The sequence below is a fragment of the Pogona vitticeps genome, chromosome 2 (genome assembly GCF_051106095.1).
Source record: "Pogona vitticeps strain Pit_001003342236 chromosome 2, PviZW2.1, whole genome shotgun sequence".
Classification (NCBI taxonomy): Eukaryota; Metazoa; Chordata; class Lepidosauria; order Squamata; family Agamidae; genus Pogona; species Pogona vitticeps.
In genome coordinates this window covers 57256690-57545047 of record NC_135784.1, presented here as the reverse complement: position 1 = coordinate 57545047, position 288358 = coordinate 57256690, and the positions used below count along the sequence as shown (strand labels likewise).

Below are 288358 nucleotides of genomic sequence, written 5' to 3'. Positions count from 1 at the left end.
TTTGTCTTATTATCTCTGTTAATTAGCTTATCCATCTAGGTTTGTCCCTATCATCATCAAACTGTTGTTTTGTATTTGGACAGTTTTCCCTAGAAATTTTTGCAATTCTGTTCTCATAAAAATTCTGCACTAAGTGGATATATCTGTGAGCTCTTCTATTTACTTGGCAGAGACAAAGACCTCTTGACCACACCTGACTTAATCTGCTTATATCTGCTTGGCTGTACTTGCCACTGGTCAGTGACCCAGTCACCCCCATTACCGTCCAACCTTGTCATCTTCCAAGTACTCTTAAGCAGGACTTAACAACCACATTTAGGACCATCAATATACTGGCACTTTTGTAATTTTTATAGATTTAATATTTCCTCTTCCCCATGTGCATATAAAGATGTCTCTGCTGAAGGTACACTTCGCACATCTGAAGAAGTGACCTACATTCCACAAAAACTCATGCCAAATCAAGTGTTTCCATCTTTAAAGTGCAACAAGACACTTAGTTTTATGGTGCCACTGGACTCATCACGGTACACAAACATGGATTAATTTAAAGTCATTACCACAACGAAGGCTGCTGTTGGAAGCATCAGAAAAGGGATTTTTCCCCTCTCTTATGTGTGCTTGCACACCTGTAGAAACATATGCGCTAATTTTTCTTCCTCTGCTTCTGATCCTCCTTCATTATACTCTGTGCTTCAGCTCTGCAGGAAGAAGAGCCTACAACCTATTTAAGCTCCCACATTCTTTACTTTAAATGTGCCTTTAGTGACAATAATAACATGAGACGGTCAGGGAGGTTGGTTTCTAGCTTTTAAAGAAACATCACTGTGCTGCTTTAAAACAGTAGATGGCTTTGCAAAATGAGGAACATCAGAACTGACATAGAAATTGGATCTTTGAAGGCACAATACAGCACCTACTGTAGGAATCCATCATATTTACGTAAATGTCAGTCATATTTTGTTCCACTGAATTAATGACTGAGCTGAAGAACGCATTATAGCATAGAAACTCTGGATTTACCAAGAATGCATATCATAAAACAAATAAAAATTCTGATGGCATATCACCCCTCTCAACATAGAAAAATAATCCCTTAGCATGGTCTATTCGCTTTGTCCAAAAACAGACTGTCTAAAGATCCCTGACAGGAAAATAAACCCTGCCAAGTTTCTGTGTGAGCTGAATCTATTTCAGGTACAGGATTCTGCTAAGAAACAAGAAGGGACCAGTTGAGAATATTGTAATAAAATGTTTTTATTTATGTAGAGGTCAGGGGTTGTGTTGTTTTGTATTTCTGTTTCAGGATTGTGTCCTGTGTGGATGTAGGTTATTGCTCATTGCTTCAACCAGGGTAATTCTTAAAATTTGGATCTTTTCTTCTTCCCCATCTACTCGCAAATTTATAGCATATATCTAAGCAATTTATAAAACAGCCAGGTTAAATTTAATTTCCACAGATTAACATCTGTGCCCCCCAAACAACCACATGGCTACTAGAAAGCTTATACTCTCCCATTGTAATGTGCCTTCAAGTTGCTTCCAACTTATAGTGACCCTGTGAAGTAATTACCTCCATTAGTAAAGGCCTTACTCACTAGCAGCCCTACTCAGCTCATGTAAACTCAAGGCTGTTGCTTTATTGAGTCAATTTCTTTCTTATTTGCTCTTACTCTTTTCCTGCTGCCTTTAGCTTTTCCCAGGATTACTGTCTTTTGCATTGAGTTGTGTCTTCTCATTATTATCCTTTTTACCAGTCCCAGATCAGAAATAGATATTGTTAAGGGAGTGTGCGTCTGTGACTTATCTTGTCTCTCGCAGAGTAAAGAGCAGATAAACGCACACAACAGCTTCTTCTTTTCAGCAGTGTATTTACAAAATATATACAGGATATACATACATACAGCACTTCAGTATTCAGTATTCAAACCAGCAGCATGACATGCAGACATCAGTACACAGGAGAAGAGAATGACTGTACAGAGTTCATTTCTTAAATACAATTCTGGCATCAGTCTGGTCCAATCCCGTCCAAGGTGACCTCACGCACACAGGTGTGGCAATCCTCACATTGCAGAGAAATTGCATCAGCCAGGGATGAAGGAAAGACGTCATCTCAATCTTGTTCTGCACACACACATATTATGTTCAGGCTATATAAAAATTATATACCTTAACACTCCTCCTAATTTTTAAATTGCCTGAACCCATTACACATTCCCAATGCATCTATACACTTTTCATGCTTTTGAGCACACAACGGTTTAGTCAATATGTCTGCAATATTTTCTTCAGTCTTACAATATTCTAATTCAATTAGTTTTCCTTTTACAGCTTCCCTTACGTTATGATATTTTATATCAACATGTTTGCTCCTGTTTTTTACTCTATCTGTTTTGGCCATTTGTATACAGGTGGTATTATCTTCCATTACTTTTATTGCATTATCTGTTTTACACTTTAAGTCTTTTGTTAATTGTTTATACCAAATTAATTCAGAGCATAAATCTGACAAGGCAGCAAACTCTGCTTCAGAAGTTGAGATTGCTACAGAATTTTGCTTTCGTGATTTCCAACCAACTATATTACTTCCAAATTTTATGACAAATCTAGTCATAGATTTTCTGTCTTTTTCATCGTTGGCCCAGTCACTATCTACATAAGCTGACAGTTTTAAATTTTTTGATGGTTGCAAAGTTAGATGATAATTATATGTTCCCTTTAGGTATCTAAAAATCCTTTTTAATCCTTGCCAGTGTTTTTCACTAGGTTTTTCTATATATCTACTGAGTATGTTTACTGACGCCGCTATGTCCGGGTGCGTCCAGTTAGCTAGATACATTAGGCTCCCTATTGCTGAGTGATATAAATCTTTATTTTCAAAATCTTTACTTATTTCATCTTCCTTTTGAAAATCCACTGTCATGGGAGTACTCACATTCTTGCACTCTCCCATACAATATTTTTCTAACATTTGTTTTATTTTGTGTTCTTGACTTAATTCAAGTCCATGTTCTGTTTTCTTTATTTGTACACCCAGATAATTTTGTATTGGCCCTAGATTTTTAAATTTGAATTCCTTTTTTAATTGTTTTTCAAACAACTCTACTTGGCTCTGATCTTTTGCTACAAAACATAGGTCATCAACATACGCCAGAAGAATATTTAAATCATTCCCAACTTTCTTGGTATATAAACAAGGGTCTGCTAGACCGTTCTTGTATCCTAGTTTCATCAAAACTTGGTGTAAACAATCATTCCAATTTTTAGCAGATTGTTTCAAACCATAAATTGCCTTGTTTAGCCTGTACACTAGTTCTGGTTTAGTACCCTCAAAACCTGGTGCTTTTGCCATATATAACTCTTCCTTTAAGTCTGCGTTTAATTATGCAGTTGTTATATCGTAGTGGTAAATTACATAATTTTTACTGACTGCAAAGGCAAGCGTTGTTCTCAATGTTTCAGACCTAACTGTCGGGGAAAATATCTCATCATAATGTATAAACCTTTTCTGTGTAAAACCTTGTGCAACCAACCTTGCTTTATATCTGTAGTTTCCGTCATTTTGCAATTTTCTTTTGAACACCCACTTACTACCTATTACCTTATGCTCTGCTGGTAGTTTGGTTTCAGTGAACACGTGATGTTCCTTCATGGAATTCATCTCCTCCTCCATGGCCTCTAACCACTTATTCTTCTCATAATCAGGAAGCTTCAAAACATCTTTATAATTTCTGGGCTCAATATAAACATTACACACTGTAATACCATTCACTCCAAATCTATTGGGTGGCACACCCTTATTTGCCCTCTGGGACCTCCTGGGACCATGTGAATTTGTGTGTGTTTCTATCTGACTACTAGTATGTGCTTCCTCCTCTTCGTGTCCTTCCTCATCACTACCTTCTTTTTCTTCTTCTTCTTCTTCATCTGTAGTAGCTCCTCCTTCTTCATCATCAGCACAGGACTCCATGCCTTGCTTAAGTGTTCCTGTCTGTCTTAATTGACTTTTTCTTTCGTGTAGAGGGATGTATAACTGTGAGTTTGCATGTACTTGGTCCCAGTTTTCCCCTTCATTAAAACTGGCTGACCTAGAGATTATCACACTTCTATCCCCATCAAAAAACCGGTATGCCTTTGAATTGGGTTCATACCCTACAAATGTCATTTTTCTTGTTTTATTTTTACCTTTTCTTCTGAGTTGTTTCGGGATATGCACCCAAGCCGTGCATCCAAACACCCTCAAATATTTTAAACATGGTTTCTTACCGTATAACAAGAAATATGGTGTGTCATCTATCGAGGAAGAATAAATTCTGTTAACCAAAAAATTAGAGGTTAGTATCGCTTCACTCCACAGACCATGACGCAACCCAGAGTCTGCCAACAATGCATTTTTCATCTCTTGTAACACTCTGTTGCGTCTCTCAGCAACACCATTCTGAAATGGGCTATATGGGCTCGTTTTTCTATGTCTAATTCCCAGACTTTCTAACCATCTTTGAAACCTAGTGTTTGTAAACTCCGTACCTCGATCCGTTTGCAACTGCGCCACCTTGTGGTCAAATTTCCTCTCTACTGAAAATAACCATTTTCTAAATGTATCAAATACTTCTGTTTTAGATCTTAGTGTATAACAATAAGAAAACCTTGTAAAATCATCCACTAGAACCATTGCATATTTCGCTCCTCCTAATGATGGAGGAAATGGTCCCATTAAATCTGCATGAACTAATTCAAATGGCCTGGTTGTGACTCTGTCACTTTTCCTCCCTTTTGGGGCCACATTTGTCTTGCTACTTTTACAGACATTACAGTCCAAGTAATTTTTGCATTCCTTTATGTTTACATCCCTGGCAAAATGTTCCATTTTCTGTAATGATCTAAAATTTACATGACCCAGCCTCCTATGCAGTAAATGTATACAGTTATCATGTTGTGGTTTGTTTGTATGTATCACATGTGCACTTTCATGTGTCTGGCTCTTTAACATGTACAGATTATTTTCTTGCTTCACTTTTGCAACTATTTTACCATTTTTCTTAATTATACACTCCTGTTTCTCAAAAGTGACAGTGAACCCTTGCTCAGCCAACGCTGATACACTTATTATATTAAACGACAATTCAGGAGCGTAAAATACCCCACTTATCTCAGTATTCAACGAAGGAATGTAAACAGTTCCTTGTCCTTCGACGGCCGTCTCTTGTGAATTTGCCATCATCACACTTCTGAGGCTGGTTTCATCTAAAAGACAAAAGAGATCCCTATTATTAGTCAAATGCACAACTGCCCCCGAGTCAATGAGCCACGCCTCTGTGTGGCTGCCGGGAACCTTGTCCCTCGTTCCTCTGGTAACCAAGGAGACCGTCCTCATGTTGTTTCTTTGTTGAAACCATTTGGAGACCTTCTTCCTGCCTTCTCTGTTGCTTGGAGGACTTCCGCTTTTGTCACAGTTCCGTTGCAGGTGATTGGTGGATCCGCAGAGGAAACAGGCTTTCGTCATCATCACCCTTCCTCTTTGTTCTCCGTCCGCCCGCCTCCTGGGCACGCTGCCATCAGCGTATCTCTGTCTCTCGTGGTCAGCGCGCACGTGGCTTGACTTTTTGTTCAGCATTCTCTGTTTTAAATGCTGTTCCTCCTGGAGAATTCTGTTTGTCACATATTCTTCTGAAAGCTCTGTTTCTGGCATGCTTTCCAAACTTGTTACTAGCATGGAGTAATCGTCATTCAGAGAACTTAGCAAAATATAAACGCGCTGTTCCTGAGGGAAGACAACATTCATTAATTGCAGTTGATTAAACATGTCCTTCATATTTTTTAAGTGTTCCGAAGCGCATTCATCCTGTTTCATCCTGCATTGGAACAACCTCCTGGTAAGAGAAATCTTTGTGCCTGTCGTCTCCCTCTGATAAATGCCTTTTAGTTTATCCCAGACTGCTTTTGCTGTTGTCAGTCCTTGAATGTGGGTCAGAAGGGAATCTTCAATGGCCAAAATGATCGTGGCTAGAGCTCTCTCATGCTCTGCCTCTTCCTCCTCACTGGGCTGCACTGGGGGGGCTGTAACATAGCGAAACAGACCCTCCTTTCTCAACAACATCTCCGCTTTAATTGCCCACGTTCTATAATTATTTTCATTCAGTCTATTTATGGCCAGGCCACCTATATTTCCTCCCGTGCTGTATGCCATCCTTGCAGCTCTCTGTATCCTTCCCTTCCCCGGGTTTACAGACGAACTGGTTTCACTATCACTGCTGCTTAGGCTCTCCTCCTCTTTCATTTACTCATTTACTCACGTTTGCAGCGCAGCGGAACGTTGCTGGGCCCATAACCTCTGTTAAGGGAGTGTGCGTCTGTGACTTATCTTGTCTCTCGCAGAGTAAAGAGCAGATAAACGCACACAACAGCTTCTTCTTTTCAGCAGTGTATTTACAAAATATATACAGGATATACATACATACAGCACTTCAGTATTCAGTATTCAAACCAGCAGCATGACATGCAGACATCAGTACACAGGAGAAGAGAATGACTGTACAGAGTTCATTTCTTAAATACAATTCTGGCATCAGTCTGGTCCAATCCCGTCCAAGGTGACCTCACGCACACAGGTGTGGCAATCCTCACATTGCAGAGAAATTGCATCAGCCAGGGATGAAGGAAAGACGTCATCTCAATCTTGTTCTGCACACACACATATTATGTTCAGGCTATATAAAAATTATATACCTTAACAGATATGTTCCTTATATTTATATATTCTTTACATTTTGACTATCCTTTGGGATGCTTCATTACATATGTATAACCCAAAACCAGCAACAGTCCACCAGGTACCTTAACAAGGATGATTCACATCAAATAGGTCGGAAATATAGCAATCTTGCATGCCCTAACACTGGGTATCAGTGTATGGGAGTGGGTGGGCTGATTTGTTACAGTCTAACATAGTCATTCTTTGTTCCTAACTTTATTGGTAAAGCTCTTCCCACCATTGGCATTTGGTGTTTACCTGGAATGCCATTATTTTGTTAATACATCTCCTTTTCAGTTCTCTCCTCTTCCTCTGACCATTCCCTAAGAAGCAAACATGGAGGCTCTCTCCAGACCTGGAGGTTCCATTTTAACTTCTGATTGTAACTACAGATGATAACTGTGAGTAAAGATACATTTTCTACCCAAAGATGCCTCTAGAGAGGCTTTTGCTATGGAAAGAGCCAGATTTTGTGTCCCATCTGGAAAGAGGTGGTGAGAGTGGGCTGAAACTCTCCGTGTTTCTTTGTTTTTCTGGATTGTGCACCATTAACAAAAGGAATAACCAAATTCCTAGAAACCTTTTATCAAAATTACCCCCAAAATATACTATGACATTTTCCTTTGAACAAGCCCAATCTAATCTCAGAAAGGCTATGCATGAACAACAATAGCAAGAGTCTGTGAAACTACCTTAATGGAGACTAAACACAATAAGTATTTGAAATGTATTTTAAAAGAAAGGAATGGCACACACATTTTGAATGTCTCAGACTGTGTTTTTTTCTCTCTGAACGGGGAGAGGAGGGTCTTTTGTCTCCTTAATTGTCCCTCCTCCCTCCACCCAGCAGTTTTCCAAATGCAAAGCAGTGCAGTGATACAACTGTGAACAAAATACTCAGTTTTCTTGAGTTCTTTTTTTGTTTTCTTCTCATGTAATAAAGGTCTTGCTTTGAGTAACCCAGATAAATAAAATTAAATTTTGGATTAAGGTTGTAAAATAATAGACTTTGCAAGGAAATGTGTTCAGTGCAGATGAAGAAACAATTTCTGAAAATCTCAGGAGTCCATGAAGCATTGCTTGAGTAACTCTTGGTGTGCATCTTAATGGTATCTTTTTTTTCTAGAGTACTTACACCACATAGCAAAATCTGATTAGTTACACATTACAGATTGTCTATATAGTGCTGTAGGAGCATCTTGTTCATTATATAATCCTTGACTGGTTGGGATTCTTAGGAAGGAATTTTACAAATGTTGTGGTTGAAGAAAAACAATGATTTTTACACTTTGCAAACCTACCCATTTTTGTTGACTTCTCATATATAATGTATAAACTTAACAGAACTCATTATCATTATTAACTCATTATAATTATTAACTCATTGTGTGAGAGAGGAGGGTAAAATTTGGTACTGGTGGCAGCAGCCAAGAAGAGAAACAACTTCAGCAAACTGCTTCAAAAAATGGTAAATATGAAGGAGTGTTTGTGGGGAAAAAATAATCTTGCATTTGCTGAAAAAATCTATCATGTTTCAAAACAAGATGGGCAAAACTCACTACATACCACTTTAACAAAGTCAAAACTGCATCTTCCATGTCTGCTGTCCAAGGCTGGGGTGGAGAACATGTGACCCTCTAGATTTAGATGAACAATCATTATTAGCATTCCTATCAGCTATGCTATCTGGGGCCAATGGGGGTGGAAGGCTAACAATATATGGAGGCTACATCTCCTACCCTGAAATTAAGGGCTGCTTCTGGTGTGGATAAGATGATGCTCAGTTTATTTATTTATTTATTTATTTCATTTATACCCCGCCTATCTAGTCAATTGTGACCACTCTAGGCGGCTTACAACATGCAGTTAAAAAATAAACAAATAACAAACCACATCACAAATAATAATTTACATAAATTAAAAGATAGAATAAAAGTTTCCCTACCTAGATACTATGTATAGGATGAGAAGGATTCATATGGCTCTGGGAACTCCCATTTTTTGTGAGGAGGCACACAGTAGTGATATGGAGATTCCCGATGTATTTAATTCCTCCATTTTGTTGGTGATTCTCACCATTAAAACATTCAGTTGATTGTGATCTACATATCATACCAATGTATGTTTTGCCATTTATAACTGAAATGCTGGAATTTACATACATAGATTGTATAGATCTAGGAGTCATTTATTAAGAAATTGCTCTGATTTTCCTAGTTAAGACTATATCTCATAAGAAGAAAATGTATTAATCTCTTCTCCTCTTTCTAATTCATCAGCAGTTTTTAATTAGCCTCATGAGTTTTATTTTTCTTCCATTCACAATCTGTTGGATAGTTTAGATTTGTCTGTATTCCAGTCGCAGGGAAACAAACTGTCAGAAGAATCACTAGAAAACATGAAAGGGTAGAATAGCATTTGACAATGCGGCTTCTTACGTCTGACAACTTAACTTCCTGTTCTTTAGCACAGCAAATTAATTAGTGAGTCAGAAGAACATGGAAACACATTGCTGTCAACATTCATACCACAAATTATATGGGAAGTGGCCAAGACATTAAATCCACAAATAAAATGTTGATATTACTTTCTTGCCTTTTTTCACATGTTGTAGTTGTTTAGTTGTTAAGTCATGTCCGATTCTTCGTGACCCCATGGACCAGAGCACCCCAGTCCCTCCTGTCTTCCACTGCCTCCCGGAGTTGGGTCAAATTCATGTTGGTTGTTTCTATGACACCGTCCAACCATCTCGTCATCTGTCGTCCCCTTCTCCTCTTGCCCTCACATTTTCCCAACATCAGGGTCTTTTCCAGGGAGTCTTCTTTTCTCATTAGATGGCCAAAGTATTGGAGCCTCAGCTTCAGGATCTGTTCTTCCAGTGAGCACTCAGGGTTGATTTCCTTCAAATTGGATAGGTTTGTTCTCTTTGCAGTCCAGAGGACTCTCGAGTCACCTTCAGCACCACAATTCAAATGCATCAATTCTTCAGCAGTCAGCCTTCTTTATGGTCCAGCTTTCACTTCTGTACATCGCTACTGGAAAAACCATAGCTTTGACTATTCGGACCTTTGTCGTGAAGGTGATGTCTCTGCTTTTTAAGATGCTGCCTAGGTTTGTCATTGCTTTCCTCCCAAGAAGCAGACGTCTTTTAATTTCGGGGCTGCTGTCAACATCTGCAGTGATCATGGAGCCCAAAAAAGTAAAATCTGTCACTGCCTCCATATCTTCCCCTTCTATTTGCCAGGAGGTGATGGGACCAGTGGCCATGAACTTAGGGTGTGTTTTTTTAATGTTGAGCTTCAGACCGTTTTTTGCACTCTCCTCTTTCACCGTCATTAAGAGGTTCTTTAATTCCTCCTCACTTTCTGCCATCAGAGTGGTATCATCTGCATATTGGAGGTTGTTGATATTTCTTCCAGCAACCTTAATTTTGGCTGGACAGTGTCATCGAAGCTACCAACATGAATTTGACCAAACTCCGGAAGGCAGTGGAAGGCAGGAGGGCCTGGCATGCTCTGGTCCATGGGATCATGAAAAGTCGGACACGACTTAACAACTAAACAACAACAAATGACAAGAACTCCATGAACCAGCAAGTGAAAGAAAAGCCATTTTCATATATGAAATTTTGGCCACATGGCACAGCAATAGTATACAATGGGAGGAAAATCTGGGTAGAAATGATAATGTGTTTGGAGGATAGCTGACAAATCATGACAGAGGAGCTTGGAATAGATTACTTGTTGCTTCTTCCATATTTCATAACAGATTTATTTTCTGTGCCTTCTCAACCAACTATGGCTATTATTTTTCTTTTTTCTTAAGAAGGTAGAGAACATAAAAAAACTGGGGAAAATGAAGCTTCTCTGCTAAGCTAGCAGATGAGGAACCTCCTCATACTTAATGTAATGTTCAACGTTAGATTTACAGGAGTTCCGCTCCAAAAATCATTCATCTGCTAGAGTAGCATTTTACCTTTCCTTCCTCTCAATTTCAGCCTCTTTGTGAGGATCTGGGTGGTGGCAGGGCTTCCCCTGCACCACCACCCTGGCAACTGCAGGGTTTGGGGCCAACTTCGTCCTAGGAAGAGCTCAGCATTTGCAGGATCAAGCCTTGCCGGGGCTCTCATGAGGCCCACCTGGGAGTCCTGGGAGTCCTGGGAGGCCTACTTAAGGAAGGACTCCTCCTCCCAGAAGCTGCCTCAGCAACATAGGTCTTTGGCTGTACTCTTGACAGCTCTGGTTTTAGCATTCCTGCTCTAGCTCAGTGCTCCCACTCCTGCAACCTGGTTCCAGTCCTGTGCACCTATCCTGGCTAGTTGGTCCATGTGTGAGTTTGGGCTTAGCCCTCTGTGCTGTTGGCTGGGTCCTGGTGCCCTTGCCCCCACCCCCCGGCTGTTGAAGGCAACCATGCACAACCTGGACCCTGACACTCTTTCAACAATAGGAATTGGAGCACAAATTCCAGAACATTCCAGTCAACATGGGTGTCCATGCTGACGAAAATAATCTGGGATTTGTACTCCAAAAAAGTAACTTTCCTAGTCTCTGTGCTCAGGATTTGTAGAAATGAGTGTCTATGTCCCCCTCTCCAAAAGTACTTCCATGTTCATAGTGTGGCATAAAGATGGTCTGAGATTGCAGCGTGCCTCAAACACTGTGTTTTGGGTTGGCTAAACTACCTTCCATGTCAGCTAATGGGCTCCAGATATCTGTTGGCTCCTTGCCAGGAATGATTTTCTTTCCTCTCCCTATTATAATCCATCCTCACTCACTCTCCCATGTTTGGTTCCTAAACCTCCACAAAATTATCCAAGAAGACAGTATAGTTCCATTTGCGATTCATGTTGTATAAAAGACCTGAATAATTGGTTCTTAGCTCAGTGGTTTAGATATCTGGTTCCAGGGCCAGAGGTCGGTGTGATGAGATGGGTTTTTAAGTTAAAATCTTTTAAAGGCATATGGGTTTTGTAATTATGAAGTGAGCCAGAGAGGTTCCATTTTGTTTCTTTGTATATAATATCTGTGCTGTGCTGACAAGTTGTTTTCTAGGCGAGCTGAGAGCATGTTATTCTGAAGGCCTGAGAAGGACTCTGTGTGATAAGATAGATGGAATTTGTTGTGACTCTTTGAGACACCACCGTAACCCAAATAACATCTGGTGTGTATGAGAAAGAATTCATGTGATGTAACAGGACTGTTTGCCTAGTAACGAACTCTGATTGGATGACATCGTGGGAAGGTGCATTAGGCCCTTGCCAGTTACTCTTGAAAAAGGAACTTTTTACCTATGGACTTTGTCTTTCCAAGACCGACCTTTCAGTGATTCGTGACCTACATTTCAGCCATATGGGACTTACCCTGATGTCTTGAGAGAGAGTTTGGTGGCCTACCTACATGGACTGGTTTCTATGCTTTGCTGGATTACTTTTGGACTTATGGGATTTTCCTAAGGACTGTACATGAACTATTTCCTATGGACTGTTACCTATGGAATATTCTTTATGGACTTCTTTTCTTGGAATACTCCATATGGACTATGCTCTTGTAATTTTGTAAGGACTATGGTATATTCACTGGATTTTTCTTTTCTAAGGACTATGGGACAATTAATGGATTTTTACTTTTGTTTAGGGATTTTTATTCTATAGGATCACTGAGGACTATAGCCTTGTTTTAACCAACTTGGATTATTTTGTTTACTAATGATTTCCTGGACTGGAACTGTTTGTATTCTTTTTAATGGCTTTTTGGGTTTTTGAATACTTTTATATTTTTCATGTTTTCTTTGCCTCACTACATCTGTGTAACTAAACAGCACAATGCTAGTTTATTTGTTTTGGTTTAATTTGGCTTTGAATATCTAGTAACATGCTTTTTCTTTAATAAAATAAAGTTTATAAAACTCATTTGGTTTCCTGAACAGTAAACTTGCCATAGGGTCATCTGAGAGTGCTACCTCGGCCTAGCTTACTTAGAGTCCTGTCAGTGGTGCAAGTTAAGTCTAAGGACTACAAAGCCCACTTGACCTTTTCACAATAATATCTGAGAGTACCAGGGTGTTCTTATGTGGGCAGACTTGCGAGAAGGAGTGTTGTAGCATGGCTGGCTGAATTTGGACTCTTCAGCTCATTTTAGCATGTGCAAACTCCTGATTGCTCTCTGTCCAAGCGTACACGTGTGTTTTCGAACCCGTGTTCGTCACATGGTGGCAGCTGCGCGATGGACCACGTGCTGGGTTTTGTAGTACCTCAGGATGACCAATTTTTGTTCTATCTAACAGCTTGAGTGACTCTGATCCACAAGCTAAGTTTTGATTGCAGTGGGACACTGAGGCTTCAAGGAGCTAGGTGCTTCCCTGGGTGTAAACAGTAATTTCCTAGGAAACGCTGTTTGCCAGCAGTTAGATCTAAAGGCTGTGGTGAGAGGTGTTAAATCTTCAGGCTGTAGTAATGTGTGTTAGAATCTGGGGTGCTCTTTTAAGAAAGAGATTCCCAGTGGGACAAGCAAACTGTTAGGAAGCAATTGAATTTAATCAGTAGGCATGTGCAGGTTGTTACAACGTTGTAGTGAAGAAATTCCAAGATGCATGTCCTTTATTTTTGGAGTGCTTGCACCCTAGTTGAGCAGGTCATTTCACAATCTTAGGATTGCATAAATGACTCTGGCCACTTTATTCTGACTACATTGCTTTGGAATTTGCATCCAGGTTTTTTCCTTTTTGTTTTGGCCTAAGCGTACTCCTATAATCTTAGGATTTGCCGGAGCACCTGGCCGTGTTCCAGACTAGCTCTGGGTCTCCCCACTACGATCTTAGGATCTGGCAGGAGTACCTAGTTGCATCTGGCTTGGCCTAGAGTCATGCCCTATGATCTTGGAGGTATCTATCTGCACCCAGTTCAGTCAAGGATCATCTCTGTAACTCTAGGGTTCACAGAGTGATCACAGTTTTTCTTTTCTCTTCCTTTTGGATTTTTCAGTATTTTGGTTTTGGCAGCTGTCTGGCCTCTCACAGACCTTAGGGTCACCGAAGGGACAGCAGTTGGTCAGAAGTGCAGAAGAGATTTTTAATTTTATTTTGGTTTGGCAGCTGTTTGTTCTCTCGCCTATCTTAGGATAGCAGAAGGTACAGCAGTTGGTCAGAAGTGCAGAGGAGATTTTTGAATTTTCCTTTCTATTATTAGAGTTTTGTTATCGCTGACCTAGCCAAGGCTAGTTTGCCAGCAGAGATGGAGGAGAAAAAACAGTCCGTGGATATACTCTTAGAAGTGGCTTCGGGATTTTTCGAGCAAGCCAAGCAGAAAATTAGGGAAAGAGATTTCCTGATACGTGAGCTTTATCAGGAGAACATCCTTTTAAAACGTTTTCTTAGCACAGAACCTGGCTTGATGCAAAGGTTTTTCCAAGTTCAACAGGGTTCCTGTGTGGAAAGAGTTAACGAGGCCCAGTGGAATGCTAAGGAGCATTCCAGAGAAGACAGCGATTCATCGTCCGTCCAAACAGAGGATTTACAGGCCCTGGAGCCGCGCGCAGAGAGAGGAATGCAGGAGAAAGTTTGCCGGGGAATAACATCGGCCGACCCAAGGGAAAACTGCAGTGCTCCAGAGAATGGCAGTGCATTGGAATTCAGCTCAGAACCATCTTCAGCTCCTTTTCAGAGCACAGGACAGGTGAGAAGTTCTGAAATAATTCGGGAGGAGACTATGAGTTTGCTAGAAGAAGGAGAGCAAGGGATTTTCCAAAGTAATAAAGCAATTGCTGGGACTGAGAGCTTAGAAGCAACAGGACTTGTGTCAGCAGATCTTGATGCATGTCAGATCTCAAACAACCCCCCTTCTCTTAGCCCAGAGGGAACAGCGAAAGCAGACCCTGTTAGGTTGGTAGAGACCCCATGTAATTCATGGCAGTTCGGAAGTAAAGAAAAAGACCAAGGGGGTGGCCTACTCAAGGTACCGGAAAAGTCAGCTGAGGAAGCTGGAGGAGTGAAGGTTTTCTCAGAGTCTTTGCCCAGTGCCATAGGAGGAGTTATTTGTACAGAGACCTTGCAGCATGAACTTTCACATTGTTTCAATAGTACAAGTGACTGTGTAAACTTGCCAGATTGTGAGACTGTTCCTAACACAACCAACGATGGGGGAAGCGCTAACTTTTTGGGATTACAAAGTATTGATGTTTCTCCAGAGACTGAAATCTTCTCAGAAAGATCTTTAGAAAGAAAAGCAGAGGTTTGGGGCAATACTTATTTTCAACAGCCTATTTTCCAAGGAAGTGGTGAGAATACTGATACTGTTTCTGAGGCTATGCAGAGTACTCCCGAGGGAACTTTGTTGCAACAGCGGCCTCTTGTGACCAAACCTGATAGCACAGCTAATTCAGTGATACATGTGTCCAGGGGTGTGGCATTTCTGGACCAAGGCGTGGAAGGCATTGATCAATTCAACCCAGGACAGATATTGGAGCCTGTGTTAGCTAAACCCCAAAACGTCTTCTCGAATTCACCGGGAGAAACTGATGTGGTGAAACTTTTTATTACAGTCAATGGAGGATTTACTGCTGTTTCTGTTTCTATAGATCTAGAAGGGTCTAAGGGCAATTTAGTGTCTGGAACTGTTGAAAGGCTTTATCAGATTTTAATTAAAGAGGAACATCGCCCTTATACATCATTTACTTGCCCTCAGGGAATTTACCAACTCAGAAAACTAGCACCTGGAATGGAAACTACCTATGTTACTTTTCAGAAATTGGTTGATGAATTCTTTGGTGATTTATATTATGTGATTGGCTATGTAGACAACCTTGTAATTTACAGCCCTGATCCAATTCAAGCAGACCAAAATGCTTTGTCATTCTTAGAGAAGCAGAGACATCGAAGCCCAAGATTAATGCAGTGGTATTTCAGATTGCAAAAATATAATTTTGATGTTGAACATCTACTGTTAATTCCCCACTGTTTATCTCGAATGTTTAGTGCAGATGCAAGGGGAGAAAATGGCTAGAATTGATAAAGCTCTGATGTTTAATTTTCTTGGTATTCTGTATGACAATGTTCCTGAGCATACATAGAGTGTTTTCACTATTATTACTTCATATCAGTATATTGGTTTAACAAGCTATTATGATGTTAACCCTGGTTTCACTATTTTACTATTTGAGGACTAGAGTATTATCTGAGCATATGCAGAGTGTATAAGTATTTGATTAAGTATACTAACATGTTTATTCTTCTGTTTTTCAGACTAGTAGAAGTGTCTAACGCAAATTTTCTCTCATGTATGGTAAATACTGTAATTATGATAGTTCTCATGTATCAATTGTTTTGCTATTTTAGGAATCATATTTGAAATGTATAACTTTATGCTCATGTTAATATCTTTCTCTATTTTGTTAATGCTTCATTATGACATCTCATCTTATTCAGTTATCAAAATTAAAACTTAAATTGTTTAGGAATTTTGTTAATCTTCAGGGGGCTTGTGATGAGATGGGTTTTTAAGTTAAAATCTTTTAAAGGCATATGGGTTTTGTAATTATGAAGTGAGCCAGAGAGGTTCCATTTTGTTTCTTTGTATATAATATCTGTGCTGTGCTGACAAGTTGTTTTCTAGGCGAGCTGAGAGCATGTTATTCTGAAGGCCTGAGAAGGACTCTGTGTGATAAGATAGATGGAATTTGTTGTGACTCTTTGAGACACCACCGTAACCCAAATAACATCTGGTGTGTATGAGAAAGAATTCATGTGATGTAACAGGACTGTTTGCCTAGTAACGAACTCTGATTGGATGACATCGTGGGAAGGTGCATTAGGCCCTTGCCAGTTACTCTTGAAAAAGGAACTTTTTACCTATGGACTTTGTCTTTCCAAGACCGACCTTTCAGTGATTCGTGACCTACATTTCAGCCATATGGGACTTACCCTGATGTCTTGAGAGAGAGTTTGGTGGCCTACCTACATGGACTGATTTCTATGCTTTGCTGGATTACTTTTGGACTTATGGGATTTTCCTAAGGACTGTACATGAACTATTTCCTATGGACTGTTACCTATGGAATATTCTTTATGGACTTCTTTTCTTGGAATACTCCATATGGACTATGCTCTTGTAATTTTGTAAGGACTATGGTATATTCACTGGATTTTTCTTTTCTAAGGACTATGGGACAATTAATGGATTTTTACTTTTGTTTAGGGATTTTTATTCTATAGGATCACTGAGGACTATAGCCTTGTTTTAACCAACTTGGATTATTTTGTTTACTAATGATTTCCTGGACTGGAACTGTTTGTATTCTTTTTAATGGCTTTTTGGGTTTTTGAATACTTTTATATTTTTCATGTTTTCTTTGCCTCACTACATCTGTGTAACTAAACAGCACAATGCTAGTTTATTTGTTTTGGTTTAATTTGGCTTTGAATATCTAGTAACATGCTTTTTCTTTAATAAAATAAAGTTTATAAAACTCATTTGGTTTCCTGAACAGTACACTTGCCATAGGGTCATCTGAGAGTGCTACCTCGGCCTAGCTTACTTAGAGTCCTGTCAGTGGTGCAAGTTAAGTCTAAGGACTACAAAGCCCACTTGACCTTTTCACAATAATATCTGAGAGTACCAGGGTGTTCTTATGTGGGCAGACTTGCGAGAAGGAGTGTTGTAGCATGGCTGGCTGAATTTGGACTCTTCAGCTCATTTTAGCATGTGCAAACTCCTGATTGCTCTCTGTCCAAGCGTACACGTGTGTTTTCGAACCCGTGTTCGTCACAGTCGGGGGGTTTGATTCCCCACTGCACCTCCTTCACTGGGTAAGGGCTGGACTTGATGATCCACAGTTAGAGCTTGGAAACACAACATGTTGCAGAGAGGTGATTCCGACAGTCTTAACCTGTTTATAAAATTAGATTTCAAAAGTGCTTAAGTCCTAAAGACAAATCACCAAACAAAGCAAGCTGATTTGCAAAACCCCAGAGGCGAGGGAAGCTTCTCATATTAATTAAGAATTACCCTCTTCTGTCTATGATATCCATTTCAGGCCATAGATGCCTTCAGAGAAACAGGATGGTGAATGTTAAGTTTTCTTTTTGTCTCCCAGCCCTTACAAAGCACAGTACAGGCATGTTAAATCACACACGAATTTCATAATAAGCTTCTCTTTAAAAAAAAAAAAAAAAATTCACCCAAGGGTAACTAGGATTTCATCAAACGGACATCAGAATTAATCTGTTGCTTATTTCACATGGCTAGCATAATTGGCTACGGAGGCAACCATGCCTTCCCAAAGAAAAGTCCTCTGATTCACTTGCAGAGACCACTGCTTGTTCAGACTGAGCCACAGGGAGCTGGTTTAAGAGCTGAGCTGGGGCATCACGTGCACAGTTTTTGAATTTCAGTAATATTAAAACATGGCACAAACAACATTACAAAAGAAGGAAGAAAATCAACTGAACATTCATATCAGAACCCAGTGGAAAATAAGCTTGTATTGAAGAGGAGGAGGAGGAACAGGCCCTATCTTTGCTGTTCTTCCACCAGCAGACAAAGACCTTTCTGTTCAAGCAGACCTTCCCCTCATGATGGGCTGAGAGAAGTTTTTTTAAAATGCACTTCCGTGTCTTGTTCTTCTCAAGTGTGATTTTAATCTTAATTTTCATAGAATCACAGAAAAGTGAAGTTGGAAGGGGCCTACAAGGCCATCAAGCCCAAACCCCTGCTCAATGTAGGAATACCATTATAATATAATATTTGTTTAATTCAGTTTAAATATTTCTGTACACAAAATGTTTAGCTTTTAAATATTGTCTTTTAATGATGTAAGCCACCTTGGGTCCTGATGGTACCTGTCTGTCATGGGTTTGGAGGGAAAGTTCCATCCTATGGGGAGTGGAAGGCGGGACATCAGGGGGGAGGAGCGGTACTGTATATATATTTGGAGCTTGTGTGGAGAGTTAGGAGTTGGAGTCTGTGTGTCAGACTGGGTACAACTGTGTGTCAGTTAGTACATACCTGATAGGTTCAGGTTTCTATTTAGGTAGCCAGAACTGATAGGTTCAGGGTCTGTGCGTTACCTTAAAGGGTTCTGTGGGAACCAAGCTGTTGTATGTGTGTGATTGGGGTTATGCGACGTTACATTATCCTATTTACCTGATTCTTTTATTTACCCTGTTTGTTATTTCAATAAACCTTGTTCTTTTATTTATTAAAATCCATTCCTGGTCTGTGTGACTCCTTACAGGGAATGGTTGGTGGCAGCATAACTATATGGTGGTATACTCCAGTAGGTCTGGGGTTGTCACATTGATTGGTGTCCAGCGTGTGGGATACGACTAGTCCAGTTGTCCAGTGGTCCAGCAAAGCCTTGGCAAGTGTGCCCAGAGCAAGGGGGGTCTAGTCAGGGACAATCTGAGGGCGCGTAGGTAATCTTCTAGGCTTACCTCACGGGGAGGTAGGCTAGTGGAAGAACGTGCACACTCAGATTGGGGGGACTAGATTAGGGAGCTCTGAGGCAACCTGTTTTGGCGGGAAAGGGCTGAGGCAAAGCTGTGTGAAGTAACAGTGATCTAGCCTGTCTGCTGAGAGGCCTAGCAGAGGGGGTGGATTCTGCCTGGCAACAGTTGCAAGTTGGTGCTGAAGGAACAGCAGCAGTCTATAGAAGGCTGTTTCTGAGGCAAAAGGGAAAAAGTCGTCGTTTTATTTTGAGGCTTGACTTTTGAACGCAGCCTGTTCTGGGGGGGGATTATGCCCTTGACTCGAAGCCAGATGGCAGAAATGGGGGAAGTGAGAGAACCACAGGGAGACCAAGGTTCTGAGGAGGAATTTGGCTCAGTGCAGGATGAGAGCACGGGAGAACTGACCTCAGAACTCAGAAGAATGCTCCTAGCCCAACAGCATGAACTGAGGGTGAGGGAGATGGAGGAAAAGGAAAGGAAGAAACAGAGAAAATTTGAGATGGAAAGGGAAGAGAAACAGGAAAGGGAAAGGGAGAAACAAAGACAATTTGAAATGGAATTGGAGAGAGAGAAAATGGCGTTTGAGTTAAGAAAATTGGAAATGATGAATCAGAACAATAATAACAATAGAGATTCTGAGGTGGGCCAATTGTCTAAAACTGACTTGAAGCAATTCCCTGTGTACCACAAGGGAGATTGCCCTGAGGTGTTCTTTTCCCTCGTGGAAAGAGCGTTTGTGGACTTCTCAGTAAGGGAAACTGAGAAGATGACCATTATGCGATCTTTAATCAGTGGCAGCCTGGCAGAAGTCTATGCAGAGATGCCAGTGGAACTGCTGAAGGACTTCGCTGAGTTTAAAAAACTGGTGTTTGCCCGACATGGGATAAATGCGGAACAGCTGAGGCAAAGATTCAGGTCACTCACAAAAAAAACCAGAGCAGACTTTTACCCAAGTGGGGGCCCAACTGGTGAGGTTGCTAGAGAAATGGCTGTCTCAGGAGGGGACAGAGACCTTCCAGCAGCTCAAAGACCTGATAGCGCTGGAACAATTTTATTCAGTCCTGCATGGGGAACTAAAGTTCCATGTGAGGGAGAGGAAACCTAAATCGGTGGCAGAAGCGGCAGAGATCGCAGATTTTATTTACCAAATAAGGAAGCCCTTAGGTGCTGAGGGGAAAACTGTGGGTAAGCCCAAAGAAACCTACAGCAGGTACTCTCAGGGACCAGGGAAAAACCAGCAAGGGGGAGGGGCCCAGGTTGAAGGGAAGCCCTCAGACATGAAACCACCAAGACCTCAGGTTTTGGAGGGAAAACCAAAACCAGAGGAGAAAGACTCCAAGTACAGCAGAAAATGTTATTTCTGCCAAGGAAAGGGCCATCTAATCTCAGAGTGTGAGAAATTAAAGCAGCTAAAGGGAAATTTGCCTCATGATTTGAGTGGAACCAAGCCAAAAGCTGTGTTCTGTGTCCAGACAGAGCAAAGCTCCTTGCCACTGAGGGAGCCTGTTGCCATGGCTACTCAATCTGGACCAGTTACATCTGCTGATCAGGCTGGGGAAAATGGTCCTCTTGTGGAGGTCAAGCGCTGCTTACTAGTGAGGACAGATTCGCAATTGTTTGAGACCGCAGGGGTGGACGTAGGAATACTTGACTATCAGTATAGGGGGCTAAGGGATACTTGTTCCCAGGTGACCCTGTGCCATCCAGACATTATTCCTAGGAAGTATATAATCCCAAATGAGAGCCTGAAGGTGGCAGGGATTGAGGGGCAGGTGATCTCACTGCCAGTAGCTGAGGTACCTGTGAGCTTTCAAGGCTGGAGGGGAGTTTGGCGGCTAGCGATTTCATCGACTCTGCCAGCAGCCGTGCTCGTGGGAAATGACCTGGCTGAACATGTGAAATGGGTGCTAGTGATTACACGCTCACAAGCTACCACGGGGACAGTTCAAGGGGGTACTGAAGAGCCCGAGGTTGAAGCAGATGAGGGTAGTCCCGAAGCCGTGGCAGAAACCTTAGCCACGGACAGCAAATTTGGCCAAGAGCAAAAGGCAGACGCCACTCTCCGAAAGTGTTTTGAAAAGGTGACAGACACCCAGCTAACACCTGAAACCCCAGCGAGATTTCGCGAGAAAAAGGGAATTTTATATAGAGAGACCCTGGTGAATATCTCAAAAGGGGGAGATGGGATCAGAAGTCAGCTAGTGGTACCTGAAAAGTATCGTCCCATGATCTTACAAAGGGGGCACTCTGACATGTTTGCTGCGCACTTAGGGGTGAACAAAACACAGCAGAGAATCACACAAAATTTTTACTGGCCTGAAATAGGGAAGCAGATCAAGGAGTTCTGTAAACAATGTGATGTGTGTCAGAGGCAGGGGAATAACCGTGACAGGACCAAAGCGAAGTTGTGCCCTTTGCCTGTGATTGACACCCCATTCAAATGTATAGGAGTGGATATTGTGGGACCTTTGCCCAAGGCCACAAAGAGGGGGAACCGGTTCATTCTCACCATTGTGGACCATGCCACGAGGTACCCCGAAGCCATACCCTTGACTAATATCGAAACTAACACAGTGGCAGATGCCTTGGTGGGGTATATGTCCAGGATGGGATTTGCCTCAGAAATAATCACAGATTTGGGTACATCGTTTACATCAAAGCTCATGAAACGGCTATGGCAAATCTGTGGAATTAAACACAAGGAAACCACTGCCTATCACCCCGAAAGTAATGGGTTAACGGAGAAGTTCAATGGGACTCTGATGCGCATGATTAGGGCTTACTTGGCAGAGAATCCAAACAATTGGGACCAGAAGCTGCAATCCCTTTTGTTTGCTTATCGATCAGTGCCACAAGCCAGTACCGGGTTCAGTCCGTTTGAACTTTTGTTTGGGAGAAAAGTAAGAGGTCCACTTGATTTAATCAAACAAAATTGGGAGCAGATCACCCAGGATGACCCACAAGATGTTGTGACGTACATAGACACTTTAATGAATGACCTGAAGAGAAACCTAGAGCTAGCAGCAGAAAACCTGCAAGCTCAGAAGGTCAGACAGAAAACCTGGTATGACCAGAAAGCCAGGGAGAGGCGCTTTAACCCAGGGGAGGAAGTGCTTTGGCTTAGGCCCTGCAAAGAGAACAAACTGCAGCTCAAATGGGCAGGACCATACAGGGTCATTTCCAAGATGTCAGATCTGAACTACCTTATAGAGCAGGAGGAACACCAAACACGAAGGGTGGTACATGTGAATGCCCTGAAACCCTACTACAGAGGGGAACAGAGGGTTTTATTTGCCATAAAAGCAGCTGAGAGTGAGGAAGCTGAATTGCCCTTCTGGGAGGGTAGAGGGGAAGTGAAATACAACCCAGATGAGGTGAAGATCAGTCCTGCACTCACCCAAGACCAGCAGCAAGAACTAAAAGTGCTGCTCACTAAATATCATAAGGTTTTTTCGAATAAGCCGGGGATAGTGAAGGGAGTGATGCATCGGATCCACACAGGGGATGCAACCCCGCAAGCAGTATCCCCATACCGAGTGACGGGACCCTATAGGGACAAGGTGCGGAAGGAGCTGGACGAGATGCTTAGGGAGAACATAATCGTCCCCTCTTCTAGTCCTTGGTCCTCTCCGATAGTCCTGGTGGACAAGCCTGATGGGAGCATTAGATTTTGTGTAGATTACCGGAAATTAAACCGCGTAACCACTCCTGATGCCTACCCAATGCCCAGGCTAGACAACCTGATTGAAACCATAGGGGGTTGTCGGTTCATTTCATCGATGGACCTAGTAAAGGGTTACTGGCAATTAAGGATTGATCCCAGGGATCAGGAAAAGACCGCATTTTGCAGCCCTTTCGGTCTATATGAGTTTAGAGTCCTTAGTTTTGGTCTCAGAAATGCACCAGCCACGTTCCAAAGGCTGATGGACCAGACCTTAGCAGGGCTCAGTGACTTTACTGTGGCCTACATTGACGATATAGGGATCTTCAGCAATACCTGGGAAGATCACCTGAAACACCTGGAGATAGTGCTGCAGAGGTTAAGTGCAGCAGGGCTAACAGTAAAGGCAAGCAAGTGTCAGCTGGGTAGCCCAGAAATAAAATACTTGGGTCACATAGTAGGGGGAGGAGTGATCAAACCCCTAGAGGCCAAGATAGAAGCCGTTCGTGATTGGCCCAGACCCAACACCAAGAAAAAAGTCAAATCATTTCTTGGGTTGGTGGGCTACTACAGAAAGTTCATCCCGAGGTTTAGCGAGATGGCGACTCCGCTGACCGATCTGACGCGGAAGAAGACTGATGACCGCATCCCGTGGACCAGCGACTGTGAGGAGGCGTTCCAGAGGTTGAAGGAGGCGCTCGTCCATTATCCAGTGCTGCGTGCTCCAGACTTTGACCGGGAGTTCATCATCTACACCGATGCGTCTAACAGCGGGGTAGGAGCAGTTCTTTGCCAGGAGGATGAAAATGGTGACCAGCATCCAGTGTCCTACCTGAGTAGGAAACTCCAGAAAGGTGAGAGACATTTGGCAACCGTGGAAAAGGAGTGCCTGGCCATAGTATACGCGATTCAGAAGGCCAAACCTTACATCTGGGGAAGACATTTTGTTCTGTGCACTGACCACTCACCACTGCAGTGGTTAAAGACAATGAAAACCCATAATAGTAAACTTATGAGGTGGGCTTTAAACCTGCAAGATTTTGACTTTGAAGTGAAGGTGGTCAGAGGGTCAATGAACTGCGTTGCTGACGCCTTGTCAAGAAGACCCGACGAGTGAAGACGGCGAAGAAACCATGGACTATGTATATTTTGGTGACCAAAAGTTAAATGTACCTGTTTATTGAACAGGCTTGGTTTGTATTAATAAAGGTAATTTAATGTATTGCAAATATTAATGTTTAAATGCATAATTGAGATGTTTGACCTAGAGTGAGTAAGTATGGTATTGTATTATAATGTATAACTGTTTTGTGTTGTGATCCTGGTTGTTTTTTTGGAGAAAAGCACTTTAGCTTTTCCCCTGCAAAACAACTTATAAAGAGGGGAGGTGTCACATACAGCACTGATGGTACCTGTCTGTCATGGGTTTGGAGGGAAAGTTCCATCCTATGGGGAGTGGAAGGCGGGACATCAGGGGGGAGGAGCGGTACTGTATATATATTTGGAGCTTGTGTGGAGAGTTAGGAGTTGGAGTCTGTGTGTCAGACTGGGTACAACTGTGTGTCAGTTAGTACATACCTGATAGGTTCAGGTTTCTATTTAGGTAGCCAGAACTGATAGGTTCAGGGTCTGTGCGTTACCTTAAAGGGTTCTGTGGGAACCAAGCTGTTGTATGTGTGTGATTGGGGTTATGCCACGTTACATTATCCTATTTACCTGATTCTTTTATTTACCCTGTTTGTTATTTCAATAAACCTTGTTCTTTTATTTATTAAAATCCATTCCTGGTCTGTGTGACTCCTTACAGGGAATGGTTGGTGGCAGCATAACTATATGGTGGTATACTCCAGTAGGTCTGGGGTTGTCACACAAAGCACAGTACAGGCATGTTAAATCACACACGAATTTCATAATAAGCTTCTCTTTTTTTAAAAAAAAAATTCACCCAAGGGTAACTAGGATTTCATCAAACGGACATCAGAATTAATCTGTTGCTTATTTCACATGGCTAGCATAATTGGCTACGGAGGCAACCATGCCTTCCCAAAGAAAAGTCCTCTGATTCACTTGCAGAGACCACTGCTTGTTCAGACTGAGCCACAGGGAGCTGGTTTAAGAGCTGAGCTGGGGCATCACGTGCACAGTTTTTGAATTTCAGTAATATTAAAACATGGCACAAACAACATTACAAAAGAAGGAAGAAAATCAACTGAACATTCATATCAGAACCCAGTGGAAAATAAGCTTGTATTGAAGAGGAGGAGGAGGAACAGGCCCTATCTTTGCTGTTCTTCCACCAGCAGACAAAGACCTTTCTGTTCAAGCAGACCTTCCCCTCATGATGGGCTGAGAGAAGTTTTTTTAAAATGCACTTCCGTGTCTTGTTCTTCTCAAGTGTGTTTTTAATCTTAATTTTCATAGAATCACAGAAAAGTGAAGTTGGAAGGGGCCTACAAGGCCATCAAGCCCAAACCCCTGCTCAATGTAGGAATACCATTATAATATAATATTTGTTTAATTCAGTTTAAATATTTCTGTACACAAAATGTTTAGCTTTTAAATATTGTCTTTTAATGATGTAAGCCACCTTGGGTCCTTTTTAAAAAGAAAGTGTGTGGGGGGGAATATTTTTTTTAAAAAAATAAAATAAAATGATTACCACACCAGCATGGAAACAGAGCCAGGGGTTACAGCCAATTTCCTGTTTGAAATTGAAATATATACTCCCCAAACACCATTCTTCATTGTAGTAATACTACACCCATGGCTAAGAGTGCACACCAGTATCCTGTGGTGTGTTATTCCACCACAGAATATTGGTGTGGTGGTTGAACGAAACAGAAGCAGAAAGTTGCCTTTCCATTGCTCTACTGCTTGTTGTGTTATCTTACCTTATTGCAAAGAACTGTGTTGTTATACAGTAATTGAAAAAGGGCAAAATCTAACAGCTACCTATCTCTACAGTTGTACATTAGCCTGGGATGCAGCTGAGGTAAGTTCTTACTGGAATCACTGAGAATGAATTGCACATCTGCAGTATTCCAAGGGCCTCCAGGAACAGCCAGCAAACACTTTGCAACCTCCATGGGGATCGCGACCCCCAGGTTGGGAAAGGCTGCTGTAGATGATGGTTTTGCTGAGAGGGCAGAAAAACGAGCAGGTTTGGGACAGAGCAGATTCAGGAGCACCGTGACCGTTTCTGGAGTCTGCAGGGTTATATTTCAGGACCATGGAGAGCAATGCAAAAGCTAAGTGAACTCCACAGGGACCTGGAGCAATTGACAAGATTGTGTAGGAAAACTAGACAAGTCCTTTTGCTTCATTCTCTCAGGTGTGATATTTGGATGTTGAAAAGGCGAGAGCCCCTTTCTGCAGTCACTAGTGCTTTCCTGGCAGATAAAGCGAGGAGGAGTGAAGAGTAGTTTTGCTGATGCTCCTCAGGCGGTCTCTGCTCGCTGGGAGAGTCTGAGTGGAACAATATCACCAGGGGTCATGTGAACATGAGTAGGTGCCAAGGCAGACAGCTCAGTTCAGCAGGACCAGAGATAAAGCTGATGATTCCTTGAGGCTGCTGTCATAGACATTTCAGTCCTCAACCATGACACCTAATGATATATTCCTTTATGATCTTTGTCATAGATAAAGAAGGAAAGGGAACGGTGTCCCACCAGTGTGAGAGATACTGTATGTTATATAGAGATCCGGGAGGCTCATCTTGGGGATGCCATGACCACAGAATGCTTTCCTCCTGGAGGCCCACTTGGCAGTAGTGTTGGTCTCATCTTGTTTTGGAGCCTAGATATTATGACCTGACTACAGAATTCTGATACAGTGTGCGCAGTTTGAAATTATTTCGTTCTCCATACTCTACTCTGAAATCCTTTGCTCTAACTATTTTAATGGATCACTGACTAAAAGAAGAGCCATTACTGACAGAGCTCCCCGCTTTCCAGATCTAATGTGCAAGGCAGACAAATTGCCATTCTGTGCTGTAGACTTTTCCCACCCCTTACCATCAGCCTCCATGCAGACAAGAACATGAAGTATGCTGCTTGGATCTGAGATGCTGTACAGTCCACAGACTGTATACCCGGACTAGGTAAAGTTGTTTTTTACTGCAACTTGGGAGTGATAGTCCAAGGACATCTACAGTGTGAAATGATGCTTATCTGTGGTATGGAACAACTGGCACTACATGTGATTAGTTGAAACCATGACACTAGTTTGGCGCATGAGTTGGTGGGGCTTGTTTGTAACCTATGAATCCATCTGTGAGCTGCCCCCACTGCCCCGTCCATGATTCATGTGTGACCCTTTGCAGAATAAGGAGCTTTAACAACACAGGGAAAGGGAGAAAACAACTTGCACCAAAAGTCCTTTACAGAATCAGGTCTGGCTTGATCGTGAACAGAAATAGGCTTTGGCAGTCCCAGACCCTGGCAATGGGTTGTAGCCCTTTCCAGACCCAGGACCTCCTGGACTTCTAACTGAAAAGTTATTAGCAGGACTGGGCCCCTCTGGGCTGAGCAAAGCACAGTTCTTGTCAGACCCCGCCTCTGCCGAGCTGAAGATGGAAGAAGTCCTTGTGGACTTGGGGCCCTCTGGGCAGGGAGCAGACCAGTCCACCTCCTGCAGTGAGCCACAGACCCTAGTCCAACAGGTCAACACAATATTATGGGTGCCGGGGGGGGGGGTTACTTCACTTCCAAAGTGAATAAGTCCAGCTTGTTCAGAATGTTTCTTAAAGCAAATTGCCAGGGGCTTTGCAGGCAGGAAGCACACCCCCTCGTCCTTGGTCCCTGACAGGAGGAACTCTTGTACACGCTCTCTCCAGCTTGGCAGAAACTGCTTCATGAAATGGCTGGGCACCAGGCATGGGAGACTCAGGGCTAAAGGTGGGAGGACAGGGGACCGGCTGCTCACCTGTTTTACCCTCAGTAGTGCCTGGCATCTCTCTAGTTTTTCAGGTGCCTTGGCTCTTGGAGCCTCACCCCCTCTCGTCTTACCCTGGCAGTTTCTTCAGGCATTGCAGCCAGCCCTCTTCACAGCTGTGGCTCAGCACAAACTTCCTTCTTGAGTGGAGCCCAGTCCTCATTGTCTCGCCAGTGTTCCTCCCCTTCTGAGTCTTCCAGTTCACCTTCTATCGCTAGCTCAGCCATCCCCACAACCATACCGGGGGGGGGGGGGGGAGGCAGTGGCATTCTCCTAGCCTCAGCCCAGGATCCAGGTATAGCACATGGGGAAAGTGCATCCGCAATGCCTGACAACAGTGGTCTGCCCACTACACCGGCAGCCTGGCTGAGGCAGGCTCACACTATCTCACCTGGCAAAAAAAAGATTCAAGAAGTGTCATGTAGCCAAGCAATAGACTACAGGTCCAGTCAGGGACTACCAGGACTGAAGGGGTTTTGTGGGGAGCACAGGTCACCACACTATGTTGCCCAAGTGGATTGTGAAGCGTGTGGAAAGCACACTTTAGGAGATCTCATCTTATGTGTCTGAGACATCTTCTAGCATGGCACCATCACTCCATTCAGCAGCACATACGTCCCTCTCTAATACAACTAATTATGAGTGAAATTTATCCTGGGATCAGCATCACACAAACCCAAAGAGGATTTTGTTTAGTACTGATTGAAACCACTCAATTATCAAACCATCTCTGGTCCATGTGGCAAGAATCCTGAGGTATCTCCACAGCCAATTTAGTGTCTGCATCTGAAAATCCTTTACCAGTCAGAGTGAAAAAGAGATTGATATACTTGTCCACTTGCATAGTAAATTTCATTAAGTGCAAAGGGAATCTGAATCAGGCACTTGACATCAGTCATCATTAGTCATTAACCTGGATGGTCTTTTCACCTCCTTATATTGATGTTCAGGTCATTCCCTAATTACGTTTTATTTGTTTGCAGTTTTTCTCTGTGCTTTTCCACAAAGGAGCCATAATTTATTTGATGAACTCCAACCCAAACAGCAGGAAAATGCCTTTACAGTATTTTATTTCAGATCATCATCAGTGTTCAGAGCATTTACCATTTAAAATATTAAAGAGAAGCCTGAAATGAAGGTGCCAAGATAGAAGGCTTATATAGCCAATAAAACAATGCCATACTAATACAAGAGAACTTGAAACAGCACAAAAGCAGTTTAAATATTTAGAAATAGTAAGCAAGACTACCTGCCAACCTAGCAGCTTGAAAGCATGTAAAAATGCGAGTAGATAAACAGGTACCACCTCAGTGGGAAGGTAACGGTGTTCCGTGTCTAGTCGCGCTGGCCACGTGACCACGGAAACTGTCTATGGACAAACGCTGGCTCTATGGCTTGGAAACGGGGATGAGCACCGCCCCCTAGAGTTGGACACAACTGGATTAAATGTTAAGGGGAACCTTTACTTTTACCTTACTGCAAGTCTGATTTTAAAAAAATTCGCAGACTGTTTCAAAATGAGAAATGTGCCACTTCTCCTCAGGTATGGTATACTGAAGTGGTTATGCTGGCACTCAAAAGCCCAGTCCCTTGGCCTTTTAGTAGAAATTGCAAAGAATTTTGTTTGTTCCTGTTTTTAGGTAAAAGCTTTCCAACATTCACGGATCTTTTCACAAATATGGTGGCAAGAACTTGAGCTTTTGAACGTGGGAGAAAAAGAACCTTGACAGATTTACCCAAGTGGATAGTACTGAGTTTTTCCTCATAACAGTCTGGGTTTCTATCCTTGTACAGCCAACCATGAGTTCCCATTTCCATTTTTCCCCCAGTGAGCTTCTTCATATTTAACACTATGTACTCCATTCCAAACAATTGAATACCCAACTGAAGATGTACTCACACCATACTCACAGAAATCATGTATGCACTTGAAAGCCTATTAGATATATACATATGAGAGGCAAGTAAGTCCAGATCATGCCCCAGCAGGCTTCAAGGGGGTTAGAGAAGCATTCTGCACGTGGATCAGACACGAGCTTGTGGCAAACTACCTAGGCAAGGTAGAGAATGTTCATCCATCTGACCCAGATTGCTTGCTTGATTTGATTGATTGATTTGATCTGATCTATATACCATCCCATTAGTGAACACACATTACTCGGGGGGGGGGGGTGTTACAGAATGAGACATGAAAACACCCCAGCTCCAGTCCCAGAGGTCTAAGGCCTCATGTTATCCACCTATGCACACTGGAGGGTCATGTCCATCCTCAAAATAATTTTCTTTCAAACAGACTTTAAAAAAAAAAATCAAGGAAGTCTCCAAATGCCCTACAGTGGACCATTTTAAAAATCCACACATTAAGCCCCTGGGAAAGAAACATTCTCCCTGCTCCCTCCTCAGAGGATACAAAGATACACTCTATGCAATGTTAAAAATAACATTTGAAAAACTGAGGGCGCAGGAGTGCTGGGAGGCTGCCTTTGGGCTGCTCTGGGCCCTGCGTGGCCCACCCTTGGGCACAGTTGTGATGGGGAACAAGATACTCTCCATGCCCCTACGCCTGTTCTGAATTTGAAAAAGAAACGGGCCTTGTCTCCTCTTTACTACCTATCTACCTCGTTCTATTACGGCTGAGGCACCTTCAGGTCGCCCCGCTTACTTCAAGGGCAACTGAAAGAGACAGCAGGGGAAACAAAGTGATGCACCAAAGGACTGGCATGGCCAAATCTCTCTCTCTCTCTCTGACAGCAGCCACACGGAGAGCTACTTGGAGATAGTGAGGGAATGAAAGATTAGTGGCTGGAAGAACTGGATGATTATTAAATTATGTTCATTTATCTAGCAAAAATGTACAATGAATTTCAGTTAGATATCCACAGGAAACAAAATGGCATGAATCAAAAGCATCCATATTTAGCTGTTCTTTTTTTATACTCCTAGAGTAGTGCATGTTCACTAAGGGAGTTAGAATTCTGCCTGAGGAATTCCTAGTGAATGCAGTCCAAAGAGAGCACCCCTAGTGTCTTCCCCCCCCCCGGTGGTTCATGATCCGGGGGGAGGAGAGAGAGATTGAGAGAGGGGGGGGGACTCTCATAGCACACATTTGTGGTGACATTCCCTCCCCCCATCAAGCATTCAACAACGTCTGTAATTTCTCTGGCAAATCAGGATGAGACATTGGTGATCTGTCATCAGATGCCCCACCCCTCTTGTTATGGGCATTCAAGTTACTTTGACTTAATATCAGTCTCATGAATTTGTGACCCTCAAAAGGTCCTGTTGTTACCGATCCTGCTCAGCTGTTGCAGACTCAAGGTTGTGGATACCTATATTGGTCAATCCATCTCACATTAGGTCTTCCTCTTTTCCTACTGCTCCTCCCTTTTTCCTAGCAATATTGCCTTTTCCAGCAAGTCTTGTCTTTTCCTGATTCTGTCCAAAATATGACAGGCCTCTTAAGTTTTTTTAAAAAAAGAAAAGGCAAGTAGCAGTAAGCTGGATCATGATTATAATGCTCTACTAAATGTGGCTTAACTTTATTCCTGTAAAAATTTACTGATTTTTGAAATATTTTCCTGCCCCCAGGCAAAAAGTAAGTACCCACCTCATAATCTGCATAATTACCAGTGGTGCCTCGCATAACGAGCGCACCGTATAACGACGAATCCGCATAGCAATCCCTTCTCCGGGATCGCTAATGCGGAGGCATAGCGTCGGTCCCTATGGAAAAAACTCGCTTACCAAAGACGGGCCGACGGGTGCCAGGAAGGACCCACCGCTGCCGCCAGAGTGATGCGGGGCCGCGCTGGCCGGGGAGGAAGGCAGGCGGCGAGGCAGGCAGGCGAAGGCAGGGAAGCCGCGCGCTCGCGTGTCCTCCCCCCTACTTTCCCTCTTCTCCTCTTGCCGCCACCCCCCCAAGCCTCCCACAGAGTCGGGCGATCAGCTGTTCGGCGGTTCTAAAATGGCACGCGAAATGGCCGCGTGCAGCGTTTTCACGCCCTCCCCTTGCTTACCGAGGGTGTGAAAATGGCTGCCACTATGGAGGAAACTTCACTGAACGGTAAGTTTAGGGCCCATTGGGCTTTTATGTTCCGTTTAGCGACGATTTCACATAGTGAGGGTTAATCCAGAACAGATTAACCTCGCTATGCGGGGCACCACTTGTATATCGTAAACAGTCCAGATAATGCTCTGGCACTATGGGGTGGTATATAAGTCAAAACAGCAACAACAATTGCAAGAAACTGGTTCTTCATATCAAGGAAATTAACTGAGTGAAGAGCTGGAGTGCTGGTAATGGAGGCGGCTATTTATAGTATACTTTGACTTGAAGGGATAGGGGGTGGCTTTTACAGCTTCATTTCAGGCAGTAAAATGCCTCGGAGCATGGACAATGTTTGGAGTCCATCTCCAGTATAAATCTCAAGACCATCGGGCTATGCAGCAAGAGGAGGCTTCCTTAGCACCAGCACAACCCTGTTTCAAAGACCAAGCACTCTGCTTCTCCCCAGTTCTTTCAGTCTGCATTTCTCAGCTACACCTCTTTTGGGTGCAATTTGTTTTTCCCGTAATGAGCATGAGTTTAAGTCAATAAACAAGTTGTTGTTACTTAAAACTACTGATGATGTAAGCTGTTGCCTCTCTGTTTTTAGTGCAGTGTCTTACTAGATCCTCCGCCCTGATCTTTCTATTTTCAACTTTCATTATTAAATGTTCACTCTGGTGGAACATTTCATCTCTAAAGCCAACCGGAACTCATTCCATGCTTGCTTAATCAGGGCTGCAGGAGGGAAACCGCAGCAGTTCTTCTGTCAGCATGAATTATATTGCCTGAGAGTAATAGCTGTAAACGCAGCTCCTTCTCCACTGAAAGAGTATGCTTAGCTACTCTCTCTGTGTTTGTGTGTGTGTGGGGGGGGTGGGTGCGCATGCACATCGACATGTGTGCTTTCCCTCAGTCTGTCATCTGTCATATGTCTTAGACTGCAACTCCCATCATGCCCAGCCAGCACAGAGATAAATAATTAGCTTTAAGTAGCAGCATGTCTTTCTCTCCCTCCTTCCTTCTCTTTCTATCACCTCTCCACCAGAAAAATAAAAGTGCAGACAGCTTTTAATAGACTCATTTGACTTGCTTAGGTACGACCAACAGAACCTGAACGTCTTTCTGTGATTCATCTTGTTACATGGTGTTTTGCTCCAAGAGTTTTGAAAGACGTGTGCATGACAAACTCATTAGCCTTGGAAGGCCGCCCCATCAAGGAGAAGAAAAACTCTGATTTCAAACCTCTACTGCCTTGTGGCTATGTCCACTGATGGAAAAGGCTTCAGGAGTCAACCTAGAGGCAAAATCCGGAGCCGGAGTCCCAGAGGCAGTTCGTGTCGTTCTGGCAACTCCTGCGACGTCGCTGGAACCAGTTGTATTGGCTCTTGCCTTTCCACTGGACTATTTCAGCAACATGGAGAGGGGGGATTTGCTGCTTGGGTAACAGCCTATCCTCCATATTATTTTACCCAGGCTTCGTGCCCTGGAGAGGACACTCCAGCTTCGCATAAATACAGCATTGAAACAACACGGGAAGTAGAGCATGACGTCAGGGGCTACTTCTGATGGTGGGAGAGGTCATTGCACCTCACTAGGTAGATACAGCCTGCCTTAATCTGGGCAGGCCCCAGCCAGTAAGGTGCTACCTCGCCACGGTCTGTTAACCTCATGGGGTGTGTAGGGTTTAGGGTGAAACCCAACAGCAGATTGATAACCGTGCACCATGCAACAATCGTAAGAAAACTTCTGCCCTAAAGCTGGGCACCTGGAATGTACAGACAATGACCCTTGGCTTTTCTGACTACGGCTTTCCTGAAGGAAGTAGACGATGTGCACAAGACAGCTGTCATTGACATGGAACTGAGTAGACTGCAGATGGACATTGTTGCCCTGCAAGAGACGAGACTGCCAGACTCGGGATCTGTCAAAGAAAAAAACTTCTCATTCTTCTGGCAGGGAAAACCATCGAATGAGACCAGGAAATATGGTGTTTGCAGTCAGAAATACTCTTCCGAGATCCATTGTTCCACCTACTGTGGGGAGTGAAAGAATCCTGTCTCTGCACCTCCACTCATTAGCAGGACCAGTCACCCTTATTAGTGCATATGCACCAACACTGTCAGCTACAACAGAAGTCAAAGACAAATTCTATGATGATCTGGCAGCTATTATCAAAAAAGTCCCTGAAAGGGAGCCGCTGTTCATTCTCGGAGACTTTGACGCTAGAGTTGGTGCTGATCACAATTCTTGGCCCACTTGTCTAGGCCGTTTTGGCATTGGAAAGATGAACGAAAATGGCCAACACTTGCTGTAGTTTTGTTGTTATTATGGTCTTTGTGTTAACAACACATTCTTTAATACGAAGCCTCAACACAGAGTTTTCTGGAGACATCCAAGATCCAAGCATTGGCATCACCTCGATTTGATCCTCACTAGACGTTCTAGCCTTCCTAGTATTATGATCACACACAGCTACCAGAGTGCTGATTGTAATACTGATCACTCACTGGTGTGTAGTAGAGTAAAACTGCGAACAAAGAGATTGTATCTCACAAAAATGAAGGAAGACCATGTATTGACATCAGCAAGACTCGTGATCAAAGAAAAGTGGAGGAATTTGCCCAAGCGCTTGAGGAAACCCTTCCAGGTCCAGCTGATGCAAATGCACCTGAACGATGGGAACATTTCAAGAACGCTGTGTATAACACCGCCTTGTCCACCTTTGGCAAGAAGACCAAAAAGATGGCCAACTGGTTCGAAGCCCATTTGGAGGAGTTGATGCCAGCCTCGAGGATAAGAGGAAAGTTCTTGCAGCATACAAAGCCTGTCCTAGCAAGTACAACTTGCAAGCTCTTCGAGCTGCTCATAGTCAAGTTCAACAGGCTGCCAGGAGATGTTCCAACGATTATTAGCTTCAGCTCTGCTCTCAGATACAGATGGCAGCAGACACAGGTAACATCAAAGGAATGTATGACGGCATCAAGCAGGCTTTAGGTCCAATACAGAAGAAATCTGCTCCCTTGAAGTCTGCTACAGGTGTGATCATCCAGGACTGAGCGCAGCAGATGGAACACTGGGTGCAGCACTACTCTGAGCTATACTCCAGAGAGAATGTAGTAACCAAAGAAGCATTAAATAACATTGAGTGCCTGCCTGTATTGGAAGAGTTGGACAGCGAACCAACCTTAGCAGAAATAAAAGCGGCCTTGGATTCCCTCACCTCTGGCAAGGCACCTGGAAAGGATAACATCCCTGTTGAAGTGCTGAAGAGCTGTAAAGAGATCATCACCACCGAACTGTATGAAATCTTTCGTCATTGCTGGAGGGAAGTTGGAGTACCACAGGACATGAAGTATGCAAACATCGTCACATTGTACAAGAACAAATGAGACATGGGTGACTGCAATAACTACCGTGGCATCTCTCTTAGCTTTGTAGGGAAGCTGCTTGCCCGTGTTGTGCTGAAGAGGCTCCAGGTGCTTGCAGACAGAGTCTATCCAGGATCACAGTGTGGATTTTGAGCTAATAGATCCACCACTGACATGGTATTCTCCCTCTGACAGTTGCAGGAGAAATGCAGGGAACAACAACAGCCACTCTTTGTGGCCTTCATAGATCTCACAAAGGCCTTTGATTTGGTTAGCAGGGATGGCCTTTTTAAAATACTTCCCAAGATTGGATGTCCACCTCGACTCCTTAACATCATCAGGTCCTTCCATGAGGGAATGAAGGGCACTGTAGTTTTTGATGGCTCAACATCAGATCCCTTTGACATCTGAAGTGGAGTGAAACAGGGCTGTGTCCTCGCACCAACCTTTTTTGGGATCGTTTTTGCTGTCATGCTGAAGCATGCTTTTGGATCTGCAACAGAAGGTGTCTATCTCCAGATTAGATCAGATGGAAAGCTCTTTAATCTCTCTAGACTGAGAGTGAGGACCAAAGTCCAACTGAAATGCATATGGGACTTCCTCTTTGCAGATGATGCAGCCATTGTTGCAAATTCTGCTGATGATTTACAACAACTCATGAATCATTTTAGCAAGGCCTGCCAAGACTTTGGACTAAGAATCAGCCTGAAGAAAACACAAGTCATGGGCCAGGGCGTGGACTCACCTCCCTCTATTACCATCTCTACACAAGAATTGGAGGTTGTTCATGACTTTGTGTACCTTGGCTCAACCATCTCTGACACACTCTCTCTAGATATCGAGCTGGATAAACACATTGGGAAAGCAGCTACCATGTTCTCTAGACTCACAAAAAGAGTGTGGCTCAATAAGAAGCTGACGACATATACCAAGATCCAGGTCTATAGAGCCTGTGCCCTGAGCACACTCCTGTACTGCAGTGAGTCCTGGACCCTTTGTGCACAGAGGAGAGGAAGCTGAACACGTTCCATATGCACTGCCTGCAATGCATTTTTGGTATCACCTGGCAAGGCAAAGTTCCAAATAGAGTAGTCCTAGAACAAGCTGGAATTGTTAGCATATATACATTACTGAAACAGTGATGTTTACATTGGCTTGAGCATGTCGTGAGAATGGCTGATGGTTGGGTTCCAAAGGATCTCCTGCAATGGAGAATTAGTGCAGGGAAATTGCCCCAGAGGGAGACCACAACTGCGAAACAAGGATACATCTGCAAGCAGGATCTGAAGGCCTTAGGAATGGACCTCAACAGATGGGAAACCCTGACATCTGAGCGTTCAGCCTGGAGGCAGGCATTGCATCACAGCCTCTCCCAATTTGAAGAGATCCTTGTCCAGCAGGCAGAGGCAAAGAGGAAGTCACAAAAGCAGCAAAATCAGGGAGCTGGACAGGGGACAGATTGGATTTGTCTTCAGTGTGGAAGAGATTGTCACTCTCGAATTGGCCTCCTCAGCCACACTAGACGCTGTTCCAAGTCCTCCATACAGAGCACGTTACCATAGTCTTTCGAGACTGAACGATGCCTAATGATGCATGACAAAATTGGTCACAAAATAAGTTCCCCTCCTTTTTCACATTAATCGATTAATTATGTGCTGTCAAGTCAACCCCTAGTTGTGGTGCTGCTGGTTTTCCATTCCCTTCTTCTGAGGGCATCCTGGGGCTGTGCTGCTTGCCCAAGACTGCACAGGCTGTCTGTTCTCCTAGGAGACACAGCAGGGTATCAGACTCACAACGTCTACACCAAGTAGAGGTTGTGGTAGTTGGAGTCTACTACCAACCGCCCAATCAAAGAGGGGAAGCAGATGAAACTTTTGAAAAACAAATCACAGGGGTTTCAAAGAGATACGGCGTAGTAGTGATGGGACATTTCAATTATCCAGATATATGTTGGGAGGCAAATTCTGCCAAGTATGTCCCTTCCAAGAAATCCCTGGCCTGTGTGTGATAATTTTCTCCTACAAAAAGTGGAAAAAGAAACTACTGTAGAGGATTTGCTCTCCTTGACTTGATTCTGACCAACAGAGATAATTTGGTGGGGGAAGTGGCTGCGAGAGTGACCATGCCCTTCTAGAATTCTTGATTTCAAAGGAAACGAAAGCAGAGTGTAGCCACACACGTCTGCTGGATTTTTTAAAAGCCAGTTTTAATAATCTCAGAACAAGGATAAGTAAGGTCCCATGGCAGGAGATCCTAACAAGAAAAGGAGTCCAAGAAGGGTGGGAGCTTCTAAAAAATAATTCTAAAGACACAACTACAGACAATTCCAACAAGAAAAATAAGATGGGAGGCGGCAAAAAAAGGCCAGTGTGGCTTCACAAAAAGCTCAGGGATGACCTAAAAACCAAAAAAGACATGTACAGGAAGTGGAAAGAAGGAAATGCCACCAAGGATGAATACAGACAAGTAGCAAGGAAATGCAGGGATGGTATTAGGAGGGCAAAAGCTGACAATGAGCTGAGGTTAGCTAGAGACACTAAAAACAATAAAAAAGCATTCTTCAGGTATGTAAGTATCAAAAGACATAGTGGCACAGCTTCGCAATGGAGATGGAAAAATGATAACAGAGGACAAAGAAAAGGCAGAGATGCTCAATTCCTATTTTAGTTCTGTCTTTTCCCATAAGACACACTATGAACTTCCAAGCAAACTGGAAATGCAAGTGTGGGGGCAGGATTGCAGCTGGAAACTGATAAACAAATAGTCAAGGAAAACCTTACCACCAAATCTCCAGGGCTGGATGAACTGCATTCGAGAGTACTGAAGGAACCGGCTGAAGAACTTTCAGAACCGCTATCCATTATTTTCTTGAAATCATGGGAAACAGATGATGTGCCAGAGTATTGGAGGACGGCTAATGTTGTTCCTATTTTCAAAAAAGGCAAAAACGAGGAACCTGGGAACCTGTCAACTTGACATCAATTCCAGGCAAAATTCTGAAACAGATTGTAAAGCAGTCATTGTGCAAGCACCTAGAAAACAAGGCAGTAATAATTAGAAGGCAACATGGATTTGTCAAGAACAAAGCCTGCCAAACTAATTTGATTTCATTTTTTGATCAGGTCACCTCCCTGACAGACAGAGGGAATGCTCTAGACATAGTATATCTTGACTTCAGCAAAGCTTTGAACAAAATGCCCCATGATAATCTTGATTAGGTGTGGTCTGGATAGATCAAGTGTCAGGTGGATACACCCTTGGCTACAGAATTGTACTCAGAGGGTGATGATTAATGGGTCCTTCTCTAATTGGGAGGAGGTAACAAGTGGGGTACCCCACAGCTGGGCCCAATGCTCTTCAATATTTTTATTAATGATTTGGATGAGGGAGTGCAGGAAATACTCTGTATCATCTGCAAATCAAATTTGCAGATGATACAAAATTGGGTGGAATAGCTAATATCCTGGAAGACAGAAACAAAATTCAAAAGGACCTTGATAGGATGGAACAAAAGCAACAGAATGAAATTCAACAGGGATAAGTGCAAAGTCCTGCACCTCAGAAAAAGAAACCAATTGCATAATTACAAGATGGGGGATACCTGACTCAGCAAAACTATGAGCAAGAGAATGGTCATAGATCACAATCTACATATGAGCCACCAGTGTGATATGGCTACAAAAAAGGCAAATGCTAATTTAGGCTGCATTAATAGAAGTATAGTTTCCAAATCCTGTGAGGTGCTAGTCCCCTCTATTCAGCACGGGTTAGGCCTCAGCTTGAGTATTTTGTCCAGTTCTGGACACCACACTTCAAGAAGGATGCGAACAAATTGGAACACGTTCAGAAGAGGGCGACAAAGATGATCAGGGGACTGGAAACCAAACCTTATGAGGAAAGGCTGAAAGAATTAGGCATGTTTAGCCTTGAGAAAAGAAGGCTGAGGGGTGATATGATAGCACTTTTCAAATATTTGAAAGACTGTCATACAGAGGAGGGGCAAGATCTGTTCTCAATCATCCCAGAGTGCAGGACATGGAACAATGGGCTCAAGTTAAAGGAAGCCAGATTTTGGTTGAATATCAGGAAAAACTTCCTAACTGTTAGAGCAGTACGACAATGGACTCAGTTACCTTGGGAGTTGGTGAGCGCTCCAACACTGGAGGCATCCAAGAAAAACCTGGATAATCACCTGGCAGATATGCTTTGATTGTATTCCTGCCTTGAGCAGGGGGTTGGACTGGATGGTCTTGTAGGCCCCTTCCAACTTCACTTTTCTATGATTCTGTGATTCTAAGCCATTAAACTGTCTAGCCAGCATCAATGACCACTACCTAGAATACAAACTATGCCTAAAATTCAAAATGAACTCTAAAATGTCTCCCAGAAGAAAGATATCCTTCTCATACAGCAACACTTGTTCACAGAGAGGTTATTCATATGCTGCTGCCCTGATATGGAAACTATCTGTAATTCTTGAAGTTCATCTGTCAAACTTTCTAGCTTTCTTAGCCACAGCTAAGTGCTTGATATACCCACATCTGACTCACACAACATGCCAGTTTCACACATTAGACACTTAGGGTACAACTACACTGGACAGCCAAATCAGATTTATTTGACTTTGCTGCGATTTGATTTGCAGCCTTACTATGTTTGAAATTACAATTAGTGCTCACACAGGGGCTGCAGACTGATTACTTTAATCACCCTTGTCATGAAGAACAGGGCTGGGTCTCCTAGGCTCCCTGCCCTGCATTCCATATGCTACCTGGTGCCCCCAAGTATGGTGGAAGATACAGTCCCATCACAAGATGTAGCTGCCAGTCCCCATGGCTTCTTGCAGAAGGAACAGAGAGGATGCTATCTTGATCTTCAATTCAGGCAGAAAACTGCCTTGCCCTCTCTCCTCGTAATGATGTTTTAATTTTTCCCCCCTGAAAGGCAGGCTACCCCTCAGTAAAGAGAGAGAGAGAGGAGTTTCTAGGAGGTCCTTTTACCTGAGCAGCACTCAATAAACAGAACAAGATGATAAAGGAGTAGATGGACCCCAAGCCATTTCACTAGGGAAGGTGCTAGAATCCAGCCCTCCATGCTGGAGGTGTTGGTGTAATTCCTTGATGTAACTGAAGACAATTCTAAACATGTCTTTAGCAAAGGAGATCAGTGTAATAATTCATGTGCTATGATTCAGTCCCATTCCCTTGGTTATGTAGCTTTGGACTGACGGTCAACTCAGTCACCCTGGGGAGTGGTCACTGATTAACAGGAAGAACAACCAATAGATAGGATGAGTCATGGGCGGTTGTTGCTCCAGACACAATGTACTGTTGTTCAAATCAAAGCTTGGAAAAGTTCCTTTTGGGGGCTGAAGTTTGTAGAATACCACAGAAAGCATGGCCATTTCACCAAGCTTCTGGCTCAAACAAAGAGATGTCCAACTTTTTACTCACTCGCATAATTCCTCAGCAGAAAAATTGGGACTGGTTTGATACAGTGGCATAATTTTAATCCTTGGGCACCATTAAAAAACAAAAGTTACAGTGAGTGAGTTATATGGTATTTTTTTGACCTCATGAGGACTCCCAATTTTATATTCAAGATACGCAGCAGAGTTAGCAATAGGATTAGGGCCTAATGTGCACTTTCTATATTACTAAATCCTACACAGAATTTTGGTGTTCCTGTGAATGTGGCTAATCCATTGCAAACTGGAGCATCATTGCCACTTCTTCGTCATAATTCACCCCAAAGAAAATCATGATGTGGGATAAGTGATGTAGGTCATTTTTGTCCCAATATATTTCATCACATTACAGTGGTGCCTCGCAAGACAAGCGCTTCGTTTTACGACAAAAGCGCATAATGACGAAGTTTTTGTGATCGCAAAAGCGATCACAAAACGATGTTTCCTATGGGATTTTTTCGCTTTGCGATGATCGGTTCCCTGCTTCGCTAACCGATTATCGCAAAATGACGATTTTCGCACAGCTGATTGGTGGTTTCAAAATGGCTGCCAGGTTAAAAAAATGGGCCCCCGCTGTTTTCTGGGATGGATTCCTCGCTACACGGGCAGCGAAAATGGCCACGCTATGGAGGATCTTCGCTGGATGGTGAGTTTCAATCCCATAGGAATGCATTAATCGGGTTTTAATGCCTTTCTATGGGCTTTTTATTTATTTATTTATTTATTTATTTATTTATTTATTTATTTATTTATTTTTACCCCCCCCCCCAGACCATGTCTACTCGGGGCGGCTTACAAAATAAAACAGAACAGTATAAAAATATATAAAATCATAAAATTACAATTACAATTTCAATTTAAAACAATTAATTTAAAGAGAGGATTACCAAGATGGAATAGCAAAGAAAAGAAAAAAGGAGAAAGACTTAATTGACTGGAGGGAAGGCCTGCTTGAATAACCAAGTTTTTAACTGGCTTTTAAAAAAACCCAGCGAGGGTGCCAGCCGAATTTCTGTTGGAAGGGCATTCCACAGCTGAGGAGCCACCGCCGAGAAGGCCCGGTTTCTTGTTTTTTCCTTCCGGGCCTCTCTCGGCGTCCGACCCCTCAGCTGCCCCTGCTGGCTATGTCGGGTGATTCGGGTAGATCTGGGTGGGAGAAGACGGTCTGCCAAATATTGAGGTCCCAAATCGTTTAGGGCTTTATAAGTGATCATTAGCACTTTGAAGTCGACGCGGAAACGGATGGGCAACCAGTGCAAAGCAGCCAGAGTGGGGGAGATATGCTGGTGTTTTCTCACCCCACTAAGGAGCCTGGCTGCTGCATTCTGGACCATCTGAAGTTTCCGCGTCAGCCTCAAAGGCAGCCCCACGTAGAGTGTGTTACAATGGTCTAATCTCAAGATTACGAGCGCATGGACTAGAGCAGTTAGGGCCCCCCAATCAAGATATGGTCGCAGCTGGGCAATCCGCCATAGATGAAAATAGGCGGAGCGGACCACGTACGCCACCTGGGTTTCCATGGAAAAAGTCGCTTTACGATGTTTTCGTTCTACAGCGATTTCGCTGGAACGAATTAACATCGTAATGCAAGGCACCACTGTATCTGGGACAAAAAAGGGGTACAGTACAAGCAATTTTTGTTCTGGCTGTGTTTGCCTGTTAAAAAAGTTTCTGAAACTTGGGATCATTATTCACATCTTTTCAGCTGGCCTTGTTTTGTATAGATTTTGCTATTAAATGTGAATCTAGGGGTCCCATCTTCATGCATACAGCATTCCCTGGTACATGATTTAAAAAACAACAACAACGCTATCCTTTGGCATGGTGGTAAAGATAACCAAGCAACGCAAGACCCCTTCTCTGAGGCAAGATGGCCCTGAAAGCCACATCTGGGCAGGTTGGGTCTGCTTGCAGCAATAGACAAAGATTCAATTGGCAAATCAGGTTAACTATGTGGGGAGGAAAGGATCTGAAGTCAAAGTCCATCAACAGTCCAAGTCAGACCAAGCTAGGCCAAGAGGGTCAGAAAACAAACAAGGCAATGCCAAGCAGCATAGTAAAATAGTACAATAGTCAAGCACAACACGGAGTCCACCCAGAGCTATCTATCTATCTATCTATCTATCTATCTATCTATCTATCTATCTATCTATCTATCTATCTATCTATCTATCTATCTATCTATCTATCTACCTACCTACCTACCTACCTACCTACCTACCTACCTACCTACCTACCTACCTACCTACCTAAATATTTATATGCCATTTCCCATTTTTTAAATAAAAAAAGTCATGTTTAAATCTGTGGGTCACAGCCCATGACTGAAAAATATTTTATTTGCTTTCAAATACACATCTCTTATTATTGATCTGCTTGTAACCTTCAGCCACATGTAACTTAAGTTTAGCAGGATTTTACCCAGAAGAAAGCAGGAAGGGAGAGATGGGAGGAAAAACTTTCACCAAGCTTCCAACAAACCAACCTGCTAACTTTTCCACTCAATTCCGGTTCCAATTGTTCGGGAGAAGCAGAGTGAGAATTTCAGACCTCAAACAGCATACGTTACTGTACTGTCTTCAAGAACCTATAGACAGGGTCAGGATGTTTATGGAGGACCAACTCCTAGACCCCTCTTGGAGGACTCTCTGGAGCATTTTCAAGGTGCCAGAGCAGTGGTTCTCAGCACAGCTAGTGGTGAAAGCTTCCGGGAATTGCAGTCCGAGAACACTTGAGTTATCCAAGGTTGGGAAGTACTGTGCTAGAGGAACATTGCGCGCCGGCGCGTGCGTGCGCGCACGCGCACGCACGCACGCACACACACACACACACAGTCCCTGGTTACAGCTGCTGTACCTCCATGAAGCCGCTGCTGACCAGCAGAAGACCATTAAACATGGCTTCATATTCAAATCCCAGCTATATTCTGAAGTCATGTAGTTTTTATAGCCCCAGTTCTCCATCTGCACAGCAGGTGCAAGAATGGTGTTATTATATGGTATTCCACATGCCTTTAAAAAAAATATTTTTTTCTGAATGTTCTCTGGTTAAATTCTGAGACCACACTCATGTTTTACAGCTGTACAAGGGCATCGTGCAGTGCCCCCCCCGCCCCTGTGCACTAACTTTAACACAATCAGTGCTTGCCTATTTGCATGAAGGCAAGGAGACAAACCCTTAAACAACTTCCCTGTTACAATTGTGAAGGAGAAGAGGATTCTAATTTAAGTTTATACTGTATCTTATTTTTCCTTTACACAGAAAGCAATTCAGGGAGAGGCTGGAACAATCTCATCCTTTTGCCAAATAGATAAATCGAGAAGAGTGTTACTCACTCTTTCAGAGCAAGTATCATTTTTTGAAAAAAAAAAAAAAAGATAAACAATTTGCTCCATGTTGTGACCTTGCAAAGGAGGGAATGATTTGGGAAGTAGGAAACTACATGGGGTTTGGTATTAGAAATCTTGAGCTGTGTATGTCAAATGTTCCAGAGAGCTTATTATCTCTCAGATACCAGTGAGAAGAGGCAACATCTTTTATTTGTGTTGCTCAGAAAAGCCATCCAGCTGTTCACTCTTTCAGAGGGAGGGCATCGTTTGACAAAATCCAAACCTTTCCTTTTGTGGTAGCAGCTTTCCTTCCTTTCAGAGCAATTCCAAGAGGATCTGTGAAAGCCCTCTGCTGCCAGTCAGTATCGACAATACTGCTGAAAACTGTTATTCTTAGCCCAGAAATATGACTTTCCATGGGTTCATCATACAAGTGGGGTGAGCAAACCCAGCTTAAAAATTCATCAGTATGGAACCAAGGTGTTCCTTTTCAGATAGTGACAGTGGAACAGGGGCAGAAGAGAAAAAGCAGTTTTCCCCTCTAGCCTTACTCTCTCCTCTAGGTAACCTCTTATATCACTATGGCTATGACTTCTGGGCTCCATGATCACTGCAGATGGTGACAGCAGCCACAAAATTAAAATACGTCTGCTTCTTGGGAGGAAAGCAATGGCAAACCTAGGCAGCATCTTAAAAAGCAGAGACATCACCTTTGGCCATCTCATGAGAAGAGAAGGCTCCCTGGAAAAGACCCTAATGTTGGGAAAGTGCAAGAGGAGAAGGGGACAACAGAGGACGAGATGGTTGGACAGTGTCATCGAAGCTACCAACATGAGTTTGACCAAACTCCAGGAGGCAGTGGAAGACAGAAAGGCCTGGTGTGCTCTGGTCCATGGGGTCAGAAGAGTAAGTCACGACTTGCCTTCACACTTTCCCAACTTCAGGGTCTTTTCCAGGGAGTCTTCTCTTTTCATGAGATGGCCAAAGTACTGGAGCCTCAGCTTCAGGATCTGTCCTTCCAGTGAGAACATACAGACATCCACATAAATGGTAATGTCAGACAAATCCCTGGGGTCTTTGCTATGAATGCCCACTACTTCAGAAATTTATTGAAAAGTCAATTCAACGATAATCGGATTGTCACAACATGTTCGGCCAGTCTCCTCCCCCTACTTTCCTTGGGCTGCGGCTTCCCATTTTTATTTTTAACAGAAGTTGTCAGAGCTTTGACAATAGAGCTGTTGCTGTTTGTGCACAACAGGCATGTTCTGCCCTTCTTGACACAGGAGCCCAGCTCCTCTGGGATATAACTGGCTTTGGCAATGAATCCTCAAGCACGCAAGCAAGCAAACTAGTGATTATATGAGAACCAATGAGGCTGTGCCTGATGGGAAGAAATAACTGGGATAGAACCAGCAGGCAACTGAAGGACACAAAAAGGCAAGGACAAGAGGCATTCAAATACAAAGATTTTTGGACAGTATAGCTTTAGGAGGAATAAAATGTCTTTTCTTTTGGAACAATGATTTACTTCATATGACAGAGGAGTTTAAACTTACCAGACATCGAATTCACTTTTAACAATTTCAGAATCCTCTCTTTTCTCAGAACAGGGTCCCAGATACTAATTCAACAAATGGGAGTTGACCCTCTAGAGCAGTGGTGTCGAACTGTGGCTCTCCAGATGTTCTTGGACTTCAACTCCCAGAAGCCTTCACCACCACCTCTGCTGGCCAGGATTTCTGGGAGTTGAAGGCCAAGAACATCTGGAGGGCCACAGTTCGACACCACTGCTCTAGAGGTTTTTTTCCCCCTTAGGCTTTGAACTTGTTTCGGAGAAGAAAAAGGCCTCGCCCCCAACCTAACCAACAATTTATTTTGATCTGTAAATATTTTCAACACCATGGGTTGAAAGCTGGATTATGTGTTTTCAATGCAGGGTTAATTTTTCTGCCATTCTTGCTCCCAGTTAATGAATTGATTAATTTAATATGCCTCCTTCTACCCACACGGGACCCGAAGTGGCTCACAACAGTAAAAACTATGTACTGTGGTAATCACATATTTTAATGCCATTAAAATTACACTAAAAATAATTCAATATGTATCAATATCAAAGCCATAGAAACATAAACAATTATTATAAATGCAAAATAAAACTGAAGAAAATGTATAAACACTTCATGTGCTTCCTCCCGACTGGGACCAATGGAAATGCTCAATTTTTCTTCTTTTTATGAGGCCCCCATTTCCCTGAGAAGACTCCCTGGAAAAGACCCTGATGTTGGGGAAATGTGAAGGCAAGAGGAGAAGGGGACGTCAGAGGACGAAATGGCTGGATAGTGTCATTGAAGCTACCAACATGAATTTGAACCAACTCCGGGAAGCAGTGGAAAACAGGAGAGCCTGGCGTGCTCTGGTTCATGGGGGTCACGAAGAGTCGGACATGACTAAATGACTAAACAACAACACTAGATTGGTGATCAGTTATTTCATTATCACTCTCAAACATTGATAAAAGTGCTTCACCAACCCACCCTTAGAGCCTTCTTTGAATGTCTGCAGAACCCCCCTGCACCCATTTTGAGCCTTCAATCCTGCAGAAATTTTACTTTCAACATCAACTCACTCTCTGCCCCTCCACCCCCAGCCCCTAATTTTTGTGACATTTTGCCTGGAGAACCGGGAGATGTTGACAACTCACACATCTTTTTCTGCCAGTCTGGATTATGAGCAGTGCGCTGATGTGGATTTTTGAATAACTGAATACGAATACCAAATATTTTATCTGTGGGATGAAATATCACATAGCCCAGGGCCTGTAAAATAAAGTGGGGAGTGGGCAAAATGAAGAACCCCTGATGACAAGAGCTTCCATGAGTGGAAATTTCCCCCCTAAAGCAAGGGGAAGAGGAGATCTACTAATCTTTGGAATCAGAAATGAACTTTTCTGTCAAAGCCTAGAAGAACCAAATACAGCTCCCAATGCAAATTCCAGTCCAGATGGTAACTATAAGTGTAGTTACATTAGTTGTGGGTTTTTTTTAAGTATTTAAAATGGGTTTAGGGTGTTTAAAATGATTTTTTAAAAGGTGACTACACAATGCATGTGGAAGCATGGATTATTTGGACAGGGTTTTTTGTTTGTTTTTTTGAGTGGCAGCAAAAATTTTTACTCATCCACCAGAGGGTGGTTTATTTGAACTCAGATGTCGACTTGATTTAATTTCTAGTGATTCGCCATATCTGAATGCCTCTGTCAGCATAAATTTTACCAAATTGGTTTCATCTTTTTGAATGCCAGTTACCGTTGTATCATATCAGATTGTTGTGTCCTGAATATTAAACATTTTCCCCCCTGGTTTAGTCTACGACCATTTCACTTGGTTAATGAATCACAGGCAGTCTTAAAGCATTGCACTGAGAAAATAAACAAGAGTTTAAGTTTCAAAAATTAGAATGCTTTCAAGATGTGAGCCAACCTAGCCACTCAATCTGCTTTTAAAGGGAGAAACTGATTATTTCTCCAGCTCGGCAAGAGAGAGTCATTTATTTGGTGTTGTGGTAGGGAAAGAAGGAAGGAGAAGAGAAAAGGAGGAGGAGGGGGAAGGTCAAAAAAGGAAGAGAGGAAGCTTCACCTGGTGTGTTGTTTTGAATCTTCCTTTCCCTGACTCTATTCTCTCCTCCCTCTGTTCCCTGCTTCCTCTGATCAGCAAGGTTACAAAGCCAGTGAGCTGTTATTTTCAAACTAAAAACCAACATCATTCTAGCTCTATGGCACTTAGAAATATTAAACAAACAAACAAAAAAATTACCACACAGGTTGTTAGTAGCTCAAATATCAGTTCCTTTGGCATGACACAGAGCTCCAAGATCATCATGTAAGTATCACAGTCCACCAGTGTCTTAGGAATGTAACAATTTAAATAAACTCCGACATTGATTCAGCACTTATAAAAAACATGGGATTAAAAGATGCTCCAAGGGAAGTGATTCAAATACCACATGATTTTAAAGTAATTTCAATAACACTACCACATATTCTGAGGTAGTTCAGTAATGTAACCATGACAGATGTGATTCAGGTTATTCATTCTTATCCTGGATGAGGCTGTATTTCTCCAGAAGATCCAAGTGAGCTGCTTCTGGCTCTAGCATTCCTCCTGGCATCCTAGGTGGGAGTGCTGTGCTCAGTTAGGAAAGACTTCGACCAGATTAGCTTAGGATGCCAATTGTTTCATCTCGTTTAAATGAAGAAAACCCAAAGTATGAGCGCATCTTCCTTCAGCCCTGAAAAATGTGGAGCATATATGATGTGGTCCTCCCACTAAAAAGTTTGGAGACCCCCTGTTTTAGATGAATCAGCAACCAACCACAGTCAATTAAGGCAGCTCTTATGCCCCGTCTAGGTCTGGGCCACTGTACTCTAGGAAGTGAAGTCTTCCATGTGGTGCCCAAGCCTCCCTAAGGAGGGCTTAGCACTCAGAGAGTTTGACAGGCCACTTACCTACCACCTTTGCACTGAGGTGAGTCCTAAGACCTCAGCAGTGTGTAGCATGAGCCCCTTGAACAAGTCTGACCTTAAAAGAACACTTTACTTTTACCCAGTACTTTGCAAGTACAGACACATGGGCTCTGTGATTCCTTAGAACTCACAACAGCTCAGTTAAGTAGGACTCTTAAAGATAGCTAGTTTGTGGCCCTCTCCATTCCCTGGATTTAGCCAGACCCTGCTGTTCAAGAGACCAGTACTTTTGTAAGAATTTTTATTATATTTTATTAGAAAAATAGAGTTTCATAGAATCAGTTTATATTGCTCAAGCTTTAGCATAAAGAACATATTCAAAGATTATTACAGTTAAACAAAATAACTAATCCCCATTAAAATAATAAACACTACTAAGCTGGGCTAATATGGGTTAGCCCCACCTCCTCCTTTCTCTTTACTTACATTCTTTCTCCTTCAAGCCACATGTTCAAACCATCCTTTTTTCTCTCCCATCATCATGGAATCAAAATTTTCGCATATAATCCATCATCCATTTTCTACATTCACTAACTCCTCCTTTCTTCTTGACACTTCATGTCTGTTAACCAATTGGCTGTAATACCTTCAGGTGTTTTATCTCTTCTTCAATTAGCTCAAAATGTTGAGTCTTTCATGGGCCTCTTTGTCCGATCTTCAGCTTTATCTTGAACCACGCTTCAGAAAAACACTCTCATAGCACTTAGAAAAACACATTCCAATGTCTCTCAGATCTTCTCCACACAGAACCTGTCAGACTCCATCTTACATTTCTCTGACTACATATTTATTTATTTATTTATTTATTTGTTTGTTTGTTTGTTTGTTTGTTTGTTTGTTTGTTTGTTTATACCCAACCCATTTAGACCCAAGTCTACTCTGGGCAGCTATCCCGCACTGCTTCAACTCCATCACATTCCATAACAAAATATCTCCTTGAACACTGAAAATGTCACCAAGGACCTGCTCTGTGCTCTATTTTTTATTGAAATAAGTTGAGTGGGAGTGAGAAAGACAGCCTACTTGACAGTGGCATCTTGCTTATGGAATTCCCTTCAAAGGGATGCCCAACAAGCTGGTTTTCCCTCTATTTTTTTTAAATAGTAAGCATAAACAAGATGGCAAAGCCATTTTAATTACTATTAACTGCTGCTGCTGCATTGTACTCTATTTCCCTGAATCTGTTTTTAAGGTTTTAAGAGTTGTCATTTTGATATATCTATGGTTTATCATGGTGTTGATGCATAATTGTTTTAATACTGTGGTCCTTAAACCATCCTTGCAGGGCACAAATTTCAGAATTAGTTCAGTAATAGAGATGGGGGTATTCATATTCATATACAAATATCCCTGCACAGGTGGAAATAACGGGGCTGGACTGTCCACTCACAATTTCACCGCTGCCACCAGCTCTGCAGTGCCTTCCTATCACGCTGTTGTCCACAATAGATTGCCCAGTCCTGGCAGGAGGCAGGATGACAAGCCTCTCTGCTAGGTTGGAGAGTGGCTAATCCATTGCATAGAACAGTGTGATAGGAAGCTGCTGCTGAGCTGGTGACAGTGGTGAAATCATGAGTGGATCGTCTGGCTCCATTGGGCCGGATCCTCGTTATTTCCACCTGTGCAGGGATATTTGTATACGAATACCTGCATCTCTATTCAGTAATCAATGGATCATTGATTGCATTTTCCACAGTAGAAAAACAAGGATGCTTCTGGCATTCAGAACAGGTCTGCTGACAGGAAGAAGACATCTTTCCTACCTCTGCTGAAAGCAGTCTGTGGCATCCTTTCCCAGTCTATACGTGGGAGAGACATAGATACAGCTTTGAATAGGCAGTCATTAATCCTCCCTGCCAAATGAGAAAAAGCAATGACATGATGTTGCAAACAAGTCAGTAAAAGCAAAAGAGGCAATTCAAACACACCCACAACACACGCACACACCAATACTGAAATGCTGGTGTGCCTATGCGTATTCAAAGAAAGCTATGGGAACAAAACACACTTTTAAAAATGCTTAAAAATGAAAAATGTGTTTGTCAAAAGTATGGCTGGGTTATAAAATAAGATTATCCAAAATATATTTCAGGGGCTAAGCTCATTATTGTTAAAGAACTAGGGTTAACTAGCACTAAATTATGACAGAGTCTTGGCTATAAGCATTCTTTTTCATTAATATTCTTTTTAAATTGATCTTTGGGGCTTTTAATACAGAATATAGAAATCTATAGACAAGGCCTATAAAACAACACAGCACCTGTTATACATGCTGAAGGGATTTTTCTTGTACTTTGTTTTTATTTTATCGTTTGCTTTTAGTTTAACTTCTACTTTAAGAGTTACATTTTATTGTTGGCTCCCAACATCTGGATATTTTAATAGTTTAATATTAAATTGGCTAAGTTGCCTTGGCTGTGATTTTATCGTGTTTTACACTGGTGACTCATGGCGATACCATTTACCATTGGGTGGTGTATACATTAAACCAAATACATGACTGAATGACTGTAGTAGCCATCATGTGGAAGCCAGGAGCCCTGAGACAATTAAAACCAGAAATAGCTGGTATTCCACTGGCAAAGAGGGAGGATAAAACAAAGGGAACAAAACATCCACTTTCCTCTTCCTTGCTCTGAAAGAGAAAAGAAGTCACAACACCTAAACACAATTACAACAAAAGCTAAGATCACTAAGCACAAATCAAGTGTTAATGGACCTATACTTCTTTAAAGATAACAATAATAGTTGAGGACAGGTGTATGACCTGGTTATTTCACAACCCCAATCATATTTATAACTTGAACACCAATGTTTCAAAATGCAAAATATGAACCTTCTCATTGCTAGATTGATTAGTTGATCATAATTCAATCAAATCTGTCTTGCTAAAAAAATTAGCTGAGCTCAATTTAACGTTACGCAAGAATGGAAACCTAGATAGAGAAACAAGCAAAATCCATTTTACAACTTTTTTTCTCTGATGCTTCCTCATAAAGAGAAAGTTCCTAGAGCTTGAAAGTTTTCAAATTTAAATAATGGGGAGTTAGATAATCGAAAGAAATCATTATAGCTATCTTACATTTTCGATTTGAGCAAACCACTCTGTAACAGGAATGTTAAAGTTAATATTGGCAGTGAATGGGAAAGGACATGATATTTACATGAATAGCATTTCTTGGGTATTCTGATCAGTATTCAGGTTGTTTCATCTGTACTTCTTTGAGTATAAATGAGTAAATCAAACAAAGAAAAGAACCAAGATAACAAGACATGAAAGGGGTGGAAAATCTATTACTGCCTGCCACCTTTTAACAACTCTGTTATTTCCCCAAAATGAACAGGAGTAGCTTATTGTTCCGAGAACTACGATGCACATTGGTGACTAATATGAATTTATTATTACACCATCAGAGCCTAAGCATGTTAAATGGTGTGATCATCTATCATCGCCCTGTCTAATAGCTAACTTAGGTTGGCGAGCGCTGACAAGACAGCAACCCAGACAAGGCCTCTGAGAAACAGTATATCCAGAACCCCAGTATTTGCAGAAGCACAGAAATACCAGGGATGTTGGCAGGTCTTTGGGTATGAGCCCCATGTCTTTGGTATCAAGTCCTGAGTCCCAAGCCTGAGGGCCAATTAAAAATGAACTATTTTCCCCAGAGAAAAGGGGTGGTGGCGGCGGCTGTGTTCTGAGTCAAGAGTCCAGTCCAAGTCATTGGGGGAAAAAAGAGTCACGTTTGAGTCAAGACTTATGTTCGACTTGACAGCAAATCCCACTTGAGTTCCCATCCCTGAGAAACACTGAAACAAAACACTGCCCCTGCCACCAAAAATTCCAGTAAGGACTGAGCATGCTTGGTAATTATGGAATACTGATAGCCAGAAAGGGAAATCGGAAAACGGACTATCCTAGCTTCTTTATTTAGGGTAGGAAGGAAAGAAGCAAAGGGCACTTGCTGGGTTGCCAGTTCCCCTCAACCGAGCATCCCTTGTCCCCAAGCCATTTAGTTATTTATTTTTTAAAGGCTTTATGCTAGTGCTGATGCATGTGGACTTTCCCCACTGTGTAGTCCCACCTTTTGTTTGTTTGTGTTTTTTGTTTGTTTGTTTGTTTAAAGGGTATCATTCTTAGCCTGTTGTACCAAAACCCACAAAAAGTCTTGTGACATTTACAAAGACTAACAAACAAGTGATTCCCACCCAGCCAGGAAGGCTGGTTTCTGGCACCTGAAATACAAAAAGGTAGCTTTTTAGTTCCATCACGTTTTTCCAACCACATTTAAGACAGTAAATAGCACATATACATTGTCATATGTCCTCGTCAAATCCTAGAGCACAAAGGAGTCCCCTTCCCCTCAGTTTCATGACCTCTGTAATAAGGCTGATTATGTAATGGTATAAAAGGATTTTAAAAAGAGCGGCAGAAACAAATTTAAAAAAGAGAGAAATAAGTAGAAGCCTCTTCACATCCTTTTAAGAGAGTCAAAACTGACCTTTTGATTCTGCATCCTCTCATCTTGTAAATGAACATGCATAATGAGCATTTTCTTCTGGCTAAAGAAAGGAAGACACACAAAGATGCACACATACCCATAATCTGGCAAAGGGGAAAAAATCAATGACTATTTAAAAGATCCTGAGTGGATCAGACATCTTTAAACTAAACATTACTGTGTTTTTTCTCTTGCACAATTTGAACAGAAAAGCTGCCTGGTTTCCTAATATTTAATAATGTGTAGTGGAGTATAGTTCAGATCATTTATTTGAACATAATGTGCACTTTGATGCATCTGAAAAATGGAAATGTGAGGAGACCAGAATGCTTTTCACTTCTGTTGTAGTGACGGGGCAACAAAACATATCTTGCACTGTTTTATAGGGAGTGGAGTCGCTTATAACTGGTTGCTTCCAAGTTTAGATAAAGTTAATTTAAGAGTGTTTCACAAATACATTAATTTAAGAGCATTTGCAGAACAAAAGTTTCTTATTCTGCCCTCAGCAGTTTCCCAAGACTCTCAAAGAGCTGCAAAAATCAAGAGGATCCAAGGCATTACTGAACAAAACAATAAAGTGAAAAGTAACCTCAGGATAGGACAAGAGGAGGACTTTGTAGTAGCTTGGGTGAGAAGTGCACCATTTTGGGAATATATCCTACCATTAAAGCACCGTGAACTGTCAATAACACTGTTTATTTTTCTATTATCAGGGTCAACCATTGGCAATTCTTCTCTTTATATAAATTTCTGGGCCAGTGTTCTTCCTATCTCTGGTTTCAAGGTTCCTCCGGTTCACAGTCAATTAAATTTAGTAATCGTGAACCGGTTCCTGTCTGTTTGCTCTCTCACTGCAGCCCTGGGAGAGCCTGGGAAAGACCTTGGCTCCCCAGCCCCAGCAGGCAAGGAGGAAAGATGATAGTCATCCACAAAGGAACCAACTGATGAGGGGTGACTGCAGAGGAAGAGGGAGCTGGAATACAGTAAGAGGAGTGGGGGGGCCTCAGAAGCTTCCTGAAGAGAAACAGAGGGAGGCATTGAGACTTTGTGAGAAGAGGAGAGGAGACATGGCAGAAGATTGTTGAGGTTGGAACCCTCAGTTTTACATCTCAGGAGAGGAGCAAAGTTGATGGGAGAAGGAATCCTGAGCCAAAGTCCCCAAATTCTGCTAATTACGCAGAGGAATGGGACACAGACAAGGGCCCCCTGTGTCAGGACTATCAAGAGTCCCCAGCATTCAGAATGATTTACAGACAGGCATCCTACTGACATGAAGATGCCAGACAATGAACCGGGAAGCCTCTGCCTGCCAAAGATGTGCCTCATCCCTCTCTCTATAACAGCGAACACATATCCATCTTGACTGTTGTAAGCTATTGCTCAAATTGCAAGCCATTTAAGACACACAGGCGGTCAAGGTTGTCATCTGTTCGGTTGTTATAAATGGGTAATATGTATGATCAGTGGTAACTGGCACAAATGTGTTGGGACTATGGATGAGTTTCCTTCTACAGACCTCAGCAACGCCTCTCTCCTAGCACTCCAATGGAGGCACTGAATCCATTATTTCAATTAATCATGTTGTGGGAGCATGTCTTGATTAAGGCAGAAATTAATATTGGTTTAACAAACAAATACGTCCCTTGCTTCCAACTGTTTATTTAATTAACTATTGCTGGCGCATTTTGTGTACTGGATGTGACTGGTAAAATTGGTCTAATTCTCTGACATTCTGTACCAGACTTCTCGAGTGACAATCTGAGGACGTAATTCAATTATATATAGCCAGAGGGGGTAATGAAGTGTGTACTAAATATTATTACGTCTTTAATAACCCTGCATTTAATTTAGATAAGGGACATTCTTTGCAAATAGGAAAATATACGCTGACTGTTTTCCATTCTGCTCTTTTGTATAATATCTTATTATCTTTGGGATCCCTAGAAGTAAACATTACTCCAAGTCTTCATACTAGTGTTCTACTGGATGAAAAATAATTTATTTGATATGTGGATGACTTTAACATGTGATGATTCAATTGTTTCTTCCTCTTTGGTATTAGTTAATATGAACATCATGCTATATTTTTCTAACTGGATACATTCATAGCTCAACAGATTTGCTGTTGTTTTAGTTTTGTCCCATGCTTAGTATATTGAGAGGACCAGTTTGTACCCATATGGACTTGAAGGGGCTGGACCTATGTTAATCACACTTAGAGCAGATGCATTGAAATTAATCGCCAGAATCTTATTGCACTGTATTGTGTGCTCAGTGCTCTGTTGCATGCACAGGTAGCCCCTGTTTAACCATTAAGCAAAATAAGCATGTGCTTAGATCATCTACAAGGGAAGAGGGCACCACAGAGTTGTTTTTTTCAGTGCCGGATTTACCATAGACCATGGTGAAAATGGTGCACCCTCCTTAACAAACCACATCGATCCATCTCTCACCCTTATCTCCTGCCCTCCCTCCCTTAACAGTCCCCAAAAAACCACCTCCCTACCTAAAGTAACTGAGTATGAATCATTAAAAACTAAAAAGTATAAAGACTCACATCGTGTTTTAAGTAAAATGATCAATCATCACTTTCTTAACTTCTGTATTTTGAGAGTTTGTGTGGGGATAAGGATAAAAAGAGCTGCTGGTCTTTTAGGCCCATGGTCTCTGCACTGTATGTGCAAGCCAGATAAATAACAGCCACTGATAAAGCACCCTAAAAGGGGTTTTAAGCTCTTGTTTCAGCTTTTCAGTTTACAGATTCTGACAAAATCTGTCTACATTAATTAAAGTATACAAGCACAAGAGTTGCCTGGAAGCCAGTGATTGTATTGTACATATGGTTTTGTATATGATACATGGGTTTTTTTTGCCACATGCTATTCAATTAAATTGCCATATTTTCATTCATACAATATCCATATTATATGGTTTTTTTTCCCCAAGACGTGGGGCCTTTAAAGGTCTTAATCCGGCCCTGTGCACAGGAAGCTTTTTTGACACTTGCCCAGGGAAATATCTGCTCCCATTGAAAACAATGGGAAGTGTTTGCCAGCTTTTTCAATACCACGTCGGAGATTGCAAGAGCTTTGCTGGATATTAGTTAACTGGATACCGGCCAGAGGGGCTTAAAGGATTTCAATCAATCTGCTCCAAATACAACCAAATCCCAGGTTGTCTGTGTCGGTCTCCATGACCTTATGACCTCAAACGGAGACCAAGGAGCAGAGAGCTTGTGTTCTAAAGTGTGCTTGGTCTCCTCCGAGCCCTTTCCTATTTCACAGGCTAAACTTCCTGTCCGCACAGCCCCACAGCGCAGCCCTGGGACCCTAATAGTCTGTAGCCTCGCCAGCAATGCACGCGAGGCATGCTACCTGAGTTAACAAGAAGGCTCTGAGTAAAGAAAAGCTCTTACCGCATCAGGCTGCAGTCCAAAGCCCTCAGCATTAACCTTCTGGGGATTTGAGATCAGCCACAAAGGCTGTACTTTTGCTGTCCCAAAGTAGCATGGAAGACGTTATGTGTTTTTTACCCCTGTTCTACAAAAGGAGCATTACAATGGGGAAGCAACTCTCTTGCCTGCATTCCCACCAACTACCTGTCCAGTGGTGGTGAAAGACAAAGTGGAACCTCTTCAGATGATTTGTCCATTCATGATGGAAGAAAGATGTTGGCCTTTATGTATCTTGTCATTTAAGGCTTTTAAATGTAACAACCACAACAAAATAACTCAGTCATTACTTTGCTAGAGCTGTCTCAATGAATTATGGATCACTGTGAACTGGTTCTATACAAAGGCAACAATACTTACCTGTAATATATGCATTCCATTATCATTAAGTACATCCTTTCAGTTGGATTAACATTTCATGTTGCTTTGTATCTTTAGATAATTTCAGGGGGGAGGAAATCCTGACACCTTCTGTGCAATCAATAAGTAGTGTTGATGCATTAGTGGCTAGTGACTAGAAGCTTGATAATCATCAGCACACATAAGAAGTAAAGAGGCTATCCAGCAAACAAGACATGAGAGAACCTCTAAATGTCTCCTCCTCATTCTCTGTGTGCTTTTTTCTATCTGTTATCTATCCTTTCATGTGACAAGAGCCTGCATTACTTCCTTTGATTTCCCTGTTTTAGTTTTGATAATTATTTTAAATTTGCAATGGAAATATAATGCTAGTCAAAGAGAAAGAGAGAGAGACAGAGAGATTATTGAGAAGCAGGTGGAAAATGACAATTGCATCTAATATGGCTCATGCAGATGCAACACACAAGGGGAAGTCATCCCCTTGGAACAAAAAGTGTGAGGGAGGGACAGCTATTTTTCAATGACAAGATGTTTAAAAGATCACTACTGGTTCATCTTGAAATGTTAGCCCATATAATCTAACAGTTAGCCTTTTTGTACCAACTTGCCTGAAAGCAAGAGTTATTGAAGTCTGTGGGACTTTCTTCTGAACAGGGTTGCAATACCATATTACCCCTAAGGTTCTAGTATTTATTCACCATACAGTAATTATAAAACCAATCTGCTGTTTCTTGGTTTTCTTTAGAAAATTCTGAATCATCATCCAGACTTTGTAACTCCTATCAGAATATTTTCTCAAATACCTAGGCCAGTATCATATCACCTAACATGAAGCAGAAGGACAACTGTATAAGCTCCCTCCCCAACTCCAGTAGGTTTCCTGCTACATGCATGTTCTCACACTGGTTGCACGATCTATCATGCTGGTCATGCAACAGGAGGCCTGCCAGAGATGGAAGGACACTTGGATGTTTCCCTTCTGTTCTACACTTGGGCTACCTATACTGGCCCTCATGAACTATATTCACTTCAGTTTTCTAAATGAGTTGCCTAAATGTATAATCTCTCCTCCCAAATAGTCTAAATATGATAAGCAATATATTTAAGTTTGCCATTCGTTTATCAATCTTTCTCATATGTATAACTATAATATTTTTATATTCTTAATGCTTATTCTCTGATTTTTCTTGTTCTCTCCGATATATATTACAAATGGCTGCACAGAAACAATAAACAGTGCTGATAGCCCATCTCACATTATATATGAAATGAATCACAAATGCATATATTAATCAACAATAATCCTTCAAAAGACCTATCTCCAACATGTTTTACTTCAGATGAGCTGGATTATAGCTCCCATCATCCTACAAACATACAGGCTGGAGACGTTGGTAGCGGTAGACAAACACATCTGGACAGCATCAAGGTGGGGGAAGTCTTCTATAATATTTAGATGTAAACATATTGGTGCAAACCCTTTCTAAAAATATTCCACAAAATTAAAATTCTCAACTTGGAAAGTATTCTATTCAAGCCTATCAAAAGCTTTTTTTCTTATTCAGAAAGAAGAAGTCCCTTCATATAATCTGTGGTATTGTGTTGTGAATACTATACAGAACATTTTGTTTCAATGTCAAGCTTGTTATTGAGACTCAATGTATTTTCCACCTGTTCTATTAAGTTTAGATGCTAAAACAACAACAAAAATCATGATTGTAAGTTAATAAAGACATTGTTCTGTAAAATTATACATTGGCTTTAACTTCGAATTTTCTTATGCCTGTTTGAATGGAAAACCTCTGCAGGTCTCTCTGTTGCTATCAAGTAGATATCAGCCATTAATCTGTTTCATACCTGCACATCAGCTGTACAAGGTGAGGACTGCATCAAGAAAAGGAGAGTGGGCAATTTTAAAAGTCAGAATGCCATGTCAAAAAACCCCAAAATATAGGAAGTTCTCCCCTTGCCTATGGCTTTTCCTTTTATAGCTCTACTTCCCTTCAGCCAATTTTATCTCAGCTATATTTTTCTTCTCCACAAGAAAACAGCTGAGGAAAAAGGGCCTGCAAGAACAATCTCCATGGCAGATGAATAAGAAGATTCTACTATATTTCCTATTTGACCTTGGCAACACCCCCCCTCTCTCACACACACACACACACACACTGCACAGAAGAAAGAAAGAAAGAAAGAAAGAAAGAAAGAAAGAAAGAAAGAAAGAAAGAAAATGAATGAATGAATACTTTTCTAAGTTTGCCACAATTACTTTCCTTTCAGTTTTAGCTTAAGTCTCAGCATTTTAGACTGGACACAAATAATAGGTGCTTGATGAGCCAGTTTAAAAGATTTGGGCCATAGAAGTGGATTCTGTCACCTGTCAGTAACTATAGTAGCTATATAAGGCAGATCAGAGTAAACGTGAGTGCAATACATGTCTGTGCAAAGCTTTTTTGAGTTACAGAAAGGAAGACAGTCTTCGAAATTCTTTTAAATGTTGCAGATATCTAGGTCGCATTGTTTACAACAATTGTTACTTGCATGAGCATGTTAATTTTCTTCTGTAATACATCAAATTCTGTCTAGGAACAAAAGCTTGCAGCCTGACAGTGAGATTACTAAGTGTAACGGGTAGCCATGACCTCACCTGTCCGTCACAGCTGGGCAGTGAATCATCTACCAATAGTGTGATGGAGGGGGGAACTGAAGGGGTGAAGCTGGTATAAAAAGGGGGGTGGAAGAGTGTGTGAGGGAGATTGATAGAGTGAGAGAATGAGATCTAGAGAGATCTGCTGTGGGAGAGAAAGAGGCCTGCGTGCCTGAGAGTCAGTGAGGGAAAGTCTATGTGTTTAATTAAATAAGAAAGTAATTTCCATCTTGATTATCTTCCTGTGATTTTGTGAACCAATAAACCAGTTTTTGTTTTTAAAAGAAACCCTTATCCTTTTCATTTGAAGGAAAGGTTGGTGGCAACAAGAGTGTGTAGTGGCGTGGTGAACATCCTGAGAGGCCTGGAGTAGGCAGTGACCTCAGAGTGGCTCAGCCACGTTACATTAAGTATGTGTGTGAGTTACATAATGGTAGCAGTGGAAGAACATGATCATAGCTGGAACATGAGCCTGGAGAACAGCACAGAAACTAGAGAGGCAATTATCATCAGGTTCTATACAAATCTACAAGGCCTTGGATGCCCTAGGTGCCCTAATCAATGGCACTGCCTTTCATGTATTTAGTAGCCAGTATATTCCCTATACAATGGAGGAACAGAGTAGATCTTCTGCACTCTACTATGCATCTGAAAGCAAAAGTGGGGAGCCTTGGCCCCCTGGATCTACTCTGACCCTCTAAGGTCTCCCCAGATGGTCATGCCATATTCTTCATGACAAAATCATAAGAACATAAGAAGAGCCCTGCTGGATCAGGCCAAGGGCCTATTTAGTCCAGCATCCTGCATCTCACAGTGGTCCCACCAGATGCCTCTGGAAGCCCACAAGGCAACTAGATACCTGTCTCCTGAGACCCCTCCTCTGCACCGGGCATTTGGAGGTACCTTCCTTTTAAGCCTGGAGATTATACATCCCCATCATGGCTTGTAACCTGCGATGGACGTTTCCTCGAGGAATCTGTCAATCCCCTTTTAAAGGCATCTAGGCCAGATGCCATCACCACAGCCTGTGGCAAGGATGTGGTGATGGCATCTGGCCTAGATGTCTTTAACCTTTTCCCATGTTTTATGATGAGTTTTTAAGGAAAAAGGTGGGATAGGAATATTTTAAATAAATGAATTCTATAAGCCTGAAATGCTTTTCCTGAGGTTGAGTTACTGGCACTAAGACCTTTAATCCAGAATATACAGGCAGTTTGGTCCAACCTTTTTGGGGAACCACCACTGCAACGTAGCCCCGGAAAATTCTTTGCAACTTTAATTTGCTTCTTGGGTTGGAAGAGCTTCCTTGCCCTTGGTCAAAAAACAATAAAAGGGTTAAGAGGCTACATGGAAAAGACCGTAAGTACTGTCTCCCCATTTGTGAAATCCTCCCACTTAAACACAAAACAACAAAACAAAACACCTTCCAATAGAGCCATTTCAATCCCCACCTGTTTATTATTACATATTTTTGGATGATATGTTCACAATTATGTTGGTTGTTAAGCGTGATGGAATGCATGGGTTGAGTGACATATGAGTGCTGGATAAAGAGCACAGAAGTCCATTATGGCAGGGCAGGAGCTCATAGTAAACGCCTCTAGAAAACCCTCCTTTCCTCAGCCCAACAGAGAGCAGAGTGTATATAAGAGTGTGCAAGTACTTGGAGAGTAAAATAGGATACTTGATGAGTGTTGAGACAGGAAGTCAGAGAAAGTGTGATGAATAGTAGGAGAGTGTAATATGAATTATGTGAAGATGAGAAGATGATAGTCATGAATAACTCTGCCTAAAAATCTAAATATTAACTATACCGTAATTGTCTACTACCTAAAAAGACAAATACCTCATCATTCATGGGAGATAAACTATTTCCACCTGCCTAGGAACCAGACTACCACAGCAATATGAAATAAACAATGCAACTCAGTTCTGCCTCATTTGTTGAGCAGCAAAACAAACTTGTTTAATGGATACATCTTTTCAACAAATGAATAATAGACTTGTGCTCAGCAGAAGGAACTTTAATGTTATAGCATTATGAGTCCAATTAAAGCACCCATTTCTGGTCCATTATGCCTAGAAGCTGTGACCCAACCCAGCCTAGAAAAGAACAGATCAATGTGTCTTTCTGCCTTAATAGCCAGCTCAGATGTGAGCAATCTTCAAATGCTACAAAAACAGTCCTCATCAAACTCTAACAGTAATGCCAAGGAAGACTCCTGATATTGCTTTCATTAAACATTGCAAAGAGAGATAAAGTGAAGACCTTTAAACAAAATACTGAGGCACAGTTCTAGTTGTTATTTACAGAAGAACTCATTTGTCTGGCAGTCTGTGATATCCTCAAAAATCGCCTCCAGCATCAAGTTTTGAATGAATCAAATATTTTCCTGTTAGCTTTATTCACTGTCCTGCTTTCACATTCCTGAATTGTAATTGGGAATAAAATAGTATGTGTGATCTTGGCCTTCACCTCCAGCAACCCATCCCTGCTCTTGAGGATCTTTTCTAGCTCCTTCATAGCTGCCCTTCCGAGTCTCCATTTTCTTTTGATTTCTTGGCTCTAGTCACCATTTGGACTGATGATCAAACCAAGGTTTTGAAAATCTTTAACATTTCTGATTCCTTCCTTGTCAACATTAAAGTTATATAACTGTTTTGTAGCCTTTATTTTGTCTTCTTTTCAACTGTAATCCTGCTTTTATACTTTTTACCAGAACCATCGTAATCATGTAAGTGATACCTTCTGCCAGTAATATGGTGTGGACTGCATATCTTATTGATGTTTCTTCTCCAAATTCCACTTCTCCTCCCTCTGAATCTAATCCAGCTTTCCATATGACATGTTCTGCATATAGACACAGGGAGATAAACGACACTCTAATCTGAAACTTCTGTCTCTCCTATTTCTGTTCTAGCAGTAGCTTCTTGTCCACAAAATACAGGTTATCTATAAGGATAATCATGTGCTGAGGCATACTTGTTCCTTTCTTTCAGAACAACCCATTGTTTATCATGATCCACAGTCACAGGCTTTGCAGTAGCCTATTAAAGCATAGAAGTGAAAGGAAAATCCGATGCTACACAAATCTTAAAACACATAGAAGAACAAGCTTTGCTGAGGGAAAATCAACATGGGTTCTATAAAGGTAAGTCTTGCCTCACAAACCTTTTAGAATTCTTTAAAAAAGTCACCAGACATGTGGATGTGAGCCGCCCAGAGTGGTAAAATATACCAGATGGGTGGGATATAAATAAATAAATAAGTAAACAAACAAACAAACAAACAAACAAAACAAACAAACCAGTGGATATTGTCTATCTGGATTTTCAGAAGGTGAATGACACAGTCCCTTACCAAAGGCTGCTGAGAAAATTCCCCAGTCAGGATAAGACAGCAGGTCCTCTTATGGATTGAGAATTGGTTGAGAACCAGGAAACAGAGAGTAGGTGTCAATGGGAAATTTTCACAATGGAGAGAGGTGAAGAGCGGTGTGCCCCAGGGATCTGTCCTGGGACCGGTGTTTTTCAACCTGTTCAGCAATGACCTGGAGATGGGGATAAGCAGTGATGTGACCAAGTTTGCAGATGACACGAAACCTTTCCCGCTTATGTAGACTAGGAGGGATTGTGAAGAGCTCCAGAAGGATCTCTCCAAACTGGGAGAATGGGTGGCAAAATGGCAAATGCGTTTCAGTATAAGAAAATATAAAGTGATGCACATTGGGGCAAAAAATCAAAACTTTATTTATTGGCTAATGGGTTCTGAGCTGTCTGTGATGGATCAGGAGAGAGATCTTGGTGTGCTGGTGAACAGGTCGATGAAAGTGTCAACCCAGTGTGCGGCAACAGGGAAAAGGGCCAAGTCCATGCTAGCGATCATTAAAAAGGAGATTGAAAATAAAACAGCCAACATTATAATGCCATCCTACAAAACTCTGGTCAGGCCACACCTGGAGTATTGCATTCAGTTCAGGTCACCACACCTCAAAATGACATAGTGGAACAGGAAAAGGTGCAGAAGAGTGACTAAAATGATGACTGGGCTCGGGCACCTCCCTTATGGGGAAAGGCTACAGCATTTGGGGCTCTTTAGTCTAGAGAAAAGGCACCTGAGGGGGGCACATGATTGAGATGTATAAAATGATGCAGGGGATGAATAAAGTGGATAGAGGGAATCTCTTTTCCCTCTCACGCAATACCAGAACCAGGAGACATCCATACAAATAGAGTGTTGGGAGAGTGAGAACAGACTAAAGAAAATATATCTTTACCCAACGTGTTGTTAGTCTGTGGAACTCCTTGCCACAGGATGTGGTGATGGCATCTTTCCTAGATGTCTTTAAAAGGGGAAATACTTGGCCTGATCCAGCACGGCTCTTCTTATGTTCTTATGTACTCTGCTTGCAAAAACTGTTTAAGTCCATTCCAGTTGTTATCAAAGCTGCACCAGTCTATTACACATTGACTCAACAAATGGAAGGCTTAGTTCTTTTAAGTCATTTAAATGGAGAGAAAACAAAAAAATAAAAGTAAAAGTAAAAACCAGGCTATTTTCCTATGGTTTATATGGGAGTAACTTCTGAATAAAAATGCTTAGTGTCCCTCACAAGGGAACACCTTCCTACCATTCTTTTTTCCCCAGAGTAAAGCAAAGGAAGGAGTATAGTACACACTATCACATTTGGCACTGCTGTACGGTTACACGGATCCCTCAACAACATAATTTTAAGAAATATTGGCCACCAGCCTGTTGGGTATTTACACTAGCATTAAGTGTAATTGCATAAATCATGATAACGAGTTGCTACTAATTTCCAGGTTGCTGCTTGCATTCCTGGTTGCACGCTGGTGAAGCAACTTGGCATGCAACTAAGGAATCTGGTGGCAAATAGCTAATAGCAAACAGCAATTTTGCCACCATGATTTGCACAGTGACACTGACCCTGGAGCAAATTCCCAACAGGATTCAGTCCAGTAAATAAATAATTGGAGCCTACACCTGTCTTGGGCAGTCAGCTGTGTGTGTGTTTCCATACCTGTAACTAACCTGCATGTCTAGCAGTGCCTCAGCATCTCTTTGTGAAGGGCTGTTTGCCAAGAACTTTGGGGGAGAAGCAGAAAAGAGATGGATGATATACAACCGTGATGAGTATGCTGCCAACAGCCTCCTTTTCATTTGAGCCTCAGCTGGGACTCAGCATGATCTGGACCCAATCTTAGTCCATAATGAAAGTCATTATCCACTTCTCATGGTCCTTCATGTTCCGATGGCAGGTTTTGCTCTCCATGTCATCCTGAAAGACATGCAAAATCGAGAAGATGTTTACTGAGCAAGGAAGCTGATTTTGTATGAGAAAACTTGAAAATGCTCTTCGATTGTAGCAGGTTGCTATAATTAAAGGTGCAATTTCAAAGATAGAGCCAGACCACCCCCACCACCCCCTCTCTCCATTTAAACGACTTAAAAGAACCACGATTTCCGTTTGTTGAGTGAATGCGAAATTAGGATGGTAAGAGCGCTGATACGACTGGAATTGACTTAAACAGCTTTTGCAAACAGAAAGACAAGTTTAACCTCTGATTCCCTGGGCATTTTAAACTAACTGTATGGGTTTAGTTCCTTTTCTTTCCTTCTTCCCTCAAGTTGATCACTGATGAAGTGTAACTTAACATTTTAATTTTAGAACTGAAAGTTGACATTTTAATGTACACCACTCAGAAATGAAAGTTTCTCTTAACCCAAACAAATCTTAAGTAACATTCTTTCTCTATCTGCCAAAAGAAAAGAAAAAAAGAAAACCTCTACAAGCAAAACTACATTCTGTGAGTAGAAACTCACAGATTTTGCAACTAAATGTTTAAAACATGTATATCCTGCTTTCTCTTCAGCTAAGGAGAATGTTATTTAAAATGTGCCCCCGGAAGCAGAATTGAATGAGAAGAGTAAAATTACTGTTAAAAACAATTTCATTGAAACGGCATGTAGCAAGCTCAAAATAATTCCCCAAAACTTAAAATAAGAAATGGATTTGTCTTACAGGAGAAGAAGTAGTCACCTAGAGTGGTTGTTTGACAAGATAGGCCGGATATAAATAAATAAATAAATAAATAAATAAATAAATAAATAAATAAATAAATAAATAAATAAATAAATGGAGGGAGGGAGGGAGGGAGGGAGGGAGGGAGGGAGGGGATGGTTCTTGAGGCTGCGTTGTCTAGTCCCGCTTGTAGTCAGAAGCATGCACTGTTTCCTTCCTCCCTTGCTGAATGTTCACTGGACATTTCTGCAAAAAAGTACACTGAGCTCCTACACCTGAATACAAATGCTGTCCAATCGTAGCCCCTTCTCAAGTGCTCTCTGTTTTATATTTGTGTTCACTGAGAACCACAGCTTGAAACATTGCTATTTTCGATTACAACTCCCAGAATCCACAGCCATCTGGGGAATCCTGGGAGTTGTGCAACTTTTCTAAGCTAAGCTGAAAACATTTTCTCCTCATAGGAGCTGTGGACATTTCTGATGGAGGGATGATTTTGGATGCATAGCCATATGATAGGTCCAGTGTTTTCCCACATACTTTTCAGAAAACCTCTTAGCTACACATCTTTTTCTAGCTAAGACAATTCTTCATTTAAAGGACTGAGAGAAAGAGAGGGCAACCCTCCTTTGTTGGATGTTTTCCATTTGAGAGGCTATCCAGTCCAAGTCTAATTTAAAGACAAAGTAGCACCTGGACAGAAGATGGCAGATGAGTCACATGGTCATAATCACCCAGGCGAGAGGTCTTGTAATTCCATTTAAATTGCAAAAGTCCTTTATAATTTTGCATTTGTGCATATGGTATATATTAACATATGCAAGTTTATGCAAAACAATATGCTCTTTTGTATTGTTGTTGTTTTGGGGTGATGTGGCCATCCTATTATGTGTCACGGGCAAGCTAATCTTAAATTTATACCTGTGAGGGCACTGGGTGACTCATCTCTAAGCCCTCCAAGGCTATTGATTGCTTTGACTTTCTCTCCATGGACACATGGAACAGCATGACAAACAGATTTCTTCACTATCTTGTATAAAATATCATTTATCCAAAATCTCCCAGAAATACAGAGAGCAACATCTAACTTCAAAAAAATCACCAAATATAAGTAAAGCAAGACCAGCATTGCCCTGGTCTCTGAGGAGGTGAGGTAGGTCTCAGTTGCTCCTAACTGGCCTTGTAGTCCTAAAACGATTCAGGCAGATTCTCACTCCATGTGTCTCCATCTTGGGTCTGTCAATTCCTATAATCTATTCAGTTGTTCCTCTGAATGCACTTTCCCTGTGGAAGGGGTGTGTGTTTCAAAACCCACCCTTTCTGTTTCCAGTTCTTCACTCTCCTACATACAGTATACTGTAGAGAGCTTCCACTATCTGAGTGAGCTTTCCACATGAACTGGGATCCTGCACAATCCGAGTATCAAATTCTGCAGAGAACCCTCATGAGTAGCAATTGCCTCTGTTCTTCAGACTCGTTTTTACTTAAAAAACACCTTCCACCAAATTCAACCAATTTTTGGTAGAAATTGGAGGGGGGAACAGGTGGAGCCCTCCACAGTCCACGGAGAGGAGCCTGCAGTCCCCAGACATGTGGTGTCTTCCCACCCTGTTCTAGATAATCATGAATCCTGGATATGAAAAAGAAAAACAATTATCTCTTGGGTGTATATATATATACATATATAAATGAAGACCCACTGTTCTTTGCTTCTAGAATCTCAAGGACGGTTAGTGTCACTCCATTCTTCATTTGTTCTCTGACATTTCATCCACCAAATGAGTCATTTATGCCTGCTCCATTTAATATTGACACATCAACTGTCATCCACATATCTTGGTGTGATGATTCTGAAACTGGAAATTAAACATCGGTCCAAATCTTTGTCATGACCCACCCTGGCTGAAATTTGCCATGCCTATTTACTTCTAAACTATTTAATTTCTCTGCCACCTTGCTCAAGCAATTGTTTCTGTTGGAGGGTTTTTTGTTTTTTGGTTTTTTTGGTCTAGCTATTGATTATCACTATCCTTGTAAATAACTTCTTCTCTTAATTATGTTCACCTCCTAATTATTTTCTGCTGAAGTTTCTCCCTTTGAGCTTTAGAAAGTAAACTGGGCTAGAACACTCCTGAGGTACTTTTCAAAGGCGTCCATGCCCTTTTATTGAGTTTTTTAAGAGCAAAACAAAACAAAAGAATATGAGGAGCTATATAAATATGGAATTCCTCTCAAGAAAGCATGAGAGGAATTCCACTCTTGTAAGAGGTTTCTAGTTTTTCTTCCTTACTGTGGTCCCCTTTGTGCCTCCCCCCACCACCATCACCAGGAGTCATGGCAGGTGGTCGAGAGGCTCTCTGAAAAGTCTAAGGTGGGCACAAGAAAAATGAGGTAATTCCAAGAAGTGAGAACTACTTTGCATAAACAGACGTTCCCACAGTTCTCCTCCCTGACAAACCTCACTTTGTTTTGTCACTTGATTACTGAAGTAATGATCTATTTAAACCAGCACAGGAATAAACACAAATTATTAATCTTCACTTTTTTCCTCTCTTCCTCTTTGACTGCCACCAACTTCTTTCACTCTTTTTTAATTCTATGGTTTTATATATCAAGACATAATAACAATTATCGGGGTTTGAGAAGTTCTCCCTCAGGCATTGAGAGGCACCAAAGTCACAGAGGAGCTTCCCAAGACTCTCCTCTACAATATCTCCCAGTTTGGTAAAGAGTGAGTTTCCCCAAGCCAGCTGCTCAAGGGGTCTTTCCTAGGCAGGGGGAGGGCACTGTGTGGGTGTATAACTTGGATATTTGAAACCCCATGTTTACCAAATCCATGGCAGGTTTGAGGAATGGGGGCCCTGGTCCTGTGGAAGTTGCCCACCCTTGCTTTAAACAAGGATTTTTTGAGTAGTGTAGTACAGAGACAACAAGTAATCCCAGCTTGAAAAGTTTGAGGTTTCTTAGGAAAGGAAAGGAAGAGTCACATGAAGCTGCTTAGAAAGGAACTGGAGAATGAAAATCCCAGGCCCGACTAACATTTCTCTCAAAGTGTCTAGATTTCATGGTCCTGGAGCTATGGTGGAGACAGGCAGATGGACTGCCATCCTTCCAAATTGTATATCAAAGGGTATGACTGCAAACTGAGGGAAATCTGAATTCACTCACATTAACTCACTGTGAAGTCACATCAGGGAATCACAGTTTCCCTGGGTCTCTTTGCATTGACCAGTCACACAGGCAGAGAAGAGGAAAATACTTGTTCAGAGCTTGTTCGTTACAGCCGACCACTCCAGCGAGGAGGCAGATGATGAGTCTCCCCGCTCATCTGTTGAGCGGTCTGTTGAGGCTGTGCAGGTGGGGAAGCACCCACTAGGCTGCTTCCTGGATTGGTGCAACGAGAATTACACCAGCTGTGTACGCCATGTGGAAAGCAGTAAGTGTACCTGCCAGTTTGGGGGGGGGAGGTCCAGTTTCTCCAGGCATTTGTGGTGCCGATATTCATATTCATAGGAATACAAATATCGCATGTCTCCTCATCATGTCCTGCTCACATGCAGGGAGGCTTCTGAAAGCACAGAACGGCTCTTGGATAAGGTTAGCAGAGAGATCAGAACTTGTTGAGAAGCAAATGGCACTTTGGGAAAAATATATTTTGTTTTCACTGTGAGATTTTAAAGGCAAAACTGGCATCACCAGGAGAGGCCCAGAGCCCTACTTGAGCAACAAAAAAGGCAGGCGAATGCGTACAGCCAAATGACTGGGTGTGTCTCATTCCTGATTTAAAACAGTTAGAATAGTATTTCAAGTCTAATAACACTGTTCTAATACCTCTCATCAGCTCCTTAAACTTTTCTCCACATAACTCAAGTTTTCCTGTCTCCTTTTCTTATCAGCTCTCCTACTACTAGCATTTAGGATAGCCCAGCCAGTGCTCAGGCATAAATTCCATTTGCTGGTCTTAGTTAGAAAAGACCAGTTGAATTAACCATTAAATGGCGGATCAACACTTACATAAATTCCACTGAATTAATAACTTTGCTTTAGCTGGGGCCACAGACCAGACTGGGGCCGGCCTTCCAAGGGAAGCTGTACAGGGGCCACAAGTGTCCCATCTCCGGACTTCTCTGAAGAAGAGGAATAGAGCATATTTTCCTAATAATTGGATTCTAATAATTAGAGGTGAATACAACATGTGGACAACTCAGTTCAGCAAGAACACCAAAGGAGTTAAATATATATAGTAAATATAGTAGAATGTGTTAGGTCTCCTCCCCTGCACTCTATGCTATCACCCTGGTAACAACCCACAATTATTCCTGTTCTGCCCCCCTCCCCCTGGTCTCTCCCACACGAAGTTTATCAGAAAACTAACAAATACTTAGCACATGTGGAACAGACATTATGAAGCACATAGGAGAAAACTGGCAAAACCCACATTTGGATAAAAACTATAAACACTTCATAGCTATATGGGTGTAAGACACCCAATATATCTTTCCTGTGATTTCACAGAACTAACAACAAGATGCTATACAAATGGAGAAATCAACCAGCAAATATAATCCCAGCAAAAGTTTGAGTTGCTGGGGTGGGCAAGAGTCGAACTGTTGGAAGCTATTCAACAAATTGTAACTGCCTACAAATAAGCCTATTTGTATATATATTTTTACCTCAAGATTGGCAAGGATCATTCACAAAGAGGTCTTTCTAATCCTGACATTTTGGATCAATCTGTTAAACCACATAACCTACCCCAAGGCCCTGATTTTTAATTACAATATTGAAATTCCTCAAGGATTTTGGTAAATGTCTTAGGCCCAGTGTTCTTCAACATTTTTATTAACAATCTGGATCAGGGGATTCAGGGAATGCTAATCACATTTGCAGATGACACAAAATTGGGTGGAATAAGTAACACCTTGGAAGACAGAAACAAAACTCAAAATGATCTAGATAGGCTTGAACACTGGACTGAAAACAACAGAATGAAATTTAACTGGGATAAGTGCAAAGTACTGTGGTGGAGTCTCCTTCTTTGGAGGTTTTTAAGCAGAGGCTGGATGACCATCTGTTGGGATTGCTTTCATGGAGTTCCTGCATGGCAGGGGGTTGGACTCAGTGGCCCCTGTGGTCTCTTCCAACTCTGTAATTCTATGATTCTACTTCACCTAGAAAAAAGAAACTGAACACACGGGATGTAACTGACTCAGCTATACTACAAGTGAGAAGGACCTTGGAATCATTGTAGATCACAAGCTGAACATGAGCCAGCAGTGTGATGTGGCTGCAAAAAAGGCAAATGCTATTTTAGGGTCCATTACAGAAGTATAGTCTCAAAATCCCACAAGGTACTAGTTCCCCTCTATGTGGCACTGGTTAGGCCTCATCTTGAGTACTATGTCCAGTTCTGGACACTGCGCTTCAAGAAAGATGCTGACAAATTGGAACAAGTCCAGAGGAGGGCAAGAACAATAATCAGCCCTATAAGGAAAGAGTGAGGGGAGATATGATAACACTTTTCAAATACTTGAAAGGCTGTCATACAGAGGAGAGGCAAGATCTGTTTTTGCTCAACCCAGAATGCAAGAAACACAACAAAGGGATCAAACTACTGGAAACCAGATTTCAGCTGATATCAGCAAAAACTTCCTAACTGTTAGAGTAGTACAGCAATGGAACCAATCACCTTGAGAAGTGGTGGCTGCTCCAGTGCTGGAGCCATTCAAGAGACATTTGGACAACCACCTGGCAATTTTCCTTTGATTTGTATTCCTCCATTGAGCAGGGGGTTGGCCTTGATGGCCTTGTAGGCCCCTTCCAACTTCACTATTCTATGAGTCTATGAAATGAAAGAATGTTTTTTGTAAGCATTACTACTGCTTTCCACATAATGTATTTTTTAAAAGACAAGTTGTTACAGTTTTAAAGGCACGTTGCTCCAGTCACTCCAGGAAGTGTGAGCAACAGCTGGACACATTCCGGGCTGTGTCAAGTCAGCCTGCCTTTGTATTACGATTGCTGGAAATAAACAACAGGTTCCTTCACTGCTCTGATCAAATAGGTCCCCTTATGTAAATTTGAAAAATGGGCAGTAACGTCCCTACCTACTAGAGATGGTCACAAACTACCGGTTTGGCAGTTGGTGCTGGTTCATTTAGTGGCTGAACAGGTATCTGGTGCTTCCCAGCCGTGCTTCCACCAGCAGGTGCCCACTTAGAGGCAATGCCCAGAGAAAGTGGGGCAAGGAAGCCGGGGCTCTGACTCTGAGTGGGTGCCCACCCGTGGAGGCAAGGCTGGGAAGTGCCAAACACCTCTTCGGTTGCTAAATGAGCCCATCTCTATGGCCTACTTCGTTTAAGTATGATAAGTGGTAGCACTCCGTCCAGCACCCCGAATGATGAAAATAAATCCTTGTTTCATCAAAATGACTTGTAGTAGTCTTTGGCAAAGGAACATTGCCACAGCTATGATGGCACCCAACTCCCCCAAACTCGTAGATTGTAGTGAATTCCTTCTAAGTGCTGCACAGAATTTCAGACAGCTCTACCTACCACTGGCTCTGGAAACAGCATGACCGTACCGCCCCTCGCTAGAGATTATTGGAGTGCTTGGTTAGAAGAGAGTTTTCTTTTGAAGAAAAACACTGAAAACCAACTGAAATGACTTCTTTCTTCTTTCTCTCTCTCTTTTTCACCCCTTGATTGGGAAGGTATTTGGCTTTCTTCTTGGAAGACAAGGTATCGGCCCATAATAGCTGGAAAATAAGGGATATCTTGAAGACAACACCGTATAGCATTGGTGGGAGTCTACTGCATTAGAACGAGATGTGAGCTGTGAACCATATGACATTAAGAAGGATTAATTACAGATCCCAATTACATTGATTAGGAAAAGTAACTAGTATAATTAAAGACAGTCTAATAATAGAGACTATACTGTGTAATGCAACTCTTCTTACAGCTGAGTTTTTAGCTTTTTTGATTGCAGAGAGGCATCTGCAGGTACACTGGAAGAGGAACTGTCCACTGGAGATAAGAGCCAGGAGACAACAGCTGACTCCAGAGATAAGGACCATCCGTGTCACTTACCTGGACCTTGCTTGCACCTATTTTTTTGAAATTGGGCAATTCATAGCACATGGCTACAGTCAATGAAAGGTGCAAAGCTTCCACATGGCTGAATGTTGAGTCCATTTCAGGACTTAAGCTAAATTAGGTGGTCTCCAAATTGGTCAGAATAGAGTAAGCCATTTTGTGAAGCAGGTGGGGGGGCCATCAAGGTCAGAAGCAGTTGGACAGAAATCAGGTGTGGCTTTGCTGTTGGCCACACGAATGCAAAAGGTCTCCCTTCCTTTGCCTCAGTACACTGTGGACTCAGATACTTCCCCCACCATCCCATTTCCCAGAGATATCCAATCAAATCCATGGCAATGTATTCGCGAAGGCTTTCATGGCCGGGATCTAATGGTTGTTGTGGGGTTTTCGGGCTTCTTGGCCGTGTTCTGAAAGTGGTTCTTCCTAACGTTTCGCCAGTCTCTGTGGCCGGCATCTTCAGAGGAGAGCAAGTCTCTGAAGAGGCCGGCCACAGAGACTGGTGAAACGTTAGGAAGAACCACTTTCAGAACACGGCCAAGAAGCCCGAAAAACCCACAACAAGCATTAAATCCATGGCAACTTCTGTCATAGGCACATGACTCTACATGGCAATTCAAAACGGTGTCCATTCAAATTAATTTCTGCTCCTGTTTATTTCTTTATTTAACACCTCAATTTTGGGTGTTACAGGACTGCCCCCTTTTCCCACCAGTTGTCTGCCTGACCCACTCCCCCTTCCTCTTCTCCACTCACTTGCTCCTGCCTCAACTTTGTTTCTCTGATATTTTTTCTACTTTGTGCTTCTGTTTGCAGATATGTAATATCAATTCCTTTTTAAAACCTCTACTTAAAATTGCACAGGAAAAGGTTACACCTTTCCCATCACACAGCATCACACCCAGCCCTCAACATGCCCACAGTGACAGTGTGCTCACACACAGAGAGTACACCCCCCAGCTGTGTGCATCAATTAGCCAGATTAAAACAGATAAGAGCATGACAACTTGGTGTTAGTTCCAAGTAGGGTTATGACTTATTTTCAGCAAACCCCCAGAAGCTACATTTCTCCTGTTTTTATTACAATGGTGTAGTAATGATATTTAAATAGTTGGTTATTTCTTGTTCTGTTCTTTAGGGAAATCTGGCCAAATTCCAGCGTTACTTAATGCATTATTTAGGGATCCATTCAAATCAAAGTACTGTACTGTATTTTCTCTACAACTGACATCCAAAGTTTCAATCACAGGCATATACATACACTAGATAAAATATGCAACTGTAATTTTTCAGTATTAATTTCTTCCATTTATGATCCACCCTTCTTCCAATGAGCTCTGATTGGCATACAAAATTTTTCCTCTTCCCTGTCACAACTCAACCTCACGACAACCCTGTAGGATATGTTAAGCTGAGATACAGCAACTGAGAGAAAGTTACATAGGCCAGAAGAACCCCATATTCATGTATAAGGGAGTAAGTGTCATTCGCCCACTCACCAGTCAGTAATATTGTATACTGGTGAGACTTGACTCTAAGGATACATGACTAATGTTTCATTATTTAATACACACATCCCAACCCAGCCATACACAAGTTGGTGCCCTTGGAATATGTTGGACTATAATTCCCAACATCCCCAGCTATTGTGGGGGTAACAGGAACTGTAGTCCAGCACACCCTAAGGGCACCAAATTAGGGAATGCTATTCTAACAGTTTAGTGGGGAACATGCATTTTAAGTTGTATTTTATTCCTTTACGCTGTACAAGTAGCTCTGGCCTAAATTAATATTGTGATTTAAGATAAAAAGTGATATACTCCGGAGAACAGAACAAGGGGATTTAAGGACAGCTATATAACAGGACTCTTGAGTTGAATTAGAATATTTTGATAAATGGAAATAAAGAAAACTGAACTCTCTTATTGATATACTTCTTTGTCTCTGTAGAACCTTATGCTGTTTTCATTGGTTTAATGTTGTACAGGTATACAGGTCGACTTCTATGATGTGATATATCCAAGACAAGCTGCTAAGAAGTCAAATCCTGCACAATGCTGCCTCCTAGTGGCTTTAAACAATGATTTTTTTTTAACCTGAAGGCTGGACAGGGAATCAAAAGCCAATAATGCCTTACTGAACTATTAACCCTGCCTTCATACATTGATTATGGACTACCCTAAGTTTCTGTGAAGGATGGTGTGTGGACAGAGCGGAGGAGTGCTCTTGGCTGCTTCTCAGTTTAACAAGTGGAAACTGTTATAGCAGCTCTTCCCAACCCGATGTCCTCCAAATATGATGAAATACAATTCCGAGGATCTCCTGCCACCATGGCTTTTGACCAAGAAGTTTAGATGACCCCCAAGCTGAAGCAAGTTGAACAGGAAAAGCAATTGCTCCTAATGTCTTAAGACAGAGATGAAAAGGGGAAGAGATTTTTTTCCACGGGACACTGATTAGGGGGCATATGAAGAAGGCTAGAGTCAAGAAAAACGTATGGCATATAAAACTTGTTGGCCTTTAAAGAGCCACAAGACTCTTTGTTGTTTCTGCTGCAGCACAAAAACTTATTTCCTTTCTTAGGCACTGGATTTCATTTGGGAAAGTGAGAGGGTTACACTGGTCATGGGTGGCCCAGCCTTGCAAGAAAACAAAACAAAGCGTGGAACACTTACTTTTCAAGGATCCCATCTTCCAGAATCCTCTCTTTGGCCATGTTGGCTGGCTGGGGTGATTCTAGTCGCTGAAGTGCAAAACAGTAACTATTCCAAGCTCAGGTGAAGCTGGGGTGGAGAGAGAGAGAGAGTGAGAGATAAAAGCAGGACTTGGTGTCTAAAACATATGGCAAGTCTTTTACAAAACATTGGCCCTGGCTAGTGAATGCCACTTGGGCTACCTGTGAGGTGGCAGCATATATTAAGACAGGATTCTAAAGCGGAACACAGTGCCACATCTGGTCACATTGTGCAGTAAGTTTAGTCCTATGTATTCTCAAAGACTTTCACGGCCAGGATCCGATGGTTGTTGTAGGTTTTTCGGGCTGTTTGGCCGTGTTCTGGAAGTTTTTCTTCCTAATGTTTCACCAGAGATGCCGGCCACAGAGACTGGCGAAACATTAGGAAAAAAAACCTCTAGAACACAGCCAAACAGCTTGAAAAACCTACAACCATTTAGTCCTATGCATTATTCCCATCTCATTTATTTATTTATTTTAGATATTTTTAATCTACTAGCTCATTAGGTGAGTGGAGTACAATTCCCCACTGTGCCTCCCCGACACACCTGCCTCCCTGATGATTCATAGAGTCCCTTCCAGCTCTGCAGTTCTAAGATGATGATGTTATAATGCAGCTTATGAAACAGGCAAGATGATTTCACCAGGTGGCACTCTAATGTAAGTAATAGCCTGAACTTTCTGCTTTTCATTTTTTTTTCTCCCCAGATATAAGATACTGTATACTTCCATTATGCGTTTCACACATCAATTAATCCCCATTTGCTTTTGAAGAAACTATGAAATTCTTACCTGATTGCATTTTCCAAGTGCATGGCCAGAGGGGCACATAGCAGGCATCTCAGCAAAATCCATTACTTGCTGTGCCTTAATAGTGATAACTGGATGTAGTACTGATACATATGATTATGCATTAAAATGTAAATATGGTTAAATCATTTTACTGTGATGAACAAGCAGTGGCATCCACTGTTTCATCATCCGCACTTACTCTCTAGTTGCTAAAGTTTACTTGTACTTCTCTTAATCCTGGTGTTTTTGCAGCTCAACAGACCTGGGATAATCCAACAATATTCGTCGTCTAGTCGTTTAGTCGTGTCCGACTCTTCATGACCCCATGGAGCAGAGCACGCCAGGCCCTCCTATCTTCCACTGCCTTCCGGAGTTGGGTCAGATTCATCTTGGTTGCTTCGATGAGACTGTCCAACCATCTCATCCTCTGTCAACCCCTTCTCCTCTTGCCTTCACACTTTCCCAACATCAGGGTCTTTTCCAGGGAGTCTTCTCTTCTCATGAGATGGCCAAAGTACTGGAGCCTCAGCTTCAGGATCTGTCCTTCCAGTGAGCACTCAGGGTTGATTTCCTTCAGAATGGATAGGTTTGTTCTCCTTGCAGTCCAGGGGACTCTCAAGATCCTCCTCCAACACCACAATTCAACAGCATCAATTCTTCGGCGGTCAGCTTCCTTGATGGTCCAGCTCTCACTTCCGTACATCACTACAGGAAAAACCATAGCTCTGACTATGTGTACATTTATCGGCAAGGTGATGTCTCTGCTTTTTAATATTACTTACATTCTATTCATTTCTAAATTGTTATGCCCCAATTTCAGATAATCCTCTTTGAAAGCCAAAACTGAAAAGTCATTTTAAAAATGACTAAACTATTTCTTATCAGAAATGTACCCCTCTCTCCTTTTGGCAATCACTGGGCACCTAGGTTTCTGTTTGCAACACCTTCCAACTCTTGGCTAAAGCTGCCAAGTATGAACTTGTTCTAACTGTTCACTGGGGCCAAAACTAAACACTCAGGGGAAAGAAATGGGTGAATTAACAACAGATCCTACCATTGCACACAATGCAAGCCCTACTGCAGTTTTAAAATGGAGCTCAGTCTGCACTGTTAAAAATTGCAGTGGGGCCTGTGTCCACCCCATGAAAGATTCTGGGAATCCGCAAGATATTCAGGCTGTTGAGTCTGGTTTCTGTTGAAATTACTGAGAGTTTATAAACACAGTGGGTCAAGCATGAGTATATAAAAACACAGAGATCATAAATAGATTCTCCCTTGGTGTACATATATGAACTTGCAGAATAAGCTTCATCCCCACTGTTGCTTCCTCTTTTGTCTGGCATTTAATCCCTTTCAATACCCATTGACTAGCACTAGATAGAATCTGATTGGTCATGTTCTATTATGTAAAAAAATAAGTCTGAATCATTCTTACACACACACACACACATGCTGGGTTGCAGCTATATAGTCTAACAGATTCAGCCCTGGTTGCGATCTTCTGCCATCCCTTTGGCAGATATGCAATGGGTCACTTTCACCTTTGCTGGATGGCTGGATGGCTGGATGGCTCCTTCCATGGTGCCAGGAAAAGAAGTCAGGCTGATTAGCCTTCTGCCTCACATCCTGCTGTGAGCTCAGCCCATGAAGGAGACCCAGGCAAGTAGGTCAGCCCATTGTCCCACCATGAGTTAGGTGATCCAGTTGCATGCAGGAAAACACAGGCAAGCGTTGGGACTCCCTGTTCTCTGTGACTGGCACTTTCCCCCTGTTCTCACATAGGCAGGAGGGTGAGTCTGCAGTATTCTCTCTCTCTGACTTAATTAAAATAATAGAAAGATCCAGGCCGGGGGGCGGGGAGCAAGGGACTTCCTTTCCCCCCTCCAGAGGCACCCACATTTAATCTAGTTGGTTGCTTTAATATGAACCTGTTCAGTTGCTTTAAAGAGGAATCCCTTTAAAACAAGATACGTGTTTTGTGCCTCTTTGCAGCTGACCCTCGGTAAATATCTTTGCCTTGGATTGTTGCTAACATGTCATTCCAACCTTGATTCCTATAGCACTTATTGTTATACATAATCAGCCGTGCCCGTTTCCTGCACCAAAAGCAGTGCATACATCTGTCATACTTCAAGGTCTAATAATTCTTATTGGCATAAGCTTTTGTGAATTGCAGTCTCCTTCACCATGAAGCCATATAGCTGTTCAATTTGAAGAAACCCCAAGAACCACCGGGTCCAATCTCCTGCCTGTGCAGGAATCAACGGCCTTTCATGCATCATCAGATGCATGTAAACGAGGAGAACTTTGGTTTTCCTTCAGTTTCCTCCATCTTTTAGTTAAGTAGATTGCCAGTTTCTCTCACTGCCTCTCTTGCTTTACCTGCCCCTCCCCGTCATTTCCATCTATTTCCGAGGCTGGCTTCAGGTGTTTAAAGAAATGCTGCTATAAAGAAATTATTATTGACCTGTGCTTCTGTTCTTAACTTCTGACAAACTGTTTAAATGAGTGGTTTTAAATTCATCAACTCCATACAGGACAGGACAGATCAGATTAAATACATTGTGTTCATCACAGACATCTTAAACTAAATACGACACAAATGTATACGTTTGAGAGTTGGCCATCTAGTTGGCCAACATTTTATGATTTATGAAGGACCACTGCATGAGCAGCTCCCTCTTGCCATGACCTAGTTAGCAGCAGATGTCTCACAGGCAAAGTTCCTTTGAAGCAATGAGCATGCTAAAAATCCAGGCTATACTAAACAGAGTTTGCTTCCACCATAACTCTACAAAAGTCAGCAGTATCACAATGGTAAATTGAACATATAAGAACTGAGTCTGTAACCTATTTAAAATTCCAGGTGGATGAGGGGGAAGGTATTTGATGAATGTGTTCCTTACCTGAAGACTCCACACAAGAAAGACCATAATCCTTCACTATGACAGCTGACCTGTTTCTTTCCCATAATGGTTTAACTTAGCAGAGAGGAGATACTCCTGATACCCTTTGAGTTAACAATGTCCTTCTTATGTGTGTGCACAATATCTAATGTAATGAGTGCCCTCAAATAGAGAACTTCGCAGAACTGTGCAAAAATGATGGCCTGCATATTTATGTGGCTGCTAATCTTCCTGCACTCAGTAAGACTTCTTGCTGTTAGGTGTGTGTGCACAGGTTTTCAGCAAATCTGAATAAAAGCAGCAAACTAGCAAAAAATGCTGGTTGTATTTTTTTTATACTGTTTCACCGAAGGGTAAGGAAATATCTTTGTGGTAAGGAACAGGCAAGGCCAATTCTTGTGGAAACATTATTTATTTCAATTAAATAAAAGGCTACATGTTCCATTTATGTTTTTCAGTGTTCGGAACATTCAATTTTTAAAGGAATTTATTCACTATCAGTTGCCATCGTTATCATGGATCCAATCTTTCAAATATCTGTTTTTCATTATTAATACATCCAACAAAAGGTTCAATAACCCACTGTGATAAATTTGTAGGAGAAAGAATTTAAAAAGCAATTTCTTTACTTTCAGCTGCTTGAAATTATAGACTTGTGTATACTGTTTTCTTTCTGCACACATATTTAGCAACCAACTGAACATATCAACAGCAACAAATAACACTGACTAAAGAGAGGGGACAAGAAACGCTCAGCAGAGAGGCAGGGCTCTGTTTGAATCCAAAGTTTGGAAGCAACAATTGATTAGTGCTAGAAAAACAATCGCCCCAGCCCATAAAAGTCCCTGCCAGACACTCAAACTACAGACAGCATGGAAGTTGCAAATAACTTCAGCAGTATATTGCAACTGGAGTAGACCCACTGAATCAGTAGAATGTATGGAGAAATTCCACACATTCGAATCAGTAGAATATATGGAGAATGTATGGCTCATCATATTCCCACTGATTCCCCAAAGTCCCTGAGTTTCGTTCCCAGAGCTTCAAAGTCAGGCATGATTTCTCAGTAGCTCCTCTTGGTTGTGTTGTTTGTTCCCATGGGGACAAGAATAAAGGAATATGTATCTGTAGATTTCATGAGTGATGCCAATCCTTCCATCACATCCCTTATCCGTCCTCCAGGAAGACAGCATACCTAGCGAGTTCATGGATCCTCCCGGCATATTTCGGTCTTAATTCCACATAGTAGGGAGTCCCCTTCTACAAATAATACTCTCCTTCTTTTTGTAGGGTGTGGGTTCAGCGTCTGTATTCTGCTACACTTCAGCCCTACCCATGTTCTCCTATGGGGTCTCCTCTGCGTCCTGTCTGACACACTCTTCTTCAAGCGACTGAAAGTGATGGTGTAGTTCCACCGGGAAAGAGTGTCCTCTCCTTCTTTTGCTCCCAACTGTGATTCTTTTCCATGGTGGTTCCTCCACTATGTTTGTAGCCTCTACAGCAGAGGTTCCCAACCTTCGGTCCGCGGCCCCGTGCTAGCTTTTGTTTGGGCTCCACCTTCTTTTGATGTTGCTTGTAGAATTCTGTTTACTGTGCTTATACAAAATCTATGGCACTACTTCTGTTGTGCTGTAATAAAAAGTAGTTTTTTTTAAAAAACAAACAAGCCATGGAACAAATGCCCTCTCAGCCCAGCCCACACAAGCCAAACACAAAGTGCAGTTTGGTTGATGCTTATACCTCACATCAGTGGTGTTCCTTTCACAGGAGTGAGAAATTCCTATCTACTAGTGACAGGCTTTTTAAACTGTTAATCAGGCCAGTAACATAATACTCAATTTGTTCCTGCTATACTTATGCTGCCAGAATCAGTACCTCTCAAACTCATGATTAAGCTTGAATAATTTTAAAGGTGCTCCAAGAGGATATATGCATAATCAAATACCTATTTCATAATATCTATATTCCACCCCCCTTCCTCTTTTAATGACTGAACTTTTGCATGTTTTTATGGTATGTAAACTGGAGTAAATACTGCAACATTTACTGTTTTGATTATGATTTTCAAAACTGAGCTTATACATCATGTCTGGAAGTTCCGAGATGCTGCCTGTGTACATATATGATGAGATAGTCTGCATACTATTTGCATTCTTTTTGATTACAATTCTTTTGGAGTCTGATATTATTTATAGAGCAAATATGGCTTTAAGATGATTTCATACATTATATATATGAATCGCTGGATAGTTCAGGGGCTTAGGTCTTTGGCTGCAGAGTCAAAGGTTGGGAGCTCAGTTTCCCACTGTGCTTCCTTAACAGGGGCTAGACTTTACGGTCCACAGCTCTGCAGTTCTAAGGTGGTGGTGGTGGTGCTGATGACGATGATAACTTTTCCTAAATTCTATTTCTGAAGAAGACAACCCCCCCCCCTTGAACTATGGAGGGCAAACTAATTCCTCAATAAATGGCTGAGGGAGCTTTTTTTAAGTGTTTGGAAGAGACAGGCTTATTTCAGAACTGTGGTGGGCAGACTTCAGACTTATGGGATCAGCTTTTTTCTTCTTAGATTTCAAACTCCCTTGTGGTAGGCATAAGAAATGCACTGACAATAAGAGAATTTATTCTGACTGTCTGTTATGGACCATTGAGTCAGAACTGACTTATAGTGACCCTTAAAGGAAAGTAAAACATTTAAGAAGTAGTTTTAGCAATCCCATCTCCACTGATGAGTTTCCATGCCTCAGAAGGGGTTTCAGCCCAGGTCCCCCAAGTGCTAGTCTATCGTTCTATCTACTACACCACATTGGGTGCCGAACTACCAGATTTTTCCACTGAAAAGTCCACATTTAGGATACAGTACCGAAGTTTTCGTCATTTCTGCAATATTGTTTGGAGGCTCTGGGGTTGAGGAAACATCATTTTGTCACTTCCTTTTTTTAAAAAAGCAGGAGTTAGAAATCTTTGCCAATTTAACATGTCATGTAAAATTCTAGCAGTATATCCTACATGATCTTCTGCTCAGCTGTTACTTTGGGAACATAATGAGAAGCCAAGAGTAAATGCAAAAGACAATAATGATCAGAAAATCTGAAGGCAGTAGGAAATATGAAATTGATTGACTCAATAAAGAACCCATGGCCTTAGGTTTGCAAAACCTGAGTAGAGTTGTTAATTATAGTTTTTGGAAATCACTTATTCATATGGTCACCTGAAGTTGGAAGCAACTTAAAGGCACATAATAATAATAACAAAGCCTATGTAGATCTTCAGATTTATAACACAACCCTAGGCATTTTGTGTCAGAAATAAGACTCACAGTTTATCACTGTCATTACCTCCAGGTAAATGTGTAAAACTGGGGCCTTGAACACCTGTTAAATTGGTGTTACTTTGGTGATGAAATTAATGGGAGGAAGCTAGTACACAATGACTTGGTAAATACATGGTAATAGGGGACTCTCCATGCCTTCTAGCTTTCTCTGCGTGCTAGACCTAAATTCTAGTATCCAGCTGTCTAAAATCTTTCATTTTATATTTCCATTTACAACCATCAGTTTAAAAAGACCTCAAAAATGTGTATATAAAAAGACAAAATAGGATCTCTCGCTGTCTTTACTGGATTGACTGCTAGAATGATAAAGATGTCTCTCCCAAACACATGGATTCCTCAACTGACTGAAATTATACAAAACAAAATATCTTTACTGTTGGAACAGTTTATGCTTCAAATGTGACTCTCAGAAGTGACAACTGCAGTATAATGAGGAACTCCTAAATTTTCCTACCGTCAGATCTGCTCAAATACCTTTGGAAACAAGCTGTATCTGAGTCACCACCAGCACAGAGGATGCTGGTTGGAGGCTCTGAATCTATATTCCATCGGTTACCCAGTGATGGTTTCTATAGTGATTAGTGACTAGAGAAGCAAGCTTTGGTTTATTTAAACATACTTTCCCAGTGTGATGCACTGAGAGGGGCAATAGCTCATCTATTTTAGATGTTTGGCAGTTCTCACCATAAACAGGAATACAGAGCTGTGCTCATGTGCACATTTCAAGACTTCGTTGTTATTATATATGCAGCCGTACCAGTTTTTTTGTGAAGATGGCCATTACTTTTATCCCACCAATACCCCCATCAACAGAATTCTAATGATTTCTTCCTGCCTCTGTAGCCTCCCCTTTCCTTTCTATTTTAGACGGTCCCTTCAATTTTCTGAAGCAGAATGGTGGATGCAGTAAACAGCAGTGGGAAGTTGCTAGGAATCAGTAAAGGTTGTCCACCCCCATGTCTGTTAGTGAGATTTTGCCACTACAGTGGACCCTTGACTTACAGACGGCTTGACTTACAGACTTTTTGAGTTACAGACTTCTCTGGCCGCAAAATTTAGGTTTGACTTGCAGCCTGAGAATTGACTTACAGACCAGAAAAAAACCAAAATGGAACAAAAACGGCCTGTTACGGGATTAATCGGTTTTCAATGCACTGTAGGTCAATGGAGACTTGACCTACAGACTTTTTGACTTGAGAACCGCCTTCCAATACGGATTAAGTTCTCAAGTCAAGACCCCACTGTAGATCTGATTCAGAAACCTTCCGTGTTTAGAGGTCTGTAGAAAGCTTACGCTGGGTCTGACCCATGGTACCTGAGACTTTTAAAAAGCAAGCGAGTCAGAGGTTCCCTGGCCAAAGAAGTGGGGCTTCTGCACCTGTAACAATTGGGTCTTCTAATTATATACTAACTGCTAGTATCCTACCCCCCATGTATCTCAATAAGTGGTCTGCAGTCCATACATGCTTATGCATGATAAAACCTACAAGTCATAAAGTAGTATTCTAATAACTGCTATAGAATGAATTGTAACTAAATGGTAAAGATCCCTTCTACGTAGAAGATTACAGATAAAGGGATTAACATGCTGGTAATGGGAAAGACTTTTCCCAGAAATCCCAGCGAGAATAAATATATATGATATATGGGGCCTATGCTGCAGTGGTTAAACTGTAGTATTGCAGTCAAGCCTCTGCTCACAACCTGAGTTCGATTCTGACAGGTTCAAGTACTTGGCTCAAACTTGACTCAGCCTTCCAACCTTCCTAGGTTGGTAAACTGAGTACTGTATCCAGTTTTGATGAGGGGCAAAGTTTAATTATATTGTAAACCACCCAGAGTGCTCTAAGCACTATGCGGCAGTATATAAGTCGAAGCAATAAATAAATATATAGTGATTAGCTAGACAGATAAATGATTGGATCTCATGGAAGGTATTTTCCTGCCCTCTCTGTGCAGAACTGGGAAGAATTATCTTGTTAGACTACAGTCTAAAAATGCTCTGCCATCATTCTGGGGACTTTAGTACAAAAGGAACTGTTTAAAGTTCTGTTGCTCTGTCGTAACAGAGCAACCTGTTGCCTTTACATCAGGGAGGTTGCCTTTACATCAGGATGTTATTGAAACTTAACTTTAATCTGTGGAGGAGAAATATAGCTTTGATTATTAACATGTAAATTGGCACTTTAATACAACCACGTAACTTTGACTGTTATCCTTGTTTGGAAAAAGTTCAGGTATCTGAACGAACCATCACAGGAAGTTCCCACCTCACAAGGAGCTTCGCCACTTGTGAGGCAAAGTCTGGAAAACTATCCTTCTCTGAGGTAGCACGTTTGTGTGTGATGGTGCTGTTTCACCTCAATGAACATTTGCTGTGGTACTTGAGTTAAGGGAGAGACACAGCTTTTCTTAATCTGAAACTTGTCTAATACAGGCAGGTCATCAATCTATGCAGAGAGGAAGTATGGAAGAAAGCCAGTGAGATCCATCAAGAAGAGACATTGGCAGTCTCTCTCTTTTTAATCTGGGCAGGTTAGGTATTTGGCAACCTAAGAACAATGTATTCGCGAAGGCTTTCACGGCCGGGATCTAATGGTTGTTGTGGGTTTTTCGGGCTTCTTGGCCGTGTTCTGAAAGTGGTTCTTCCTAACATTTCGCCAGTCTCTGTGGCCGGCATCTTCAGAAGACAGCAAACTGTCCTCTGAAGATGCCGGCCACAGAGACTGGCGAAACGTTAGGAAGAACCACTTTCAGAACACGGCCAAGAAGCCCGAAAAACCCACAACAACCAACCTAAGAACATTTTCTTTTTGGAAGCAACTCTGCTTATTCAGGCCTGCTCTTGCCAAAAAGGATTGCTATTACAGGCTGTCTCTAGGCAGAACCTATAAAAAGCAAACTTTTTTTGTAGAGATCCTATTTTCAGGTGATCGGCACTAAGAAGAGTGGAGGCAGTTAACAGATGCCATGGAAAATGGACAAACCCAATTATGGACATAGAGAAAAGAAAGTGCCGACAGAGGAACATAAAACAGGATTCCTGTAAATTCTTTCCTATCAATATCTTTTAAAAAGCGTGTTTCTCCAGCATTTTCAAGGTAGCTAGAATGAACTAGCTGGCATTAAATTCCTAGCTATATAATGACGTTGCAGCTTTCCTAAAGCTACCATGCTTTGGGTGTTTTTGTCATCCTCAATTGAGCAGGGCCTTAACATGTTTGGATGGTGCCAAGTTAAGGAAGATATTGGAGTGTATTTATTCATTCACAGCACTTACATCCAACCCTTTAAAAAAATCAGAATTGTTTAATAAAATGAATGCCTCTAATAAATATGCCTATAATAAAACAAATATTATAATCTAATATAGGAAAACAGTGCAAAATTATTTGGTGGAGGCAAAAAAATCAGGATTGATGCTAAAACCAGCTATATGTTCTAGGAACAGAAAATGCTATTTCCACTGCAGGAAAGTGGCAGCAAACGTAACCCTCTTTGGGGAGAGCGTTACAGAAACAGAAGTGACCAGAATAAATCCTTCTTTTGAGCAACTGCTCACAGCATCTCGCAGACCAGGATTCCCTCAGAGGATTTCCAAATTCCAGCAGGCCTTGTATACTATTCTGACTGGAAGCCTTGTATACTATTCTGACTTTTTTATTTTGTTGGTTCTAGCATACTGCATGTATCCCAAACATATATGTTTATTCAGAGCTGGGTGTCAACAGCATATTAGTGGAGGGGACATTAAACAGCAATGAGGATATGACTGACCCCTGTGGGACTCCACAAGTAAGAGTTCAAGGGATGGACATCATCTTCCCGAGCTGCGTTCTCTGAAGACAATCCTCTAGGACAGTGGTCGGGAAAAAGGGGTTATTTACCCCAAATAGGATAAAAATGAAAATCCTGGGGGTGATGAGCAGAGCGCTACCCCCATCCCACCCCCGCAGCTGAACCTCAAACTGTAAGCCACCTCTGTCCGCTACCTTCCTTGGTTCCCACAGTTGTAGATCAGTTCTTTTAGAGATCGGAGATAAGCCGGCTTTATTGTTCAGGGCTGTAGAACAGCCCGGGGCACTCAAGCAGTTGTGAATGACTACTTCCGCTGGAGCTGAATAAGGCGGGAAGGAAGGTGTGAGAGAAGGAAAGGTGGATTCATCAAGCTTATTTAAAGGTAAAATTGTAGAAAATTTAGGGAGGGAGGGTGGATGTGAGAGAGAGCCTGACTTCCGGGACTAGATGTCTGAAGTGTGTAGCAACTGCGTTTCTCTATTTCTCATCCCCAAAACAGGCAAGAGTACCACAGTTTATTCACCAAATCAGAATCTCTGTCTCTCTGCTCCTGGTCCTGCTTTGACTGCAACACCAAACAAAAGGTCTTACAAGCAAAGACTGTGGCTTTCTTTCTTGAGACAATTCATCTCATGTGCATTATTCCTATTTTCCTACTGTATTGCACTTTTAACTGCATTGCTGCCTTTTCCAGTGAACTTGTCTTCTCATGATGCCACTGTAGTACAATATGCTTTGTTTGGTTATTTTAGCTTCTAGTGAGAGTCCACACTTAATTTGCTTTCCTTATCTCTCTGACAAGTCATGCTATCTGCAAAACTCTTTTCCAACACTACATTTCAAATAAGTGAAATGTGTGTATACACTTTATGTAGCGTATAAAATGTGTATAAAATGTGTATTAAATGCCTGCACCCCTATATATAGCTGCTTTTCTGAGGGTGGTTTACTTTGGAGGAAACAAGTCCAGGATTTCAATGTACTTAATAAGCTTTAAAAATGTTGTTGTTGTTTAGTTGTTAAGTCATGTCCTACTCTTTGTGACCCCATGGACCAGAGCATGCCAGGCCCTCCTATCTTACACTGCCTCCCTGAGTTTGGTCAAAAATCTTGGTAGCTTCGATGACACTGTCCAACCATCTCATCCTCTGTCGTCCCCTTCTCCTCTTGCCTTTACACTTTACTAACATCAGCGTCTTTTCCAGGGAGTCTTCTCTTCTCATGAGATGGCCAAAGTATTGGAGCCTCAGCTTCAGGATCTGTCCTTCCAGTGAGCATTCTGGTTTGATTTCCTTTAGAATTGATACGTTTGTTCTCCTTGCAGTCCAGGGGACTCTCAAGAGCCTCCTCCAGCACCAAAATTCAAAAGCATCAATTCTTCGGCGGTCAGCTTCCTTTATGGTCCAGCTCTCACTTCCGTACATCACTACAGGAAAAACCATAGCTCTGACTATGCGTACTTTTATCGGCAAGGTGATGTCTCTGCTTCTTAAGATGCTGTTGAGGTTTATCATCGCTTTCCTCCCAAGAAGCAGGCTGCTGTCACCATCTGCAGTGATCATGGAGCCCAAGAAGGTAAAATCTGTTACTGCCTCCATATCTTCCCCTTCTATTTCCCAGGAGGTGATGGGACCAGTGGCCATTATCTTAGTTTTTTTTTTATGTTGCGCTTCAGACCATTTTTGGTGCTCTCCTCTTTCACCCTCATTAAGAGGTTCTTTAATTCCTCCTCACTTTCTGCCATCAGAGTGGTATCATCTGCATATCTGAGGTGGTTGATATTTCGTCCGGCAATCTTAAATTCCGGTTTGGGATTCATCCAGTCCAGCCTTTCTCAGGATGTATTCTGCATATAAGTTAAATAAGCTTGGGCACAATATACAGCCTTGTCGTACTCCTTTCCCAATTTTGAATCAATCAGTTGTTCCATATACAGTTCTAACTGTTGCTTCCTGTCCTACATATAGATTTCTAAGGAGATAGATAAGGTGGTTGGGCACTCCCATTTTTTTTAAGAACTTGGTTTTTTTGTGGTCCACACAGTCAAAGGCTTTTGCGCAGTCAATGAAGCAGAAGTAGATGCTTTTCTGGAACTCTCTGGCTTTCTCCATAATCCAGTGCATGTTAGCAATGTGGTCTCTAGTTCCTCTGCCCCTTCGAAATCCAGCTTGTACTTCTGGGAGTTCTCGGTCCACATATTGCTGAAGCCTGCCTTGGAGGATTTTGAGCATAACATTGCTAGCGTGGAAAATGAGTGCAATTGTACGGTAGTCGGAGGATTCTTTGTCACTGCCCTTCTTTGGGACTGGGATGTAGACTAATCTTTTTCAGTCATCTGGCAACTGCTGAGTTTTCCATTGAGGATGATAAAAATAAAAATAGTGCACTGGTCCTTTGATGTTGGGCTGTGGCACTAGGGTGGGTGACATGACCTTTAGCCTGATTTGTTTCTTTTTGCACACCACACACAGAATGATGAAAGTGGTAGGAAACACCACCCCCAACTCAAAATCTCTAGCAAACACCTCATTGCTAGCACTACTCTGGCAGCCACTGATGATGATTAAATCCTCTGCGAGCTAGCAAAAAATTTAATGCAACTTGCTAGGCATGTTGGGCACCTTACTACTACGTATATCACCCCATGGCTGGTTTACAATGTGTTCCAGGAAAAATAGTGCACATTTTTATTAAATTTGGTGCATCCCACTAGTTTGGTACACAGCCTGTGTAGATTAAATAAGATTTTGAATTCAAATAAAGTATCATTTCCTTCATTTCAAATCAAGGGGGTAATGTCGGAGTATATAAACTTTTTTGGGGGGGGGTTAAAGGTAAAAAAAGTTCTCTGACCCCTGCTCTAGGAAGAACTGGAGTCAGAACAAAGCCAGGCCATCAATCCTCAACCCAGAGAGACTTTGCAATTCTACAAGGATTGAGAGCGAAGTCCTCGCACCAACAATTTTTGGGATCTTTTTTGCTGTCATGCTGAAGCATGCCTTTGGAGCTGCAACCGAGGGCATCTATCTCCGGACTAGATCAGACGGAAAGCTCTTTAATCTCTCTAGATTGAGAGCGAATACCAAAGTCCAACTGAAATGCATGCGGGACTTCCTCTTCGCAGATGATGCAGCCATTGTTGCCCACTCTGCTGAAGACCTCCAACAACTCATGAATCATTTCAGCAAGGCCTGCCAAGACTTTGGACTAACAATCAGCCTGAAGAAAACACAAGTCATGGGCCAGGGCGTGGACTCACCTCCCTCTATTACCATCTCCACACAAGAACTGGAGGTTGTTCATGACTTTGTGTACCTCGGCTCAACCATCTCTGACACCCTCTCCCTAGATGTCGAGCTGGATAAACGCATTGGCAAAGCAGCCACCATGTTCTCTAGACTCACAAAGAGAGTATGGCTCAATAAGAAGCTGACAACACATACGAAGATCCAGGTTTATAGAGCCTGTGCTCTAAGCACACTCCTGTACTGCAGTGAGTCATGGACCCTTTGTGCACGGCAGGAGAGGAAGCTGAACACCTTCCATATGTGTTGCCTCCGTTGGATTTTTGGCATCACCTGGCAGGACAAAGTTCCAAACAGAGCAGTCCTAGAACGAGCTGGAATTTTCAGCATGAACACAATACTGAAACAGCGACGTCTACGTTGGCTCGGGCACGTCGTGAGAATGTCTGATGGTCGGATTCCAAAGGATCTCCTCTATGGAGAATTAGTGCAGGGAAAGCGCCCCAGAGGGAGACCACAACTGCGATACAAGGACATCTGCAAGCGAGATCTGAAGGCCTTAGGAATAGACCTCAACAGATGGGAAAACCTGACATCTGAGCGTTCAGCCTGGAGGCAGGCGGTGCATCACGGCCTCTCCCAATTTGAAGAGACCCTTGCCCAGCAGGCCAAGGCAAAGAGGAAGTCACAAAAGCAGCAAAACCAGGGAGCCGGACAGGGGACAGACTGGATTTGTCTTCAGTGTGGAAGCGATTGTCACTCTCGAATTGGCCTTCTCAGCCACACTAGGCGCTCTTCCAAGCCCTCCATACAGAGCACGCTACCATAGTCTTTCGAGACTGAAGGATGCCTAACTAAAATTGTTGCCTAAAATTGTGGCATTTTGTTGTTATAATTGCTCATGTTGTCTGTTATATAACTTAGGGTTAGAATAAGGAAAGATTAATTGTGTCTGCAAGGATCATCAATATATACTGTACCTAAGTAAGCAAGTACTTAATGTTACAAGTGTTACACTGAGTAAAGCTATTCAGAGTTAGATGTGTGAAGGTGTGAGTACACTGATTTGCAGCCTGTATTACATTTAAAATTGCAGTCAGTGTTCAGACAGGGGCTGCAGATTAATTTGGGGGTTCACTGTTTGCACTGAATGTAATGAGATACACATTCCATCCCACAGCCCTTTCTTTCCTCTGGTCTGCCCTCTGCCAATCCTTCCTTCTTTCTATGGTTACATTTCCTGATCCTTTAATAGGGCATAAATGGGGGAAATAATAGTAACGAGGACCTAGCAATAAGGTGATAGGGCAATCTAGCTCTAATCTCATACAGTATATGTAAAAATATTTTTAAAATAAAAATATTTAGAGGGTGATCAGGGGAGAGGAAAGAATGTGAGGGGGCGGGTGTTCCCCTGGTCCTGAACATCAAGCCCAAGCTGCCTATGTCAACAAAACACTACCTACAGACAAGCCTCCTCTTTACAACAAAACAAGGGAAAAGATAGTTTGAATTCTGGTTCGAAAAAGTAGAAGCCCCTGAGCAGCAGAGAAGAAAAGCAGCTTTGGGAGCAAAAACTGACTAGACTGATTCGAATCAAAGTTTGTGTCATGTGCAGAGATGGGGATATTTGTATTCATAAACAAATACATATATCCCCATTCCAGGTGCACCCAATGTGGGTCTGACTCTCAGAACTGGCCCGTCCACTCATGTGTCGTGGCGCTGTGAAGGTTCCCCCTCTTCCCACCAATCGTGGAAGTAGCTCTGCTGTCTCCTGGCTCAGCTGGCTACTCCAGGCAAGGGGTGGGAGGACAAGTCTCCCTGAACAGCTAGTGAGTGGCTAGCTGAGCAGGGGGATGGTGGAGCTACTTCCACGATTGGCAGGAAGAGTGGGACACTGGCAGTGCAGTGGTATGTGACTGGACAGGCTGGTTCCAAGACCCAGACCCACATGAGGTGCACCTGGGATGGGGATATTCGTATTTGTTTACAAACACAAATATCTCCATCTCTAGTCATGTGGTCAGTAAAAAAATGCTTCCAATTCATCCATTGTATAAGCAGAGCATATCTTGTGATATTTGACCATGTAGTTTCAACCTGAATCAGTGGAGAATTGAACTCCCAGCCTCTGGCTCTCTTGTTGTTTTTTTAAACAACCTCACATGCTCCCTAGGGATGTGGCTAGGAGGAACCTTTCTGGATTAGGGAGACTGTCAAGTACTAACCAATTGTTCCCTTCTGCCTCTGAATTCAAAGAGAGCCCCACCTCTCTGCTCAGTGTTTTTCCCCCTCTCTATAGTCTGTTGAAGCCAACAGTTGTTTTGCTAGTTTGTTGTTTGATCTGTTCAACTGTAAGTAATGAAACTTTTATTCTTTCTTCTACTAATGTCTCAGAGTGAGTTATTGAAACTGTAAGTATTACTTGATGAGTAAAAGGGTTAGGTTAATCTGGAGGACTTGAAGTTGTTCTCCTCTGCGAATCCCTGCAGTTCTGTTGTGCAATGACAGAAATTTAACCAAAAACTCAAAACTTTGCAACAAGCTCCACAGCCAGATAAGTTAAACCACTGAGATGAGTGGGGAGAAATCATCTTGCTGCTTTTATGGATCTGCCCTCAGTTTATCCCTTCACAGAACACAGAACATATAAACTAAGGTCATTTTATCCCTTCTATGTCCTGATTCATAGATCACACTACCTTTGCAATGTGTTCTGAGTCACAGTTGGGCTATAGTATTCTGCTGGATTAGTGGAACAGGATGATTTATAATGTACCTCCCTTTTTTACAGTAAATCATAGAACAGGTCGTTTTAATAGATTTAAAAGAGTGTCTGCCTTGGTACTGAACTTACAAATAATTAGAAACTACACTTAACGTACTAAAAGATTTTGTTAACTCTAGTTTCTAATTGTTTCTAAGTTCACGACGAAACTAATTACGTACAAACACACAATACTTTCTAAACAGCTAGGCATGTTAATATTACACTTATTTTCTTAAATCCCCGAGTTATCTTTGAGTCCGAATGTTTATATCTTCTGTAGCAACTTTGTGGAGCAAATAAAAAACATTTTAGAGGAAGGGAGACAGCTGCAAGAATTTTCACAAATGAACTCTTAGAAAATGCATTCCAGTTATTACTGAAAGCTAATGAGCCCACTGAGAAGAATGAAACTGCTGAATGGAGAATGCTATGTAATTAAGACTGAACCTTTGGTGGAGATAGCTACTCACAGCAATATTGTGTGACCGGGGCTGCCTGCTTAGATTCGTAGGCTGGTCTCCTCCTTTAGCTCTTTCTATGTGATTATACAGAAGAACACATTGTAGTTATACTGTACTAAGTCAATGCTGGGGTATTGCTGACTTAGCCTATTAGCAGAACCTATGTAAGAGGCTACTCTTCAGCAATCACATACAGTATACTTTTTGCAAGAAACACAATCACTTGCCTCCTTTGCTGAATTTTCTTCTCAACATTAATTACATACTTCTTGAAAAATTCTCTATAAAGTGTTGAGAGCGTGTATTTCTTCTCAATAATGATACTGTTGGATTTTCATTCTGTGTCAATAAATCGTACAGTTTATATATAGAGCAGCTGTTCCCAACCTTTATCAAGTCGTGACCCCCTTTTATAATAGCCAAGTAACCTGTGACCCCCTAAAAAAATTTTTGCATAAAATGGCATTTTTAATGGGGTAAAGTCATCCCTTCTCATACTGTAGAGGCTTTTTTCTCCCACTAAGGGTCTGTTTCTCAAACATACACATACTGTACATACTAACTTTAATATCCCACTCTGAAAGGTTAAGGAATAAATTATTTAACAAGGGCTACAACACATTTCTGTTGACCCCTCAGAAAACACTTTGTGACCCCTTGGGGGTCATAATTCCCAGGTTGGGAAACACTATCATAAAGTCACTATATGCTTCTCCTCCATAGGCGTAAATCATGTTTGTTGCATGTTGCTAGAATATAATGTTTCTCAAAATTTTGAACTCAAGGCATTGCGTATTTTGGACTGCAATCCTTACCTTACCATAGTACACTTTCCTTATATAAATTTTGTTTGAACTTGCATGCTACCGAGTGTGATTAAGATAACTCTGCATGATAAACAGGCTTCGTTAGCACTACCTTAGTGCCTTACAATGAAAGACCCCCTTATCTGAATTCTTTTAAAGACAGTTTAGATAACCATTTGGAGAATAATTTATTAATAATATTTATGTATTTATTTATTTAAAATAATTTACCCCATCTATCTTGATGAGTATGAGTACTCAGTAGGTCCCTGAATACCAGCCTGTTTGTGAGGTGCTCTCCAGACACATGTATGGGCTTGTAAATATTCTAAGGCAGTGGTCCCCAACCTTGGGTCTCCAGATGTTCTTGGACTTCAACTCCCAGGAGCACATCCAGGCAGATTGGTCCCACAATGACAGTTACACAAAGCTAATCTCCAGGAAGGTTTTCTGTTGAAATACACAAGAATCAAAATACTGTACAGACAGCAAGCATGTATTACTCTCTTGTTTCCATGGGATAGTTTTCTAAACAAGCACAATATGGTAGACTTAGTAAAAAAAATTAAATTTTTAAATCAAACAATAACAATAAGACAAAGTGAACAAATTGGATGCAACAAAAATAAAACAAAACAGAAAACAACTGCATGTCCAGAAGTTCCATGCACTAGATCAGGAGTCACCTGAGAAGAATAAAGTACCCCAAAGTCTTTCATAATCTAGCATATCATGAGCCAAATTTTCAAAATGGCTCTGGCTCTTCCCCTTTACAAAAATCAAAGGATCAAAGAAAGCCGTTCTGGAGGCAAATGTTCCAAGGATCTAAAAGGCAGCTGCAAATACAGGATGTCCCTACAAGGATTGGCCCCTCCCGTACACATGTAATCATGGAATTCTTTATTTCAAACAAGGAGATAAAAGGCCTATTTCCTGCTCCAAGGGTAGCTCCTTTTTTTGTCAATTTCTCTCTCTTTCCAAATTGAACTGTGTAGTCACAGACCCTTGTAGGGATTTCCCCATCCATGGGGCTGACAGCAAAATTTTGGTAGAGCTTCACAAATTGCAAACAAACAGACAAAACATGAACATGACAAATAACTGATTCAAAATGAGGAACAATTAAATCAAAGAAGCACATTTACTTGTGATAGCAAAAGGCTGGGATGTTTCTAAGATCCCAAACATAATGCAAGGCCGGCATAGGCTATAGTGGGCTGTAGTCTCAGGAAATGGCAGAAGTTGAGATTCAACACATTTGTCATCCAGGTGTTGCGAAGATCAAGGGATTTCAAGAAGTCTGTTGCAGAGCAGAACTAATTTCTTCCCTGGAATTCATGGAAGAAACAGATCAGACAACCGCTTCATAATTAGAAGTGCTAACAAGTCATAGTATTTTCCAAAGATACACCCACAGACAGACATTAAACTCATGCATGTGAATCCCATGGTAACCTCCCAGTGACCAGTCACTGTACAGAAGCAAGTTTATTTGCTGCTTGTGCCAAGTTAATCAAGTACATACAGTAAGAACATAAGAGGAGCCCTGCTGGATCAGGCCAAGGGCCCATTTAGTCCAGCTTCTTGTACCTCACAGTGGCCCCACCAGATGCCTCTGGGAGTACATAATACAACTAAATATCTGTCTCCTGATACCCCTCCCCTGCATCTGGCATTTGGAGGCACCTTCCTTTTAAGCCTCAAGATTATACATCCCCATCATGGCTTGTAACCTGCAATGGACTTTTCCTCCAGGAATCTGTCCAATTCCCTTCTAAAGGCATCTAGGCCAGATGCCATCATCACATCCTGTGGCAAGGGGTTCTACAGACTAACACCATGCTGGGTAAAGAAATATTTTCTTTTATTTGTTCTCACTCTTCCAACACTCAACTGGAATGGATGTTCCCTGGTTCTAGTATTGCGTGAGAAGGAAAAGAGCTTCCCTCTATCCACTTTATCCATCCTCTGTATAATTTTTATGTCTCAATCATGTCCCATCTCAGGTGCCTTTTCTCTAGACTAAAGAGTCCCAAACGCTGTAGCCTTTCCTCATAAGGGAGGTGTCCCAGCCCAGTCATCATTTTAGTCACTCTCTTCTGCACCTTTTCCAGTTCCACTATGTATTTTTTGAGGTGTGGTGACCAGAACTGTATGCAATACTCCAGGTGCAGCCTTACCAACGTTTTGTACAATGGCATTATAATGCTGGCTGTTTTATTTTCAGTCCCCTTTTTAAATGAGACCTAGCATGGATCTGGCCTTCTTCACTGCTGACACACACTAGGTTGACACTTTCATTGAGCTGGTCACCAGCAAGATCTCTCTCCTGATCCATCACAGACAGCTCAGAACCCATTGGCCGATAAATAAAGTTTTGATTTTTTCCCCAAAGCACATTACTTTACATTTTCTTATATTGAAAAGCATTTGCCATTTTGCCACTCATTCTCCCAGGTTGGAAAGATCCTTCTGGAGCTCTTCACAATCCCTTCTAGTCTTCACCACCCAGAAAAGTTTCCTGTCATCTGCAAACTTGGTCACGTCACTGTCTCCAGGTCATTTATGAACAGGTTGAAAAGCACTGGTCTCTCCATTGTGAAAATTGCCCATTGACACTTACTCTCCTTCCTTGTTCTCAACCAGTTCTGACCTTTTATCCTCTGACTGGGGAGTTTTCTCAGCAGCCTTTGGTGAGGGACCGTATCTATACTGAAAGGCATTTGCCATTTTGCTGCCCATTCTCCCGGTTTGGAGAGATCCTTCTGGAACTCTTCACAATCCTTCTGGTCTTCACCACCCAGAAAAGTTTTGTGTCATCTGCAAACATGGCCGCCTCACTGCTTATTGTCACTTCCTGACAACAGGCTCACTGTAACGTCTGCTTCGACCCCTACTTGTTCACACATGAAAGAAAGGACGGGCAAGACTGGGAAGCACAGTATGCTAAGTGCCTTCAAATTAAGTACTTTTAAAAACATTGGGGGGAGAGTTGCACAAATTAACTTTTCCTTAGACTTGCAAGGCAATTACGTATGCAGAGAAGCTGGGGAGCATTTAGGGCTACTGTTGGCTCATATTTGGGTTTAACAGTCCTCCAATGTCCGGACAGACAACTTCAGGTTTAGTGCACCAACGTCAAAGCAGCACAGTTCCTTTGATTGAGCAAGCTTTCCTCTCCCCTCCTGATTTTGTGCTCATGCTGAAAGATGCCTCATCTTCTTCACTGTGGCAGCCCCACCTCTTCAACCATTGTGACTTGAGGCTGCAGCAGCTCTGTTGGCTCTACTTACCTCGCCACCCTCCAGAAATACCACTACTTCTCACCCCAACTTCCTTGCCTGCTGGCTACTTCTCCCCAGACCTTCATCCATGTCATCACTGCTGGTCAGAAACCCTCTTCGCAGAAGCACTATACACTCAAACCAATGAGGAGCTCATACTCAGGATACAATCAGCACCTACTTAATAAACAACCATTTACCACCATGAATTGGGGGATTTCTCTCATGCAAGTACTGTATAAACTGACAATAGGGTGCTGACCAGCCTGTCATGTTTTTCCCCAAGATGGTCAACATAAGAAAGGATTTGGGGGAAACCAGGAATGCACAACTGAGAGTAAATAGAAAGGATTACAACTTTTAAAAACTTATTTCCAAGCTTTTCACAGTTTTTTGTTGTTGTTCTTTAGTTCTTAAGTCGTCCATGACCCTTCGTGGACCAGAGCATGCCAGGCCCTCCTGTCTTCTACTGCCTCCCGGAGTTGGGTCAAATTCATGTTGGTAGCTTTGATGACACTGTCCAACCATCTCGTCCTTTGTCGTCCCCTTCTCCTCTTGCCTTCACACTTTCCCAACATTGGGGTCTTTTCCAAGAGCCTCGTGGCGCAGTGGTTAAACCGCTGTACTGCAGCCAAAACTGTGCTCACGACCTGGGGTTCAATCCCAGATAGCCGGCTCAAGGTTGACTCAGCCTTCTATCCTTCCGAGGTTGGTAAAATGAGTACCCAGCTTGCTGGGGGGGGGGCAATGTGTAGCCTGCATAATTAACTTGTAAACCGCTCAGAGAGTGCTTGAAGCACTATGGGGTGGTATATAAGCAGCACACTTTATGATCAGAGCCACAATCAGCTCCAGGTCTTGTTTTGCTGACTGTATAGAGCTTCTCCATCTTTGGCTGCCAATAACATAATCAATCTGATTTCGGTATTGCCCATCTCGTGATGTCCATGTGTAGAGTCACCTCTTGTGTTGTTGGGAAGGAGTGTTTGTGATGACCAGCTTGTTCTCTTGACAAAACTTTATTAGCCTTTTTCCTGCTTCGTTCTGAACTCCAAGGCCAAACTTACCTGTTATTCCTTTTATCTCTTGACTCCCTACTTTAGCATTCCAATCTCCTATAATGAAAAAACGTTTTTCTTTGGTGTCACTTCTAGAAGATGTTGTAAGTCTTCATAGAATTGGTCAGCTTCAGCCTCTTCAGCATCGGTGGTTGGTGTATAAACTTGGATTGCTGTAATGTTGAGAGGTCTGCCTTGGAGTCGTATTGAAATCATTCTGTCATTTTTGAGATCCTATCCCAGTACAGCTTTTCCCACTCTTTTGTTGACTATGCGGGCTACTCCATTTCTTCTACAGGGTTCTTGCCCACAATAGTAGATATGATCATCATCTGAGTTGAATTTGCCCATTCCCGTCCATTTTAGTTCACAGAATACAATCAAGCCTTTCTCAGCATGAGAAACACTGAGATGGTGAAATATGACGTATGTTCTGGGCAGTACAGTGATTAACACATATAAACAAGAACCGTCTAGGCCAGTTTTTCCTAGATAGATGGCAGCCATTGCATAATGACCATTTTGAATTATGTAGTTTTTGATACCGCATTTTAAAATATTTAAACGTATTAAGGTCTCCTCTCCCACTCCTGTTAGCTGCTCAGGGGGTATATAGGTAGGGGACTTGGGCTTTGTGTGTATCAGTACCAAAAATAACCATTTGGTAGCTCACCCATAAACAAAGAGTTCATTATTATAAGTGTCCTTTCTCAACAATTTAAATTAATGTTCAGCTTTTTAAAAAACTGAGCATAAATACTGTACTTGCTCCTGAGATTAAGGGTGCTTCCTGATACTAGCAATTAGAAGGCAGTGTACTGACTATTACCCCTAAAGGGATTTTCCTTGCTAAGGAAAAAAAAACCAGAAGCAGTTAAAAAAAGAGAAAGAGAATTACAAGAAAAAGAAAACATCAAGTGAAGCCTTCATACAAGACAGTGGATATGCATGGCAGCATGGCAAAATCCTCATCTGAAACAGCTCAATGTCTGCCTTAGCCCTTAGCAAGGATACTGCCATGAAATGGGACCAACAGTATCCTCTCTTGCTTTTTTACTTCAGAGTAAGTCCTACTGTATTCAGTGAGGATTCCTGCCTTCCATGTCTCTATAAGACTGCATGCCATACTTGCTTCCATGCTTGATGAGTAATTGTGCATTTCTGCTTAAATTACAGCAATAATATTGTGACTGTATTTGGAATACGGTACATTAGTGTAAATGTATATATGCAAGTTTAAAGAAGAAACATCCTCCTTTATGGTAAAATGTGTCCTCCTTTTGGATAGCAATTGCTGTCCCCTGTGTCCTCCCTTTTGGCAGTGCCTGGATGGTGGCGACCATAGGTTGAAAGCAACAGGCAGAAAGAGGAACCTTTGGCAAACAATATATCTTAGAAAAGAAGATAAGGAGATAAATTAGGATGCCATCTGAGTCAGAATCAGGACTTAGAAAAGGGAACAGGTTGGTAACATTGTCTAGCTAAAATCTTTGAGTCGTTTCACTTTAACAAAGGCTGAACAGAACTTCATGCTCAGCTCAGTGATTTCAGAAAAAGAATCTCAGTAGCAAGTATAAACCAGAACAAAGGAGAATTTTTGGCTTCAACCTAGATACTTGCAACTGGGCAGGTGAGGTGCCTCCTTCAATCTGTCCACAAATTCTTAAAACAGAATCTCTTCTAAGGCTGGACACAGATTATGGAATATTTCCTGCAGAATTCAAGGATATTTGGCTCTAGAGTTCTAGTTTTCTACAGGGCCTACAGTCCGTAGCACATTATCTTTTATTAATCCACCATTCTTGAACACAGTATCCTAAGGATAGTCTTTTGCTATTGACTGGATCTTACAGGGGGGCTTTGGTTCCAGGATATCTGTAAGAAAGACTTGGCCAAAAGGAGGAAAAAGTACAAAACAATGTTTTGTTAACGTGTTAGAGGTGTTTTATGATACCTCTTTGATTGGGGTAATCCCAGGCTCTTTGACCTTGACAACTGCTGTTTCTAGTCTGCTTTTGCTAGGCTTGCCCTGCATTTCACCAGCACGTCATATGTATCAAAATATTCTCGTCTCTTCGTTTTGGTTTTCTTTCTCTTTTTTGGTGTCTTGTGGTTTTATGTATGTTAGAGACTATCAATAAAAAAAATATGTATCAAAATATAAGCAAATCTTGGCAGGACCATAAATAAATCTGGGTAAATCTCATATTCCTTTATGGGATGCCCAGAAACACTTGGTGAGCCATGTAAGAAACAGAATGAAAAACCTGGCAGATCCAGCAGGGCTCATTTTACATTCTTGAAAAGTGAACGAAACCAGGGGAAAGCTTTTCTGAAATGCAGCTACTTCAAATGAAATATGATTGTGCATCAGTTTGAGAAAATGCACCTAGACCTTTGATTTACATGGAAAAATGAACAAGTCAGATCAAAGGAATGGCTTCAACTTTTGAACGATGTACAACTCAACCCTCCCCGTGGCTGATACACTAATTGTATCAGACAAATAGATCAAGGGCACTCTTTGCCCATATCAAATCAGTTTCCCCTCGAAGGGGTGCAGCCTTCTAAAAATACAGCAGACCAGTCAGACCGGATAAATATCACAAGCTCTGCTGTTTGATGTTATATCACTGCTAGATTAAGATTTCCGAAAATATTCTTGAAACAAATGCATATGCCATGTGATATTATTAGTTGAAATCTTTCACTTTCCTGCCCATTGCCATTGTCCAATATATAGTACTGTAGTAATAATAGTGCAAGAAAAAAAAATTTGTGAACAGTTTGAAGGCTTTTTCCCCAGTTAGTTTTTGTTTGGTGTAGATGATTAGAAGGGAAGTGGTCTTTCAGGTCACTGTAGCATCTAAAGATAGCATTTTATTACTTATTTTCTTTCTCCTTGGTGATGCTGTGAGGAGAAATTGTGGAAGAAAGATTGGTTATGAAGCAGGATATTCAGGAAAACTACCTCAACTCCACCCCTTTCCCTGGCAAATGAAATAAGTTTTAATTTTCATTCCTTACCAGGATAATGAACAAGATAAAGGACCTTCTGAGGTAATTTATAGAAACATGCAAGGCAGCAGGGTTGTGATGTCGAATGCCTCATGGAACAGAAGGAGATGTGTGGAAAACTCACAGATATCTGGTGGTTGCTGCACACCTATTGAGTTTTATATCCAAGGCTGGCTAATACTCCCCATGCACCTTCCTTTTTTGTAACCCAACCTTTATCTTAACTTCTTGTTAGTTTCACAGATGTTATTTAGTGAATAACAGAATCAAGGATGTTTGCCAAAGTAATCAGGTCGCGTATACAACAATAGCCATTTTAAGTAAACAAATTATCCAAATCCTATTAGTTACACCCATGGTTGTAATGCCCTTGGTATAAAACCCAGGCTGAATCCCATGATTGATCACACAACAACCATCCGTCTATGCTGAGTTCTTATGACAATCTACTGTTGAGATTTATGCTAATTGGGTTACACTACTGTAGATTCCAGGTTTTATGTTTTATAAAGCTATTTATCCAGTTCTTAAACAACAAACAACAATCATCAGCATCAGCATCATGTACCATCAACCTTTCCAGGGTTTTCCAGGTAGAGAATACTCAGAAGTGTTTACCATTCCCTTCTTCTGGGGGCAGCCTGGGACTGTGCAGCTTGCCCAAGGCCACCCAGGCTGGATCTACTTACAGAAGGCACGTCGTTATCTAGTCGTTTAGTCGTGTCCGACTCTTCATGACCCCATGGACCAGAGCACGCCAGGCCCTCCTATCTTCCACTGCCTTCCGGAGTTGGGTCAGATTCATCTTGGTTGCTTCGATGAGACTGTCCAGCCATCTCATCCTCTGTCGTCCCCTTCTCCTCTTGCCTTCACACTTTCCCAATATCAGGATCTTTTCCAAGGAGTCTTCTCTTCTCATGAGATGGCCAAAGCACTGGAGCCTCAACTTCAGGATCTGTCCTTCCAGTGAGCATTCTGGTTTGATTTCCTTTAGAATTGATAGGTTTGTTCTCCTTGCAGTCCAGGGGACTTTCAAGAGCCTTCTCCAGCACCACAATTCAAAGTCATCAAATCTTCGGCGGTCAGCTTTCTTTATGGTCCAACTCTCACTTCCATACATCACTACAGGAAAAAACATAGCTTTGACTATTTGGACTTTTGTTGGCAAGGTGATGTCTCTGCTTTTTAAGATGCTGTCAAGGTTTGTCATCACTTTCCTCCCAAGAAGCAGGTGTCTTTTAATTTCGTGGCTACTGTCTCCATCTGCAGTGATCACAGAGCCCAAGAAAGTAAAATCTGTCACTGCCTCCATATCTTCCCCTTCTATTTCCCAGGAGGTGATGGGACCAGTGGTCATGATCTTAGTTTTTTTGATGTTGAGTTTCAGACCATTTTTGCGCTCTCCTCTTTCACCCTCATTACAAGGTTCTTTAGTTCCTCCTCACTTTCTGCCATCAGAGTGGTATCATCTGCATATTGGAGGTTGTTGATATTTCTTCCGGCAATCTTGATTCCGGCTTGGGATTCCTCCAAAAAATCTAACACTGGATGGGTTTCAATTCTAAAACAGAAGGCACAGTGGGTATTGAACTCCCAATATCTGCCTCCACAGCCAAATATCTAAACCATTAAGCTATCCAGACAACTCTTCTTGAACAATACCATGGATAAAACAGGACAGAAACCTAATGCAAATCCAAAATGCTATGGAAGAGTGTTTGAAATGTTAGCATGAACAGTGTGATTCATTAAAATTTTCATTACAGGTCTCAGTGATTATAGCTGAAGTTAACTGTAAGTCATTAAATGAAATATTTGTAATTAATTTTAAATCATACCACTGGAGTTTGTGGTTTGCTCCTTCAGCTTGTCTCTTTTCATATTTTAATTTTAGGGGTGGGGATGTCATCACATAAATCTATTGCCAGAAAAAGAGCCTGTGATCCACTGTGCTTGTTTATGAATGTCACGCAGCCATAGGCTGAGCCTTGTGTGTGGTAAGGAAGACGTTTTAAAGAAGCCTGGCAGAGTCAGTGGGGGATATTCTGTAGATGAGTTTCATTAAATGGCAAAAGACTAAAAAATAAGATGGAATGCAGGTCAACCATAATATGACACTGAACAAATAGGAAAAACAATATTTTAGACCTTTGGTTAACAATGAAGATGTTGGGTCAGTTAGTTGCAAGTATTGGAAAAGTTAATTTTGCACTACGAAAAAACCCCATGCTAAGCAGGGAGATTTGGAGTGCTGTTGTTCACAAAAAGTAGGCACTGGTCAATTTTTCCTCTGTTGAAGACTACTTAGATCAGTTCTTCTCCTGTATCACAGTGAGGAACTGGACCTCTGGCTGCAAAGTCAGGTATCCACTTAGCTATGCAGCCAGATAGTAATCACAGAATAATGGCATTTGAAGGCCACTGAATTCAACTCCCTACTCAATACAGGAATCCAAGTTAAAGTACTGTATATCTGACAAATGGATATCTAACTTTCTCTTGAATGCTTCCACTGTTGCAGAGCCCACCACCTTCACAGATTCTATGTTACACGACAACTGCAAGTTATTAATCCAGGATTAATAAAAAGGATACTATTTATTGCTTGGACTACAGTCTAGAATGGATGGAAATTTTGCATCTTAACTACAGGATTTCTGTCTAATCTTACTTTAAAATTGGGTTAGCTTTCTAGTTAGTGGTTCAGGTTATTTTCAAGGTTCTATGACATCCTGTATCTATTTCACCTGGCCTTTTGTTCCCTTTTTACAGAGTACTGTTTACTGCCTTCAAAAATGGAAGAACACTGGTTTCTATGGGGATTACATAGTTTATTGCATCAATCATATCTAGCAATGTATGGCTGCTTAATTTAGCTGTCTCAGAATATTGTGTTCTAGGCCATTCTGTTCCATTCTGGATGAATTCTGGTTATAAAGGCATTTTTTTAAAAAAATCTAACACTGAATGGGTTTCAATTCTTAAGTACTATTCTTGAGTGCTGTCATTTTTGCCATCTGGTTTGGCTTGTAAACGAACTTAGTGAAAAGCTAGAAGAAGAAATGCAAGCAGCTAAGCATACAGTGGCAACCTTTTTAGAACTGGGCATGTGTCCATAAAAGCAGAGCAGGTCTGCAAGGCTCAGACTGAAGAGGATTACAGACTTAATGCAGTGTCTGCTTTTCAAAGAAGAAAACATATTTAAAAATAGAAATGTAAACAATAGTTGCAAAAAATAAAGGTATTTATAGAGGCAGCCATGCTAGTCTGTTTCAGAGTAATTAAAAAAAAGAGAAAAAGGTGACACCTTAGAAACTAACAGATTTATTTAATCATGGAGATTACAACTCAATTCTTCAGATTAGGGTTGCCATAGAGCCAGTTGACGTGGTTTTTCTTGGACTTTAGACGCTCCATGGTCCTGTTAAGCCCATCAGCTGGTCCCAACTGTAAACTTTTTCCTTCTTTAGAAAGAATTCTCTAATAAAACCAGAAAGATCAGGCAAAACATTCAATCACTGTTTTAGTGTGAAACATAATCCATAAAATGAGTCAATGAGCCAAGCTATCTACAGTTTGACAGGATCTCAGAGATTGTATACATGGATAACCCTAACTGAATGTTGCAATTGTAGGAACCTTTGATCCCTAGCTGCTTTGCACACAGTTGAAATCTATTCGCAGAGCTGCCTTCTAAGATCAAAGCTATAGATATGAAAACTGGCTGGGGGATTATGGAAGATATAAAAAAAAAACCAAACAGAAAATTTTCTGAGCTCTGATATTATGCAGCTCACTACGTTTCCTCCATTGATGGGGGTTGACCTGATGGTCATTGGGATTCCTTCCACCCCTACAGTTCTATGAGTTTGTCATTCTACAGCTTTCCAGAAACTTCAAATTCCATTTCATTTTCCATTGGCCTCCTGGAACTTAGCTAGTACCTCACTGAGGAAAGAAATAGGTAGCATCAACAAGAGAGGAGAAGTAAAAATTATTAGAAGCTGCTACTTACTGTTGGGCTTCTGATTGCTGTGAATCTTAAATTTCTGGAAAGAGATTGCAAACGATAATAAAGAAATTATACTTTTAGAGGAGGTAGCTGTGTTAGTCTGTGCAAGCATTATCAGTAAAAGTAAAAAAAGAGACAAAAACATGGTAGCACCCTAAAGACTGACTTAAATATTTTTTAATGTGAGTTTTTGTTGACAAGTCACTCCTTCCAAAGAAGCAACGGCTGTCCGAAACTCTAGAACTCCCTCCCAGGGGAGGCTCAGCTTATTCTGCCAGCAGATGAAGACAGACGTTCCTCTTCAGGCAGGCTTTCCCTTAATGACTGGGTGGGTTTTTTAAAATGGATTGTTGTGCCTTGTTGCTTTGAATTGTGTTTTTAGTATTGATTTTATTTACTGTTTTAAATATAATATTTGTTTAATCCTTTTAACTATATATATCCTTACTGTGTCTGCTTTTAAATATTGCCTTTTTAATGGTGTAAGCCTCCTTGGGTACTTTTTAAGGAGAAAGACAAAAGTAAAAATATTTTAAATAAATAAAAAAATATGAGTGTGTTCATTCATAGGCATCAGGAATGCACTGCTTGATATGGTTTTCATGTCCCTATTTTTCAAAACAACCCTGTAAGGTAGGTTCCGCTCGGAAGTACTGCCCAGTCCAAGAATGCCAATTATGTTTTGCAATTCCAGCAGAGATATGGACTTAAGTTTTCCTTTTATAAATCTATCACTCTAATTATTACACTATACGACTTCTCTCAGATCTGTGATGACTGAACAACGTCAGGTGGTTAAAAAACTGGCAACATTTCATGCGTTTAATTCGCATAACACGAGAAAGCATAGTAACTTGCATAATATGCAAATAAAACCACCTGAAGTGCATATTGTGCATATTAGGGCACCTGGATTTAGAGAAGTGGCGTAGGCCATCCCACCTCGTGTGCACGAGAAAACGGGTTGTAATCCGACCAAATTAGAAGCCAAAAATAAATCTTTGTAGCAAAACATAGGGCAGTTAGCAAAACCGAGTTCCCAAAACATAGGTGAATTGAGAGTGGAGGAAAAGGCAGCGAACAGGAAGACTTGAACAAAGAAAACAATGGGAGCATCCATGGGAGAAATCGCTTACCCCAAAAAACCCCGTCCCTGAGCACGTGGGCCTGGCATGCAGCCAAGCGTTTGCCTGCTCCTTGGCAACCGTGGGAAAGAGGAAGCCTTTTTTTTTTGTATGTGTGTGTGTCTGTGTGTACGGCTTTAAGCCACTGACACCGAAGCCTCCGCAGGAACCTCCCGCGAGGAGGAGGAGACGGCGGCGGCGGAGGAGGCCCACGAGGCCCCACCCCCTCACCTAGCCAATGCAGTCGCTTTCCACTAGTCCTGCCTCCGCCCCTCCTTTTCCTCCTCCCCGATGTCAGGGTGACGAGGGGGCGGAGCTAACTGATATAATGGCTCCTCCCCCCCTCTTCGCCCCCCCCCTTCCGCGCAGAAGCGGTTCGCGGCAACGTCAGAGGAGGTGGATGCCTCCGTCCGGCCCGGCGACCTCCCACTCGCCGCCGCTTGCGCAATAACGCGGCGTCGTTGTCTTCTCTGCCGTGAGGCGGCAGTGGCTGTAAGGAGGGAGAGAAGGAAAGGGAGGAGGAGGAGGAGGAGGGAGGAGGGGAAAGAAGAGTTGGCGGCGGCGGCGGCCCGAGCCGGGGGATGGAGCAGCCGCCGCCAGCTCCACCACAGGAGTCGCTGGGGCGTCGTCGTCTCCCCCGACTCCCAGAGCCGGTAGGTGGCTGCGAACGGGACCGTCCTCCCGAGTCCCCCGTCTCACTTCTCCAGCCCCTCCCTCCCTCCCTCCGCCTGCGTCTCGGTGCTTGGGCGGCCTCCAGGGCCCAGCTCTCCTCACAGGAGGTCCCGGGGCTCTTCTCGCTTCCCCCTCAGTCCTCCTGGCCGCCTTCTCTCACAGTGAGGGCTTTCTTTCCCCCCGCCCGCCCGCTTTCTTTCCTTCCGTGTGTTTGCCTGCCTGCCTTCTCTGTCCGGTTCCCCTCAACGGCCACCCCCTCCCCGGGCCCGTCACTTGGGGGGGGAAATGTGTCCTTCCTCGCCGCTCCCTCTGTTCGTCCCCTCAAAACGTGCGGGGTTGCGCCTTCTGTGTTCCTTCCTCTCTCTCTCTCTCTCTCTCTCTCTCTCTCCCCCTCCCTCCCCCCCCCCCCGCAATCATCGCCCATTGTAGAGCCTTGCCTTGAGAGGAAGGGACTGACTTCTGCTCTGAAATCCATCACATCCCTAGAAGGTGGAATAAACCCTGGGAGAGAGTTCAACATCCTCGAGTTAGGGCGAAGTCTTGGTTTTGGGACACAGATTTCTGCGTTGCCTCATAGGTCTTCAGGCAAGACAGTCTCCCTCTGTTTCGTGAAATAGATTTTTTGAAAAAAATCAAAACGTACGGAATAGGTATGTTGTGCTCCGATTAGGGTTCTTTTCCCCCTCTCCATCTTCAGAATCTACTGACGAGATTAGACCGATGGAGAGAGGAAGGTATGGGTGAAACCTGGACCTGTAAGGCAGGCTCCTGGTGCAGAAGTCTCTCCTCAGGAGCAGCTGCCTTTTTCCATTGCCACTCGATTTCAACAATATTGTGTGGGACAGAAGGTCACCATGGCATTTAGAATGAGGATAATGAGTAAATTTTTTGGGGAAAAAACACAGCTAAATTATTGACGGAAATATTTTATGATCCCTGCATTAAAATACACATGTATCTGAGCATAACCTAAAGCATTTTGTGTACTGTGGAGCAGCTAGGAATACTGTGAAGTACCTAAAAGTAAGACACTGTCTTTAGGTAGTTTGGTATTAACAGCCTGTACCTTTGCATTGGAATCCTTGTTGATTCAATATATTAGGCCAGTACATTACGCTTTGTTGAACCTCCTACACTTATATTACTCCAGAGTACAGTGACTTGTAGGGAAGAGTGTTCAGCAGTTAAACTGCCAAATATCTCAAATTTGCCATGCTTTAATTTCCTTCAGAAAAGTATTGACCTTTAAGTTATAATTAGTACATGAAGAAATGGAATGTGTTCTTTAATAAACAGATATTCATTATGGAAATAGAATTTTAATAGAATTCTTGCTTCAGAAGCAGTGAAAGAACTTGATTGAAATTGAGTAAAAGAGGCTTTTAGAAGCATATTAAAATAAAGACTTGGGTGGTGCTGAGTCTTAAGAACATAGTGGCAAAACCCCTGGCGGGGAACACCATTCACATAAGGGTAATTGTGGAAGTAGTTTTCTCCTCTAGCTTTTTGTCTGTCAAGTTGCTAGATGAATGCTTGGGCATGAGATTGTTTGTATGATTAGCAAATGCAGGGAGCACAATGGAGAGCAGTAAAATTTACCTAAAACAATTAATAATTGTGTGCCATCTAGTCAGTTCTGACATACGGAGACCCTTTTCAGTATTTCTAGGTAGAGAGTATTCAGAAGCGGTTACCATTCTCTTCTTCTGGAGGGGGCACCCTGGGACTGTACAGCTTGCCTGAGGCCACATAGGCTGACTCTTCTGGAATATAAAATGGGGAATTGAACTTCCAACTACAGACAGGCACGAATCAGAAAAATGGCGATTCATTTTGATTCATCATTTGTCAAGGTCAACAAATTATGAATTTATGGTTTTCCAGACAAATCAATTGGTTGATTAATTTTTGTCTTTTAAACCCTATAAAAAAGGCCCCAAACACCTAGAAACACAGAAAATGCAGGGAAGCTTCCTCTGAGACTCGTCTACAATCCCTGCAATTTGGTGAAGTTTGGGTTTTGAATGTCTGAGTTAGACGCCCACAAAGAGCCCCTGCCCAGGAAAGTTAGCAGCTGGGTTGGGGAAACCCAATGTTCACCAAACTTGAAGGGATTGTAGAAGAGAGTCATGGGGTGCTTCTCTGTGATTTTGGTGTCTCTAGGTTCCTGGGGATAATTTTCGGGGGGGGGCTCTTTGTAGGTGCAGAACCCGAACATCTGAAACCCAGTCTTCACCATACTTGGAGAGATTGTAGAGGAGAGTCAGAGGAAGATTCTCTGCAATTTCAGTCTATCTAGGTGCTTGGGAGGGCATTCTATAGCCCAATGCATCAATGAATAAAAAATCACTAAAATCATTGTTTTGTATTCATAGGGGCAGTGAGTTGTATGAATACAAATCAATGAATTAGCAGCTTTTCAACTAATTTGGTGACTTGTTTTTTATATTTGTGCCCTCTCTACTCCTAACCATTGATTCCACAACCAGTTACTTAACTCATGAAGCTGTCCAGCCAACTCGTGGTACAATTATGTGAGACGATAGGATTCTTGTCAGTGTGTTTGTTTTAATCAACATATTTTATTTCATCGGATTCTGGAACTGTCGCTGTCTTGTTTTGACATAACTCCTGTACTTTTAGAGAGGTTTAATAGGGTCTTGATTTAGGTCATTGTTTTGTAGCCTGCCTAGCGGTTCGAAAGGATGCAAATGCGAGTAGATAAATAGGGACCACTTTGGTGGGAAGGTAACAGCGTTCCGTGTCTAAGTCGCACTGGCCATGTGACCACGGAAGATTGTCTTCGGACAAACGCTAGCTCTATGGCTTGGAAACGGGGATGAGCACCGCCCCCTAGAGTCGAACACGACTGGACAAAAATTGTCAAGGGGAACCTTTACCTTTACCTTTGTAGCCTAACTTAAGAAATGCATAATAAACTGCTGATGCTTAATACAATTACTGGATATATGAACACCGTAAATACTAATTTAAAATCTATTGGTAGTTAATTTTCTCATTCTTATCATCATAAGCATCAATAACCAACACCAGTCCCATTTTGCTTAATCTATATTGCATTATAGTTACCTGGAGAACAAGCTAAGCCTTATAAGGTATATTGTACATTTTGTGCAATTTTGATGGTTGGTACGTGTTGTCTTGAAGGTGTGATGTTATCTCTCTGGCTAACAGAACAAAGAAAGCATAAATCTGCACCCTATCAGAGAAAATAATTGCTAATTGTTAACTCATAAGAGAAAACACATGCACTGTTCTGTTCTGTTGAAATAACTGAAAGTGTGTGGGTTTGGTCCTCCCAAAGGGCCAAGTTACACAGGATAAGAAATATGTGGTTTGTTCATTTCCCCCCTCCCTCTTTTGGAAAATCAGGCCTGTGGGAATCTCTTTCTGGGTTGGGTCTATGAGGTGAAGAGTGGAATTTAATCCCTTCATATGCTGCTGTTGGCCTAATGAGGAAAATTCTTTCCCCCCAAACCTTCTTGTTTGCCCTTGGAGGATACCTCATTATTGACAAAAATGCAAGAATAAAGCAAAGTAAATTCTAATACAAATTTATGCAATTATCAAAAAAGGCATGAAACTAACATTAGAGAGCAGCAGCAATTCAAGGGACTAAAAAGAATGTCTAGAAAGCCTGGGAGAATAGAAAGAGGTATTCATCAGTTCCTGATAAGATCTACTGGGTAGAAAGTAGCTACCTAGTGGCACAGGGGCATAAGATATTACTAGAGTGTTGCATGATACAGTATAAAGAAAACAGCTGCAGACAAGATTTTTCTCCTTCATAATAGTGAAACATAGATCTTCCCATGAGATTGTAATGATGAAACACTTTTCACAGTATATAGTAAATTACTGAAATTTGTGCCAAATTTTCAAGGAGACAAAGAAAACTGATAGAGAAAAAAATCTGGCAGGTTACTTGCCATGACAGCAGCATGTTTCTATAGGATGTAAGGTAGTATAGTGCAGAATACCATAAACCTGAAGAAATGACAGGGTTGTCATCTTGATAGAGCTTCCCAATCACAGTATGTGTCTGGCTGCTGCTGGAAATAGGATTCTGAAGTACATTGATCAGGACCAGTGATTAGCTACTGTTGGAAATGGGTGACTGATCCAGTAATGTTGCTCTTATTCATAGTGTGATGTATCTGTGAGGGTTCGTATGTGTGGGCTGTCTTTTCTTCAATAAACGGACGAGACTCTTGAGGAATATCAAACGGCAACGTATTTATTTCAACCTTAACATCATCAGTAACTATACCCATGAAAGGGTTCAGGGACGTTTGGAGACCAAGGTTCGGCTTGGAAGGAGTCCATAAACTATGTACAAATGGGTTAGAGTTCTCTGGATTCCAGGGTCCTGTTGAAGGCGGCACAGGCTCTGGTCCAGGGTTCACTTCTTCGTCCAGGGATATTAAGGGTAGGGTCTCCTCGTCTCCACTCCAGCCGTCCCAAGAGGATCCTTCTCCTACTGTGAAGCCCCAGGGGCCGGGTAACCCCCCAGCTTCCTCAACTCTGCGATATGCCATTGGCGCTTGCGTTCCAATTCTCTGGCAACCGCCTCTCGCTCCTCTCGCAGTTTCCTGCGCCACTCTTTCGCCTCCGTCTCTCCCCAGTAAGACGGGCGAGGTTTCAGCCCCAGTTGGCGACGTCTTTCTGCCTCTTCATGGGGTACTCTAACCTGCTCCCACTTGTGGGTCCAGGGGTCCTCCATCCAGACCCACTCCCAACCACCTGGAATATCTTTCGGCTTCCCCCTTATATCTCCCATTCCCGCTTCTATCTCCTCCCCTCTTTTTCCCGCCTGAATCCGTCCTGTTTCGCGGGTAATCTTTAACCCCTTCACTTCCTCCTCTAGGTCCCGGGTATCTACCCCCTTGCTCAGGGTAAGGGTTCCGCCGCATTCTGCTTCCCAATCAGGGGTTTCCACTCCTTTCTCCTCCCGTCGCGGTGGGGATGGTGGGGGGGAAGTCTGGGTTTGGCTGCTATTCTTCGGGAGCAGCGGCACTCCAACCATGGCTTCCACTTTGGGAGCCTCACATACCCCCCCATCCGAGAGTGCCGCTCGCTCCTCCTCGCTCCGCGCCCACGGACCCTGCCGGGAAAAATAATCTACGTTAGAGTGTTCTTTACCCTTGCGATACTGGACCGTGAACGAATAGGGTTGCAAGGCTGGATACCATCAGGTGAGTCTGGGGTTAGTCTCCTTCATACGGTTCAACCATTGGAGGGGGGCATGGTCTGTCACTAAGGTGAATGGGGCCCCTTGGAGATAATATTTCAAGGCGTGAGTGGCCCATCTTATGGCTAACGCCTCCTTTTCTATAACTGCATATTTTTCCTCCCGAGGTTTCAACTTCCGACTCAAATAGAGAATAGGATATTCGTTGCCCTCCCTCACTTGAGACAACACCGCCCCCAGACCCCGATCCGAGGCGTCGGTGAATAGGACAAAGGGGCAGTTGAAATCTGGGGAGAACCTGATGGGTAGTTCGCATATTATCCCCTTCAAGGTCTCGAAGGCCTTTTCCTGAGCTGCGCCCCATTTTACCTTAACCGAAGCCCCTTTTCTGGTAAGGTCGGTGAGAGGGGCAGCTATAGATGCGAACTGGGGTATAAACTGCTTGTAATAACCAATCAGGCCCAAAAACTGCTGCACCTCCTTTTTGGTCCGAGGCTTATACCATTGGGAAATCTTTGTCACCTTCTCTTCCTGCGGTTGCACCTCTCCCTGACCCACTTTAAAGCCCAGATACTCCACTTTATCTAAGCCGATTCGGCATTTTTTGGGATTAACGGTTAACCCGGCCTTTTTCAACTCATTAAGTACTCTCCTTAAGTGAGTTAAGTGCTCTTCCCAACTGGCACTGAAAACAATGATGTCGTCTATGTACGCCGCAGCCCATTCCCTCTGAGATTCTAACAAACGATCCATAAGCCTCTGAAAGGTCGCGGCCGCCCCGTGGAGCCCGAATGGCATCTTAACAAATTGGAAGAGCCCCTTGGGGGTGCAGAAGGCTGTTTTCTCACGATCCTGAGCCCTCACGGGAATTTGCCAATATCCCTTAGTTAAATCGATTGAACTCAGGTATCGGGCGTTCCCCAATTTATCCAGCAGGTTCCCCACCTTGGGCATGGGGTAAGCATCAAATTTGGAAACCGCATTGACCTTTCGAAAATCTACACAGAACCTTAAAGACCCATCGGGTTTGGGTACAATGACAGGGAAGCTGCGCCATGGGCCCTTGGCGGGTTCTATCACCCCAATGTTCACCATGTCTTCTACTTCCTTTTCCATTAGAGCTTTTACGTGATAAGGCCACGTTCTACCATTCTCCCTTACTACCACCCCGGGGTCGGTTTCAATGGTGTGTTCTACCAGATTCGTTTGGCCCGGGACCTTGGAGAACACCTGGGGGAATTCAGCTTTCAGGGAAAGGGCTTGCCCCTTTTGGGCGGGGTTCAGGAGTTCGCCCACAGTTATGTCTTCTTCTTCCCGCATCTCCCCTACCTCAGGCCCCAATTCCTCATCGGTTTCCCCATCGAAGAAGCATTCACGGTCTACCCACGCTTTTAGTAGATTCACATGAAAAACCTGCTTTTTCCTTTTTCTATCTGGGGTTTCTACTTCGTAATCCACCTCACTGACCCGCCTTAACACTTCGTAAGGCCCATGCCATTTAGCCAGAAATTTAGAAGTCTCGGTAGGCAACAACACCAATACTCTCTGCCCATTCTCAAATTCCCTGGGCTTCACCTTTCTATCATAACGCTCTTTCTGTTTCCCCTGTGTTTGGGCTAGATTTTCCTGGGCTACCTCCCAGGCTATCTTCAAATTGTTCCTCATCTCTACTATTTGCTGCAGGGCATTCCGTGATGCATCTTCTCCTTCCTCCCACTTTTCGCGGATTAGGTCCAGTACTCCCCTTGGCTTCCTCCCATACAACAGCTCAAATGGCGAGAAACCCGTCGAGGATTGAGGGGCTTCTCGCACTGCAAACATTAGAGGGTTAACAAACAGGTGCCATTTTTTGGGATGTTCCATCGCCACCTTTCTCAACATTCCCTTCAGAGTCCAATTGAACCTTTCCACCAAGCCATTGGCCTGGGGATGGTAAATGGAAGTCCGGAGGGGTTTGACCCCTAATAGTTCCCACATCTGCTTGAACGTTAAACTCATGAAATTGGTCCCTTGGTCTGTTAGTACCTCCCTCGGAAATCCCACCCTCGAAAATACTCCCAAGAGCTCTTTAGCCAATATTTTCGCCGTGGTTGACCTCAATGGGAGGGCCTCCGGGTATCGTGTAGCATAGTCAATGATCACCAACACGTATTGATGCCCCCCTTCAGATTTGGTCAGGGGCCCTACAATGTCCATGGCAATTCGATCAAATGGTCTATCCACCAATGGCATAGGTACCAGGCCTGCCCCTGGGCCGGTTTTGGGTTGCGTTAGCTGGCATTTTGGGCATGATTTACAGTATTCTTCGACGTGCTTCACCATGTCCGGCCAGAAAAACCTTTGGCGGATGCGGGCCAAAGTTTTCTGCGTGGCCAAATGTCCAGCCACTGGCAAATCGTGGGCCCAATGCATTACCCAGCTCCTCAAGTGGTCCGGGACTACCAGGGTCGACTCCTCCCCCTGTTCCCCTCGGCGTATTTGGTACAGCAATCCCCGTCGCACCTCAAACCCTTCCCCATTCACCGGGGTCTCTCCCTCTGGGTTGGCCTTTTGGAAACAGGACTCCAGGGAAGGATCATCTTGTTGCAGGCCCCTTACTTGATCTCTGGACAACTGCATTACTTCTCCTTCCCCTTCTCCCTCGCCTCTTTCACCAACCAATCCGTCTTCTGCTCGTCGCGCCAAATCCTCTAGGCCTGGCCAGTCCCTGCCCAACAGCATCTCGCGGGTTAAGCCAGGGACAACTCCCACCTCCAATGTTGCCTCCTGAGTTCCGATAGTCACGTTTGCCCTGGCCGTATCATATTCTTTGGCGTCCCCGTGGATGCACCTTACTACCACCGTCTCCCCTAGTCTCGGTCCCTCTAGTTTTCGTACCAACGATCGGGTGCACCCAGTGTCTATTAAGGCCCTTTTTCTCTGGCCGTTGACCTCTGCTGTTACCACCCACCCGGGATGGAACTTCTCACCCACCTTAGCGGCGTTCGCATATATGTTGGCCCATGCATATTCTTCTGCCGGGCAGAATTTCTGGATGTGGCCGAACTGGCCGCAGCCGAAGCAGGCGGTCATATTTTCCTTCCCCTGGTTCCAGGTGGGCGCTAGCTTGCTCTTTGCCGGGTCCGTCGTGATCGTCGGGCGAGGAATCCGCGACCCCGTTGTATTCACGTACTCGATGCGGTCGGGGCCTTGTTTTTTAGGAGTCGTCATCTGGTTCCCTCGTGGAGCTCCTGTGATCGTTGCCTCCGCCATTTTGTCTTTGCTCCGGGGTTTCTCTCCCCCTGCTGCAGGGCGGTTTAACCATGGATCCTCCGCTCCTAGATAGTCTTCCAGTAGCGTAACAGCGCCTTCTACTGACGTCGGTTTGTGTTTCACCACCCAGTTCCTGGGTCCGGGGCTAAGCGTTGATACTAATTGCTCCAGTATCATTAACTCTAGCACCTGTTCCGCCGTTTTTCCCTTCGGTTGCACCCATCTCGTGGCGTTCACTCTCATCTTTTGCGCCACCGTTCGTGGGTGTATGCCCGGCTTCAGTCGTAGCTCCCTAAATCATCTGCGATAGGCTTCCTCATTCAGATTCAGAGTGTTAAGGATTGCCGTCTTGACCTTTTCGTAATCTCCTGCGTCTTCTGGGTCTAACGTGTCCACTATTTCTTGGGGCAGGCCCGTCAGGTAGGGTGTCACGATGAGGGCCCACTGGTCCTTTGGCCATTGTGCCGACACCGCCACGCGTTCAAATATGTTCAGGAATGCCGCCGGATCGTCTTGGGGACCCATCTTTTGGAGTTTGATTGGCGGCCGGTGTGCGATAGCCCCTCTTCCTTCCGTTGCTGCTGCTTTGGTAGATAGCCCTATTTGTGTTCTACTTAGTTGATCTATGATTAGTTTCTGCTGGTCCGCCAGTTGTCGCATCAGTGCCTCTTGACCTTCTGTTATTTGTCGTATCCAGCCATCCGTTTCTTGAGGGGCTGACAGCCCCCCGCGTTGGGCGCCAATATGTGAGGGTTCGTATGTGTGGGCTGTCTTTTCTTCAATAAACGGACGAGACTCTTGAGGAATATCAAACGGCAACGTATTTATTTCAACCTTAACATCATCAGTAACTATACCCATGAAAGGGTTCAGGGACGTTTGGAGACCAAGGTTCGGCTTGGAAGGAGTCCATAAACTATGTACAAATGGGTTAGAGTTCTCTGGATTCCAGGGTCCTGTTGAAGGCGGCACAGGCTCTGGTCCAGGGTTCACTTCTTCGTCCAGGGATATTAAGGGTAGGGTCTCCTCGTCTCCACTCCAGCCGTCCCAAGAGGATCCTTCTCCTACTGTGAAGCCCCAGGGGCCGGGTAACCCCCCAGCTTCCTCAACTCGGCGATATGCCATTGGCGCTTGCGTTCCAACTCTCTGGCAACCGCCTCTCGCTCCTCTCGCAGTTTCCTGCGCCACTCTTTCGCCTCCGTCTCTCCCCAGTAAGACGGGCGAGGTTTCAGCCCCAGTTGGCGACGTCTTTCTGCCTCCTCATGGGGTACTCTAACCTGCTCCCACTTGTGGGTCCAGGGGTCCTCCATCCAGACCCACTCCCAACCGCCTGGAATATCTCTCGGCTTCCCCCTTATATCCCCCATTCCCGCTTCTATCTCCTCCCCTCTTTTTCCCGCCTGAATCCGTCCCGTTTCGCGGGTAATCTTTAACCCCTTCACTTCCTCTTCTAGGTCCCGGGTATCTACCCCCTTGCTCAGGGTAAGGGTTCCGCCGCATTCTGCTCCCCAATCAGGGGTTTCCACTCCTTTCTCCTCCCGTCGCGGTGGGGATGGTGGGGGGGAAGTCTGGGTTTGGCTGCTATTCTTCGGGAGCAGCGGCACTCCAACCATGGCTTCCACTTTGGGAGCCTCACAGTATCCCATATAGTAAAGTTTTTGTCAGTGTGCATATAAATAGCTGTAGCTGGCTGGATAGCTCTGTATTTTAGGTATCTAGCTGTAGACCCAGAGGTTGAGAGTTTGATTCTCCACTGTACCTCTTGTGAGTACAGCAACCTGTGTGGCCTTGAGCAAGCTGCATACTCCCAGGGCATCCCCAGAAGAAGGAAATGGGAAATCACTTCTGATTATTGTCTAGCTGAAAAATCCCAAAAAGGGTTGCCATAAGTCAGAATTGATTTGATGGCATATGATGATGATAATTTATATACCTGGAGTAGTGAATCTTTGATCCTCTAGTTGTTTTGAACTATAGCTCTCAAGAGTTTCTTATCATTAGTCATAGTGGGTAGTTCTGTCAATTGTATGCTAAAACATCTGGCCAGCCAGTGGTTTTCCATCCTGAAAAATAGGATCCTTCAGTAAGGACAGTTTCTGAAATATGTGAAACATGTCAGATCAGATAACTGATACTTGACCATTTGTAGGAGTTTCTACAGAACTTTATAGACCTCCCAAGAAAAAAACAATCAGAAGCCTGTGTTTGTCATAGCTGGCTTTTATCCAAGTTAAGGATTAATTCAAGAATGAAACAAAATAATACTTAGCAATGATAACAAAATTCATCTGAGTATCAAGGTATATGCCTTTTCACTGTTGCAGGAATTCCAGGCAACATCATCTTGTCTAATTCTACAAGTGTTATTCATTTACATTGCTTCTAGGTTCCATATGCACAAAAATACTTCAGAGTTGTTGTCTTACAGCTATGAAGAAAGCTATAGGCAGAAGTGCTTAAACAAAATCCTTGCAGCTTATGAAAAGTTACAGATAATTGCCATTCAGAAGACTAACAGCTAGGAGAGGTTGCAGACATTCAAATAGCAAACTTAAGTTGTAGGCATCAGATCATATAAAATAAGGGAACTTAAGGCCTAAAAGACACACATTTAAAAATAGAAGACTGAGAATGCATATATTAAAATAGCAAAGTTTTAAAAAATGAGAATATGCAAAAGAAAATAACTTTCTTAGCCTCTAAGCATATTAAGAATACACACAGAAAAAAAATCTCTTATGTGCTCCTCCAGCCAAACCAAATAAAGTCTATGGAGAAAAATTCATGATGTTTATGAGTTGCCACTGTATTTTGCTGCTCTGCTACATGATTACAATGGTGCCTTGCATAGCGATCGCTCTGTTTAACGAAGAAATCGCTTTGCGATGATGTTTTTGCGATCGCAAAAGCAATCGCTTTGCAATGTTCCCTATGGGGAAATTTCATTTTGCGATGATTGCAGGGAAGCGATCATCACAAAGCCCCCATTTTCGCACAGCTGATCGGCGGTTCCAAAATGGCTGTCGGGCAAACAAAATGGCCGCCCGCTCTGTTGCCTCGCTTTAGAGGCACCAAAAATGGATGCCCCTATGGAGGATTTTCACTTAAGGTTAGTTTTTGAGCCCATAGGAATGCATTAATGGCGTTTTAATGCGTTTCTATGGGCTTTTTAATATCGCTTAGCGATGAAATTGCTTAGCAGCGATTTTTGCTGTACGGATTAACATCGCTAAGCGAGGCACCACTGTATTGTTGATTTCTAGTGTGTGTAGTATGGATTTGTTTTGTTATTATGAGTTGAATGGCTTGTTTGCAAGTCCTGTTTCCACATATTTATAACTCTAAATTGTTTCACTTCCTATCTGTAAACAAATACTTTTAATTAATAAAATAAACAATTACAAATAACAAAATTAAAACTAAAATATAAAGTCAATAGTGACTACACACAATACACATTGAACTTTCACCACCCGTGTTACCTTGTAAACAAATCTTATCTGCATAGTCTGTACTTTCTTGGAGCCTGGACATTCAGCAAAAAGTTTTAAATGGAAAATTCTGTTGTTTCCACAGTTTTTGTTGGTCTAGGTACCTGCAATTTCATATTTGGCTGACTGCTGTTGTTATGGCTTTCACTGTTGTTTTGACTCTCAATTTTACAGGATTTATGTCTCTAATCTGTAATCATGAGCCCCTAGACCAACAAAGCTATATTGTATCAAGGGTCCATAATGCTAGACCATTGCAAGTTTATGATAATTTGTAGGGTGTGGTATAAGACTTACAAATATCATATCCATATTTTATATTAACATCAACAATTCTTCTCATTACATCATTACACTCTTTAGATTACTAATGAAAGTCTTCAAAGCAGTGTTATATCATTATTGTTCTTCCTAGGTTTTGACTGGAAAGTGGTTGAATGTTTTAAAGGCAATTATAACTAATGTAAACTTTTTTTGCTAGCCATACTTTTATACATACTTTCGTATTCAGGGCAACTTCTTCCACAGTCCCTTTAATCATTTTAATACCTTTTAAACACAACATTTCAAATATTGAGTGCACAATAATTAGGGTCACTTGGGTCTTTTGCTTATGTCACCCACGTGGGACATAACAACGGATCTTAAACTACCATGTGATGTGTAGGAAAATGATAAAAACTTTTGCAGTGTTACTTAATAAAAAGCAAAACAGAAATGGACCAGAGAAGGTGCACATCAGTTTTCTAGCTACCAGTGCTAAATCTGCGTGTTTGTTACATAACTTGTAAATAATGTGCTAGATGAATACATCAACCCTAGAAAATTGTTTCTTGTCTTAATAAAGAACCAAAAATAGACTCTCTTTGAATTATAAATCTTGGTGCAAATGATACTACTTTGCCTCTGTGATTGTAATGCATGTGATAGCTGGCAGATCTCAAATGCTTAATTCAAAAGCTCACATTCCAAATAACTAGTAATTCTGGATCAGATTCTGTCATGACTTAATCATGTGGTGATGGTCACAGTGCAAGTACTTACCATGTTTCTCCGAAAATAAGACAGGGTCTTATATTAATTTTTCCTCCAAAATACACATTAGGGCTTATTTTCAGGAGATGTTTTATATTTTTCATGTACAACAGTCTACATTTATTCAAATACAGTGGTGCCTCGCATAACGATCACTCCGTTTAGCGATGAAATCGCCTTGTGACGCATTTTTTGCGATCGCAAAAGCGATCACTTTGCGATATTCCCTATGGGGGAATTTCCCTTTGCGATGCTCGGTTCCCTGCTTCGGGAACCGAGCATCGCAAAGCGACGATTTTAAAACAGCTGATCGGCAGTTTCAAAATGGCCACCGGGTAAACAAAATGGCCACCCGCTGTGTTTAGGGACAGATTCATCACTTAAGAGGCAGCGAAAATGGCAGCGCTATGGAGGATCTTCGCTGAACGGTGAGTTTTAAGCCCATAGGAACGCATTGAAGGGGTTTCAATGTGTTTCTATGGGCTTTTTAATATTGCATAGCGACATTTTCGTTCTGCAGCGATTTTTGCGGAACGAATTAATGTCGCAATGCGAGGCACTACTGTACAGTCATGTCATCTGGTTGCTGCACAATGGTGGAGGGTGGGGTTTCACTTAACTGGGGCTTATTTTGGGGGTAAAAATTATGGATGCATCCTTATATTATGAGCATTCTGAAAAATCATACTAGGGCTTATTTTCAGGTTAGGTCTTATTTTCGGGGAAACAGGGTACTTCTGTATAAATGAAATGGTTCAATAAAGGTAACTTTGTAACTGATCCTCAAACTTGAGTATAAAGTATCTCTGAAAATACAGAAAAAGGGAAGCATCCATACTCAGACTGGTCTTACACCTTTTTATATTTGAAGCAAAACTTTACTTTTGAAAATCTCATAGCAAAATTGCAATTTCTAATGGTTTTTTAAAAAGTATCTTAATGTTCGATCAGATTTCATAACTTCTCGATTGATTGATATTTAAAGCAGTAAGACATGATAATTAGATTACAGACAGACCTGAGATGTGGCAATTAGTATAAACAGGAATAGGCCCGTAAATTTGGGTGACAAGACCTATACATGCAAGTGTTCTTTTTGCTTTCCTTCTCAGATATGGCTTCATCTGGCAGGATAGATGCTGGTCAAGTAAAAATGCTGTGGAAATAGTGTGTTACAGCAGGGTTTTTTTCCTGCAAAAGAAGTGTCAAAAACCCTAATGACCTGTGGTTGTTTTTAAAACCAAATGGCTAAAATGTAAAGAACATTGAAGATAAAATGAGTTGAAATATGCACTGGAGCATTGCAGTCCTGGTGCTTGCATAATAGTGTTTAAACTGACCTTACTTGAACTTAGGGTAGATCTTTCTAAAGGATTTTTCAAAAGCTGTAGTAGTTTTCTGTAAGTCCGATGTTTGTGAGATTTGTGTTTTTTCTCACTGAAGCCTAATATGTCCCCAGGAAAGCTATTCTGGAGAGTTAGAGGACTTTACAGAACGTTGTAGAAGATGATACAGCAAGGAATGCTTCCCTCCCCATCCTACAGAAGTCCCCATTGGGATTCTCCTTCTATAAAAGCATGGAGCACTATAGGTCCAACTCATAAGCACAGTCAATGTATTTGGAGGCACAACAAAGTAATTAAAAAACCCCACAAAGAATCAGCAGAGTAGAATTACATGTCAAACCAGTTTCTGCTCAGTCCACTTGCTGAAAATGTAAGGAAAGCAACAATGAAAATGGCTGGGCGTTTAGGGAGTGCATGCCATAATTTATGTACTGTGGTTCATGAATTCACCTTTTATACCTCAAGTAGTTTACTGCTATTAACTCTCCTGCCTTTTAATTAGAAAATAGTCAAAAAGTAAGTTACAACACTATTTAGAACAATTAAATAAGTAAATTTAGAAGTTGGTGAGATAGCAGGCAGCTTCTGTTTTCCAGAACTGCAACAAAGATGTCTCTCTCCGAACTAGATCAGATGGAAAGATCTTTAATCTCTCTAGACTGAGAGCGAAGACCAAAGTCCAGGTGAAGTGCATACAGGACTTCCTCTTTGCCGGTGATGCAGCTATTGTTGCCCATTCTGCTGAAGCCCTCCAACAACTCATGAATCATTTTAACAAGGCCTGCCAAGACACTATCTCCCTAGATGTCGAGCTGGATAAATGCATTGGCAAAGGAGCTACCACATTCTCTAGAATCACAAAGAGTATAGCTTAATAAGAAGCTGATGGAATATACCAAGATCCAGGTCTACAGGGCCTGTGTCCTGAGTACAGTCCTGTACTGTAGTGAGTCCTGGACCATTTGCACACGTCAGGAGAGGAAGCTGAACACATTCCATATGCATTGTCTCCCACACAATTTGGTATCACCTGGCAGGACAAAGTTCCAAATAGAGTAGTCCTAGAAGGAGCTGGAATTTTTAGCATGAATACATTACTGAAACAGTGATGTCTATGTTGGCTTGGGCATGTCATGAGAATGGCTGATGATCAGATTCCAAAAGATCTGTAATGCGCTCTACGTGGGGCTTCCTTTCAGGCTGCTGCAGAAACTACAGGTGGTGCAGAATGCGGCGGCCAGATTGCTCAGTGGAGTGAAAAAATTCCAACATATTTCGCCCACTCTGGCCGCATTGCATTGGCTGCCCATCCGTTTCCGCATCGACTTCAAAGTGTTGACGCTTACGTATAAAGCCCTAAACGGTTAGGGCCTCGTTATCTGGCGGAACGCCTACTTCCGCCAAGATCTACCCGTGTCACTCGTGCGAGCCAGGAGGTGAGGCTGAGGAGCCTAACGCCGAGGGAGGCCCGGAAAGAAAGGACAAGAAATCGGGCCTTCTCGGCGGTGGCTCCTCGCCTCTGGAACAATCTACCTCCTGGGATTCGCGGGGCTACCTCGCTGGGTATCTTCAAGAATCAATTGAAGACATGGATGTTCCGGCAGGCCTTCCCGTCAAACAATTCCTGACGCTCCTTTCCTCCCCTCTCCACTAGTTTTTTATCTTTGTAGGTTTTTATTATTTATGCTGTCTTATATATGTTTTCTTTCGTTATTTTTTGCTTGTTAGCCGCCTAGAGTGGTCCTGAGTTGACTAGATAGGCACGATATAAATAAATAAAATAAAATAAAATAAAATAAATCTCCTGTATGGAGAATTAGTGCAGGGAAACCGCCCCAGAGGGACCACAGCTGCGATACAAGGATATCTGCAGGTGGGATCTGAAGGCCTTAGGAATGGACCTCAACAGATGGGAAACCTTGACATCCAAGTGTTCAGCCTGGAGGCAGGTGGTATAGCATGGACTCTCCCACTTTGAAGAGACACTTGTCCAGCAGGCCGAGGCAGAGGCAATCCCAAAACCAGCAAATTCAGGGAGCTGGACAGGGGACAGATTGTATTTGTCCTCAGTATGGAAGGGATTGTCACTCTCGAATTGGTCTTCTCAGCCACACCTAGATACTGTTCCGAGACCTCTATTCAGAGCACATTACCGTAGTCTCTCAAGATTGAAGGATGCCTAATCCTCAATAATCTGTTTTCCAGAGGGTCATATAATGGTTAGATTGGTAGGCCAAAATAAAGCTTCTTCATAGTACAGTAGATGTTCACATGAATGCATGGGTAAGTTTGTATGAATGGTGGCAGTCTCTTTTGTATAAACCTACTTGTTCAGTGAGAATGGATAATTGCTGGTGTATCCTCAGCAGTCCTAGAACGAGCTGGAATTTTCAGCATGAACACATTACTGAAACAGCGACGTCTATGTTGGCTCGGGCACGTCGTGAGAATGGCTGATGGTCGGATTCCAAAGGATCTCCTCTATGGAGAATTAGTGCAGGGAAAGCGCCCCAGAGGGAGACCACAACTGCGATACAAGGACATCTGCAAGCGAGATCTGAAGGCCTTAGGAATAGACCTCAACAGATGGGAAACCCTGACATCTGAGCGTTCAGCCTGGAGGCAGGCAGTGCATCACGGCCTCTCCCAATTTGAAGAGACCCTTGCCCAGCAGGCCGAGGCAAAGAGGAAGTCACAAAAGCAGCAAACCAGGGAGCCGGACAGGGGACAGACTGGATTTGTCTTCAGTGTGGAAGGGACTGTCACTCTCGAATTGGCCTTCTCAGCCACACTAGGCGCTGTTCCAAGCCCTCCATACAGAGCACGCTACCATAGTCTTTCGAGACTGAAGGATGGCTAACTGGTGTATCCTCACAGTGAATAATAGAATCATAGAAAAGTGGAGTTGGAAGGGGCCAACATGGCCATCAAGTCCAACCCCCTGCTCAGTGTAGGAATACAATCAAAGCATATCTGCCAGGTGGTTGTCTACGTTTTTCTTGAATGCCTCCAGTGTTGGAGCACTCACCAACTCACGAGGTAACTGGTTCCACTGTCATACTGCTCTAACAGGAAGTTTTTCCTGATATTCAACCGAAATCTGGCTCCCTTTAACTTGAGCCCATTGTTACGTGTCCTGCATTCTGGCATGATTGAGAACAAATCCTGCCCCTCCTCTGTATGACAGCCTTTCAAATATTTGAAAAGTGCTATCATATCACGCCTCAGCCTTCTTTTCTCAAGGCTAAACATGCCCAATTCTTCCAGCCTTTCCTCATAAGGCTTGGTTTCCAGCCCCCTGATCATCCTTGTCTCCCTCCTCTGAACTTGTTCCAATTTGTTAGCATCCTTCTTGAATTGTGGTGTCCAGAACTGGACACAGTTCTCAAGGTGAGGCCTAACCCGTGATTAATAGAGGGGGACTAGCACCTTGCGGGATTGTATACTTTTCTATTAATGCAGCCTAAAATAGCATTTGCCTTTTTTGTAGCCACATCACACTGTTGGCTCATATTTAGCTTGTGATCTACAACAATAACAAGATACTTCTTGCTGATTGTTTTGCTGAGCCATTTATCCCCCATCTTGTAACTGTGCAATTGGTTTCTTTTTCCGAGGTGCACTACTTTACACTTTTCCCGGTTGAATTTCATTCTGTTGCTTTCAGCCCGGTGCTCCATAAGGTCATTTTAAAATTTGTTTCTGGTTTCTAGGGTATTAGCTATTCTGCCCAATTTGGTAACATCTGCATATTTGACAAGCATTCCCTGCACTCCCTCATCTAAGTCATTAATAAAAAGATTGACGAGCACTGGGCCCAGGACTGAGCCTTGGGGTACCCCACTTGTTACCTCCTCCCAGTTAAAGAAGGACCCATTAATCATCACCCTCTATGATTCTGTAGCCAATGGTGTATCCACCTGATACTTGATCTATCCAGACCACACCTAGTTAGCTTGCTAATCAGGATATTATGGGGCACTTGGTCAAAATTCAAGATATACTATGTCTACAGCATTCCCTCTGTCTATGAGGGAGGTGACCTGATCAAAAAATGAGATTAGTTTTTTTGGGCTTTTTGTCCATGTTCTAGATATTTTTCTTCCTAATGTTTCACCAGTCTCTGTGTCCAGAATCTTCAGAGGACAGGAGTTAGAACTCTGTGTTCTGGTGTAGTGTGTGAGATAGAGATCAAATTAGTCTGGCAAGTCTGTGCTTGACAAATTCGTGTTGGCTTCTAGTTATTACTGCCTTGATTTCTAAGTTCTTGCACAGTCACCGCTTTGCGATCCTCACAATGAAGTATTGATACAAATTGCTGGGTTTTTTTTTTCAGAATGATGTAACAGGTGGGCAAACTGGCCTGTGAGTCTTGTGTAGCCTCCAGCATCTCTGACCTTTCAGTACCCTCACATGCCCAAAACATTAAACTAATTTTTTTAGTTTGGAAAGTATTCCCTCTGGTGGTATGGGAGGTAATATTGCCATGTTATCATTTGTTGTAAGCCGCCTAGAGTGGTCGAAATGACTATATAGGTGGGGTATGTATGTATGTATAAATAAATAAATAAATAAATAAATAAATAAATAAATAAATAAATAAATAAATAAATAAATAAATAAAATGTTTCCAGCACCCCTGTCCCCAACACTTCCATCATTCCCCCCCTAACTTTTAAATAATTATGTCCAATAGAGGTCATGAGGGGAGTTTTTCAGTTAAAAAAGAATCTTAAAGAACAAATTATTTGAGGCGGGTAGGGTGGGAGAGTCCAGCTCTCCAAGGTCCAGTAGAATTATGTAGACTTCTGGAGGTTGTTCACCCTTGCTTAATGCTTTCCTTTTGCAGACTTCAGTTCTGATGCTTACTTATGCAACAGTTTTTATTGTGGCTGAGTTTGGATAAATTGACTTTTTAGCCAACTCTTGTGTATTTATTTATTTATTTATTTATTTATTTATTTATTTATTTATTTATTTATTTATTTATTTATTTATTTATTTATTTATTTATTTATTTATTTATTTATTTATTTATGTATGTATTGCATTTATATGCCGCCCATCTAGACATAGTCTACTCTGGGCGGCTCACAATTTAGAAGATAAAAACAATTTAAAATATACAGTTTTACATTAAAAACAAAATGATATAAAATGTAATATAAATTTACAATTTTAACAGTTAATTTAAAGCAAAGAGTCCCAAGATGGCAAGAATAAAAGAAGAAAAATAAGAATGACTTAATTGACTGAAGGGAAGGCCTGCTTGAATAGCCAAGTTTTCAGCTGGCTTTTGAAAATGCCCAGCGAGGGTGCCAGCCGAATTTCAGTGGGGAGGGTGTTCCACAGCCGAGGGGCCACCGCCGAGAAGGCCCGATTTCTTGTTTTTTCCTTCCGGGCCTCCCTCGGCGTCAGACCCCTCAGCCGTCCTTGCTGGCTGTGTCGGGTGATTCGGGTAGTTCTGGGTGGGAGAAGACGATCTGCCAGGTATTGAGGTCCCAAACCGTTTAGGGCTTTATATGTAATCATTAACACTTTGAAGTCAATGCGGAAACGGACGGGCAACCAGTGCAAAGCAGCCAGAGTGGGGGAGATATGTTGGTGTTTTCTCACCCCACTAAGAAGCCTGGCTGCCGCATTCTGGACCATCTGAAGTTTCCGCGTCAGCCTCAAAGGTAGCCCCACGTAGAGTGCATTACAATGGTCTAATCTTGAGATTACGAGCATGTGGACTAGAGTAGTGAGGCCCCCCCATCAAGATAGGGTCGCAGCTGGGCAATCCGCCATAGATGGAAATAGGCAGAGCGGGCCACGGACGCCACCTGGGTTTCCATGGTAAGCGCCGGGTCCAGATGTACCCCCAAGCTGCGGACCTCACTCTTTGCGGCAAGGGTCGTCCCCCCAAAAGAAAGGGAGTTGCCTATACCACTGGTGGAAGGACCACCCACCCTCAAGACCTCCGTCTTGTCTGGGTTTAGCCTCAACCCGTTCGACTGCATCCATTCCAGTACAGTCTCCAGGCAGCGCTGAAGGGACGGAACGGCATCCACTGAGGTAGACGAAAACGAGATGTAGAGCTGTGTGTCATCAGCATACTGGTGACACGATGCCCCACATCCCCTGATGACCCCACATAGCGGCCTCATGTAGATGTTAAACAGCATTGGAGAGATGATCGACCCCTATGGAACCCCACAATTGAGACTCCACGGGGCCGAGACACTATCCCCAAGCTGAACTCTCTGGGGTCGGTCCTCCAAGAAGGAACGGAGCCAGGCAAGTGCCAGGCCACCAATTCCCAACTCAGAGAGCCTCCCCAGGAGGATACCATGGTCGATGGTATCCAAGGCCGCTGAGATGTCGAGGAGGACCAACAAGGACATATTGCCCCCATCGGCCTCCCTCAACAGGTCATCCATCAGTGTGACCAGTGCCGTCTCTGTACCATAGCACGGCCTGAAGCCCGACTGGAATGGGTCCAGGGCATTGGTTTCGTCCAAGAGCGCCTGAAGCTGATCTGCTACCACCCTCTCAACCACTTTGCTAAGGAAAGAAACATTGGCGATGGGCCTATAATTGCCAATGTCGTCCATCACCAAATTTGGTTTCTTCCTAATGGGCCTAATGAGTGTCTCCTTGAGGACAAGGGGTACCTTGCCCTCCTGAAGAGACCCATTAATTATTGCGGTGGCCCATTTGGTTGTTACGGGCCTGGCTGCTTTGATTAGCCAGGCCGGGCAAGGGTCGAGAGAAGAGGTAGTGGCCCGACAGCGATCAAGCGCCTTGTTTACCAAGTCCGGTGTTACAGGCTGAAAGGAATCAAGAATTACCGGGCAAGGTGGAGCGCTGGACATCTCTGCTCGATCCATTGTATTTAAAAAAGGAGAAAGGTCACGGCGGATGGCCTCCACTTTGGATTTAAAAAATGCTGCAAATTGGTCAGGTGAAATACTAGGGGGAGGCCCTTCACCCAGACCAATTCCGGATAGATCGCGAACTATACGGAAAAGTTCCACCTGCTGGTTGGAAGCTTCGCTTATCCGGTCAGCGAAGTAAGATCTTCTAGCAGCCTTTACCTTGGCTAGGTAACGGTTAGTTGCGATCCTGACAGCTATTTTATTTTGACCCGTCGGTTTCCTTCTCCAAACGCACTCTAGCCGTCTCCTTAATCGCTTCATTGCTCGTAGAGCCTGATTATACCAGGGTCCTGGCCGAGCTCTGCTTCTGAGAGGGCGTTTGGGAGCGATCGTGTCTATGGCCCTAATAGCGGCGGAGAACCAGCCATCAACCAGAGCTTCGACAGGAGCGCCAGACAGTTCTGCTGGAATCCCTCTCATGGTATCCTGGAACCCCACTGGATCCAGTAACCTTCGAGGGCGGACCATCAAAATAGATCCATGCTCCCTACAACATGTGTATGTCTTCGTAATTTCAGTATAGAGTAACTCTGCAACTCAGATAGTATTCTTCAAGTTTACATTTGTTAAGCACTATATATTTAACTGCCTTGATCTAAGATTCATGTGAAAGATTTATTGCAGCAAGTGGTAAATACTAAGGGGTGAATGTTCTCAGCATAGCCTGCATTGCTTTGTCATCTGACTCTGCAAGCTGTTCAGTTCAGTTTCTGCAGGTTCTTAAAACTGAGTGTACAAGCCATCACCTGAAGTTCTATTTGTATTTTCTTTGTTCTGTTTTTATATACATGATTTTTTTTTTTGTAAAATAAAGCTAAAACCCATCTAATATAGAATTTATAAAGATAATTTGAATGGTTTAGTATCAAAGTAATTTACATGTAACTTATTATCCCACTTTGAATATTAAGAAGTTCTATATGGTTATTTTTTTGTCAGAGCAAGCACCCTAATTCAGACTTTTTTTGGTAGGCAAATATGTACAGTGGTGCCCGCAGGACGACGATAATGGGTTCCGTTAAAATCGCTGTACAGCGAAATCATCATGTGAAAATAAAAACCCAATTGGAATGCATTGAAAACCGGTTAACGCATTCCAGTGGGGAAAATACCTGCTTGTCCAGCGAAGATCCTTCATAGGGCAGCCATTTTGCGATCCCTGTCTTGCGGAAATAGGTCCGTAAAAAAGGGGGGAGCCATTTTGTGAACTGCCGATCAGCTGTTTTAAATTGTCATCCAGTGAAAAAACGGTTCCCGAAGTAGGGACCAAATCTTCACTGCCTAACTGCTCCTTTACGAATCGACGTAAAGCGAAAAAACCCCATAGGAACCATCGTTTTGCGATTGCTATAGCGATCGCAAAAAAGGCATCGTCAAGCGATTTCATCGTTTAACGGGGTAAGTGTCTAGCGGAACACCACTGTACACTTTAAAAATATGAGCACAGTCTCAAATTCTTGTGTGCATTTCTTATGTGAAACTAAATAAGCATAGGTGCACAGGCCACAAAGCCAGAATACCTCTGTTGCTCCTCTGTGTTTGATAGGGATGTTTTATTTTGTCCTTGACCCTGTGATACAAAGATGTGCCATGATTTCAGGGGCAAGATCTTTCTTTTGGCAAAAGAATGGCTTTTGGCAACTGTACATTTTTGCTTAACTATCAGAGCATCCCAAAATGTATTGATTCTTACCTAGAAAATGATGTGATGAGTGAAGATTTAAAAAACACTATGTCCTTTAAAATTTTTTGTGTTTGAACCTTTATTTAGATTTAGGGTATAAGCAAAGCAATATCTGCACCCAAGGGTGAAAGAATCTCAACAAACTAAGATTTGCAATAAAAAAAGATTGTCTCCTTTTTTGAACACAGTGAGTCGAGCTGAGATGTCCAGCCCAGTGGCTTTTGATTCCTTTCAGCCTGTCACGCCCGACACTGTGGCCAGGGCGCTTGATCGCTGTCGTGCCACCACCTCCTCCCTTGACCCTTGCCCGGCCTGGCTAATCAAAGCGGCCAGGCCTACAACAACGGAATGGGCCACTGTAATAACTAATGGGTCTTTCCTTGAGGGTAGATTTCCATCTGCCCTCAAGGAGACACTCATTAGGCCAATTAGGAAGAAACCAAGTTTGGCGGCGGACGAAATTGGCAATTATAGGCCCGTCGCCAGTGTTTCCTTCCTAAGCAAGGTAGTTGAGAGGGTGGTGGCCGATCAGCTCCAGGCGCACCTGGATGAAACAGATGCCCTGGATCCATTTCAGTCGGGCTTCAGGCTGCGCCGTGGTACAGAAACGGCACTGGTCGCCCTGTGCAATGACCTATTGAGGGAGGCCGACAGGGGAAAAGTATCCCTGCTGGCCCTCCTCGATATCTCAGCGGCCTTTGATACCATTGACCATGGTATCCTCCTGGGGAGGCTCTCTGAGTTGGGAATTGGGGGCCTTGCGTTGGCTTGGCTCTGCTCCTTCTTGGAGGACCGCCCCCAGAGAGTACAGCTTGGGGAGAGTTTCTCGGCTCCGTGGAGTCTCAATTGTGGGGTTCCACAGGGGTCGATTATCTCCCCAATGCTGTTTAACATCTATATGAGGCCGCTGGGAGGGGTCATCCGGGGGTGTGGAGCTCGATGTCATCAGTATGCTGATGATACTCAGCTCTACATCTCCTTTCCACCTTCTGCAGGAGATGCCGTTCTGTCCCTTCAGCGCTGCCTGGCGACCGTACTGCGATGGATGCAGGAGAACGGGCTGAGGCTGAACCTGGACAAGACGGAGGTGCTGAGGGTGGGTGTCCCCACAGTGGGGGGTTTGGGAAACTCCCTCTCCTTTGAGGGGGTGACCCTTCCTGCCAAGGATGGAGTCCGCAGTTTGGGGATCTATCGACCCGGCACTAACTATGGAATCCCAGGTGGCATCCGTGGTCCGAACCGCCTTCTATCATCTTAGGCGGATAGCCAAGCTGTGGCCTTATCTCGATGTGGGGGCCCTCACTACCTTAGTACATGTGCTCGTAATCTCTGTACTAGTTGTTTTCTTCCAAAAGCATGGATTTCTCTATTAAACAGCCTTAGGAAGCTGTACCAGAGGATTGTGCAATGATGTGTTGACTGTTGCACCCTTGACCTTATCAAATATAGTTGGAAGCAAGTAACGAATGTGATCTCAAGATATTCCCTGGTTAAATGATATGTGTACCTGCTGTTTTGCTAACTCTGCAGTGACAGTGGTTCATGTGCAGAGGGGAAGAACAGTATTGTCAGGATAACAGAACTAGTAGATCTAAAACATCAAAAACTGAACATTTTGTTTAATAAGTATATGGATGCCTACTGTTCAATTTTTAAATATAATGGATTTCTCAGTTTTCCTCCTTTTCTATATAGAACTTCTTTGGATGGATTTTCAAATGTTTAACTCAAAGCTTGCATCTGCTTTACTGGGAAGCAAAGATTCAAAGATTGGATTGAAAATGGTGGAAAACTTAGAACATGTCCAACTGAACATAGGGTAGAGCTCAGTGGAAGGAATTTTCCATGGCTATGTTGGTAGCCAAGATACCTTTGTATGCCATCATTGCATCTGTACAGTCATCCAATGGCCTGTTATGACCTGGCCCACAAGAAGAGAATTCAAATGTCCTGCTGTGAAAAATGTGATAGGTTGACTTGGATATGCCAGACCTTGGTAATGTAATAGATATAGGTCTATTGAATGTATATTTGGCCACTGATTATTCAGTGTTAATGGGCATGTTTCAATTTGTGTAGCCTGAGGCTGTGTGCAGGATCCTTTGAGACATTAGAGCTACCTTGTATGTGCTGGAGTTATGTTGTGTGTGATGGAGTTAGTTACATGTTTATAAAAGCAGCCAGAAGTGTACTGGTTTAGTGGGTAGGAGGAGTGAAGAACACCTCTCTACAGCAGAGCATGATTCCAGCCTGCTTGAAAGATGATGGTAAGATCGTAACTGAAAAAAAAACCTTAATGAACCCCATTGTACTGTGTAACTAATTGCTAGGTTCCAATGTTACATTCCTAAGCAGTGTACTAGAAAGTGTAGTGACTTTTCAACTCCAAGAGTTCCTGAATAAAACAGATTATCTAGATCCATTCCAGTCTGACTTAGACCTAGTTATAGGATATAGACAGTTGTGTCAATAATAGAATGGATGGTGGTGAAAAAATTGAAGTTTAACTGAGTTAAAATTAGAAGTGCTCCTGGTTACTGGGAAATGCACAGTTCTTCTAGACTTCTGAGAGGAGTTTGATAGTGCTGGCTATGGTATCCTTGGCTGCTGCCCTGGAAAGGGACTTGTAGGCAATATTTTACACTGCTTCCAGTCCATTTTGGAAGGACATGCTTAGAAGGTTGTGCTGGGGAATTCCTGTTCTGTGCACTTAGTGAATAGCAAATCCCTCAGAGTTTTATTCTGTCCATGCTATTTAACACTTACATGAAATTGCTGCAGGTTGCTCAGGGCTTTGAGATTTAATGCCACCTTTATGCTGCTGATACCCACATCTATCTATCTTTACCATCCAAATCCAAGCAAACCTTTTTGAAAAATATATATGCTCCTATTGAAGCTTACCACTCTTCTATCCTGTCTGTCTGTCTGTCTGTCTGTCTGTCTGTCTGTCCGTCCGTCCGTCCGTCCGTCCGTCCGTCCGTCCGTCCGTCCGTCCGTCTGTCTGTCTCTGTCTTTTTATTGGATTTCTGCCCCGCCCATCTAGACCAAAGGATTACTCTTTTGACTTGTTTTATTGCTGATGAAACACACACACACACACACGGGGGGGGGGGGTCTGGTTCCCCTAACCCCAGCATTGTTGAAGGAAGATGTTTATATCCTTATCTCCAAAGAAGAGTGCTTCTATTTGGAGTTCCATTCCATAGAGACTGACTATTCTGTTGTACCCTTCTCTCCTCCTTTATTTTCCATCTGGCATTTAATGTTCTCTACAAAGAATGCAAAGACCTTGATATGTTTGTTTAACCTCTTGGGAGTCTTTGAAAATATTTTTTACAACTTCAACAAACTTATAGAGTATGCTAGTGTCTTCCTGTTTCTCAGCAGCGCCATGTTGGCTCCTAATGGCACTCACTACTTTGACCATGGTTTTTCAAAGAATAATAAATCAAAGTTAAATTAAGAAGGGAAGACAGCTAAATATATCAGTCAGCTGATACTGTTTATAAATACTGTCATATGTGCACTCCTTGCTTCAAGAGAGATTTATGGCAATAACGTCAGATTTTAGAAATCAATTTAAACTGTTTGAAGATAAGGGACCTGAAAATACTTTTTTAATTATTGTTGCCTTTTAAAGATATACTTTTCTCTTCAGAAATATTAATAAACCTTTATTTCTGTCACAGGCTCAGAATGAAATTAAAATAGTATAATTAGGTTTCTTTCCATTGAAGGGGAATTCGAAAGAATATAAATAAATAAATAAATAAGTAAATAAGTAAATAAGTAAATAAATAAATTCTTTCGAATTCCCCTTCAATGGAAAGAAACCTATATATATATCCCGCCCATCTGGTCTATTCGACCACTCTGGGCGCCTAAGAAAACAGCCCTTCTGAATGTTCATTTGAGGCAACCTGTAAGAAAGTAAAAACCAACTTTGAGTCAAAGGGTTCTCTGGAGAAATTGCATTCCTTGCTTTCCTGAGAACTTGTCCCACAAAGATGGCAGCATATCTTGACCAGCTTGCTTGGTGATGAGGCTGCCTAAGATCAGATCTTTTGATGCTGGGTTTGAGCAAGTATGGGTGTGGGGTTTATTCTGTAGTATTTTTTTATTTTCATGTTCAACTGATTTTTAATTTTCTGAGTTATTGCTTTCTTCTAGTTATATGGTGTTATGAGCATATTTTAAAATATTGGTGTTTCCACCAGTTTTCACTCTTCTTTCATCTGATTCTAATCCAACTTCTTACATCATATGCATATAGATTGTAAAGATTAGAAAATGTGCCCTCATCTGATACTTTCACCAATAGGAAACCATTTTGTTTCTCTGCATTCTGCCCTGGAGTATATCAGGACATTAAATGTAATACACAAGTTTCTTTTAGAACAAACCCATAGCTTTTTTGGCCAGTCTTCACTGTAATTTATGAAACACAAACTGATTTTCTTGTGAATTATTTGGTACATTTGAGTAGTCAGTGTATGTTTACAATATGATCTCTAGTGCCTCTTATTTTCTTGACCCACCTTTGGCATTTCTTGCTCTATATATGGCAGAGGTTTCCTTTGTAAAATCTTGAACGTCAGGTTGCTTACTGTAGTTAGTAATCTTTGACAACTCTTTTGTTTGAGGTTGGAACATGTATTGAACATTTTCAATCTGTGGGTCATTGTTTTGTTTTCCATATTCATATGCATATACTTGTTAGGATTTTACATACAGCAAAAAGTGCGCAGGCATCATAGTCCCTTAATCTGCTGCATTACAGTGCCACATTTCATTGTTTTGCACATTCCTTCTTAATAAGAAACAATCATGCCATTTCCTGTCTCCTAGACCCTCTGTAAAACAGACAGCTGTGACTGAAGTGGCTGCTGCTTTTTCTGACTGTTCCTGGTCACATAACAGAGTAAGTACACTTCATGTGAATAAAAGACAAAAATTACAAAATTGCTTATTTATGAAATTCTTTGATTGGATGGATTATGAACTTGCATATAGTTTGTCCTTCTAGCCATGCCTGTTCCCCTTCAGTGGTAGTCCCTCTGGAATGCAGTCTCTGAACTGCTGGCAAATCTGAAAATTGGCTTTTGACTCCTCAGGGCTTGCATGCTCCAGCTCTAATTCACCCTGTAGGTGCTATCTAAATGTCAAAATCAATGCAGATTTAAGATCTACAGAGGCTTCAGATTGTCGCTTGTTGACAGAGAATATTTTTACTGGATACATTATTATAATAAAGTGGCCAATGGTAAAGTGGCATTTTCTCCTGCAACAGTGAAGGACATCCTCAATTTGGGTTGTACTTCTGATTTGTTTCAGTAGTCAGCTTCTTTTTAACCAGTCTTCCAGACCCAAGATCCCTTCTGGCATAGGAAGGCATTGCCAAGAACTCCAGTCTCCTTCCTGCCTCATCCTTGTTAAGATGTCTTGCTTGTTTTTCTCAACTTGCCACTTTCTTTTTCTCCTTTCTGGAAAAAAAGCCTAATCTTTCCTTCTCCTCTTACCTTCCTCTTCTTGGACCACGCTTAGTAAGAGCAACAACACTTATTTCAAATAACAATTCTGGGCTTTCAGAAAACAATTCCTCATGCCAAAGAGTAGCACTCCTACTGTACCTACTGCACTTTGTGTTGCATGTAAAATCCTAATAAGTGGCAGAATATGTGCTTATATTCTAGGGCAGAGGAAGGAAATCATCATCCCATGGCTACTGGTGAATTAGGGTGTTGCCAGAATCTTCGATGAACCTGTTCTGTGCCCACCCTGGAGTACTTAGAAGAAATATTGTAGAATGGGAGGGAATGTGATCCCGACTTCTGTCTGAATTTTGGCTTTCCTTTAGGAGATGGTAGATAATGTCTTATCTTCTAATACATTTTAGTTGATAGCTTTCTCTGTCCAATAAATTTCTGAGAGTTGCTTGTCATTCTTATATTAAGTAGTTCTTTCGGCGTGTGGTACTTATTAAGCCATCAGCCATCCATTACTATCTGCTCTGAAATCTGCATTTCATCCTGAAGGCTCTACTAAACATCCCTTTGAACACTGAGAATGGTTTCTCTAATTTTTTTGTTATCAAAAGTTTTGATTCTTGCAGCCATATCTTCCACAAGCAAGGTGTCAGGTAAAGATAAAGGTAAAGGTTCCCCTTGACAATTTTTGTCCAGTCGTGTTCGACTCTAGGGGGCGGTGCTCATCCCCATTTCCAAGCCATAGAGCCAGCGTTTGTCCGAAGACAATCTTCCGTGGTCACATGGCCAGTGCGACTTAGACACGGAACACTGTTACCTTCCCACCGAGGTGGTCCCTATTTATCTACTTGCATTTGCATGCTTTCTAACCGCTAGGTTGGCGGGAGCTGGGACAAGCGACGGGCGCTCACTCCGTTGTGTGGATTCGATCTTACGACTGCTTGGTCTTCTGACCCTGCAGCACAGGCTTCTGCGGTTTAGCCCGCAGCGTCACCACGTCCCTAAGGTGTCAGAGCAGAGTGCATTATTACATGTCAAGAATTCTGTATAATACACAAAGGCTCTGTTGGGATCTCTCCTTTTTACTTAGTTAATACTAATTTTCATGGCACTCAGGGAATTTTTTCCAGCTTTCTTGTCCCTGCCTTACAGTTGGAGTAAGAATGGCACAGGCTAGATGATGTTTCAAGAGATCTAGGGCTTCTTCTTCGTGACCTCTGTGAATGCACACAAATGGGTTTTACTGAGTCCACGCAGGACTCCTCAGAATATTCTAGAGCTTAAAAAAATGTGATTAGTAGGACGTTGCCCAGTGATGTGCATGCTCCGACCACCCGTAATACCTCAGTTTATTTTAGCCGCCGCTGAAATCGGACTTCTTGTGATTTAGAGCTTGTGATTGTGATTCTATTTGTGGTTCTATTAACGGTACACTGATTTTTGGACTGTTTATGATTTATACTTCTGGATTATGGACTCAAGTTTTTCATTTACAGACTTCCCTGTGAGTTATTTTTCTTTGTCTTTTCTCCTTCCCCCCTTCTCGCCCTTCTTTTATGGCCTCCTCAGGCCAACCAGTCTTATAATGGAACTTACTCGTTTCACAGGCTTGTTCTGAGTCCTCTATGGCTGTTATGACTCCATCACCGAGGTCCTCTACCAAAGCTTCAAAGCCTAAATTGCCTTCGGTGTCAACCTTGATGTCGAAGACCTCTTCAGTGTAGGCGAAGACTCAATCTGGTACTAAGCAAAAAGATGAAGACAAGATCAAGCCGAAGAAAACAAAGTGGGCTTCTAAACCTCATCAGCCTCATGAGCCTCCAGTTGTTCATGTGTCCCTTCCATCTTCCATCCTGGAAGAATTGTTGAGGGACATCCCAGACCAAGGCTCCATCTCTGAGGCAGGGGAATCAAATCTTCCTACTTGGGCTCAAGCTTCAGTCTCCATACCAAACTTGTCGCCAAGTCATGGCTGTTCAGAAGCTGATATCATATCAAGCCCAGCCTCAGCCCGTTCTAACCTTGTTTTGATTGGGCGGGCAGCTGTTATACACCTATCGAACTCAGAGGCATCGATCTCTCAATCCCCTCTGAGGAAGAGGACAGCAAAGAGGTGTCACATCTCTCCCACCTCCACAGTCTCGAGAGGTGATCTTTGTCCTGTGTCGATCTCAATGCCATGCCTCTTCTGAATATGGACAACCTCTTTACGACATTGATAGATATGGTGACCATCATTGATACTGATTTGACCAATATGACCCGGCGTTTGTTGCAGAGTATTATGAACATCCCAAACAGTGCGGTATGCTTATGGCCCGTCTGAATCATCGTCGCCGCTGCCTCCTGTTTGGAGTCGACACCGAGCCCGCTCCGATGATGCCGAGGTCCAAGAAATCTAAACACCATTTTCCTGGTGCTGTAGTACTTTGTCGTGACCCAATTCTGGCTCAGCACAAGTCAGCTCGACGTGAGCCTGTTCTATCAAAGCAACACTCTTCCACGATACTGGCAGTTTCGAGCTCACGACTGTCTGTTCCCCTATCTGGATCCTGCTCCGACCGTCAGGTCTCAGTGCCTCTTGTTTCTATTTCTCGACATCATCATTGTTCTCCCTCACCAGCTCTTTCCATCTCTGAACAATCTTTGGCATTGAAGGTTTCTGATCATAATCCTCCCTCTGAGTCTTCCAGGGAGTCCCCATCAAATCTACCAACCCCAGATTCTGATGTTGCAGATGTGCACCCTTCATTGCCATGTGAAGATTTTACTTCTTACGCACAGCTCATTCTTTGTATGGACAAATCACTGGAATTAGACATTGAACAGCCATCTCCTCCCAAACATGATCTTGTTTTTGAGAACATTAATCAGGAAAAATCTCCTCCATTAAGTTTGGCATTCATCCCAGCCATGTTGGACCTTATTAAGGAATCTTGGGACAAACCATCGGTGTGCTTACAGATCTTGAGACGGGTGGAGAATCACTACCGCACTCACGGTACCGATACAGCATTCCTAATCAAACATCCTCCACCAAATTCCATTATTGTGCATTCAAACCAGTCCCGAGCAGGCAATTGGTCCCCAGTTACCCCTACTAACAAGGAGGGAAGGAAACTTGACATACTGGGACATCGTTTATATTCTTTGGCTTCCTTCATGATAAGGGTCTCAAACTCCCAGGCAGCGATGGGGGCCTACCACAGGCAACTGTGGAATAAGATCCTCCCTGTCCTCCAAGCTGCTCCTGAAGAAGTTAGGACTGCTGCTGTCAACACCCATCTTGAGGCCACTACTCTAGCTAAACCACAGCGTCTGGCGGCCCGTGATACTGCTGGCACTGCTTCAAAATCTCTGGCTTCTGCCATCGCCCTTAGATGGCATGCATGGCTGTGGTCTGTGGGAATCACCGATGATGCTAGGGCCCGTATCGAGAATTTACCCTTCGATGGTGTGGGCCTCTTCAATGAAAACACTAATGAGGTGATGGAAAACCTAGCTTATAATATGGGACCACTTGGCAGTTTATCATATTTGTGTGTACTTTTCCTGTTTTCCTTTTGATTGTACTTTTCTGCTTCTTCAAATCACCATCCCATTCCTCTTTTCTTTAAAAAGGCCTTAATATCAAAAAAGGCTAATGATGATGCTGTAAACCAAAGTTTTGGGTGGGCTTCAACCCTGTTGTAGCTCGTGAACCACTTGTAAAGACCCCTGCACTCTGTGGTTGCAAGTGTGGACATAATGTACAAAACATTCTAGGTTGGAAAACTTCAAGCAGGAGATGCATTGGTATATAGTCCTTGAAATTCTCTTTCTTAATTTGTTTTACCCTATTGTACAATTCCTGCCAACCTAGCAGTTCGAAAGCATGTAAAAATGCGAGTAGATAAATAGGTACGACTTCGGTGAGACGGTAGCAGCATTCTGTGTTTAGTCGCAGTGGCCACGTGACCACGGAAACTGTCTTTGGACAAACGCTGGCTCTATGGCTTGGAAATGGGGATGAGCACCACCCCCTAGAGTTGGACACAACTGGACTAAATGTCAAGGGGAACCTTTACCTTTTTATTGCACAATAATTCCTCTGCCTTGAAAAATGATAAAAGTTATGGGCAAGTTCATGATTATATATACTGTATAAACATTAATTAATGGATTATTATGCAACTACATGAGTTAAAAACCAATTAAAAATCAGAAGAAAAAAAGGTCCATATTTGGAACATAATAGCCAGAATCCTATTGAGGTTTTACTCTGGCAAAAATTATGGTAATAATGTAAGTTGCAGAAACAAATTACAGCTACTGAACATGGTATACAACTGCCATCTCTTTAATTAGTTGCAATTGCTGGTATGGCTTAGGCAGTTATGTTTATTCCTAAGTGAAATCCCAATAGAATTCTGGCCACTATATTATTCAGTTTTCAGAAAGGTCATAGTATACAGTGGAGTAGTGCTTGTGCATTTGGAGATTGTTCCCTTATTGTTGCGCCTTTGAATTTTATTCAGTAACTTTTAAAAAATGTGCTAAAGAGACTTTCTGTTACATTTTTCAAAAACAGTTTTGTAGAATGGAAAACACCTTTCTTCACATTTGTAGTCATTACAGCTTCAGAAAAAATGTTTGAAATATTTGAGTGGGCTTGCCCATTGCAGTTTTGAATCTTTATCATCACAGTGCTTAAGTGCATTTTCTTCTGAGATCTTGTGATGGGCCTGCCAGATTGGGGCATAGTAGACACTTCTTTTTCATTCAGATCTCACCTGAACTACTCAGTACAGTGATACCTCGACTTACGAACTTAATCCGTATTGGAACATTGTCCATAACTCAAAACTTTTGTAAGTTGAAGCACCATTTCCCATAGGAATGCATTGAAAACCGATTAATCTGTTCCGGCTGAAGAAAAAAATACCCCCCAAATTAAAAAAAATCAAAACACTGCAAGCCCCATAGGAACGCGCTGGGGCTGCCAAAAACAAAAAAAACAAAACAAAACAAAACAAAACAAAATAAAACTCAGGAGAGAAAGGGAGCCTTAAAGGCTGGCCGAAGTGAACGGGGCCGGGGCCAGAGACCTGGCTGGGAAGCACTCACCTGCCTGGTCGCCCGCCTCCGGAGCTTCCCTCACTCTGGTCAGCAGCCATGGCTTCCCCCTGTTGCCCAGAGGAAAAAAATAACCCCAAAAATAAAAAGAGCACAGCAAGCCCAATCAGAAAGTGCTGAGGCTTTAAGAAAAAAACAAACTCAAAAAACCAAACAAATGCTAGAGCAGGGGTCTCAAATGCAATTTACCTGGGGGCTGCTGGAGGCAGAGGGTGGCTGAGGCTGGGCTGCATCAGATTTCCCACCAAGTGGAGCAAGAGCCAGAGGAAGCCGCCCGGGAGTTTCCTGAGCCTGGCTGGGGCTCTGAGGAGGAGGAGGGGTGCGTGAGCCCTCAAACACACACACACACACGGAGGTCTGGCAACCTTCTTCTGAAGCCCCCCCCTCAAAAAAGGCACACTCAGCAGCAGCAGCTACCCCCACCACGACAGAGGAGCAAACTTTGCGAGGCGAGTCCAGGCAGCCTCCAGAGCCGAAGTGGCTGAAGCAGGACAAAGAGGAGGAGGAGGAAGCACTGCCAGGCGTTGAGGTGGCCGCTGGCCCGGCTGGTGCTGAGGGTGCCGAGAGAGAAAGAGAGGCACAGAGCTGCTTCCCTGCAAGAGGTGGTGGCGGCAGCTGCTGTTGGCGGCTTGGAGGTGCTCTTCAAGGATGGGCCGGGAGCGAGCTCCACTCTCAGGCACTGCTTGGCAGCGGCTCAGGGGAAAGGGCCGGCAGTGTGCCTCACTCACCAGCTCTCCCCCAAGACAGCACCTCTTGCACCCTCCATCCAGAACTGCAGTCTGCCAGCCAGCAGACAGACAGGCTGGCTTGCTGGCAGGCTGCAGTTCCGGATGGAGGGTGCAAGGGTCACTGTCTTGGGAGAGAGCCGGTTAGCGAGGCAAGACTTTTTTTGACTCTTGACAGCAGAGGATGCGTGGGCGCTTCAGGGGCGGCAGGCAAGGCGGGAGCCACAAACTATCATCCGGCGGGCCGCAAATGGCCGCCTGTCTGCATGTTTGAGACCCCTGCGCTAGAGCCACCTCCATTGCTGAGGTTTAAGAAGGAAAAAAAAACCCTCCAAACACACACACTCTCTCTCGCTCCAAAGCAGAGGACAGAAACAAACCCTCCCTACAGACAGACAGACACACTCCGAAGCAGAGCCACCAAAACCCACTCAGAACAGGTTTTTTGAAGGAGAAAACAGCAGCTTACCTCCCTGCAGAAACACAGAGGCTCACTCCAAAGCAGGAGGCTCTCCCAAGCCTTCAACTGCGACACACCCTATAATTGCCGAAAGAGCTATAACACAAAGAAGCCTCGTCACCACCTACAGTTAAAAAGTTGAATTGCCCGCCTTTTCCCCCTGCCTGTTTCTGTTCATAAGTGGAAGCTCTGTTCGCAAGTCGAAGCAAAAAGTTTTGACTGGAGCTGTTCGTAAGTTGAAATGTTCGTAAGTAGGGGCGTTTGTAAGTTGAGGCACCACAGTATGTTAAATCTACCTTATTACAGTGGTGCCTTGCATTACAAGCGCTCCGTTTGACGACGAAATCGCTTTACGTCGATGTTTTTGCGATTGCAAAAGCGATTGCAAAACAATGTTCCCTATGGGGGAATTTCGCTTTGCAATGATCGGTCCCCTGTTTCGGTAACCGATCATCGCAAAGCGATCATTTTCGCACAGCTGATCGGCGGTTTCAAAATGGCTGCCGGGTTAAAAAAATGGCCGCCCGCTGTTTTCTGGCATGGATTCCTCGCTGCATGGACAGCGAAAATGGCCGCGCTATGGAGGATCTTCGCTGGACGGTGAGTTTGAAGCCCCTAGGAACGCATTAATCATGTTTTAATGTGTTTCTATGGGCTTTTTTAAATCACATGACGTTTCCGTTTCACAGCGATTTTTGCGGAATGAAGTAACGTTGTCATGCAAGGCACCACTGTAGTTATCTTTTTGCCACCATTAACCTAATATTTTCCAGTCCCATAAGTGTATCAGTTTGTGCTGCCTTATCAGCACTTATGATCACACACAGTTACCACAGTGCTGATTGCGATACTGATCACTCCCTGGTGTGTAGTAGACTAAAACTGCAAACAAAGACATTGTATCACACGAAAAAGGAAGGAAGACCACGTATTGACATCAGCAAACCCTCACAATCAAATAAAGGGGGAGGAATTTCCTGAAGCGCTTGAGGAAACCCTTCCAGGCCCGGCTGATGCAAATACAACTGAACAATGGGAACATTTCAAGAACGGTGTTTGTAATACTGCCTTGTCCACATTTGGCAAGAAGACCAAAAAGACAGCAGACTGGATCAAAGCCCATTAGGAGGAGCTGATGCCAGCCATCAAGGAAAAGAGGAGAGCTCTAGCAGCATACAAAGCCTGTCCTAGCAAGTACAACTCACAGGTTCTTCGAGTTGCTCGTAGCAAAGTTCAGCAGGCTGCCAGGAGATGTTCTGACGATTATTGGCTTCACCTCTGCTCTCAGATACAGATAGCCGCAGACACAGGTAACATCAAGGGAATGTATGATGATATCAAGCAGGCTTTAGTTCCAATACAGAAGAAATCTGCTTCTTTGAAGACTGCTACAGGCGTGATCATCCAGGACCAAGCACAGCAGATGGAACGCTGGGTGCAGCACTACTCTGAGCTATATTCCAGAGAGACTGTAGTAACCGAAGAGGCATTAAATAACATTGAGTACCTGCCTGTCTTGGAAGAGTTGGACAGTGAACCAGTTTTAGCAGAAATAAAAGTGGCTTTGGATTCTCTCACCTCTGGCAAGGCACCTGGAAAGGATAACATCCCTGCTGAAGTGCTGTAAAGAGATAATCTCCACCAAGCTACAGTGGTGCCTCACATAACAATGTTAATTGGTTCCAGAAAAAAAACCGTTATGTGAAAACATCATTATGTGAAGCACCATTTCCCATAGGAATGCATTGAAAACCGGTTAATCCGTTCCAATTGGAACGGATTATCCGGTTTTTTCCCTCATCCCCGCGGCTTGGATCTGACCCACGGCGGCTACCTCAGCCATGGCTGGAGTCCCTAGAGTCCGGCCATGGCTGGGGTAGCCGCCGCGGCTCGGATCCAAGCTGCGGGGGGAGAGTGGTGGGATTGGGATGCCTTTCAGGCATCCCGGGCTTGGATCCCACCAACCGCCGGTTACCCTTTAAGCGGCGGGGACAGGGTGGGGGGTGGATCGGGAAGCTTGAAGCCTCCCCGCGCCGCCTACCCTGGCCGTTCTCGGACTTCCAGAAGTCCGAGAATGGCCTGGGTAAGCAGCGCGGGTAGGCTTCAAGCTTCCCGATCCACCCCCCACCCTGTCTCCGCCACTTAAAGCCTCCTTGCGCCGCCTAGCCCGGCCGTTCTCGGACACCTAGGTGTCCGAGAACGGCCGGGGTAGGCGGCGCGGGGAGGCTTCAAGCTTCCCGATCCACCCCCCACCCTGTCCCCGATGCTCCAATATCGGAGGGGGCCCTTTGAGAGCTCGGAAAGGAATTGTCGGCAGGGGACGGTGGCTTCGGGGTCCTTCCGAGGCCGCAGCCCACTGCTGACATTTTCCCCCAGCTGAGCGGCGGGGCTTCAAAGCTCCTGCCGCTCAGCTGGGGGAAAATGGTGCCTATGGGGAAAATCGCAAAGCAATTTTTTCGTTAAACGGGGCACTCGTTAAGCGAGGCACCACTGTATATGGAATCTTTTGTTTTTGCTGAGGGAAGGTGGTGTACCACATGACATGAAGGATGCAAACATCACATTGTATAAGAACAAAGGAGACAGGGGCGACTGCAATAACTACTGTGGCTTCTCTCTTCTCAGCGTTGTAGGGAAGCTGCTTGCCTGTGTTGTGCTGAAGAGACTTCAGGTGCTTGCAGACAGAGTCTATCCAGAATCACAGTGTGGATTTCAAGCTAATAGATCCACCATTGACATGGTATTTTTCCTCAGACAGTTACAGGAGAATGTAGGGAACAATGACAGCCACTCTTTGTGGTTTTCATAGATCTTACAAAGGTCTTTGACTTGGTTAGCAGGGACGGCCTTTTAAAAATACTTCCCAAGATTGGATGTCCACCTCAACTCCTTAACATCATCAGATCCTTTCATCAGGAAATGAAGGGCATTGTAGTTTTTGATGTCTCAACATCAGATCCCTTTGACACCAGAAGTGGAGTGAAACAGGGCTCTGTCCTCGCGCTGACCCTGTTTGGGATCTTTTTTGTTGTCATGCTGAAGCACGCCTTTGGAACTGCAAGAGAAGGTGTCTTATCTCCAGACTAGATGAGATGGAAAAGTCTTTAATCTCTCTAGATTGAGAGTGAAGACCAAAGTCCAACTGAAATGCATGCGGGACTTACTCGTTCCCAATGATGCAGCTGTTGCTTATTCTGCTGAAGAGCTCCAACAGCTTATGAATCATTTTAGTAAGGCCCTCCAAGACTTTGGGTTAACAATCAGCTGAAGAAAACAAAGTCATGGGCCAGGGCGTGGAATCACCTCGCTCTATTACCATCTCTACACAAGAACTGGAAGTTGCTCATGACTTTGTGTAGCTTGGCACAACGATCTCTGACACTCTCTCTCTAGATGTCGAGCTGGATAAATGCATTGGCAAAGCAGCTACCATGTTCTCTAGACTCACAAAGAGAATATGGCTTAATAAGAAGCTGAGAGCATATACCAAGATCCAGGTCTATAGAGCCTGTGTCCTGAGTACACTCCTGTACTGCAGTGAGCCCTGGACCCTTTGTGCATGGCAGGACAGGAACCTGAACATGTTCCACATCCGTTGTCTCCGACACATTTTTGGTATCACCTGGCAGGACAAAGTTCCAAATAGAGTAGTCCTATAAGGACCTGGAATTTTTAGCATGTATACATTACTGAAACAGTGACATCTACATTGGCTCAGGCATGTCAGGAGAATGGCTGCTGGTTGGATTCCAAAAGATTTCCTGTATGGGGAGTTAGTGCAGGGAAATCTCCCCAGAAGGAGACCACAGCTGCAATAGAAGGATCTCCAAGTGGGATCTGAAGGCCTTAGGAATGGACCTCAACAGATGGGAAACCTTGACATCTGAGCGCTCAACCTGGAGTTAGGCAGTGCAGCATGGCCTCTCCCAATTCGAAGAGGCACCTGTTCAGCAGGCCAAGGCGAAGAGGCAGTCCCGAAACCAGCAAAATCAGGGAGCTGAACAGGGGACAGATTGTATTTGTCTTCAGTGTGGAAGGCATTGTCACTCTCAAATTGGTCTTGTCAGACACACCAGACGTTGTTCCAAGTCCTCTATTAAGAACACCTTACCATAGTCTCTTGAGACTGAAGGATGCCTACATCAGCACTGACAAGCTTTTATTCTTTGGAGAGAACAATGCTCTTGTACGTAACATATAGTTTTAGTGCACCTTGTGGAATAACTATAGAATAAGGAGCTTGGACATTAGTTAACTAGTGCCTACTGTGTATGGCAGTATATTTGTGGAGAGATGAGGAATCCTGTTTACTTACACTGAAACACAAAAACATGTACCTGAAACTGGATTTGTTTTAGTAGCTCAAGTGCTAGGTTTTCTTGTAGTGATAAAGCTTCTGAGTGATCTTGGATTAGTGTTTAGTGTTCAAAGAGTTCACAGTCATAATCCTTGTAAGAACTATATAAGGTAAACCGAGTGGCATTATCGCAGAGACTGTATAATTGATTCATGGTGCAGTCAATCCTGAAGTGGAGATTTAACTTTACCTACACTAGTTTCTTAGAGGAAAAGTGGGATACAGATGTGATTAATGCTTCATCCAGTCAAGACTGTATGTCATTATAAAGTGAATTAATCTTTGTACTTTCATATTTGGAGTCAATCTGGTAATGAGGAATTGCAGGGTTGATCACTTTCCCCTCCAGTTTGCTATCAGTTTTCTATTCTGGTAACTAATTATTTATTTGGCAGTTGCACTAGTGATCTCCTAGTGGTGGCCCCAGAATTTCCACAAGTTTCTAAATGGTGTTAGCTCAGGATCTTGTTGCTGATCATATTGGTCACAAAATGCAATTGTTTTGGGGGGTTGGCTTTTGTGTTTTGGGCTTAGCTGTTTATCTGGCCTTGCAAGCTGTGTCAGAGCAGAGTTGCATGAACTAGAGCTAGCACTCATGCGACCACAACATTGTTTCTTACTGGCACACACACTAGATTTCCGTTTCCATCCCATTGCAGACACTGAGTTTGTGTAATCACATTGTTCCCTGGGGAAGAAAGAGCTTGGTTTGCTACCACTGTACTGCAGCCTGCTGGCAACTGGGGCCTGGAGCTGTTGTCATGTAGGGTCTGCTGGCACATGTAGTTTGTCTGCTACCGGCCAGTGTAGTGCCTGGCTTCGTTCCATATGCAGTGCCAGCCTGGGCTAACATGGGCAGTAAGAGAAGCACCAACACTGGGTCAGTCTCAACTCTGTTTTCACATCTTCCTTTGCAATCAGTTCATAATAAAAGATAACAGATGGAAGCAAATAAGCAAAAGAGAAAACTGATGGCTTAAAACAATTTTTAGTTGGAATGCTATGAATAGCTATGAGACAACTCAAACATAACAAGAATGATTTGACAAACAGTATAATGTGGTAATTGACTAAGGCCCACAAGTTTAAATGCTTGACTTCATTTAATTAGATACGTAGTATTAATTAATATAATCTAATTATATGCTTAAACTAATTAAGAGTATGTACAGGATATTATAAATGTAATAGAAAGTTTCATATCAAAATAGAGATCTCTCTGTAGTTTAATAACTATATGTTGACCTTGTATATATTTCATCTAGAATATTTATGAAAACACATAAAATATTTCTTATTTATCATAATACTGTATCTCACAGGTTTAATAAAAAATGCTATGAAATCTCATTGGTGTCCTGCAAAGGACTGGCTAATTTGCTGTGCCTAACTGATAAGGTGCCAGGTGCCTGTTGCTCCTGGGCCTGGTCACAAGCTTAATTACAGTGGTGCACACCCAGTACCTTGTCAATCAGATGCAATTAGCCACAGCAGATTACACAGTCTCTCTGTGAATACCAGTAGATTCTGCCCAGCGTGCATACAACTATCATGAGAGAGGCAGTTTATTTTTTGTCAGTCAGTAACTTAATAGTGAAGCATACCCAAATGTACCAAAGCTGTCTTTTAAGGGCTGTGCCTGGAAGAGTCAACTTGCAGTATACAGAATTTTCAGTGAATGTTCACAGCAATTAAAGCTTAAGAGAATGGTAGTATGGGCAAGGAAGCTGAGGCTCAGTAGAATTTGCAGATGTCTACTGGTAAATGAGGGACGTGGTTGTGCTACGGGTTATACAGCAGAAGCCTCTGTGCTGCAAGGTCGGAAGACCAGCAGTCATAAGATTGAATCCACATGATGGAGTGAGCTCCCATCGCTTGTCCCATCTCCTGCCAACCTAGCAGTTTGAAAGCATGTAAAATGCTAGTAGATAAATAGGTACCACCATGGTGGGAAGATAATGGCATTCCGTGTCTAATCGCACTGGCCACGTGACCATGGAAACTGTCTATGGACAAACACTGGCTCTGAGGCTTGGAAATGGGATGAGCACCGCCCCCTAGAGTCGGACACGACTGGACTAAATGTCAAGGGGAAACTTTACCTTTGCCAGTAAATGGAAAATGTGATGTTTCTCTAAAGGTAAAGGTTCCCTTGACATTTAGTCCAGTCGTGTCTGACTCTAGGGTGCAGTACTAATTCCCGTCTCCAAGCTGTAGAGCCAGCGTTTGTCCGAAGACAGTTTCCATGATCACATGTCCAGCACGACTAGACACGGAACGCTGTTACTTTCCCACTGTGGTGGTTTTCTCTACTTGGTGACTAATATTGGTGCTTGAAACAAGCCTAATTTGTGATGTACTGCTCTTAGTGTAAATATATCAACATGCATTTTTTTTGTTCTAAGATTTCTCATCTTTTTGTTTCCTCCCCAAGATGCTGTTTGATAGAGGAGCCCTGCCAGTGAGACATATGTAAGGAGAACTGGGTGGAGGTAAGTACCTTATTCAACATGTTAAAGTAAAAATTTTGTTCATTCTTGAGAGTTTCATTAGCAGTATTTCAGATGAAAGCATGTTGAGGATATGTTGCGTTGTCTTCAGATGCGTTATTTACAGACTGGTTATTTGGGCTAACATCAAATGCTGTTCTTCCACTGATAGAACTGCTTCTGTAAGCAGAAGTAGGAAGGAAGTGATTCTCTTGCTTTTTCTCCCTTTTGTGATCCCTCAAATTGAGCGGACCTTCTGCTAGCTCAAAATTAGGTTTGAACCGTTGTACCGGGTTCCATCTTCTGTCTAAAATTGCTTGAAGCTCCAGTAAAAATGTGTATCAGTATTAAGCTTGGTAAGGGATGTGATGGCACTGTGGGTTAGACCACAGAAGCCTCTGTGCTGCAAGGTCAGAAGACCAGCAGTCGTAAGATTGAATCCACGCGATGGAGTCAGCTCCCATCGTTCGTCCCAGCTCCTGCCAACCTAGCAGTTTGAAAGCATGCAAATGTAAGTAGAGAAATAGGTACCACAATGGTGGGAAGGTAACGGCGTTCCGTGTCTAGTTGCAGTGGCCACATGACCACAGAAACTGTCTACAGACAAACGCTGGCTCTATGGCTTGGAAACAGGGATGAGCACTGCGCCCTAGAGTAGGACACAACTGGACTAAATGTCAAGGGGAACCTTTACCTTTTATTAAGGAGGGGTTTTTTTTTGTCTTTCACTTATTGGGGTTTTTTTGTCTTTCACTTAATGCAGAATTTTTAAAGCAGTCTGGTATGGAATTTTTAAAGCAGTCTAGAGCATAAAGCTTCAAACTAGAAATGCTTCTGTATTCAGCATTTAGTGAAAAATTGAGGAGGACTAACACATATGTTTACAGCATTAAAGGATTTCTGCTAATGCACAGTAGAAAGACATTGTAGAAGTAGGCCTTACTTGCACCTCTGTTTCACAGCTACAAATGCAATGCATTTTCTCCTAGCATGTGGTGGCTCTTGAAATAGCTGCATTGTGAGATCTCTGTATGAAAGCACTATATGACAAGGGTTGTTATATGCCACAGGATCTGTTGTGTTTTCTTTTCAAAGCTCAAATTCTCCAGTTATTGCAACAGCTGTTCGCACCATGCAGCACTATTAGCACTTGTTAGGCTATCAAATCTTTACCAACATTATTATTTCTTTCACTAGATAAAAGTGTTTTTTTAAGGTTTTAAAATATTTCTGCATAATCAGGGTTAAAAACTTTCATTTTAAAACTGTTTAAAAATGAATTTAGAAGTTAATATGACCTTTTTGACATGGTCACAGACATAGGTGCTTATGAATCCCATGCAGTGCAGCAGTCTTCAGATCTTTTGAAGTTCTCGGTATACTGTATAGTTATATTGGTTGTCAGAGTAGTTAGCCTATGGGTAAAGTTTGTAGTACTTTATAATAGGTGGTAGATTGATGCATAATTTGGAGGAGGAGGAAGAGTTATCTTAGAACTGCAGAGCTGGAAAGGACAGTTTGGATCATCAGATCCCTCCCTGTCTAAGAGACACAGTGGAGAATCAAACCCCTGACTTATGGTTCTGCAGCCATATAGCTAAGTCACTGAGGTATGCAGAATCCTGAGAATCAAAGTGTGTGCTCTACATGCATTATGTGTTTGTAGATGTACCCACTCTCCCAAGAATTCTGCAGTACTGAAATTTTCACATTGCTAGACTAATATTTCTGGTTACAGTGCATACAAGTATAAACATGGAAAAGTAACATCATTTTTATGCATAATATTAGCCTAACAGCCCTAGTACCTAGTTGATGAACAGAGCTTGCAAAGTGTTCACATTGCAGTTGTAGGATCTTGGTTTTACTTCCATGTTTGTCTTGATATTGCACATAAGCCCGGTATGAGTAGCAAAAGTGTCAGCTTATTCTGGCAATATCTCCTTTTAATTAGGAATATCAACACATAACATGTGAATTTGAAACTGCTTTACATCCACTTTCCATCATTTGTGTATTTTGTTTGAAGGGTGACATTTCAAAGTATTAGGATTGTCAAAACAAAAATCCTCCAGAACTAGATCCAAGTTGTGTCGTTCTGCAACATCATAATGGTTCTTAACATAATCTGTTGGATGTTTTCCTCCAGTAGACTTCTCTTAAAACTGCTGCTTATGCCAAGACTGTGTTTTGGTCATATACTCTGGTTTATCATCCTGCACAGCTTTTGCATGTTATATTTTTAACCACGTTAAGAGTGTGACTTTTTCTCAATGTTACCTCAATTAATTTTCTCCTTCTAGACAAATTAATTTGACTTTTCTTGCCTAGCTCATCACTTACATTCTTATAATATTATATGGTTGTAGCTGCTTGTTTATTTCTCTTAACCAAAGTGAAATACTCCAGGAGCAAACTGTATTGTGTGTTTTTACAAGTCTTTACTGATCTTGGGTGCTACTGTCATTTTTTTGCTTAAGTCTAAAAAAAGAGAAGTGCTTTTTTACTATAAAGAGGTCTTGGATTTACAAAATCTTTCAGCACTGGTTATATGGCATTTGAAAGCAAAATATTTTGCAGTTCATTACCATGTTTGTGGTAATAATTATTTCTGTCTTAGACACCATGGTGATAGGTGCTATGTCCAATATAATGAACTGGAATGCAAACTTGAAGCCTGGGTAATAGTGGGTGCAGTTTTGACTAAATCATCCTTGGCTTCCAGCGTAATACTTATTGCCTGAGAGGAGTGGCTTTGGTTTATTATAGAATTTGGTTCTAAGTTTGCAGACAGTTTTTCAGAGCTTTCACACTTCATTTCTGTCTTAGAAAAATAATCACAACAAAAACAAAACATTAATAATTTATAATTATAAGCTTCACAGTAGAAAATGCACTTTATCTCCATGGTAAAAGCATCATTTAAATAGTGGAAGAGGAGAGTAAACTAGTTGCATGCTTTCATGTGGATTACCTTTTTTGTGCATGAAATGATATAATTGTAGGTTTTTTGTTTTAATATTAGATAAGCATGAGATCAACGTGGCACAGCTGCATGTGTATTCACTCTTGAAACAATTGCACACTTTATTGGCTGACAATCTTGGCATTTTTAGCAAAAGCAAAATTTTAAAGATACGGGACATCTGTGTTTGATTTGACAAATAAGCTTTTTGGGTGTCATCTGATGGAGCCTTCTGGTGGTGAACAACTTTATGATGATCCTGACCTTGGAGGCAAATCTCAAGATCCAGAGACCAAAAGGCAGCCTGAATCAGAGCAGAAGCTGTCAAAAATTACCCACAATGCCCTGGAGAACATTAATGTGATTGGTCAAGGCCTGAAACATCTCTTCCAACATCAACGTAGGAGGTCATCAGTATCTCCCCATGATATTCAACAAGTTCAGGTTGACATGGAGCCTGAAATGGAAATGGAAAACCAAAGCACCTGTGGTGAAATTGACGGTGTCTCTACCCATCCTACAGCTCTGAACAGAGTGCTCCAACAAATCAGAGTGCCACCTAAAATGAAGAGAGGAACAAGTCTCCATAGCAGGCGGGGCAAGTCAGACCCTCCAAAGGGAAGCCCCCAAATCAACAGGAAGTCTATCCAGGATATTTATTCAGGACGTCCCAGATCTTCATCAACTACAGATGCCCCTACAAATTTGTCAGTGCTGGAGATGGCCTCTCCTGTCTGCCTAGTTGGTGAAGAGATTGCATCAGCAGAGCGGGTGAGTTCTGTTTACATTGGAATGTGCTTTTGTTCTCAGATGGTTATGTGCTTCTTAAAAAAAAAACTGACTTGTGAAACTAGGAGCCAGAGCAAAATCTTCATGTATTTGTGCATCTGTATAAAGGAGCACATAAAATACAAGCTTGTATAAATTGTGCTTTTAGCAAGAAGAGGAGGTAGCAAATCAGTGCTACTGCTTGTCTGCAGTGGAGAATTTTAGATTTTAACTTAATTCCCAAACTCCCCCCCCCCAAGTTTTTAGTTTGAAGGAGTAATAGAAACTCACTCTGCAGATTAATTGGAAGATGGTAACATAATTTCAGGCACTGAAATATTTTTACAGTAAGTCTAATATCAGGATGAATTTAAGATGAATGGATTTGTAGAAAGTAATCCATCTTCTACAATATGAAATTTTAGCACTGCAGATTAATACTGTTGTGCTTGGTGAGAGGATTTTCTTGGTGATGAAACATTGTGTGTAGTATTGGAATTTTAGTGTCTATTCAGTTGTAACTTTCAGTTACCTGTGTTGAGTCAGTGGCCTGAATAAGAAAAGTATCAAAACCTATTTATACCAATAATTCTGTTGAACTCAGAGTTGAAAAGTTCTCCTTATTATATTCTGGGATCCTCTACAGTTTTAAAAGTCAGTTTAAGAAAAAAACTACCTTGTCAGTTTTAGCTTGAGGAATTGTATATTAATATTGTATTGGGTGCTCTCAAGACAGAAATTGACATCTGATTAAAATGTGATTTTAGATTAAAATTTGTTCACCACTCAGAACAATTATTCCATGATGCAAGAACTAAAATGCAAATGGTGACCCATTAGTAGAGATTATTTTAAAGATCCCAATAAGAAAGTATGATATTCAAAAGATGGAAATATAGTACAGCTACTTTAGAATCTACTAATTGTAAGCCATTGTGTTCTGAAGGTAACTGTTTCACCAGATGAACTTGAATCTCACTATTCAGAATACACAATCTGATGTGAAGGGGCTGCCAAGAAAAAATGTGTGTGATTCTTATTTCAAGAGAATTTGAAATATATTGCCTTATCTGTTGCCAAAATCAAGGGATGGAAGGATTAGAGATTGCTGTGGCAGCTTTATAGCTATGTTACCTTGTTAACTCTGTTGCATAAGAGCTTCTTCAGGTATCTTGTTTCAGATCTGTATTAGAGTGTAAAAAACAGATTGTGCATTTGGATGAACTCTTGTGACATCTTGGAGTAGTTACTATCTTGAAAAATAAGTATTCAAAAGTATTCAATTCTAATTTCATACAAAGAATAAGAAGTCATTATGTTGGAAACCAGCAATATCACATAAACTAGTACAAGAGGTAATGAACAAGGATAATTTCTAGACGGGAGAGACATATATTATTAAAGATATCATTAAAAAGGGGATTGAAAATAAAACAGCCAACTTTATAATGGCATTGTACAAAACGCTGGTAAGGCTGCACCTGGAGTATTGCATACGGTTCTGGTCGCCACACCTCAAAAAAGACATAGTGGAACTGGAAAAGGCGCAGAAGAGAGTGACTAAAATGATGACTGGGCCGGGGCAGCTCCCTTATGAGGAAAGGCTACAGCGTTTGGGGCTCTTTAGTCTAGAGAAAAGGCACCTGAGAGGGGACAAGATTGAGACCTATAAAATGATGCAGGTGGTGGATAAAGTGGAGAGTGGGAAGCTCTTTCTCACGCAATACTAGAACCAGGTGACATCCACTCCAATGAGTGTTGGAAGAGTGAGAACAGACGAAAGAAAATATTTCTTTACCAAGCATGGTGTTAGTCTGTGGAACTCCTTGGCACAGGATGTGGTGATGGCATCTGGCCTAGATGTCTTTAAAAGGGAATTGGACAGATTCCTGGAGGAAAAGTCCATTGCAGGTTAGAAGCCATGATGGGGATGTATAATCTCCAGGCTTAAAAGGAAGGTACCTCCAAATGCCAGATGCAGGGGAGTGGTCTCAGGAGATAGGTATCTAGTTGTCTTGTGTGCTCCCAGAGGTATCTGGTGGGGGACCATTGTGAGATACATGAAGCTGGACTAGATGGGCCCTTGGCCTGATCCAGCAGGCCTCTTCTTACATTCTTATGTTAAATAAAGATATGTGTAGAGAAAAGCTTTTGCATAGACAACTAGGAGTAAGTGACTCGGCAGTAAAACAGGGTAAGAGAAAAAGCTAGTGTTGAGTAGTGAGGATAATAGCAGGAAGCCAGAATGGTTGAATGAAGTAAATCTGCTTGGAGACAAGTTACATGCAAATACCAGCTCTGTGATTTGTCCTGTTGGTGGTTTTTTATTTTTTATTTTATGAAAAATGGCAATTGTCAGATTAGATAACTGACGTTTGGCCCTCCCTAGGCATCCTACAGAATTTATAAATATTTGGGAGCAAAAATCAGAAGCCTGTGTTTATCACATCTGTCATTTATCCCAGTAAACTCCAGAATAAACCAAACAGTCAAAAGCAAAGCAAAAAAAAATGTGCTGTTTATATATCACCTCTTAGTGTTTAAATCACTCTCTGGACAGTTTACAAATTAATTATGCACAATTGCCCCCTCCCCGGGTACTCAGATTTACTGACCTGGGAAGGATGGAAGGCTGAGTCAGGCTGGAACCTGAGCCCATCAGGGCATGAGCACAGACTTGACTACAATCCTTTGTTTATCCAATGTGCCATGACAGTCGTTGACAGTCATATCACCATTCATCTGAATATATGTTTTTTTTTCATTGTTGCAGTAATTCCATGCAACATCAACTTGTCTAATTCTACAAGCTTTATTTACCTAGATTACTTCTATATTCCGTATGCACAAAATACTTCAGAAATGTTGTAAAATACAAAAGTCTTGCAGCTATGAACAAATAGCACTCAAGACAGGTTACAAGCTAATAAAGGAATAAAAACATTTGAAACCAGATTTAACTGTAGAGTTATAATACAGTCGTGCCCCGCTTTACGATTACCCCCCATTACAACGAATCTGCTTCACAACGATGTTATGATGGTCTAAATAGGGATTTTTTGCTTTGCAATGATCGGTTCCCTGCTTCGGGAACTGATTCTTCGCAAAACGCTGTTTTTTAACAGCTGATCAGCGGTTTCAAAATGGCCACCAGGTAATTAAAATGGTTCCCCGCTGTGTTTAGGAATGGATTCCTCGCTATACAGGCAGAGAAAATGGCTGCCGTATGGAGGATCTTCGCTGGACAGTGAGTTTTTAGCCCATTGGAACGCATTGTACGGTTTTCAATACGTTTCAATGGGCTTTTTTATTTTCGCTTTACGACATTTTCGCTTAACAGCGATTTTCCTGGAACGGATTATCGCCGTTAAGCAAGGCACCGTTGTATATAAAATCAACTTCTACTGTAGAAAAACATTAAAATCAAATAAGTGCATTAAAACCATTAACATCAACGAAGAATACAGTTAAAAACAGCACAGTATGGCATATTAACATCATATGCCAGTCCAAAAAGATGTGTTTTTATTCCCTTCTTAAAATCAGTCAGAGTGAAAACTGAAAATCTTAATGGACAATCTTATAATGAGACAGGCAGTTCCGTAGATTGCCAGAGTCCAAACTGATTAGAGATTTAAATGTTTAAACCAACACCTTGAATTGGGCCTGGCAAACAACTGGCAATCAGTGCCAGTCTTTCATTACCTTTGATGTATAGCTGCAGTTTCGTGCACTCATTAACAACCTAGCTAGTACATGTTTCACCAGCCGAAGATCCCAGACCCTACATGTCGAGCATGTTGTAGTAGTCAAGATGTGATGTTACTAAGGCATGTATGACTGTTGCTAAATCCAGTTTACTCATGAAATGTAGTTGGTGCACTAAGCAGAGTTTTGCAAAGGTACTCCTCATCATTGCAGTTACTTTGGAAATCTAGAGATAGCGCAGTCAAGGAGCTCTCCCAGACTAGAAATTGACTTGTTAGCAGGAGTGCAACTTCATCTAGAATATGTTAAATCCTGGTTCAGAACCTGATTTTTTTACTGATTAGCAGCAGCTCTGTCTTGTCAGGATTTAATTTCCTCTTGTTCACTTTCATTCCGCCCATTATTAGATTCAGGCTACATTCAAGCTTCCTGACTGCTTCCTAGGTGTTGGGTGACAGAATAGCACAAATCAGCACATCTCATCAGCACATCAGTGACACCTCACTCCAAAGTTGTCCGTGATCTTTCCCAGCAGCTTTGTATAGATGTTTAAAAACGTACAAAGTGGAGCCCAAAGGCTATGGTGTTGAGCACTATTTCTTTTTTCTGGTCTCTGTGATTCACACCTATGACTACTTCTGCACCTGCACAGCCAATCTCAGAAACATTCTGGAGCTTTACCTCCTTCTCTCCATCCTTGGTTGCTCATCAGTTCCGTCTAGACATTAGATAATATAAGGGACAAGGCGGAAGACAATGGTCCCCATCTTGTCATTATAGGGACCTCTGTAATACATTTCCTCCAGTACCTATCCTACTTTGATAATCCAACGAGATACTATGGTTAGTCATATCGAAAGCAACAAGGTCATCTACCAAGGCATAAGTCATCTACCAAGCAGTTCCATATCATGGCTGAAAGTCCAATTTAAATGAATCCAGATAATCATTGTCATTTAGGACATGCTGATTTGCACATTTTGTGGGAATGTGATCTGTTGTTAGGAGCCTTGTGGCACAATGATTAAACTGCTGTACTGCAGCCAAAACTGTGTTCGCAACCCAGGGTTCAAATCCCAGGTAGCCGGCTCAAGGTTGACTCAGCCTTCTATCCTTCTGAGGTCGGTAAAATGAGTACCCAGCTGTGTAGCCTGCATAATTAACTTGTAAACCGCCCAGAGAATGCTTGAAGCAATATGGGGAGGTATATAAGCAGCAGGCTTTGCTTTTTGCTTTGCTTTATATTAATACTGGATTGCTTTTTATTGTGGAAACTGTAAGGGCTGTTTGTCTTTTATTAACAATGTGGGTAACATTTTAATTTAAGTCCTGACCAAATGTTGAAAAGCTAATCTTTGGAAGGAACTTCTTTCCTCGTGATGTCATCTTCTTATATATTTTTTCTTTATATTGAACTCAGGTACCTTGGAACATAATTTCTGCCACTTCCTTTAAAAGCTTATCTATTTCTAATTGGAAATTGACGGAGCAGCAAAAATATACCCAACAGGATGTTTATTTAGATTAGAATAACCTTTTCAAATATGAAGGTGATCCCAGAGAGAAAGTGGAAAGGGGTTTCAAACTTTCTCCTTTCCATTCTACTAACTGCTAATAGAATTTGGCCTAGAGCAGGGGTCTCAAACTCAATTCACCTGGGGGCCGCTAGAGGCAGAGTCTGGGTGAGGCTGGGCCGCATCAGATTTTCTGCCAAGTGGAGTAAGAGCCTGAGGAAGCTGCCCGGGAATTTCCTTAGCCCGGCTGGGGCTCTGAGGAGGAGGAGGGGCACGTGAGCCCTCATTGCCAGCCACAACCCCCTCCAGCTCCTTCTTCACTACCACCAGCAGCAGCAGCAGCAGGAGGATGAAGAAGCGGAGAAGGGAGGGAGCGCTAGCAACCACCCAGCCGGGCGGGGGGGGGGGAAGGGCATGATATAAAGTTTTTTAAAAAAACCCTCACAGAATCGCCTTGCCAAAGGAGAAAAGCCCCCATTGGTACCCGCGAAATTAAATAGAACAAGGCAGGCCCCCACAGGTGCTTGCAGGCATGCACACGTGTGTGCCTGTGTGCGCGCGTGCGTGCGTGCGCGTACACACACGGAGGTCTGGCAACCTTCCTCTGAGGGACCCCCTCAAAAAAAAGGCGCACTCAGCAGCAGCAGCTACCCCCACCACGACAGAGGAGCAAACCTTGCGAGGCGAGCCCAGGCAGCCTCCAGAGCCGAGGTAGCTGAAGCAGGATGAGGAGGAGGAGGAGGAAGCACCGCCGGGCGCTGAGGCGCCCACTGGCCGAGCTGGTGCTGGGGGTGCCAAGAGAGAAAGAGAGCCACAGAGCCGCTTCCCTGGAAGAGGTGGTGGCGGCAGCTGCTGTTGGCGGCGCTGTTGGAGGTGCTCTTCGAGGACGGGCCAGGAGCCAGCTCTGCTCTCAGGCATCACTCGGTGGCAGCTTGGGCACTTGGGGAACAGGGCTGGCAGCGCGCCTTGCTTGCCGGCTCTCCCCCAAGGCAGCGCCTCTTGCACCCTCCATCCGGAACTGCAGCCTGCTAGCTGGCAGACAGGCGGGCTGGCTAGCAGGCTGCAGTTCCGGATGGAGGATGCAAGAGGCGCTGTCTTGGGAGAGAGCTGGCAAGTGAGGCTAGGCTTTTTTAAAAACTATTAACGGCAGAGGACGTGTGGGCGCTTCGGGGAGGGGTAGACAAAGCGGGGGCCACAAATGGCTTCTGGGCCGCATGTTTGAGACCCCTGGCCTACAGAATAGGGATGGGCACATACCTTATTTCAAACGTTTGGCTGTAGAACTCCCCTGCCCCACCTCCTTGTCTGAGTGCGCAGCTGCTGGAGGAGGAGGAGGTAAGCATGAGGTCCTGTGGCAACTGGAAAATTGAAAGAACAGCAGGAGAGCAGTGCATGCCAGCTGGTGGGTGGGTGAGCCAGCTGAGGGGGAAGGGAATGCACAGCACCTGTGCTGCCATGATGATGAACTAGCGCGAACCTCTGAACCAAGGTTCATGCCCATCTCTGTTGAAGAAGTCTTATGTCCAATTGCAGTCTGTCATTTTTGAAAGGAGTTTTGCTATCTTCTTTAGTATGCCATCTGTTTTGTTGATAAGTGGTAATAAACGTTGTCATGGCAAAGGAGAAGCAGAGTGGTAGATGCTTGTGGGAAGCCTGCGGAAGGGATCTTGCTTTTTCAGTGAATGTTCTACTTCCCATTGAAGTGTTTTTCTAACCACAGTGGTGGTAATGGCTCAGGGAGTTGGAGTGCATGGCTTTATAGTCAGAGACTAAGAATTGAATCCCCACTGTGCCTACTTGGAGAGGGGCCAGCTGAGATCATTTGGAACATGTGTGGCTATTGGGAGTACGTGCCCTGCGACCTAGGTGGCCTTGGGCATGCTGCACAGTGTCACTGGAAGGAAGGGAATGACAAATATCTGACTGCTTTATATCTATATAATCTTGGGATAGTTTTCACTGTTCAGAATAGACCACACATTATGTCAGCGTTTCTTAACGCAAATCGCGGTTTTAGAGTAATTCGCGGTCCAGGCAGTCCAGAAGTAACTCACACGCAGTCCAGCAGCATTTCCGTCAGCAACGTGTATTTACAGCAGTATTAACATCAGTCTGGCAGCATAACATGTAGAAGTGATCTTCAAGCAGGAAGAAGATACAACTGACTGTACAATTCACACATACAGGTATATACATATACAGGACCAATCAGATGACACATTGCATCATCCATGAGTTGCATCATCCATGAGTTGCATCAGGTGTGCTGAGTCGTCCTGACTCAGCTTTAACACACCTGATCATTATGGATTCTCATTAATACACTCCATTCTGCTCAGGCCTGTAATTTTCCTTGACACATTATTATTAGTTTCTACCTATAGTGATGTTTCTGTGTTTGTAAAGAAATGAAGAAGAAAATCTTTGGGTGGAAGAAGTCAGAACAGTGCCTTATATTTGATTGCAAACTGCCATTGAGGAATGTCCCTGAAGAAAGGTTTATTTTGAAAAGCATTACACCTAAAAGTTTTTTCATGTATCTGGACGTTTTTGCCTCCTTTACTTTGTAAGTGATTCTTCCCACATGTCTGTTTCCCTACCGTATGTCTCTGCAACTATATAATAAACCTGCCAAAGAAATGCAGAATGGAAGGGCCATAAAGTAAGTGGTTCCCACCTTTGGTGGGTTGTCCTTCATGCTGCTGATCACAGAGAATCAGATGTACTACCACATGGAAGTACATATGATTCCAAAAAATACTTGTAAGCTATCTGCCTGTTTCACTGATCACTGGTCTCTCATCACTTTTCAGTTGCTGGTCATTGGTAACTGGTAGGCACATGTGGGCCCATAACTTCTTGCAGGGGCAGGGTGTGTAAGGGACTGAGTATTTCACTTGACGACGATTTTGCTCTACAGCGATTTCGCTGGAAGGGATTAACGTCATCAAGCGAGGCACCACTGTACTGCCAATTATTCAAAGGACAGCCTGCCACGGAGACCACTTCTGTGTTTGCCCCTGCACATCTGTTGTCCCCTGCCAAATAGTCTTAACTTTTTTCTTTTTGAGTTGACCATTCTTATTTGAATATATTTCTGATATCTTCTTGAATTTGCTGAATCGTTGAACAAACAGGAAATGACACAAAAATCTGACTAGTTTTTGATTTCAGGCCAAAATCCCAGTGCTTGGGGTTCAATTTTATGTGACTTTTTGAAACATGTTTTCTGTTGTCAGTATTTAATTGTTTGTCAAATAGTGCTGGTATTCTAGAAACATATTGAAAATGTGTTTCTTATGGCATATGCGTAAAAGCAGAATAAGATAATCGTCACTTTAAAAGGATAGTTAAATGGAATCCTTTTGTGAAATAAGACAGTCTCTGAAGATTCTTCTACTTGTGATGAAAAAGGAAGCTCAGTAGTTCTTAGACAGTTTGGGTTCTGTGGAGGAATCTTGGTGAGTTAGCACTGAAGAAATCTTGATTAATATCTTAATAGTATAATGATTAGTATATTTATTATTAAAAGCAGATTTGATTGCTACTTGAAAGGCAGTATCAGTTTTCCTGATGAACTAAGACATTTCTCTGCACCAGATACCTCTAAGCCACAGTTTGAGGGTAGTATCTCACCTTGGGTGGATGTTGGTGCATCTTCATTGATCTGGTTTACAAGTCAGTGTCGACGAGAACAGATCTTCCACTATGATCTACAAACATTCATATATTACATTATTCTGGTGTGATCTAAATCTTCCAACTGTATATATATATCACAAGTTTAATTCTTCTTGAGGCAGTTATTTACTGTAAATTAATGTGGTGCAAATATAACTGTACAGTACTGTACTATGAAAGAGAAGTATAAGCAGTATAGACCTTCATTGAGTGAGAAATGAAAAAGTCCTTAGCTATAGAGGTTTGCTAGATTTCTTGTTGCCTGTAGACTGGAAAATATAATAATGGCAGTGCAGTGAGAATATGCAAAATTTTTAAATGACTAATCTCTTTTGATATATTGATCAATAGAAATTTGAAACTCTTAAAACAAGAGTCATGGAAGAAGAATTATATAGCCGAGGATCTGAGGGTGAAGTAAGTAAAAAGAATATTGAAAATGTTTGCTAAGGTAGTGGAAGACAGATATTAAACCTAAATTTGAGTCAAGATTATTAGTAGCAAGCTATATTCAGTTAAAAAACTGTCATATATAATAATAATATGGTCTGCATAAATTTGATTTCTGCTACATTGTTTGAAATGGCCTGTTAGAGAATTTCCTTCATGAAAGTAACAGTCTTTTCAGTATAGGTATTGGATGATTATTTTCTGTTAGGCATTACTAACTGTGCCCACTGAATTTCACTAATGTACAGTACATTTTCTTTTTTTAAAAAATACAGTACATTGCATCACTGGTCGATTTATATATGTATCATGTTGTTGTTTTCAATGATGTTAGATCGGACCATCATTCTAACTTTTTATTTTTGCTCCAGCTAGATTAGTTTACTGCCATAACTATTATAATTAATAATAATAGTTGTATACCATCAAGTCAATTCTGACTAAAATGATAGTCTAAAGTGGTTCTTGGCCCTTCAAATGCTTTGAATGTAAGCTCCAGAATCCCTTACTATTGACCATGCTTTTGTCGGCGTCTGGAACTTGAAATCAAAAACAACTGAGAATTAGTCTTGTAAGAACCCTAATTTGGTAGCTGCAAGCAACACTTCTGGTATAGTATAGTTAGTCCTATTTAGAGTAATGTTCATTGTAAGTGTAAGAACTGTACATTGATTTGCTGAAATTTCAGATCAGCAAAATTAATGGACGATATTAGTACTAGAGATGGGAATTTCATGATAACAAAATCTTTAACAATTTAAATTTCTTCATTGTCAAGTTTAAAGCTTGTAGTTCTTCAGTAGTTATATTTGTCTTCTTAATGTTCAACTGTAATCCTCCTTTTGTGTTTTCTTTCACTTTCATCAGAAGTAATATGATGTCATCTGCATATCTTAAATTATTGGTATGTCTTCAGCTTGTTTACAGAATGGTGTAAGAGTTAAAGAATTAAATGTACATGAGCATTCTGGAAGCTTAGCAGAGCTAATCAAAATCTTTAACTTGATTAACCCTTTGTGGTCCTAATTTTACTCAGAGTATTTCCTTTTACCTCAGCTCTTCCTCATGGATACCTGAAGAGCCCCTACAGCACTCTAATAGGTTAAAAATATTAATTCTGCAGCATGCTTTAAGCAGAGAATGCAGCATGCTTTAAGCAGAGAATGCATAATACTTTACGATTCAGAGCACAGAATGTTTCTGTGTACAGTAGTTGAAGTAGCAGGGTTGTGAAAATATACACAATTCCTTTTCATTGTTTTTTTAAAAAAATATGCCAAGGCAGCAGTTGATCAAGGGCACAACTGCTGTCAGTCAGTGCAAAAACAAATAAACTAATGGAAGGTAGGGGGTTTTCACAGATCTCCTTATATCAGAGGTCACCAACCCCGGTCCGTGGCCCAGTGCTGGTCCATGGCCTGAGCCAGACTGGGCCGTGGAGACAGAACCCCAGCCCCCCGCATGCACTCTCCCATGCACAGCTAATTTGTGCATGCATGCACGCTCCAACGCGCCTGTGCAAGCGCTACTCCACCACTTGTGCATGTGCGCATGTGCTCATTTGTACATGCGCACAAGCGTGTGGAGTGCCCTGCCTTCCCCAGCCTGTCCGCAGGGTGAAAAAGGTTGGGGACCCCTGCCCTATATCTCTTAAAATAGCAGGTTCCATATAGAAATTTGAAGATCATGTGCCCTGCAAAAGATTTCTAGGATCTACTCATGACTTGAAATATTTAGTCTTAAATACTTGATGAGACAGTTAACAGAAGTGTGTGATGATGGAGAATCTCAGATAAAGTGATTCTTCTTGGCATACAATATGTGGAAAATATTGTGTAAGGAAAAATATTGTAACACCTTTTAAAGTTCAGCATTTTGCCAAAAGATGGTGCTATTAGAACTTCTGAAACTCCACATGATCTGTTCAGATAAGCTATTGTGTGTTGATGTTTGTATACAACTGTCTGTATTTTTTCTGTATACTACTCAGAGGAGTGTATGGTAGTTAGAATCACTATGTTAATTTTTAAACTGTGTTAAATTAGTGACATTAAGTTGTAAAAAGACAAAACATGATATATTCACAGCACATTAATCTCCTTTGAACAGTGGTGAAACTTAGGAATGAGTGTATTGATAGAATCCTCACTACATAAAAATTCCAAGCTTCTTATTTCTAATGCCTGAGTTCTTCTTCAAAACCGATCTGCTGTAATAATCCAGCAGTTGTTTGGAAACAGAATTTCCTCTGTTTGGCAAAATTAAAGAATACTCAATGGATAGCAATCCCATTGTAGACATAAATGAGACTCCGTTACGTGATGCAGTTTACACAGACAGAAATAAATTCCATCTACCTACTTTGTCAGAGACCAAATGCTCCCTACTGTTGCATGCATACAATCCCATCGTGTTGTCATTATCAGAAATAGGCCTTAAACACCTAATACTTGCATTCATAACTTACTATAAGAACAAACTGTTGTCTAAAAATTTTAGTAATCAAAAATCATTGTCCTTTATTGGTGTGTAGTATTTAAATGTAGACATTAAGCGGTTAGTGTACTGGTCAAGTCAAATGGTTTAAGTGTGTAGGCATTAGGTTTGATCACAGTATCTCCTGTGCTGCCCATAAACTGTCTAGAGCAGTGGTCAGGCAAGAGGGGTAAATTACCCCAAATGGGGTAAAAATGAAAATCCTGGGGGTAATGAGGATGAGCAGAGCCCCAGTATTGATGCTCTCATATCCAAGATGAAGCAACATCATTTCTCCAAAATCTGAAGTTTTCAAGTAAGTTGAAGCTTTCAAAGTAATTTTGAATAGATTCAATAAGATTTTCAATTCAAATAATGTATGATTTCCTTCCTTTCAAATCAAGGGGGTAAAGTCGGTGTATATAAATTTTTTTTGGGGGGGGGGGTAAAAGGTAAAAAAGTTCCCTGATCTCTGGTCTAGAGTATAGGCTGCTCAGAACACCATTAAGGCCGTTTCTCACAATTTCTTTACTGGGGGAAGATAAGGTTATCACTAGCTACTTGTCACAGCGGCTGTATATAACTCCCAAGATGATAGGGTGTATTCAGCTGAATATCAGTTACTGTGGAATAACAGTAGGAGATTTTCCTGTTGTCCTGCTTATTCTCATAATGAGAAGATGATAGGGAAGGCAAAGAAAGTCTTTGAGGAACATATGGCCAGCAATATAAAGGGGAATAATAAAAGTTTCTTTAAATATGTTAGAAGCAAGAAACCTGCCAGAGTTGTGGCTGGCCCTCTGGATGGTGAGGGAGGGAAAGGGGAGGTAGAGGGGGACTTGGAGATTGCATAGAAATTAAATGAATTCTTCACATCTGCCTTCACAACAGAAGACCTTGGGCAGATTCCGCTGCCCAAACAGCTCCTCCTGACCAGTGAATTAAATCAAATACATGTTAAGAGAGGTTGCTTTAGACCGAAGTGAAAAATTGAAGATCAGTAAGTCACTGGGCCCAGATGGCATCCACCCAGGGGTTATTAAGGAACTGAGGAATGAAGTTGCTGATATCTTAACTAAAATATACAACTTGTCCCTTAAAATGGCCACAATGCCAGAGGATTGGAGGATAACATATGTCACGCCAGTCTTTAAAAAGGGAAGGAGGTGGGACCCGGGAAACAACAGGCCAGTTACCCTAATATCTGTTCCAGGAAAGATGAAAAGCTTCATCCAGATGAAGATCTTAAAACATGTAGAACAAGCCTTGCTGAGGGTAAATCAGCATGACTTCTGTAAGGGCAGGTCTTGCTTCACAAACCTTTTAGAATTCTTTGAAAAGGTCAACAGACTTGTGGATGAGGGCAAACCAGTGGATACTGTCTACCTGGATTTTCAGATGGTGTTTGACATGGTCCCGCACCAAAGGCGGCTGAGAAAATTCCCCAGTCCGCGGATAGAAGGGCAGGTCCTCTTATGAACTGAGAATTGGTTGAAAACCAGACAACAGAGAGTAAGTGTCAATGGGCAGTTTTCACAACTGAGAGAGGTGAAAAGCAGTGTACCCCAGCAATCTGTCCTGGGACCGGTGCTTTTCAATCTGTTCATAAATGACCTGGAGACAGGGATAAACAGTGATATGACCAAGTTTGCAGATGACAGGGAACTTTTCTGGGTGGTGAAGACTAGAAGGGATTGTGAAGAGCTCCAGAAGAATCTCTCCAATCTGGGACGATGGACGGCAAAATGGCAAATGCATTTCAATATAAGAAAATGTAAAGTAAAGTAATGCACACTGGGGCAAAAAATCAAAACTTTATTTATCGGCTAATGGGTTCTGAGCTGTCTGTGGTGGATCAGGAAAGAGATCTTGGTGTGCTGGTGAACAGCTCAATGAAAGTGTCAACCCAGTGTGCGGCAGCAGGGAAGAAGGCCAGATCCATGCTAGGTATCATTAAAAAAGGGATTGAAAATGAAACAGTCAATATTATAATGATTATAATGATATTATACAAAACACTGGTAAGGCCAGACCTGGAGTATTGCATACAGTTCTGGTCGCCGCACCTCAAAAAAGACAGTGGAACTGAAAAAGGTGCAGAAGAGAGCAACTAAAATCATCACTGGGCTGGGGCACCTCCCTTATGAGGAAAGGCTATAGCGTTTGGGGCTCTTTAGTCTGGAGAAAAGGGGCCTGAGGGGGGACATGATTGAGACATATAAAATGATGCAGGGGATGGATAAAGTGGATAGAGGGATGTTCTTCTCATGCAAGGAACTGTGAAAAGGTTTTGTACTAGAACTAGGGGACATCCACTCGAATTGAGCGTTGAAAGAATGAGAACAGACAAAAGAAAATATTTCTTTACCTAGCATGGTGTTCATCTGTGGAACTGCTTGGCACAGGATGTGGTGATGGCATCTGGCCTAGATGCCTTTAAAAAGGGGATTGGACAGATTCCTGGAAGTCCATTGCAGGTTACAAGCCATGATGGGAATGTATACTCTCCAAGTTTAAAAAGAAGGTACTTCAAAATGCCAGACAGGGGGGAGTCGTCTCAGGAGATAGGTATCTTGTTGTCTTATGTGCTCCCAGAGGCATCTGGTGGGGGAACCGTTGTGAGATACATGAAGCTGTACTAGATGGGCCCTTGGCCTGATCCAGCAGGGCTCTTCTTATGTTCTCATGTTCATTTGCCCGATGGGATTTGAAAAAAAAATGATACACCTTTGGTCTGATACAGTACAGCTGTTTGTATTCTTGCTTTTTGTTTGTCTCATTTTCTTCATCACAATCTGGCACTACCCTTTCAATGGGACAGGAAAAAATGTGAATCATTATAGATTATAGCCAGAATCCAATAGGTAAAAGCTGCATTTGTAAGAGCAGGTTTGCAGTGGTTCTTCTCTGCTAGTGCCCTTCATGTGTTTTGTCATACACTTTGTGTTACAGGCAGGGCCAACTGGTGACACAAAAGGAGTGCGTGCTGTGGGGGATACATATGCTCTTGTCTTTACACAATTGTAGAAGTGAATAGGATTCTGCCCTTAATTTCTGGATAGCTGTGGCAAACCTATGACTGTGCTGATATCGTCATTTTATTTTATTTTTTCTTTATTTATTTAATTTATATGCCGCCCACTCTACCCAAAGGTCCCTGGGCGGCTCACAACAATTAAAATTCAATGCAATAAAATAAAATGATTAAAATACAGTTAAAATACAATTAAAATACAATTAAAAATACAATTAAAATTGCCATCATTAAGACCCACAGTTAATGTTATTTCAATTAAAAGCCTTCTGGAACAGGAAGGTTTTGACCTGGCGTCGAAATATCATCAGTGTCGGCGCCAGGCAAATTTCAGTTGGGAGGGCGTTCCATAGTCTGGGGGCAGCTGCCGAGAAGGCCCTTTGTCTACAAGCCATCCCTCTTACCTCCTTGGTATCTCTAGGGAACTAGGGGCCTTATTTTGTCCCATTGGTTTTGGTATTCTGTTGGTAGCAGTGGTATATATGATTTTCCTTCCATCTGAGAAGTCAGTTTGACTTATACTAAAACTACTTTTGGGAGGTTAAGAAATAACATCTCATGTGCCCCCTCCTAAAAAATATAGAGCAAGAGCACAAATATAGATGCATTTAGTGTAGACACTATCAGACAGCTAAGATGGAATTAGTGGACATAATGACAGCAACCAATTGATCAGCTGCATGACTCAGGTTAGTCGGTTTCTTACAATAGCCATGTGAGGGAGGAACTAGCTGGTTCTGCCATCCATTTCACCTATTTGTGAGTGTAATTGTACATCCTTTCCTTTTGTACATCCATAGTGCTTTTACCGTACCATGGGTATATTTTTTTGGAATAATTTGCTGTGTGGCTTTCTTGAGGCTTCATTGTTTGTTTGTTTTTTCATTTCTGAGTCATAGAAGTCTATTGTGGAGCTTTTTCAGGCATTGTTCTGCCCCCAGAGTATGTTGTAAAACATCTTATTGAATCCTATCTTTAAGAGTTCAAAATAATGTAGCAGAAAAATTGCAGGACCTGATGTTTTGTACATTTATAATAAGACTTCACCTAATACCATGTATTATAAAGTTATAAAAGTGTAAGGATGTGTCATTGGAGACCAAGATCATCCACACACTTGTATTTCCAATAACTGTGTATGGATATGAAAGCTGGACAATTAAGAAAGCTGACAGGGAAAATTGGTTTTTTGAAATCAGGTGCTAGAAAAGAGTTTGCAAATACACTGGACTGCCAAAAGACATTCAAATGAGTCCTAGATGAAATCCAACCCAAACTAACTTGGAGGCAAAAATGTTAAAACCAAAGTTGTCCTACTTTGGGCACATCATGAGAATGCAGGATTCTCTGGGAAAGACAGAAGGCAGCAGGAAAAGAGGAAGACTAAATTATGAGATGGACTGACTCCCAGAAGCACAGGCTTGAACCTAAAAGGGCTGAGTAAAGAAGTTGGGAGAGGGCATTTTGGACATCATTCACTCATAGGCTTGCCATAGGTCAGAAGTGACTAGACGGCACATAATAGCACCAATAACAGCATGTCCAAATCAGAGTGCTGTTAAGAGAAAACTGCTTGGTAAAATAGTAATAATATAACATAAGTGAAAGAGAAAAAAGTCATCAAGAGCCCCCCAGAAAATGTGCAAGTTCTTGAGAATAACAGCGCTGTAGCCAGGAACAAAATTTGCAAGCATCCAAGAGATAAGTGTATACCTGTCATGTGGAGTCTCAGCATCTGGTATGGAGAACATGAATTAGGTTCTTTGAGATTTTGGCTGTTTGTGGGGGGGGGGGGAATCCATCAGTACAGACTCTGAAACCATAGTAGTGAATGGTTTCCACGTGGCTCTAATTCAGAGAAGGAAATGACCTTTTAGGGATGCAATACAAATAGCAAGGCCCCCATGTGGAGTAAGGATCAAGGCCAGAGTTACTTCTTATATTTAATAGTACAAAGTTAGAGCTATGATAAGCAGAATGCTTTGCCTTCTGGTCTTAATCAAGCCCTGAAACAGAGAAGGCATTCAGGTGTGATGGAGTCAAGTGCCCAAGTCATCTCTGAGTACCATTTGGCAACTTGGGTTTCAGCACCATCACCAGCCAGCTCATCCATAGACCCAAGGCATCTTGGGATCCAGTTGGATCTAGTGGCCTCCATAGGCAGGTCATCCTACTAGGTTTCTTCTCCCCAGAAGCGGGGTGGGGTTTGCCATTAAATGACCAAATTTTAGCAGGTAGTGATCTGACTGTGACAGGGCAGACAATGTTTAATTACATTGCAAGACTTAGAGACAATGTTTTGTTTAATGTAGTAGAACATTCTGGCTACAGTGCTAGTAAAAGTGATTATTTCCCAGAGAAATACATAGGTGGTAAAGTAGCTGGAATTAGAGATGGGGATATTCATATATGAATATGAATATCTCCTCACAGGTGGAAATAATGAGGGGCCGGCCCATTGGGGCGGGACTGTTCACTCATGATTTCTCCGCTGCTGCTGGCTCTGCGGAGGCTTCCTGTCACGCTGTTCTCCGCAGTGGATTAGCCACTCTCCAACCTAGCAGAGAGGCTTGTCATCCCATTTCCTGCCAGGACTGGGTAACCGATTGTGGACAACGGCACGGTAAGAAGGTCCGACGAGCCCGCGTTAGCAGTGAAATTGTGAGTGGACAGTCTGGCCCCATGGGGCCGGACCCTCGTTATTTCCACCTCTGTGGGGATATTCGTATACAAATACCCCCATCTCTAGTTGGAATCATGAGCATGTGAACCAGGATTGCTGACTGATAGTTTGACAGTTGTTTCAAGTCATCCCTGTAGATTTGGTGGCTGGTAGAAAGCTATCACAGGAGGCTTGCTGCTAGCTTTGGAAGTCACTTGACTTCGCTAAAAAGTGATAGCTTTCTCTAAATGTCTTGCTGTAATTTGGAGATGCTGAATAGAAATCCCCCACAAAAGGAATGTGACATTCACTGAAAGTAATAATTCTGAAGGATTTTTTTTCTCTTGAATAGCTCTTTCCGTGTTAGAATCAATGATAATCAGAAGATATCTTCTGTGAAACAGATGTTTCTTGACTTCATATATTGTTTTTAGTAGTTTTTTTTTCCTATTTTACAAATGTGTCTGATTCTAAGAGACATTTTTCATTACATATTTGAGTGGGCATGATTTCCAGTAATGATACATGTAGCATCAATGCACTTGTTATAAATGTCAATGACAGTTTGTTGTTTTCGTTGGTAAGAAGGACATCAATGAAAGGGATGGTGGATAGGGATGTAGATCCTTTAGAAATTGCAACAGGGGAAACTGCAGTCATCATTGCTGCTCTTCAGCATCTCTTCAGCCAAATTACTGTATATGGGCATATGAATTTCCAGATGGGTAGTCATATTAGTTTAACAGTAAAAAATAGTGGTTTGTTATATTTTAAAGACTGAGAGCAGATGCATTGTGGCATGTACTGTTGTGGGCCAACCCATACCCTATCAGATGCATTAAGAGAACATGTAATGTGTATGTTTGCTTCAAGTATAAGAGAGTTTTTTATTTTTTTCAAAATATAGTGAAATAAGAGATCAGAGGTCACATTTATCACAAAAGCCATTAAATAATGGAGGTGAAAAAGAACTATTAAAGCAAAAAATAGACGTGTGCTACTTATATACCACCCTGTAGTGCTTAACAGTAAGGGACGTGGTGGCGCTGTGGGCTAAACCGCAGAAGCTTGTGCTGCAGGGTCAGAAGACCAGCAGTCGTAAGATCGAATCCACGTGACGGAGTGAGCGCCCGTCGCTTGTCCCAGCTCCCGCCAACCTAGCGGTTCGAAAGCATGCAAATGCAAGTAGATAAATAGGGACCACCTCGGTGGGAAGGTAACAGCGTTCCGTGTCTAAGTCGCACTGGCCATGTGACCACGGAATATTGTCTTCGGACAAAAACACTGGCTCTATGGCTTGGAAATGGGGATGAGCACCGCCCCCTAGAGTCGAACACGACTGGACAAAAATTGTCAAGGGGAACCTTTAGTGCTTAAAACACTATCTGAGTGATTTACAATTTAATTATGCAGGCCATACATTGCCCTTCCCTTGCAAGATGTGGACTCAGTTTACCAACCTTGGAAGAATGGAAGGTTGAGTCAACCTCAGGCTGGCTGCCTGAACCCAAGATCGAACTCGGCTCACTATAGCAATTTAACCACTGTGCCATGAGGCTCCTCTATAAAACTATTAGGCTATTGAGACCAACCCTCTGCTAAATGCAGGAATACAAATCAAAAGTTTATCTGATAGATGTTTGTCTAATATTCTTTTGAATGCCTCTGGCACTGGAGTGCTTACCACCTCCTGAGGTAATTGGATCTATTTTCATACAGACTAACAGTTGGAAAGCTTTTCCTGTTCCAGTTGTATCACTCTTTGATGTTTAAGGTTTGACTTTGGTGATTGAACCAGAACCAGACGTTCACCTTAAGGATTCCCCTTCCAACATCAGCCTTGTTTTGTAGATGGGATCCTTTTCAAGTGTGTATTCTGTCTCTTTAAGGCACTTTATCTTCTCCTTGTTAGCTTTCAAGACTAGCACTGGGTCATAGACAGCCAGATAGTGTTATACCTGAATAGTCTTGTGTTCTGTAGTCAGAACTCTCTTAGTTCTGAATTGCATCTGTTAGAGTATCTTTTCCATGCCTCCCATTGTCACTAAGTTTGTAAACTTTGCATAAGTAATTCTATTCTTGTTTTAACAATAAGTAAATTCATGGAAAACTGGTTTAATTGCCAGGTTTTCTGTTGACATATGTAAATAGAATATGGTGGACCAATTATTTGATTAATATTTGATGAATGAATTTGAAGACTTAATTTGGTGGTGAATGAATTGAGAAAATTAAAAAGTCAAGATGAGCCCTGCAAAATGGCTGCCTTGTGTGCCTAGTCACAAAACACTCATTTCACTGAAAGCAAATTGATTATTCTAAAAATGTGATGAACTTGTCCCAGAACATGACTAAAAGCTACCGTATAGTTAGCTACAACAAATATGACCATTCTATTTCTAGTGCACCAGAAACTCATTGTAAACAGAGGAAGTATATTTCCTTTTCTGTCTATCATACCTAACTTACCTCAATATCTTGATCACTTCCCATGCGCATATGCACAATTTTTTTATTCCAGCTCACCAACTGTATACACACAAACATGGACCCTGTGCTATTGTTCTTCAAGGCTCCCTTTTCTTTCTTTAATGCTCAGCTGGGACATTCATCAAAGTCAAATGTTGCCTTTGCAGCAGTGGTTCCCAGTCTTGGGTCCCTGGATATTTTTGGTCTACATCTCCTAGAAATCCTGGCTAGTGATAAAGGCTTCTGGGAGTTTTAGTCCAGGAAAATCTGGGGAGCCATGGTTGGGAACCACTGCTCTATAGTGCTGTCTCAGAATGGGTTGTGGACTGCTTGGGTTACTTGGTGCCCATAATCATTCTGACTGAATAAAAATTGACCTTGGATGTGGTGCTTCATATTGTAACACACCAAGCCAGCAGGTTAAGAACATTAACATTGGTGGCGGCCAGTGAAGCCTTTATGGTTGCTGGAAAAGTTCACTGTGGATTGGAACTTGACATTCTATCTGCTCTTATGGACATTACTGCAGCTAAACACAGTAAGATGTCTGAGGCTTTGTTGCAAGGAGGTTGGTAAGGAGCTCCGGTTCCCAGCTAATACTTCCTCAAAGGCTAATGTTATTTGTGTGCTTACCTGCTTATGTGTGTGTGTGTACACAAGTTAGAAAATCACAAGGAAGTGAAACATGGATAATGCAGCCCTTGGAAGTCATAATGCTTCATATTATTTCCTTATTCCATCTATGTTTATATTCTACAGTGGGTAATATTCTGTTGGCAGAGTTACGCTGATGTAAACTTGATCCACATGCCAGAAATAATTAATTTAAATGAGGGTTCCCTTTTGGCTTAGGGAAGCCTTTGGGAGCCTTGAAATGGCTGGGTGAAACCTGTAATTGTCAAAAATTACCATTGGATCACTGCCACTGATACTAGGACCACTGGCAGCAATCTGGCTGTGACTTCTGACTATTAAAGACTTCCCCTTCCCCATTCCCGAGGCACCCAAAGACTGCCTTAAAGCAAAAGGGAGCAGTAGGGAGCCCTGGAACCTGAAAAGGTGGGAGGAGGGATAGGAAGCTTTTCATTAGTTTATTTATTTGTGGCACACAAATCTAGTTTACGCTAGCAGAACTACACCAGTATGATTTTACCCAATATAAATGTGGATGTAATGTGATAGCAACTTGTCTAGAACTTTCAAAAGTACAGTGGTGCCTCCACTTAAGAACTTAATCCATATGGGAATGGTGTTCACAAGTCAAAATGTTCGTAAGTTGAAGCAACGTTTCCTATAGGAATGCATTGAAAACCGACTAATCCGTTCCAGCTGAAGAAGAAAAAATCACCAAAAAAAATAGAAAGAACACAGCAAGGCCGGTCGGAAGGGGCTTCGTTGCTGAGGTTTAAGAAGAAAAAAGCCCTTCCAGAAACAAACATTAAAGCCACCTCCGTTGCTGAGGTTTAAGAAGGAAAAAAAACTCCAAAACAAACAGCAAAACCACCAACACGGCACAGAAACATACCGCCCCAGCCAAATCCCACCCAGAAGAGTTTTTAAAAGGAGAAAACAGCAGCTTACCTCAATGCGTGCACACACACCCCCCGAAGCAGAAGGCTCTCCCAAGCCGACGACGACGACCACACACACACTAACTGCTGAAAGTGAAAGAGCCACAGTACAAAGCAGCCTCGTCACCACCTACAGTTAGAAATCTGAATTGCCCAACTTTTCCCCTGACTTTTTTCTGTTCGTGACTGGAAGCTCCGTTTGCAAGTCGAAGCAAAATGTTGCACCCGGAGCTGTTCGTAAGTCGAAATGTTCGTAAGTAGGGACGTGTGTAAGTTGAGGCACCACTGTAATGCTTTTAAATAGCTGTTTTCTTTCTTACTTTAACATTCATTTATACCAAATCTGCAAGCTATCGGAGAAAACTATAGCCCATATGGTAATAATACACATTTTTGTGTGCTTTTTGTTTAAAAACAAATCTGTCAAACGCAAATAAAAAGCAAGAGGTGGGTGGACTGTTCTATGCCTTTCATCTTTGTAAGGTGGCATTGAACTATTTTACAAAGGGAAATTGAATAAGGCTGTGAGAAGCACGTATTTTTCCTTGTTCAGAAAACCAATATATTAAAGCAGGTTTTTTAAAGGGAAGCATATACATATTGTCTAACATGTACTCAGTGTTCCAGAGGAGTACAATTAGAGGAACTACTGTTCACATGTTTAAATACATATACCATATTTATTATTAATTTATATTTTTGTATTATTTGTAATTATTTAGAACATTTAAATAAGATAAATGCTTAAGAAGCTGACGGCATATACCAATATCCAGGTCTATAGAGCCTGTTTCCTGAGTACACTCTTGTACTGCAGTGAGTCCTGGACCCTTTGTGCACAGCAGGAGAGGAAGCTGAACATGTTCCATATGCGTTGTCTCCGATGCATCTTTGGTATCACCTGGTAGGACAAAGTTCCAAATAGAGTAGTCCTAGAACGAGCTGGAATTTTTAGCATGTATACATTACTGAAACAGCGATGTCTACGTTGGCTCGGGCATGTCGTAAGAATAGCTGACGGTCAGATTCCAAAAGCTCTCCCATATGGATAATTAGTGCAGGGAAAGCACCCCAGAGGGAGACCACAGCTGTGATACAATGATATCTGCAAGTGGGATCTGAAGGCCTTAGGAATGGACCTCAACAGATGGGAAACCTTGACATCTGAGCGCTCAAACTGAGGCAGGCAGTACAGCATGGCCTCTCCAATTTGAAGAGACAGTTGTTCAGCAGGCCGAGGCAAAGAGGCAGTCCCAAAACCAGGCAAATTAGGATGCTGGACAGGGGACAGATTGTATTTGTCGTCAGTATGGAAGGGATTGTCACTCTTGTATTGGCCTTGTCAGCCACACTAGATGCTGTTCCAAGTCCTCTATTCAGAACACATTACCATAGTCTCTCAACACTGAAGGATGCCTACAGTGTTGCTGCTGTGTTCCAAAAATAAACCTAGATATGAACAGCCATGGTGGAGTCTCATCAGTAAAACAGACAAATATTGCAGTCCCCTGCATGAGTTTTGTTAGATATACAGGGTTTTGCTTCTATACAAGCGTGCATGGGTTTCTGAGTGTAAATAAATGTGAAAGAAAGACATTTTACTGATTTTTTTCTTAGTCCTACATCAGAGCCATAATACGTATTAAATGACCATGTTCTATCTAGACTTAGTTATTGTTAGTTATTACCGGTAGTTACATGTTTGTGCTATTTTTCCTCTGGTGAGCTCAAAGCGTATGTGGCTCTTCTGCCACTTTATTTTCACAAAAACCTTGTGAGGTAGATCAGGCTGAGAGAGAGAGTTGCTGAAGATCATCTAGTGAATTATATTGTTCAGCAACCTCGATTTCCAAGTCCCAGTTCAACACTTGCCACTGCATCATTTCCCTTATCCTTCCATTCTTAAAACTAGAGATAAGCATACAAAACTTTTCCATGCTCCCCACTCCAGTCCATACCATCATGCTGGCTTTACTTTGAAGTATGATTATTTGAATGATGCAGGTTAAGTAAAATGTGAAATCTAATTATCAAAGGTTAAAGTTGTCTTCAAGGTGTTCAGCAGGTTAAGCTAGTCTTACCACTTTTCCATTGCCTCAGGTTTGGACACTGAGTTTCTGCCAGTTGTTCTAACAGCTGTTAACCCGTGAAATGTGAAGCAAGGTAGTACATTGTGATTTAAGAGCATCTAACAAGGCATGCTGTGTTATGTGTGCTGTTGTTTAAAAAGCATGCATGGGTGGTGGCTGTTTTCTTACTTGCCACATTAACATTCTAAGCAGAAAATGTACTTTTATGAGGGCTTACCATTAAGCAATATGCACACTGAGTATGTGATAGGGTTGCAGAACTTTCGTTTCTCACCACCCCTTGCAAAGCTCTTAGTGACTACTAGACACCTGCTGGTGATTTCTTGGGTGTTGCATATTGGACTGATTACCATTACCATATCAACAATTCCAGGGGAAGACTAGGAAAATAATTTAAATTCTTTCTTTTCTGCCATCAAGTTTCCTCTGATATATGACAGGTTTTTGAGGAATGTGATATGTTCAAAGAGTGGTTTAGCATTACCATCCACAGTTAGTTTCCATGGCTGAGCAGGGATTTGAAACCAGGTCTTCTAGTATGACATTTTGTCCACTACACTACCTTGGCTGAACTTTCACTTTAATTTTTATGTTTCTTACTTCTGTTTGATTGCATTGATTAGTCTTGTGTACGTTGGATTCACATCGTAAAGGAATATGGTGACTGACACGGGACCATCAAATGTATACAATCGTCAGGGCTTGAAAAGTCCACTCATCTGTGATGAGTGAAAAAAACACTGCTTGACGAGCCACAACTCCCTCCCTTTGTCCCTTCCTCTTTGCCTCCTTACCCTCAGTCTTCCTCTCACTCTGTCTGATCCTGCAGTCCTCTCCTACTCCTTCCCATTGAAAAAAGGAAAAAGAGTCCTCCCGAGAAGAGCATTTGAGCGGCACATAGATATATAGCTCTGCAGGAGAATGTAGAGTAGTCCCATGCTGGAGAATATGGAGGTTCCCTGCTCCCAATTTCAACCCAACGACCTGGCTCCTTAAGAGGCCGGGCACTTTTGCTTTAAGTGTTATTTTTGCTGGAGACATTCAAAAGAAAGGCATTCAAAATACAAGCTTCATGACCCCACAGTCATGCAGGTAATAAAGCAACCCAAGTCTGAGGGTATATTTATTTTGGGTTTGTACACATTGTTATGTAGAAAGTGCCTAGTTTAAATTTAGGTTTAAACAGAAATTGCAAGGCTATAGTCCAGTCATGCTGACTGGTGAAATTTTTGACTGGTGAAGACATTCTAAAAAATTTTCAAACCCTGCCAATAGTGGTTGGTAGTGACCAGGCTGTCAATTAAGTAGCACTGTTCTTGAGGAACAACAAGAAACTACTTCACAGAAGTGCCCTGTGTAAAAATGACCTGTGTATTTTGTGTCATCAAGTCAGAATAGACTTATTAAGACTCTAATAGGGCTTTCAAAGTAGGTGCCATCTTTAAGGAGTGGTTTTACCTGTTCCACTCCACCAGTGACTTTCCATGGCTGAGCAGGAATTTGAACCCTCATCTCCAGAGTTCTAGTTCGTCATTCTATTCACTACACCACACTGGGAAAAAGCAAGCCTTACTTATTTGTGCAACTCATGTATATAGCATAGCAGCTGCCATATCAGAAGTTTTTTCTCCTGCACAGTAAGATTTCCCCCCTCTAAAATGACTCCTTCTGTATCTCTATACGACATAATATATGAATTATTTAAAAGGATCCCTTTCAAAAAGCAGCAGGTATTAACTGAGAGTAGGGTCTCATCCTTCCCCTTCATGCAATGTATTTCAAATGCAATGGGAAATCAGCTGGTACTTCACTCCTGGTCAACTTTTTCCAACTGATGATGCTCCCCAATCCTCTGTGCAGACTATAGGATGTAGTACTACATCTTTTTAACATGCTCAGGGTCTCAAAAAAATCAGAAAGCAGCACCACGTTCTCTTTAAGTTCTCTATGTTATGTACCAAAAGTCAGAACTTACACCAACGCTAATAGGGCTTTCAAGATCAGGGAGATATTGAAGGAGATTTTACCAGTTCCATACACCCAGGAAGTTTCCGTAGCTAAACAGGGATTCACACCCAGACCACCTAAATCCCAGTCCATCGCTCTGTCCACTAGGTCACACTGGATATCACAATTAACATGTGCTATCAAGTCAATTCTGACTTACGGCAACCCTTTTTCAGGGTTTTCCAGTTAGAGAATACTCAGAAGTGGTATACCATGATACTTTATGTTAAATGTTGTGCTGCTAGAAGAGGTGCCTCAATCACATAATTTAGCCCCTAACAGCAGTGGAGTTCCACCAGCCTTGTTTGTGCACTGCTTGATAGATGTACCATGAGTGAAAGACTTTGATCAGCTCTTCACATTACATTTAGCTGCTATAAAGAGTATAAGACAGTATCAAAACGGGTCACCCTTGAAACGTATATGTTTGAAACTATGTTAGTAAGGAATTAAATTCTTGTGTGTCTGTGATCAAGAATAAAAAATGTGAAACCCTCCCTAGTGAGATAACAGTGGTAAGGGGCAGATGTGAGTTCAAAAGATAAGAGGGTTGTATTTAACAGTGGCCTTCTGTTCACAGAATATTCATGGTTGAGAGGAGTGAGCTGTTTTTTTTTCTCTTTGGCACCAAGCATCAGCTCAGAACTTGGCCCAGACTGTTGCAAGACCCTCAAACATTACAGGTTGTGCTTCAGGGCCTTCTAAAGGCATGGGGAATTTGCCAAAATCCTGTAAAAACTATAAATGCTGACATCTTGAAGTAAATTCACCTTGATTGTTGTTAATATAGTGTGGCACATGGAAAGCTTGATGCTAGACATGCTGTTACAGTTAATGTTCAAATTCATGTATATAAAGTTTCCAAAATATATGTCATGTGAGTGGCAGAGAATAGGTTAAATATGCTGTCCTCTCCAGTTTTAAAAATCCTTCAGTTTTGTGGCATTGATACCTAAAGGCCTTGATTAGGTTGCGCCCCATTGTGTGATGTCTTATACAAACACATACTGTAGTTAATTACTGTTCTTGAGCTAACACTGTAGACGTATATCTGGACAATTTTGTCTGTGTGCAAATGGGCTATGATACTAGTATATATCTTGTCCGAATTAGGACCACACTTTTGGTTGCCTATGCAGGCCACCCATTCTATATTTAGCAGCGTACCCTGTTCCTAGTGTTGCTATTTTGGCTGCTGAGTCCAAAGCAACCTCTTCTGGAAACAAACTACTGTACTTTTCTTCCCTTGCCGCTCCGTGAAATATAGGTTTTGGAGATATGAACACCAGTAAGTGTTTTGTTTTTTTCAGCTCCCAAGTGAGCTTTTGGTTAAGTGTCTTTTGGAACATATTAGGAGATTAAACAAATGAGTCAATAGGAAAAAAAAGATCTAGACCAACTAATTGTAAAATATTCCCCTCATGGCAGTGCCTGGGATTTCATTAGTACTCAGACAGTTGTCAAAATTCTTATTAATCATTTGGTGCTTTTCAGTTCCTCAGAGCAACACAAACACCTCAGACCTGCTTTAAGAGTCCCAAGAGAGTTGATGTCATTGCTGTAGCATGTGCTGTTGTACCTGAGGTTTGCTCTAGAGGTGAGGCACCTCCAAATGAATAAGAGGAAATGGATAGCTTCTAGTACTAGACACAGCCCTGCAGCTGCTGAGACCATGCGGTGGTGAGCGTGTCGCTTCCTCTCGGCTATTGTTAACCAACTACACTGCCCCCCCTTTCCTCGGAGGTTTGAGCAAGCTCGGTTGCATTCTGAAATGAGACTAGAAGAATATCAGGGCGTATGTAGTTTTTATAAAGCTGACACCCACAGGAGGGAGGGTGTGCTGCTTCCATCGTGGTGAGCATTTTTCTTTGCCTGTTGTTTAACCCGCCCTCCTTACCGGTACTTCAGGCACATGCTTGCTAGCCCCACCCTATATTAAGTAGAGCAGCCAGTCTGCCCTTCCCGAGGCTCAGGTGGCTCTGCTGTAACATTTAGCTAATGACTCTGGAGAGGAGGGTGGTCCATCTGTCAGGACCCCTCACAGCTGACTCACAGGAAGTGCTAAAAAAGCTTGGCACGGGGCAAACAGCTCTAGGCTTTTGCCCCTCCTCCTCCTCCTCCTCCGCTGTCTCTGCCTGCATGTTTCACAAGCTCTTTTGAAAAAAAGAACAATGAACTGACTTGAAGTTTTATGACTAGGTGGGATCCCCTTACAGCATTTGTTAGCCTAGCAGCTTGCAGAATGTGGTCTTGATGCTGTCTTAGACAGCTGTCAGTCTCTTTTCTTTCTACTTCCCTCTTTCCTCCCCACCCCCGTGTGGATTGCTTTGTCTGGAGAAAAAAAGGTGACCATGGTCCAACGCTTCAGCCTCAGGAGGCAGCTATCAAAGGTAGGTGACTTCTGCCATCAGGAGATATAGGACCGTCCTCATTATATCACTTTTGTGTAACAGATCAGCAAAATCTCTGCTTGTATGGAAGTGGGCGGGGGTCTGCATGAGAGAAAGCAGCTCTGCCTTTTGTTCTTCCTTCTAACAGACACAAAGGTTTTTAAAGGAAATTGTCAATTGGCAGACATAGCATTTCCTTTCGAAAACCATTACTATAGATTTGGGCGAGCATATTGCTTTGGATTTGATAGTTTGTCTAGTATAGTTGTATGGGGTATAGGAGGGAGGGCTTTTATCATCATACCAAAATATGAGCTGATGAGGTAGAATGTGAGGGTGGAATTATATACTGCTGATAACCAGGGAATCCACCTGGCAAAACATAAGGCTGCTCTCACTATCACTTTAAAGTAACAGACATGGCTTTACAGAGAAGGAAGAAGAACAAAGGAGTTCTGAAGAGATTTTTCTAGCCTAACACTTAATGTCTTTTGTGTTTAAGGTGGTTTATTAAAAAATTAATATTAGGCATATTTGGCGATGGAGGTAACTTTATTCAGTAGATCTTTTTTAAAGTTTTGAAATCAGTTCAGTATATTTTGAAGAAAGACCTAATAAAATGAGGCCCTGGAATACCTTTTGGACGAATCTAGTATAAATCCTGTATCAGAGATATCTTTTGAATGGTAAAATCTTGGGGTTTCTAGTGCTTTGTAATCATATTAAATTTATTTTAAAAATTAAAAGCCTTACTCTGCATCTTTTTCACCAGAATGCATCAAAGACTTGCTTTTTTGCATTTCAAATGCAGTGATCACTGCATTTAGGTCAAAATGCATTCCCTACAGACCGTCTATCAGACGCCTTAGTATGTTGTAATGAACTGGCATCCTGTGTGACCCCTTTCAGCATTTATCTGCATTTTTGAAGTAGCTGAGCAGTGAGCATGTCAACAACCGGTGAATGGAGGATTTGCTAATCACCCCATCATTATCAGAAGATTGCAAATAGGAAAGATTTGTGCCTAGGTATTATGGGAATTGTAGTCCACAGCATTTAGGGGGCAGCAGATTACTTACCTCAAAGTGATATAAATAAAATTCCATCCCCAATCTCCTCTCAGTGTGCCTATGAGCTCTAATTCTAAATGTTTTATTTGAAAGTGAAGTAATTCCACATAGTAGACTGAAGGTTTGGAGATATAGGTCACTCTGGGCTGAACTGTTCTTTAGTTTGGTTATAAATGCTAATCACATTTTAAAGTAACATACTGGTCATACTCCTGTTATTCGTGGGGTAATACTGGAAACATGTACAGTAGTTAGGAGTCAGTGGTGAAGGGTTCTGATAATCATGTGGCCATAGTATAATTGTTAAACAAAATTTAATGGGTGGTAAGTATACATGATTGCTTGTAGTCATGGGCAGAAGGAAACTTGTCACATCAGTGTTTCATGGCCCCCAGTTGTCCCCATGCTTTGCAACCACAAGGATCAGAAATTTGCTTTTTTAAAAGAACAATGAAAGTTGAAATTCTCATCAAGCTAATACACAAACACACACACACACACACACACACACACACACACAGAGAGAGAGAGAGAGAGAGAGAGAGAGAGAGAACCCAGTCCCAAGCACTGACTGAAAATGCTTTTGGCCAGCCGTGCCTATAGAACATGAGCTGTCTTCTGCATAAATATGATGGACATATATGTGAGAAAAGAATAGACTATGAAAAATAGATTGACATTATTTTTGCTGAATGCTAAAGACTTAACAAATCTACTTTGGTGTAAGTTTTTGTGTATCCTAATTCATCATATGCTTAAATTGTTAAATTGGTGTTTGAGGTACGGAGAAAATTGTCCATCAGATCAGAGCAGGGGTGGGCAAATTCTGACCTTCAGGCCATATGTGACCTCTGTGGCATTTTAGTTGCCCCCAAGACCTCACATAAAAACAGGCTAGAGTTTTAAAAATTATCCAAAGACTGTGATTTTTATGCTCCTGGGATGCTTCAGAAGTAACCATTTTAACTACCTGGACCTGTGGGTGGGGTTCACAAGCTCCCTAAACAAATATTTAAATTTCTGTCTGGGCACTTCCTGATTATTATTTTTTAAACAGCCAAATACCACCTCAGACTCAGTGTATTCTGTAGAATGAGCTGGGTGCACAAATTCAATCTCTAAGCCACCTTGCGTTTGACCACTCCTGATTTAGTGGGAAACAAAATACTGTACAAAAAATACAGGCAATGTTAATTCTGTATAAAGAGTAAACACATATAGGACTGTTAACAGTGAATATTCCCTGTACTAGGAGAAAACCTCTTTGTTTCTATTCATATCACGGCTGACAAAACTGAATTTTTCACAGGTTGTGATTAAACAATTTCAAGCTGGAATCTTCCTTCTGTAGTGCATCAGCACAAGATATCCATTATTTTCTTGAAATCATGGGAAACAAGTGAGGTGCCAGAGGATTGGAGGAGGGCCAATTATTTCCCTATCTTCAAAAAGGGCAAAAAAAGAGGAACCTGGGAACTGCAGGCCAGTCAGCCTGACATCAATCCCAGGCAAAATTCTGGAACAGATCACAAAGCAGTCATGCAAGCACCTGGAAAACAAGGCAGTAATAACTAGAAGCCAACACGGATTTGTCAAGAACAAATCCTGCCAAACTAATTTGATCCAGTTTTTTATCAGATCACTGATAGACAGAGGGAAAGCTGTAGACATAGTATATCTTGACTTCAGCAAAGCTTTTGACAGAGTGCCCCATGATATCCTGATTAGCAAGCTAACTAGGTGTGGTCTGGATAGATCAAGTGTCAGGTTGATACACAATTGGCTACAGAATCATACTCAGAGGGTGATGGTTAATGGGTCCTTCTTTAACTGGGAGGAGGTAACAAGTGGGGTACCCCAAGGCTCAGTCCGGGGCCCGGTCCTCTTCAATCTTTTTATTAATGACTTGGATGAGGGAGTGCAGGGAATGCTTGTCGGATTGGCAGATGATATCAGATTGAGAGGAATAGCTAATAAATAGATGACAGAAGACTAGAAGACAGAAACAAAATTCTACAAGAAAGAATACAAAGTATGTTTGAAAGTATTTGTTCAAACACATATTCTAGAGCAGGGGTCTCAAACATGCGGCCCAGGGGCCATTTGCGGCCCGCCAGATGAAAGTTTGTGGCCCCCGCTTTGTCTACCCCTCCCCGAAGTGCCCACACGTCCTCTGCTGTTAATAGTTTTAAAGAAAGCCTAGCCTCACTTGCCAGCTCTCTCCCAATACAGCACCTCTTGCACCCTCCATCCGGAACTGCAGCCTGCCTGCCCACCCGCCTGTCTGCCGGCTAGCAGGCTGCAGTTCTGGATGGAGGGTGCAAGAGGCGCTGCCTTGGGGGAGAGCCGGCAAGCAAGGCGCGCTGCCAACCCTGTTCCCCAAGTGCCCAAGCTGCCACCGAGCGATGCCTGAGAGCAGAGCTCGCTCCTGGCCCGTCCTCGAAAAGCACCTCCAACAGCACTGCCAACAGCAGCTGCCTCCACCACCTCTTCCAGGGAAGCAGCTCTGTGGCTCTCTTTCTCTCTTGGCACCCCCAGCACCAGCTCGGCCAGCGGCCACCTCAGCACCCGGCGGTGCTTCCTCCTCATCCTCTTCATTCTGCTTCAGCCACCTCAGCTCTGGAGGCTGCCTGGGCTCACCTCGCAGTTTGCTCCTCTGTCATGGTGGGGGTAGCTGCTGCTGCTGAATGCGCCTTTTTTTGAGGGGGTCCCTCAGAGGAAGGTTGCCAGACCTCCGTGTGTGTGTGCGCGCGCCTGCAAGCACCTGTGGGGGGCTGCCTTGTTCTATTTAATTTCGCAGGTACCGATAGGGGCTTTTCTCCTTTGGCAAGGCGATTCTGTGAGGGTTTTTTAAAAAAAATTATATCATGCCCCCCCCCCCCCCCGCCCGGCTAGGTGGTCGCTAGCCCTCCCTCCCTTCTCCGCTTCTTCATCCTGCTGCTGCTGCTGCTGCTGCTGGTAGTGAAGAAGGAGCTGGAGGGGGTTGTGGCTGGCAATGAGGGCTCACGTGCCCCTCCTCCTCCTCAGAGCCCCAGTCGGGCTAAGGAAACTCCTGGGCGGCTTCCTCAGGCTCTTGCTCCACTTGGCGGAAAATCTGATGCAGCCCAGCCACACCCAGACTCTGCCTCTAGCAGCCCCCAGGTAAATTAAGTTTGAGACCCGTGTTCTAGAGCCACATAATATATTTCAACAAAAATAGCCCTGAGAGATAGCAGCTCAAAGTTCGATTTGGAAAAGGGGTGATTTACCTTTGTCCTACCAGATTCTTTGTTCTTGACCAAAATATATCCCCTCAATTGTCTTTTTCCTTTGTGGGGAAAAGATATAAATGCCAGTACAGCATGAAAACTAGAGCACTAAAAAGACACCTAACAAGAACAACATAAGTATGTTGAATTCATTTACCCAGCACCAGGAAGTATGAGAAAACATGTTATATTACACCAATATTTTACAGACTTTATGAACTTCTAACAGTCACCCATTTCAAGTCTAAATAATTGCCATAAATGTTGCTATATTATGTTGTATGTTGTTGTTTATTAGTTAAGTTGTCTTTGTGACCCCATGGACCAGAACATGTCTTCCACTGCCTCCCGGAGTTGGGTCAAATTCATGTTGGTAGCTTCAGTGACACTGTCCAACCATCTCGTCCTCTGTCGTCCCCTTCTCCTCTTGCCTTCACGCTTTCCCAACATCAGGGTCTTTTCCAGGGGGTTTTCTCTTCTCATGAGATGGCCAAAGTATTGGAGCCTCAGCTTCAGGATCTGTCTTTCCGGTGAGCACTCAGGGTTGATTTCCTTCAAAATTGATAGGTTTGTTCTCTTCGGCATTTGATTCCAAAGAGCCAGCCTCTGTAGCCTTGAGCAAGTTGCACAGTTCTAGAACAGAACCAGAAGAAGGGAATGCCAAACCAATTCCAAGTATTTTATACATAGGAAAACATAGCAAAGGTTGCCATAAATCTGATTTGGCAGTAATTTTTATTAAATGCAATAGCATATACATACCACAGCACTGAACTGCATTGAGGGCTGCAATTTGACCTGCATTTTGCCCATCCCTCCCTCAGGGACTTCACATAGTGCTGCACTTTACTCATCCTTCTGCCCTGTATGCTTTCTTTGTATGCAGTCTATTCTGAAGATGATTTATTTCAACTAAACATACAGTAGGACCCCCATATCCATGTAGGATCAGTTCCATGACCTATAGTAGATGCTTCAAACCAAAAATACAAAAGGAACTCTACATGCAGCATACAAAAGAGCAGGACAGAGTCTACAAGGGGGCACCCTTATGTTGTATATAGGGCTGGAGCAACTGAATCCATGGATATTAATCCAGTGGAAATGGAAGTTCTCCTGTATCTTTACTGATAAATTCCAGACACCTTTTCATTAATACATTTGTTTCTCTTGTAGCCTTTTATTTTGAGGTTTATCCTATGTTACACTGGCCTAAAATTTGATGTGAAGTGACTTATATTCTAATACGTAAATAAATTAATGAATGTGGCAAGAATACACAGATTGCAGTCTCTTCAGAGGAATGCAAGATATTTTTATATCTATTTGATGCAACTTGTATCTTCCAGTATCTTCAGGAAATACAGACTTGAAACTTCAGGCTTTACATAGACTGAAATCAGAAAATCACAGGGGATTACTATCTAATAGAACATCTAACAGAAGAAAGGGAAATGCAGATTGGTGCTTTACAGCAGATACCTAATTAAATTGGTCAGAAATAGTTTATTGTGAATGGAACATATATTGAATTCGGTAACATTTGAAAGTGTCATATATTTTTGCTGTATTCTGCATCGGTAGTCAGTTTGCCAGAAAATGTTTGTATAATAATAAATGAATGTTTATTGTGCTGAATTCTGGTACTGTACATCAGTGGTTCTTAACCTTTTTGAAAGAAGCGCCCTCTTGAGCCATTGAGGAAGTTATCACTGCCCCCCTCCCGCGGTGATGATATCTTATTTATTTATTTATTTATTTATTTATTTATTTATTTATTTATTTATTTATTTATTTATTTATTTATTTATTTATTACACTTAAATCCAATGACCCCTGAAAACAAAATTCAATTCCTAGAAAATGAAATGCCCCAAAAACATTTAATGATTTAGTTGCAAGCGAATTTTAAGACGCAAAAAGAAATATAAAAAGGGCATAAAAACAAACCACAATGCAGGAACTAAAAATTTCAAGACAAAAACTCTGAAACTAAATTAAGATTGGAGGAAAATATATATTCATGCACACTGTAAAAAGGCTGCAGCCATCTTAACAGGTTTGGCTTGCTCCAGGGCCCCCCTACCGCCCCCCTTCTGCTCCAGAGCCCCCACACCGCCCCTTTTCATTCTACCGCCCCCCTGAAAAATGAAATCACCCCCTGGGGGGCATTATCGCCCACGTTAAGAACCACTGCTGTACATGATTTTCTTATAGTTGACACAGTCAGAGTGCATATAATTCACGTATCATTGAATAGTTATAGCATGAATTGTACTGTTTCAAAGGACTAAATGGCTGAAACCAGAGATGGCTTGTGGGTGGGGTACTCCCTTTGCTTCATAGCTGTAAACTCTTCTAAAATTTCTTGTTTTGAACTATTTATTAGAAATAACAGACCAAGAAAACATCAATTGAAAGCTCAGCCCATTCCAACAGTTTTACTATCTTTGCATTTTGTGTTTGTCTTATGAACAGTGTCATGTGGACATTAACCACTTGTTTATAAATGGTAACTTAGAATGGATTGCAGGAAATCTGCAATATTTGAAAGTCTTGAGTTAGTTGGTATGGTAGATACATGTAACAGGTAGTGTAGCTCTAGAGCTCTATAGAACTATAGTAATTAGTAAAATTAATAATTAGTAAATAGAAAACCCCCAAAAGGATACTATCATCTTGTTAATTTTCTATTTCTATACTTAGATTTATATACTCTTATGACTGGTTTAGGATTGCAACGTGCTGGCTGAAATCTAGTGCTAAGTCACAACTAGACGAGGCCAATTGAAGGTGTTGACTTACCAAATGCCCACTGATTCAATGGGCCTGCTCTAGTTGTAACTTACTGCTCGTTGTACAGCCATATAGGATGCACAGTTTCAGGAATTTAGGGACTTCTTATTGACTCCTAATTAAAAAAAAAACAAGAACAGTCGCACTCTTAGTTGTTGCATGTGTCTCTTTGAATTGCAGATCCAAGCAATCACTTAAGCTGATAAAGGTCTGGTGGGCCTGCTTCCTGTCATTATCAGCTAAAACACATCAGGTTGCTGTGCATGTAATTTGCCAGTATGAAAACTGGGCAAAACTGACACTCAGATGTACAAGTACTGAAGGCAAATTAAACATGTCTCTGTGTCAAGCTAGAGGTATAGCAATACTATTTTGCTTTTTCCTTATGATTTATACTTTGTTTTAAGAATATCTTACTATGGATAGAGGCTTTTTGGCAAGTATATTTTAAACTTAAAAAAATACTGTACAAATTTGAAAAACAGAAATACTGCTCAATTGAATATTCTTCTCATCCTAACATACTTTATTATAATGCAGATTTCACTAGCCAGAATGAATAAATAGTTCATTGCATATTTATCCTGCCCAAGCTTGTCTTGTTTCAACTCTTAAATTAAAATAGGATATTTTGAAACATAAGATGTGAACATGGCAGTGAGAACAATAAGGTTCTAGAAATTTTGTCAACATCTACCATGAACTATTATTTGTCTATTCCAGGGATCAGGGAACTTTTTTACCTCCCCCCACAAAAAAAAAATTATATACGCCACGACAGCTGCCGCATGGAGGATGAGAGGTTCCGCCAGGCCTACCCAGCCGCCAAAGCCGCCTGATGGGCTCCGACGGGTATGGGGAATGGGGCAGCAGTGATGGTGTCCCGACGCCAGGAAGATGAACCTGGCCCGGGCTGCCGTTATGGCCGCGCCCACCCCCTCCACTGCAATCCACCTCTCCAGGCACTGGAAGGAGAGGCTCCTCCTGTCCGGGGCACTCTAGCCGCTCGCCCCGGCCTTGCTCTCCACCATGGCTGGCCCTGCCACTGCCGCCCCGGCTGCCCTACGCCGCTGGGTGGAGCCCGTCGCCGGCCAGCATCCACCGTGGCTTGTTTTCAGCTGGGCTGAGAAAGGGGGTGGGAAGGGAGCGATCAGGCAGCCGGGGACCCTCCTTCCGGGCAGAAGAAAGGGAGGGAAGGGGGTTAGGGTCGTGTTCTCATTACCTCCAGGATTTTTATTTTTACTCCATTTGGGGTAATTTACTCCTGTTCCCCGAGCACTGGTCTATTGTATGGTGCATTCTACTTCTTAATGCTTTTGAGACAAGAAGAGTGTCCGTGTATTCTTGCAGGCATTCTTCTTGTGCTTTAGATGTAGTGAAGCAATGGTAGCATTGTGGGGTTCATTTCTTGAATCCCATAATATTATGTAAATAGTACCAAAATGCTCTGTCATCCATTTTTCTCAATTATCTATTGAAGGGCAAGATAGACTGTTTACATTAGCGCCCTTCCTTAGCCTGCGAATAGATGGTACTGTATAGTTCTGCAACATCACCACATAGATTCATTAGCTCCTTTAATTACTTCCTAGAGTTGTTACAGTGGTGCCTCGACATATGAACATCCTGACATATGACCATTTTGAATTACGACCAGCTCCAGCCGCAAAATTTTGCTTTGACTTGTGACTGGAGCTTCAAGTTACGATTTTAAAAAGGCAGGGGAAAAGGCGGGGAATTCAAATTGCAAACTGTTGGTGGCAAAGAGGCTGCTTCTTTGTAGCTCTTTTACCCCAGCGGTTAGAAAGTGTGCGTTTGGAGGAGACTTCAGACTGCCTGGTAAGGTAAGGTGATGCTTTCTGCTTTTAAAAAACTGTTCTGGGTGGGTTTTGCAGCGTGCTTTTGGGCTGGGTGGTGGGATTATGTTTCTATGCTGTGATGGATCTTGCAGAGTTTGTTTTTTGGGGGGATTCCCATTTCCAATGGGTCTTGCAGATGTTTTTTTTTTTTGCTTTGCTTTCTTTGCATTTCTGAAGGGTCTTGCAGAGTTTGTTTGCTTTTTTGCATTTTCGATGAGTCTTGCACAGTTTGTTTGCCTTTTGCTTTGCTTTTTTTGCATTTTCAATGGCTCTTGCACATTCCCCCCCCCTTTGGTCAGAACGGATTAATCACGTTTCTGATGGGTCTTGCATGGTTTGTTTGTTTTCTGCTTTGCTTTTTTTGCATTTTCTAAGGGTCTTGCAGTGTTTGTTTGCTTTTCTGTTCCCTCCCCCCCCCCTTTGGCTGGAATGGATTAATTCCATTTCCGATGGGTCTTGCAGTGGTGGGTTTTTTGTTTGTTTGTTTGTTGTTGTTATTCTTTCTTCAACCAAAATGGAGTAATTGCATTTCAGTGCATTCCTATGGGAAATGGTGCTTCAACTTATGACCATTTTGAGTTACAGCCGGACTTCCGGAACCAATTAAGTTTGTAAGTCGAGACACCACTGTATTTTCTCCCCCCCCCATTCCCTCTCCTGAAATTTCTTTGTACACAGATAGCTATTATTTACTTACTGTTTATTCTGAAGTGATTGTTTGCTCCCTCAGTGAGTCACTGTGTTTCTGTGTAGTTAATCCTTTAATTGATTTACATTGAAATCATATTCATACCTATTCAGAAAGAAGCCTTTTTGACTCTGTCCTCAGGTTTGTAGATACAGGATAGCAAGCTAACAATCTCTCAGTTTAAAGGTTGGAGTTGAAATGTTTTATTTTTAATATTCTGTTTACATTTTGAAGCACACAGATTTCTGGTATGGATGAATATACAGTAAAGACTTTTGCTGGATCAGACATAGTCTGATAGTCCACATAGTTGAGTATTCTGTTTCTCACAGTGACCAGTTAGACGTTCTAGGAAGCAGAAAATGAAGTCAATAATTCTTTCCCAGCAGCCATTGGCCAGTGAAATACAGAAATCACAGCTGAGAAGCCATTGATAGATGTAATTTGTTTAATCCATTAGTGCCAGCAAACTGATAGCAGCCACCCCACTTTGTGACAATAAATTCTGTAAATAATATACAGTGGTGCCTCGCTTGACGACGTTAATCCGTTCTAGTGAAATCATCGCCAAGTGAAATAAAAAGCCCATTGAAATGCATTGAAAACCTTTCAATGCATTCCAATGGGCGAAATACCTCAGCGTCCAGCGAAGATCCTCCATAGGGCGGCCATTTTCGGAATCTGTCCCTAACACAGCAGGGAGCCATTTTGCACAGTGAGCGACCATTTTGAAACCCAATGATCAGCTGTTTTCTGAGCATTGTAAAGTGAAAAATCGGTTCCTGAAGCAGGAAACCAATCATCGTAAAGCGTTTTTTCCCATTGAAACATCGTTTTGCGATCACAAAAGCGATCACAAAAACCTAATCGTCAAGTGGATTCGTCGTTTAACGAGGTAATCGTTAAGCGAGGCACCACTGTAGTGTGTGTAGAATTGCCTCCTTTTGTCTGTCCTCATTGAATTACAATCTTCCCTAAAACTTTGGGTTTCAGATTGGGTATATTTCTGGATTAAACCCTGAACCCGAGGTCCCAGATTTTGCTGGTGGCCAGGGGTGCATTTGCATAATTAATGCTAATGCTCCAGCTGTGTCTGTCGAAAAGCCTCATCTGGCCAGGGTGGGGGTCCCTGGGTTAAATCCTATTTGGGGTACTCTACACAAGGCTGCTTTTAGAAAGTGTTTGAAATCTATGATAGATTTGAAAGGCTTCAGCCAGGCTCTTGTTCAAAACTAGTTATGTTCAGAATAGGGCAGTTTTCACAATGGAGAGAGGTGAAAAGCAGTGTACTCCAGGGATCTGTCCTGGGACCGGTGCTTTTCAATCTGTTCATCAATGATCTGGAGACAGGGATAAGCAGTGAGGTGGCCAGATTTGCAGATGACAGGAAACTTTTCTGGGTGGTGAAGACCAGAAGGAATTGTGAAACGCTCCAGAAGGATCTCTCCAACCTGGGAGAATGGGTGGCAAAATGGCAAATGTGTTTCAATATAAGAAAATGTAAAGTAATGCACATTGGGGCAAAAAATCAAAACTTTATTTATTGGCTAATACTTTCTGAGCTGTCTGTGATGGATCAGGAGAGAGATCTTGGTGTGCTGGTAGATAACTTAATGAAAGTGTCAACCCAGTGTGTGGCAGCAGTGAAGTAGGCCAATTCCATACTAGGGATCGTTAAAAAGGGGACTAAAATAAAACAGCCAACATTATAATGCCATTGTACAAAACACTGGTAAGGCCAGACCTGGAGTATTGCATACAGTTCTGGTCGCTGCACCTCAAAAAATACATAGTGGAACTGGAAAAGGTGCAGAAGAGAGTGACTAAAATGATGACTGGGCTCGGGCACCTCCCTTATGAGGAAAGGCTACAGTGTTTGGGGCTCTTTAGTCTAGAGAAAAGGCACCTGAGGGAGGCACATGATTGAGACATAAAAATTATACAGAGGATGGATAAAGTGGATAGAGGGAAGCTCTTTTCCTTCTCACGCAATACTAGAACCAGGGAACATCCATTCTAGTTGAGTGTTGGAAGAGTGAGAACAAATAAAAGAAAATATTTCTTTACCCAGCATGGTGTTAGTCTGTAGAACCCCTTGCCACAGGATGTGATGATGGCATCTGGCCTAGATGCCTTTAGAAGGGAATTGGACAGATTCCTGGAGGAAAAGTCCATTGCAGGTTACAAGCCATGATGGGGATGTATAATCTTGAGGCTTAAAAGGAAGGTGCCTCCAAATGCCAGATGCAGGGGAGGGGTATCAGGAGACAGATATCTAGTTGTCTTGTGTGCTCCCAGAGGCATCTGGTGGTGCCACCTGAGATACAGGAAACTGGACTAGATGGTCCCTTGGCCTGATCCAGCAGGGCTCTTATTTTGTTGTGTTCTAATAGATTTTTTTTTTACTTTAGCAATTTTACTGACTATTTGGTTTGTTTCCATGCACTGTTCAAAGTTCTGGTTATGACATATAGAGCATTATATAGCCCATGTCCGGGCTATCTGAAGACCCATATTTTCCCCCATATGGCTCTGCCTGGATCTTAAGATCTTCAGGAGACCGTTCTCTTTCTACCCCAGTATCTCCAAAGTCACATTTAGTGAAGACATGAGAGAAGTCATTTTCCTTGGCTGCTCCCAGTCTATGAAACCTTCTGAGGGAGACTAGGCTAATCTCCTACCTGCTGTCCTTCTGTTGGAAAGTAAACATCTATTTGCTCCCTGGCTGATAGGTCTTTTAATGATGGGTATTGTACTTTTTTGTTGTTGTCATTAGCAGGTGAAGAAAAGCCTTTTTGGTTGGTGTTGTGCTGTGTTTTTTTGTTGTTGTTGCTGTTGTGTTTAAATGGTTTTTTAAGTCATAGTAATTCAGTGCTTGTTTTAATGTGTTAACCTTGATAGTCTTTTAATAGTGTCATATAAAGGCTGAAATCCCATTGCTTTATTGTGCAGATAAAACAGTTCTGGCCAGCAATTACCATGTTCCTACTGAGATTCTTGGTTCACTTCTTGCTGGCAATTAATATGTTCTTGCTGGAATTCTCAAGTGTGTGCCAAGCTAGGATATTCACACACACCCTTGAGAATCAGGAGTGACACCTTAATTGTTGCCTAGAAGCAAGTGAATATTACATCTTTTGCCTTCCACTTGCTTAACAAAGCAACAGGATTCAGTCACTGTGGATTTTTAAAGCTGTGTCATTTTTAAATGTATATTGCAAGACACTTAGGTTTCTGCAAGGAAGATGCTGCATGGAATATCCTACTTCATCTTGCCAGAACAATTTACTTTGTGGTATACTGGTATTATCTTTTTCCTTTCTCAGTTATGCAACCAGTACTTCATTAATAAAAGTCTTGAATTAGATTTCTCATATGTGTTGCTCTCTTGTCCTCGGAGATTTACGTAAGTGGCTTCATTAATATTTACTCATGGCATTTAAGAGCCTTAACGCCATTTTCATGTAGAATTGGGGAAAAACATTTGGTGCCAACATCAAACCTCTAGACACTTGCCAATGGGAATAATTTCTGTATGAAAGAAGGTTGGTTCTGCTAAGAGATGGAAGTCGTACTCAGTTTAGGAAGTCTTGTTTCTTGAATACCACACCCATATCTTGTATTGCTGAGTAATCATGTGGAGTCTTCAGTAACATTAGTCACATGACTTTTTATCTGAGTAGTTCAGGAATGTTCTATGACTTTCATTGTCTGGTAGAATGCCATATATATCTTTATAGCAAGTGTTTTATCTGCTGGAAACTGCCCAGAGTGGCCCTCGCTACCAGATGGGTAGAATAACTACTACTACTACTACTACTACTACTACTACTACTACTACTACTACTACTACTACTACTACTACGAAGGAGGAGGAGGAGGAGGAGGAGGAGGAGGAGGAGGAGGACAGTTAGGACCAGAAATAGTTGAACATTGAGACAATTTTTGTTATTTCGGCTGTTTACCCAAATAAATTCAATTTACAGTTAAATAATGAATATGGGTGTAAAATGCGGTCCCTCAACTTTAATGTTATGGTATTCACATCCAAATTTGGGGAAGGCCTTAGGAATTACAACTCTTTAATATGTAGCCGCCTTCTTTCAATGGTTCAAAAGTAATTGAACAGTTGGCTCAAAAATCTGTTTTGTGACCAGGTGAGGGCTATTCCTTTGTTATTTTATCATCAATTAAACAGGTAAAAGGTCTAGAGTTGGTTCCAGGTGTGTCATTCCCATTTGGAATCTATTGCTGTGGACCCACAACATGCGTTCAAAGGAGCTTTTAATGCAAGTGAAACAAGCTATCCTTAGGCTGCAGAAAAGAAAAGAAAAGGAATCCATCAGAGAGATAGCAGGAATATTAGGAATGGCAAAATCAACAGTTTGGTACATTATGAGAAAAAAATAACTAACTGGTGAGCTCTGCAGCACAAAAAGGCCTGGATATCCACAGAAGACAACAGTGTCCTTTCCATGTAAAGAAAACGCCCTTCACAACATCCAACCAAGTGAAGGACACTCTTCAAAAGGTGGGCATATCATTATCCAAGTCTATCCTAAAGAGAAGACTTCATGAGAACAAATACAGTCAACCCTTGACTTACGAACGGCCCAAGTTACAAACATTTTGACTTACGGACCACTCTCACAGGAAAATATTGACTTGACTTATGAACTTAGATTTTAGTTATGAACTCAATAAATGCGCAGGAGGCGGGAAAAGTGCAAAATTTGAACTTTCAGTTAACCGTTGACCAGTGAAGAAGGTGCCTGCCTGCTTCCTCGCTCTTCCCAGTGTTTAGAGAGTGGATTGGGTGACAGTCTTCAGACTGCCTGGTATTGCCTGGACTATATTTTTATTTTTGGCTATTTTTGGGTTTTTGGATTTTTGGATTTTGGATGTTTGCTTTTTGACATTCTTTTTAAAAGCAGATTGACTGCCTGTTCTCGGTGAGTACACTGTATGTTTTTACTTTACTGTATGTACTGTACAGGGTTTTTTACAGCTTGGTGGGGGTAGGGCTAGATGGGGGGGTCTTACAGTGTTTTAAAATGTCTGTGCCTGTGATTAGAATATTCTTTGAGTGCATGTGCTGTTTGTTCAGGATGACAGGCATTTTTGTGCTGGAGGAATGGTTGCTGGATTGCTATGCCTTGCGGTTGGGGGGTTGGGTTATGTTTCTATGCTCTTATGGGTCTTGCAGTGTTGGTGTGGATCCAGAGTCTTTTAAAATCAGAAAATATTCTTTGAGTACGTTTTTGTGCTGGAAGAATGGTTGCTGGATTGCTGTGCCTTGCTGTGGGGGGTTATGTTTCCGTGCTCTTATGGGTCTTGCATTGTTTTAAAATGTCTGTACCTGTGCTTAAAATATGAATCCAGAGTCTTTTTGTGCTGGAGGAATGGGTGCTGGGTTCTGTGCCATGCTGTACGGAGGGTTGCCGCCCCTCGACCTTAGAACCAAAAACAGCCGGAACGAATTAATTAGTTTGCAGTGCATTCCTATGGGAAATGCTAATTTGACTTACAAACTTTTCGACATACAAACTTCCTTCTGGAACGGATTAAGTTTGTAAGTCAAGGGTTGTCTCTACAGAGGGTTTACCACAAGGTGCAAACTGTTCATAAGCCATAGAAAGGCCAGATTAGACTTTGTGAAAAAAAATCAGCACTTCACTTTACAGATAAGACAGTGACACAAAACTACTGTGAAAGCAAGCCAGCGGTTTTTTAAGGTAAAGAAGTGGAATATTCTGCAATGGCTGAGTCAGTCACCTGATTTCAACTTAATTGAGCATGCATTTCACCTGCTGAAGACAAAATTTAAGGCGGAAATACCCAAGTACAAACACCAACTGAAAACAGCTGCAGTACAGGCCTGGCAAAGCATCACAGAGGAGGAAACCCATCACTTCGTGATGTCTATGCATTCTAGACTTCAAGCACTCATTGCCTGCAAAGAATTATCTACAAAGTATTAAAAATAAATATTTTATTTATGATTATATTGATTTGTCCAGTTACATTTGAGCCCCTGAAAATTGTATGAAAATTGTTATAATTCCTAAGCATTCCATACAATATTTTTGTTGAATCTATTGAATTTAAGGTGAAAGTCTGCATTTCAGTTGCATCTCTGTTGTTTCATTTCAGATCCCTTGTGGTGGTGTACAGACACCTAATTATGAAAGTTATGTTAGTGTCCAGTTATTTCCGGACCTCACTGCATATAGTAACTTGGACTATTTATTAATTTTTTTTATTTATTTATTTATTTAAATAATAACTAATAAATAAATAATAACAAATTATTATTAAATAATGACTATTTATTATTAGTGATTGTGTTTCAGTCCCCTCAGTGTATGTAGCTTGCATTGTTTTAAAGATGCTGTAAGGGCTACCTTGAATTGAGGGAATTGTAAACTTAGTTCCTTTGTCTTTGTAGATTTAGCACTGTCTAATTATTTACTGCTTGGACTAGAGACCAATACTTGTTTGTGTGCTTTGTATTGCACCTCTCCACTTGCACTGTAAGAATGTCGAGTAAGATTTTTCCATTAGGCCTTTTTGGTGATTCACTAGGTTTATAATTAACTGGGGCTAATATTTCAGAGAACAGTACCATTCCTTATCTCCTGTGTTTTTGTAAAACTGATTAAAGCACAGCATGGACACTTGTGTGTTCTCTGTACTTGCAAAACAACCTCAGTTTCAGGGAAAGTGACATTAGTTGTTTTTGTGACCACGTTACATTTCTGGACAGCTTAAAATTACTGTAATATTTTAGCTCAGGGTTACTAATAAAAAAGATGGGAACCACTGGCTTTTGTGTTATAACTTGAAAGATAGTACAAACTAAAGGTGTTTTCAGTCTCTGCCAATGTACTGGTACCTTTAAATCTTGATAGCTGGATAGCTTGGCAGTTTAAGTATCTGGGTGCAGAGCCAGAGGTTGGGAGTTTCATCCCCCACTGTGCCTCCAGGGAGAAGGGCTAGCGCCTATTTGGCCTTGGGCAAGCTGCACAGTCCCAGGGTGTCTCCAGAAGAAGGGGATGGTAAAACACTTCTGAGTATACTCTACCTGGACAACCTTGAAAAAGGTAATCATAATTTAGATGACTCGATGACCAATATATAATTTTAAAGCTACTCTTATAATGATGTCACTCTGTTCTGCAAAACAGTTTTCAGTTGAAGGAAATTGTATTGGCTCCTTTTTTCCAGAAGAGGGAAGCAAGTATAATTGCATTTTGCTCTTGGTTTCTTTTACTGTTCTGAAAGCAGCTATAGATAATAGTGAATGTTTGCATCGTGCTGCTGTTATCTCTATACAAAGTGGATATTCAGACTTTTCCTAGGCTTGTTCATTGTTCAGTATTCTATGAATTACAAAGAATGGTTGACACAGCAAGAAGAGAGGAGAGGCTCAGTCCAGTTGTCTGAAAAAGATTATTTTAAAAAACAATTTTCTGTGTCAGTTGTCTTGCTTGAATTTTTATTGCTGTTATTACTGTGCTTACATTTTTGTTAGCTAATCTAAGTACTCTCAAGATAAGATTTTTTGTGTCTGGTTTTTTTCCTAGGCTATGTTTTTCCATTGTTTGCCCTTTTACCTTATTCCCTGTCTTGTGGTACGCCTGAAAACTAGTTTCTAGTTTTTGGTTTCCTGTATTTACCTTTAACCCTTATGTACCAGTTAGGAAATCTGAATCTGCGTCACAACTTGAAGGATTTTCAAGGAGGGAACATCCCTTCAAAAACTCCTCAAAACCAGTCCTGAGTGTTGATGGAATGGTATCCCTAGCATTCTGAACCACCCCCACCCCCCATCGAGGTCAGTGATGAATCGATGAATTATGGAATATTGTGAGCTGATCGGAGGAGCTACAACACAGATTTTTATCAGAATATTCTGATATACCTGTGTGTTGCTCCAGACCTCTTTTTTTGGGTTGTACTTCATGCAACTGATATATAAGTATTCTCATGTTAAGTATGGTATTGTGCCTGACTCTGGCAAGATCTGACATTATTCCACTGCAGGATTGCTTCTGTTAACAGAACTGGAAAATATTTGGTTCTCCCTCTCCTTTGCACATCTTCTGTAGAGAGCGGAGGTTTTCTCTGTAGGAAAAGAGTATACAGAGATGGTGTGTGGACATTCACTAGGACAGTGTTGGATTTAAGCCTAGACTCATATATTTTTATTGCCATTAATGGAGTCTTTAAAGAGAAACAGAAAAAAAATCCCATACATATTAGTCTTGGTTTGTATATGTATTAGTAATGGGGTCTGCTCTTTTGTATTTTTGGTCTGCAATGCCCAGAATTCTCTAGAAATTCTCCAAACAGACTTGTGGGAGGCACAGCCCAGAAAAGCAAATATAGACCAATTCTATTTTCATCCATTGGTGCCTTCTCCAGCTTGTTTTTATCTTCAAAAACTAGAAAGCTTCTGTAGCACTGTCTGTGAGTTGTAGGTCTTCCTGTGAGTCATAGTACTTTGAGAACTGCCCTCTAGAGAGCCTAATAGGAATGAAGACTGTGACCCTAGTATTTTCTGTGCCCAGAAGAGCCCACCCTCATTAACCAGCAAGAAATTAGTTTGGAAAACCGGGCTGTTGATCATAATGTTTCAAAGGTCATTAATTCATAAGGTTGCTATAACTCAGAAATGACTTTACAGTACATTAGGACACCATTATTATTCTAAGATTTTATGTACAGTGGTGCCTCGCATTATGATGTTAATTCGTTCCAGCGAAAACATCGTAAAGCGATTTTTAAAAGCCCACAGAAATGCATTAAAACCCGATTAATGTGTTCCTATGGGCTTGAAACTCACCGTCCAGCGAAGATCCTCCATAGCGCGGCCATTTTCACTGCCCGTGAAGCGAGGAATCCATCCCAGAAAACAGCGGGCGGCCATTTTTTACCCGCCGGCCATTTTGAAACCGCCTATCAGCTGTACGAAAATCTTCGTTTTGCAATAATCGGTTAGTGAAGCAGGTAACCGATCATCGCAAAGCGAAAAAACCCTATAGGAAACATCGTTTTGCGATTGCTTTTGCAATCGCAAAAACTTCTTCGTTATGCGATTTCTTTGTTAAATGAAGCGCTCGTCTTGCGAGGCACCACTGTATATATCAAATATTGGGGGCACAGTAGGGTTTCCACCACAAGTGGTACTGCTAGAGGTTGCTTTAGAATTGAAGGATAGCACAGTCTATCAACTGGAGACTGTAAGGTTTCATCCCCTGTCTACCAGGAAAAGCATCACAGCAAGGAGAAGAACGGTTTATTTAATTTTTTTGGCCAGAGGAAAAAGAGTTGCAGACACTTTGCTGCAGTTATCGGTACCAGAAAGAGTACTCGTCCCAAACTTCTAGTTGACCTGGGACCTGGGACTACAGTATTGTTGCACATGAAATTAGCTGTAAAAAGATTATGAAGTGACACATGATCTGCCCATATCTGGTTTCTACAGGGCCAGTCTCGGAGCTGCAGCAATTGGTGAGATCAATACTGTACATCAGTGGTCCCCAACCTTGGGCCTCCAGATGTTCTTGGACTTCAACTCCCAGAAATCCTGGCCAGCAGAGGTGGTGATGAAGGCTTCTGGGAGTTGTAGTCCAAGAACATCTGGAGGCCCGAGGTTGGGGATCACTGCTGTACATGCATATTTGCTTAGGCAATCCCACCCATGCCGCAATTTCACATTACTGTGGTCTAATGCAGCTTTGATTTCTTGATCAGTTCATACTTCTAAGGGCTATTACTCCAAGAGAGGAAAACCAGAGCTCTCCAGATGTTGACTTCTACTTCCCATTTTTCTTCAACACCGGTTATGCTGGCTGTGGCTGATGCAGTTGCAGTCCATCAGCATCTAAAGGGTCACACTTTGCCTGCCTCTGCTCTTCCTCCCTTACTTTGTTGTACATTTACTCTGTGAATAATGTTTGGCATATCTTTACCAGGCGTAAAAGGTGCAACTCACATGCTTAACTTTTCAGTGTAGTAACATAGACATACAGCATGATATAAAATGTCACAAAAATGTTTATTCTTATGAAAGAAGTGGCTTCTAATAGAAGGGATTTTCTTACACGGATTTCAGTACTTTCCTATAATCCTGTTTCTTTTTAGTTTAAAGTGCAGTAGGGTAGTTTCTCCCCCCCCCCCCCGTGATAATTTAAAACTAATCAGAAAGACAAGAATACCATTACATTTTGAATAATGCAGTAAATATTTAAAAAGCAAGCATGCTTAAGCTTCTAATTGAAATGACAGAGGAAAGATGTGTGTATGTGTGTTTGTGTGTATGAGAGAGAATTCTACTGCTTGAAAATCAAATTGGCTAAGATAAGATCATACTTGCTGTCTTAACTATCCGCTTAGAAGTTTTCTGTTTTGGAAGTAGTCTTGATATTTAAGAATCTGTCATTCTCACATCTGTTTTTAATGGGACATTTAAATCAGAGATTTTTCCATGTTATGGACTACAACCATTGAAATAATCTGTTTTAAAACCAATGGCCAACATCTGCTGCTTAGCATAGTAAATTGTACTAACATAGGCCCACTGAATCAATGGGAATTTGCTGAGTCAACTCCTTCATAAATTCCCTTATGTCAAACAGAGTTATTCTGACTGTTACTTACAAGGACAAAGTAAATCATAGAGTAGGCCCATTTAATAAATTGAATTTAAGGAAGACTTGACTCACCCAAATCCCCACGGATTCAGTAGACTTACTCTATGGCAACTTACTATGTTAAGCAACAGGATGTCAACCAGTAATAGATGCTACAATTTGCTTAGCATGATGGGTTATATTTTCAAGGTAATTTTTTCTTGTGTGAAATACTTTCTTTTACTTTCCTGAACTGCTGTTATGTAAAATGTCTAGTGTGATTTCCAAGTAAGGACCACATTGACTAATAGTCTGTGCAGATTCTTTGCAGCAGAAGTACAATACTCTATTTTTCCATGTGTAAGATAACCCCCTAATTTTGTCCCTTGCCGGAGGCAGAGGAGCAATCAATGGGCTGCCACAAGGGGTGGCCCAGTACGGCTGCTTCTCCACCTCCATCTCCTGATGCTGCTACCTCCGCCAGCCGATCACCTCCTTCAGTGTTACTTGCCGGGGCTCACCACTAGCTCATGTCGCTGCTTGTCCCATGTCTGAAGGGAGCCCATGAGTGGTGCTCAAGGAGGCGATCCAGTGGCCTCAGCAGTCAGAGGGCAACAGTGAGAGACGGCTGAGCGTGGCTGCTCCTTTGGCTCCCTCTCCGCCTCCTGCTGCTGCTGTCTCTGCTGCTGGATCGCCTCCTGCAGCACCACTCGTGAGCTCAGCAGCAGGAGGAGGCAGTGATGAAGGCAAAGGAGCAGCCGCGCCCGGCCACCTCTCACAGCTGCCCATTGACTGCCACCGCTGCTGCCGGATCATCTTCTCCAGCACCACTCGCGGGCTCCCTTTGGACAGGGGACAAGGTGGTGACATGAACTGGAAGTGAGCCCCGCCAAGTCGCTCTGGAGGAGGTGTTTAGGTGGTGGCAGCGGCAGCAGTCAATGGGCAGCCGAGAGAGGCGGCTGAGCGCGGCTGCTCCTTTTCCTCCACCTCCTTCTGTGTATAAAACGACCCTCAATTTTTCCTCTAATGATTTTAGGAAAGTGTCATTTTTATACACGGAAAAATCCGATACTTTATTTTTTACTACGCTAGTGTTACATAGTTCACTATGAGAAACAATGAATTTTCATTCACCTGGGTAGATTTCCTGCTTAGTGCCATGTAAGGACATTTCTTTTTAAATAACCTAATAATGAGGACAGGATATTGTGTTCTAATCTGTACTCCAGCATAATTTAGTAGTTTATCTTTTAGTTGCTTGTGCATTTGAGTAAACTCTGTAGAAATATGTAGCAGCCCTTGCTATGAGTAGATCATTTTGGTACCAAAATAAAACAACCCACATTGCTTTGAGAATTATGTTTATTTAGCCAAGAGCAAGTCTTAGTTCAGAAAATTTAGGTTTGCAAAAAGCACAGTTAATGCAAGGTATTTAAGAACTGAGTATTGGAAGTATAAGTATATTTCAATATCCTGTCCTATTACTAATTGGAGATAATAGTAGGGGTATCTTTGTCCATGAAGTACCCTTTTAAGTGTAAGGGAGATTTGCGTCAGTTAACTCAATTCTGTTCAAGAGAACAAACCCCAATTCGCCTTGTAATTACAGTAAAATCATGACAACTAAATAGATGACTCCTTGTGAGAGAGTGCAGTTTGAGATCATAGTGTAATTTGGGGATGCAATTCATGAAAACGTGTTTGAATCTTAAGAACAGTTTACAGTAGTTCTGTGTCATATACATTCGACACCACTCTTACATAATTTTGATGCTACATTTGTTATAATAATATCAGTAACTTAAGCAGCAGCCCACTCCTGTGCATGTTTACTCTGAAGCCCCAGAGAGTTCAGTGATAGTTACTCCTAATTACAACTGTTTTAGATAGTTATTCAACTAACTTTAATATAAAGCACTAGTTCTTAACTCTTTTTTTAAGGTCACAGACTCCTTTGAGAGTCTTATGAAGGGTCCCCTTACAAGAATGAGATAGTACCTTACTAATATAATTTGATTTTTTAAAAATGAAAGTAAGGAGAAGGAAGACCTTTTTTATGCATCTAGTTCCCAGACTCTTCAGCCCATGAGGACAGTATAGAAACCCTTCTTCTGCCAAAACAGTGTCAAGCAAGACAGTGGGCAAATAGAGTTAGAGCTTTGCCCTAATGTGACATAATACTATAGATAGAGGATTTTAAAAAAATCTCCTAAACTCCTTTTAAGTGGTTTTGATAAGGCTATACACACAGTTAACTTTTCATCCACTTCCATGGTTGAATTCTTGAAGGCTATATCAGCCTGGCTAGAGACTCCCTAGGCTGTCTTGCCCTTGCCCTTTGGTTTAGTTTGAGATTACCCCAGAAAGGGCCTTAGATACTGATATGCTTATGCCTTATGCCTTTTCTCTGTTTGTAGGATATTTTTCTCTGGGTTTCATTTGTTAAAGGGTAGAAAATTATCCTCATTTCCACTTTATCCATTGCCCTTTGTTACTTTTTTACCTACTAAAATCTTGGTTGGGTGACGTGGTATGAACACTAAGCACATATCAACAGTTGTATCATGTTTATGTTTCTTTGTAGAATAGTTCTGCTATAGTGGTCTGAATCTTTATGAAATTATTTATCTAAATCACTGTGGAAAGCAGAAGGGCCCATTGTGTTTTGATTAGGAGGTTGGGAAAATTTAGGATTTTTTTTCCTAGCAGCAATTGAAAATTCAATTACAAGCTTCTGCTTGTTCTGCGATAATAAAATTGTTTTAATCTATATGCAAAGTCTTCAAATTGCTATGCTTTGTATTTGCCTTTGGGAAGCCATTTGCAGTGCGATATTGCTTATCTTTTCTCTTACAACATGAAGATTTACAACACTATTCAAAAAAGCCATTCAGAGGTTTAATAGATTGTAATTTGAATGATTTTTGCAAGAAATTGCCTTAGATCATCATTATAAAAAGCTGTACTATATACAGTCATCTTTTGTCACTTTCATTTGTTTTTCATCTCTCAGGTTTTCCAGTTTTGTGCCAGTTCATGAATATCTGTTACATATTTAGTTCCCAATGAATTTTTTTTAAAAAGTCACTGTGAAGACATAGTTCAAAACATGGTTCTATTCACCCTTCTATGATATGTTTTGATACACCTCCAATCTGTTAACTAAACACTGATACAGTTAGTACAGGGAAGATAGACTCCTTCCATAAATCCCTTTGAGCTTGCTTTCAACCAGCCTTGTGGCTCTGTTCCACAAGTCATTCCAGAAAGGTTACTAGCTGAAAAGGTAAAGAGAAGAGTGATTGCCTTTCCTTTGGTCCTGCAAATTTTCATACAGACTGTTGTGGCCATCCTCAAACTGGGAACTTTTGGCCCATTGAGTAGACACTGCACAACTCTAATGTCCAGGTCATTTCTACAGAGGTCTCTCTAAACTGAGTGGCGGTTTCTCCTTTGCCAGGGGGAATGCAATGAATAGAAATGGATTGTATCCTTTTGAGAGCTGCGTTTCAGTAAACCTGTAGCCCCAAACATCCCAATTATTAGGAGGGCTAAAACAAACTGATATATCTAATGGTTAAAACTGAAGAGGATTTGGCTTCAGAGAAGCTAGCAGTCCAGGGTAGAATAAGACTGTGACATACAGATATTCATGACTTTTAAATGCTGGGAGACTCTTGTTGTTCATATTCATGAGAATATGTGACTTTGGAGTGGATTTCTCATCTGAGAATACATTTATGCTTACAGAAGGTAAGCTACATTTACTTATATAACTGAAAGTCTCGCATTCTGGTGTGATGAATTAGTTGAAAATACTGTACAGAAGTGTGTAGCAGTTGTCACAGCTTCCAGCACTTTAATCAGAGGAACTTCTGTAGTGACTATTCATTATTGGAAGACAAGCTCATATGTTTGGCAGAAGGGGAGGAAGTGCTGACATTTGTGTCTGTATTGTCCAGTGCGTTATCTCAGCACTCTGCTTATGGAGCAGGGATCAGTTTTATGCTGACAGCTGTACAGTAATGGATTAGCAAATGTATGACACAGTCTGGGGCTCAAGGGACAAACTGCTTCTTTTTCACTAGAACTAAACAAGTGTAGTTGCTGTGAGTTTTCCAGGCTGTTTGGCCGTGTTCTTAAGGTTTTGCTTCCTAACATTTCGCCAGTCTCTGTGGCAGGCATCTTCGGAGGACAGGAGTCAGAACTCTGTCTGTGCTCTGGAGTTCCGACTCCTGTTCTCTGAAGATGCCAGCCACAGAGACTGGCAAAAGTTAGGAAGAAAAACCTTAAGAACACGGCCAAACAGCCCGGAAAACTCACAACAACCATCGGATCCCGGCCATGAAAGCCTTCAAGAATACACTAAACAAGTATGTTTATTTTCTGGTAATTTTAAATTTTTCATGATTTTGCTTTTAATATACAAAATCAGCTTGAAGTTTTTGGCTAGTTAGTTTTAGAGAAAAGAGACCAGTTCCTGCTGCTACTGCTTTCTGGGAAAAGGATTATAGATTTCAAGGCAACCAATTAAGACAATCAGAGGGAACCTCCTTATGTGTTCTCAGCATACTATGTACAACATACTACGTTGGGTGTGTACAAATACTTTATTTCATGCAATAAAGGCTTGTCACCATTTTGCCAAATTGTACATTTTCAGGGATCACTACATTTTGCAGTTAGTCTTTTTTTTTTAAATAAAGAAGCTAATAAAGAAGCTACCCTCTTAAAGAAATGTTCTTGACCAACAGAAAACAATAAAAAGTGATTTATATGTAGCACACCAGATATTTTTTGTTAAATTATGTATAATTTACACCCATTTGGATTAGTATTTGCTTTCAGTAGTGTCACTCTGTTATGACAAGTAAAATATGTGAAAAAGTGACATTGTTCTGTTAAAACGGAAAAAAAAGTTACAGTAGAAAATGTAATATCTCCTTATTAGAGTTTGTTTTGCAGTTATCATTGGTCTGCTCATTAGACTAAAATAATTGCCTTTTTCTCTAGTTATGCTTTGGGCAACACTGTGTGTTAAAATAGTAAAAAAAAAAACCAACAACAGTTAGAATATCAATATAATAAAGTTCCAGGCATTTTAAAAAAAATTAACAAATGGAGGCAAAGAAACTGAATTATAAACTTATTTTAAGTTAAAAGGTTCTGTAAATAAACAAACATAATCCTACAGAGACCATGTTTTGGACACTAGGTGATCCTGCATCCTGGCTGGAAGAAACCAGAGGGAGACCTCATCTTCAATCTTAGTGCTTGAGAAGGGTTGCATTTAGGCACTTAATTATTTATAAGTACCCATATGGCATCTGAATTCATCGTATATTTATATCTTGTTTGATAAATACATCTGGGAGATCATAAAGCTGGTGTCTTTGCATTATGCCTTTACTTATTTAACAGGGTTCCCCCATTTTGTGATGGATATTATAGACTCTGATCCTTAAGGAATAAAAATGATTCAAGTTATGGATTCTGGCTGTAGTACACACATATAGGATTATGACCCAAAACATTGCTAGTGGAAAGACGTAATGAAGATAGCCGTTCTGGATAAAGTGGAAGACATTTTGTGCTTAATTATCGTATTTTTCGCTACATAAGACGCACCTTTCCATAAGACACACCAATTTTTTAGGAGAAGAAAACAGGAAAATATTATGTTTTCTTCCCTCCATAAGACGCACAGACTTTCCACCCCCCTGTTTTGTGGGAAAAAAGTGCATCTTATGGTGCGAAAAATACGGTACACTCCTGCCCCCCAGTTGAATGTGCATTTGTTGTGTACATGACACGTCTTGCTTTCCACTGCGAATACACCTCACTTTATAATCACGATATATATTATATTTCATAATTGGGAGGATAGTAATCCACTGCTAGTCTGGGATGTCCTCCATTACTGTACAGTTAGCACCTGTGTTTCTCCACTGCATGATAGTCAACTTACTGAGTATTATCTTTAAATTTAGAAAAAGAGTAAGAGAGTTAGGTCCTATATCCTCCTCTCTTCCCACTGTATGGTATTACAAAATTTGAGTACCATGTTAGGGTTGAAATACAATTCAGACATACTTCAATTTGGATGGAATAGAAAATAAGTTCGACTAGTGTGAATTTACTTTATGCAAACAAAGCTTTCTATCAAGATTAGAACCTTGTAATTTCTGAAATGTTCAGGTCATACATGGCAAATGTAATGAAGGTTTACAAGTGAAATAAGGCTGTTGATTATGCTGTAGGAATTAATTCAGAGTTCACTTACAGCAGGGTCAGAATTCCATTATGTTATTTCTGTATGCCATGAGGAACATTTCAGGTTTTATATAGGGTAATGATAGTATCTTTCTCTTTACAGTGGTGCCTCGCTTAACGATTACCTTGTTAAATGATGAATCTGCTTTACAATGGGTTTTTTGCTAATGTGATCGCAAAACGATGTTCCTATGAGGAAAATTCACTTCACAATGATCGGTTCCCTGCTTCGGGAACCGATTCTTCGCATTATGATGATTTCCAAACAGCTGATCGGCAGGTTGCAAAATGGCCGCCCGCTGTGCAAAATGGCTCTCTACTGTTTTTAGGACAGATTCCTCGCTTAACAGGCACAAAAAAATGGCCGCCCTATGGAGGATCGTCACTACACAGTTTCACCCATTGGAACGCATTGAACGGTTTTCAGTGCATTTCAATGGGTTTTTTAATTTCGCTTGACGACGATTTTGCTTAACAGTGATTTGAACAGAATGGATTATCGTCGTCAAGCGAAGCACCACTTTCCTCCTCTACACTTTTCCAATCCAAATATCCATTGTTTGGGACTTCTGTAAGAAACAAAATCACAATTTTAACCAGCCACACACACCTTCTGATTTAAGTAAGCTTTTGGTGTTTTGGAGAAGTTCTTAATAGGATTGAAATTTTTTTGAGTTTGTGCAGCATGCTGTATTTCAGTATTTTTGGTTCAAATATCTTCAGCTTTACCCTGCCAGTATTAGACCATATAGCATCCTTATACAATTCATTGTGAAAGTACATGAAGCAGTGTGTGTTTGTTCAAACTTCTGCTGTCCTTTATGCCAAAGCTACCTCTTGAGAGATCAAAGCCTCAATGGACCTAAGTTGGTACTGGCTTGAGTCGTTAAACATGCCTCATGTTTAATTACACTTAAAACAACTCTGCTTTCCCCCCCCAAGCTTACGCTTGGATATGTGAGAAAAGTTTCACAACTTAAGATTCTCTTCACTTTTATTTATCAAGGTGCATATATCAATAAAGCTGATAAATGTGAAAGATGAGTTAAGCTAAGTTGTGAAATTTGCAGAAGATTCATTTAACTTTGAAATATCTGGTGACCTTTCATAGGAATTAATACAGGGCTGGATTGTTTTTGTACTCAAAGCTGAAATTCAGAAGCTACTGTCAGTGCAGAGTGTGGGATTTATTCTGTACTCCAGAATTGCATTCACTGCACAAACGGGAATATTAAGGGACATACAGATACAAAATCTAATGTCTAGGTCTGCTTTTCATGTGTACACAAACTAGTACAGTGGTGCCTCGCTTAACGGGCGCCCCGTTTAACGATGAAATCGCATAGCGACGAAGATTTTGTGATCACTTTTGCGATCGCATTGTGATGTTTTAAATAGGGAAAAATTGCTTTGTGATGATCGGTACCCTGTTTCGCTTACCGGTCATCGCAAAGCGATGATTCTTAAAAAGCTGATCGGTGGTTCCAAAATGGCCACCAGGTAAAAAAAATGGCCACCCACTGTTTTCTGGGACGGATTCCTTGCTTACCGGGCAGCGAAAATGGCCGCCATATGGAGGATTTTCATTTAAAGATGAGTCTGAAGCCCATAGGAACACATTGAAGGGGTTTCAATGCATTCCTATAGGCTTTTTAAAATCACATAGCGACGAAATCGCTTTGCAGCGATTTTTGCCACTCCGATTATCGTCGCTGTGCGAGGCACCACTGTATCTAGCTCTGTTAGCAGTAATATACTGGAAATTTTGTCTGAAGATATTAATTGCAATCCACAAAAGCTTGTGCTGCAATACATGTGTTATTTCTAAAAGTAACAAATTACATCTGTATGTTTCTTCAGTTGATTCAGTGATTCAAGCTTAAACTGCTTTCTTTGAAGACTGCTGGTGTCTCAGAAGCTAGAAGGAAAGGACTGCAGAGTGAAATGTCCATTGATCAATAACCCTGCGCAGCTCATTGTCTGTCACCACTTTCCTTATTTTCATTTTCTGTATTTCCTCCTCTGCTTCCTTCTTAAACACTATTTTCCCATTCACTCTTTGCTTTCCTGCCCTAAACAAGAAGCCTTAACATGAATTTAAAATTTATTCCTTAAAAGTACAACTCTGAATCCAGAATATTTAAGCTCAGAATTTTAGATAGAGTAATAGGTAGACTCCCATACACCTCACCTCCTTTTAGGAATAGCAACAGTGAAATATATCAGGATTTTTCAGAAAAGTGAAATATAAAACAGTGAAACAATAGTGAGAAAAAAAAAAGCAAATCCTGTAGGACTATGTAGGTCTGGCATCATCACTCTAGAGACTGATCACAGTACCTGTAAGGTTCCACTTGTTAAACAGTTCCACTTGTTGAGAAGATCTATCCCGCAAGCTGAGCAAAGATGTGCTTTGAAACAAAAGCCTCAACATTTAATTAACCAAGGAATAACATATGATATCCACCCAATCTTGATACCATAATACATATACCAAGAACAGCATTTGAAAAATAAAAAGGAAAGGAATCTGCTTTAAAAACCATGCAGATGAAGTCTTCATACAAAAGGGTGAGCTGAAGCAGACTAATCAAACATTCAAAAATTGTATGATGCCAAAGTGTTCTCCCATCCCTTTCCTATTTTGTGTTACATCCCAATTAACAATAACAGCCCTTTGTTAGAACTATAGTATTTGTTCACTATAATTTTGTCTTGTCTCCTTAGCCATATGATACGAAAAAATAGTTTTGTTTGTGTTTTTTAGCTGATGATCCAAACTAGATCCTCCTTGTGGATCTTCTTTCCGAGCAACATTTCAGCTAAAAACTTAATGAAGATATGCTTTCCTACAGTTCACACCCCTGTACGTAATTGAGTGTGACATGTGTTGCAAGGTTTTGAATTGCTGATAAAAATTTCTTTTTGTTACACAGTAGAAGTACAGAGAGCCACAGAAGATAATAGCTTCAATTTCCCCATAGTCCACCCCTTTCTTACTAACTGGCACTTAAAAGTTTCAGTAACTTACTTTGAGACCTTTGTAGGAGAAAGAATTTTAAATGTTTCTTTACTTACTATTTCTTGAAATTATAGACTTCTGTATACTACTTTTTTACTGCATACATGTGAGCAACCAAATTAAGATATCAATAGCAAAAACAACTACTACTAACTGATGAAGGAGAGGCATAGAACACTCAGCACAGAATCAGGGCTCTCTTTAAATTTCAAAAGCTGGAAGGAATTATTAGTTCGAGATAAACACTTTGTCCAGCCCAAAAAAGTCACCCAGTCACTCAAACTACAGACAGCATGTGAGATTGTAAATAAAGCTCCAGTAACATGCTTGGCATCTAACAGCACAGCCAGTAGTCTGTTAGGCAGTTGTGGGGGCACAGTTCTGACTTGAAAGTGCTGGAAGCATTCTTAAAGATTGCTGGGTTCCCTTTTACTGTACTCATGGACCACAAAAAATAATTAGTCCAGGCTTGATTGATGAATTGATTTATTTATTTATTTGTTTGTTTGTTTGTTTGTTTGTATTTGCCAGTATATACTGTAGTTACGACACAGATTCAGGTAATAAGGTTTACAGAGTGGTGGCCTATCCCCTACGTAGGTGAAAGAACTGTATGGGAACAGGTCTTTTGTGTTTAAAGAAAAGACCCAAAACATGAAAGAGGCTCTCTTTTTTTGTGTGTGTAATTTGTAGTCTTTCAGCAGTTACTGAAAGAGAACCACTAAAATATGTTCTATTTATGAAAAAGGGATACACGGAAGTTTAATGTTTCTTTCATGTTCCATTTTCCATGTAACTTTTCAGGGCCCATTGTCACTCAGATTGTCTGAGAAATTTTCATCCATTGACATTGCTAGGGCTGTCAGCCTATCAGAATGTAGGAAAGCAGCAAGTTTGCTTTGATTTGTGTACCTTTGCTGTTTATCAGAATAGATAAACATATAATGTATATCACAACCATGTGGCTGTCAGAGCTCATGCAGTAGCTTTTCTTTGAGTGTTGACCAGTCCTTTATAGATTATTATTGGTTTTAGCCCTGATATGAGCCTTTTGCTATTAATGGCCAATTGCAGACCATTATCAAAGTCACTCATCCTATAATGTTCAAACAACAAGTTGCATCACCTTAGTGCTTCTATAGTAGAAGGATCAGCCAGTAGGTGCTGTCATTGCTCAGGGGACAGCCAAATGTGTTCAGATTTTGGATAGAAGTTTCCTTCTGTGTCCCCTGGGAAATTGTGCAGCGTAGATCCTGCATTTAATACAACATATTGAGGATAATGAAAATGGAGTAGGCTTACATCTAATACCTACATGTACAGAAAAGGCTTCTTAAGAAAGAGTTACAACTTCCTCATTTTTTCGTAGTGCACACGGAGTTGATAGGACAGTGTATTTGATTAAGACTTTAGTTGTGATATAAGAATGTCGTTATAAGCTATATGTGTTGCACGTTTTTAAAAAAATCAGTGTTCTCAAGCTAATATTGCACGAGTATAGAAATGGCTTTCCTATTATCCAGTCTAGTATGCTTCAGTGGCTGAAATCTGAGAACTATAGCTGCTGAAATTGCTCAGTTTTATGTCAGAAGATGAGGACACAGAGTGTCAGAAATGGCCAAAAACTAATGGAACAAAGCAGGACGGTATGGATTTTACTATGTGTTTACTGTGTATTCTAGAATGGAGAATGTGCCCAAATTGTCATAAGCCTTTGCTTTAGCTTTGGTAAATAATTAAAGAGAATCCTAATTAACCGTGGAAGAATTGTAACTAGTCATCTACAGTATATGCATTTTGTAGTTGTCCCAGATGTCAAAAAGGGTGTATATGTTGTTAATTATGATTTCCCACACTTCTACAGGGAGAGAGGGTAATGGAGTAGGATTGAGGAGACCTAGGTTTGAATCCCTGCTCAGCCATGGAAGCTTATGAGTATGAGGTGGGGGTGTAACTGGTAAAGCTACTCCTTTAAAAATCTCACCTTGAAATTCCTATTCGGCTTATTGTAAATCCATTCTGACTTGATGGCATATAATGCACAACACAGTCTTACAGGAAAATGGAAAATCTAGTTTGTTTTACTACACTGAGAAATAGTAATAACTTGCAGTAGTGTATATTTGTCTCCACTTAAGTCAGACTATGTTTTTCAGAGGATTAGTGCCAATAGTAAATAAAACAAATAGACTATATCCAACTTCATGCTAATGTACTCCCATTCATTTCTCTAGGGCTTCACTCTTCCTCTGCATTTCCTTTCTGCACCACAAACATCTCAGGATAGATCCTCATGGAAAGACAAATTTGTTCCATTAGGAATGTCTGTCCTTGGTTAGTAGATATCAGTGGATTCAGATCAGTGTGTACTGTCTATCTAACCACTGAAGGAGTAGTATGTGTTCCTACATCTTCCCCACAACCACCACTCCAATCTGTGATGGAGAATTGTTGTAAGTTGCCAAAAATACATCGGGTTGACTAAGCAATTTCATTCTTTTAATGAAAGAGTTAGGTACAGTATGTGCTTAACATTTACAGTAAGATCAATCACAGTGTAAGAGTTTTGCTTTAGTTAAATTGGGCCTATTTGTTTTGTGTATAGCTCTCAAGAAATCACTATTTTTTCTGTGGACAGAATCACAAAAACCAGAATCCTGTTGGCAATATGCATATAACATATATTAAATTGTATAACCTTATGAAGCTGTATGCATTTGTTACATTAACAAAAAAAGACAACAAATTACATCGCTGTTTAACCCTTATGCAGAGAAGCTAGTCATACAAGTGAATACAGTGGACCCTCGACTTACAGACGGCTCGACTTACAGAATTTTCAAGTTACAGACTTCTCTGGCCGCAAAATTTAAATTCGACTTGCAGCCGGAGAATCGACTTACAGACCAGAAAAAAACCAAAATGGAACAAAAATAGAAGAAAAACTGCCAGTTATGGGATTAATCGGTTTTCAATGCATTGTAGGTCAATGGAGATTCGACCTACAGACTTTTTGACTTGCAGCCACCGTTCCAATACGGATTAATTCCGTAAGTAGAGGGTCCACTGTATGGACTAGTCATAAATGAATATGGACTAGAGCGCCGTCTGCTGATGTAGAATCAGTTTAGCTTGACACTTAGAAACCTTATAACTTAGTTCAGCTAACTTGTTTCCACTGACTTAAGAGAATCCTGCCATACACTACGAACTTCAAACATTTCCCTGTGTTTACTGAAATGCAAAAAGTGTTACATTTTCTAACAGTTAAGAGTTTATAATTAAGTAACTTCTGACCTAAAGAAGCTCTTGCATTACATGATGAGTATATATGAATTAAAAGTATATCTTCTAAAGTATTTGAAAGACATATTTTTGGAAGGGTGGTTAGAAGAAGCACTGAGAATCTTTATTTCTGGTTTATATTTCTCTAGACAAGTGTGATACTATATTCATTCATTCACTCATTCATTCAACTTCTATGCCACCCATCTGGCTACCAAGGCCACTTTGGGTGATTCACTACACAATAAAACAAACAACACTTTAAAAACGCATTAAGCATAACAATTTTACAAAATCAGCATTAAACATACTGATCAACAAAAAGACATCAAAATAACTAAAACTAATTTTAAAAGGCAAGCGTTGCACTAACATTACTGTATTTGAAATATGAGAGAACTAACAACTGGTTTACTGAAAATATGATTACATCTTCTTCACTAACTTCTATTATGTCTGTCTGTCTCAAATGTGGAGAACACCCTTGAGGAATTTTCTTGATGTTGATTTAGAATTATGGAGTATTTGGAGTTTAGAGAATAGATATTTGGGGAAACAAGGTAATGAGGTAGGTTTATCTGCTCTCAAGGCAGATCTGCTCCATGATTTTTCCTTCCCAGCTGGCTTCCTTGTTGTTGTTTAGTCATTAAGTCATGTCCGATTCTTCATGACCCCAAGAACCGGAGCACGCCAGGCCATCCACTGCCTCCCGGAGTTCAGTCAAATTCATGTTGGTAGCTTTGATGACACTGTCCATCCATCTCATCCTCTGTCGTCCCCTTTTCCTCTTGCCTTCATATTTTCCCAACATCAAGGTCTTTTCCAAGGAGTCTTCTCTTCTCATGAGATGGCCAAAGTATTGGAGCCTCAACTTCAGGATCTGTCCTTCCAGTGAGTACTCAGGGTTGATTTCCTTCAAAATGGATAGGTTTGTTCTTTTTACAGTCCAGGGGACTCTCAAGAGTCTCCTCCAGCACCAGTTCAAAAGCATCAATTTTTTGGCAGTCAGCCTTCTTTATGGTCCAGCTCTCACTTCCATATGTACTGTACTTAGTAGCCAGCATGTACTAAGTCAGCATGTACTTTCATGTACTTAGTAGCCAGCAATCTTCCCTATACAATGGAGGAAAAGAGTAGATCTTCTGCACTCCACATGCATCTAGAATGCCATCACCTCCACAATCATCTCCAAGTCTTGTTTTTGCTGACTGTATAGAGCTTCTCCATCTTTGGCTGCAGAGAACATAATCAATCTGATTTCGGTATTGCTCATCTGGTGATGTCCATGTGTAGAGTCGCCTCTTGTGTTGTTGTGAAAGAGTTTTTGTGATGACCATCTTGTTCTCTTGACAAAACTCTATTAGCCTTTGTCCTGTTTCGTTTTGAAAACCAGGGCCAAACGTACCTGTTGTTCCTTTTATCTCTTGACTCCCTACATCAAGAAGGTGAATAGACAGAAAAGAAGAGTTACATTGTTATTCTATGTCAACCATAAATACTGTTGGGCTAGGTCAGTGATGGTGAACTTTTTTGAGCCCGAGTACCCAAACTGCAACACAAAATCAACTTATTTATTTCAAAGTGCCAACACTGCAATGAAAAGCTGAATACAGTGGTGCCTCGAATAACGAGCGCCTCGAATAGCGAGGAGTTTTTCGGGGCATTTTTACGCTTTGATTAGCGATGGCCCCTATAGGCGATTTTCAGTTAGCGATGGTTGGGGTGGTGGCGGCAGGGGAAAGGGAAAGGGCCCTGGCACGGCCGTGCGCCTGGCTCTCCATCTCCCACTCCACCTCCTCCTCTTCCTCCGAGGAGGAGGTGGCGGGCGCTCGTCCCCGGGCCAGCAGCGCTTCGGCCGGCTCGCACCTCCTGGGGTGGCAGCAGCGGCGGGGAAAGTGAAAGGGCCCTGGCGCGGCTGTGCACCTGGCTCCCCATCTCCCGCTCCACCTCCTCTTCCTCCGAGGAGGCGGCGGCGGGTGCTCATCCCCAGGCCAGCGGCGAGCGGTGCTTCAGCCGGCTTGCTCCTCCCGGGGCGGTGGCGGCAGCGGGGAAAGGGAAAGGGCCCTGGAGCGGCCATGCGCCTGGCTCCCCGTCTCCTGCTCCCCCTCCCCCTCTTCCTCCGAGGAGAAGGCGGCAGGCGCTCATCCCCGGGCTGGCGGCGAGCGGCGCTTCGGCCAGCTCGCTCCTCCCGGGGCGGGGATGGCCACCCATCTGCTGGCAGCCCAGCCGGGCCTCCTCCGGCTCCAGCTCCTCCTGGCGGCACTGGGGGTCGAGGGAGGAGAAGGACAAAGGGACCCGCCGGGCGCCCCCCGGCAGGCAGGGGCGGGCAGGCGCAACACTCCTTCTGGGCTGGCTGGCTGGCTTCCTCCTCCTTCCTCGCTCCCTTGCTGGCTGGCTTTATTCTTATAGTTGAATTTTTTACCCCCATTGAGCTGCATTGAATAGGTTTGGGGGGAACTGTGTTTTGATTAGTGATGTTTCCCATGGAGATTTTTGAATAGCGACGGCAATTTGTTCCTATTGGAACGGATTAGCTGGCTTTCAGTGCATTTCAATGGGAAATCGCGTTTTGAATAGCGAAGAAATCAAATAGCGATGTTTTTTGCGGAATGAATTAACTTCGCTATTCGAGGCACCACTGTACTGAGGTTTTAGTTTAGAAAAAACAACTGTTCCTGCACTGCAAGGGTTAAATGCTTGTTTGTTTTTTTCCTATAGGTGGTATTAACAAAGAAATACTTACTGGTCCTCCAATCCCCCACTGGGCTAGACCAGTAATGGTCGCCATTGCCCCCCTCCACTGGACCACTGCGCCAGCAGAGGGTAGTGCCAAAATCTGGGATCGGAGGACGGGTAAGTATTTATTTATGGCTACTTATGGCTCAGGTGCCCACAGAGAGAGCTCTGTGCGCCAACTGTGGCATGCGGGCCATAGGTTCACCATCGCTCGGCTAGGTGTAAATGTTTCAGGGTTAGGTCTTTCCCAGGCCTCTTCTTTCTCCAAATGTACTGTTAATTGTTAATTTTGAAATGTAGTTTCATTGGTTCTTGGTATCACCTAAATAGACTACCAACTTCCTAGATAGAAAATGTGCTTGCACAAAAATTTTCTCAAGAGATTAGAGAGATGTTTAGCAGCCATATACTCCATGGCAGATCAGCAAAATACAGATACGTAACAGAGTATTAGTAGAATTTTGGTAAGAAGTGAAGAGGTATTACAAACAGTCAGGTAAACCCAGAGATATGCACGCATGTATGCATGCGTGCATACACGCGCGCACACACACACACACACACACACACACACACACACACACACACACACACACACACACACACACACACACACACACACACACACACACACAGATGTCTTGGTTCGTCATCTTAAGGCATATAGAGGAAAAGCAATATGAATTTCCCGAGAAAGAGAAAGAGAAAGAGAGTTCTGTTTTGGCACCACTGTTCCACATTTCCACCTCTTAGATGGCAAATGCCTGTTGAACCAACAAGAACCTGAGAACTACTAGTAGGTGCAAAAAGAAAATTAAATTCCTGTCTCAGATGGTTTTGGAATTGCAAATAAAGTGTGGTGGTCTGTTTAAAAATTGCCATGGCTAAATCTGGAAATAAAATAATTAGAACATGTTGTTTTTAAGCCCTTATTTTGGATGAACTTCACACACTTTGCTACACTCCAGTGTAATATGCCTTTGTTGTTTTTGTGTTGTGTTTATTGCTGTAATAGAGCAAGAAGTAAAATTCCAACTTTTTTTCCCTTCAGAATCGGGGCATATTTTTAGTGGGTTTCATGACATAGCTGAAAATTGTTCATGTGACATACAAGACAATTCTCTTGTTTGAAGTCACTGTTTCTTTCTAGAACAACCACTCAGAGCTCTGCCAACATGCCTAGGGTGCCCCCGCTTCATATTCTATTTGCACTGTTTTGTCAGGATATAGTTCAGTCTAACAAGACTGTAGCAACACTCTGCTTAATGTTACTGTAGCACAGCATGTTTAAGCTAAGGGAGAAGTCTTTGGTTCAGCTGCATGTTCCTTTGCTTATTTCAGAGCCAACATGGAATTCTCACCACCCTCTTCTGATACAGTATGTTCTGTTACCTTAATTTCAATTGTGGTGCTTTGCTGTAGTATTAGTGGAAGAAGAGAAGCTAGCTCGACATTGCAAGTACACAATGAATACAAAATAATTGAGCATTCTTTCAGAAAGCCTGTTCGTTTCTAAAATAGCTGCTAGCTGCTGTTTTTGTACCTTCTGTTAAAGAAATGCACCTTATCCTAATTGTGTAGTTTGATTATGTATGGAAAATATATTGATACTGCAGGTATGAAATGTGTTCGTTACATATAAGGATTCAAATATGGGAATTTTAAATAAGTGGGATTTTACTTTGTCCATACAATTTCTTTTGTATGGGCCTACTTCGTTCATTTTGGAACTCTAATGAGACAGGGTTGAAATGTTCACATTTACATATGAGGTTGTGGGGGGTTTTTTTTGTTGTTTTTTTTTTTTGGTTGGTTGGTTGGTTGGCTGGGTTTTTTTGTGAGGGGGGTTGGTTCCTGATAGTATCATTAATAAATTGTGTTCTTCAGCACAATTTTTAGCTTGCTTTTATGATGGTAGAATAATTGTATATCATGAAGGTCTCATTTCTGTATGAAATGAATTATTATATAAAAGCTTCTTACTTTTTTTAAAAAAATCCTCATTAGAGCTGTTCAGCAGTTATGCAAAGTGTTGTCATTGTTGTTTCTCTTGAGGGTTCTGGGGTCAGATTTTGCTTTAGCAACAAGCTGAAATTCAATCCTGCATGAACATCTTAGAATTTCACAGAGGCAAAAGACAAGTTTGCCTAACAGAATATTCAAAGGATGGTCAAATAAGTGGTATTAATATTTCATTTACAGTAGAACCTGCTTTTCCTACATGATGTTGTTTGTGTGTCATAGCCTAACAGTAGCTATAATGAAGACTATTAGTTTAGGTGCTTGTTTTTTGAAAACAAAAAACAGTACTAATGTGGTAAAAGTTTTTCTCTCTCGGTTAAGCATGTCGCTGTTCCTTCAGGTATGCACCTTTTTGTGAAGTCTTTCTACCAACACTCAGTTGGAGCCGGCTTCGTTCATCTTATGGTTAATCTTCCTTTGTGGCTTTGGTTTGTAGCAGTGTCTGGTTTTCCTTTAATTCTTCTTTGTCAGCGTGGCTGAATCATGATTTGTTTGCTCAGAGGTTATAAAAGGTCAGCTACTTGTATTGTACAGATTTAAGATCAGCTACCATTTGTATCAGGAGGTACAAAAATAAGGGAGGGATGGAGAAATATTTGCAAATAAGCAATCCATAGGAATGAAAATAAAAGAATGACATACTTTGTTTGGTCTCCTAGCTGTTGCTCTCAGAACAGAGGTGCTTTGTTGGGACCAAAAAAAACACCCTAAGACAAAGTCGTTTGAATTATCTCCTTTCATTTGCTGTGGAATCTTATGTTCCTGGTCATGAGGCCATGTATAAATATGACAGTCATATAGTCTCACTCTTATGTCAGAGAAAGTAGATTTGATCCATGAAAGCTCACATTAAAATACAGCAGTTAAAAGTGTCACAACTTTTTAGTCCCTCTCTTTTTGTTGTTCTGTCTGATATTCTAATAAATTATCAACCTAGAATTGTTGCAAATTAAAGATGGAGCACAACGGAAAAAATTGTGGCCAGTGATTCTGAGTAACTCCACAGAACAAATAGTAAACCAACAGAACAAAAATCTCTATAGCTACACTAATTACTCCATGTTTTGCTTAATTAATTTCATGACTTAGTGGAGATTTGAATCCAAATCCCCCTCAGTCAAAGCCCAACATTATATGTCCAGCCTCATATTGATAGTCACATTGTTTTCTAGTACAATGCTGAATAGGTGATACCTTTATTGGATCACTAAAAATAATACAATCTGCTAGCTTTGAGGATCAAAGCCCACTTCAGGCATGCAGGAAGGAACTAATGTGTCTTGTCTTTAGTGCAGAGAATTTAAGAGTACCAAAAGTTCATCACAGATGGTTGTTCCAGGTTTGTTTCTTAGATGTGAATTAGGAAATGTTCAGACTACTGGAGGCATGGTTTTAAGGTTACAGCTGAGGAAGCTGTTGACCGGATATCATACCTTAGCTCTTCAAACAAAGAAGCCCAGTTATTACGTATGTATATACCCTCCTGCACTGCCATTCTTTGAAACTATGTGTTTCAATTCCACTGGGGGACAGAGAAACGCACACAAAAACTCTCAGAGTCTTTCATCTGGGAATTGAGGTGAAAATTTAGTAAACCGTTAGGTGGTGCCAATTGGACTCAAATTAAAGTCAAATTAACGTTACCTAGTGGTTAGAAGTCATTGTTTCCTTCAGTTTGCAGTCCTGCTGGGTTGATGTTAAGAGTCTACATGTCTTCTTGTTGGTGCTTTCTAGTGTGATTGTAACCTAATGTAGTAATATTGGTGTGAAATAGATTCTATTCTCAAGACCTCTCATCAAAGTTTCTGAACATTAAAGTGGTCAGTGTGCAGTTAGCATAGTAGCTATAAGTGGCAAAACCAGCTGTCTTCTCACAAAGGGTAGTGGTGGTTTACCAGGGTCAGTTAATCAGTTTTCCTAAGTCTATTAATTGTACTTTCACCTGTGTAATGGCTACTACTCTTCTGTTGGGAGAAATGAATAGAGTACTGCTCTTAGGTATACTGCTCTGGTGTTCCAGAGGCATCAACTATTGTGGGAAGCAGGGAGGAAGATTTGATGGACTTTTGTTCAATCCAACAATTTTCTTATATTTGGAGAGCAACAAAATGTGACCCTAATCCTGGTAGCCACATCAACTTTGATAGAGCTGAAGAGGGTTCACAATTTGGCCCCAGAAACATTTATGACACAGTTACTTTAACATTTGGCCATGAAGTAATCAAAAACTATGTAAGTTTATTGCACCTCTCCGGTGAAAATCACTGCAGTTTATTGGCACCCCACAACCTGTATTTAGCCACCTATTTTAAAAGAGCCTGTTTTGTTGTCTCTGTCACATGAATAAGATATGTTACTGTATTTACTTGCTTTGCAGCTGCATCTGTGGAATTGCATCCACTGCATTGATGAGAGCTTTATCATGAGCTCAACTGTTTCATTATTCATGTTTCATTGTGTTCATACCTACATTGTAGATTTTAAAAATTAGCTGTTGGCATTGGAATCATTCATACAGCATTCCTGAAATAGCATGCAAATAATTCAAGATGTGTATAGCAAGTAAAGAATAGCCACAATAGGTTTTTAAATGCTGCTTTTTGTATATTATGGATTTGTTTATTTCTGACTAACATGCATGTATTATTTTATTACTTATGAAAACCACTTTTAGTGCATCCATTTAAATGAATTAGTAATGGCTGTTGTGCACCAGATGGAATTTAAGAGAGATTGATTTTTGCTTGGTTTTGGCCTTATGACATTTTCTCCCCTTTCATTTCAATACAAAAACTGCACCCACAACCATCGTCCTAAGACTTCCTATTGCTACTAATAGCATCTGAAGCTTTTCAAGGATCCAATTTTTAAAAAATACTTGCAATTTATGACCATTTGTGCAAATTCAGCTCAATACATATATTTATAAGCTTATATTTATATATAAATACTGTATATTTCTATATAATAAATAATATATAATAATAAATAATATAATGTTATAAATATAAATATAAATGTGTGTGTGTGTGTTTATGTATGTATGTATGTATGTATGTATGTATGTATGTATGTATGTATGTATGTATGTATGTATGTATGTATGTATGTATGTATGTATGTATGTATGTATTTTCGTAGTACTTGATAGGTTCACAATAACTCAGAAATCACATAGAATCATAGAATCATAGAAAACTGAAGTTGGAAGGGGCCAGCAAGGCATCAAGTCCAACCCCCTGCTCAGTGCAGGAATACAATCAAAGTATATCTGCCAGGTGATTATCTAAGTTTCAAATATTTGAAAAGTGCTATCATATCACCCCTCAGTCTTCTTTTCTCAAGACTAAACATGCCCAGTTCTTTCAGCCTTTCCTCATAAGGCTTGGTTTCCAGCCCCCTTGTCACCCTCCTTTGAACTTATTCCAATTTGTTAGCATCCTTCAATACAACATACTATAGCAACATTTATGGCATTTATTTAGACTTCTTGGATCTTCTGGAAGTGATTTATTGGATGTTTTGGCAGTTTCACTTTTTGCTGTTCTATTTCTTTGCACCTATTATCACAATAGTTTTCTTTGTGTACATAATAGTTGCTGAAAAACTTTGTTCAGGGTTCTGGCTGTACAGCGGCATCTCGACTTAAGAACTTAATCTGTATTGGGACTGCGTTCTTAAGTCGAAGCCCCACTTCCCATAGGAATGCACTGAAAACCGATCAATGCATTGTTTAACTCATACTTCTTACATTCCATATTCCAATTATATGTGTTGTGCAGCATCAGATTTTCATTTCTGTGCACCTCAGCCATTGACATTCATTTAGTTTCTCCATTAGCAATAGAGCTATATGTACTTGTCTTTTGCTCTCCCCCTGTAGCTGATCAAGTGCTTTCTGACCTGGGAGTCTCATCTTCCAGCATTATCTTTTTTTTATTTGGAGTGTCTCATCATAGGGTTTTCAAGGTAAGGAAAGTTCAATAGTTTACCATTGCCATATTCTTCGTGTTTCTAACAAAAATTAGCTTGAGTGTCACCACTGTTTACTCCTCTGCCAGTGTCATCTTCGGCTACCACTGCTGCCCAGTAGCTGCATTGAAGAGGGTGGATGTATCTTAGTCTGGTGTTTCAACTAGGACCATTCTGGCTTGGGTAACCCTCTAGGGGTTCCTAAATATACACAATTCATTCCTCCTTACTTCTGAATGCACATTTATAAACTGTACTGTGTTGCTTCTCTTGTCTGCTTCTGAGATGCAACTTTGTAGCCATGTTTTGTTCTCTTCTGTAATGGATAATCTTTATTATTACAGTATTTGTATGGAACACCTCCCACCATTTTTCACTCATTATCTTAAAAGCACATAATCCTCTGTGCAGTGGAAGTTGTTGCTAGAACAGGAGGAGGACATGGGCCCAAATGAGTTCTTTTATGCCCATCTTAAAGTTCACAATACCCCCCTTTCCCTTTTCTGTGGTATGATCTACTAGAGATTCAAAAGAAAGCTCTTGCTGTAATGGCTCCTTGGCTCTCTCCCAGCCAGCACCAGCCACCGCTAAAAAAAAAAGCTATTAGATATGGCTTTGTGCTTTTTAAATAGGACAAAGAAAAAGAAGGAATTGAGGGCAAGAGCCTCCACCCCTACCAATCCACCATATATTTTTTTAAAAAAATTGTAGTTGAGATTCCTTGGAGAAGCAGTACTAGGTAGCATAGAATGTATGTATCTGTTTGAGAAAATCAAGCATCTGTGATATATATTTTGCATGTGGGGGCTGAACTTGGACTGTTTCACTTAATATGAAATACAGATTGAGATATATGTGGTTTTCTGTGTTGATACTCCCCAGTGTTATAATGAGCTCTCTTGCTAGTACAGTGGTGCCTTGGCTTACAAACGCCCCTACCTACAAAAATTTCGAGTTACAAAAAGCTCCGGCCACAAAATTTTGCTTTGACTTGTGGCCAGAGCTTTGACCTAAGAACAGAAAAAAGCAGGGGAAAATGGCGGGAAATTCAAACCATTGGTGGCGAAGAGGCTGCTTCTTTGTAGCTCTTTCACCCCAAGGGTTAGAGCAGGGGGTCAGGGAACTTTTTTACTCCTGCAGTGCAGGAAGAGGAAGGAGGTAGGGGCAGCTCTGGATTGCCCCCGGTTGCAGGAAGCCGGTGCATTCCCGGCCTATCCCTGACACGGGTCTACTCATGAGTAAGGGTGGCCAAAGGCGCTGGGCTGAGGTGCGTGGGTGGGAAGGACTCCTCCATGGACGGAGTGTGTGGCAGCGGCTCAGGAGATGGCTCCCCGCCGGGAGTGAGTGCCATCATAGGCTTCAGTCTGCCTGATAAGGTGCTGCTTTTTCCTTTTTAGAAACTTCTGGGTGGGTTCTGCAAGGTGGGTTTCGGCTGAGGGGGTTATGTTTCTGTGCTGTGTTGTGTTTTGTAGTCCCAGCATGGGGATTGCTCAATGTTTTGTTTTCGGGGCTTGCTCTGTTTATTTTTGGGTTTTTTTTTTTAAGCCCCAGCGATTCTGATGGAGCTTTCTGTGTGCATTAATATTTTTTTTATATATATTTTTGAAATGCTGGAATGGATTAATCCCATTCCCATGCATTTCAATGAGAAATGGTGCTTTGACTTACGAAAATTTCAAGTTACGGCCACTATTCCAATAGGGATTGATTTCATAAGTTGAGGCACCACTATAAATATGCTGAAACAGATACTGTTTGGCATTTGTGCTTGCTTGATAGAGTAGTTATGTGGGCCAAGGACAGATCTTTCTGATTAGTAGGCTTTTGTATTGTTGTGAGGGCAGCTAATCACCGCTTGATTGAACAACATTACACAGAATGTTTGGACTGAACAACATTACACAGAATGTTTGGTATCAGTAAAGATGCTAGGCAGTAGCTGGGAATTTTTTTTTAAGTTCATGTAAAGTTTATTTGAGGTCCTGTCATCTGCTGTTTAATATGCCAAATCTGTATTCCTGTGGTCTAGTTTACTATACTGTGAAAGAGTCCTTCCTTTGTAAAGTCTTTTTAAATTTATTTATGTGAGGAAGCAAAGCACTGGGAAGGGAGCATTCACCCATTTGTTGAAAATCAGAGGATCCAACCTGCTGCAAATTACCAGGGGCAGCCTTTTTTTAAGGTTACAGAGTCAAGGTATAGGGTATAGCTGAGTGGGTGGGAGCATCTGGCTTCAGAGTAAGGGGTCTGAATCTTTCTTGTGTATCCCTGAAGAAGGGTTAGCCATAATCACCCATGGCATTTTTGGCCAATGGATTAAGTATTGTGCTACGTATGAATCCTCGGGCAAAATGCATGGTCTCAGAGCACCACCATAAGGAAGGATTGGTAAACCAGTTCTGAGTACAGTACTTTATCAGTAGAAAATTCTGAGAGGGTCCCTGCAAGTCAGAAGTGATGACAGCACATAATAAATTAAATAAGCTTCTTACATTCTGAATGAATCAGTGTTATTGTATGCTTCAGATTGAGGCAATTTGTCCTGTCTGTTTTGTAACCTAGTAATACAGTACTTGAACAAAAACAAACCCAACTGAACACAGCCAGGATCCAGTAAATCAGAAATGACATTTCTTTGAAGGTTTTTCATTATATACAGTTTTAGATCCCTCATTTTCAGCTATAACTGTTGACGTCATTCCTCATAATCACTGTTTTAATATTGCAATTGAAGTAAAAAAAGTAATTTATATTTGCAAAGACATGCAAATAAATTTCCTTACATGATGCTATTGTGGTGCTATTGTGTGAGACCAAACTATTATACAACCTCTAATTTGTTCTTTTATATGCTGCCCAGAGTAGTGGATTGCCACTAGATGGGTTGAATATAAGTACAATGAATCAACCAGTCAATCAAGGAATACATGAGCTGATCTTACAAAAATATTAGGAATTTTTAAAAAATATTCCATGTAGCTATTTGTAGGCCACTTTTTAGGACATTCTCTTGTAGCCAGCTCTGACACAAGTAAAAATGTAAACTACTATTAATCGTATGGAAATCACCATGCAGCAGCATTAAGTTCATGTTTAAAGCATAAAACTAGATAAGTTAAAGTCATGTCTATCAAAGCTTCTGATCATGGAAATATTGTAAGCACATTTAGCTAAACGTTCATGCAAACACTGTTGCTGACCATTGCTGTGAACACACCAAGGTCTGCCAAATGTCTGAACAGGGTGGAGAGGTGGGAGTGGAGCTTAATTGCACCACAATGTCATCATCACACTTCAGTCCTTCCTTGGTTTCAGGCATACTCTTGAATAGGGCTTATTTCATCATATTAGAGCAGTAAACCAAGGGAAATAAGGGGCATTCTATGGTGACTCTGTTTCTGTCGGTGTTTTCTAACATGCTCATTATATCTCCAGTGCTTCTGCAATTTTTTCTCTTTGTTTTCACATTGTCATATCTCATCCAAAGTAGAATTACTCTTATCAATTAATGACCTCCAAAAAATCTTATTAATAGTCATGTTCAAGTCTTGCAAACAAAAGGCCATGGATTCCTTTATTGAGTCAGTCCATCTCCTGTTATACCTTTCTCCATTCTTACTGCCTTCTTCCTTTCCTGTAAGAACCACACAGTTATGTTGTTGTTTTTCTTTCTTAGCATTCTCTTTCTACCCTGTTTTCCTGAAAATAAGATCTAACCTGAAAATAAGCCCTAGTATGATTTTTGGATGCTCATAATATAAGCTGTACCCCAAAAATAAGCCCCAGTTCAATCAAACCCCACCCTCCACCATTGTGCAGCAACCAGAAGAAGATGACATGACTATTTGAATAAATGCAGATTGTTATACATAATAAAATAAAACATCCCCTGAAAATAAGCCCTAATGAGTTTTTAGAGCAAAAATTAATATAAGACCCTGTCCTGTTTTTGGGAAAGCATGGTAGTTCTCGTACTCATCTGTATATAAAAATATACAGTGGTATTTGATAATTATTGCTCAAAGTTGAGGTCTACCTCTCAGGCAGACTTAGTTCTCTTTGTGGTCTTTTCCCATTGCAGGTAAACCTAGAATATCACCAACACACTAGTTAGATTAGGCTTCTTAAGATAATATAAGATAGTGTCTTTCTTCCTCTGCTCAGCATCATTAAGCTACTGAACTAGGTAGAGATAGGGGCCTAGGAGAGCTGACCTGAACCCCAAATATTCTCTTGAGATAGGAGTTGAATTGAAGAGCATATGCAACTAATGCTGCATAAGACCTTCAGATCGTTATTGGGGGTTGTTTGTCTTGTAACAGACTTTTGTCTTCATTGTGTGATCCCATGACAACTAGAGATGGCATGCCATCATTTCTCCCTGCATATTGGAAAGTACTGTAATTGCAAGAATCAAAAAAAAGTTTTGACAACATAATCAGGGGCTTGAAATAGTCCCAGAGCCTATCTGCTGTTGCCACACCTGCAAGAAGACTCCTAAAAGATGCTGCCATAGAGTCTCTAGTCAGGCCCTTAATAGCATGCATGTCACCTTACAGATCTGCCACATGTATGATAGAGTACAGTGGAACCTCTACTTAAGAACGTAATCCGTTTTGGAATGGTGTTCTTAAGTTGAAACATTCTTAAGTTGAAGCAAAATTTCCCATAGGAATGGACTGAAAACCAATTAATCCGTTCTGGCTGTTTTTTGTTATGTAGAGGTGCGTTTGTACATTGAAGCATTAGTTCCCATAGGAACTAATGCAAAGCTGGTTAATACATACTCTACCACTAGGGGGAGAATTTTTTTTTAACCTAAGATGACCTAAGGTTAAAAAAATAGCAGGAAAGTTTTTTTTTCCCTGCTCTTAGCTTGGATTTCTGTTCTCAAGTAGAAGCAAAATTTAGCAAATGGAGCTGTTCTTAAGTTGGATTGTTCTTAAGTAGGGACGTTCTTAAGTAGAGACCCCACTGTAGACATATTAAGATTGAAGCTGCTGTCTCTCAAAAAAAGGTCCCTTTGCATTCTCAACACACATTCCTCTACTATGACCAGTCACAAACATTGCACATAATTATGAGGGGACATGTGCTTTTTTTAAAAGCCAGCATAAAAATTTTGTATATATTTAATATTTTAGAATCGTCATGGCTTGCTAGCTTCCTGTCCTTACTATCTTCTGTACATTATGCAACTTCTGAAGTTTAGTATCTCTTTTTTTCTCTGTTGCTTCTTGATATTTATTTGTTGCAACAATGTGTGCTGAAATACTTTGTTCCCTACCCCTCCTCCCAGGTCATCATGCTGCTTCTGTGAAGCAGTTTTTTCCATTCATAGCCTTTCCCCCTACACTTACATAATAAGTTGCCTTTGAAGGGCCATGCATTCCACAAATAGTTATATTCTTTTTTGTTTGCAAACACATACTCCATATAGAAACTGGCTTGTACAGAAAATCCCAAAAATTATTTGGAGCAACATTCTCTAATCTTTTGGAAACATAACTGCAATAACTGAATTATTTAAGGATTATAAGTAAGATAGTTTACGAATAGTCTTTAGTGACCTGAAGGTAGTATTGTTGGCTGTAAATTCAAATACTTGTTTCTCTCTTCATTTCCTTTCCTCATAGGTCCCATGACAGTTCAGACAGGTTTTATAAGAGTCCTAGTTTGGGAATGGATAAGATACTGGGGGAAAAACAAAGATGTCTTTGGCCCAGAAACTCTAGTGTGAAAGAAAAATGAATATCTATCCATGAGCAACGGTAGTTGTAGGAATTTATTTTATTATTTGTTTAAAACAAAACATAGAAGCTGACATATATTTTCTTCTTTAAATATAATCATACCCTTCCTGTTCACACTCACGGTTTATTGTACAACAGATATATGCCATAGGAAGATAAGACACTGTCATATGCAAAGCTGGACTATTGATAGCTCAGCATTGTCAACTCTATCTGTGAGTGGTGTTCTAGAGTTCCAGACAGGATTCTTTCCTAGCTTTGTTTGAAGATGCTGGGGATTGAACCAGGAAACGTCTCCCTGTGAATTATTGGCTCTGCTTCTGAGCTCCAATATAGCAATGTGTATGCTCAGGTAAGCTCACATCCAGTTCTTACTGTGCCTGACACTGCTTAGCTACCAGAATTGGATGAGACCAGATATCTTCAGAAATCCATGGGGGTACCTCCTTTTGTTAATATTCATCAATTGGAGAAGGTGCCATCAAGTGCAGTCAAGGAGTGGGGGAGAGAATCAAAGAATTGCTCAGATTCCCAGCAGGTTATCTCTGAAAGGGAGAGGGTAGTAGAGGTTGTGGGGGGCTGTATACCATGAGGCTTTCCTTTCTGTTTTCTTTTAAACCCTTATGTTAGAGGAGGAGCGCTAGCAGCCCTGTAATGTGAAATGGAGCAACAGAGGAAGGCTATTTAAAGGATGGAAAGCATAGAGAAGGGAAGTGTTGTCACTTAATGTTTGGGAGGGTGAAGCTGATTTTGCTTTGCTTTGCTTTGTTATTGCATGTCTTAGATTTTAGTTGACACTCATTCTTAGCAAGGGGGTGGTCAAAAACATTGAAGTGTGGAGTGCAAATGTTCAGGTTTCCTGTCACATCATTCCATTTGCCCTCCCTTCTGATTTTCCATTGATTCCTCCACCCTAGACAGTAGGTATTCTGTGAGCATTCTCAGTCCTCAGTTGCACTATTTTGGGATCCCCAAAATATCCTAAAGATATTTTTGTATTTCTGCAAACTTTAGGGTTCGGCAAACTCCTTATATGTCCCTTTTGTTCATGGAAGGTACTGAGCGAGCAATGCTGCTTACACAGGAACATTGATTATACTGTTTAAACAGCCCAGAGTGGCCTGGGTTGCCAGATAAGCAGTATAGAAATCAAACAAATAAATAAATTTTAAATATTCAGTATTCATAGTTCATGAAAATGTTTAATACAGTTTCTAAGATTCTATGAAAAGGCTTGGTTATTTGGTGGAGTAAGAAAAAGCAACTGGGTTAATTCTCTGTCTCCTACTGCTGAGTCTAGCATATGTAGTATGATTTCTCTGTCTATGCAAAGGCTTCAGACATGGATGATGGGATGATTATCCATTTTAGTTGCTATTTAGAGTACTGGACAAGAATGCTAATCAGTTTTACTTAGACAATGGATCAGCATTTTCTTGCTTAACCTTAAATATTGCATAAGTTTATTTTCCAAATTCCACTTTGATGGGAGAGCTGTGGTGCATCACCACTGCCATGGTATGCAGATTGTGAAAGAGATTTCTTGTATATATTTTACAGGTGGGGCTGCCTTTGAGACTGACGCGGAAACTTCAGATGGTACAGAATGTGGTGGCCAGACTTCTTACAGGGGTGAAAAGGTATCAACATATTTCCCCCATGCTGGCCGCCTTGCATTGGCTGCCAATTCGTTTCCGCGTTGATTTCAAAGTTCTTATGATTACATATAAAGTCCTAAACAGTTTAGAGCCTCGATATCTGGCACAGCGCCTTCTCCCACCCAGTTCTGCCAGAGTCACTCATTCCAGCAAGGCCAGTTTGGTGGGGGGCTGAGGGGCCTAACACTGAGGGAAGTACAGAAGGAAAGAACAAGGAACAGGGCCTTCTCAGCAGTGGCCCCTCACCTTTGGAACAATTTGCTGGTGGAGATACACCTGGCTCCCTCTCTGGGTGTTTTCAGGAATAAATTTAAAACCTGGCTATTTGGCCAGGCTTTCCCTCCTGCCGAATCTTAATCTCTTATACTTTCGCCACCTTGGGTCTATAATATATGTTTTTTGGTTTTATTGTTTTTAAATTTGTAAACTGTCCTGAGTAGACCTTTGGTCTAGATGGGCAGGATAGAAATCCAATCAATCAATCAATCAATCAATCAATCAATCAATCAGTAAGCAAGCAAGTACTGGTCACTCATGCTAAAATGAGAGAAGAAGTAAAACTGAAACAAATTCAGATTTTGAGACAGTTTTTATACTCCCAATACACTGATCCCCCCCAAATTATTATTATTGCTTTGTAATACCATATTTAAACAATGAATTTACAGCATGAAGAATTTTTCATTCTGATTTAGTTCCTACACATTTTTCTTCCCATGGAGAGAAATGGAGGAAAGGATTCTGTCACTAAGAGAAAGAGGTTCTACATGTGTATCAATTAATACTCCCTGTTCTTTTTACATTAGTGAAATGTTTTAGTTTTGTAGATAAATTTGTCCTAGTAGAAATTGACATAAATGGATTACGTGCTCTCTGCTTAGAGAGGCTCTGTCAAGTAGTCATTCCAGCACTGTGGAGATATTACACCACTCTTTCTTCCATGTTTCTAACATCATTGTTCCAAGGCAGACCTGGAACTGGTTTCTCTTGTCGACTGCAGTCATATAAATATTCACTGTGAAATGTTTAAGGCTGCATCAGACTTTATTACCTTTGTGTTAAGCAACTTTAGGTGAGGTTGTTGTTTAGTCGTTAAGTTCTGTCCGACTCTTCATAACCCCATGGACTAGAGCATACCAGACCCTCCTGTCTTCTACTGCCTCCCAGAGTTGGGTCAAATTCATGTTGGTAGCTTTGATGACACTGTCCAACCATCTCTGATGTCCACTTCTCCTCTTGCCTTCACACTTTCCCAACATCAGAGACTTTTCCAGGGAGTCTTCTCTTCTCATGAGATGGCCAAAGTATTGGAGCCTTATCTTCAGGATCTGTCCTTCCAGTGAGCACTCATGGTTAACTTCCTTCAAAATTGATAGGTTTGTTCTCTTTGCAGTCCAGGGGACTCTCAAGGGTAACCTTGCTAGAGTGTGAAATGAGTGCATTTGTACGGTAGTTAGAGCATTCTTTGGCACTGCCCTTCTTTGGGATTGGCAAAGAAGGCAAATCCTCTGGCCACCGTAGAATTTTTCAAACTTGCTGACATATTGAGAGTAGCACCTTAACAGCATCATCTTTTAAGATTTTAAATAGTTCAACTGGAATGCCATCACATCCACTGGCCTTGTTGTTAGCCATGCTTTCTAAGGCCCATTTGACTTCACTCTCGAGGATGTCTGGCTCCCGGTCAGCAACCACACTATCCCGGTTGTTTGGGACATCCAGATATTTATGGTATAATTCCTCTGTGTATTCTTGCCACCTCTTCTTGATGTCTTCTGCTTCTGTGATGTCTCTTCCATTTTTCTCCTTTATCATGTCCATCTTTGCACAAAAGGTTCCTTTAAGATCTCCAGGTTTCTCAAACAGATCTCTGGTTTTTCCTTTTCTATTATTTTCCTCTATTTCTTTGCACTGTTCATTTAAGAAGTCCCTCTTGTTTCTCCTTGCTATTCTTTGGAAGTCTGCATTCACTTTTCTGTAACTTTCCCTATCTCCCTTGCATTTTGTTTACCTTCCCTGTTATTTGTAAGGCCTCGTTGGACAGCCACTTTCCTTTCTTGCATTTCCTTTTCTTTGAGATGGTTTTTGTTTCTGCCTCCTGTACAATGTTACGAGCCTCCATCCATAGAATACCCTAAATGCAAAGAAGACTCACCGTTTAATGTACCTCATATGTTATTAATGCATAAGGGGTCAGCAGTTAGAAGTAGAAAGCAGGAAAGGGAGCTTTTGTACTTCACATAGATTCTGTTAAAGTTGAAGCCCTATACATGTTCCTCCTGTACATGTAAAACGTTAGGAACAGATGTAATCATGCTACTTCAGAAACTGTCCTCTTTCTCTGTTTGCCTTGGAACCAATAAGAATATGCATTGGCATCCTATATTACCGGATTATTCTAGTTCGATAGATTCATTTTTGGTGGTCAAATTATCACATGTTGTGGTATCCCATTTTTAAGACAGTTTGAAAGAAGCAAGAAGATAAGACATCATATGGATCCATGTTATGATACTGATATGGCAGTATCTCTGTATGGCTTTATGAATGCATAAAACACTTGAATTAGTTTGCAATGAAAACTACATTTTTGTTAAAGTTGTATGTTTGTAGTGTGTGACACCTTTGGAAATGGGCAAGATAACTTAATGAAGATCTTTGAAGTAACCCTGTTGGAATGAAGAATTTGGCAGGAGTGGGGTTGTCATTAATTGAAGCAAAAGCAAACTGAGGGATGATCACATTAATTAGCAAGTTGTTTAAGTTTTGTTTTGTCTTTCCATGGCACTCCCCAAAAGCCATAGATATTCTAACATTTGCTTTGGATTTTTTTGGTTTTACTTTATTGATGGATTACATTGCAAGCTCCTTAACATCATCAAGTCCTTTCATGAGGAAATGAAGGGTACTGTAATTTTTGATGGCTCAACATCAGATCCCTTTGACATCTGAAGCAGAGTGAAACAGGGCTTGCACCAACCCTGTTAGGCATCTTTTTTGCTGTCATGCTGAAGCACACCTTTGAACTGCAGCAGAAGGTGTCTATCTCCGGGCTAGACCAGATGGAAAGCTCTTTAATCTCTCCATACTGAAAGACCAAAGTCCAACTGAAATGCATGCGGGATTTCCTCTTCGCCGATGATGCAGCCATTGTTGCCTACTCTGCTGAAGCCCTCCAACAACTCATGAATCGTTTTAGTAAGGCCTGCCAAGACTTTGGACTAACAATCAGCCTGAAGAAAACACAAGTCATGGGCCAGGGCGTGGACTTGCCTCCCTCTGTTACCATCTCCACGCAACAATTGGAGGTTGTTCATAACTTTGTCTCAACGATGTCTGACACTCTCTCCCTAGATGTCGCGCTGGATAAACGCATTGGCAAAGCAGCTACCATGTTTTCAAGACTCACAAAGAGAGTATGGCTCAATAAGAAGCTGACGACATACACCAAGATTCAGGTCTATAGAGTCTGTGTCCTGAGCACACTCCTGTACTGCAGCAAGTCCTGGACCCTTTGTGCATGGCAGGAGAGAAAACATAACACGTTCCATATGTGTTGTCTCCAGTGCATTTTTGGTATTAATAAAACAAACCATAGAAATGTGTTTCTGCCTTTTATACCATCTCTGGCACATTTAGGACCTCTCCAGACTGCTGTTTTGAATGTAGGGTGGATCAGGCTACAAAGAGTCTGTTGAGGTTCAGGATAGGAGTGATGTGGCATTTGGTGTGTTCCTCCTGTCTGGGAAGCAAACAACCCCTTGTAGCCCAATCAGCTGTCATTTAAGCACTTCTCCTGATTGTCTGCAGAGGGTCAGAGGAGGTGAAATTATTATTATTATTTACATTGCTCCTCTCTCTGTCTGTCAGTCCCATTCCATTTTCTCCCTTCCCCCCTCCCTAATTCCCTTTTCTCTTTCTCCTCCCACTTTATCTCTCCCTCTCCCTCAGAATCTGCTGTCACAATGGCAGTTGGAGCTGAGGCTTTTAGAAGCTACTATCTTCCAGCTAAACAGGCCAAACGAAGAGCATGCCAGAAAAAATGCATGTCTTATTTCTGTGCCAGAAAGGTGCATGGCAGCTCTTAAAGGGGAAGGATAGCTTAGTCTGAGAAACATATGCAGATGTGTTCTCCCCACCACCACCATACAAACTGTGCCCAGTGATCCATATATCATATCTATATGCCAATATGGATACCTTCCTATTCCCAGAAGTAGGATCATTAATATTCTGGCACTTGTAGCAAAAAATTCTTTCCACAAGCAAAGTAGATACCAGTATCAATGTTTTAGAACCAGTGTGAATATTCTTCCTCTTAGTCTCCTTGGAACTACATTCTATTTACCTATGTGTTAACTGGCTTTTTTTGCTCAATTATCCTTGCAAGTGGAGAAAGAAACCCAAAACTTCTGTACCCAAGCATCAATTACTCCCATTATCTAGGAGCAGAGATGGTGTAAAAACAAAATGGATTGTCATGGGCATATAGCTGTACAAGAGAAACATTTGTGTATTCTGTAACTTTAACTTTAAGCACCGGGGAGCTTGCATTTTTTTCAAATGGAGAAAAGTGGCATATACCAGGATGAGCTCAGTGTAACTGTTCATTTGCATCAGTGATACTGAGGCACACAGAGCTGCTTGTTTTGGCAAATGATCTGTTTATACAGCAGGCACTCGGAGCTCTTTCAGTCACACAGATGTAGAGAGCAGAGTAGCTGCTCTGGGACAGAATCTGAGCAGTACCTAGCATTGGGCAAGACGTTGCCGATGGTCCATGTGGCAATGTTTATGTGGTGTTGCTGTACCTGTGTGTGCTGTGAAAAACATTTCTGTGAGCCTGTCAAGGTGAGATCATCCAGAAAAAACTTCTTGCATCTGGTTTGGCTGCTCTTACAACTCCCGTAGCAAGTGACCTGATTAATAAGCACTGTTCTTGGGAATTATTTCCCTTCTCCTATTTCCAGCTTGGCTGTTTATTATCCTGTAGTCATTTTAACATCTACAGTTAAGAAGCTTGGAAGTATAGAACCTTCTGTCTGGGTGAGTGTTAATCTCTATTGTAAATGATATTTTGTTTTATGGTGCAGTACTAGTAAAATCAGTGTGTCAGAGAGATGCTTTGAGCAAGCCAGAACTTTCTATGCAGATGCTTTGCTTTTTCAGTGGTACAACGGGCATTTCATGGAAAGCCTAAGCATGCTGCAGAATCATCCTTGGTGTCCGACAAAGGAGCAGATCTGGATACAAGCCGTTATCATATACTTAGTGCCCTTCACCAGTAAACCTAATGCTTTTTTCAACCTGCCATACCAAATATTCCACCTCGGTATCAGTAGAAATAAGTAAGGAAAACAACAGATTTTCTGTCCTTTATTGTGGTAGATGAGCAGATTGAGGATTTTTTATCCTCTCTCATGAAGTTGTAGATACACATGCTTATTTGATAGATCCGTGACCCTGCAATTCCAGTGGAAAAGACAAGATTTTTAAAAATGATTTATAGTTTGATAACTCCATGTCAGAAGTAGTTGCCTTGGCTTATTTCCCACCTTAGATTACAGGATGCATGCTTAAGCAATTATGCCAGCCCCCAATGTCATTAGAATAATATAGATCATCTGGAGCTATTTATAAATGCATATGGCTTGTTTTGTTAAGAAGGGCTTTTCTCATCCTTTTTCCCTAAGGAGGATCTTTGTCATTCTTATTAGTATATAGAGACGGCATTCTGGTATATTTTTCAGTTAAATTGTTTGGTCAGAATAAATCTATAGTCAAAATTGTTGCAGAAGATCCAAGTTCAAAGAGATGTCATTTTACTATTTCTTATGCATGCTCTGTGAAAAGTGGGTTTTATCATAAGCAAGGTAGTCTTCAGGATTGTACTAGAGAAGAGAGAACAAGATTTTTTTTTCAACATGTCCTATATAAATGTAATACATTTAAGGAGTTTTCTCTGTTCCCAAAACTTCATCTGCCCAGAACTGTAAGTGTACAAGACCTCAAGCTTTACTAGTATCACTTAGTAGCAGAGAGGAAATATGAAGAAATCTGTGCATGTAGCAGATGTAACTCTCCTCAAAACAACATTGTATCCACTTTGGAGATCATCTGTAAACTCCTCTCCCCCAATATATGTGCATCCCTGTGTTCCTCCTGTGGTGGGGAAAAGAGGGAAGAGCTAATCAGGGTACTATAGATCTTAGATGCATAATACTGTGTCCTGATCTGCTTTCACTGAGCAGAAAATCCTGCAAATATAGTAATGCAGGACCTGCTTGCACAATCATTGCCATTGTGCAAACAATGATCTCAGAGAAGAATACCTACCTTCTGTTTGCAATGGCAGTGGTTGTGTAAGTGGCAGGTTCTCACGTTCCTCTGCTGGAGGGATTTTCCACTCAGCAAAGGCTCAATAGAATAGTGACCAAAAGATTCCTTTCTTGAATCTTGCATGTGCAATTTCATACATATATTAAGAATATTTTTGTTTGTTGTTTTTAAATAACTCACTTCCCAGTCATAATTTTCAAGACTGCTGACAACAAAGACATTAATTTAGCTTGTCTGTACGAATTCACATTCTATTTCCTGAAAGAAAGATCAGTTTCATTTTAGACTGATTGTTTCTGTACTGTTTTAAACTCTTCTACTGAATCATCCTCAGTGATAATCTTATAGTTGCTACAAACTTTACTTGTACTGTTGTATTCTCCTGATCGTTGGCTGCATGTGACATTTTCCATAGCATATTTAGAAATAATTTTCTGAAGCCCTATTAAATGAATAAATTTAAAATAAATGAGGTGGTTCTAAGTGAACCAAGCACAGAAATATAGAATCGAAAGGGACCACAATGATCATTTAGTCTAACCTCCTTTAACCTGCAGGATCTGCAGTTAAAGAGTTCCCAACAAATGGCCATGCAACTTCAGTTTGCGAACCTTCAAAGGACAAATAGTATTCACTTATTTACATATTGGCCAAAATTCAAATACCCACAAGGTAATAACGAACTGAATTACTATTTAAATGGGTGAGGGCATGAACAATCCATACAGCTTGCAAGAACCAACTATAGGTTTCCCAGTGGCTGTTTAAGTTAATAATTTATGAAATTCAGACATATAGTTGCAGTTGTGTGCATACATCAAAATGTTCTGAAGGCTCCAGGAGGCATAAGGAGTTGCTGACGTGTATATCTAAATTTACAAAGAGTCGGACATGACTAACCAACAGCAAAATATCTTAATTGATTTCTGATGAGATTCTACAGTGAGAGCAATGCTAGGCTAACTGTCAAGCTGCTTTAATTTTTGGACCAACTTTAATAATTCTTTAGATACCACATACATGGTATCTAAGTTGTAACCATAGCTTAACTTTCAGTGCTGTCCAGCTCAGAAGCGTGGTCTGCGGATCTTAGACACTGTGTTTCCCCGAAATTAAGATGGGGTCTTATATTAATTTTTGCTCCAAAATGTATTAGGGCTTATTTTCAGGGGATGTTTAATTGTTTTTTCATGTAGAACAATCTACATTTATTTAAATACCGTCATGTCATCTTCTTCCGGTTGCTGGAGGGGTGGGATTTCACTGAACTGGGACTTATTTTTGGGGTAGGGCTTCTATTACGAGCATCCTGAAAAATCATACTAGGGCTTATTTTCAGGTTAGGTCTTATTTTTGGGGAAACAGGTTAGATCTGCCAGCAGTCTACCTGAGGCTCTGTAGGGCTGGATAGACTAGCCCACTGGTTCTTAACCTTGGGTTACTCAGGAGTTTTGGACTGCAACTCCCAGAAGCCTTCACCACCAACTGTGCTGGCTGGGGTTTCTGGGAGTTGCAGTTCAAAAACATCCGAGTAACACAGGTTAAGAACCACTGGACTAGCCTTTCACTCTGGAAACTTTCTCCTCCTCCTCCTGGTCTACTCATGTTCTGGACAGAAAAATTGTTCCTGTAGATCAGTGGTTCCTAACCTTGGGTCCTCAGATATTCCTGGACTAAAACTCCCAGAAGCCTTCACCATTAGCCATGATAGCCAAGATTTATGGGAGTTGTAGTCTAAGTACATCTGGGGACCCAAGCTTGGGAACTACTGTTCTAGATGCTGATGCCAACACCTTCTGCTCTAATGGAGAAGGCCTTATATATTGAGGGTTATCATAATGGAGACTCATTTACAATAATGGCTCTTGGCAACACCCCCTTTTCTAATAATTTCTAAGAGCATTTTTGTGTGGATTATAATCCTAAACTCCAAGGTTGAGGAAGTGCTTCCCTGTTTTTCTGGAAAATTGGAGTGTAGAGTGTTTCCAATTTCATTTTCTGTAATACTACTACTGGTGGACAACACTTCCTAGAGATATATTTTCTGCAGATAAACATTTTGGTAGAATAACTCTGCTGCTACTTGCAGCATGTTATACTTATAGTATGGAAAGTATTTCTCTCTCTCTCTCTCTCTCTCTCTGTGATTCCCCGAAAATAAAATAGGGTGTTATATTAATTTTTGCTCCAAAAATGCATTATGGCTTATTTTCAAGGGATTTTTTTTTCATGTACAACAATTTATATTTATTTAAATACAGTCATGTCATCTTCTTCTGCTTAGTCTGACTTCCACAATTTTCCAAAAATTTCCCAGGCAGAACTCTGGACGTTTCAGTCCACAGATATTCACCTACATTTCACTCATCTGGAACAGGGTCTGTCTTCTAGACCTGCCTCAGACCTATTTCCTGTATAAAAAGGCAATTGCTAAAGTGCTTCCTGGGAGGACCAGGTATTTTGGGGAGTTACAGTTCTTTTCAGCTTCTCCTATAGTGACTTACTGGCAGCAAGACACTTTCTACAAAAACCGAGGCCTTATAGGGTGAATTAGAGTATTTTCCTTTATGAAGCAGGCCCAGTACAGCCTGGAAAATAGGCCATGTTCCCAGGTAAATGAAATGTAGGTGTCAGTAGATGTGTCTCTGTGAGCTGGAATCCCCAGAATTCTGCTTGCGGAACTCTTGGAGAATCTGATCTTGTCAATTCCATTTGAGGAATGATGTAAACAGAAGATTTTTGATTGTTGAAGCATTGCTAGGTGGCAATGTTGCTGACTGGGTAATAGTGTTAACTATTTGGAGAAAATGTATGTGGACACAGAAACAGAAAGTGTATTGCTGCTCACAAAATATTTAGAGGTACTGTGCAATAAATTCTGGTTACAGAATTCCCACCCAAATAGTAGAAGCAATTATGTTGAGCATAAGGAATGTAACATTTGGCCACCTATTATTTGTTTTTTTGTTTGTTTGTTTGTTTGTTTGTTTGTTTGTTTTATTGCATTTATATGCCGCCCATCTAGACATAGTCTACTCTGGGCAGCTCACAACATATACAATAAAAACAATTTAAAATATACACAATTATTACATAGGTAAAAACAAAGCAATATAAAATATAAATCATAAGTTTACAATTTTAACAATTAATTAATTTAAAGACGACTGTTCCACTCGTTTTTCCAGTAGCAGCACCTCAGATACTGTGAAAGATTGCTCTATTCATATGGGTTATTGGTCTCTAATAACAATATTTAGTGTTTGCATGCTTTATATTCAGTCTTTTTATATGTTTTGCCTTCTAATAGCCTTGCAAGGTGATTCAGTGTTACTGTCCCTGTGCTGCAGGAGAAAAGCCATGAGGCAGGGGGATATTCCTGTTTCTAGAAACTTGAATGAGTGTGTGGCTAAGATTTTAAACTCAGGGCAGGCCTACTTGGCTTATGATTGCCATCAAGCTACACTGTCTAGTTATAAATGTGGTTCCCTGGCTTCTGATAGCTTGTGGTTTTTTTTAAAGTAAAATCTGCATGTTTGACCTAAGCTAGACCTATTAAAATCATTGGAGTCTAGGTGTTTGCTGTCAACTCTTCCATGAAAGGCCAGTGTTAATACTGAAATTATCATTGTTAGTATTCTCTGCATTTAACTACCCTCTGATGCCAACTGCAGTGATCTGTGCTTTATGTATACATAGACCAATGGAATATACTCCATGCATCTGAAGTCGGCGCTAGTACATGAGGGCTGAGGCAGTAATAAATCTTTTAGCTTTAAAATGATGTAGTATTCTTTGTTGCTTTATTCATGGCCTGCCCTCAGGAGCTCACCCCACTGAGTCATCTGGATGCCTTCTGATTCAAAGGCAAGTGCAGTGTACTGAAGCATGAACAAACATTTTGCTACATCCTTATGTTAAGTTGAATTGTAGCTGCATTTGTATCTTAATGCGGAGAATGAGCCCCAGCAGAGGCTGTTGGGAAGGAGGCAAGGCCAGAGTAGAGATTTTATGTAAGTCTTCTATGGGTAAAATATCCAGCTCTCATGAGCTTTCAGTTGCTTATTTCCCATGATGCACAAGCATTTCTCACACTAACAGTTCATTTGCTGCACACAGTTCAGTCATTTCTGACTCAGTTCCACTACATCTGCGTGTTATCCTATTACATCAAAGTAGCCCTGTTTTGCTTTATATGGCCAACTAAATATGCAGTGTCTGCGTGAAAACTGTAGCTTTAAGTTCTTTGATTCTGGTGTGGATATTGGAACCACAAAAGGCAGAATCCACACCAGAATCAAGGAACATGAGAGAAACCGCAAACTAAAACAACCGGAAAAATTGGCAGTAGCTAAACATGCCTTAAAACAAGCTGGACATGAGATTCTATTTCAAAATACTGAAGTACTGGACAACACCAGCAATCATTATGTTAGACTGAGCAGGGAAGCTACTGAAATCCACAAAGACCAGCAGAGCTTCGACAAAAAAGAAGAAAGTTTAAAACTCAACAAAGCCTGGCTCTCAGCACTGAAAAATACAGCCTGCAAAAGGTCAATGAACTCTACCCAGCTACAAGGACCAGTGATCACTGCACACAAAAGACCAGCTAACAACACCCATCAATCACAGTGACAGATAATCTCTCCCTCTTATCACAACAATACACCCACAACAAAAAACACGCTGATCACCACAATCACCCATCTCCTAAAAAGGACAAAAGCTGATCCCACAGCTATAAATACTCAATTATCCAAACAAACTGCACCAGAGCACAGAGTTTTGACTTCTGTCCTTTGAAGATGCCAGCCACAGAGACTGGCAAAACGTTAGGAAGAACAACCTTCAGAACGCGGCCAAAGAGCCCGAAAAACCCACAACAACCAGTTTGCAAGTCATGTTAGTATGTTCTCTCAACTGATGGAAAAATCACCAGAATATTTCACCATACTGAGTGTCAGGGATGAAGCAAATTGAACGTGCTACCAGTAGAATTTGTGGGGAACATTTCTCTGCTCTGAAACTGTGTGTGTGACTTCGTAACTCTTGTTCTTGTTGTTATTGTTTTAATTTACATACTAGAGCACTCTCTGTAGGAGGAAGATGAATCCTTCTGTTGTAACCAGTAGAAACACAAGTTCATGTTCTGTGATAATAATTAACTGAAATTACTAGTAACAAGTCACAATTAGAGTTGGCCCTGTTGAATGAGTGGCTATTTGGTTGAGTCAGCTCCTCTATTGATTCAATTGGCCTACTCTAGTTTCAACTTACTACTAAATTTCAGCCTTTGTTTTTTCTCTTGGCAAAAAATTTTTCAATGACACTTCTTTTTATGAGAGTAATCCTCTAAGGTATCTCTACCTTTCAGTAAATAAGAGGATCTAAAAATGTGTGGGGTGGCTGAAAGCACAGTATCTGTGTTACTTTTAAGACCTACATTTGAAATATCTGAACCCGTTTAAAATTTCCTATTTGACACATTAGGTTGTAAAACAAGCCTTAAAATAGAAACAGTTTAGGATTGGAGAGCACATAATAAAAAGCTGCCCTGAAATATTTTATGTTCACGTATTTCAGTGATATAAAAATGTAAGTCCTAATTAATGAAATATCTAGATACCAGAAATATGTGTTTAATGCAGTTGACATGATTTATTAATTGATGGTTATTGTGTGAAAACTATGCACATCCACCTGCAAGCTCTGAAATCTATGGGTGGAACATTAAGAATATATTATTGGAACTGCTATTTCTAGTTGTTCTGTACTATTGGAATAGGTTAATTAAGTTCATTTGTCTAGCAATAAATTAAATTGTCCTCTTCAACACCCATTATGTTTCATTTGATACACAGTGTGAGAACACTGTGAGATTATTTTGGATTTTCTTTTTATTTCACAAACTGAAACTTCTGGTAATAATAGACTTGAATAATAGGTTCCAGAGGCAAAGGGCATTTGGTTCAATCTGTTCTCAATGGCAACTGAAGCACATTCTCTAGCATAACTCCAGGCAATGGATACGTGTGCTTTGTCATTACAATACTTGATTTACAGACAGTGTAGCCCGATGCCACTGAAAATTTTTAAATCCTCTCTCTCTTTTTTGCTAATTATGTAAATGCATGAGAAATTATCCTGTCTGCACATTAGTTTATCATCCTGTTCTACAAGACAATCAGAAAATCTTGTACGCTTGCTTGGAAATAATAATAAATTATTACTTATTCTCTTCTAAGGGGTTGGTGGAGTGATCTAGCTACTCTAATTGCTGCCTGCTAAGAATTCCAATAGTTCATTCATTCCACAATTTTATATAGTTCTGCAACACCTATCCTGAATGAATAAATACACATGTCATTTATTCAGTGACTGGACATGTTGAATTTTACAGCTGATACAGTTGCCAACACTTTACATGTTTGGGCTTTTACAGAGTTTCCCAGAACTTCCAAAGATTTGAACTAAATCCAGTGTTAATTCTTCCCTGGGTAGACCTGTTAAAATTACCAAAGTCCAACTAAATTATAATGAACAATTCCTGTTCATTTCCTTTAAGTAGGACTAATCCTGAATTTATTTGAAGTGAGAACCATGGTTGCAGGAAAAGGGAGGGGGATTCTTCGGAGCACCAGTTACAGTGGGGTCTCTACTTAAAAACTTAATCCATATTGGAAGGTGGTTCTCAAGTGGAAAAGTTCTTATGTAGAATCTGCATTTCCCATAGGAATGCATTGAAAACCATTTAATCCGTATCTGCTCTTTTCCGTCCACAGAAACTAATGGGAAGCTGCTATTCTGCCTGCGACCGCTAGAGGGGGATATTTTGTTTCTTTTTTTCTTAGGTCAAGAAAGGTTCAGGGAAGGCAGGGAAAATACAGTCCAGGCAGTACCAGGCAGTCTGAAGACTGTCTCCCAATCCACTCTCTAAATGCTGGGAGGAGTGAGGAAGCAGACAGGCACCCTTTTCACTGGCCAACAGTTAACTGAAAGTTCAAATTTTGCACTTTCCCTGCCTCCCACGTGGTTTTTTTCAGTTCTTAACTCAAATCTAAGTATGTAAGTCAAGTCAATATTTTCCTGTGAGAGTGGTTTGTAAGTCAAAATGTTCTTAACTCGGGCCGTTCTTAAGTCAAGACCCCACTGTATTGAAAGGATGCATCTGTTGGGGGGGATAATATGACTCTAGATCACTAAAACATATCAGTTATTTTTATTATAATAAACTTTTATTTGACACAGCAGTGGCTTGAGGGGAAACAAGACACCAGAGTGAATTGCACAACAGAGTTTTGTTCTTATGCTGATGATGAAGTTCTTCTCTATAGACTGGACAGGAAAATGTACTATATAGTACAACAATCTACTTTCATAACAGAAATTTCACGGCTTTGTTCCTGATATGTAGAACTATATATTAACAGTCAAACACACTGTTTCAAATACCATTTGTGTGTTTCATTTATAACACCAATGTATGCCGCCGGGGCATTTACAGGAATAATGGGCAGTGTGGCAGCTGCCTTAATATATCCACCCAGACCAGTGCTGTCCTTTCTGACTAACAGTAGCTTTCCAGAGTTTTGGGCAGAGGTCCTTCCCATCACTTGCTTTTTCAACCATTGTTATAAAAAGAATGAACTAAGATATTCTGCATTTAGAAAATATGATCTATCACTGATCCCTGCTTTTGAGCAAATCCTCATTCTTATTTTAGTTTGCATTTCCCCCAACCAGGCTGTAGTGGCTGAGATGCTTATGTACATAATTTCAACTAATTTCTCTTAACTGCAGTTCCATGCAATTAGCTGTTCTGTTCCAGAAGGTTCACTAGCCATCAGATACTCCTTTAGGGCAGGGGAGGGATAAGTAATGAGTGGATGCATCAAAATTTTGTGGATGCACCTTCTACAAAGCCCTTGCTGGATACACCAGTAAGACTGAAAATAAGTTCCAAAGGGAGAGCAACCAACCAGGAGAATATGATAGAGAATTTGTTAACAGATATACTCTGAGCCCATGTATGAATTCTCACATGTTCAGAAACATATCCATAAGGGATCTTTGAACCATGACAGTAATGTGTCTCGGCTGAAAATCTTATGCTCCCACAAAGCTGTTCACAAGAACTTTAATGAATATGAAATAATTAAATTATAGCAAAGATTCAGTAATAAAGTAGATAACTAATATGGAGAAATAGCGACTCAAAAGAAGTAAACTTGTATGGCTGAGGGGGTTCTGGAATTCAGGCTGCTCTGCAAAATCCTGCAGTACCTGAGTAGGCTATTTGCAGAGGTGCTACAAGGATAAGGGGAGGTGTGGTGAGAATACTCCCAGAAGATAGATTAGAGGTGACTAAAATTGTGTCTCCTTAGTCTCATTAGAGTTTCTTGAAGCTGGAGAGCGTTGAAACTTCACCTGGAACAATATGAGGGAATTATTGGACAAGGATCAAAAGGAAAAAAAGGGCTAAAAGAGGATGTAGACCAGAACCCAGGAATTCAGGAGAGCAACATAGGCTAGCAGGGCTCTCTGGCTAAACCTTGGATTCAGGAAGGGACGCTAAGACAGTGATTTCAACTTAGAAATGAAGTCAGCACAAAGAGGCTTGGCAGGGATCAGTGGCAGCAGGGTTGATACAGAAACAGGAAGAAGATTTACCCCAAAAGAAATAATATAGCCACCCTGCAATTTTTTTATAGATTTTAGACATTAAAATTATCTGGTTAATTATGTGCCTACTTAACCTGTTCTGTTTTGGTTATACTCTTGCCATCAGGATAATCCAGCAACAATGGAAATAGAATGAGGCCCTTGACTGAATAGAAAAAAGGTGGTCAGACTATGTAGGAAAATGCAGAACATCTAGGATGTTTGCTCTCCCTGATCACCAGACAACTCTTGCAGTAGCAAAGGAAAAAAAGGACATTAATCTACATGGCCTTTCTATATGATGGCTGTCCTCTGAAATTATTCTTTGGCTGGAGCATTCACATCTTCTATGTAATTTTAATAGGGGGTGTTTAGATCTATATTCCTGTCATTTCCTCTTGGGGCTTGACTTATTTGAGACCAGAGGCTCAAATTTGAGACTCATAATCACTGTTTTTAACCTATATTTGTCTTTGGCCTGACAAATTTTTCCAGCTAAAACAGCCTGTGGTGTACATATGTCTTGGTAACAATTAGACTCTTGGCATGTCATACAAACCTGACCAGTTTGGTAACAAACTGATACAAACATCATCAGACTACATATTTTCTGTTCTAAATCCTTTCTTACTTCTGTGTTCATGTACCCTTGACCAACATATGTCATTACACCTAAGAGTCCTGTCATATAAGAAATTATTATTACCATGAGTTTTTATGAACTTTAGTTTGCAGATACTTTTAATAGTATCTGTACATTTTTCAATAGACTTTCTCTTCATAGAACAGTTTTCTATCTAGATTAATCCATATCAAATAACGATAGACATGGCAGCATGCCAAGTAAACCGTGTACACATATTCAGAGGGTGATGTCAGGTGAGAGAAGTTGTAAACCTAAATACTGTATATACTTCATCACTATTTGCCACTGAGATGCTGACTAATAATCTAGGTAGTGTAAAAGAGTCATTGTCTTAGTTCTGTCAGGAGTAATTTCAGGACCAGATGTAACCAATCAACTGCTTAGTGCTTTCTGTCAACTCTGTGCAAAATAAGGACATATGCATTTGTCACTCTATTTATTATGAATCATACTATGTTCTTAGGGTTTGGGATTTGTGTCTTTTAAAACAGTGGACAAACAGTAATCTTTAACTAAATATATCTTAGAAAGAAGGTCTAAATACCTAAACTCTGGTAATACAAAATAGCTTATGGACACAGTTTGTATTACGGACTGTATAAGGACCAGCTATGGTTTTAAAAGGGTATTATACTAAAGAAAGGAAGTGGATTTGTAGCTGGTTGATGATCCAGACACAAAGACTGGTCATCACTAGTTCCTCATGTTCTAAAGTGACAAGTAAGGTGCTGTAGGATTCTTACTTCAACTCAATCTTGTGTAGTGTGTAATACATAATTTAGATGGAGTAGAGGGGATATTCAAGACATTTGCATGATACCAAACTAGAAGGGGTAGCTAAGTTCTCAGAAGACAGGATCAGAATTTAGGAGAAATGGGTAAGAACAAGCAAACTGAACTGCAGCAAACATAAATGTCAGCTTCTATATTTTGACTGAAAAAAATCAGGTAGAGAAATATAGGTTGGGTGATAGCTGATTTGACATCAGAACATATGAAAGGATCTCGATACCATAGTAGACCACAGCTAAACATGATTCAACAGTGTAATGCAATAAGTTTAAAAAGGAGAAAAAGGAAAAAAAATGATAGAAATGTATTTGTTGGCTTGATCAACTGAAGTACTGGATCCAGATCAAGAGACGTAGCAGCACACCTCTCTTTTCTGCTTTGGTCCTATGCTAATTTTGTACACTGCAGTGTAAGTAGGAAATTAATAAGTTGAAATGAATGCAGAGCAGAACAGTAAAGGTGGTCAAGAGTCTGGAAACTTACCCCTATGATACACAGAACTGGAAATGTTTTTAGCCTGGAGAAGGAAGATTGAGAGGTGATATGATAGCAATCTTCCTTGTATTTGAAAGACTCACACAGAAGATGGAGCAAGTTTGCTATCTTGTACTCCAAATGGTAGATCCTTAACGAGTAGATTCAATTTACAAGAAAAAAGATTTCAGGTAACCATTAGGAAAAAGTTCCTGATAGGAGCTATGCATCAACAGAAATGTTTCCTGTAGCATTCAGTCAGGGTATGCAGGCTGATAATTTAAAAAAAGAATAAAGAGTAGAGATGGGAGTATTCGTGCATGAATACAAATATCCCCCCACAGGTGGAAATAATTAGGGTTCCACCTCGACGGAGCCTTCTTATCATGCCGTTGGCTGTAATAGATTAGCCACTCCTGGCAGGAGGCGGGATGACAAGCCTCTCTGCCAGGTCATAGAGTGGCTAATCCATTGTGGACAACGGTGTGATAGGAAGGCTCTGTCAAGCTCACGCCAGTGGCAGAATGGTGAGTGGACATTCCAGGCACATGGGGCTGGACTCTTGTTATTTCCACCTATGGGGGAGATATACAAATATGAATACTCCCATCTCTATTGAAGAGACATGACTATTCTCAAGCAACCCAGTGTATTGATTGCCATAACATGAAAACGGATGCTATTGCAGAGCAATTGGGATTCATGCTTTATACATCCTGTGGGCCCTTTATTGTTTGGTGGTTTAAAATGCTGTTGTCTGATCATGAAAAATGTAAATTTACTTTTACATCATTTCAGGCCGGATTATAAATATTTGTTTAGCAGATTAGACTGCCTAGTATGAGCTTTAATGATCAGCAAATGTGCCTGTTGATGGGGTAGATCTTTCTAGGACAGTTGTGGGGACTGCTGGAGCCAACATAGTAATCTGATAAGTGGCAGCTGTGGCAATAGGAGTGTGTCATTGGTGTCTAGTTGTCCTGACTTCGCCTTGAATAGTGGATGAAATCTTGCCAATACGTATATGTTCATGACTGGCTTTATTTTGAATGTGTCTATCGAAGTTACTGTTACTTAGAAAAAGATATACAGTATGTGTTTTTCAGTGGAAGATTAGAAAACATGAGCTTCTCACTCTGCAGTCTGTATGTGCAGTATTTTAAGCTACGGAATAAGAGAGACTAAATATCATGTAGTCTGATTTTTATACAATCCAGAACCAAGTGATTTCAAGGTAATTGATAGACTGAAGTTGATAGCAAATAAAACCCAATTCTTGCATTCACTTGATATTTGCAATAATGTCTTGGGCAATGTCTACATATGCTCATCTTTTGAGGAACTGAGATTTGCTCATATTTATATCAGGCAAGGTGTAGCTTACATGGCAGGGGAAACCAAGTTGATCTGAATTTTTTTCTAATTGGGCCCTGCTGGTTTCCATGAGTGAAATTGCTATACCATCCAGGCAAATACAAACAATTATCACGCTGCAGGAATAGAAGCGAAAAACAATTTCCTCCTGGACTACCCCTCCCTCCAAGTGACATGGTGGTAATCTGATGCAGTGCTAGCTTTGGAAAACATTATACAGTGGTGCCCTTAGCGATGTTAATCTGTTCCAGGAAAAACGTTGCTAAGCGATTTCATTGCTAAACGGAATAAAAAAGCCCATAGAAACGCATAAAAACGTGTTTAATGCATTCCTATGGGCTTAGAAACTGACCTTATGCGAAGATCCTCCATAGGGGCGGCCATTTTCGGTGCCTCTAAGCGAGGCAAAACAGCGGGTGGCCGTTTTGGAACCGCCGATCAGCTGGCCGAAAATGGGGGCTTTGCGATTATCGCTTCCCCGCGATCATCACAAAGCGATTTTTCCCCATAGGGGCCATCGCTAAGTGATTGCTCTGGTGATGGCCAGAACCCCATCGCTAAGTGATTTTATCGCTCAACGGAGCGATCACTAAGCGAGGCACCACTGTAAAGTAAAAGAAACACTTTGAACACAAGAGGCATTTGGTTGAGGGGAACTGACAACCCCACGACCATCCCTTTCCATCAGATCAGGCAATCACACAGGGTACAAAGCAGAGGAAAACAAAGCCAGTGAATCAGAGCAAAATAAACCACTTCCTGCCAACTGAACAAAAAAATATTCTCCACAGAAAAATAGTAGGTTTCCCCATGCTTAGTTTATGTTCTGTAGTCACTGGTTTTTGATTCAGTTTTTATCTGTGCCAAATCTAACACAAGCTGCAGGTCAAATGGCCACTGTTGTCTCCTCTAATGCTCCTGGTATTGCCTGGTCTAAATTTATTCGTGTGCATTGTTCCCATATTTAGGTAAGTTTATGTTGATTCCAGACTCCCAGCTTGTATAGAATCACTAGATTTGTGAGATTTCCATTTGAGGTAATAAAATGTGTAAAGCTTGATTACACATCCAAAGTTTTATGTCCCCTTTTCTCTGTGTTGCTGTACATGTGAACTGATAGAACATAGTTGGCAGTCCATATGGTTGCAGAGAAAACATAGCATTCCTGAACATCTACAGACGTCTACAGCAGAAGATGTGGGCATACAGATTTTGCCCGATTCCACAAATCTTCTGCAGTGTTCAGTGGTCATTGGTCTGCATTTACCCAGTGAATTTCATAGCTCAGTGAGGATTTGTACCTGAACCTCTCAACTTCCAGTTGAATGTCTTACTACTATACGAGACCAACTTACTTGCCTTTGCTCCATGGATTATTTTCATTGTTACCAGATTCTTGATTCATCTGCTAGCAAGTCTTTACAGCTTCCTCTGTACTCTTTGGATGACTTTTTCCCTCTCCTTTTTTTAAAAGAGAGCTTAGAACATCATAAAGTCCAGGCTGCTTAATGATGTCATACTCTGATTTTACATATTCTTATTAGAAGGAAACCTGATATGCTTCCTGTTGGGGAGGAGCTGTTGAGTAATTAAAATGATTCATTGGTTTCTGTCTTGAGCTGGCTTTCTTGAGACTAGATTTCACAATACTGAGGCAGTGTGTGCAGATTAGCTTTTGCCAAGGCTGTTGTAGGCATGCTGCTTTGTTCAGGTCATGCATTGGGAGCAGCTGTTGCACCTCAGAAAAGCTAAGGTAGGCTAAAGAATAGTGAATACTTTATTTGCTTACAGGAACACGGATTGGAAAGCTTTAATTTATATTAAGTATTTAAAATGCTTGCTACTTAAGAACAACTAATGTATCAAGAAAGTTAAATGTTAATTTTTATGTGATTGTGCCTTATCTGTTTTAAGAGTTCTGTACATAATCAAATCACTTGTTTGAAGGGTTTCATTCCAAACATAATGTTCCAGGGACATTATGCTAAAGGGCTTAACAGTTCCGTGGATATTAGTGGTCTGTGCTGTCAGAATAGGGGCACATAGAAGAGAAATAAGAACATACCTGTACATTTTAAGATGAATTCTGGCTCCATATAGGCTGTCAAGGTTCATTTGATACACACAAACTGCTCTGCTACCTATTTGAAATAGGATACTATCAGAAGTATGTTGTCATTTCCTACATAATAATAGGTGTAATTTGAATAGTGGATGAAAGTTTATTTCTTTTATTTAACTTATATGCTGCCCACACTACCCAAATAATATCAACTGTGGGTCCTGATGGCAGTTTTTAGAGCATTATATTTTTAATCGTATTTTAATTGTTTTTATCTTTTTATTGAATTTAAATTGTTGTAAGCTGCCCAGAGACTTTTGGGTAGTGTGGGTGGCATATAAGTTAAATAAATAAATAAATAAATAAATAGTTTAAATAAATAAATAAATAAATAACAAGGTTAAAATACTCATCATCACACTGTTAATTTATAAAAAAATATTTTGCACTTCTTAAGAGAACCAAATTGGTTTGCATTTTCTGTAGGAGTTGCTATTACCAAAACGGTCTTTAATGTTTTCTTTTTCATTTTGTCCTCCAGATTGAGCGGTTAGATGTAAGCAGCCTAGCACAAACATCTAGCGCAGTGGCCTCAAGCACAGACTGCAGCATCAATGCTGACTCTGTTGATGGAACACCAGATCCCCAGCGCACGAAAGTGGCCATCACGCACCTGCAGCAGAAGATCCTGAAGCTAACTGAACAAATAAAAATAGAGCAAACAGCTCGGGATGACAATGTGGCAGAATACCTGAAACTAGCAAATAATGCTGACAAACAACAGAGTGCCCGCATCAAACAAGTGTTTGAGAAGAAAAACCAGAAGTCAGCACAAACAATCCTCCAGTTGCAGAAGAAGCTAGAGCATTACCATCGAAAGCTCCGAGAGATTGAGCAGAATGGTATCCCTCGGCAGCCCAAAGATGTCTTGAGGGATATGCACCAGGGACTGAAGGATGTGGGGGCAAAGGTCACTGGCTTTAGTGAAGGAGTAGTAGATAGTGTTAAAGGTGGACTTTCCAGCTTCTCCCAGGCAACCCATTCAGCAGCAGGGGCTGTTGTTTCCAAACCCCGGGAGATAGCTTCACTCATCAGGAATAAATTTGGGAGTGCAGACAATATTGCTAATTTGAAGGACTCCTTGGAAGAAGGCCAAGAAGATGGGACTGCGGGAAAGGGGTTAGGTGTTCATAACTTTCAGTCAAGCCCAAAATATGGCAGTGAGGAAGATTGTTCCAGTGCTACATCTGGCTCTGTGGGGGCCAATAGTACTACAGGGTTGCTTGTGGGAGCACCAAGCTCCAAAACAAACACTCTGGAAATGCAGAGCTCAGGTTTTGATGCAATACTTCACGAGATTCAAGAGATCAGAGAAATTCAAGGACGACTAGAGGAATCCTTTGAGAACCTCAAGATTCACTATCAGAGGGATTATTCCTTGATCATGCAAGCTCTACAGGAAGAGAGATACCGGTGAGATATAATAATTCAAACTTTCATTTTTAACTCAAATGTTAAAGTACTTTGGGAATAATCTAGACACAGACCTTCATGCAGCTGTAACAATTTCATATATCTCAGGCAGCACCTTGTAAATAATCATTGGGATTTTACACACCATCCCCCTCTCTCCTTACATGCTCAGGTTTCCCCCTTACTCCTTACCTTCACCATTGTCTCCTTGTTATCTTTTATAGCACATTCATTCTAAGTGCCTGTCCCAATTTTTGAAACTGAAGTAGCCCTGTGCTACTTTCTCCAAGCCAGCTCATAGTCCCAGTTTTGTAGAATGAGAGATTTTTAAGTATATTGTTTTCTGAGACTAAATAAATGAGTGGGAAATGTGACAAGTAATCTTCTGGGAAAGACTTCTGATATGGGCTATACAGAGCCTTAAAGATCCAGATCAGCAGATCCAGATTTACTAGCCACTGATCTAGCTGCAGTACTGGTAGCATATGCTCCCAGAACTTCTGGATTAGCTGAAACTCTGTGTCACTGAAGTTAGGCTTGTAGCTGCAAGCACACCAGATGGTAGACTATGTCTAGATGGGCGGCATATAAATGCAATGAATGAATGGATGGACGGACGGACGGATGGACGGACGGACGGACAGTATTTTTTTTCCTGTTGCTCCATAGTTTGTTCCACAGCAAAAACAGGAAACATAGTAACATTCATTCAGTTTAACTCAGACCAGGAATGAATGGGCCCTACTACATATTTGGGGAAAAATAACTATAATTTGTTCATTGTAATATTAAGCATAATCTATGATGTTTTGTGACATCTTTCTGAGTACCAGATCACTAGAAGCTTTACCAGTGAATCTTAATTGTTTCTGTGCCATTTGCACACAATTTAGCAAATACTGTAAATTTTAAAACTCTGGTTGTAACTTTGAGATTATAACATAAACTGATTGATTAGATGTTGTGATATCTTTAAATCAGCAATTAATTATCCTTAAATTAATGTTATCCTTAAATTAACAAGATGGGTTTCTTTTACTTTAACATTTTGTCATTTTAGCTACACTAGTTTGTGCAGTCTTGAATTGAGATTGATGGGTTTGAGAGGAGCTTGGCAGTTCTCAGTCTTCCCGGATAGCATCCATTTGAAATACTTCCATTCCAAAACAGTTTCTCATCATCTTAATGTTCCTTAAACACTTCCTGAAGTTCCTCACCTAATACTCATAGTCTATTAAATCAACTGTGGAAAATGTTGGCATCCTTTCATTGCATAGCTGGGAGCTGTACAGTCTGCTTAAATGATATACTGAGTCCATTTAATATTGTAACATTAAGGTATCATCTGATGGTGTGTTAAAATGATGTAATTGAATTCACAATTTCATATTTTGAATAACAAAACAAATTTTCTAAACTGATAGAGCATACTCAGTTGACATTCTTTAGGATAAATCTAATGTAGATTCATTGGAATCAATTAAATCTATGATACCTATGACTAAGAAGTCCCAGTAGCTCGTATCTTGGTAGACTAACATTGGATTTAGCCCTCTATTTTGTTTGTAGAATGCAGAGGAAGGAGAGGCCAGCAATTAGAATATGGAGAGAGGAAGTGAAGAGTTATGGGGAAGTGTTTCTCTGCATTCTTTGACCATGGAGAAATAAGTAGTTCTTCTCCATTAAATGGGGACTGGCACCTGTTTGTTAGCAAAGCTTGCCTTCTGAATGAATTGAAAATGAATCTTTTTGCCTGCTGGCTTAATAACCCTATAAACATTTCCTTTTGATGTAGAAGGAAAGATAATCTCACTACTCTAGAACAAAATTAAAATCATGCCATCCTTGGAATCCTTGAAGGTGTCTTTTTGGCATCTTTTATATCATTATTCTAGGGAAGGGTTCTCCAAACTGTGTCCTGTGGGCCACATCTGGTCTGCTTTGCCATTTTATCTGGCCTGTTCCCTTCAGCCCATGCACGTGGGGGAGGGTGGACAGGGGTGCTTCTAGGTGGGTGGGGGAGAGGGTGTGCGTGCAGGGGTGGGCAGTGGGCATTTGTGTGGCCTCACGTATGTGTGTGCACATGTTCCTGTTCCTACAGCCCTCAAAAATGTTGAAAATATCCGATGTGGCCTTCATAGTCAAAAGTTTGGATCTCCCTGTTCTGTGCTAACAAATAAATAATTTACATTACATCAAAAATTTTAGTATTAGCCATTTTGTTGTGGTAGGATTTATCATTCATTTCTTGTTGTAAAATAGTAAATAGTAAAGGCTATTTTAAAACATTTCAGAGATAACTATTACATCCTTCCAGTGACATATGATGTGACAAAGTGACTGCTAACAAAACATTGGGCAGCCTGCTAAAGGCCACAGTGACATTAAGTTAGAGTTCAAGCTGCGTGCTTATCTTTTCCTATAGTATGAAAATAGCCCTAACATAAAGTTATTCAACTTGGTGTTTAAAGGTCTTTTGGGTTATAATAAACACATAAACTCTAGACAACATGGTCACTGGTCAGGGATTATTGGAGATATAAACTAATACATATAGACAGCCTGAGGTTGTCTACCCCTGCCATAGGTTTTGTGGAAAGATTCAGTTCTCTGCTTCTAAACTTACTTTCTGATGAGAGTGCTTGTCCTTTGTTTTATGTCTAATCTGTTTATCAGTCCACTGGCCTGCCTTGTTCCTGGCCCTATAGTTGCTTTTAACTTGTGACTGGGCCTCAGTGTCACTAGAACTCTCAATCTCTCTCTCTCTCTCTCTTAGTTTGATTTTTCTTACCTTCTCTTCCTCCATCTCCAGAATTCTGTGAGGACAGTATGATTTTGGCAAGTCAGTCCCTCCTTCTACTGTGACGTTAGAAATTGTTAACGTTCTAGTAAAAGCTGTACTGCCTGTCTATTGAACATTTGATGTGGCCTCATAGTCCTGACAGATCTACCATTCCTCTCAGCTTCCTTTTTGGTAGTTCAGCTCTGTCTCCATCTTTGCATGTTCTTTCCTTCTCTTCAAATGCTGCTTTATCACCTTGAACAAACTGCAAAACAGGCTGTGGCTTATCAGGTTTTAGAGTGCAGCAGATGTTAACCTGATAAAAGGAGACTTTCCTCACTATCCTGTTGGGCCTCTTTTGTTTTGATTGTGACCCAATAGAAGCTTCTTTACACAGGAAAACATGAGGCCATAGGGCAAAGATGCATTTGGTTGGTTTCTCTTTAATTTACTCCACAAGTTGACTTTCATGAGTGAAAGTCTAACCAGCATGCTGGGTGGCATATATTCTTCAATTTTTATAAATTGTATTCCTTGTGGACTTCTTTATAGTACTGCTTAATGTTGCCAAGAAAATGTTATGACAGGAATAGGTAGAAGGTAGATTGTGATTTGTGTGTGTGTGTAGTTTGAAGCAAATAGTAAGGATTTCTGTCTGGTTTTCTAACAGGAATGACTAAAAAGCTCCCACCACCACTTCCATCATTATATCGCTGAAAAGGGGGACCAGGAACAGATTCTTATTTTAAAGTGAAAGTTTGGTTCTGGTACAGATCACATATATCTGGACTGAACATATGTTCTCATTTTTCATAATATATGTGTATCCTCTGCCACTACTGTTTGCTCTTCTCCCACTTGATGGGTCTCAGGGCTCCCAAGTTTATGGGAAGCGGTAGGTTCAACAAACTAACAAGAACAACAAAACTTCAAGAGGTCAATAAAGAGGAAAATAGTGGCATCAGTCTGGCTAAACAAGGTGTTTGTGTAGAACTGAGAAAGCATAAGCATGGGTGCCAAATGTTCCCTGGGAAGAGAAATCTGTAAACATGGCACCACAGTTTAAGGAATAATTTTGTAACTGAAGTGTGTAACTGTTTTTGACAAATCACTTTGTTTTATAAGATCCCTGTGAGTCAGTGTAGAGCCCTTAGAGAAAACTAAAATTAGAAAGGTTTAGGAAGTAAATGTCATACTGTCATTTATAGACTTTCCCTCTGGCACTTGAGATGGTAGCTAGCTGCATCATTTCAAAAGCACGATAAGTCTTCAGTATAAAAGTGTGGCATAGTGGATAGAGTGATGGAATCAGGAGGCCTGGATTCAAATTCCTGTTCACCCATGAAAATTCACTGGGAATATGAAACTGGTAAAGCTCACTTACCTTGAAAGCACTATTAGGGTCAGTGTATCTCAGTTCCAACTTGAAGGTACACAGCAGCAGCAACAAAACATAAGACCAAAATGTTGCTATATATTAGTAAGCATGAACTGTCTGCAGGCAGAAAACCTGGAGGTTCTGTGGGTTTACTAAGTCTGCTCACAGGAGAGACATGTTTGCAGAAAAAGACTGAAGGGATGAAATAACCCCTGCCTGTCTCAAATTTACTTCCTTATGTGGGTTATGATGAGTACCTCTATCATGTCACATCATCCACAAATTATGTTGATGGAAAGAATGCTGACACACATTGTTCTCTTTCAGTGAACACAAGAGATTGCTGGGAAAGGGAATCTATGCCACATCCAGAGATGATGTGCATTTTTGGGCAGTGAAAGAAAAACACCTCCTAGAAATGGGAGGGGAGAATTCCCTTATCGTGCAAGTATGTTGTAACATACCTGTGAATTGACCCACAGTTTCAGATTACCTGTTTCAACCCATGCTTAACACTCAATGTTTTTACATTTTACTCTAAAGAAACAAAAAATCTTGCTTACCCTGTAACATCAATAGGTCGTGCTCTCAGACTTCTGTGGAGGCAGACCATAGTTATTTTTGCCATCTTCACCTTCCAGTCATTCATGAAGGGTAGATATATGTAGAATTTGATTACAGAAAGAATGTTAAATAACTCAGAGAAAGCAAGATAAGAGTTGATGAAGATCTGTTAGATCTCCTTTGATTTGGATTCCTTCATAAAGCATGGGATTGGACTCGATGGCCTTATAGATCCCTTCCAATTCAATTATTCTAGGATTCTATGAAGCAGGCAAGGGTTCCTGATAAATATATTTTGTTATAATTGCACAAGGTTAACTGATTACATTTATACCATGTATCATTGCACGGACATGCAGCATCTGAATGGTAGTAATCTAGTTCATCTAGATCCCAAACCCATGTGTATTATACAGCACAAGTTTTATTCATCTATCTGGAAAATACAAACAAATAAAAAACCTTGAATTCTAGGGGTAGGTGTCCTATATTTATTTTCAGTAAATGTAAAGCACCATATGAAAAATTCAAAAATGGTTGTAGACTGCTTCCAGTGTTATTTGAGCAAATTTGGGGGTTGGTATTTATAAGCCTTTTCTCAAAGTGTGGCACAATTATTTATTTAGAACAGGCCAGAAAATGGAAAGTTGAAACAGGCAGTATCCTATTCACAACCTGCTCTTTTCTTTCTCACATCCAGAAGATGGAGGTGAAGTTGTGAAACCCTCTTACAACCCATCTCACTTTTTGACATAATATATTTCCAAGGAAATTCTTCCTTGTTTAGGCACACTGGTCTCTTTGTGTATTTCTTTATATTTACTGTATATCTTGCTTGTGGGCTTTCCCCCCTCTCGGTTCACCTACCAAGCAATCTCTTTGTTTGCACAATGTTCTCTTATCAAACTAGCTGTAGGAATGGGAAGACCAGCTGTTCTTGTCTAGAGACTGTGTTAGTGTCTTCCAACAAAAACAAGTCTTCTGACATCTTATTGTCTCAATTTGCAGATTCATGCTTGGGGATTTTGATCAGTGGTGGATAGACCTGGCATCTCCCTTCCACCAATCCATTTCACTTATAGTAATGAAAGACAAAAGATACACAAATAAATTAGTATAGATAATGAAATATTTGTTGTCAATGCTCACAAAAGAATGTGAGATAAATACATAGTGCACCAGAGAAAGAGTTACAATTGCTCTGCTTTGTTCACAGAAATGTATGGAAAATGTGGGTGACACCACAATCGATCCATTTGTAGTCAGCCCATATATTCTCCCTGCTTTTTTTCTCCATTGAAAAAAAGAGAAGGTAGGAGGGAAACAGAGGAACAGCATTCAGTTTTTCAACAGGTTTGAAAAGAAATCTCTGTGTGTGATGCATTGTACTTGACGAAGGTGGACAGCGTATTTGAGATTCATCCCCTTTCACTATTGATTGAATTATCCTTTCTGTTCTCCTATAATTTCTCTGAGCTTGCAAAGCGGGAAATGATCCCACAGCAGGACATACATCCAAGTTCGCAAATATAGTCTGTAAAGCTGCAGTTATCTTGATAATAATTATGTGCCATCAAGTCAATTCCAACTTATGGTTGCCCTTTCCAAGGCGTTCAAAGTGTAGAATACTTAGTACAGTGGTGCCCCACATGGTGACAATAATGCGTTCCATTAAAATCGCTGTACAGCGAAATTGTCGTCATGCAAAAATAAAAACCCCATTGGAATGCATTGAAAACCAGTTAATGCATTCCAGTGGGGGAAATACCTGCTCATGCAGCGAAGATCCTCCATAGGGTGGCCATTTTGCAATCCCTGTCTTGCAGAAATAGGTCCGGAAAACAGCGGGGAGCCATTTTGCGAACCGCCGATCAGCTGTTTAAATCGTTGTCTTGCGAACAAACGGTTCGCGAAGCAGGGATCTAATCATCGTTAAACGAAAGAAACCCATAGGAAACATTGTTTTGCTATTTTGCTATTTAACGGGGTAAGCGTCTAGCGGGGCACCACTGTAATGGGTTATATCTTCAGGTAGCACTGTGGGACCATACAAACCAGACATAGGCTGGATCTTTCCCAGGGAGACAGTGAATTGAATTCCCAACTTTGGCTCCATAACTGGGTTCCCAACTTATTGAGCTATCCAGTACGGTTCTCTTAAATGACAAATTGAAAATTTACTGAGTTGGAAAAGAAGGTCTCTAAAATTATGTGATGACGATTACACTCTCCCCGTCCCCATCTGTGCCACACCTGCTGGCAGATGTGTGGGCTGTCAGTAGGGAGTTTGCTGTTATCTTACACCAGAAAAGCAGTACAGTAGTTGCCAGTGCTGAGGCCTTTCCTCTAGAAACACCCACATTTTCCCAAACAAAGGTACTGGGATTCATGCGTGTCTGGAAAGGTCACCAGCCAGACTGCAAATTCCTCACCTTAATCATGAGTTGGGACTCCCTGTACATTATTACAGAAGTGCACTTTGTGCCTCATTAAAGGCTCTTTAATGTTATCTTTTATTGATATATTCCAAGGTTGAAACTTGGTATAGAAAAGTGATCCAAGAGCTGAGCACAAATTAAATGATACGAGAACATTCAGTCTGGTTTGGTATACCTTCCTAAAGCTGAAGGCATAATGCCATTTCATTCCTGGGCCCTGCTTCCAGAGGGAGAATTTTCAACATATCAATTTAAAAAAATAAATAAATAGTTTTTTTTAATTGGCAAGGTCTCTATACGACTTACAATATAGCAGAGAAACATTGACTAAAATTCTATAGTAAGCAATTAAAATATTAAATAAAATACTCAAACACATAATAACTATATAAAAACAGCTGACAACAGATGAAGGCAATACAGAAACAATTATTTCAAAAACAAAAAATTATGTTTCCTCTGTATTAATGGAGTAGGCTTGATCAAATCCTGATTCTTTCTAACTAAAGGGAATGTGGATGTGACCATACATGTTTCATTTTTTTCCTTTTAAGGAAGCCTATGGCCATTCCTTCTTCCCATGGGGGTTTTCTGTATAAATTCTAAGGTGCTCATTACCTTGTAATATCCTGAGAGTAACCATCAGTAAGATGTACACATAATACACAACTTGTTTATAGAGTGCTTTTACAGTTCTGTTCCCACTGCATCTAAGAATATGTAAATTGGCACTTCCTTTTTTTAAAAAAACTAAACCTTGGAGCCAGTTATTCACATGGCTTTCCTCTAAAGAATGTAAATAGGGTCAGTCAGGTTAGTCAAGTTACTTGTGACAGCTGATTAATGACATCTGTCTTTAATACCTCACACATGATGTGCTTTAGCATGACAACATCACATTCTTGCCACCCAAACCTGTACTTACTGATTCAGAAATAAGTCCCTCTACTCAGTTATGTTTACTCCAAAGTGTATAGCAAACTTTGTTGTTGTTTAGTCATTAAGTCATGTCTGAGTCTTCATGACCAGAGCACACCAGGCCCTCCTGTCTTCCACTGCCTCCCAGAGTTGGTTCAAATTCATGTTGATAGCTTTGATGACACATCCAGCCATCTCATTCTCTGTCGTCCCCTTCTCCTCTTACCTTCACACTTTCCCAGCATCAGGGTCTTTTCCAGGGAGTATTATCTTCTCATGAGATGACCAGAGTATTGAAGCCCCAGCTTCAGGACCTGTCCTTCCAGTGAGCACTTAGGATTGATTTCCTTCAAAATGGATAGGTTTGATCTCCTTGCAGCCCAAGGGACTCTCAAGAGCTTTCTCCAGCGCCACAATACAAAAGCATCAATTCTTCAGCGGTCAGCCTTCTTTATGGTCCACCTCTCACTTCCGTACATTCTACTGGAAAAACCATAACTTTGACTATGCGGACCTTTGTTGGCAAGGTGATGTCTCTGCTTTTTAAGATGCTGTCTAGGTTTGTCATATAGCAAACTAGACAGTATAGCAAACTAGATACATCTAAAAACAGCCACATTTCTCTGTTCTAGATGTGAGCGGCTAGAAGAACAACTGAATGACCTGACTGAGCTCCACCAGAATGAGATCCTCAATTTAAAGCAGGAATTGGCCAGCATGGAAGAAAAAATCGCTTATCAGTCCTATGAGCGAGCCAGAGACATCCAGGTTGGTGAAAGTGGTATAATTTTCCACATCATTGAAACACTAGATTTTTCTAAAACATTGTTTTCATTTCCATTATTGGTTGAATGTATTATTGTGCTCTAAACCACTGGTTCTTAACCTTGGGTTACTCAGGAGTTTTGGACTGCAACTCCCAGAAGCCTTCACCACCAGCTGTCCTGACTGGGGTTTCTGGGAGTTGCAGTTCAAAAGCATCTGAGTAACAAAGGTTAAGAACCACTGCTCTAAACCATGAATTCCTTTTATCTTTATTGCTTTAACTGCAGAAGGAGCTATTTGAGTGTATGCCAGTTTTACCCAATTGTTCACAGATTCCTAATAAAGGTGAATTTGCCAGCTGACCAAAAAGGTCTTTTTATTTTGCAGTCTGAAGTTCAAATGGGAGGTTGCCTCTCACTTTAGATGAGGCAGTCATTAAACTTGTCACATTGGGACTGAAAGGCTACACTGTGAAGGACAAAAGAAATTTTTATGGTACTGTTCCCACTAAGCTGGTGGAAGGATGTGTCTGTCACTAATTTTAAAACAATAGAAAAACAGAAATGAAAACAGCAATTGGCTTTGTACGTCCACTCTGCCCTATGAGGAAGCAACATGTCCACTGTTTCTTTCCCAAATAAGGAAGTATTTGAGAGGGAAAGGTTTTTTTTTTGGTTTTTTGTTTTGTTTTGTTTTATGAGTGTGTAAAATAAAGTTCAGAAATCTGGAACATGGAATTTAGAAAGTTGTAGTTGTTGGGGGAGCACAGCAAGAAGCAAATACCCAAGCCCTACCTCTTTAAAAAAATAGTATGTATTTGCACATGAGTACTGACGCCCAGAGAATCCCATATTGGAGCTATTAGTGATTGGAAACAGAGAGTTCAGAGGGATTAATTTGATGCAGTGGCAGCAGAAATTTGAACTGGGAAGGGGCATTTAAAGCATATTTGATTTATTATTTATTACTAGGAATATTTAGTTTATGATTATAGATAGAATTTATTTTATTTTATTTTCTCTCCAGAATTTTAAACCATTCTACATCAGAAAGTAATACAAACAAATGCCTTTTGCATTTTATTCCACAGGAAGTACTTGTTTGAAAAGAAAGACATTCAGTCAAGGTCAGAAACTGAGACATGTAGGTTTATGTTAAGGAGAGACCTTTGATGCCTTATTCTAGTTGCTTTTCTCCAAGCCAGGCTTCACAGGAATAAATTAGATCAGGAAAAAACATAGTGGAGAGAATAGTTGTGGGTGCACAAGCAGCAGAGGAAGAGTTTAATAGCTCTGTTCTGAGTTGCTTGGCTTTTTCACACCGGAAAACCTGTATTATGTATGAATTGTCTGTGGTGAACATCAGGTCCAACACATAACTGCAGAACTGCTTTTGAAGGCACTTTTGCCTTGACTGCCTGTGATGATGACCTCATAATTATTGGGAAGTGAGTAACGACAATGATATGCCATGCCTATCTGTTCATGGCTTGGAATTCTTGCAATGGTGTGGGGGTAAATCTGTTCCTAACTTCTCCTTTCTGCCTTAGTACTGCTACTAGTATACAAGATCAGTCAGTTCCAATGCTGGTTTAGATTCAACCTAAAGCGATCTTAATTACATATATTGTACCACAAATTACACAACAGGAATATATACCTGTGACTTAAGTACATAAAATACCACCAGTGTTTGTGTGTGAGATGTAGGAAGTCATGCAGTGAAATTTGTTCAAGCAGCTGAAAATTGGGTAGGATTAGTGTGTCTTCTGTGAAGGCAAGGGGAGAAGGGGACGGCAGAGGACGAGATGGATGGACAGTGTCGTCGAAGCTACCAACATGACTTTGACCCAACTCCAGGAGGCAGTGGAAGACAGGAGGGCCTGGCATGGTCCATGGGGTCATAAAGAGTCAGACATGACTTAACAACTGAACAACAAAGTGTGTCTTCTGTGAAAGGCTTCAGCTTCTCAGTTCCTTGCTTTTTGGAGATTACATGGAAACATAAAATGGGGAGAAGGCTCAGGGCTTGCCACCGGCTGTTATTGCTGAGGCTAAATAATCACTCCATCATGCTCTAAAGTTTTGAGACTATCCTGTTCTAAAAAGTAATAAACAACAAGACAATTAAGGCTCCTCCTGACATTGCCAAATACCTGTGTAAACTAGGCAACATGGAGCAACTGTCATTTTTGCTACAGGATAGAAAGCCTAACAGATGCTGCTCAAAGACTGAAATGTGTGACTAAGGCTCCAGGAATGCCAGATATGTTGTTATGTTACCCCAGAGGGTTACTCTTCTTTATATCCTGGGGAGAGGGACCATGAGAGGAGAGAGAACCCAGCCAGACTACAGACAAGAAGACCATATACCAAAAATTTTAGCTTATGCACTATTCATGTAACATTTATTGGTTAAGACATAAGACAAAAGATATTAAGATGACACTTCTTATTCACACAGACATAGATACCAAGACTGTTCCCTGATAGATTATCAGTCTCTCAGTAAGAGCAATGGGAGCAACATTACAGCACTGATCAAAGTGTACCATTTCTTCCTGGGTCATCCGACTTGTAAGCATTTTCCTTGTGGACTGTGTCTATGGGCTGAACCTGGGCTGGCATAAGCACGCAGAGGGCAGACCCTGACCTCCTGGATAGATGTGTTCTGCTGTCATCAGCCAAAAATATTCCTTACAAATGGTCGGTCCACCAGATTTGCCTGCCTCCACCTTTCTTCAGCCAGCCTTTTCCAATTTAGTTCCCCTTATGGTATATTTGGACTCCTCCTCTTAATCCTTCTCCTTCCTTTTCCGGACAAACAAGTGCAAAAGGTCGAACCTTTGCCCACAACATATAGTTCTCTGCTTAATAAGAAAACTTCCTTTCTTGCAGTCCTTTGCAGATTTCTTACAGCCCTTTGCAGATTTCTTTTAAGCGCACTGTCCTTGCAATTCTCCATCTTCTTCTCAGGTCTGGGTGCTGGGCTTTCTGCAACCCACACATACTCTGTCATTCAACTTTGCTCATCAGGGGCTTCCTAACCTTTTTTAAAAAGGATATGCCAGCTTCTTGTTCATCACGATCCTGGCAGCTGCTTTCATGTTCTTGTCCCCTGATCTTTCTGTCAACAGACTCACATGATGTCATTGGGCACACATGTCCTGAGACACAGTAGTGATATTTGCCTTTTGAATAACTATCCAAAAAAGGATTCCATCTCCCTCCTTTTCCCAGAATACTTGGATAAAGATAGCTCTCTCTTACCCTCTCCTTAAGACAGTGCCACCAACTGCCACCTTTGAGTAGGATTGCAGATGGTAAGGAGGAAGAGAGCTAGTGAATGCCACAGCTCCTGCTCTGACTGAATGTCTCTTCCCTTTCCCTGTATTCTGAAACCAGCTGCCCTGTGGGATGGATAATCGTGAGCAATTGGTTCATTCACTCTGTGAGGCCGAGAATGGCCTCACGGATACTCTGCAGAGTATACCGTCCATCTCTCCCATCAGAAAGATAGGAGGAGATGGAAGCTATTGAAAAAAAGTTAAAGCAATTGAAGATAAAGACAGAAACACCAGAGGGTGCCAATTAGATGGGAAAAGAGGAGGATAAAAAGGAAAGTGGGAGGAAGGAATTGGGAGGTTCAGAGGAGAAGGAGGAGGAAGCTTATCAGGCACAGGAGGAGACAATAAAACCTGAGGAAGAGTTAGTGGAGATAGTTCAAGAAGATCCCTGGACAGGGGAATTGATAGAGTTTAGAGTACCTTGAGATTATGCAGAGAGAGAGTGGAAGAGACAAGTATATAGAAAACCACCCTTTTGGTGGGAGACAGAAGAAAGGAAACAATGGAGGGAATATAAAGCTTGGCAACAAAGAGAAGAACAAAGAAGGGAACAGAGGAGATGTACCGAGAACCCTGGGAAATCCCGTGGGACCAGCCCTTTCCGAGCACAACTGAGGCAGAACAAGGGCAAGAAGGTCTGGGAGCCACAGGTAGGCTGGGTTTGCCACCCTCAGCCATGATGCTAATGGACAGTACACCTGATAGACCAGGCACCATACCGAAGTGGAACCCCGGAGTTGCAAGTTCTTCTCCTTTATCGTTCTAAGAGGATTTACCATGTTTTACTAAAGTTAAAACTTACGACTTGTTGAAACCAGAAATGGAAAGTGTGAACATAAATGAAGTGGACAACTTGTTAGATAATAAACCTGTTTTATTGGAAGACTTTGGTGTACCACCTACTTCTTTAAAGAAAGACACAATTAAGGAGGTAAGAGACACTGGACAAGATTATACACTCATTGGCCAAAATCATGTTGCTTAACATTGTAAATTCCACTAGAGTAGGCCCATTTAATCCATAGGGATTTGATGAATCAACTCCTCCATAAGTTCCATCAATTCAAATGGATTTGCTCTAACTGTGACTTACTATGCTAAATTAAGTTGTACTATTTATAGTGGTTTTATACTAAGGTACTTGTATCTTGTGGATGATTTTGAAAATGTTTTTAAATTGCTAAAATTGGATATAAATAATTATTATGAATGTAGATTAATAAGGTGCCATTTAATTATAGCACTCTTTTCTTCTGCTCAACAGGAGGCACTAGAGGCCTGTCAAACCAGAATCTCCAAGATGGAACTGCAGCAGCAACAGCAACAAGTTGTCCAGTTAGAAGGCCTTGAAAATGCCACTGCCCGAAACCTTCTGGGCAAATTAATCAACATCCTCTTGGCAGTCATGGCTGTTCTGCTGGTCTTTGTCTCCACAGTGGCCAATTGTGTTGTCCCACTCATGAAAACACGCAGCAGGACGTTCAGCACTTTATTTGTAGTGGTCTTCATTGCCTTTTTGTGGAAGCACTGGGATGCCCTTACTGGCTATTTGGACCGGTTCTTCTCACCCCCTAGATGATGTCAAGAAGAACTGGCTGTTGCCCCACCCACTGCTCTGGCAAGTGAGCGCGGCAAAGCATAGTCAGCAACTCCTTCTTCTGCTGAAGTTTTTAAGTGTCAGAGTGTGAATTTGTTTACAGTTAACATAACGTTTTCTCTCTATGAGACACATTGGCAATAGTGTTTTTTAGATTTTATTCAAGAGCTCTTTTTTGGCAAAAATCCTGGACAATTTTTATGTAGCATGGTTCTCTTTGAATGCAAATCTTAATATTCCTTAAGCATACAAAAATAAAACACCAATACGGAGCACACCCATGAGCAATTTAAGTTATGGCTCGAACTACTGTACTAAAGCTGTTGTAAGGAGAAAACAGTTACATAAAGCATAACAGCGATTAATCATAATGCACAGCGGTACCATGATGACCCCATAATACTACTGTGAAACCCAACCACATTCCATGTCCGAATGTATAGCTTCAGGGTGGCTTTCTCTAACAGAAGACCAATGCAAAGCATGGAATTCCCTGGATCCATTGCTGGGTTTATCTGTCGTCCCAGCCTAGTATCCACATTCTTTCTGCAAGGCTTGTTCAGCTTTTCAGCTGGGAATATGAAGTGGACAGATTACACTGGATACAGTTACTGCACAGTTGTACTACAGTATTTTGAAATAGTCCTTTAAATACTTTAAGCAAAAGCCCTTGGTCGCACTTTTACTGTTTTTTAATATATGTATAGTCACAGATTTAAAAATCCAAATGGCATACTTGAAGAGTGTAATACTCAAACTCTCAGTGCTTCCTTATTGTTTCTAATAGGATTTTTTATTATTCTTATTGGGGTTTGTTTTTCAGCTTAGTGGTTGGGAGGGTCATTTTTTCATTTTATTTTCTCCTTTGAAATAAAGAAGTGATGTTCTTAAATGAAGAAATGTGTGAATAAATGTGAACTGTCTTGTCCTGAACAAGTTCTGAGAAGAGCAGAAAACAGTTCTAATATATCTTGACTGCACACCCATACAGATATGATCTGTGTCCTTCTTAACTTGCCAATGCAGCATCATGAAAAGAGATTCCCTGCCCCCTTTTTATTAGTCTTTTTATAGTTTCATTTCATTTTCTTTTATGGGCTGGAGGGAGGAAAATTAAAATTTCATCCCTGGATTTGTTGCTGATATTTATATCAGCGTAAGGGAGTGTTTGGCTGTTATTAAGCAAAAATGAAAGGTAACTTTGGAAACCAGCTAAGGAAGTGAGCTGATGTTCTGTTCTGAAAGAAGAAATTTGTACTTGGGAATAATCTCATTAATCATTCATAGGATTTATACTTTCAGTTTAGGCTCCTGTATGCCAAAGTTAGGGTTGTAACTGGAACAGCTTCTGTTTAGTCAGCTTCAGGTATATTGAAAAAGTTACCCTGAGTCTTTAAAGAAAAAGTAGATACTTGAGGAATCATCAAGTCAAAACCTTGATCCCCTAAACTAGGAGTGGGGAATGCTTGTAGTTCAGATCTTGTTGGACTGTAACTCCCATCAGCGCTTGCCAACATAGCCAGCAGAAGGAATTATGGGAGTTCTGATCCAGCCATTTCTGGTGATCCCTACATTCTCCATCTCTGCCTTAGATATTCCCAGAGTTAATTTAGTATTCAAATAAACCCTTGATAACTGAAACCAAAGTTGTGCTATTAGCAAGCTAACAGTGCTTACTGTTGGTGGGTTTTGTGTTTAGAAGCCCTTTCTCCATCTTCCCAGTATGTCCTAGCAAGCACCTCCTTCTCTCTCCATAAATTTAAAAAGTTGCAGCTTTCCTCACGGCTGATTGTATGTTGCCAATAATGGGGGGAACAGAACTGCCAGTGGCTTATGCCACTTCTCTTCTCACCTCAGTAACTCCTACTTAATTATCATGCAAAGCAGGGACTAGCACAATGTACCTATATAGATGATCATCACAGATCATGCCCTGGGCAAGACATACATTTGTTTGTAAAAGAAACAGTGTTAAGAGGCAACATGCCACATGAGCCTCTACTTTCCCTGGTTTTTGGAAAAATGTGAACTGGCCATTGAATTGTAAGAATGTCAGTTATGTTTGTATGACTCCTCAGCCATGGTGTCATGTGTTTCTGGAGCCTTTTCTTAATATTGGCCTACAGGGTTTATATCTACGGAATTCAGTTTCATTTATAATTCTTTGTTCTCACTGTGAAAGTGTAAAAAGAAAAAACGTTCATCTGTGTTGCTGGCATTTAGTCATGTATTTTAAGTCACCTTTAGCTGATGTTTTGTTCGAGAATCTGACAGTGCCCAAGTGACCTACAGTGATGTGTGACAGAGAATGCGGGAAATCTTGCTGGTGGGATTTTACTCTCTCAAACTGTGTTACTGTCTCTTTAGCATTTTGTAAACTAGACTTGCCTTTTTGGATGTTTCCAACCAGTCAGCAACAGAAAACTTTCCTCTATCCCAATCATTAATTTGAGAGATCTACATATCCTGGCTTTTTCCAAAATTATAGTGGATTGAGTACTCAAGATTCCTCATGCCATTAACATCACACCTTGTCACTAAGCAAATATTTGGTTTTTTCTCAGAGGAAATAAATTACTTCTTAAAACGTTCATAGCAAAAAAATTAATCTTCGTATGTTCTTAGTATTGCAGGTGTAGAATTGGGCCATTAATGCTTACCATGGTCTGCCATGGCAATGCTCTGTTGAGTTTATTCCAACCCTACTCAATACACTACAGCATTGGAAGCATACCACAGTCTCTATGCCTCTCTCCAATTTCATACATGATATAATGATTAATGCTTCTGGTCCTCCTGAGGGCCCACCACTAATTCAGAAGGTGAAATGGGGAGTTACAGGGGTAGGAGGAAGGGCTGCAGGGTACTGTAAGTGATGCAGGCTTTGGACTGCAGCCAGAAGGCTTGGGATCAGATGGTTCCACAAACCTTAGTCTTCATACCCCTTTCAGATTTTCCTTATAGATAAACTTGCCCACAAAACGAAACCAGTTTGAAACAAAACATAAAGAAGGGAGTGTGGTTTTGCTCATTACTCACTAAAAATACACCTTTATATTTCTTCCTGGAAAGATTCAGTTACAAGTTTTGCAGTCTGAACTTCGCAAACTGCCATGTTTGCCAGAAGGACAATGATTGTTAGAATCTCTGTTCTCCAAAATGATTTCGTGATGAAGGTCTTTTGGCCTGGGATTTTAAGTGTTTCTCAGTACTCTCCCAATTCTAACATTTCATTGCCCATGTTTTGTGAAGTTACATTCAGTCTCTTGACTAGCCCAACATAACTCTTGTGCTGTCATTTTGCCTTTTTTTTTTGCTATTAATCGTACATTCTTCCTCCTCTTGGTCTGAAGGGCTGTGACTGCATCAAACTGTTTAACAAATGTTAATTGTTTTAAAATGTGACTTCAGCTTTAAAACTCCCATTCCCTTTGCAAGTGCTGTTTTCTTTCTCTTGAAGATGAAGCATTCCTGAATGAGTTGTTAATGGCAGTGTCTGCCAATGTGTGTTTGTTTGTCTGTGTGGAACATTCTTATTATATATTGGTAGTAGTAGCAGCAGCAGCAGTAGGAGTACTGTTGGTGCAGCCCTCTTGAATTGTGGGACTACACATTACAAATGTCCTGTTTGGATAGTGTGAAGTGTAATATATTAATCACATATCAAGAGATCACAAAGAGGAGCAAATATAACAGATTGCCTTGATGGAAAGAGAAGTGGCAATTCAATACATTTTCCATGGTTCATAAGAAATGTCCTTCTGTGCTACCTGACTGTTTAGGAAAGAACTTAAGTCTAAAGTTGCCATATTTTGATTCCCCCCCCTTCACCAATGTGTTCTCAGTGGGGACTCTATGACTAAAATCCTGTTTGTGTAAGTTCTGTGGGGTAAAGCTGATTACATCATCAGACAAGGCAACTTTTTGAAAAGTAAACCTTTTCGCCTTCTGTCACAAAGCCTCAGAAAGTCCTGAGTAAATCCTTTTCATCATTAGAAAGTTGTGGGGACTGAGAAACTTGTGGGGAAATCTTTAATTACTGAAAATTGCCACCACTAGTAAAGTCATTCTGGCAGTGATGATTTTTTGTTTTAAAAAATCCCTCCTGTCCCTTGGCCCCCACTGGTTCCTAATAACACAAAGGATACTTAGGGCACAAAGGGGTCTGGGACAGGAGGTGGAAATGCATAATTTTCAGAAAGTTGTCCAGATTGATGTTGTCATCAGCCTTAGACCACAGAACATCTATGAAGAAGATTTCAGCCAATAATACTACATAGGTTCACAGATAATTACATAAATAATGTAATCCACTAACTCTGTGGACGCCTAAAATCTGATTTCATTGGGGAATTTGGTTGTTTAATGCACTGGCCAAAAATGCACAATATTTGAGCTATTTTGGTGGGGTAGGATGTTCAGAAACAAAAACTGCAAACAAAAATAGAAATCAAGGAACCAGGTGGAGGAAATGGGGCTGTTTTTTCTTTGTCAGCTCTCTTGCCAGTTCTAAGAGAATTATGAATGTGGATAAAGAGTTCTGTATGTGTGTGTGTGTGTGTTTGTGTTGTGTGTGCCAGCTGGTATTGTGCATTAGTAGGCAACTGACATAGCTGTAAGTGTGGTTTTTAAAAGTAAGAAATAAAAACTCACTTGCACGGGATGAAGAGTACAGAAATGACACTTGTGAAGGTAACACTGTAGTTTATAGATCTTTAAGCTGCTAATTGTTCAGAGGGATTGAAATTTGTCTTGTCTGGTAGTCACAGGTTTGCCTGTGATTCTTATACTGTACATAAAATGAAATAAAAACCTGAGATATTAAATGCTATGTTCTGCCTTCAGTATTTCTAAAAGAACCAGAGGGTGGAGATGTACCCACTGTATAGATAGTGGTATGCTAATTTAAAACAGGGATGGAGAACATGGTAGCCTTCAGATGATTCCACAGTCTCCCATCATCCCTGAGAGTTGCTTATCCTGGGTATACTTGACAGGTAACAGCTACAGGACCACACATTCCACATGTCTTCAGTTAAAAGCAGTGCTAGGTCTGTAAAGGAGCAAGAAATCCAATAACTGGAACCATTTCAACTGGAGCCAATTCAAATGACAGTATGTTGGTTGAGTCAATAGTGTGTCCAAGTTCATCAACACATGGCTCTCTTTCATATGTTGTGTGACTACATATGAAGTTGTCTAATGGCCAAAATCCTGTGCTTTGCTTCAGTCAAATTTTAGCTTACACCTACAGTTGAGCTGTGGAGACTTTTCTTCACTGAGTGACTGAAAATTATGGTTTGGTTTACTGTGAGCAACAGGATTTCAGCTGTTGAGTCAAGAGTATGCTAGCTCAAGATTATCTGCTCAGACAGGCAGAAACACCTTGTGCCTGCATGAGGCAGTAGCTCTTCACTAATATTTTGATCTTGTATTTGCCATTATAAAACAAGACCGCATATTCAAACTTACCATTAAATCTGTGCTCAGCTATGAAGCTTACTGAATGGCCACTTTGCATTAACCTATTCCACAGGATAATTTTAAGGCTGAAATTCTTGGAAGAATTCAATTAATTGAAAACCTTTGAAATTAACACAGTGTTTAAAGACAGGCAGCTGAAGGTATCATTCCATGTTACAAGTGCAAGATGCATAGCTAATATACTATCCACATGGAAAAGTGCTGGAAGAGTGATCTCGAAAGCCATCTAGTCTAAAATGTGCAGGACAAGGTAGCCTTATTTCTGTTCACCTTGTACTACATTTTACTTAGCTTTTCTAATCCTGAAACAAAAATCTTACACAGTAAGTTACTATTACCTCACAGTGCAGAATGAGCAAAAGAATTGAAAGTGACCATTTTTGAATTTATAGCGCAGGAAGGATTTGAAATTTGGTTTTCATGCACTACTGAATTGCCCAGGAACCAAATGTAAGCTGTATGTTAGATCTGGACTTAGGTATAGTAGCTCTCTGTTACAACATTTGTATCATTGATCATTTGGAAAACAAATTTGCTGCATGAGTCAACATACAATAAGAATTCTGAATATTCGTAGCTATACTTACATACACTGTAATTCTAATCATGCCATCCAGAATGAGAGAAGGAAAAAACCCTGAGATAGTGATGTTTAATGATGGGTAAATTCACACATTCCCTAAATAATGTATCATCCTGTCTCTTCTATAAGACTTTAGACATGTAAGCATTGGAAAATATTGTTCTCATCAGTGCTAGATTGCTCTCTGAGTCATAGTCCCTGAGGATTGAGCTATAGTTCCTGAGAAAAGAGTTCCACCATATTATTGCCAGAATTACCTTGTGGACGTACTAGAGAGATACAGAACATGAGTGGCAGCTCCATGAGTGGTAGCCACACAAGTTGGTACTCTGGACATAATATTCCTTACCAAGATTGTGTCTGATTTTTATTTTGCCTAAGATACTATATTCTCTGCAATTTAAAAAAAATCCCTTGATGTACCGTATTTTTCCGTGTATAAGATGTCCCCATGTATAAGATGTCCCCCACTTTTCTCATCCAAAATTAAGAAATCTAAGTGTGGCTTAGCAAGTGAAGGGGGAGGCAGGGATCAAAGCCTTGCAGGATCACTTTGATCCCTGCTTTCCCCTACACTTATTTTTGTTCTTTCCTCAGCTTACTTCCTTCTATAAAATAACACTCAATTTTTAGTCTAAAGATTTTAGACAAAAGTATAGTCGTCTACATGGAAAAATACGGTAAGTAAATAAACTTCTCCACATCTTAGATGAGAGAAGAACATTGACCGTTAATGTCTGGAGAAGAACTCCTTTCAGAAAAATCCCTTCAATTTTACTTCTCATCAATTTTAGATCATCATCATCATAGAACTGACGAGCTGAAAGTAACCCTATGGATGATCAAGTCATTCTGGACCTAAGAAAGACAAGCCGTTTCTGCTCAAAACCACCTTCACTGTGCTTTTTTTTTGGGGGGGGGGGGGGAGAGAGACTTGTGTTGAACATTGATTTGGTGTCGGCCATCTACTTTTATCTAGGAGTACCATCTGGATACTTACTCTTGGAGGAACACTTCCTTTGGAAGAGCAGTTCTTTCTGCAGTGCTCCAGTGAGTGTGTGTGTTCCGTTTTTCTCCCACAAGAGTGACTGTGTAAGGACCATGAAGAAGAAAAACAAGTTGGTCATCTATAACTTTTGCTTTTCAAGTGGTTGTAAATGCATTCACACAACCCAGCCTTCCTCCCCTCTTCAGCACCTGTTGGGAAATTAAACTGCACAACTGCTGTCCAATTCTGGATCAAGAAGCACACCAACATGTGTGCTGTTGATAACCTGCCAAGTCTCTGTCTCCCTAGAAGGTTGCAATTGGTGGCTCTGCACAGATACAGACCCTTTCATGTGAAATCCCTAGATGACCATCTGGAAGAACAAGTAGGACAGGCGAGCAGCCTGTTTTGTCACCAAAGATGAGAAACAGAGATGGTCATGACCCACCAGCGTCTCTCATGAGAAACAAATAGCTGTATACCAAAAACTAGTTCTCTTTCTTATGTCAGGAAAAATACATTGGTTCATTTTGTTAAATAAAATAAAACTGGGGACTCGGAACATTACAAGGAAGATTCTGTCTTTTCTAAAACTCAATTCCATAGACTGTTCTCATGATTCACCTAGTGGAAAAAAGAGTCACTAGAACAGTCTATGAAATGCCTTGTACTGTAGTCCAAATATTTTTTTTATGATTTCTGTATTATAGAACAGGGCCCTAGCACAGAAAATGGGTGCTGCAATGCTGCTCCAAACCTAGAAGGCCCAGTGGAACACAATAGATGTGCTACTTCTATGTATAGTGTATAGTTTTGTCTCAGCACCCATCTGTTTCTTCACCAGGTAACTCTAGCCTCATCTAACAATCGTGGGGCATAAAGGGAGCCGAAGTTCAAAACACGGCATTGGCATCAGGTGGGATGATGTTGCCTTAAACATGGAAAAACATAATCATGTATGCGCTTTATTTTCAGTTAACACTTTTCCCAAGAGCAGGGGGCAAGGATGTAGAACGTCACCCTATTCCATAGGATGCTCCGCTCCAAAAGAAAATCTGCACACAGTTGGGGAGGTGGGAGAAAGGCTGAGTGAAATAAGGTACAGAAGGTGACAAGTCCATTATAAGCATTAATAGTTGACCTTCGAAGTGTTGATTATATTAATTTCCTGGCAATAGATGAAGTAATGAGTTAATGCAAATCATCTGTAGCCTAATCCACAATGGTTTGCACTTATATTGCTGAAATATGGAAACACTGAGTTAGACTCTGAGGAGGGCCAGCAAAATTCTGCTTTGCCTTGTCTCAGGGCACCACCAACTGAAGTCTCGGAGAATGTTGATGCTTTTCCAGAACTTAGACAAATCTTAAGGCTGGGCGTCTGTAAGAACTCATCTCCACCCAGATGGTATCATTGTGCTATTTATTACTCCAAATGATGTGATGGATACACATTTGTGCACCCCAGTCTCTCCCAGCAGCCCCACCTCTTGGTCAAAAAGTGTGTCACATCATGCTAAATAAGTATCCCTCCACTATGAGGCCCATTTCATAATTTGAAGCATGAGAACAAAGTTCAAACTCCGTGTTTGAGCCTTATCTAATACAGATACACTTTTTAAAAATATATATATATAAGTATATTGCTTTTATATTCTTAAGCATCACTCTTCAGCTATGAGGAACAAAAAGAAACATGACTTGGAAATTTAAAACAAAGTATATCTAGGGTTATGTGAATTACATAAACGAGTTTACTCTTCTCAAGCCTTAACCTATGTTGAGAGGTACTCACTAGTGTATATGAAACACCAGGAAGTTCCAACTTGTACAAAATAAATGTTTCTTCCTAGATTATTCTCTGAGGTCTGGTTTTGAATATATGTTTTTATTGCTTTCCTGTTTTACTTCCACCTTCTGGTGGTCTTGCACACCACCTTGTGGTAGAATAATATCTGTGCTGCAGTGAGTTTTATTTCAGCCATCTCTCTGAGGTGGCTTGCCAGTCCCTGCCACAGTCAGTCCAGTGGCAAATGTTTGCAGATACATACAGAGATTGTGGCACTATGTTTCCAGATCATTGATGCTTATAAGTTGTATTCTTATCTATGGCTTCAAGGCTCCACCAGTGTAAGCTTCCTCCTTTCTTTTTGTTTTAAGTAACCACACAGGTCTCAGGCCCATCCCATCAGGGTCTGCAATGGAATGGGAGGAACTGGGACATCTAATAACCTGGTGGTTTTTGCAAGAGCACTAGACTGGAATGGAACATTGCCTTCCTTCTCACCAGCTCTCTTGGTACAATTTTGCATTATGTCACATCCAGCCACTAGAGAAACAACAGGGTTCTCACCTACCACCCACAACACCACTCAAAGTAGAGGTGCTTTTCATTAAGCAGTGGCCCAGTTAGAACCTAGAAACAGGAATTACCCCTGTAATGCTTTTAACACTTCTAAAATCTTACTCACTTCAAAGACAACGTCACTTTTGCATGATCTACTCGTAGAAAAAGTCCTCTCAGCTGAACTCAGAATTGGGCATTCTAAAACAAATGGTTTTTTCCTATTCCGTTTTAGGCCCTGCACTGCAATTCCTAATGTATTAGTTGAATCCAGAGCTTGGACAAGTTACTTTTTGAGGCACAGTTCCAAGAATCCTCCATCCAGCTGAGCTACCATCTAAAATATAACTTTTCCCAACTCTGCATGGAGAATGTCAGGGCTTAGAGGCCTCCCCACCAAACAACATCTGCTCTGGGGCAGAGTGCACAGAAACTGTACAAACTGCATTTCTGAGGGAAATGCATTTTGCCCTTATGGCACCTTAGCTTTCCAAAAGAAATGTGTGGTGCCCTCCGGCACCACATTTTCCCTAATGAAAGCTCTCCTGTTTCCATTCTCAAAAAGGTCAAAGCTCTTTAATAAAAACCAGAAAGTATAGCAGGTTGGTTTTGTATATCAGTCCTCCTCAGGCTCATTTCACCAAGGCGGAGTGGAATGTTTGTGGCAACGTCAGTCTTATAGCCTCGGATGCAGCTGTAAGCATGTGTCACAGCATCCACCCGTGCCAGCAAGCACAGGAACTGTGTGTCCAAAGATTCCCAGGGTTGGTGGACAACAGCAGGTTGAGACCTTGCTCATAAAGCTTATGGTTATAAGCTTTTTCTGCTGATATGGTTTAATTAAAACTGAGGGTGTGCAGAAGTGAATTACTAGTCCTCAATCAGTCTGTCTCTTAAAAGGAAGTGAGAATGGTGTGTGATGCATGATCATGCGGCAAAAACTGGCTATTACAGAAACTCTTTACGGGCTCTTCTACATGGAACATTTGCATCTCTTTGTTCTGCTTCCTGTTCTGCCCCTTGTTGATGAAAGTCTCTGGGATCCACCAGAAATTACATCCATACATGTCCTAGTCTGGAACAGAACTGCACTTGCACTTCCCAGTGGCCAGCAAAGGTCTGCTGTCTAGCTCATATATAATTTCCCTGTGTTGCTACCCATTGATTAATTTTGTGCATTGTGCACGAATGCTAAAAGGTGTGCAAAGCACCATCACACTTTACTTTCTATGTATGTGTGTATGTATGTGCATGCACATACACACACATATTGGTTTGAAGCAGAACAAAAACAAACCAAGAGTGAAAAGAATGCAGGAACTTGGAAGGAGGAAACACTAAAAAGTGAGATAAGATTGTTTGGAGGTTTGGGGAAATTCCAATAAAACTAGTGGACAATCCAGAACAAAGGGCAGTACGAGTGTTCCATCTGAAAGAACTGTAAGATAAGGAGGTTTGTTTGCATACTAAGTTTTACACGTTCAGAAGAACTGAGGAGGAAGGAGTGAAGTCATCCTTGAGAATACTAACTGCCTACTGTATATCCAAATGGGGAATGGCAGGGAGAACAGATAGAAAAGAAAGTTAACACCTCGGGGACCCTAAATATCTGTCCTCCCGTTACTACTATGAAATACAGCACATGTAAGAGGAGCCATGCAAGTAGTTTTCACAACAACCCAGCCATCTATCACACACCCTGAAGCACAACCATATTGTGACTTGCACATATCCAAGCACACAACAGATAGCGACACCTGCTATGCCCATCACTTGCATTGATTCTGAACTATGCTGGGCAAATGAAATAGGATTTTGCCTGTTGGTTCTACATTTGAATCCCTGTATGTAAAAGGTGAGTAGGAGTAGGAAATGGCAAGCCACTCCAGTATCTTTGCCAAGAACGCCCCATGATCAGAAACAAAAGGCTAAAAGATATGACGCTGGAAGATGGGCCCCTCAGGTCGGAAGGCGTCCAACATGCTACTGAGGAAGAGTGGAGGACAAGTACAAGTAGCTCCAGAGCTAATGAAGTGGTTGGGCCAAAGCCGAAAGGACGCTCAGCTGTGGACGTGCCTGGAAGTGAAAGGAAAATCCAATGCTGCAAAGAAGAATACTGCATAGGAACCTGGAATGTAAGATCTATGAACGTTGGGAAGCTGGAGGTGGTCAAACAGGAGATGGCAAGAATAAACATCGACATCCTGGGCATCAGTGAACTAAAATGGACAGGAATGGGCGAATTCAGCTCAGATGATTATCATATCTACTATTGTGGGCAAGAATCCCGTAGAAGGAATGGAGTAGCCCTCATAGTCAACAAAAGAGTGGGAAAAGCTGTAATGGGATACAATCTCAAAAATGATAGAATGATGTCAATACGAATCCAAGGCAGACCATTCAACATCACAATAATCCAAGTTTATGCACCAACCAGCATTGCTGAGGAGACTGAAATTGAACAATTCTATGAAGATTTACAACACCTTCTAGAACTGACACCAAAGAAAGATGTTCTTCTCATTCTAGGGGACTGGAATGCTAAAGTAGGGAGCCAAGAGATAAAAGGAACAACAGGGAAGTTTGGCCTTGGAGTTCAGAATGAAGCAGGACAAAGGCTAATTGAGTTTTGTCAAGAGAATAAGCTGGTCATCACAAACACTCTTTTCCAACAACACAAGAGGCGACTCTATACATGGAAATCACCAGATGGGCAACATCGAAATCAGATTGATTATATTCTCTGCAGCCAAAGATGGAGAAGCTCTATACAGTTAGCAAAAACAAGACCTGGAGCTGACTGCGGTTCTGATCATCAGCTTCTCATAGCAAAATTCAAGCTTAGACTGAAGAGATTAGGAAAAACCACTGGGCCACTCAGGTATAATCTAAACCAAATCCCTTACGAATACACAGTGGAAGTAAAGAACAGATTTAAGGAACTAGATTTGGTGGACAGAGTGCCTGAAGAACTTTGGATAGAGGCTCGTAACATTCTCCAGGAGGCAGCAACGAAAACCATCCCAAAGAAAAGGAAATGCAAGAAAGCAAAGTGGCTGTCCAACGAGGCCTTAGAAATAGCAGAGAGGAGAAGGGAAGCAAAATGCAAGGGAGATAGGGAAAGTTACAGAAACTTGAATGCAGACTTCCAAAGAATAGCAAGGAGAGACAAGAGGGCCTTCTTAAATGAACAATGCAAAGAAATAGAGGAAGATAACAGAAAAGGAAAGACCAGAGATCTGTTCAGGAAAATTGGACATATTAGAGAAACATTTTGCGCAAAGATGAACATGATAAAAGACAAAAATGGGAAGGACCTAACAGAAGCAGAAGACGTCAAGACGAGGTGGCAAGAATACACAGAGGAATTATATCAGAAAGATTTGGATATCCCGGACAACCCAGACAATGTAGTTGCTGACCTTGAGCCAGACATCCTGGAGAGCGAAGTCAAGTGGGCCTTAGAAAGCCTGGCTAACAACAAGGCCAGTGGAGGTGATGGCATTCCAGTTGAACTATTTAAAATCTTGAAAGATGATGCTGTTAAGGTGCTACATTCAATATGCCAGCAAGTTTGGAAAACTCAACAGTGGCCAGAGGATTGGAAAAGATCAGTCTACATCCCAATCCCAAAGAAAGGCAGTGCCAAAGAATGCTCCAACTACCGTACAATTGCACTCATTTCGCACGCTAGCAAGGTTGTGCTCAAAATCCTACAAGGTAGGCTTCAGCAGTATGTGGACCGAGAACTCCCAGAAGTACAAGCTGGATTCCGAAGAGGCAGAGGAACTCGAGACCAAATTGCTAACTTGCGCTGGATTATGGAGAAAGCCAGAGAGTTCCAGAAAAATATCTACTTCTGCTTCATTGACTATGTGAAAGCCTTTGACTGTGTGGACCACAGCAAACTATGGAAAGTCCTAAAAGAAATGGGCGTGCCTGACCACCTTATCCATCTCCTGAGAAACCTATATGTGGGACAGGAAGCAACAGTTAGAACTGGTCATGGAACAACTGAGTGGTTCAAAATTGGGAAAGGAGTACGGCAAGGCTGTATATTGTCCCCCAGCTTATTTAACTTATATGCAGAATACATCATGCGGAAGGCTGGACTGGAAGAAACCCAAGCCGGAATTAAGATTGCCGGAAGAAATATCAACAACCTCCGATATGCAGATGATACCACTCTGATGGCAGAAAGTGAGGAGGAATTAAAGAACCTTGTAATGAGAGTGAAAGAGGAGAGTGCAAAAAACGGTCTGAAACTCAACATCAAAAAAACTAAGATCATGGCCACTGGTCCCATCACCTCCTGGGAAATAGAAGGGGAAGATATGGAGGCAGTGTCAAATTTTATCTTCCTGGGCTCCATGATCACTGCAGATGGAGACAGCAGCCCTGAAATTAAAAGGTGCCTTCTTCTTGGGAGGAAAGCGATGACAAATCTTGACAGCATCTTGAAAAGCAGAGACATCACCTTGCCAACAAAAGTCCGAATAGTCAAAGCTATGGTTTTTCCTGTCGTGATGTATGGAAGTGAGAGCTGGACCATAAAGAAAGCAGACCGCCGAAGAATTGATGCCTTTGAATTGTGGTGCTGGAGGAGGCTCTTGAGAATCCCCTGGACTGCAAGGAGAACAAACCTATCAGTTCTAAAGGAAATCAACCCTGAATGCTCACTTGAAGGACAGATCCTGAAGCTGAGGCTCCAGTACTTTGGCCATCTCATGAGAAGAAAAGAGCCCTTGGAAAAAACCTTGATGTTAGGAAAGTGTGACGGCAAGAGGAGAAGGGGACGACCTAGGATGAGATGGCTGGACAGTGTCTGCGAAGCAACCAACATGAAACTGACAGAACTCCGGGAGGCAGTAGAAGACAGGAGGGCCTGGCGTGCTCTGGTCCATGGGGTCACGAAGAGTCGGACACGACTAAACGACTAAACAAAAGGTGACATATTCACATTTTTGTGCCGTTGTTATTTTTTGTGGTACATTTCCACATAAACAAAGCATCCCTACTGTGATTCTCAGAGGGAAGCACATGTGTGCACAGACTGGCTTGGCGTGTGCATGCAATGTGTGCCCCCAGCATTGGAGCAGGGGTGGCTTGTTTACTGGGGGGTACTGAACATTACAATTTAGGTTACGCTAAGCAAGAGAATTTCATCCCTTGTATCTGAAGAAACGGACTTTGATCCACAGAAGCTCACCCTGAAATAAATATTTTAGGCTTTCAAATAAATGTTTTAATCTTTCCTTTTTAAAATTCTTTCTTCCCTCCCCATCACCACCACCATTCTTTTTTTTTTTCCTCTGCAATTTTGTCCCCTCAAGAAAATCTAGTTTCAGGGCTCTACGAGGTTTGAAGACTCATTCTTTTTTCAATATTGACTTTGACTGACACCTAGTGGTTGTGAAAATCCCTTGCCGTAGACCTCAAGTATTTGCAGACGAGCGGTGTTTCTTAAAATAGCTGTTAAGATCTAAGTAACTCTGAAACATTTTTCCCTCTTACCCGAAGCTTTGTGCTACCTGGCATTTCCCATAACTGCTGATGAAGTAGAACAATTTACATTACAGCAACATCAATTTCCAATATCCTCTCAAGGAAAGTGGGTCACTGAGCGATCAATTAACCCTTTTATTAAGAATTTATAAAATTATAATATAACCAGATGTTTAATATCTCTAAACTGACTAATGGCCCTAATCTGGCTAACGTCTTTCAACTCTTCAATCTTACAGTGACCTATTAGAGAGAGTCTTTCTTTCTCAGAGGATAGGGATATTGGTTGTTGTGGTTTTTTCGGACTCTTTGGCCCTGTTCTGAAGTTTGTTCTTCCTAATGTTTCACCAGTCTCTGTGGCCAGCATCTTCAGAGTGAGCACAGACTGTTGTCCTCTGAAGATGCCGGCCACAGAGAATGGCAAAACGTTAGGAAGAACAAACTTCAGAACACGGCCAAAGAGCCTGAAAAACCCACAACAACCATTAGATTCCGGCCGTGAAAGCCTTCGCGAATATGATAGGGATATTATATATTTAAAATATTTTTACTCTGCCTTTATCCTTAAAAAGAACCCAGGGCAGCTTAACATCATTAAAATACAGTATTTAAAGCTAACAACGGTGGGCAAACAAATACAAAGATCAAACAATTACCATACTAAAAACCATAAGCAGCTCCAAAGCACATTCAAAGCAGCAATAATCAATTTTAAAAAAACTCCAGTCAGGCTGCCAGTCACTCAGGGAAAGCCTGCCTGAAGAGAAAGGTCTTCGCCTGCTTGCAGAAGAACAAAAAGAAGGGGCGAGCCTGGCCTCTTAGTTTGAAGACTAAGACATTTATTATGGCGTACTCTTCAATAAACTATAGTCAACTTCAGCATCAGATTCACGAAACATTGTCTTTAGTTCTAAGTACAGAGGCACACACTTGGTGAGGTACGGAATGTAAACAATAAGTTGAGTGAGAAATTAAATGCAGTGCCCTATCTGTCTGATTTTGCATCTAATTTCTCTCTGGCCTCACTGTTTGCCATCCCCTACCCTAACAACGGGTGTGTATGCACCAAGCCATATGAGGCTGCATTTCATGCAACTGATAAATTAACTGGACTGTTTGTCATGGAAGCTTATGTACATTTGTTAATCTTTAAGATATGAAAAAACAACTTCATTTATCTACACACTAGCTTTCCATTTTCAGCTGGAAGAGAAGAAGCAGAACAGCTGTCACTTGAGGTTAGACACCTACAGTAACTAAGTTAGGTCAAATGAAAATTTGCCCACTGACAGGACTGGGAGGAAATCCCTCCTTCACTCATCTTTTAACTATGCAGTATCACTGAGATGATGGTGTATCCAACAGCTTTATAGGGTAACTCTCCTTTGTACATGAGGGGTACCTATCAAGTGGTCTTGGATAGCCAGAACTACAGCACACGTAATCACAAAAAATGACTATGGACATTCTCATACTCTCTCTCTCTCCCTCCATGTTTTATTATAGATGGAAAATTGCTTTGTTTGAGTGTGCTGTTTGGCAAAACACAGCTGCCCACAGAGAGCTAGTTCATATTTCATCAAGATTTTATAAAGCTTTCTATGTGGGGGAAGATTCTGATTTCTTAAGCAGCCAAGGCTTTCCACGCATTCCATCCTGTCCTGACGCCATATGAATCTGAGCTGTGCAAGTATGGATTGCTTGTACATTATAGTTTTCCTTTTCTGGGCATTTGGATTATACATAGAGACACAAACCTATGGGAGGGACCTGAAATGTGCTGCTATGGTGGCTTTCTTCACTCCCCCCCCCACCAATCATTACATTCATTTTCATTTGTCTGCTCCCTGGTGCATTAGCACAAAGGCTGCTAGGAAGTGCCATAGCACTAAACCCATGTTCTTTGCATAAACAGTACTACAAATAAACCAGGAGTTAAAGCAGGGAGAAAAAAGTCCAGGAAGCCAAGGTGGGCGGGCAGGAAGTGGCATAAAGCAAGATAAGGGGACTATCACCTGGAGGTTAGAAGAATTCCCTTTATGATCCATGCTTGGCAGAGGAAACTTAAGTGATACAAATGCTCCATCTGGAAGAGTCCAGGGCCTGTTCAAAAATTTCAAAAGGCTGCTTGGATCTTACTTCTAAGATTCTGTTTTTAATTCCCCATATTATGCTAAAATAAACAGGATTTAAATCATGTTTTTCGGAGACAGAGACCAGTTACTTAAAAGCCCTGCAGAAGGCTTTGGCCCTCTGACTGACAACAGTGCCAGATAGTGTCCAGATCTTGAATCTCTTGTAGTGTGAAACAGGTGTGGCCCAGCAAGTAACAACTTTGTCTGTGATGTATTAATTTTGAGAGCAACTGGGAGCGACAACATCCTTTTTCATCTTTGAAGTTAAAGCTACCACATCAAGCCTTTGGTGCAATTAATGTTTACTTATTTCTGTAAAATTTTGTTTTTCAGGGTCATGAAGGGGACTGGGGCAAATACTGGACTTTTATTGTTACTTTCAATATGTTTCTTTAAAACTAGAATTAATTAAAGTACTACACTAATGTGTTGCTTCTACAGTAACAAGTACCATTAATGCTAACGCATTATAAAAATGTAAAGTAATGTGTCATACTAATTTGTTAGAGAATTGAATACAGTGGTGCCCCGCATAGCGACGATAATCCGTTCCGAAAAAATCGGCGCTATGTGGATCCGTCGCTATGTGGGGCAAAAAAGCCCATAGGAACGCATTATTAATGCGTTCCTATGGGCAAAAACTCACCGTTATGCGGAAATCCTCCATGCGGCCACCATTTTCGCTGCCCAGTAAGCGAGGAAAGGGTGCGAAAACACAGCGGGCAGCCATTTTCTTTACCCGGCAGCCATTTGGAACCGCCGATCAGCTGTTAAAAAACCATCGCTATGCGAAAATCAGTAAGCGAAATGCGTACCGATCATCGCAAAGTGATGTTTTATTATTAGAAACATCGCAATGCGATCGCTTTTGTGATTGCAAAAAACACATCGTTATGCGGATTCGTCATTAAACGAATCACTCGTTATGCAGGGCACCACTGTATTATTCTAAGCTGTATGTGAAGGCATGTGTGTTGCTATTGTTGCTGCTACTGGTGCTGTTACACTGTTATTAAATCATTACAAGATACAATATAGATTTTCAACACATAAGACATATGATAAACTATACAGGTGCCTATTTCTGATTGTTCCAAAGAATGAATTTCTCTTTATGCCACAATTTAAACTATTTGCCTTAGTATCTAAAACACAGCCCATGGCTGATGACCGTTCAATTAACATTTCTTTCCTTTCAAAAATACTCTTTATAGACAATGGAGAGATCCTCCTCCCATTGTTATTTGGTGCTGTGTTTGGTCAAGTCACCTTCTTCCACTTCCTTCCCATTGAGTCATAGCTATTCTGGGCCAGCTTTTCATCTCTCCTTTCATGGGCTGAAAGTGTTTGTCTGGTGTGAGGTGTTTCCTGTCCTGGCCCATGGGAAACTGGCTGCCTCAGAACCTGCAAACCTGTGTTGTTGTTTGAGGGAGAGAGAGACCAGAGTCCTTACATCCTGTAAGCAGGGGGAGAAAGAGGCTCATCAATATTTTAACGGGCTTTAGAATGAAGCTGTATAAAAAAACAGGGAAGGGGGGGGTCTAGCTAATGTTGTAGTCATTATCTCTTGCTATACTTACTAGCGATTTGAGAGTTTAGTGAGCTGGAGTACATGGTGGCAGAGTCAGTCCTCAGGGTTAGGGTTAGGTTCCCTGCTGTGCTTCCCAGGAGAACAGCCGGCCTGTGTAGCCGTGGTTGATGCAAAAGTCCTAGAGCACCAGCAGAAACATTTAATTCACACTAATTAAAAGCGCTTTGCCCCCGGTCCTCTGCGATTCCCTAGGATTGCCTTTTCCTATGGGGAAGCTTTTGGGACCTTTCTGAAAGTTTTTTAAAAAATCCACCAGATCACCACCACCAGGATCAGGACTGTCACCACGAAAGCAGCTGTGATTTTTTCACTTTGAAAGCCTTGTACAGAAATGGCATTGGTCGCCCTGTGTGGTGACCTACTGAGGGAGGCTGACAGGGGCAAAGTGTCTCTGCTGGTCCTCCTCGACATCTCAGCGGCCTTTGATACCATTGACCACGGTATCCTCCTGGGGAGGGTTTCTTAGCTGGGAATTGGTGGCCTGGCACTGGCATGGCTCCATTCCTTCTTGGAGGACCGTCCCCAGAGAGTACAGCTTGGGGAGAGCGTCTCGGCCCCGTGGAGTCTCAATTGTGGGGTTCCACAGGGGTCGATTATCTCCCCAATGCTGTTTAACATCTATATGAGGCCGCTGGGTGGGGTCATTAGGGGATGTGGGGCTTCGTGTCACCAGTACGCTGATGGCACTCAGCTCTACATCTCCTTTGCAGCAACCGCAAGAGATGCCGCTCTCTCCCTTCAGCGCTGCCTGGGAACTGTACTGCAATGGATACAGGAAAATGGGCTGAGGCTGAACCCGGACAAGACGGAGGTACTGAGGGTGGGCGCCCCCACAGTTAGGGGCCTGGGAAACTCCCTCTCTTTTGGGGGGGTGATTCTTGCCGCCAAGGATGGGCTCCGCAGCTTGGGGATCCATCTGGACCTGGCGCTCACTATGGAAACTCAGGTGGCGTCGGTGGTCCGTACCGCCTTTTTTCACCTTCGGTGGATAGCCCAGCTGCGGTCCTATCGTGATGTTGGGGCGCTCACTACCTTGGTGCATGCGCTTGTAATCTCAAGTTTAGACCACTGTAATGCGCTCTACATGGGGCTGCCTTTGAGGCTGTTGTGGAAACTCCAGGTGGTGCAGAATGCAGCAGCCAGACTACTTAGTGGAGTAAAAAATACCAACACATCTGACCCACTCTGGCCACACTACATTGGCTGCCCATTCGGTTCCACATCAACTTCAAAGTGTTGATGCTTACGTACAAAGCCCTAAACGGTTTAGGGCCTCGATACTTGGCGGAACGCCTGCTCCCACCAAGAACTACCCGTATCACTCGATCGAGTCAGGAGGTGAGGCTGAGGAGCCCGACACCGAGGGAGGCCCGCAAGGAAAAAACAAGAAATCAGGCCATATCGGCGGTGGCTCCTCGCCTCTGGAACAACCTTCCTCCAGAGATCTGTGAGGCCCCGTCGCTGGGTATTTTTAAGACTCATCTCAAAACTTGGATGTTCAAGCAGGCTTTCTCTCCAGATAACACTTAACCTTTTCTTCTTTAATTTATTTTTTGTTATATTGCCATCTTAAAAATATGTCTACTGCTTATTGTTGGCTGCTTACTGTTATTGTGTATAGTATATTGGTTTTTTGTTATATGTACATTTTATTGTGTTTATTTGTCTGGAAGCCGCCTAGAGTGGTCATTTTGAACAGATAGGCGGGGTATTAAATAAATAAATAAATAAATAAATAAATAAATAAATAAATAAATAAATAAATAAATAAATAAATAAATGCCCATTGTAAACACTGATAGATTAATGTGTAGTACAGAGCATATAGAAATGTTCAAAGGGCTCCAAAGAACAACGTGACACGGAGAAGCAGACCGCCCACCCTTTCCCTCATCATTAGGACACCTGTGCTTTGTACTTAGGTGTTTTAAATGTTTTGTGCTGTGTTCCCCATGTTGTGTTCAAAACACTCTGAGGATTTGGGGGTTCTAGTGTCATACCTCATTTATTCCTACTAAATTTCTTGCATTGTCTGTTTGCATTAACAGCCAGCCTATTTTACTTAACTTGTATCACTAGGTTTGAGTATACAGGTAGACCTGTCTCTCTCTCACTCTCACTCTCAATCTCTCTCAAGAGAAGGACATAGCTAAGTTCTTTAAAAATATATCACTAGATACAAAAAGCCTATTTTCTCTTTTGATGGGACTGCATTTCCACCTACTGGCCTTATCATCCTGTGCACTAGTGTAGCATAAGAATTCGGGCCTGAGATTGCAACGTGCCTTGAGCTAAATTTGCATACATATTACATTGTTTGGATTTGTTTACTTGGGTTTTTACATCGCTAATCCAAAGGCTCAGAGCAATGCACCAAAAGCAAAACACATCACTACAGGAAACCAATAATAAATCATTACTGTGAAACCTTAAACATGATCCACAACAAAATTAAAACAGAGGCATCAGTCGCTGGCCAGGATGATAAGCATATTCAAATAAGACGTGTTTTTTGTTTATTTGCTTGCTTGCTTCTTTTGTCCAGAAAGAAGAGACAACCAAGCCTTGCGTTCCCAAGGCTGAGCTCCCCAACACCGTATTTTGATCTGCTTTTCCCCAAAGAAAGCAGTTTGCTCTGTAGAAGCCTTTCACAGGGCTGGTAGCCAATATACTTTCCTACTAATTTGCTGCAGTACCCCAAACCTAAAAGGAAGCGAGCCTCAGAAAGAGAATTTCCACCACATTTATTTGGCACTGGCAGGCCCTTTATCTCAAAGGAAACAACTGGGTGAAGCACTTAGGAAGTAAGGAGCCTGGAAGCCCCTGCCTGGACAGCGTGAACAACTGATAACAAACAATAGAGAAAGCGATATAGGTCTTTCTGGGGCTCAGGAGATAGCAGAGGAGAGCCCGAGAAGGCTGTGATGCAGAGACAGCCGAACTGCAATTGTGAGGCCTCAGAGGAATGGTGCCACTGCCTGGGCTTCTTCAATGAGGCACATGGAAGGGATTTCACTACCTTACATAGCCCAAATGTAATGTCTTTCCAAAGACAGAAGGAAGGACTCGTATGAAGGCAACTAGTAAAGCAAAGCAAAGTGTGCTGCTTATATACCACCCCATAGCGCTTCAAGGAGTCTCTGGGCGGTTTACAAGTTAATCATGCAGGCTACACATTGCCCCCCCCCCCAGCAAGCTGGGTACTCATTTCACCGACCTCGGAAGGATAGAAGGCTGACTCCACTGTGAGCCGCTACCTGGAATTGAACCCCAGGACGTGAGCACAGTTTTGGCTGCAGTACAGCAATTTAACCACTGCGCCACAAGGCAAATTGTTTTATCTTCACATTTTATCTTAAGCTATTTCATTCAGAAGTCAATTTCCATTTGTGATGCGTTGTTTGGGTCACACAACAATGATAGGAGGACCACAAGCCAGTGTATTCATGGCTTGGGCTTTTCATTTGTGTGAATACCTGGAGCTGTAGCAGCAAGGCACAAAACTTTTTCAGTTTGTGTCAACGTCACACAGGCTCAGTCCTAAATCTGCTCTCTTTCATGCATCTGTGATCTGCACATAAGTGTTGGGAGCACGAATCAGGTCAGTTTCCCTGGTATTCTGCCAGGGCCAGAGGCTGCTGGACAGTGTGGCTCTGATACACAAGAAGGAAATGCGTCCTGCACATCTTATGCCATCTTCATGGGAGAGCAGGATATTTCACCTCACAAAACAAGGTTCTTAATTTGTGATCAGTGGAACCATGAGCCCATGGCTTCACTTTAAATTCTCTCTCTCTCTTTCTCTCTCTCTCACTCTCTCTCTCTCCCCCCCCTCACACACACACACCTTACACTGTGTAAGGATGATGATGCCATCAGCTGTGGCAATTTTTCAGAAACATTTTCCAATCCATCCCCCCCCCCCTGCATAGTTCCCAAGGTTCCCTCATGGTCCCTTCTATCTTGTGGAAGCCACTGAAGGCCATGGGGGAAGGGCAGTCTTTAATTTCTGAAAATTGCCACCAGTGTTTAATCCATGCTGCTGATGGCAATTTTTGGAAATTAAAGATTTCACTGTTCCCATCCCACAGCACCCCAAATCTTTTTCATGTGGAAAAAAAGGATCCTAAGAACCCTTGAAACTTTTTGGAGATGGAGAATTGGACATTCTTAATTTCCAATGAATTGTCGTGGCTGATTATGTCATCAGCCTCACATGGTGTAAATTTTAAAAAATAAGATTTCAGTCGTTCCATGCAGATCTTTGTGTGATGTGGCATTTTTCTGGGGAAGTGATCCATAGCTGTTATCAGATTCTCAGAGGGATCCATGTCCCAAAAGGTTAAGGACCAGCATCATAGAAGACATTTGAAGTTACCTAGCAGACTGTGAATTTGTAAGACACAAACATGGACTTATGGTAAAGCATATGGATTTCTGCTTTCATTGTTGGGTAGGGGATTTGCGTTTTGCACAAAAGGATCAGATGCTGAATGATATCTAGGTTGCTCTTTGAGTGATTCCATGTCCATTTGCATGCCCTCTGAGACTGTGACCCAAAATCTTAATTTATAACATATTTGCTGTTTTAGTCATTATTTCAATTTATCTCTTTTCCCAGTGTTTCCCAAACATTTAGTTACTGTCAAATACTAGATGCTGTGTGAGTGATAAATAACTGATACTAGATAAACAAATACATACTTGCACGCATATTCTGATAATCTAATCAGTGATGTCTAACCATAGTTCTTGGACCTGCAGAAAAGTAAACTCCTGGTTTATCCTAATCCTGGAATCATAGAATAATGGAGATGGCAGAGGTCTATAAGGTCATCTAGTCCAACCCCCTTGCTCAGTACAGGATCAATATACAAAATTGTGTTGCAGAACATGATGCTAGTGAAGGACTGAGCCTCGTGGTACCCCTCTTGTTACCTCCTCCCAGTTTCATATGAATATTCCCTGCTGACGTTCCACCAATTTTACCCAAGGTAAGGGCAGGGGTTGCAAATGGGGTACAGCCAAATGATCTTTTTTATGCACAAAAGATTGAATTTTGTGTCCCGAGGTTTTGTGTGTCACTAGCTACAGAGATTCTAAAGCA

General features: G+C 41.5%; 1 protein-coding gene across 13 annotated transcripts; it reads left to right on the top strand.

Moving 5' to 3' along the window:
- The first annotated feature begins 106329 nt into the window (after window positions 1-106329).
- On the top strand, window positions 106330-269452 carry TMCC1 (transmembrane and coiled-coil domain family 1). Of its 13 annotated transcripts, none has more exons than XM_072989493.2 (8): window positions 106330-106615; window positions 134426-134498; window positions 148155-148212; window positions 151698-151945; window positions 161197-161262; window positions 249902-250833; window positions 259546-259681; window positions 264289-269452. In XM_072989493.2, the coding sequence occupies exons 4-8, from the start codon at window positions 151739-151741 to the stop codon at window positions 264601-264603; spliced, it is 1656 nt and encodes a 551-aa protein (XP_072845594.2). In that variant the 5' UTR covers window positions 106330-106615; window positions 134426-134498; window positions 148155-148212; window positions 151698-151738; the 3' UTR covers window positions 264604-269452. The 13 variants fall into 13 exon arrangements, with proteins under 13 accessions (XP_072845594.2, XP_072845591.2, XP_072845593.2 ...); XM_072989490.2 differs by having other exon boundaries at window positions 151235-151945; XM_072989492.2 differs by lacking the exon at window positions 134426-134498.
- Window positions 269453-288358: the final 18906 nt, after the last annotated feature.

Excerpts from the sequence above, each read along its gene's own strand:
- TMCC1 (XM_072989489.2), top strand. The coding sequence starts at position 151,397 with ATGGAGCCTTCTGGTGGTGAACAACTTTATGATGATCCTGACCTTGGA. Across the intron at positions 151,946-161,196 it reads AGATTGCATCAGCAGAGCGG|AAATTTGAAACTCTTAAAAC; the intron begins GTGAGTTCTGTT and ends ATTGATCAATAG. Across the intron at positions 259,682-264,288 it reads AGCGAGCCAGAGACATCCAG|GAGGCACTAGAGGCCTGTCA; the intron begins GTTGGTGAAAGT and ends TCTGCTCAACAG.